The following is a 256,922-nucleotide window of genomic DNA, read 5'->3' on the forward strand; positions in this document are numbered from 1 at the left end:
GTCAAGATCTTTAAAATTATTTAGTTAAAAAAATCCCAAACCTGAAACTAATACACTTCAAAGTATGAGAGGACTAGGCTTTCTACTTTTTTGAGAATAAAATAAAGTCTAGCTAATTTTCTTATAACCTAATCCTGAAGTGGAAAATTCTCTAGATATGTGACCCAAACCAATTAAACACTATGAAATTCTATATACCATTGAACGTGGTTTAAACTCTATATGGCTGAACAGATTAAAATAAAATTGCACACGTGCCTACCAGAAAAACCACGGCCTTCTGAGCCTGGACAAATTCCAAAAATGTGTTCTGAGGTTGAGAGTGAAGGGGAAAGACACATTTATTTTTCAGGTTGCAGAGAGTATTTGATTTGAGTCACTTCTCACCTGAGCCCCCATGGCCATGCCTTAACCACCGACTTGCTCGGTTCAATCCCTTGAAAACTGCATTTATCACGCTGAGGACCCGAGAAGCCACTGCAGTCACTTGTGAGGACAGGGCTGCTCATCCAGTCCCTCTGGTCCTCGTTTCCATAGGAAGATGGAAGACTCTATCCTTCTCTTTGGGCAAAAGCGACACCAGGCAGTAGGAAAGCAAGGGACTGAGGGAACAGACATCAGGAGGTCGTGGGTGCCAATCAACACCTCCATGGTTTAAGCTTGATCTAATGATATCGGTTCCAGTATATAAATAAATTGTCATTATACCAAGTTCCTATCTAGTGTTATAAATAGGAGTATATTATCCATTTTTGAAATGCCATTAGATTAAAATCTCTGTGGCCACAGCTAAAAAATTTGGGTAAGAAGATTTTGTTTTCTAGGAAGAAACAAAGTGAGTACAAGGAAAATAATTGACTTTTAAAAGTTAACTAAGAAGGAAAGAAGGAAAAAAATTAGTTAAATTTAGGAAGGAACATAAGTTCCAAGCAAGGCCCATTTATTTCCCCCTTCAAATACTGTAGCCAACCATTCATGCCTATAAAGAAGTTACCCTTGAAAACCTCCACCATAAAAGGGACTCTGCCTGTTTAGTCAAATATCATGACAAACAGGCCATCACAAGTGGATTCTCCCAGAGGATGCAGAGTACAGCGACCCCTGCCTTCATGCAAAACACATACCATTTATATTTAAGAAAAAGACATCTACATGAACAGGTATGTATACTGATAAATAACCAGGCAGCGCTGAAAGTGGGAAGGGGGTTTTTGTTTCTATATTTACACAAAAGCTTACAGTGCTACTTAGTAACAATGAAACCTAAGGTTACTGAGCTAGATGAAGAGAGCTGAGACAGAAGAGCAAGTATTAATGCTAGTGGGGGCCTGCATTCAAGGCTGCTCTGCAGACCTGGCCATCTTAGTCTTTGGGGAAGGAAGCAAGGGGTTTGGCATTACCATTGATAACCGGGTGCTCCTCAAACTATCGACACACTCCCATTTGGGTGTTCTTTGAATTCCTTTAGCTGGGAACCCTGCAATGGGGAACAGGTGAGTGTAGCTTAGGCCATAAGGTATCACACAGTTCTATCCAACTTTACCTTCAATCTCTGTTTCAATTGTCACAGGAGCCCTGGGAAGTAGGGATTATTCAACTCATTGTATTAAATGAAAAAACAGGCCCAGAGAGTTTAAGCAATTTGGTGATGAACAGAACCAGGATGTGAGTACACATTAGACAATATCCAAAGATCTTCCTCTTCGCACTTACTACACTACTAAAGTAATTATCACATTTTGGACACACCTATAAATCATTTATCTATGAAGCTACATAGTACATAATTATGTATGTAAAGTAAAATATCTCATTTTGGGGACAAAAAATAAACCAGCTCAATTTTCCTGGTTACAGCTATGAAGATTCATCCCAAATATCACTGTGTTTAACATTGCTGACCGCTCACGAGTTAACTCGTGTTTGCACTTGCATTACCTATTTCAATTTTTGAAACTCAGGGTAATCTAGGATAATTGTATTTGTGACTCTTTGCCCTGCGGATTGAAGTTCGAAAAACAGCACACCGTTCTGTATTCTCATGCGGACTCCTTTTCTTCCCATGCCTCCAGGCATGAGGCTGGAAAACCGAAGATTCAGTCAACAAAAACAATCACAGTGTCCAGCTGTCTAAACTTGGCCTATCTTCAAACCGCTCGCAGTTTGAAAGTTTGAACAGACGTATTAAGGATATTGTAAAATCTTTCTTCGTCGTGTTCAATTGACTAGAATGTGTAAAGTGTGTGTTTCAAAAGAAAAGCGCAGCAAAACCAGATATATTTGCAAAACATGTTGCGTACCATCACACGTAGATTGTTATACAGTACACCACACCAAAAAAAATTACTAAAATATATAATGTATAAAATGGAATATGTAGCAGATATGTACAAAGTTTAATTTAAATTCATTATGTATATATAAAGTATACTAAAGTTTAGATTGTTTCACTTTCATGCTCAATTACGAAAAAATAGCCGGTGACGTTAACTCCTGTGTAAAACTGCCGGTCAACAATGTGTTAAAACACTTGTATAATTCAAACTTTATGGATTCCTAGAGTTAAGAAGTAGCTTTTAAACTTACTGATTCTAGTGACAGCTGGATATAAAGGGTAATGCTCACCTAAATAACAGACAGAATTAGATAGTAAGTCTTCTCATGACACCAAAGAGCATTTGGTTTTTGAAATGTTCACGGTTTCTCAGAACACTTCATCACCCTAATGCTTATATCCGAGAGCTCCATTCTATTCTATCCAAGAAATCGTTTCAGAACGGAAGAATTCTGTTCTACCTCTCCATTGTTATCAGTATGCTTAAAACACAGTTTAGCAAGGAAAACACTGATGATGGGCCATTATTTAATCAATTTTGCTTTGAGTACAATGAGGTTACTGTTTGGTTGAGTGTTAACAGGATTCCAAGGAGCTCATGCCACTGGTAGGAGGGAGGACATTCCTGTGCATTAGACTCAGACATCTTTTTCCCTCTCATTTCTGGCTTTTTTGCTTTGCATGTGTGCTCTTGGTAATAATTCAAGCTTTGTGGTGCTGTTCCTCCCATTCTCTCCCTGACAAGGCACTCTTAGTGGGTAGCAAGCTAATTTAAAGGTGGCCCCTGGTAAGCCATAGGAAGTAAGGGATAGTATTGTTTAGGCTCCTGCCCACTGCTGTGGTGTACCAGCACGTGGCCTAGAGTGGCGGGCCTGTCATCCCAGGGGCACAGGCATCAGTCTCTGCACAATTGGTGATTTGAATTGCACTTTGTTTTGATGGAGACAAGAGTTTCTAGCATATCAGCAAACTGAATGCTGGCAGCTGGCCCAGATGGTCGTTTCTCTCAAATCTATGATTTTTGGATGTCTTTGTTCTGAGGTCTTCTATATAATGCTTTTCAATGGGGACAAAACCTACCATCAAAAAAAGAAAAGAAAAAGAAAAAAATGGTTCTCTGAAGTTAGATATCTAAATCTCAATTTTTCTAGCAATCTGTCTAGACTTCGTTTAGGTACTGGAAAAGTTTCATGGAACTAGGAATTCATTCAACAAATACTGAGCACCAGCAATTGTAATAAGCACTGTTCTAGGAGATGGAAATAAAATATACAAACAAGCCAAATAATGCCATTACAGTTTGATATATAATTTATTTATTTAGTTATTAATATGGATAGTCTATTATGCAACATTACAGATGTCTTTCAAAACTATAATAAAATATAGTTCACTATCCAGCCCAGGAGAAAACAGTAGACAAGATCATTCTTACAGTAAAGTGTGGCATTGAACAGTCCCTTTCTCGGACATCAAAGGGAATAATCAGTCAAAGGGTTCTTTACCTTCACTGGGGTTTTAACTTTCTTGAATTATATCTGTTTCAGAGTCAAAAGTCCAACTTGGATCCCCTACAGATGTACCCCACCTCACGTTGAAAGGGAAGGCGCTTCTGCAGCCCGCCACCCTCTCTCCTGTCCTGCAGTCCTGGGCTGAAGCCCAGTCTACCTTCCAGCCAGTACCTGTCAAACTCGGGCGTGGGGAGAAGGCAGGTATGTCACAGGGATGTTTTGATTAAGTTACAAAGATTGTTTCAAAGCTCTAAAAATTCATTTGGTGGTGGTATGGCAGTGAAGAATACATTCTATCTCGCCAAGGAGGTCTTCTCGTCTCTTGAGTCTTAGCACTGTCATCTTCTCTGAGAGTCTTAACGGTCTACGGCCGTTCTCTGCGGAAAATGGTGTAGGGAACCCTAGTGGCTCCTAGAATGAGGCCATCTGCAAAATGAACCGGACTGGCCACTATGGCTTTACAACCTGCTTCCTTTCTTCAGTCTAGACAAAGTTGTTATTTTTTCTTCCTATGTCCTGCTAGTTCTAATATAAGATTTAAAAAGACTATGAGAGGAAACCTCTGGCTTTTGAGCTGAAGGATGAAAAACAGGAAAAATATTCAGTCTCCAATGAGCTATACTCAATTTCCTTAGTTGAAAACAAATGGAAAAGTGACTTTTAAAGACAAGTGTTAGACAATGCTGGTTAATTGATGGAAAAAGTTCTGAGGTGAAATTGTACATATGTAAGAATCTAAAATATGGCCAAAAAACCAACATGTAGGAGTCTAACAGAGATTCTTCAACCCCTTAGTTTCATGCTGAAAACTACAAATGTTTTCAACATCAGGCTACTGATGACAGCCAATTAAACATGAAATTAAAAACCTCAGGAAGCTCTGCCAAAGATTGTGGCAGTTTCAAGAGTCTACATAGTCAGGAAGAAGGAGAAACCATAGGGTAAAGAGTGAGAGCATTGGATTTTATTTAACGCTAGGTACCATGAGTTTGACATTAGAGGGTAGGACTAATGAATGAATAGCTATACAGTTTTTTGGTCACTGTGCTTACCAAGCACCAAAAAAAGTGGAGCTATTTTTACTATTCAATATCATCTTTAATAAGCTAGACAGATCCTGCTGCATTCTTGTTTGTGTCTAATTTACCAGTACATTATTATGTAGTTTACCAAGTGTGAGGAGCAAGTCATTATGTAGTACCAAGTTTACATCATCATAGGACTACAACATGCACATTCTACTTAATGGAGCTCAAGCAACAGGAATACAAGAGAACAGTTATGGGTGGAGACTTCTTTCTGACAAATTCATGTTCACACTATGGGTTTAGAAATCTTATTGGGCAGGTACCTACAGAGTTCTTCAATTGGTACCGAAACATGACACGCATGCACGAGTGATATGGAGGAGGATGAAGCAGAAGAGGCAGCTGGATGGAGGACAGAGGGGAAACCAGAGATGGAAGATGCCGTGTGTCACGGAGGGGCAGTCCTCAGCTCTCCACAGTAAGTCTCTGCTCTGTGACTGAGGCCTGTTGGGCAACAGTTTTGTTCTCATGACTGCGAAGTTTGGATACAACATCTAGAAAGGCCAAATCCTGTACTTCCTTATGTAGAGATTCTGGAAGACAAAAACCAAGATAACAGATATATATATATATATCCAAAATGTTTATTTGGATGATACCATAATAGTAGAAACAATTCTGGAAAAAGACACAGTAGTAGCCTAGACAGATCGTCTTTAGAGATGTGTTAAGATAATAATAAAAAAAAATCAAAGAACCTTTACTGGCCACATTAAAGATAAATAGGTCTCAGGTTTTACAGTCTAAGGTTGATAAGGGCAAATTAAACACAGCTTATTGTATGATCTCAAGGTTTAGTTATATAGTTCAAATATGAAAATTAATGACATAGAAAAATCTTAGATCTGTTTCAAATTAATTTTGTGGCAAATAAAAAGGTCCCTCACATTAGAGTCCCTTTTCGATGTTCTATTTTCCTGGGTTTTTTTTTGGCTTTTCTTGCTCTATTTTAACCTTGATTACAAGAAAATGCAGGACTTTTAAGACTCTGAGAACTACTACACGGTAAGACGGGGACCCAGAAAGTTTAAAGCAATCAGCATTTCTCAAGCTGATGTGTTTACTTTAATGAGACTGAGGTACAAACCTAGAATGAGTATTTTTGGTTACAAAAGAAAAATCTAAAAGTCACGCAAAATTACAAGGGTCTCAATATCCAAAACAATCTTGAAAAAGAACAAAGTTGAAGATCTCACACTTCCTAATTTCAAAACTTACTCACTTGTTCTGTATGAACTAACTACTCTGCTGTGGATTTCTTTTAATGTATTTATTTCAGTTACTGCATTCTTTACATCTGACTGGGTCTTTATTACATTTTCTATCACTTTGTTGAAGTGCTGAGTTCTTTTATTGTACTCTCAAGTTTGTTGAGCATCCTTATGACTGTTTCTTTAAATTGTTCATCAAGCAAATTAGTTATCTCAATTTCGACAGGGGTTTTCTCTTGAGTGTTTTCTTATTTCTGTCTTTGGGGCCTGTTCTTCTGTCTCCCATTTTGTTTTGACTTTCTGTTTCTTCCTGTGAATTGGACAGAATGCTCTCTCCAGTCTTCAAAGAGGAGTCTCTGTGTAGACTGTGTTGAATCGTTCTGGTAGGCTGGCTGCAGCTGAGGCGGGCCTGTGGGGTGCAGGTGGGGCAGCCTGGTCTATGCGTGCCTCCTTACCTTCTAATTGGGAGGGGCTGCCTGATGTCGACGGGGCTGGTGGGTGTGCTCTCGGTGTGCCCTGTTGCATTAACCATCTGGGATCAGAGTAGGCTCTGGATGCGCTGCTTTGCATGCATCTTACCAGCTCCATCTCCCTCTCCAGGTGGGGCAGGTCTGCATGTACAGAGCAGCACTTAGTTAGTCCTGCTCCTCTCCACAGGATGCAGCTCTTATGCCCTCAGCCTTGCCTGCCTGCATGCCCTGTTGCTTTAATTGTCCACTGGTGGAGCAGGGTCTAGGCAGGGTCACTCTGCATCTCAACACCTTACTAGCTCTGCTCTTTCTCCAGGTCAGGCAGCCCTGTGCCTACGCACAGTAGCACCCCTCTACTCAAGGAGGGAGGGTCTTGTGGGTGGGTACTGTAATGTTTTGTTAGCTCCGCATCCTTTCCAGGAAGGCCAGTCCCATGTGAGTACACAGCAGTGGCCCACTACTTCTGTACCTTCTCTGGACAAAGTGGACCTGCAGTGTTTGCTGGCTCTGCACCCTCTCCATGGGAAGGGGCCATGTGTACACACTGCTGCACCCACTGGATCATCTCTGGGCGGAGGCCCACTTGTATGTGTGCTATGTTCCCTCCTGTTTCTGCTGAAGTGAGCTCTAGGAGGTGTGGCTGGGGACCCTGCAGGTCAGCCAGTACTGAGATGGTGCTTGTGACCTGCTATCCATGTTCAGAATAAATGAAAACGGTGGCACTTACAAGTTCTTCTAGTCCAGGGTTGTTCTCTCAGCTCCAGGACAGCTTTTGTGGTTCCAACCTTCTCTGTGTGGTCCTTCTCTTCTGCTTGTTGTGCAGAAGCTGTTCACTGGCTCAAAGCTGTCTCTCAGGAGAAACTGTTCTAAATATCGGAATACATTTGATGTGCTCTTCGGAGGGGGTGAGCTCTGTCAGCATCCACGTATGCCATCATCAAGGATCAGCCTGTGGTCATGTGCTTTAATCCACTCTATCAATTTCTTTTAATTAGTATGTTTAGACCATTTACATTTAATGTAATGACTGTTGCGTTGTGGCTTAAGCCTGCAATTTTATTTTTTGTTTTTATTTCTTTTTTCTTTTTCCTGACTTCCTTTAGATTACTTGACCATTCTTTTAGTACTGTTACTTTTTTTCATTTATAATTGTCACAGTTATTTCCTCTGTATACATTTAGAATCACTTTAGAAACTAATTTTCTCAATCTCAAAACAATTCAGAAAACTCCCAAAAAGAAAATTCTATTGTATTTATCAACATCTTTGCTCTGTTGTTCTTCCTGAGGCTCCATGATTTCTTTCTTACACATTGCCTTTCTGGTTAGAGTTTCCTTTAGTCATTCTTTTAGGATAGTCTGGTGGTGACAAACTCTTAGTCTTACTCTATTTGAGGATGTCTTCATATCTCCATTTCTAAAAGTATTTTCTCTGGGTTAACAGCTTTTTTCTTTCAACACTTGAAAACTATTGTGCCACCTTCTTCTGGCCTCCGTGGTTTCTTACAAGAAATCCACCGTCTCCCTATTTGTTTTTCACCTGTAGATAAGGTGTCATTTCTATCTTTCAAGATTTTTTGTCTTTAGTTTTCAAAAGTTTGTGAATACAATTTGTCCCAGCATGAATTTTTGGGGGCTTTAAGATTTCCTCAACTTCTTGAATCTGTAGGTTCTTTTGTTTTTTGGATATTTTGAAAGTTTTTATAACAATATTTTTTCAGGTTCTTTTTCAGGCCCACCCTATTTCTCCTCTTCTTTCGGGTCTGTAATGACACAAATATGGGATATTTAGTTATATCCCAGGGGTCTCTGAGGCTTTCGTTTTTTATCTAGTTTATAACGTCCGTGTTGTTCAGACTGGGTGACTATGATTGTTCTGCCCCTTCCATTCTGCTGTTGAACCTATCCCCTGAGTTATATCGAGTACAGTACTATAGTTTTGAGTTGTAAAATTTCCATTTGCTTCTTTTGTTTTCTTGCTGAGATTGTTTTATTCATTTGTTTTCAAGCATGTTCATAATTGTTGACACATTTTTAAATGTAAAAATATATACAATTTGCCACTTTAGCCATTTTTAAGTGTATAGTTCAGGGACGTTAAATACTCTCACACTGCCATACAAGTATCAACCACCATCCACCTGCAGACCTTTATCTTCTTTCTAAATGAAACTCCATTCTCAGTATCAATAACTCCCCAATCATACATCTCTCCAGATTTTAGCAACTGCCGTTCTATTTCCTGTTTTTGAATTTGATTAAGTAACTCATATAAGTGGAATCATACAATGTTTGTTCTTTTGTGTCTGGTATATTTTACTTAGCATAATATTTTCAAGGCTCATCCAAATGTTAGCATGTGGCAACTTCATTCTTTCTTAAGGCTGTATGTTCCATTGTATGTGTATATCACATTTTGTTTATCCATTCATCCATCAAAGGACCTTGGGGCTTTTTCACCTTTTGGCTATTGTGAATAATGACACTGTGAAAACACAGTTGTACAAGTATCCCTGCTTTCAGTTAATTTGAATACACACATACAGAAGTGGAATTGCGAGATCACATGGTAATTATACATTTAATTTTTTGAGGAACCTTCATACTGTTTTCCACCATGGCTTGACCATTCTACATTCCCACCAGCAATGTACACGGGTTCTAATTTATATATATTGTCACTAACATTTATTTTCTATGGGTTGTTTTTTATAATAGCTATCCTAATGGCTGTGAGGTGGTACCTTACTGTGGTTTTGATTTGTATTTCCCTGATGATCAGTGATGCTGGGGATCTTTGCATGTATTCACTGGCCATTTGTATATTACCTTTGGAGAAATGTCTATGTAAGTCCATTACCCACTTTTAAATCAGACATTTTTGGTGTTGTTCCATTGGAGTAGTATGAGAGCAATTTGGCTTGAAAGACATTTACAGCACATTTTTCAGAGTATATCACACACTAGGCCACAAAACAAACCTCTGTAAATTCAAGAAGATTGAAATTATATCAAGCATATTTTCTGACCTCAGTGGCATGAAATTAGAAATCCATTACAGGAAGAAAACTGTAAAAATATATAACAAAAATATGTAAAGCTTAAACAACATGATTCTAGAGAACCAATGAATCAAAAAGAGAAATCAAACAAGAAATAAAAAACTGCCCTGAGACAAATGAAAATGAAAGTAGAAACTTACAAAATTTATGGGATGCAGCAAAGGCAGCTATATGAAGAAAGTTCATAGCTATACAAGCCTATATCAAGAAGCAGGAAAAATCCAAAATAAACAGTCTAAATTTATCTCTAAAGAAACTAGTAAAAGAGTAACAAAACCCAAAGAAAGTGTAAGAGAGGGAATAATAAAGATTAGAGCAGAAATAAATAAAAGAAAAATAATAGAAAAGATTAATGAAACTAAGAGCTGGTTCTTTGAAAAGGTAAGTTAACAAGCCCCAAGTAAGAGTCATCAAGCATAAAAGAGAAAATAAAAATAAAATCAAAACTGAAGAGGAAGGAACACTTCCAACCTCATCCTGTAAGGTCAGCATTACCCTAATACCAAAATCAGACAAATATACTACAAGAAAAAGAATTACAAGCCAATATCCTTGATGAACACAGATGCCAATATTCTCAACAAAATATAGGTAGTCCCTGGAATGAATAAGATAAGTCCTGTAGGTTTGTTCTTGTTGAATTTGTATGTAAGTTGGAATGGGTACATTTACTTATTAAATAAAACCTAGAGAGATGTTTGTCTTAACACAGTATTTATTTTTATCTCTCTGTACATATAAATACTTAACATTTCAAACCTACAGAACCTATCTTGTTCATAACCTGGAGACTGCCTATAGTAGCAAACTGAATTCAAAAGTACATTAAACACATTATAAAATATATATATTTACCATGATCAAGTTTTATATATATATATACACACACACACACACACACACAAAATATATATATATACACACACACAAACACACACACACATACCACAATCAAGTGGGATTTATACTAGATATGTTAAGGGTGGTTTAACGACGAGAAAACTATTAATATGATTAATCATATCAAGAAAACCAAGAATAAAAATCATGATTCTCTCAACAGAAGTAGAAAAAGCATTTGACAAAATTTAACATACATTTATGATAAAAACTCTCAAAAAAGTGGGTACAGAAGAAACTCAACTTGATAAAGGCTATATATGACAAGCCTGCAGCTAACATTATAGTCAGTGGTGTATGAGAAAGCTTTTTCTCTAAGATCAAGAAAAAGACAAGATGCCCACTCTTACCCACTATTATTCAATATATATAGTATTAGAGGTCCTAGCCACAGCAATCAGACAAGTAAAAGAATTAAGACATATTCGAACTGGAAAGAAAAAGTAAACTTGTCATTATTTGCAGATGACACAATACTATGTATAGAAAACACGAGAGAATCTAACAAAAATAAATAATAAATAATAAAGTATTCCTGTAAAATAGCAGAATACAAAATTAATATACAGAAATCCGCTGTGTGCCTATACACTAATAAACAATCAGAAGAAGCAATTCCACTTAAAATTTCATCAAAAAGAATAAAATACCTAGGAATAAATTTAACCAAGAAATGAAATACCTGTACTCTGAAAACTATAAGACACTGAAGAAAACTGAAGAGGACGCAAAGAGATAGATGGATATATTGTGCTCGTGGACTGGAAGGATTAATATCATTAAAATGAGTATACAATGCAAAGCAATCTATAGATTCAATGCAATTCCTATAAGAACACCAATGACACTCTTCTCATAATTTAAAAAATATTTCTAAAATGTATATGGAACCATAAAAGACCACAAATAGCCAAAGCAATTTTGAGAAAGAAGAACAAAGTTGGAGGTACCATGGTACCTACTTTCAAACTGTACTATAAAGCTATAATAATCAAAATAGCATGGTATTGGCCCCCAAAACCAAACACACAGATCAACAGAACAGAATAGAGAGCTGAGAAATAAATTCTCGCTTTTATCATCAATTAAAGAGGTAAGAGTATACAATAGAGTAACGACAGTCTGGTCAAAAAGTGGTGCTGGAACAATTGGACATATACATGCATAAAAATGAAAAGACCATTCTCGTACACCATATACAAAAATAAACTCAACATAGATTAACCACTTAAATGTAAGACCTAAATTCATAAAACTCCTAGAAAAAAACATAGGTAGTTCATCATTTGACATCAGTCTGAGTAGTACCTTTTTGGATGTTTCCCCTCAAGCAAATGAAACAAAAGCAAAAATAAACAAATGGAACTTCATCAAGCTAAAAAGCTTCTGCACAGTGAAGGAAGTTATCAATAAAGTAAAAAGACAACTTACTAAATGAGAGAATATATTTGCAAACAATATATCCAAGAGGTTGATATCCAAAACATATGAGACTCATACAACTCAACAACAACAAAACAAACAATCCAATTTAAAAATGGGCAAAGGATCTGAAAAGACAATTTTCCAAAAAAGACATATGGTACAGATGGTCAACAGATAAATGAAAAGATGCTCAGCACCACAAATTGTCAGGGAAAAGTAAATTAAAATCAAAATGAGATACCACCTCACACAAGTAATAAAGGCTATTATCAAAAAGTCAACATGAAAAAAGAAAAAAAAACCCCAAAAAAGTCAACATGTGCTGACAAGGATATGGAGAAAAAGGAACCTTTGTGCACTACTAGAAATGTAGATTGGTGATGCCACTATTGAAAACAGTATGGAGATTCCTCAAAAAACTAAAAATAGATCTACCATATGACCTAGCAGTTCTAACTCCAGGTATTTAGCTGAAGAAAACAAAAACACTAATAAAAATAAATGTACCCCTATGGAAGCTTCTGGTCAACATGGCGGCATAAGTAAATGCAGTACTCCAATCCTCCCATAACCACATCAAAAATACAACTAAACTACAGAATAGCCATTATTCAGAACCACATGAAACCAAAGTTCTACAACTAAGGATATAAAGCAGCCACATCTACACTGAGCCCACAGGGGTGCCATATCAAAGTCTCCTCCATTAACCTGTCACGTTCGCCCCACCCTGGTGATTCCATAAGGTACCGCCCCATCAACTTGAGGGCCCACCCAAGCTGATTCCACTGGCTTTTCCATACAAATGGCCTGTCTTGGCTCATGCTTCAGATTTTCCTAAAATCTCTTGAATAAGCAGCATCTGGCCTCAGCATGCCCTGTTGTCCTCTGAGTGGCCCTAGACCCAGTACTAGCGGCAGCTGGCCTTGATTTGCAACTCGGCCTTGCCTGGGTACCTCCAAGCCCAGCACAAGTAGCAGCCATCTGCAGATTGCTTTGTAGCTCATGCTGGGTGGCCCTAGGCAGAACACAAGTGGTGGCTGACATTGGCCTATATCTCCTGGAAGGGCCCAGAGCCAGTACACTCAGTAGACAGCTTCAGACCATGTTGATGCATCATCCAATCACCCCCACAAGTGATACACTCATGAGGCAGACTCAGCAGACACCAGAGCCCTGATAAAGTAAATCCTGCTCCGTGGTGTGGGCCCCTACACAGCTAATCCTCCATGGTGGTTGTAGCCGGTCCTTTCAGCTGATTGGCTTACAGGTAAATTCCTCCCACTGATGTGCCAGCAGCACTCGAGGCTGAACGACAACAGGAGGGAATACATACCCCAAACAGGGGGCTGCTCTTGGAGTGCCCAGCTCAGGTGAACAAGAATGCTGTCCAGTGGATCCTACAGGACACCTCCTATATTAGGCCACTTGACCAAGCCCAGGGGACACAGCAGCTCTACCTGATACACAGAAACACAGGGAGGCTGCCAAAATGAGGAGACAGAGAAACATGTCACAAATGAACAGTACAAATCTCCTGAAAAATAATTAAAATGGAAAAAAGCAATCTACTGAATGCAGAATTTAAAATACTGGTTATATAGATGCTCAATGAACGTAGGGGAAGAGTAGATAAACTTAGAACTTCAACACCATAAAAAAGAACCAGTAAGAAATGAAGGATACACTAACTGAAATGAAAAATATTTTACAGAGAATCAATAGTAGAGTAGATGAAGCCAAGAATCAAAACAGTGATTTGGAATATAAGGAAGCAAGAACTACCCAATCAGAACAACAAAAGGAAAAAAGCATTAAAAAAAGGAGCCTCTGGGACAACTTCAAATGTACCAACATTTGCATAGTGGGGTGCCAGAAGAAGAGAGAGAACAAGACACTGAAAACCTGTTTGAAAAAATAATGACAGAAAACTTCCCTAACCCAGTGAAAGAAACAGAAATAAAAATCTAGAAAGCACAGAGAGGCTCACACCAAGACACATAATAATTAAAGTGCCAAAGGTTAAAGACAAAGAGAGAATTTTACAAGTAGCAAGAGAAAAAGAGTTCTACAAGGGAGAACCGTGACTGTCAGCTGATTTCTCAACAGAAACTCTGCAGGCCAGAGGGGAGTGGCACAAAATATTCAGAGTGATGAAAGGAAAGATCCACAGCCAATATTACTCTACCCAGCAAGGCTCTCATTCAGAACCGAAGGACATAGAAAGAGCTTCCTAGACAAGAAAAATCTAAAGGAGTTCATCACTACCAACCCAGTATTATATGAAATGTTCAAGGGTCTTCTTCAAGAAGAAAAAAGGATCAAAACTAGGAACAATAAAATGGCAATAAATCTATCAACAGTTGAATCTAAAACAAAACACAAATAAATGAACAAGCAGAAAAGAAACAGCCTCACAGATACAGAGGACATCTTGCTGGTGGCCAGAGGGGGAGGTTTGGGGTATGTGTGAAAAAGGCGAAGGGACCAAGTCTGAACTGGTTGTTACAGAACAGTCATGAGGATGTAAAGTACAGCTTAAGAAATACAGTTAATGGTATCCTAATAACTATGTACCGTCTCCAAGGGGTATGAGATTTATTGGGATGACAACTCAGCTATGTTATAAAATGCCTAATTACTAGGGTGTATACCTGAAACTAATATAATATTGCATGTCAACTGTAACTGAAAAAAAAAGATTTACAAAAGTACAACGCTATGTTCACTGCAGTATTATTTACAATAGCTAAAATATGGAAGCAATCTAGGTGTTCACTGATAAATGAATGATGATGATGTGGTATTTATATGAAATGAAATATTATATGGCAATAAAAATGAATGACATCTTACCATTTGTGACATCATAAATGGACCTAGATAAAATTACACTTAGTGAAATAAGTCAGACCCAAAAAGACAAATACTATATAATTTCACTTATTAGTGGAATCTAAAAAAAACAAAACAGAACAAAAATAGAGTTATAAAAACAGAGACAGCTTGACTAGGTGGTGGCACAGTGCATAAAGAATCAATCTGAGATGCTGAGGAGTCAGGTTTGAAACCCTGAGGTCACCAGCTTGAACATGGGATCGCACATGACCCCATGGTCACTGGCTTGAACAAAGAGTCACAGACTCAGCTGGAGTCCCCCCAGCAAGGCATATATAAGAAAGCAATCAATGAACAACTGAAGCGATGCAACTATGAGTTGATGCTTCTCATCTCTCTTCCTTCCTTTGTCTGAGGGAGGGAGGGAGAAAAGGAAGGGAGGGAGAGAGGGAGGGAGGAATGGGGAGAAGAGAGGGAGAGAGGGAAGCAGGGAGGGAGGAAGGGAGGGAGGGAGGGAAGCAAGGAGGGAGGAAGGGAGGGAGGGAGGGAAGTAGGGAGGGAGGAAGGGAGGAAGGGAGGAAGGGAGGGAGGGAGGGAGGGAGGGAGGGAGGAAACAGAATTAACCACATAGAGATGGGTTTGTGAAAAAGGTGAAGGAGAATATAATCAGTAATAGTGTGGTAAGTTTACACAGTGACAGATTATTGCATTGTAAGGTATAAAAATGTCTGATTACTATGTATTTATATAATATTGTATACCATATTATAACTAATATAATATTGGAACTAACATAACTAACATAATATTGTATGCCAACTATACTTAAGTAAAAACAAAACTAACATAAATAAGCTGAAACTACTATAACTAAATAATACTGTATATCAACTATACTTAAATAAAAACAAAACAAAATATAAATGACCTGTCTGATCAGTGGTGGCTCTGTGGATACAGCATCGATCTAGAATGCTGAGAGGACGCAGGTTTGAAACCCTGAGATTACCAGCTTGATCACGGGGTCATCAACATGATCCTAAGGTTGCTACCTTGAACAAGGGGTCACTGGCTCAGCCTGAGGACACGTATGAGAAGCTGTCAATGAACAACTACAGTGAAGGAACCACAACACAAGTTGATGCTTCTCACTCTTTTCCCACTCTCCTCCCCCCAAAAAAGTCAATAAAAAAATAACTAAAATGAGAATGATTAAACCTAACTAAAATAAAGATGTTAATGTCTCTATTATAATTAAGATAAAAACCTCCAAATTTAGGAATTCCTACTTGGGAGAAATTTACTATGTAAAATTAAAACTTCTAAGACATTTATAGCAAATACGTAACCAATTATAAAAAGAAAAGACCCAACAATATGCCGTCCATACTACCAGTATATAATGATACTGCAGACTGAAACTAAAAGGGTGGGAAGATGGTGTTAGTTATTCAAAAGAAGGTAGGAGTAGTTGTTTTAAATTAGATAAAGGAGACTTCAACAAAGAAAACGATCAGAGACAGAGAGGAACATTGCACATGGTAGAAAGGTCAATCTACCCGGATACAGAGATCCTAAAAGTTGTATGTACCTACCAGCAACAGAGCTACAAAATGTGTGAAGCAAAAAATGATAGAACTGAAAGGAAAAATGGATAAATCCACCAATATAGGTGAAAACTTCATACCTCTTTCTCAACAATTACTGAATAGTCAGAAGATGAGCAAGAATACAGAAGACTCACCACCATCAACCAAAAGGATGTGACATGTAAAGAACACTCCACCCAGTAACAGCAGAATACACATTCTTTTCAACTGTCCATGGAACGTACGCCACGACACGCCAATGATTCCTTAAACAAATTCCTTAGCTAATATCATGGCATACAAAATCAGAACTTGTTCTTTAATATAAATAAAAGTTGATGAAACGTATTGGTATTAATTTTTAATATTGATTTTGCCTATATTTGCTATATGATATTTTTGATTATAGTAAGAATCTTTGGAAATATTTTCAATGTAAAAGTAATCCTAGCCTGACCAGGCAGTGGCGCAGTGGACAGAGCATCAAACTAGGACACAAAGACCCAGGTTCAAAACCCCAAGGTCGCCATCTTGAGCACAGGCTCACCAGCTTGAGTGAGGGGTCGCTGGCTTGAGCATGGGATCACAGACGTGACCCCGGACCCCATGGTTGCTAGTTTGAGCCCAAAGGTCTCTTGCTTGGAGCCCAAGGTCGCTGGCTTGAGCAAGGGGTCACTTGATCTGCTGTAGCCCCTAGTCAAGCACATATGAGAAAACAATCAGTGAACAACTAAGGTGCCACAGCAAAGAATTGATGCTTCTCATCTCTCTGCCTTCCTATCTGTCTGTCTCTATCTGTCCCTCTCTCTGACTCTGTCAAAAAATAAAGTAATTCTATAACCTCCATAAACAAATTTCTATTGCTTTTTAAACTCAAAGCCACCTTACTATTATTCTATATTTAATAATGTCATACCTCTGCTGATGGACAGAAATCAGAAGAAATACTTACCGGATCCCATGAGAGCACAGATCAGGACCATGGAATTATATTTGATTTCAGGAGCACTTCTCTCATCTGCTAGCAGTTTGTGTAAAATCTGTACAAGTTTAGCGCTTTCTAGGTCTTTCTCAGCAGTGCCTAGAATATGAAATAATTAAAGAAGCAGTTATAAACCCAGTATGATCTGAGTAAACACTGCTTCCCTTTCCAGAACCTGACCATGTGAAACCTTCCAAAAGGGAATGATAAATAATAATGACCTACACATGATATTCAGACCTTGTTAAAAAAAGGTTGAGAGCTAAATTTTAGCAAATATTTCAGGAGTTTAAGCTAAAATTTAAATTAAAACATTTATTTTAATATGGAGCAATTAAAAACCTTTCGTTAAACATACACAAAGCAGAAAAGATGGTATACCAATGATACACTATGTACTAACATTTTCATAAATTATCATGACCAATCTCTGGTTTCATTTCCTACTCTCACACATCCCCGATTGTTTTGGAGCAAATCCAACAAATCACACAATTTCCTCCACATGTACCTCAGTATTTATCTTTAAGAGATAAAGAATGTTAATTCCTATCAAAATAAGAGCAGTATTTTCTATAAAGTATATAGATGAGCTTATACTAAAATTTATATGAAAAGCCACAGGCCATAGAAGAGGCAAACAATCTTGATTAAAAAGAACAAAATGACCTGACTAGGTGGTGGTGCAGTGGATAGAGCGTCGAACTGGGATGCCGAGGACCCAGGTTGCCAGCTTGAGCGCGGGCTCATCTGGATTGAGCAAAAGCTCACCCCAACTTGAACCCAGAGTCCCAAGGTTGCTGGCTCGAACAAGGGGTCACTCGGTATGCTGAAGGCCCACGGTCAAGGCACATATGAGAAAGCAATCAATGAATAATTAAGGTGTCGCAATGCGCAATGAAAAACTAATGATTGATGCTTCTCATTTCTCTCCGTCCCTGTCTGTCTATCCCTATCTATCCCTCTCTCTGTTTCTGAAAAAAAAAAAAAGAACAAAATGGGAGGAATTCTCCTACCTGATACTAAGGTTCACTATATGACAAGCTTAGTTATCAAGACAGTATGGTATTATTGGCTGACAGATATATAGATCATAGGAACTGAATATAGAACCACCAAGATAGACCCACACAAATATGCTTAATTGATCTGTGATAAAGGTTCAAAATCAAATTGAGGAAATGTAGCCTCCTCAACAAATGTTGCTGGCAATTACTCATAGGTAAAAACTATAAAACTAGGCCCTGGCCAGTTGGCTCAGTGGTAGAGCGTCAGCCTGGCATGCAGAAGTCCCGGGTTCGATTCCCGGCCAGGGCACAGGAGAAGCGCCCATCTGCTTCTCCAGCCCTCCCCCTCTCCTTCCTCTCCGTCTCTCTCTTCCCCTCCCACAGCTGAGGCTCCACTGGAGCAAAGATGGCCCAAGCGCTGGGGATGGCTCCTCGGCCTCTGCCCCAGGCACTAGAGTGGCTCTGGTCGCAACAGAGCGACGCCCCGGAGGGGCAGAACATCGCCCCCTGGTGGGCAGAGCGTTGCCCCCTGGTGGGCGTGCCGGGTGGATCCCAGTCGGGCGCATGCGGGAGTCTGACTGACTGTCTCTCCCCGTTTCCGGCTTCAGAAAAATACAGGAAAAAAAAAAACTATAAAACTTAAAAAAATATATAAAGAAATCTCAAAACTTAATAATTAAAAAGTTAGATAATGAGCAAAAAAGACAAACTGGCATTTTAACTAAAGAATATATATATATAAAATGGAAAATAAGCATATGAAAAGATGTTCAACATCATTACAATTTAAAAAATGTATATTAAGACCACAATGAGATAGATATCTCTCTCTATGAGAACGACTAAAATGAAAACATAGTGACAATGCCAAATGTCAGTGAGGATGCAGAGAAAACTAATCATTTAGACCATGGTAGTGGGATGTAAAATTCCACAGCCTCTCTGAAAGACAGTTTGCCAGTTTCTTTAAGAATTAAACATGGGCCCTGGCTGGTTGGCTCAGCGGTAGAGCGTCGGCCTGGCGTGCGGGGGACCTGGGTTCGATTCCCGGCCAGGACACATAGGAGAAGCGCCCATTTGCTTCTCCACCCCCCCCTCCTTCCTCTCTGTCTCTCTCTTCCCCTCCCGCAGCCAAGGCTCCACTGGAGCAAAGATGGCCCGGGCGCTGGGGATGGCTCTGTGGCCTCTGCCCCAGGCGCTAGAGTGGCTCTGGTCGCGGCAGAGCGACGCCCCGGAGGGGCAGAGCATCGCCCCTGGTGGGCGTGCCGGGTGGATCCCGGTCCGGCGCATGCAGGAGTCTGTCTGACGGTCTCTCCCCGTTTCCAGCTTCAGAAAAAATACAAAAAAAAACACACAAAAAAAATACAAAAAAAAAAAAAAAGAATTAAACATGCAGTTACCATATAACCCAGCAATGCATTCCAAGGTATTTATCCAGAGACATTAAAATTTATGTTCACATAAAAACCTATATGTGAATGTTCACTGCAACCTTATTTTTAAAAGACTCAAACTGGAATCAGCCAGATGTCCTTCAACAGGTGCATGGTTAAACAAATTGCGGTATGTACATACCACGGACTACTATTCAGCAATAAAAAACCACCAAGACACAAGACAAATCTGATGACTCTTTAAGCAAGTATGCTGAGCTAAGGAAGCCAATTCTAAAAGATCACATACTATTGAATCTATTTACATAACAGTAAAAAACTAAAAACATTTAGAAAGGAAGGACAGATGGGTGATTTCCAGGGATTAGGAATAGCATGGAGGTAGGGGCAAGAGGTGGGTGATGCAGTTATAAATGGAGGGATCACTGTGGTGTGAGAACTAGTCAGTATCTGGACTGTGATGGTAGATACACAAACCTACACATGTAAAAAACTACCTAGAACTAAACATACATACTAATGAGTATAAGTAAAACTGGGAAAGCTAAATAAAATAGGTAAATAATATCAGTTTGAAATATTATACTATTTATAGTTTTGCGAAATGTTACCACTGGGAGAAACTGGACACAATATACAAAGTATCAGTCTGCAATATTTTTTGAAACTATATATGAATCTATAATTATCTATTAAGAAAAAAGATAAGGACTCTTAAAAGTTATGCAAAAAAATTTTATAGTAATAACTCCTTAATATCAAATGGCCTATAAGGGAATAAGACTGAAAAATATGGTTTTCAAAGTGTATTGTGCATTATAAAGATAGCGGAGGTTTATTTTTATATCTTAAGCTTGAGGAGCCTAGGAAACACTAGGCAATAATAATAAAAAAAAGGTATTATTGCCATTTTATATAGTTCTATGGAAAGGTAACCAGATGCACGCAAATACTCAGCTATCAGGAAGCTGACAAAATTATAGCCTGTTTGGGAGATACGGCACAAAACCAGATTCACCCCAGGCTCGAAGTCAAGGATATGCTGAAAGTGCTACATTATTTCAAGCCATTTAAAATTATGCTATGAACACAGTTTGGTAATTGATGTTCTGACCAACTCCCAGCCCTCCTTCACAGCTTCCACCCTTTAAAGGATCTGGACTTCGAGTGACTCTCATAACTTACTCACACCGTGTGGGAACCATAGGTTAGGCCAGAACTCAAACTGACCTTCACAGCCTCCCTAGCTATAAACAAACATCACTCAGAGTAAGCATACATTGTCTTGAAGCCTCTTCTTTTATCCTTAAAATTAAAAAATATTTACATCCTACTTATACATATGATTTAAAAAAAATAATATATTGTTTTAAAATTCCCAACCCTTTACGAGGACAAAAATTCAAATTTCTCCTACCTCAAATCTGAGTAAATCTGACACTGGAGGAAGGTATGTTTATCTTTGGTTTCTCCTTCCTGGGCTAGGGGTTGATGGGTCCACTTCCTCCACAGTGAGGATTATGGACAGAAGTCACCAGTGGAAATTCAGGTGATCAGTTAACAGTATTCACCCAAAATGCTTTGAACTGGACAGGACATTAAGTATAGTCCTCCTTTGTGTAAGGCAGCCTCAGGCCTTAACCACAGGCCATGTGACACTGATTGTCGCCCAGATAACTACATCAGAGATTGGTTCTTAAGACAAAGGTAGCTACCCATAAGCTAGCTGCCTATGAGATAGTGTCGACTGACTGAATCATTTAAACTCTGGTTTTGAAGAACTGTGAATGCAAAACACACAGAAGAATGACACAAAAGGTGAGAATTTAAAATGAAGGCAAAGCAACAGAAACCACAGTGATAGACGGTTAGAAAGAGAGAATTTAGTAGTAGAGATGGAAGAGAAGATCTGGATCACTGGAAAAGTAGCAAATTGTAACCAGCAGTTGCATTCTAAAAATTGTTTCATTTATCTGAGGCCTCCTGAAAATGTTTCTGTATTCCCTAAGTGCTTATAATTTGAGATAACATTTAAGTCAAACTAACCTTAAAGCATTGCCCTAAAGATGTTACCAAAAAGCACAACCAAAAGGGACAGCAGCTGTGAGGATCTGTAGAGTATGATTCTCCATAGACTCATACATAGGTATAATAGGCATAGACACACTGGCTTCTAGTCAAGGTTCTGTCTAACTTCTATTCCACTTCTGTGCTTCCTTTCATCCAAGATAAAAATAGGAGAAAGTAAGTTTGTCACTACGGTACTTACCCAATTCTAAAGCTGCTATTAGTGCCAAAGCAACAAGGGCTTCATTCTGCATTATTACATGTTCACTAGTTGCCATGGTAACTAAATGTTTGATGCCACCGCTCTGTACAATGGTTTTAATTACATCCTACAATAAATAAATATCACATAATTACAAACTTTAAATTTAAACATAAAAAAGCTACATTATAATCATTCAATTCACTGTTAAGTTGAATGGTTTTCTGACAGTGTCCTGTATGAATCATTACATTTCATAATTTTTTTCTGTACAGAAGAAGCTTTTAGCATTAAATAAGTCTATCAAAAGATAACTTAAATTACCTAAGTGAAAAAGACCACTGCAGTTCATATCAAGAAACAGAAAGTCCCAGAAGATACCAAAGTCAAAGAAATACAAGGACCATTGACCCAAATGTTAACTTACCACAGGATCAACAAAAGAGAATTAAACTTGCGATAATAACAAAAATGTTTTTTTTTTTTCCCCTTCAAAATTTTATTATAGCATCAAGTATTGCTTTTCAGATTCTCCTGGTAAAGTATTTGGTAGCTTTATCCTTTGTTGGATCTGATGAAACTGGATTACATATAAAGGGAGTGAATAACTCCTGTCACCAACACTGTGAGCAAATTACTGACCCTCTCTGCACTTCAGTGACTTCATCTATAACGTTGTATCTCACTACAGTTATTACAGGAAGAGCACCTACAGGAATATATAACAAAGGTTAGATAAAGAAGCAGCCTGTCCAAGTTAGCTTCAATGACACAAAACTAATTGTAATTAGAAGTATTTTTTGAATTAATTGGCTAAAATATTAGAAAAAAGGGTTTCCATTATGCTTCCGTCTATGTAAATTTTTAAGAAAGCTATTTATAGACAGTATGTTTGCTTTGAGACCAAACTTGTTTAGTCATCAAACATTCTAAATCAATAGAGTCCAAGTACTGAGTTTTTATGGTAGCTGTGTTCCTGCATCTAATAAGTCTTTTTCCATCAACCTCTTTTAGAAAGCAAAAATATATCTTTTAAAGTCTTGTATAGTTAAAAGAAAGCCTCTTAACATACTGGTTACTTGGTGGCAGTTGTTTTTGAAGGAAATTTGTATAGCAGAAACAGCCTCCTCTTAAGTCTAAGCATAGATTCTGTTTCCATCTCACTTTTCTAGAATATTCCATCTAAAATGCCTGTCCTCTCTCCTCCTACTTCAATAAATGCTATTGAATAGCTACTTTATAGAGTTGCTTTGCTTGACAGGGTGAGTGATAAAAGATAAATGAAGCATTGTACTTGTGTCATATGACAAAAAGAATTAGTAATACTAATAGCTACCCTGAATGGAGCAACAACTAAACACTGGACATTGTCCTGGGTAGCCAATAGGTATTACTTTTTATGTTCACAGAAAATCTTATTAGCTAGATACTAAGATGTGAAGACACTTGATTTAGTATATAGCGCCTATAAAGTCTGAACTCATTTCTGTTGGATTCCAAATTCTTACTCTTATTACAGAAAATAATAGAAAAAAAAAAGCTCAGTCTTCAATTACTTCTTTCAGAATTTTTGATTAATGTAGAATCCATGATACTGGTTTTCCAAAAAGGCCACTCAAAAGTTTTTAGTTAATGGTTTTCTCTGGAACTTACTTTTGATTTACTGTGTCGTATGAGGGCGGAAAGCAATCTGTTTGACTCTCCCATGACACCAGCGTGATCTTTGGCTTCACACCATTCCACCAAGCGCTCCACTAATTTCACATTCTTTCCCAGCTGTTCAGCAGCTTCTGCTATAGGAAAGAAGGCAGACCACAAAGGAATGAATCTGACAGGCAATCAGCTGAAATAACTGGTAAGGATGTAAGAGTGCAAGAAAATTACATGCTTAAGAGACATGACATGATTTTATTAGAACAAGAACTGCAAATACAGTACTTCATATCTGACGGACTATTTGGTGTTTCCTATAAAGTTGTGGACTTTCATACAAAATACAAAAATAAGCAATTTCATATTCCTTCAGGTCAGCCTAGTATCAATAGTATGTTAGTACTCTGTCAAACTATTAACAAAGGGTTTATAGAAGGACTCTAAGGAATCAATAAATAGAAAGGCTTTTAGAATTTAGAAATAAATATAATTCATTCCAAGGAGTGGTTTTCATTGCTGTTTCTGTACACAGAAAAATGATCTCCCTGTGTGCAAAACTAATTTTTTTCAAAATTGACTGATGCGTCTGAAGACAAGGTAAAAATGGGTATGGAATGCTAAAACAAAAACCATGAGGAACTGTTAATAAATCAACCTAAAACTAAGAATATATAGAGGGATGCAATATAGTTTCCATTTAAAGTCAATTATAGCCTGACCAGGTGGTGACGCAGTGAATAGAATGTCGGACTGGGACGTAGAGGGCCCGTGTTCAAGATCCTGAGGTCGCCGGCTTGAGCGTGGAATCACAGACATGATCCCATGGTCACTGGCTTGAGCTCAAAGGTTGCTGGCTTGAGCCCAAGGTTGCTGGCTTGAGCAAAGGGTCACTTGCTCTGCTGGAGCCCCCAGTCAAGGCACATATGAGAAAGCAATCAAATGAACTAAGGTGTTGCAACAAAGAATTTATGCTTCTCATCTCTCTCCCTTCCTGTCTCTCTGTCACTGTCTGTCTTGCTTTCTGTCACAAAAACAAAACAAGACAACAGAACAAAGTCAATTATAACAAGGATGGGAATTAATGAATGGGTTCTAAAACCAGTCTCTTTTTGTCTTTATTTGCTATTAATTTTTATGATTACATAATTCTCAAAACTAAAAACAAGTTCTTTTTCAACCAGAGGTACACTGAGACCATAATCCCAGAAAGTGCACCATGGGGAAGCATTTCTTTTACCTTGTGCATCTATTAACATTCTTAATGTTCCCAGAAGTTTGAACTGAACCGGGGGCATTTCAGATTTAAGGAATTTCAAAACTGTCTCTGTGACCCCAGCTGATAACATCTTTGCTTTATTTACAACTAGAGAAAGAGAAAAAAAGAGACTATGGTTAAAATGGTGTTAGCATTCTTAACGATAATAATTCATTTCAGCACACAGTTATTGAGAGTCTTATTATCTTTAAGGCCCCATGTTTCATGTTTTTCTATTAAAAAAAATCTTATCCTTTTTGTCTATAGGAGCATAACATACAAAATCAAAAGTAACCTTCAAACACTTACTTACATAATATGTAAAGGAAATTTGACAATGTTGCCTTCTTATTCATGAAAACCACAATTATTCCTCAACTTCACTACATTTCTTTTTAGCTGTTCTTGACCCAGCGGTGTTCATATGGATGTATAGATATCAATAAACAACATTATCTTGTATATGAACCAAACTAATCTTATACAGATTATATCTTCATATTGTTATACTATTTCACCTAAGCAGAAATTTATTTTTAGAAAGTAGAATAAAAGAATAGTTTAAATCACCTTCTGTAGTATTATTTCCCACAATAATGTGATTTCATGGCTCAAAAGCCTTTAATCCAAAAGGACACATTTAGGGGACTCTGTTAATTGATGCCATCATTTTACCTAAACTGAAAGTGATTTAAAAAGCTTAACTATATAATACAATGAAAATCCTGAGTTCACAAAAGGTAATAGAATTATTTGAATTACCTTAAAAAGGCAAAGATTATGCTTGCAGTTTCAGAAAACTAATTTATCTCCATTTCTCAGTTAAAAAAATGTAAACAATTTGAAGACATTTTTTCTTGGTCAAGGAAGGTCTACAAATCACATTAAGTAAATATCTTACGAACAATAGATTTTATTTCTTACACACTTGCTTTCCATCCTGCAGCCTTACCTGGAATGGCCAGGTTTCTGAGAGCACTCAGTGCCGCGTGCTGCACTGTGACATTGCCATCTTCTACGTGTCTGTCCAGTAAGTCCATCAGTTTTTCTACGATTCCATTGTCGACCATATGGATACAATTGCCATCTGAACAAAATAAAGCATTTTTTTATTCCTCTGCACAAACATCTATAAGTATTTTGTAATACTAATGCCCACCCTTAGTTATATTGGTGAAAATGGAACCATAGGGAAATAGAATGAATTCTAACTCTTCCATTAGATTTCTAATTTTTTTTTAATGTGCGAGAAGTCCAATTATAAAGATTCTTAAAATAGACTAAATTTTAAAAATAAGAAAACTCTCTAGCTTACACTGATAATATGTCAGAAGATGAATAAGTAGAAACCACATGCTTAAAATATCTAGCAGTAGAGAAGTATGCCTGAGTTCTGCCAATGTTACAGAGACAGTATTTTACATTTTGTTATCATGGCTGATACTTATTTTTCAATGATAGAATTTTTGGAACATTTAAAAAACAGTATTAAAATGAACCACCATTTACCCTACATTTAATTCAATAATTATCAATATTTTTCCATTCTTAATTACATCATTAAGTAGTGATGGTTCCCCAAAAGAAGAGAGTGAAAATGGAGTAAGTATGTCATCCGTCATAATATAACAACAGTTCATAGTACAATAAAATCAAACCAAACACAAAAGTAACCCGTATTTCTGAGACACAGTGTGAGCATCGAGACTAACAGCAGGAGTGCCAGACTTCGAAAGTAAACGTGGAGGTCTGCTGCCTCTGAAATACTAAGCTAAATTAAATATTCTACTCCAAACCAGAGTATTACCCCCACTTAAGTTTTGTAGGTATAAAAGTATAAATCGAGGCATGATAACCCTACAATGAAAACTCAGATCATTAAATCCAAAATAAAATCACCAGGCAAGAGAGAATATCCTTCCAAATCAGATGTTTATTAGAATGAGACTCAAGTTTATCAACCTCTGAAGTGCACAGTACTCAAAGGACTTCCTGATCACCATCCATGATCTTTAAACTGCTAGAACTTAGCTGAACTGCATAAAACATATAATTTGTTAGGAAAGTCACTATGAATATTCCAGGTCTCTGAAAAATTAAGGTAGCAGTATACATACATACTACACACAATTCAAAACTGTTCAGTTTTAGTATAGGTAATGTCAAAGAAAATTTAAAAATATAGACCATCTGATTACAAAAAATATGCTTACCATTTCTGGCAAAATTTGCAATTGCCAATGCTCCAGCAAGCTGTAGCTGGTGGTTATTTGATGGAATCCAGGACAGCACCCTTTGAAAAACATTACCTTTTCCTCCTTCAAATAATTTCTGCATAGATTCATCTGGAGATAAATGAAACAAACAGAAAAGAGGAAAATAATTACGAGTAACAAATCCACATTTCTAAGTGAATATCCAACTGGGAAACTACAAACTTCAAAAACCATATAATTTATAAGGAAAAAAGTAATAACTTCTTCTAATAAACTTTTAGTGGCAAATGGACAAGAGACTTTAGATTTTTTCTAGCCTAAGTCCCAAGTACCCATCTGGCTGATAGTCCCTTGGTGTCATAGCAGTCTCTTCTATATGACAGCTCTTTAAAGAATGAAAGATAGTGAAGACTCCTCTTTCCCAGGCTTATTATCTCTAGCCCTCTCCGAATGTTTAAGATTTCAAAATCATCCTATCACCCAGACTAGGAAAATGAGAAAATGCTCAATAGAGTGTTTACAAAAGAGACAATACATTTTTAAGAATCCGATAACCATGTTTTTGGTTGGTAAATTACAACTCACCTCCAAGAAGTAATAAAACCATTAGATCGGAAGCAGTTTTGAGCTCAGCAATATCATCCTCTTTGTCACTATCCACTTTCTGCTGAACAATCTCTAGCAGACATTCTACCAAGCCTGCTTCAACCAGCTGTAGTTTAATAGCATCTAAAGAATAATGTGAACAAAATAACCAAAACTTGAGAATAAACAGGAGTCCTGGGACAAGCAATCCATTATGAGGAATTACAAGAAACCAAGACAATGTATACTATATAGATAACACACCATCGAAGATTTCAGTTTCAAAAAGTGTCTCAGTGCAGCCTAAATACAGAAAAGCATTGTTTTTCTGTTTCAAATGATGTTACCTTTCAGTGTCTGCCAGCATCTAAACAAACTGAATCTCAGCTCTAACAGTATGTAGTATCACTTCACTGTTATTCTAGACATTGAGTTCATGTTTAAACGTCAATACCATAAGATATCCCACATTGTTTAAAATAAAACACACATAACTGTTACATAAAGTTAAAATATATTCATTAATGGAGTTTGAGTACAAAGTTATTTAAAAGTAAAGAGCTACTGGTAAATTTTAAACTATATCAAGTATATTTGGATTCATATTTGTATAAATGTTCTCTTTCTAGGGTAGTTAACAAATCTGTAACTTTCTGAATTGTGAAAGTCATGTTTTTAAAAAAAACCTGCAGCCTGACCAGGTGATGGCGCAGTGGATAGAGCGTCAGACTGGGATGCGGAGGACCCAGGTTCAAAACCCTGAGGTCACAGGGTTGAGTGCGGGCTCACCAGCTTGAGCAAGGGGTCATTGGCTTGAATGCGGGATCATAGACATGACCCCATGGCCACTGGCTTGAGCCCAAAGGTCGCTGGCTTAAAACCCAAGGTTTCTGGCTTGAGTCCAATGTCATCAGCTTAAGCAAGGGGTCACTCACTGTATGGTAGCCGCCTGGTCAAGGCACATATGAAAAAGCAATCACTGAACAACTAAGGTGCTGCAACAAAGAATTGATACTTCTCATCTCTCTCCCTTCCTGCCTGTCTGTCTGTCCCTATATATCCCTCTCTTGGACTCTGTCTCTGTCAAAAAAAAAAAAAAAGCTTCAGGTTTCATTAATTTGAAACTTTCTTGGGTTATGAATATGTGGTGGTTCATTATACTATATTCTCTACATCTGAATATATTTTAAAACTTCCATAATGTAAGGTAAAAGGAAAAAATAACTTTCAAACTTTCTGATGGATAACCAATAAAACAAGGAATCTGAGAGAGAGAATTTACATCCCAATTATATTTTTAAAAATTATCTTCATAGCAAATTCTCCCATATCAAATCAATTTTGTTTGTACCACCCTATAACTTATTAAACATTTTTGCATTATAGAACTAATATCACTGAAGATTTTATATTCACATCTGTATCTGTCCCTTCCATTAGAACAGCTACTATATATACCTCACTCATCTTTGTATTTTAATCTAACCTGGCCTACCTAAATGCTTTGGGTATACCCAATACCACTTAGAAATACATTTGCTATACAGCAAATATATTAAAGATGTTAATATTTAAAAATTTCTTAAATATTAAGATGTTTTTAAACTTAAGCTTTATTTTTCAGTTGGATTTTATCTTACTGCCTTCCTTAAGCTCTCTATTCACATATCTACAGCAATAGTAGTTTCAGTTTATTTCAGAGAAAAAAATACTGTTTTACACTTCAGATAATCAATTTTAATGTGTTATTTTTGTTTTGTTTTTTGTTACTACCAGGACCACTAATCTTAGAATATCATCTCAGAATACACAGCATATTCAACCTGTAATATTTTTTTAGAAGGTACATTTGTACTGGGCCATGCTGAAAGTAGGGCGTTTCCTTGGTTACGGAATGCTAGGGCTAGAAATGTGCTGTAACTAGAACTGAAAGCCGTGATGAAAAAGCCTTAAAAATACTAAGAAACCCTGACTTATACAAAATCCCAATTTAAATGTTGGAATCACTTTCCTTTGCATATAAGGAAAACCAAAGGTGATATGCTAAGGATAGTCTAGAAACAGGTTTTCAAAACTATCATTCAATCTACTGCACAATTATAAAAGAGGAGTGAAGGTGGTGGAGGAGAAACAAGAAATAAAAATGTTATTTCAAAATACTGCAAGGCAGATTACAGGTAATTCTCCGGCGTAAATATTGACTGAAGATCACAATAAAAATTTCATTTGGCCAAACTACCATATGAGATAAAAACCAAATTTCTCCCTAAAGAATAAGGTCTAAGGCATTTAAGAAATTAGAAATGTGTCAAGATTAAAGTTCACAGCTCCTCTCACAGTTTGACTGTAATCACATATGTGTGTGGGAGACTTAAATAACCTTATTAAGGAGGACTAGCAAGGCGTTCTGCCACCACAGAGTCCAGCACACACCTGTCAGTATTTTTCTGCCTGAGGCATCTACCTTTATCCCTAGCCTTTGCGCGTATATGTGTGTGTATATATATTCCCCTCCCGCATATATATATATATATATATATATATCTGTATGTATTTTAAAATGTCTTCTAACAGAAAAAAAATTCCCTAAATGCAGAAAAGTATATAAAATATGCATTTAATAATTAATAAGCCAATAACCATGTAACTGCCACCTAAAGAAATTCACTATCAGCCCTGGCTAGGTGGCTCAGTGAATAAAGCACTGTTCCAGTGCACGGAGGCCACGGGTTTGATCCCCGGTCAGGGTACATATGAGAAGCAATTCAATAAAAATACAACTAAGTGGAACAACTAACTGGAACAATGAGTTGATGATTCTTTTTCTCTCTCTCCTTCCCTCCCTCCTTTCTCTCTCATCAATGGAAAAATTTAAAAAAAAAAGTTAACAAGGCAGGAAGCTCTTCTGTGAACTGCATTTTCCTATCACAAATCCCTCCCTGTCTCTCTCAAATCACTTCCCTGACTTTTATGGTAATCACTCCAATACTTTCTTTTACTGTTTTCACCAAATAATCACTCTTAAAATCTACAATTTAAGGCTCTGGCCGATTGGCTCAGTGGTAGAGCATTGGCCTGGAGTGCGGGAGTCCCGGGTTCGATTCTCAGCCAGGGCACACAGGAGAAGTGCCCATCTGCTTCTCCACCCCTCCCCCTCTCCTTCCTCTCTGTCTCTCTCTTCCCCTCCCGCAGCCAAGGCTCCATTGGTGCAAAGTTGGCCCGGGTGCTGAGGATGGCTCTGTGGCCTCTGCCTCAGGCGTTAGAATGGCTCTGGCTGCAACAGAGCGAAACCCCAGATGGGCAGAGCATTGCCCCCTGGTGGGCGTGCCGGGTGGATCCCGGTCGGGCGCATGTGGGAGTCTGTCTGACTGCCTCCCCGTTTCCAACTTCAGAAAAATACAAACAAAAAATCTACAATTTAATTTTACCTTGTTTTTAACTTTATATACAAAATCTTACAATACATATTTTTCAGTTAGTTTTCTTCCTGTTCATATGTTTAGAATTCATCTAAACAATTGGATTTAGATGTCTTCATTGCTTTTCTTAACTATGTATCTTTCCATTTTGTAAATACACCATGATTTATTAATGCTACTGTTAATGAATGAGTTACCATTTTCATCATTATGAATAATGCTATGAACATTCCTGTAATGGTTCCTGGTGCATATATTTCTGGGTATATTTCCTAAGAGAGGAATGTGTATCTCCCATTCAGTAAATACTGCTTTCTAAAGGGCACCAATTTACATCCCACCAGCACTGGATGAGTCTCCACTGCTACACAGCTTTATTGCTAGGTATTATCAGACCTGCTAGTCGGTAAATAGTTTTTATTTTGCATTCCTTGTTTATTAATAAATTGAGGATATTTTTACATGTTTATTAGCCATTTGGATTTCATCTTTTGTCAAGTGCTTACTCAAATCTTTTACACATTTTTCCCACTGGGTTTTCTACATTTTTTGTAATGACGTGTGTAAATGTTTCATATATTTTACACATAAGCCTTCTCTTGGTTATGTGTATGTGTGTATGTGTTATAAATGTCTTCTCTCACCCACTGTCTTCCTTTTAACTCTTTTTTTGTTTTTTGGGTTTTTTTTGTATTTTTCTGAAGCTGGAAATGGGGAGGCAGTCAGACAGACTCCCGCATGCGCCCGACCAGGATCCACCCGGCATGCCCACCAGGGGGCAATGCTCTGCCCATCCAAGGCATAGCTCTGTTGCGACAAGAGCCAGTCTAGCGCCTGAGGCAGAGGCCATAGAGCCATCCCCAGCGCCCGGGCCAACTTTGCTCCAAGGGAGCCTTGGCTGTGGGAGGGGAAGAGAGAGACAGAGAGGAAGGAGAGGGGGAGGGGTAGAGAAGCAGATGGGTACTTCTCCTGTGTGCCCTGGCTGGGAATCGAAGCCAGGACTTCTGCACGCCAGGCCGACGCTCTACCACTGAGCCAACCAGCCAGGGCTTCCTTTTAACTCTTAATGGTATCTTGAGTAATGGAATATTTTACTTCTAAAATAAGCAAATTGATCAGATTCTTCCTTTTTGGTTAGAGTTCTTTGTGACCGAAGAAAACTTGCTGTATTCCGAGGCCATGATGATACTCTCCTACCTTATATTTTAAGATAAACAACTTTCATTTAGGGCAATAACCTATCTGAAATTAATTTTTTTAATATACGGTAGTATGAGGTGGGGGGCATATATGTGTCTCTCCAATTTTATTTTTTTCCATATTTCTAGCATTGTTTACTGAAATAACTATACTTTCCATATTGTTTTACAGCAACTTCTTTTTTACCCCCTAATAAAATATCTCTTAATGTAGCTGTTTCTGGGCTATCATGTTCTACTGGTCTTCTTCTCCATCCCTGCATTACTGTCACACTGTCCTGTAACTACTGTAGTTCTATCACAATAAATGTTTAATTATTATTATGCAGTAAGACAATTCTGCAACCTTGTTCTCTTTCACAGTGTCATGGCTATTCCCGGTCTTTGGGATTTTGATTAGAACTTCATTAAGTCTACAGCTCAAGATGGGGAGATACAGCATCATTAGAACATTGAAATGTCCAATCTATGAAAGTGATACAGGCCTCCATTTATTTAGATCTTTAATTTTTCTTGATTATTTTCTACAGAGATCTTAAACATCATTTATTGGTGCATTCTTAAAATATTTGATATTTTATACAATGGCAAGCAAATTTTTTTAAAATACATTTTTTCTTTTTGCTGATATACAGTAATATAGTGTTTTGACTTTTTGGTCTGGATTTTGTTTTGGCAAGCAATCTAATTTATTTTTTATTTTTTTATTTTTTTTATTTATTCATTATAGAGAGGGGAGACAGAGAGAGAGAAGGGGGGAGGAGCAGGAAGCATCAACTCCCATATGTGCCTTGACCAGGCAAGCCCAGGGTTTGGAACCGGCGACCTCAGCATTTCCAGGTTGACACTTTATCCACTGCGCCACCAGGCAAGCAATCTAATTTTGATAAATTTTTAAAAACTGATCTGGGTTATGGCTAGCAGTGACAAATATGAAACCGGACATTGACCATCTCATTAGCCAAAAGCAGGCCCATAGTTCCCATTGAAATACTGGTCAGTTTGTTGATTTAAATTTACTTGTTCTTTATTTTAAATATTGTATTTGTTCCCATTTTGTTTTTTTATTTTAAAATAAGATATGTGCAGTGTGCATAGGGATTTGTTCATAGTTTTTTTTATAGTCCGGCCTTCCAACAGTTTGAGGGACAGTGAACTGGCCCCCTGTGTAAAAAGTTTGGGGACCCCTGCTCTAGACAATCTGGGAAGTACCTTTAGGGGAAAAGCTGGTTAAACGTGCATCTCACAGAGTTTACTTCTGCTCTTCCAAGGTTTATATACCCTGAATTTCTTACTGCTTTTGGTTACCCTCTAAGGACATTATACAGTTATTTTAACATTTTGTCTATGATCTATAATTGTCATCAGCAGGTAGGTTTTGTTTGATACAAGCTACCCTGCCATTATTAAAGATCAAAGAAAAAATAATTGAGGAAAAGAATTAAGAAATAAAGTAGTGTATTATCATTACTTCTATAGTATTCTATTATACTGGAGGTCTAAACAAGTGCAATAAAATAAGAAAAAATATAAATTGGAAAGGTAGAGAGAGAATTTGAATTGTTTGCAGATGATATATAAAATCAAAACAATCCATAAGAAATCTTTAATTATAATAAAAGTTAATAAAGATGCTAGATATTAGAGAAAAAAACCTGATCTGTATTCTTTTGAATTTTTGGCATACATAATCATATCATCTATAAATATTTTATTTTTTCCCATGTCTTTTCTTTCTTACTCTATTGCACTAGTTCATACAATAATGAACAGAAGTATGGATGATCCTTTTTTATTTAAACTGACTTAATTTTTGTTATCCTTATATTCCTCTTCAAGTGTACGATGACTTTCTTAACCCATTCCCCAGTTCTGTCTAAATGATCATGTAATCTCCCAATCTCAAAGGAAATGCATTTTGTTTCACCACTATGTTTCTGTAGGCTTCTGTATATATCCTTTTCATTCTGTACTAGTGCTGCTTTACAAGTTTTTAAAAATCATGAATGCACCTGAGTGGTGGTGGTGCAGTGAACAAAAGCATTGACCTGGGACACTGAGGTCCCAGGTTCGAAACTCTAGGGTTGGAGCTCAGGCTCAACGGCTTGAGTGCAGGCTCACCAGCTTGAGTGCAGGGTTGCCAGTTTGAGCCCAAGGTTCACTGGCTTGAGCAAGGGGTCACTGGTTTGGCTGGAGGCCCCTGATCAAGACACATATGAGAACTAAAGTGCCACAACTACAAGCTGATACTTCTCATCTCTCTCCCTTACTGTCTCTCTCTCGCTAAAAAAATAAAAAAATCATAAATGCATAGTTTATTGTATCAAATGCTTTTCTGAATATAAAAAGATCATATAATTTCTTCCTTTTAATAAGTTTAATGCAACAGAATATATTAATTGCATTTTGAATATTTTTGAGTGTAAACTCTCCAAGTTTTAATGTGTTGCACAGATCACGTACACTGATTATATACAGAAGAGCTTCATGTAGACATATTTTGAAAGAGAATATTTCTGCTCTAAGTTATAGCTACCTGAGCTTTGAACTGCCTTGAAAAATTGTACTTTGAATGTTAAACTATTTCCGCACGTTCAGAATAAGTCCAATTTGTTATGAGGATCAATTTTAAATATACTACTAGATCCATTATGTATTTTCTATTTTACTAATTTCAGCTCTTTAGATTTTCCTCTTTCTATGTTCTTTGGTTTCATTTGTTTTCTTTTCCATAAATTTCTGAGATGAATACTAAGCTCATTGCTTTTACTTTTCTAATATATTCATTTAAAACAAAAAAATCCCCTCTAAGTACAGTTTTACCTATATTAGATAAGATTTGAAACAGTATTTCCATTTTCATAATTAGAACATTTCCTAATTTCCATCATGTTTCTTCTTTGACCTCTGAGGTATTGGCAGCATATTTTAAAAATCTGAACATACAGGATTTCCTGGTTATCTCATTATTAGACAATTCACTTAAGTCAGAGAACATACTTGGTAAGGTTGCAATCCTTTGAATTTGCTGAAACTTTTTCCATGTCGTGTGTGTGTGTGTGTGTGTTTAATTTTTTTACAGGGACAGAGAGAGAGTCAGATAGAGGGATAGATAGGGACAGACAGACAGGAACAGAGATGAGAAGCATCAATCATCAGTTTTTCGTTGCGACACTGTAGTTGTTCATTGATTGCTTTCTCATATGTGCCATGACCGCGGGCCTTCAGCAGACTGAGTAACCCCCCGCTCAAGCCAATGACCTTGGGTCCATGCTAGTGAGCTTTTTGCTCAAGCCAGATGAGCCTGCGCTCAAGCTGGCAAACCCGGGGTCTTGAACCTGGATCCTCCGCATCCCAGTCCGATGCTCTATCCACTGCGCCACCGCCTGGTCAGGCTGTATATATTTTTAAATTTTTTATGTGTACTTAAAAGAAAGGGCTCTGCAGCTGGGTATAGAGTTCTAAAATATGTCCATTAAGTTAATTTTCTTATCCATGTTGTTCATATATTCTATATCCTTATTGTTTTTTTAATCAGTTTGTTCTAGAAATTACTGAAAGAACTATTAAAAGCTTCCATAATATTTATGTATTTGTGTATTTCTTCCTAGAGTTCTGAATACTTTTGCTTCATATGTTTTGGGGTAATGTATAATTGTTAGAGCTTCCAGATGAATTGGAACTTGCACCACTATGAAGTCAACTTCTTTATCTCTAGCAAGTTTTTAAATCTTAAAGTCAATTTTATTGGTTATTTTTTTTATTGGTTATTAATATAACTACCTCAGCCTTCTTTATGTTTAAATGGTACATTTTTTCAGTCCTTTTATTTTCAACCATTTAAAACTCCTTATATTTAAAAACTGTTGTTTGTTTAAAAAGTATAGTTTTTTAAAACTTAGTTGACAACTGGATTTTTTTTATCTGTATTTTCCAAAGTGAGAAGTGGGGAGGCAGACAGACAGACTCCCACATGCGCCGGAATGGGATCCACCTGGCATACCCACCCAGGGGCAATGCTTTGCCCATTTGGGGCATTGCTCCACTGCAACCGGAGCCATTCCAGCACCAGAGGCAGAGGCCATGGAGCCGTCCTCAGCGCCCGGGTCAACTTTTGCTACAATGGAGCCTTGGCTGTGGGAGGCGAAGAGACAGAGAGAAAGGAGAGGGGGAAGGGTGGAGAAGCAGATGGGCACTTCTCCTGTGTGCTCTGGTCAGGAATCAAATCTGGGACTTCCACACGCCGGGCCGATGCTCCACCACTGAGCCAACCAGCCAGGACAACAATTGGATTTTTAACAAAAGCATTTAGGCTACGTGAATAATTATTGAAACATTTTCTTAAATCTAGTATATTTATGCTCTATTTGTATCCTCTGTTCCAAGTTCCTTTTTCTCTCTTCTCTTCTATTATTTTGGATGGAAGGGGTATCTATCTATCTAGCTAGCTATTTAGTAACTCAAATATTTTATTGATTTTAGAGAGGGGAAGGGAGAAAGCAGGAAAGAGACAGGAACATCATTTCCTATATGTGCCTTGACTGGGGATCGAACCGGCAACCTCTCAACTTCAGGATGATGCTCTAACCAACCGAGCTATCTGTCCAGAGCTGGATGGAAGGGGCACTTTTAAAACAACTGCCATAAATCCTTCCATTAGTTTAATAGTTATATGTGGTTTTAAAAATTATTTTAGTAGTCACCTTAAAAGTTAAAATTTTTGAATAATCGAGTCTAACAGTATTTTCTTCCATATAATATAAGGGTCTTGGGAATCTTAAGCACCTTTCACCTCCTCCAAGCTTTATATATTCATTTTGTGGTATATATTAAATTATATACATATGTACTTTAAACTTCATCATAAATTATTATTTTATATATTCAAGATATATTTTATATATTCAAAATAAAATTATTTTATATGTTCAATGTTCATGAAATTTACATATTTACTAGTTTTTTGCATTTACTTTTCTGTGCATCTAGAACCTAGAAACATTCTCCTTCTGCTGACAAACACCAGTTATAATTTCCTTTAGTGATGGTAAATTGATTGAGGGCTTTCTCAGCTTTTCATCTGAGAATAACTTTATTTTGCCTTCAGTTTTGAAGGGTATTTCACTGAGTGTAGAATTCCAGGTTGGCATTATTTTCTCTCAGTGCATACACGTTGCTTCACTGTCACCTGGCTTTCGCTGTTGCTGCAGATAAGTTAGCTGTCAAGTGAACTGTTGCCCTTTAAGTAAGCTATTTTTTTCCTGGCTACTTTAAGACTTTTGTCTTTGGTTTTCTACAATTTCGATATGATGCGTTTAGATGTACATTTCGTTTTATTTTGTTTTATATGCATTTGGCTTTTTGAATCTTGATATCTTTCATAATTTCTGGTAAACTCTCTACCCAAATTTGTTTAAATACATTGCTCACAAAAATTAGGGGATCGGGGAATGTGCAGATACTCCAGTACTTTCAGCCTTCTGTATAGTGCATTTTCGCCAATGAAATAAAAGTTGGTTTTGCATCTCATTTGCATAATCAAAACTTTCTTTGACTTGTTTGCTTTTCTGACCTTTTTTTTTTTTTTGGCAGAGACAGAGAGAGGGACAGATAGGGACAGACAGACAGGAAGGGAGAGAGATGAGAAACATCAATTCTTCATTGTGGTTCCTTAGTTGTTCATTGATTGATTTCTCATATGTGCCTTGACCACCGGGGCTACAGCAGACTGAGTGACCCCTTGCTCGAGCCAGCGACCATGGGTCCACACTGGTGAGCTTTGCTCAAACCAGATGAGCCCGCACTCAAGCTGGAGACCTCAGGGTCTCAAACCTGGGTCCTTCTGCATCCCAGTTCAACGATCTATCCACTGCACCACCGCCTGGTCAGGCTGACATTCTTGTTTAATAAAAAAATCAAATGCTTTTTTTATTGCTTCATATATTTATTTTGAAATATCCCCTAATTTTTGTAAGAAGTATATATCCTCTACTCTCCACCCTCCTTCAACCCTTTTGGGGACTCCCAAAACTTTATATGAGAACTGCTCATTTTAACCTTTGTACTTCTTATTCTGTTTTATGTATATTGGTTCTTTTCTTTCTGGATTTCCTTTCAATCTATCTTCCAGTTCACTGGTTCTCTAATTCAACTACATTTAATCTGCCATTAAGACCATCTATTAGGTTCTTATTTTGGATTGTATTTTTCAATATAGAAATTCCCAATTGTTTTTTCAAATCTGCCCTGTCACTTTTTAGTTTTCAGTTTCCTTCTAAATTTTTCAAGCTTGCTTTTAACTTTTTAAACATAATAAGCATACCTGTTTTGAGTCAATTCTAATAATTCCAGTATCTGGAGATATGCTGCTGTTGCCTGTTCTTAGTGCTGGTTCTTGCTTACAATGTCTTGTTTCCTCATATGTCTGGTCCTCTTTGATTATGTGCTAGATAGACACTGTATTTGAAAAATTATTTATATGGGATGGTTTATTTACTCTGGTTCACCCTCATTTCTAGAGTGTATCCCTTAAGTTTTTTTTTTTTTTTTTGCCCATACATAGGAGTAGTGTACCAGTATTCACACTGTTGGCTGACCTGGAACTCCAATTTTTATCCCCTTTGCTCTGCAAGAGTACATAAGTGGATGAGTTCAGCCTCTCAGCTGCCTTTTTCTAGATTAACCTAAGAATGTGTAAGCTACCAAACCATCTTTGCCAAGATTTTAAAGTCAAAGAGACTTGGACAGTAGCTTTGGTCAATTTATATACAGTTATGAAGTAGATAATGTAGCTGAAGTTAGAGATATCCAAAATAAAATTTATATCATTAAGATAACAAATAGCTAGCAATTAAATGTTAGAAAAAATAGAAAGGCCTGCATGATAAAACAATCAAGAGGTGCATTTATTTTCTTACCATTTTCTGCCAATGGTGCAAGAACTTCAAAAATCATTTCCCTCTTATCATGTTCTATTTGTTTCTTGAAGAGTTTTACCAACTCTTCAGCAATATTTGTACCGGCAAACTGTTCTTTACTGGACTCTGTAAAAAGAGGAAAATTTAGGGTAAGCAAACAAAATTAAACCCAAAAATTGTTTCCTATTACTTTCAATACTTGGTCATTTTATATCATTATTGATAAACATTCTTCAAATACAGGAACAATCAAATCCATTTTTAATGCCCCTGAAAAGAAAAAAAAGTGTCTAAAGCTTTAAAGAAAATGTTCCTACCCAATTATATTCAAGGTTATAAAAAATGTTCAGTAGCATTACATATAGGTAACCATAGCAACAATAAAATAACTAAGTTTTAAATTCAGTTTCAACGCTTTTAGTCAAAGAAAAAAAATTACTCAGAACAGACTGAACTTTACATGGCTGAATTAAAGGTGACTTATCTTATCTTTATATCACTAAAGTGGCATGCTTTTGCACAGATCCTGACATGCCTACTATTAAAGGCCACCTCTCCACATGTACTTCCGGTCTCATTCCTTCTCACCTTTGCTGCATCTCCAACCTCTCCTGCTCACTCTAGAGCCTCACCATCAGCATTTTAAAAATGCTCACATAAAAAAAGCAATATAAGAAACAGGCACCTTCCCTCTACTCCACTTTTCTTCAAAGACCATCTAATCTTGGCTCACTTTCAAACAAGTTTCATAATAGCATTGTTTACACATGCTGTCTATATTTCTTAACTCACATGCATACCTAAACCCACTTCAAGCTAGTTCTGGTCCACATCTACTCTCTGCAGTCTCCTTTGCTTGTTCATCCTCCTTTTCTATCAGACCTCTATAAATTCCAGTTCCTTGGGACTTGATCCTTTGCTTTCTTACCATTTTTATCCTTACTCTCACCCTAGGCAATCTAATTTTCTTCCACTCTATCAGAACAGTACTTAATATGTTGATACTTACACAATCCTATCTCTGGCCCTCTTCTGGACTCCAGGCTATTAATTTAACATCTCCATTTAAGTATCTCTAGCATTCAAACTCAATGTCTAAAATGGACTTTTGATGTTATCCTGATTTCTGTTCTTCCTCCATAGTTCCTTAACTTGGTAAATGAACACTATTCATCTACATGGGTAGAAACCTGGGAGCCACTGCTTGCTTGTTCTCATTCAATCCTACATCCAGCGGATCACCAAGGGCTACCAAACTGCCTTCAAATACAACCGAATCCATTTCCCTTTCTAATTCTCTTCTCAATTTCTTTTGCTGCATCAGATATTCTATTAATTTTTCAAGATATTTCTCTCAAAAGATTCTGAACAGATTCAATCTAGACTGGCTGTCCTGTTTTGGGGATATCTTGAAATTTCTCTTAATTATTATTTTGATGGACCCTTACTTTTCCTTAGTGTATTAGATACTCTATTGTATGTCCTTTCACCTTCATTTGTTTTGTTTTGTGATAGCATCCTCCAGTACCTTACTGAGAAAGCTACTATATACTGTGTATAAGTAAACATTTTGAAATCGTGACTATCTGAAAATGCTCTTTCCCACCTAGAGTGCACGCCTCTACTTTAAATAAGTACCTTACCTCATTCCATTAATTTCTCATACTAGCAATTACCAAATAAACTTTATAATGATAGGCTTATTTATTTGTGAATTCATTTTAAAATTTCCATCTCACTGACTAAATTGTAAACTTCTTGAGGGCAGGAACAGAGTATAGTATTTTAACTACAACCAACAGTGTATAGTGTCTAGTATATAACAGGTATTCAAAAGACATTTATTGATTGAATGTATGTGTGACTAAATGAACAAGTAAATTAATAGAAGAGTTAGGTCTGTCAATATAAAATAAAAACAGTGCAAATTCAAGTTTAAAAGAGAAAGAAGAAATACAAATCTGCTGCTAAGTAATGCAGGCCATTTGCCAGAACAAGGAAACAAGGTACTATAATTAATATAGAAATTAAAGAACAAAATCTATTACTTCATTTTTTTTTTTTTTTTTTTATTTTTTTTTCCCCCAATTTCTTTTTATTTATTCATTTTTAGAGAGGAGAGAGAGGAGAGAGAGAGACAGAGACAGAGAGAGAGAAGGGGGGAGGAGCTGGAAGCATCAACTCCCATATGTGCCTTGACCAGGCAAGCCCAGGGTTTCGAACCGGCGACCTCAGCATTTCCAGATCGACGCTTTATCCACTGCGCCACCACAGGTCAGGCAAAATCTATACTTCTTTTGCAGGTGGATAGAGAAGAGGCAGTATAAAGCATGATTTGAACACTATATTTTAATGAAATACCATGGATCATTAACAGACTTTTAACCAGAAGCCTCATTTTCTAAAGGCTCATTTTTACCAAAATTATACAAGAGTTGAAAGAGTAAGTTAGTCCTAATACTTATATCAACAGCAGAATGCAGTCCTCCTCTCTAATTTTTCTCCCTCAGAAGGAAGCACATAAAACTCTTATAGCAAATTCATTGGTATTTGCCTCTACTTTTTTTTTTAATGTCTTTGAAGAAGGAGGAACTGCTGAAATAGTTCATCAGCATTTGTCCCTAAGACAGAAGTCTTTATAGTGGAAACATTTGCTGTCTGTCTATACATTAAAGGGGAAATGTGGCAAATGCTGAAAAGCCATGATCTTTGTGCCCCTTCCCTCCCCAGCCCCCTCTCTCTCCTCCCCCCACCCTGTAACCCCAACACTGTTGTCCATGTCTCTGAGTCTCATCTTTATGTCCCACCTATGTATGGAATCATATAGTTCTTAGTTTTTTCTGATTTACTTCTTTCGCTCAGTATAATGTTATCAAGGCCCATCCATGTTGTTGTAAAAGATCCTATGTCATCATTTCTTATGGCTGAGTAGTATTCCATAGTATATATATACCAAAGCTTTTTAATCCACTCGTCCTCTGATGGACACTTGGGCTGTTTCCAGATCTTTGCTATTGTGAACAATGCTGCCATAAACATGGGGGTGCATTTCTTCTTTTCAAACAGTGCTATGGTGTTCTTGGGGTATATTCCTAACAGCGGTATAGCTGGGTCAAAAGGCAGTTCGGCCCTGGCCGGTTGGCTCAGCGGTAGAGTGTCGGCCTAGCGTGCGGAGGACCCAGGTTCGATTCCCGGCCAGGGCACACAGGAGAGGCACCCATTTGCTTCTCCACCCCTCCACCGCGCTTTCTCTCTCTGTCTCTCTTCCCCTCCCGCAGCCAGGGCTCCATTGGAGCAAAGATGGCCCGGGCGCTGGGGATGGCTCCTTGGCCTCTGCCCCAGGTGCTAGAGTGGCTCTGGTCGCGGCAGAGCGACGCCCCGGAAGGGCAGAGCATCGCCCCCTGGTGGGCAGAGCGTCGCCCCTGGTGGGCGTGCCGGGTGGATCCCGGTCGGGCGCATGTGGGAGTCTGTCTGACTGTCTCTCCCCGTTTCCAGCTTCAGAAAAATACAAAAATACAAAAAAAAGCCTCTGATTTCTGACTATTGATTTTATATCCTGCCACCTTGCCGAATTCATTTATCAGGTCTAGTAGTTTTTTTTTTGTTGTTGTTTTTTTTTGTATTTTTCTGAAGCTGGAAACGGGGAGAGACAGTCAGACAGACTCCCACATGCGCCCGACCGGGATCCACCCGGCACGCCCACCAGGGGCGAAGATCTGCCCACCAGGGGGGCGATGCTCTGCCCCTCCGGGGCGTCGCTCTGCCGCGACCAGAGCCACTCTAGCGCCTGGGGCAGAGGCTAAGGAGCCATCCCCAGCGCCCGGGCCATCTTTGCTCCAATGGAGCCTTGGCTGCGGGAGGGGAAGAGAGAGACAGAGAGGAAGGAGGGGGTGGGGGTTGGAGAAGCAAATGGGCGCTTCTCCTATGTGCTCTGACTGGGAATCGAACCCGGGTCCCCCGCACTCCAGGCCGACGCTCTACCGCTGAGCCAACCGGCCAGGGCTCTAGTAGTTTTTTGACTGAGACTTTAGGGTTTTCTATATACAATATCATATCATCTGCAAATAATTATAGTTTTACTTCTTTTCCAATTTGGATGCCTTTTATTTCTTTTTCTTGTCTGATTGCTGTGGCTAGGACTTACTTTTTGACTTTTTAGTTTTAAGTATTTTTCTTCATTTTCCCTAAGATTAAATGATTAGTAAAAAAGCATGCCACACTGTATATTTAACTTTCTACTATGAAAAATGAAACATTAGCTCTCCTTTCCCATCTCTACCATATCCCTCCATATTCTCAATGTAATTATACTGTAATTTGGGTTATATCAATCATTAGTGTTTTCACACTATATCATTTCATTTTCATTGGAATTATTTGTTTCCTTGGAATTACTGTTTTCTCATTTACTTAGTTTTCTAAGTTCTTATCATTAATTCAACTCCAAACTCTCCATCAGTTGTCTAATCATCTCTTATTAAGCTCATTCACTTTAGGTATTCAGTCAATTTAATCTTCTACAAAAATTTCCACCAACCATAACTCCAGCAGCCTTTTGATTTGTTCCAATCTGGACTGGTTGTTCTTTGAAAATAGACCATTGGGGGCTCTCATGTCACCATATCACCAGGAATTTCTGTCTTCCTGTCAAATCTCATTTCCAGATACCTATATTGTCTTCTTTCTGGATTGAAATCCTTTCTTCTGATGGAACACATTTTCCAGGTTTCCAGAGGAAAGGTATGAAGTATATCAATTTTCTGAGATTTTCATGTTTGACAATGTCTTTATTGTAACTCAATTTTCTTCTGGCTGCCAGTGTTGTTTTGGACATTTGATGGGTACTGATTCACAACCTTTTGTATGCAAAGTTTGTTGGATGTTCTCTTTGCCCCCTTTATTCTAAAATTTCACATTGATATGCCAGGATCTGGGCCTATTTTAATCCACTAGGCTAGGCATTTCACATACCCTTCCAAACTAGAAAATTATGTACTTTAGTTCTATGGTATTATTATGTAATTCTATACACATACTACCAGGAATGTGATACAAACTTGACCTTTACTTGTGTCAAATAACAATAATATTAAGAATAATAATAATAGAAGTTAAATAGTATTTAATTCATGGGCAATAAAGCCCACTGAAATGAGAAAAAGTATTCTGAGGCATGCATGTTCTATTTTGGTGTTGATATATAACCTAACTATTACATGGGCATAAGACTAATGATATTAACTCTAAAAATCTTATTAAATAAAGGAATATTCCTCTTTTATCCATTTTTCTTCAAAGGGAGTAAGGGCAGTAAAAGCTGGGAATAGAGTATGAAACTGAGATGAAGTAGATTGGGTGCATATGCATTTTTTTTATAGACTAGGAAGACGAGGTTGAATTTAGGTGGACTATACAATCTCCCAAACAAATCCTGATACCCTATACAGGTAATTCATACTAAATGTTGTTTATGTTTTCATTACAAAGATTTGACATTATCAGGGATTACAACATAATTTGTTTTATTTCTACTAACTATACTGAACACAAGCTCTTACATTCCATTTTAATAATGGAAAATACTAACGTCAAACAGTATATAAATGTTCTTTCATTCTTCATATTACTTGAATAGTGCAAATAATGAGACAATATGAAAAAGAAGGAAAGCAGAGGAAGAGAGAAGAAACATTCACAAATACCAGCAGATGACCCACTGAAAAAGCAAGACTTTTAAAAATTAACTGTGATAGTTTCTACTCTCTTAGCTTGAAGTCGAAGCAAAAGAAAAGCAGTGTATAAGGACATGTACTTTCAGTTAGAAAATCCAAGCTTAGTGTTCTGGAGGTTCTGTTTACTTATTTATAAAATGGGGATAACAAGAAGATTTATTTTTTGTTGTAGCTATTATATTTAGCTATGACAAAACATCATTTGGTTTCACTTTCCCCATAATAAATAATTTATTATGAACATAGATATATGCTAGATTCAGACCAGGAGTTGTAACTTAAAAATCATGGGAAGGAAGAGAAAAAAATGGTACTAAACATGATATAGAGAAAAATAAAACACAAAAAGAGGCGGGTGCTGGGGTCATTAGTCTTCTTCTCTCTTATGACTGGACTGTTTCCAGCATTGGTCTGTTTTTGCCTGAATTCTGATGTTCAAGGATTTCTCACAATTTTTCTAATGCTATTACAAATAGTTTTATGAAAAACTCTTCTTTAACTTTTAGGAATTTTGTAAAAAGAAAAGAACCATAGTCTGCTAGGCTCCTTTTCACCTGACAATGTAAATAAATTATGAAGTCCTTTATTTTTGCCCTGGAAATACATAATATTAAGACTATTCCTCATGTAAAAATACTAAAGTCAAGGGAAGATTTTAGATGTTGAACTTTATTAAATAATAACAAGTGTAAAGTTTAAACTTCAATACATAAAGTAATTAGGGAAGCAAAGTAGCTCTGAATTTTAAATACTACAATCATCGGATATAATTTTAACATTAAAGCAAAATATCTACCATGCTTCAAAGAAATAAACTAGTAAAATATAGATTTCCATGTCATTAATATCTAAAAAATTTATTAGTTAAGTACACTAATAAGTTAATTACATTAGTGATTCACAACGAGGACTTACCGAGTTCTGCTAAATTGCCAAATGCAACGAGACACATTTCTGTGAGAGCTGCATTCTGGCAATGGACGCCCAGCAATCGCACTAAGGTCGGAATAACACCCATATTGATAAGCTGAGCTTGAAGGGAATCTGCAAACACAAGTAAGAAGTAGTGTTTGTGTAATAAATCGATATTAGGAAGAAAAAAAACCACTTCTTATTTTTTTTACTGCAAAGTCAATACTATTTCAATTACCATAAAGCAAAATTAAGCGCATTTATATAATTGTCTTGAAAAATTTTAAGATATTAGTTCAGAAGATTTGAGTCTCGAATCTTTTCAGTAATTAAAATTTAGAAATAAACTGGATTCAAATAATACGTCAAAATATTAGTTATTTTTTTAAAGTCTTATACCTTTACAAAGCAAGCTTTAAAGAAATTAAATATTATCACTGGTTTTTAAATGAAAAGGTTAGACAAAGTAATACATTATAGGAAGTCAAGAATATATGAAAAGCATTTAAAAATTAAAGTTTTAATATAGACCAAGAGAGAAGACAATTAGAATCTTTTAATAAATAATAAAAAGTATATAATTCACAAAAATTACTGTTTGATTCAATGCAGCAGAGCATTCTTTAATGACTGCTAGGATGAAAAGTAGTTTTAACAAGGAAACAAAGGGTTACTTAAAATATTTTTCTTTTCAAATTTTTATTTAATAATCATCTTAGCAAAGAAAAAAGAAAGTTTGGCTTAAGAGGTGAAGAGAATGAGGTCAATATGGCTTTGTCATCACTGCTTGTCTTCATTTTCTAAGAAACTAATTGGTTTTAAAGTACTTAATATGACTTGGATTTCACAATGGCTCTTCATTAACAACAATAATAGAATACCTGTAACAAAGTTAATAAACCAAAATGCAAACCAATTGTTCCGCCTCTTAGAATAAGCTAAGAAAGACATAAACATTCACATGCCTATGCAAAACTCAAAGTGACTATTAATAATTCGTTCATCCATGATACAGGAATGCCTTCAATTTTTTTCCTTTTTCTTCTAAAACTTCTATGCCATTTTTAATCAAAAAGCTTTCTCCTAAGTCTATTAAGTTACCTACTAGAAATCTAAAAATAAAAATCTTACTAATCTCTTTATTGCACTATATAGTTCTTTTTTAATAAATTTTTATTAATTTTAATGGGGTGACATCAATAAATCAGGGTACATATATTCAAAGAAAACATGTCCAGGTTATCTTGTCATTCAATTATGTTGCATACCCATCACCCAAAGTCAGATTGTCCTCCGTCACCTTCTATCAAGTTTTCTTTGTGTCCCTCCCCATCCCCCTTGCACTATATAGTTCTTAACTTATGGATATGGAGGTGATTGAGTGATTACCAGAAAAAAAATACAAAGGCAGGGTTGAGTTGTAGCTCATGCCAGCTGACCATCTGCCTGGTGGTCTTTATAGTTAACTTTTCTTGCTTTTAGAGTAAAGTATGAACAGACAGCAAACAGAGGCTGCTAGCCCAGAAAACAGATAAGTGGGTAATTATAAGTATTATCTGGTTCACTTGTGGGGGCCCATCCTTACTAGAAAGGGGCCTATTACCAAAACTAGAAAACAGGACTGAGAAAAAGGGGAGTTTACTGGTAGGGGTCAAATAGTCTAAAATAATTTCAAAATTTTCAATGGAATTATGAAGTCTGTTCCAAAGAGATAGAAATAAAATAATAATATATTCAACTAATTTGTTTTTATGCTTTGGATGTTAAGTATTTTTTTAACTATACAATTTAGCCATTAATGAATGATTCACAATATGCGTGTCATAGGCAAATTACTTATGTTACAGGGTATGCAGTATACTTGTATTATGATTACAGTATTTGTAATGATCATGCACCAAGAAGCTTTCCAAGTTAGAAATTATTTTGATTACTTACCAGTAGCTAGAGGTCCTTATTACTGAGCCATCTCTGCATATCCTTGTTCCTTTGTATTATTTTAAACTTTCATTTATTTATTTATTCATTTTGACTACCTCTTCAAGTACGGCAGAGCTATTGAATCATTAAGTTTCAGGTGTGTAAGTAAGCGTGAGCACTAGCGCATGCATTGAATGTGAGTCAAACTCCGCTATATATCTGCATATATGTAAGCACCATACACCTCCTCAGTACTGTTGGTACAAACTATAAAAATCCAACAGTCCAGGAATATCAAAAGAATAACAAATTTTAGAAAGGAGATAACTTAACAGAAGAATGCCACTTAGAAAATGATGTTTTTCATGTTCTCCTAACTTGGCATCTCTACCACTTTCTTAGACCGCTTTTAAAATACTATGATTTTGGTTCCAGAAAAAAGAGGGACAAAAAGTTAAGAAATGTTTCGGAGTCTCATACAATCTTTGGCGTAACAAATTGAAGCAGTAATATCTGAAACTGTGATAGATCAGGAAAAAAATTATAGGAATCATATAATTCATAAAAATCATGTTGCTTCATGAAAATGTGTTTTAAAGATAACTAGGAGACAAATTAATTGTATACTCACGCACAAAACATATACCACACACAAGTATAAAGAGAAAAATATGTGTCCAATGTACAGACTCATTTTAGAGCACTTGTCTTTCTTTAATCTAATTCTACGCTGCTAACTAAACACAATCTATACTGAGATAATTCTAAAACCTGTTCATACCAATTGCAAGCAAGGAGAACTGGATAATGAAGGCCCCAAAAAAGGAAAAAAAAAAACTTGACTCAAACAGGTTAATACAAATCTCCATTTCAAAATAAACAGGTATCCTAGAACATGGTTCTGAAAATGGAATCCCCAGTACACTTCAAGGATCACAAAGTCAAAACTACCTTCATAAAATTACCAAGATTTTATTTGCCTTTTTCACTGTATTGACTTTTTCGATGGTGGTGGGAAAACAATGGTGGGCAAAACTGCTGGGGCTTTCGTAGGATCAGTCAGTGGTACCAAACTGTATTCTATTCTTCACCATGCCCACACAGTAAAACAAATGCTATTCTTAGCATTTTTTAATTTTGAAAAGTTATTTTTAAAATTCTATTTATTTTTATTTTAGTGAGAGGTGGGGAGGCAGAGACAGACTCCCGCATGTGCCCCAACTGGGATCCACCTGGCAAGAAGCCCCTTAGGGGGCGATGCTCTGCCCATCTAGGGCATTGTTCCCTTGCTCAGCAGCAGAGCCAATTTTCTTTTGCACCTGAGAAGGAGGCCACAGAACCATCCACAGCGCCCGAGCTCAACTCACTGGAACCAATCTAGCCATGGCTGCAGGAGGGGGAGGGGTAGCAAAGTAGACGGTTGCTTCTACCGTGTGCCCGGGTTGGGAATCAAACGGGTCATGCACATGCCCGCCAACGCTCTACCACTGAGCTAACTGGCTAAGGTGAAAAGTTATTTTTAATAAAAATGTTACTTACATTAACATTTAATAGGTTTTTATTATTTATTATTTTTAAAAATATTTATTAGAGGCAGGAGAGAGAGACAAAGAGATAGGAATATCAAACTGTTCCTATATGTGCCCTGATCGGAGATCGAACTGGCAACCTCTGTGCTTTGGGATGACACTCCAACCAACAGAGCCATCTGGCCAGGGCATAGTAGGTTTTTATTATTTAAAAAGCACTGCTAAAATGTCTCCACTTTAATTTCTAATCTAGTAAATGTAGACAGATATTAACCATGTATATATAAACAAAAGTTCTTTGAAGTCTTCAGTAATTTTTTAGTGTCTAAAAAGAGTCCTGAGACCAAAAGTTTAAGAATAATCACCAAAGACATATCAAATTTTTATAGGGGACAGACCAAAGAAACAAAAACATGGAAAAGATTCTGAAGTTCAATGATCTGCCTGGCATATACGATAATAAAAACAAAAAACATGCTAGGAATCCTAGATTTTGGTGTTCAGATATTTTGAGCAAAATTACATTAATTAAGCACCTGAACATCTCATTTTGCTTATTTGAGTAGAAACTCTACTTTAAGGCTAGGAGAACATTCCATGGTTGAGTCTATTTGTCTATTTCAAGTTACAATTTAGCACACTACCAGTAAATATTTGGAGGGAGGGCTAAATAGGAGTTCTGTTTGTGTGGAATAATTAGTATCAATTCTTATCACTGGAAGCAAGTGATTAAAGTCAATCACTGGCCCTGGCCGGTTGGCTCAGTGGTAGAGTGTCGGCCTGGCGTGTAGAAGTCCCGGGTTCGATTCCCAGCCAGGGAACACAGGAGAGGCGCCCATCTGCTTCTCCACCCCTCCCCCTCTCCTTCCTCTCTGTCTCTCTCTTCCCCTCCTGCAGCCGAGGCTCCACTGGAGCAAAGAGGGCCCGGGCGCTGGGGATGGCTCCTTGGCCTCTGCCCCAGGCGCTGGAGTGGCTCTGGTCCCGGCAGAGCGACGCCCCGGAGGGGAGGGGCAGAGCATCGCCCCCTGGTGGGCGTGCCGGGTGGATCACGGTCGGGCGCATGCGGGAGTCTGTCTGACGGTCTATCCCTGTTTCCAGCTTCAGAAAAATACAAAAAAAAAAAAAAAGAAAAAGAATAAAAAGTTAATCACTTTTTCTTTTACTGCTCAAAGAGAAGTTTGAATGGACTTCGAAGTATAGTAGCTGACACTCATGCTATCAGGAGTATGACTTTTAAGTCAAACACTTAAAAGAAATTGTTCACATTCTCAAGATATATTTGAGAGAGTAAGTGAAATAATGTATAACTGATATTTTTTTGCATCCCTCAGTGAATATCAGCAACTCCAGGGCAATGTTTTATTCAGAGCTCAACAAACACATTTCATAATAATGCAACTCAGCCTATACATAGGAAACAGTTATGATGTATGACAGTCTTTAGACAGTGCAATGTCATAAACATCTGAACACATTTTAAAATTGCTCCTGACACACATCACAAACAAATACTGAGAAAAATACAGAATTACACAGTTACATAATATCAAGATGACACAGGCCCTACGATCTGCGGGGAGGAAAAGGAAGAAAGGACTGAGGGTGCAATAGGGATGCACATAAAAAGAGATAGAAGGCAATCAATGCATGCGCTGGTGTGAACATTTACCTACCTACACCTGAATTTCAATGGTTCCAAGCTCTTCACATCACACTCATGGAAACTCCAAAGAATGGAGATCTAGTGAGAAGATCTCAAGTTGAAGAACCTTTTCCCCCGAGTTTTAAGTTTAATATTTAAAAGCATTGGTAGAAATAGATTATATGTCTAGAAAAGTATGGTAAGAATTCCAGTAACTCAACTGATGTTGGTCAATTACTAAAAAGAAAAAGTTTCTTAAGATTATAACACATTTATATTATTGCTAAGAAAAGGTTCTAACAGACAATGTTATAAAACTATGTATTAAGCTTATTGGTAAACAGGACTTAATGAATGTTGAAACTTAAAATACAAGATTCAAAAACAGTTTCTACATTAAAATGTACAAATGGTATATATGTATGTTACTCATAGTATCAAGAATATCCTATTTATAGGCTTACATAAAAACCCCATCTACAGTTAAATGATTATATACAGTTGAAACAATAAAATAAGCAAATACAAATCTTGATGAGACATTCTAATACAAATTGGCTAAAAACCATTTAAGCATAAAAGACCGAAGAAAACTGCCTTAACCAATGGCACAGCTTTATTTCCAAGAAAAGATAAATTATTCAAAAGAAGTAATTCAACAGTGAAGTAGAACTCATGAGTTTAAATAAGTTTTCGCTCTATTGCAACATTAAAAAGTAAACTGACTTAAATACAGTTAGTTACTAAGAGGATGGTTCATGGTTAAAAGATCTATACATACACAAATGCAGGTACAAGTAAAGACTTCCTTATCAATTTCTTATTACTGAGTATCTTTTTGTTGATTGATAAGAAATGTGAAGAGCTGTTATTCTAAACTACTGTTGAGCATATAAAACTAAAAATATTTATGTGATTAAATTAGACTTCAATTATTTTAAAAGCCCTCTTTACACAAAACATGCATTGTGTTTTGCACCAAGATTACCCCAATAATTTAAACCCCAGTTTATACATTTTAATGACAGAAAGTTCAAAGAAAAAGGAGAATTCAGATTCATTAGCATTGAAAATACCAGTTAAAACAATACATTCACACATTTCTTGCTTTCTAAAAGTTAACAAAAAATGGAAAAGAGAATTCAAGTTTTTTTTCTACGTTCTGAAAAAATAATTATCTCTACAGAGCAAAATTCCCTTGTAAAAGTTCTAGTCATGCCCTGGCCGGTTGGCTCAGCGATGGAGCATCGGCCTGGCATGCAGGAGTCCCGGGTTCGATTCCCGGCCAGGGCACACAGGAGAAGCGCCCATCTGCTTCTCCATCCCTCCCCCTCTCCTTCCTCTCTGTCTCTCTCTTCCCCTCCTGCAGCCAAGGCTCCACTGGAGCAAAGATGGCCCGGGCACTGAGGATGGCTCTGTGGCCTCTGCCTCAGGTGCTAGAATGGCTCTGGATGCAACAGAGCGACGCCCCAGAGGGGCAGAGCATTGCCCCCTGGTGGGCACGCTGGGTGGATCCCGTTTGGGCACATGCGGGAGTCTGTCTGACTGCCTCCCCGTTTCCAACTTCGGAAAAATGAAAAAAAAAAAAAAGTTCTAGTTATATATATATAAAGGACAAAATTATATGAGTGTAATGTAAAACAACAGCAACAAGAAGAAAACTCAAAGCAAAAAGAAAAGAGTTTTATTATTCTTATAAGGCATATCCATTTACTATTCTTAATCCAGTATAATCAAGAGTGATTATGCCTTAATCTAATAGATTTTTTTTTTCTAGACTCACTCCAGGTTTAACTACTTCATACAAAGGAAATTTCTACAGCCATACCTCATTCTGGTTACAGACAACTCTGTACTTCCCTCTCACAAACTGGTCTCCACAGGTTGAAACTGGGTCTGTGGTGGTTCTGGAGGAGGACCGCTGCCGGCTGTTTAAGCTCTGACTGGGAGAAACAAATCCAGTCCCTGCTCTCCTACGGGACTGCTGACAGAGAAGCCTATCTATAGCAAGTATAAACGGAAATCTAAATCAAACTAAATGTCAGATTCATTTACATCACATATGTGTTTAAAAATATAAATATTGTTTTACAAAAGGATTTACTGGCTTGAAAAAAAAAGCAAACATGGACCTGGCCAGTTGGCTCTGTGGATATAGCATCAGCCTGGTATGCGGACGTCCTAGCTTTGATCCAGGTCAGGGCACACAGGAGAAGCGACCATCTGCTTCTCTTCCCCTTTCTCTCCCCCCTCTCTCTCTTCCCCTCTCAGCCCGTGGTTCGATTGGTTCAATTGCTGGCCCCAGGAGCTGAGGACAGCTTGGTTCTTCCAGCATCATCCCCAGGTATTTGGTTGATTAGAGCATCAGCCCCACACAAGGGTTGCTGGGCAGGGTAGGTCCTGGTCGGGGTGCATGTGGGAGTCTATTTCCCCTCCTCTCACTTAAAAAAATAAAAAATTTAAAAAGCAAACATTACTAGTTACCCTGGAGCATTACTATGATTAGTTTTATACTTTAAAATTACTAAAAGTTACTTGGAAACAAACTGTGTTAATAAGACACAACTACATACATAACCAAAGATATCTAATTTCTAGCCAATATCCATTTTCCAAACAGTATTTAATATATAAAATTTTCATAAATAAAATGTAGGTAGTTTTAATGTTAACTGGATTTTACTTGTAGTCAGAAAACGGAATTATTAATTTTTATACAAGTTAATTTACAAATGATACTTTACTGCCTTGAGTTTCTCTCTGAATATTTTTTTTGTTTTGTTTTGTTTTGTTTTTTACAGAGGCAGAGATAGACAGGGACAGACAGACAGGAACGGAGAGAGATGAGAAGCATCAATCATCAGTTTCTCGTTGCGCGTTGCGACTTCTTAGTTGTTTTTTTATTGATTGCTTTCTCACATGTGCCTTGACCATGGGCCTTCAGCAGACTGAGTAACCCCCTGCTGGAGCCAGCGACCTTGGGTCCAAGCTGGTGAGCTCTTTGCTCAAGCCAGATGAGCCCGCGCTCAAGCTGGCGACCTCGGGGTCTCGAACCTGGGTCCTTCCACATCCCAGTCCGACGCTCTATCCACTGCGCCACCACCTGGTCAGGCTCTCTCTGAATATTTTAAGTGGTTTAATTAAAGATACATTGATATGTGACCAAAATCTATTATTTATTTCTGGCTTTAAAATTTGTACATGGTCAATATGCATATGCTTTGATACCATTATATTTCAATAGTGTAGTAACATTGATAATAAAAACAAGGCCTGCACTTTCAATTTTATGTTACCATCTAAATATTAATTTTCAAATATAAATAAGCACGCCTAATACAAAGCAAATCTCTGTGTGCTTCATATGTTGAAATCTATTAGTCAGTTAATGTAAATATATACTTATAAAATATTAAAATGTGGTAATGATAAAAATATAAAATGCAAATTAAATGAAGTCAGAATAACAGAGAATTAGATTATGTATTCCCTTTAGAATTTGCAACATAAAATGAATACTAGGAGCTATTCTTAAATTTTAGTATTAATTTCATTTAGCCCTTGAGTCTTTCAAGAAAGAGTCCAATTTGGGAATTCTCCACATCTTGTGAGCATGAGTTAAAATCAGAAAGCTAACTCTGTAACTTCAAATATTCACTATGAGGAAAATCTCAAAAATAACATTCAATAACATATAATTAATCATCTCTAGTCTAGATATAGAGCAAATTGAAAAAAAACATGTTAGGGAATGAGGAACCCCAAACATATTTTGGTATTCCACTGCCCTCAGTTAACACTGGGTGTCTACTTAGTACCACAATGCTGAATGCACTATCATGATCAGCAACGATCTAAAAGCTGATAATCTGAGGCAGAACTGTTTCTATAATATAATGCCAAACTTTAAATCATTAACAGAAGAACTACAGCAATCATTTCATAGTTTCATAATAAAATTTCAGATTCCTTCGTTCAGAAGTTTATTCTGTAAAGGCCAAAGCTGAATAATAATGTCAATGCTTGATTATGTGGAATTAAACCAAAATTTGCATTTGGTATGCCTCTGCTACAAACCAAGTTTTTAGCTTGTCTGTTAATTAACAGCATTATTATAGTCATCGTTTAGGAGGATTCTGATGAGAAGCTAATGTTGTATACTTGGTCACATTTAATAGGGAAAATTAGCAGAAGGTAAAAAAACAGCTACCTGCTCTGACCTTCAGTAAAAACATTTGTTGAAAAAAGCATTTACAGCAGAACTTCAAAATGCAAGCTTCTTCAGTAAACTGATTAGAAAGCTAAATTGGACAAACAGTAAAAATTCAAAAACTTTTTACAAAGAAAACAGGAATAAAGAATATTATTTTATTTAAGTTTAAAAACCTTTCACGTGCACAATAAAATCCTTTTATGCACTTTAACACTCTATTTCCCCATGTATAAGATGCTGCCATGTATAAGACACACCTTAATTTTGGGGCCTAAAATTTGAAAATAAAATGTATTACATAAAGTTATTGAACTCAAATTTTATTCATCATAAAATTCATACAACTCATCAGTGTCAAAACTCCCATCCATTAGCTTTTCTTCTGTGTCTGATGACAAATCACTCATTATCTTCAACAATGAGCACAAAAATAAGCGTGAAAAAGCAGGAAATCAAGTAAAAAAAATCTGCAACCACTGTATAAGATGCACCTAATTTTTAGAACCAAAATTTTTTAGAAAAGGTTTTGACAACTTGGGCTTCAAAAGATGTAAAATTAAAAATGTATTTATATTTCCAGCAGCCCTCTTGCTACAAACTACTGAAAGTCAGCCCTCAACACAAGGGTTTGTAAATAACGAAAGAACACTTAAAAGTATGTTTCCAATCCTTTTATAAATAGAAAACAATGAACTGAAAATAGTATATTAGAAAATTAATATAATTAAAAAAACAATAAATTGCAAAGATAAAATTTTACATATTTGTTTTTTGTATTTTTCTGAAGTGAGAAGAAGGGAGGCAGTCAGACAGACTGCCGCATGCGCCCGACCGGGATCCACCCGGCATGCCCACCAGGGGGCGAAGCTCTGCCCATTGGGGCATTGCTTTGTTGCAGCCAGAGCCATTCTAGCATCTGAGGCGGAGGCCATGGTGCCATCCTCAGCGCCTGGGCAAACTTTGCTCCAATGGAGCCTTGGCTGTGGGAGGGAAGAGAGAGATAGAGAGAAAGGAGAAGGGGAAGGGTGGAGAAGCAGATGGGTGCTTCTCCTATGTGCCCTGACCGGTAATTGAACTCGGGACTTCCACACACTGGGCAGACACTCTACCATTTAGCCAACTGGCCAGGCCCTAAAATATTACATTTTGAATTTTTTGTTTCCCTTAACATGAGGTAAAATGTTTTTAGTATTTGGGAAACATGGAATTAGCTTGTACTTATAGTAAGTGAACTGTGGAAACAGTTCCTCACTCATGCAAAGGAAATAATTTTTAAACATCTAACATTTAGGAAATGTTCTTTTTTACCTGTAATCAAACAATATCAAAACATAAGAAGATACTCAGGGCCACAGTGCTTTTTAATTTTTAATCATATTGCTATAGAGTTGGGCAAAAGTAGGTTTATAGGTCTTTGTATGTAAAATAATACAATAATTAATAAATAATAACACAAGAGTAAACAGTTTCATGTATTCACTATTGTAAACCTACTTTTGTCCCACCCTGTATATAATTACTCTTTTTCCTATTTTAAGTAGGAAGAAAAAAACAAGTAAGTCAAGTTACTGGACTGAGTTCACTAGGAAAAGAAATAATTGTATGATCAGAAAAGTGAAATTGTTGCTATTGGTTGAAGTGAAATTAATTACATATTAAGTGATCTTTAGCAAAGAGAAAATACTTTACAGGCTTATTTTCAACAACTGAATTTAAGTTATCAGACTTATTATTTAAATTCAATTGTTATGCTCCAATAACATATCCTGTGAGGTAGATTTCCTAAATCGCACAGGTGGCCTCCTTTCAAACACAGTGCAGTTATTATTAAGTCCACACAGCAAATAACTGTGAGAATTACCATGAGAATATCCTGGACAGATTTCAGGAACCACAAAAAAAAGAAATTCAGTAACAGAAAGTTATTAAGAGAAAAATCAGCTCTATTTGTAAAAATCATATTTATATATATATATAATATATAGAAGATATGTCACATGAAAAAGCCAGTCATAGACTGTGCATATTATGTTACTCATTTTAGAAGGAAATTAATTCCTTTTTTTATGGAATATTTCTAGTTTCTCTCTTATGGCATAGTTAACATGTAATAAATAACTATTGTTGCTTTAATGTTTATCATTGCTATTAATTTGCTTGAAATTTACAACAGATTTCTCTCTGTATTTTATGTATCTAGCATAGATACATTAAGAAAAAGTAGCTTTCAATTACAGAGTTTTTTTGGGGGAGGGGTTGTTTTTTGAAGTGAGAAGGAGGGAGACAGAGACAGACTCCCGCCTGACCCGACTAGGATCCACCCGGCATGTGCACCAGGGGGCGATGCTCTGCCCACCTGGGGCATTGATCCATTGTAACTGGAGCCATTCTAGCGCCTGAGGTGGAGGCCACGGAACCATCCTTGGTGCTCGGGCCAACTTTGCTCCAATGGAGCCTTGGCTGCGGGAGGAGAAGAGAGAGATAGAGAGAAAGGAGAGGGGGAAGGGTGGAGAAGCAAATGGTCGCTTCTCCTGTGTGCCTTGGCCAGGAATCGAACCTGGGACTTCCACATGCTGGGCCCATGCTCTCTACCACTGAGCCAACCAGCCAGGGCTCAATTACAGAGTTTTTGAGAAGATATTTATTGATTAACTATGGTTACTTGTAGTATAATAAAAATAGTGACCACCAACAGATTCCTTAACAAGTTGTTAAACTATTCTGGTGTTTGCTTTAGATCAGAGATTTTCAACCAGAGTGTCAAAGCACACTGGTGTAGTGCAAGTAATTTTAAACATGCAATGTCTGACTATTTAGTTAGGGGCATTGATTTCTTTTCCCTTAAGACGGTCAAATAAAAAGATGACAACAGCCAACACAACAATAACTGTCAAGCGTAAATAAATCAAAATTATATCTATTTTTTTGTCAGATCAGCAAAAAATATACATTTTTGGTGTGCCACAGAATTTTAGTATTTATAATTAGTTTCTGAGTGTCATGAGATCAAAAAGGTTGAAAATCGCTGTTTGAAATGATTGGTTTGTTTCTTTTCAAACTGCAATCAACTTTCAAGTATACATATGCAGATTTATCAGGTTTGTGAATCACCCATGGTAAATTTTTAACCACATACTCAGTACTCTTACTGCTAGCATTCTTTCAATGCCACTTTCTGCAACTGCCATGTATGAACACAGAATATCAGCTAACACACTGGGCAAGAGTTTACAATGCTTCTAGTTTATGTAATGAGGAAGCGTGTCCCAATAACATTTTTCTTCCAAGTTTTGATTCAGTTAATTAAAAAAGTTTAGACAATACTAAGTATTCAGAAAAGTAAACCAATAAATATTTCCCAAACTGCTACTATGTGAAATGGTGTTATATTTGAAAAAAACTGGGTATTTGAGCAAAATTTTCAGTCCTCACACTGATGTTTTAGTACTGGGTAACCAGAGCTAAGAAAACATATTCAAGAAATTAATCAGACAAAAATATCTACAATAAAAGGTTTGAGTCCTGGTTTATAAAATAACTAAAACTAAAGTTGTAACCAGATGAAGAAAACACAGGATGTCAATGCACTTTGGATGTACTGGATACACTGGATGTCATACTGGATGTCAAACTGTCAATACGCTTTTCTCTAGCCATAACCAGACTATTTCGAGCGTTTTACTATCTAAAAAACAGGTATAATTTTCCCCAAAAGGAGAAATTTTAATAAAAATATTTTAAAACATTTTCTATTCAGATATTCCACACTTAGCTGTCCTGAGTATAAAACGTTGTTTTTCTGTTTTGGGTTTGTTTTTTGACAGAGACAGAAAGTCAGACAGAGGGGACAGGCAGACAAGAAGGGAGAGAGATGAGAAGCATCAATTCTTCGTTGCAGCACCTTAGTTGTTCAGTGATTGCTTTCTCGTATGTGCCTTGACCGGGGGGGGGGGGGGGAGCTACAGTAGAGCGAGTGACCCCTCGCTCAAGTCAGCAACCTTGGGCTTCAAGCCAGCGACCATCGGGTTGTGTCTATGATCCCAGGCTCAAGCCAGCGACCCTACGCTCAAGCTGGTGAGCCTATGCTCAAGTCGGGTTAGCCAATGCTCAAGCTGGTAGCCTCAGGGTTTCGAACCTGGGTCCTCTACATCCCAGTCTGATGCTCTATCCACTGCACCTCCACCCGGTCAGGCCTGAGTATAAAAAGTTTTAATTACTTCACCAAAAAGGACACAAAAGAATATTTCAGCTCATAACTTACAAGTGTATAGTCCTGAGCTGGTTCAAAAGTTTTAAAACTCAATCTTGAATTTTACTCAGTTTTATCAAAGGGCACAAAAATACCTGCATAAATAAGCATTTTCACAATATATGTCTTACATGTGTGTAAAAACACTTGTTTTATTCACTACTTAATGGATTTTAAAATTCGGTATGATCAGGGTTGTCCACTATATGGACAGGAAACAATATATCCTAAGTCTCAGTCAAGTGTCAGTCTACTTTTAGAACTAATAAACAATTTGAAAATGTTCTTGTCAGAGAAATTATTTTGGGGGGGCTTTGTGACCATTTCTAATACTTATCTTTGTATTTAAAACTTCTGGCTCTGGCCTGTTGGCTCAGTGGAAAGAGCACTGGCCCAACAATATGGATGTCCTGGGTTTGATTTCTGGTCAGGGCACAAAAGATAAGTGACCACCTGCTTCTCACCTCCCTCCCTCTCCCCCTTCTCTCCCTCTTCCCCTCCTGCAACCAGTGGCTCGATTGGTTCAAGTCTGTCCCTGGGCACCAAGGATAGCTTGGTTGGTCCAACTGCAGCAGCCTCAGATGCTAAAAACAGCTCAGTTGTGAGCATGATCCCGGATAGGCAGAGCACTGGCTCAGGTAGATCCCAGTAAGGGCGCATGAAGAAGTATGCCTCATGAACTCCCTTCTTCTCACCTATCTGTGAGCTAAACAGTCCTATAAATAAGGCTTGAAGTTACTGGGTCCATGGGTAGAGTTCATTTATCTGCTAGAGTAACAAGGTGGTATATACCATCCAACTATTATACTCAGAAAGTAGCAGAGGCTTGTATACTAAAGTTCAACAGTAAATACATATAACAAGGAACTTTGTTTATCTTATCAGTGTTAATAAAACCTGACTTCCGAGTTTCAAAAAGCTCTATTGTTTTTTGTCTCACTGAATCATCTAGGACTAGGTGAACAGGATCAATACCAAATGATCTAAAGTTAGCCAAGAAGACCTAGTATTTCAGTTAGAAATTCTTTAAATGTATATTTTAAGAAAGTGTAAGTAGTAATTGACACACAAAACAAAGATGCTTAATAATTAACAAAACAAAAAAAAGGGATAAATTTTAAGTTAAATAGTGTTATGGAGAAAAAGAATCCCTTCATAAACTATGATCCCTATGAAAAACAAATACAAAAGGAAGCAGAGGAAAGAAATACGTTTGGCATTCCTTTAAAATATTACAAATAACTTCACTTCTATTTTATCTACTAAGTTTTGCAAGTTGTATTCAAACGGCAGCTTTCAGAATTAAACAAGAACACTATGCCTCCAATAGCATTCTATGAAAAGTTAATACAGTTTTCCAAAGTATCTAAGTTATTTCTTGGAATACATACACATCAGAGAAATAATCTACATATTCCTAAGAAGACATACATTGTGCATTTTGACAGCACACTCTGTTTTTAATCATTCTCTTTTCGATGCTCTTCTCTACACGTGTGATATCCTATACCATGGACTCAATCACAGTCTGCATGGATTAGAATTAGCAATGTTTTTGAAGATCATTTGATATGCTTTGCACAGACTTTTGACCAACAGCTTCTTCAAAGGATAAAAAACTAGTTTAAATGCATAAAAAGACTATTCTTTTATACCCAAAGCTGCAGTAATTTCATGGCTAGTTTCTTTCACTTATCTTTCTAAACCATTCTCCCACTTAACACTTGTCTGGTTTTCTCAGGTATTCAAGCCTGAATGAAGTTGAAGAGAAAGGAAGCAACATGAGCTGGCCAATGACTTCTTAATACAATTCAGACACCTGTGTTTTAGGGTCAAATTTAAATTGTTAAGGAACTAGCTATTCATTTTGTAGATTACTCAGATTTTTGTCATTTCTGTTTTTCCCTTTCATATTTAGGACATTTTCTTTTCAAAAATGATTCCACCAGAGGGCAAGAAAAATAGAGGTAACTGACCATATAACAGACTATCATTTGTTATCAGCTTGAATTTAATAGGCAAGCCATTTGATGGATAAAAAGTATGTATGATATTATTATTATTGATAATTTTAACTCAAGTTTAAAGCTTGTGTCCTTTGGATAGCATATGATCTGAGGAAACATTCTGTTTAGCCTCTAAGTGCTAAAACAGTAAGTATAATCTAACATTTAAAAGATGGATGTCACATGAAGAGCTAAATTTCCAGCTTACCCATACCCCCAAATGAAAAGATATGGCAGTGTTTGAACAAACTGCCACATAGAAACAACTGACTAGAGAAGAGAGAGTAGTGGCTCTCTCATTTCAATGGGCCACGGCTACAGTCCCTGCCATCTGCTATTGTCTCTACCAAGGCCAGATGTCAGTAGACATGGGTTATCAATGTCTGTCTTTTCTTTTTCCAATTATTAGGAATATTTCCTTGGACCCAGGGCTAAATGAAAAAATTAAAAATATGCTTAAAGGGCCTTATTTTTCTACAACAGATGAAAGGAAAGAATACTATTATATATTCAATATGCAAATAAAATATCTGTCACCAACTAAAATTTAGAATGCCATTATGAAATAAACCACTGAAAGACCTGATTTCTAAGGAACATACTACACAGAATTTAAACATTTGACCACAAAGTAATCCATATTCAATAATAAATAGACGAATTTTGCGACATTTAAAAGTATAGCGAAGTCTTGGTATCACTGTTTTAATAATCATCTGACAACCACATAAGCTATCTGAGAAAATTATTGACATGTCATTTGTTGCTAGGTTCCAAGAATATGTTAGAGAAAAGAACCTAATATTTATTATATTTCTCAAATCATGTATATGCAATTGTTCTGAACTTTTTATAATGCCCAATTTTATTAAAATATTTTTTTATTCTTAAAACTAAATCTAGTATGTAGATAAAATAATTTTACTTATGTAGATAGTATTTATGTTTTAAAGCTCCTGGTATTAATAAAAAGCAATAATTTACTTTTAGAATGCTCATAGCAAGACATGTTAAACAATACCATTATTTGTTTGTTTTGGGTACTGATTAACATGGGCAACCCTGCAAAAACTAGACCCATTTAATAAATTAGCCTATTTTGTGCTGTTCAAATATTGTAATTTCATGTTGACTAATCCTTAATTTTATATGCCATTTATAAATTCTTTGCTCATAATTTTTTTCAAATGTTTTTGGTTTGTATTATAGTAATGATAATTTTTAATTTTTCCCCCAGAGATAAAGCAAGTTTTCAATTTTGTTTACCATTCTCATTGCTATAGTTCATCAGCATGCCACAAAAGACAGTCAAGAGCTTCTCATTGGCGGGATCTGTTATACTGCACAGTGACCTTAAATGGTCAATTACAATCTGTGCACCACCTGCTTGGTCAACTGCACTTCTGCCCTCATCTGTAAAACAAAGAGTTAAATTAAAATAAAAGAAAAAAGAAATGTACCTTACAATTTCAAATACAAAACGTAACAGTGTTATTCATTTGGTAAGTAAATAGAAAATAATAATACTAAGAAGGGCATTAAATATGTCTTTGGAAATACAAAACAAAAATAAACATGGAAATGGGGGTGGGATGGGGAAAAGAGACAATCACTTTCCAAGAGAAGAAAAGATTATTTGTATTGGCATCAAACAGGAGCTTAAAGAACTCTGTGTCTTAGGAATTTATGACTATAACATGAAATTTTTCTTCTCTCTCACAAATGACAATTCCTAGTTACACTAAAATATAGGAACTAATATACTACTGAAATTTATTTTTTTTGCCTTGTAAACCACTAAATATAACTATCTGTAGTTTTCAAACTTAGATATTATCAAAGAAAACTGTTTGTGGCACAGTAAAATTCTAGATCACAATGAATAATGCGTAAATATTAGGACTAGGGTTTTTCAATGGCATTTTCTACAGCCTGTAGTTCCTTTTTTCAATTCTTGATTATTTGTATTTTATTTTTCCTTATTCTTTCCAATCTAGAACACACCAATATACTTCAACATTACAACCAGTGGTCAAATAATGGTCGAACATACATTCTGTTATATAGACCAGATCAGATGTCAATTAACTGTTGGAATATATAAAAAGCATTAGAATACTTTCTAATCCTTGAACACAGGAATAGGAAGAGATGAAAAAAATGTCTAAATCTGACTTCCTTATATAAAATACAGCAGTCTCCAGGAAAAGTGTTGTTCAACAGAAATGAGAGCCATAAATGCAAGTTGCATATACAATTTAGTAGTCACGTTAAAATATAAAAACAAGTAAAAAATTAATTTTGGTAATATATTTTATTCAATCCAATATCTCTAAAATATGATCATCCCAACATGCAATCAACATAATACATATTAATAAAATATTTCATATTTTATTTGTAATAAATATGAATGTATTTTACACTTATAGCTACATGTCAATTCAGACTAGCTACATTTTAATTGCTTAAAGAGCCAAATCTGGCTAGTGGCTTGTCAAACTGGACAGTGCAACTATAGAAGTGTAAAGAAAGAATCAGAAAATGAAATGGCTCACAAAGGAATTATGGCTATCAAGTTAGTAAAGATTTGTATTTTTCTAGTGAAAGAACTGAAACCAAGGTCATATCTTTATATAATCATTGCCAAATCATTCATATTAGACAGTGAAACAATACATATCATTTCTTGTAGTACATACACACATATACACACAACTTACATAGCAGTACCTCATAAATACTTGCTTTATAATTTTGAACATTTTAACAAAATCTGTACTAAGGTGAAGAGTTTTATTCACTAGTTCATGTCCACTTAGCTTTATTGTATTGTTATATAGATGTAGAACAGGGCTCTCTGGTAATCAGCTAATAAGATCACAGAATATTAATTGCTAGGGGTGAACAGATGGACTACCCAAGAAAGTTGATTATATTTCATTTAGATATTTAATTTCCAAAGTTTTACTTTTTAATAAATACGTACACTATCTAAATTGTTGGGTAATTTGTAATTGAATGATGTCAGAGAAAACTGAATGTTAAGATTATGAACCTAAATGTTCCAACTTTCAGTAATAAGAATATACAGTATATCCTATCCTTAAAAAATGAAAAGCTCAAATAGTTTTTGATTCTAATTGCTGAGTAAATGTGGGCTTTCAAAATAAAAGCCATGTATGCTTAAGATTTAGAAATCTTATAAAATAGTTACCTAAGCTTTAATTTCATGTGCTAGAAAACTAAGGCTTAGAAAGTACGCAGAGTCTATCTGCAGTGAATTTTAAAAGCTAATCTGGCTCCCTCTCAATACTCAGCTATTCAGTATTTAAAAATTCACCTCAAAAAAATTTATCACAAAGGTTATGCAACAAATTTTTTTTACCTAATTTAATAATGCAATAAATAAGACAATTAGAAGGCAAACTGCTATTTGTGTTTCAGAGCCACAGTGTTTTTCTTCATTTCCTTCTTCCATTCCCTTCCTATAACATAACTCTTCACTCGTGTTATTAAGAGTTGGTTAAGGAGGATAAACTCAAGCTCTATATTAGGAATTACATTGTTCCCAAATCTAGGAAGAAATGCAAAGCACATACAATAATAATAAGAGATCCTGAGTTGAAAAAATAATAACCATCTCTATAAGAATACTTATTACCCACCTTTTCTCCCTCCCTCCCGTCTTTTCACCAATTAGCCAGAAAATTAAGATTAAAGGGTTTTTTAAAATTTTATTTATTCATTTGAGAGAAAGAGAGAGAGAGAGAGAGAGAGAGAGAGAGAGAGAGAGAAGAGGGGGAGGAGCAGGAAGCATCAACTCCCATATGTGCCTTGACCAGGCAAGCCCAGGGTTTCGAACCGGTGACCTCAGCATTTCCAGGTCGATGCTTTATCTACTGTGCCACCACAGGTCAGGCTTAAGAGAATTTTATTAAAATATTTTAAAGAATCTGAGGAGGCACAGAAATAAGTTATAATGCTATGTTCTTTTACTCTACCAAAATCAGCAAAAAGTAAGTCTTTAAAGGTATCCTACAAATTACTTAAAATATGTATTAGGACATCTGTCACTGCCTAAGTTATATTACTTTTCCAGTCAACATAGCTCTATAGATTTATGTTACCAACTATTAAAATAAGTAATGTTATTCTTCACTTGAAAATAACTTCCAAAAGGTTCCTTACCTCAAAATTTCATATCCTTGAAATTAGGCTTTTAATTCTTTTCATAAGTAACTTCTAATTCTGAAGTATCCTGAGTAGTCCTCTGGAAATACAATTTATACCTTTATTTTCCATAATTATGCAGCATCCAACTACTGATTAAACTACAGCCCACCAACTCTTTAGCCCTGCTACTTTCTTTAATGACGGCCTGTCTCACAAACTAGTTTCCAGTACAAATATGATCTTTCTTCACACTAGGTAAGAGCAAGGCTTTAAATCTAAAGAGATACACTGCACGTCCATTACTCTTCAGTAGCCAGAGGCAGAAAGCAAAAAAGTTACCAAATTGGTATGTCATTGGTAGAAGTTATATACTAAGCCCAAGAAAAGGCTCTAAAAATACCACTGAACTATTGTGGCATATTACAGTATATCCTAATTTCAGATTTACTTGTATGTTTCGCCAACTAGGCTGTCTCTCCAATGGGTAGCAAGTGCCTAGTGCATAGTAGGCACTCAATATTTATTGAATGAATGAGGCCTCCGGCTAGATTTTGATAAAAGAGCATTCACTTTGAGGATGAAAATGAGTAAGTCTGAATGTATATGTGTGTATGTGTGTGTGAGCGCCCACACACTTGCTTTGTTTTAACCACCACAATATGGTTTAGCTTGGTTTTTTTGAACTTTATTCTAATATAGTCATGTCGGATTTATTCTTTTTTGCCTACCTTCTTATACTCAACATTGTTTCTAAAATTTATCCACTCTGTTATATGCTTCCCTGCTGTACAATATTCACTATATAAACACATCACAATTATTTGTCTATTCGTTTGCTGATTATTACTTGGGTTGTTCCTAGGTTTGAGCTATTATTTACAATGCATAGACAGTACCTTTGGTTCATATGATCTGTACATCTTCCACTTTCTAGATAATGGCAAACAGGTTCAAAGCCAGTGCACATTTCCTCCAGCAGTGTGTGAGCTCCTGCTGCTCACTCCTTCACTACCACATGGATATTATTTGGTTTTTAAGGTTTAGGGAATCTAATGGGTGAGGTTGAAACTATTGCAGGATATACAGGAACTGGTCTTTGCTGAGAGTCACTTTTTCTGTATGGTCAATAAGGCACTTAATTTAGTATCAAGAGTATATAGCATATATATGAAAAAAGAAGCCCAGAACAATTTAAATTAAGGAAGGAGGGTGAGAGAGAGATAAATAGATACATCCATAGATATTAGAATTTAGAAGAAAAAAAATGGAGAGAGAGCCAAGTAGTTAGTGGAAACTGGCTATAAAACCTATGTAATAGCATGACTGGAGCAATTCTGGAACTTTTTAATATTCATGCTTACAGGAAAACCCTACAATAACATCAGCAAATGTATCGCTATTATTATTTCTATCATCATCAGTCTTCCCAGAAGATAAGTTAGAAGGCTCAAACCTTTGAAAAGTTGAATAAGGATAATCAGGGAGGCAGCATGGTGCTGGACAGAAAAGAAGTCCATAATGTGCGACAGTGAATTTTATCTATGATTAATTTTTCAAAATAACTAATTTCTACAAATTAATAGTTCTTAACTTTCATGCTACTTCCCATTTTTGTGGTTTAAACATCACCTTTTTCATATTATCAGAAATTCTCAGTATAAAATACACATTTAAAAATTTATTTAAAAAATATGCCTACATACATATTTGATATCAGTTTCCCTCCCACCCTTTAATCATTTGTACAATAACAGGCTCTTGGTTCCCTATGTATTCATTTGGTCAAACTACTTATTTCCTACTAGAAATTATCATTCTTTGTGATGTCAGGAATGGTTACTGTGCTGATAATTACAACGTAGCATCTTAGGAAATTATGACTCCATAAGAGAAATAAATAGCAGGATCTGATCATACTAAGCAGCTTTCATCTAAATTATGTTAAAAATTAATATTCAGAAACTGAGAAAAGTATGGGTGTGTAGATACTGTTGAATAAATTATCCTTCGTGCTTTCAAAGTTTTAGCAGATAAAGAGTTCACCTTTAACATTCTAAAGTGTCATGGACCGTGCATTGGCTCCCTCTCGTTGCCTTTTATAAAAACATCCTGCACATAATGCCCTACAAGTATTAATTGAGGATGCTGGCTGTGTGTGCACACACACACACCACACTACATTAAGGGCTACTGTATTTGGCATAATTAAAGACGGCTTTTTAAAATTACTGATAGCCAAAATGAACACTAAGGCACTAAGCAGATACATACAAATGACTTTCATTGTATATGTACTTTAGGGATAATGCTCTGATAAATGAATTAAGATAACATAAACCACATTTCTTTTTTCTTACATTTCAACTCAGACTTTGTTTAAAGTAATTATGATTAAATATCAGCATTCTGAATTAAAACTTGGGAAATCTGAACTCTAATTCAATCTTTCCTCACTAAACACTACAAATGGTATACTTAAGACACCTTTGCCACTCAGTTCAGCAAGACAATAGCACAGTATTAGTATCAACTGAGAATCAATTTCTGAGGATTCATCTCTGAAAAGTCTTTATAGTATCTTCCCAAAAAATCTTTTTAGGGTATCCATGAACTTTAAAATTGTAGACCAACCTATCCAACAGCTGTCTAAAATGCAACTAAACAGAAGTTAATAGACAAAAGTCCATTTATATATGATAGGAGTTTGAAGAGGCAAAGAACAATACAATTTTGATACTTATATCAAAACTCATGAAGAGTCACATGTCCGTTCATTGAGCAAATTTCTAAAACTCCTGGAGGTGCTTTTTAAAGAACAGTATTTAGAAGCACAGTAAAGGATAAACAAATTACACAATTCTTTAACTTTGCAAAAGTTAAAGGCCTTATAAGCATGAACAAGCCCTTAACTTGTGTTGCACCATCTTTCCACAGGTCCCTGTCACACTGCCCATGACGACCCATCCAAACCATCAGAACTTTCTCAGTTTCTCCCTTTCCCAACCTCTGCATTTTTAACAGAAACCATGATTCCTACTTCAGAGCAAAATAGAAGATATCTACAGAAGATAAAACCTTTCTCACTTTTTTTACCCTCTCCACTATTACACATAGGACTATAGGCACCTTTTTCTAATTACTTCCATTATCTCATATTGTAATTTAAGTTCAGTTACAGATAATTAAGGGGAAAGTAAAGAAAGTGAGAAGATTTATTTCAATAGAAGGTAAAACTTTTCTCTTCAAATAAAGAGATTGAGATGTCACAAGCTAAAGTCACTAAAGACCTGTGTGGAAAGAACATTTAATAATGAAATCCTAGAGCTAGTCTTGGTTGTTGGAACGGCAATTAGACTTTATTTATTACCTAAAATTTGAAATGTTAACTTAAGAATTTTGCTAAGGTAAAAATGTTTAATATTAAAAAAATTGTAAGATGACTGAGGTAATGACATAAAATAACTATAATAAAAGTCCCTAAAGCTTTGGGTTTCGTTAAGTTTGACCATAAGAAAACTTCTTAACTGCTGACGTCAGTTTCCTGATCTGGAAAAGGGAGATGACTGATGAGCGTCCTTTCAGATCTGACGTTCCTTTCTCACCTCTGTTTCTACGGTGTTCTTGCTGTGCACACAGGAAGCAGTATGTTGTTTGTGGGTTTTTTAAAACAGATTAAAATAAACGCTATAATTTTGCTGTGTAAGCTCTCCAATCGTTAATCATTATAAAGCAGGCACTTATTTTTATTTTTCCCAAGTATCTATTATTAAAGACTATAAAGACTAATGGAAAATGAAACAAATTCTTTTTTATAAGCTAAGCTATAAAGCTGAGTTATGAATACTTTCTTGAGTTCTGAAAAATTATGCTGTCTAGAAGTAATAATGGTTGATGTGTTCCTTCTTAGTGAACGGAAAAGTATTCAGAGTAGATGCTTACAGTCAAAACAATTACAACTTAAGTCCTTACTAGTATTAGTTTGCACAGTGACAGCGTTCCTAAGGTGCCATGATAAAGTGTATTGTAATCAAGCTCCTCATGGTTTTTCCTTTACGCTCTACTACTCTGCCACTTTTTTTCTTAATTTTTAGTTTTTTAGATTTTATTGATTTGTTTTTAGAGAGAGAGAGAAGGGGGGGGGAGGAGCAGGATGTATCAATTCCCATATGTGCCTTGACCAGGCAAGCCCAAGGTTTCAAACCAGCAAGCTCAGCATTCGGGTCAATGCTTCATCCACTGCACCACCACAGGTCGGGCCCGTTCTGCCACTTTTTAACCTCTAAGAGGAAATACTTTATTATGATAGAATTAGAACATGTATATATTCTGGGCAAGAAGTTCAAAACAATATGCAACATAAATTAGACTCATTTTAAATGTAGAGTCACAAATACTATTCTGAGTCCTTTTTAGTCCATATCAAACTATAGCTGAGAGACTAGAATCCTAGATTTTAAACTTCAAAGAGCCTATTAGTTCTCAGTGTATACCAACTATGTATTATGAATTTCAGATATCTTAGGAAGCTCAACAAAAACAGAATATGACTGAAAATCCCCAAACTATCCCACTAAGTAAAAGAAATGATTAAATTATTTAACTTTATCAGAATTCTGTGTAAATAATGCTCTAAATAAGCAGCAAATGAGGAAGAGTTTACAAATGTTTATCATTAAAGTATAATTTTTAAGTTAATTGTTATCCTAAATTTATATGATTAGAAAAACATAAAATACCCAAATTCTTCCTGAAAAGTTAAAACGCAAATTAAGGATATAGACTTATGCATGAGTATATGCTTAGCCTGCCTTTCAGATTCACTAGTTTAATATTCTTAATTGTATGAAATGTTATGCTTTGGAGACACAGACATTATTCCTGTTTATTATGGGTCAAATTGAACCTCACCAAAGTATCTGTTCAAATCCTAACCCCTAGTCCCTCTGAATGTGACCTTACTTGGAAAAATGGTCAACGCAGAAGTGATTATAGTCATGTGCCACATAATGATGTTTTCATTGATGAACACATACAACACTGGTCCCATAAAATTATATGAAGCTGAAAAATTCCTATCCCCTAGTGACGTCGTTAACATCACAGTGCAACACATTACCCACGTTTGTGATGATGCTGGTGTAAACAAAACTACTATGTTGCTGACTGTGTAAAAGTATAGCAGATGCAATTACAATAGTAGGCTATACCATCTAGGTTTGTGTACACTCCATGTTAGCGCAACATCACCACCTATCGACATACAGTATTTCACAGAACGCATACCCGTTTAGTGGTGCAGGACTGTAGTTAAGATGAAGTCATACTGAAGTAGAGTGGGATCTTAAAACAATAGGACTGGTAGGTATCCTTATAAGAAAAGAGAGATACAGAGGGAAGAATGTCCTGTGAAGATATGAAAATGCAAAGGGAATAATAAGGCACATAAAGACAGGCAGAGATTAGTTTGATGCCAAAATCAAGTAACTCCTAAAGCCACTAGAAGTTGGAAAGAAGCAAAAAAAAAAAAAAAAAGTTTCTTCATCTACAGGTTACAGATGGAAAAAGTATTTCAAGCTAATGGAAATGAGAAAAAAGCTGGGGTAGAAATACTTCTGACAATATAGACTTCAAAACAAAGGCAGTAAGGAATAAAGCAGCTCACTACATAATGATAAAGGGAGCAATCCAACATGATATAACCATTGTAAATATTTATGCGCCTAATATAGGAGCACCAAAATATATAAAGCAGATTTTGATGGACATAAAGGGCGAGATCAACTATTATAGCAATACTATAATAGTAGGGGATTTTAATATCCCTCTAACATCAATGGATAGAACCTCCAGACAGAAAATTAACAAAGAAACAGAGGCCTTAAATGACATACTAGATCAACAGGATTTAATTGATATCTCAGAAACTTTCACCCCAAAGCAAAGGAGTATACATTCTTTTCAAGTGCTCAGGGTACATTCTCTAGGATAGACCACATGTTAGGATACAAGAAAAGTCTCAATAAATTTAAGAAGACTGAAATCATATCAAGCATCTTCTCTGATCACAATAGCATGAAACTAGAAATCAACTACAATAGAAAAACTGAAAAAATAAAAAAAATAAAAAAAGAAAAAAAGAAAAAAAAAAGAAAAACTGAAAAACATTCAAACACTTGGAGGCTAAATAGTATGCTATTAAATAATGAATGGGTTAATGAGATCAAGGGAGAAATAAAAAAATCCTTGAAACAAATGAAAATGAACATAAAATAACTCAAAATTTATGGGACACAGCAAAAGCAGTCCCGAGAGAAGTTTATAGCACTACAGGCATACCTTAAGAAGAAAAAGCTCAAATAAACTTAACCCTGTATCTAAAACAACTAGAAAAAGAACAATAAATAAAGCCCAGAGGAAGTAGAAGGAAAGAAACTATAAAGATCAGAGTGAAAATAAATGACATAGAGGCTATAAAACAATACAAGAGATCAATGAAACCAACAGCTGGTTCTTTGAAAGGTAAACAAGATTGATGAACCTTTAACCAGACTCATCAAGAAAAAAAGAGAGAGGCCTCAAATAAAAATAGAAAGTGGAGAAGTAACAACTGACAGAAATAAAAGGATTGTAAGTAAATACTATGAATATCTATATGCAAAATAATTGCACAACCTAAGTGAAATGGGTAAATTCCTAGAAACATACAATCTTCCAAGACTCAATCTGGAAGAATCAGAAAACCTCAACAGACCGATTACAACAAATGAAATTGAAGCAGTTATCAAAAAACTCCCAGCAAACAAAAGTCCTAACTGAAGAGCTTCACGGGCGAATTTTACCAAATATTCAAAGAAGAACTAATACCTATCCTTCTCAAGCTATTTCAAAAATTTCAAAAGGACAGAAGACTTCCAAGCTCCTTTTTTGAGACAAGCATTACCCTCATTCCAAAACCAGGTAAGGACACTACAAAGAAAGAAAACTATGGACCAATATCCCTGATGAAATAGATGCTAAAATTTTCAACAAAATATTAGCAAGCCGGATCCAGCAATACATTAAAAAAGTCATACAACAATTCCAGTGCCATGAGGACTTTTCCTGGATGTGGACTTTTCCTGGACTCCTGCTCCCTGTGACAGCTCCTAACAGACTGAACTGTGGTTGGGTTGCATTTTTCAGGAATTTGGCATGGTGATGGGGCCAACTTGGACTTGGTGAACATGTTAAGGACACTACTCTTTTATGGATTCTTGCTGTATTAGCCAAGAGTATGCTTAGGGGCTTTTAATCACTGTAAAAAAAAATAGAAGACTGGATAAAGAATATGGGGCACATATACACCATGGTATACTATTCAGCTAGAAGAAATGATGACATCGGATCACTTACAGCAGAATAGTGGAATCTTGATAACATTATGCGGAGTGAAATAAGTGAATCAGAAAAAAACAAGAACTGCAGGATTCCATACATTGGTGGGACATAAAAACGGGACTAAGAGACATGGACAGGAGTGGGGTGGTTACGGGGGGGTGGGGAGAGAGGAGGAGGGGGAGGAGGAGGGGTACAAAGAAAACTGGATAGAGGGTGACGGAGGACGATCTGACTTTGGGTGATGGGTATGCAACATAATTGAATGACAAGATAACCTGGACATGTTTTCTTTGAATATATGTACCCTGATTTATTGATGTCACCCCATTAAAATAAAAATTTATTTATAAAAAAAAAAGTCATATATCATGATCAAGTGAGACTTATTCCGAGGAGGCAACGCTGGTACAATATTCGCAAGTCAAACAATGTGATTCATCACATAAACAAAAGGAAGGATAAAAATCACATAATTATATCAACAGATACAGAGTATTTGATAAAAACCAACACCCATTTATGATCAAAACTCTCAGCAAAGTGGGAATACAGGGAACATATCTCAACATGATAAAGGCCATACATGATAAACCCACAGCCAACACCATACTCAATGGAAAAAAATTAAAAGCTATCTTCTTGAGATCAGAAACAAGGCAGGGGTGCCCCCTTTCATCACTCTTATTCAACATAGTTTGGAAGCTCTAGTAACAGCAATTACACAAAAAGAAGAAATAAAAGACATTCAAATTGGAAAAGAAGAAGTGAAACTATCATAATTGCTGATGACATAATACTGTACATAGAAAACCTTGAAGTCTCAGTCAAAAAACTACTAGACTTGATAAATGAATTTGACAAGGTGATAGGATATAAAATTAATATTCAGAAATCAGTGGCATTTTTATACACCAACAATGAACGGTCTGAAAGAGAAATAAAGGAAATAATCCCCTGCACTATTGCAACCAAAAAAATAAAATACCTAACAGTAAATTTAACCAAGGAGGTAAAAGACTTGTACTCAGAAAATTATAAGACATTGAAAAAAGAAATCAAGGAAGATACAAAGAAGTGGAAGCATATACTGTGTCCATGGCTAGGAAGAATAAACATCACTAAAATGTCTATATTACCCAAAGCAATCTATAAATTCAATACAGTTCCTATTAAAATACCAATGACATACTTCAAAGATATAGAACACATATTCCAGAAATTTATATGGAACCAAAAAAGAACACAAATAGCCTCAGCAACCTTGAAAATAAAGGAATAAAGTGGGACATATCACACTTGCTGATATCAAGTTATAGTACAGGCTATAGTAATCTAAACAGCTTGGTACTGGCATAAGAACAGGCATATAGATCAATGGAACAGAACAGAGAACCCGGAAATAAACCCACACCATTATGGACAAAATGATATTTGACAAAGGAGGTAAGAGCATACAATGGAGTAAAATAGTCTCTTGAGTAAATGATGTTGGGAAAACTGGACAGGTACATGCAAAAAACAAACTAGACCACGAAATTACACCACTCACAAAAATAAACTCAAAATGGACACCATAAATAAAATAAAAAGACAAACCACACAATGGGAGAACATATTCGCCAATATATCTGATAAGGGGTTAATAATAAAAATTTATAAAGAACTTCTAAAACTCAATACCAGAAAGGTAAACAATCCAATTAAAAAATGGGCAATAGAACTGAATAGACACTTCTCCAAAGAGGACATACAGATGGCCAATAGACATATGAAAAAATGTTCAACTTTACTAATTATCAGAGAAATGCAAATTAAAACCAATGAGATACCACCTCACACCTGTCAGAATGGCGCTCATTAACAAATCACACAAGTGCTGGCGAGGATGTGGAGAAAAGGGAACCCTCCTGCACTGCTGGTGGGAATGCAGACTGGTGCAGCCACTGTGGAAAACAGTATGGAGATTCCTCAAAAAATTAAAAATGGAACTTTCCTTTGACCCAGCTATACCACTTTTAGAAATATATCCTAAGAATACCAAATCACTGATTCAAAAGAAGATATGCATCCTCATGTTTATTGCAGCATTGATTACAATAGCCAAGATCTGGAAACAGCCCAAGTGTCTGTCAGTGGACAAGTGGATTAAAAAACAGTGGTACAGATATACAATGGAATATTATGGGGCCATGAAAAAGAAAATCTTACCTTTGCGATGGCATGGATGGACCTGGAGACTATTATGCTAAGTGAAATAAGCCAGGCAGAGAAAGACAACTATCCTATGATCTCACTTATATGTAAAATCTAATGAACATGGTGAACTGAGGAACAGAATAGAGGCAGAAGTGGGGTCACAGGCAGCAGAGAAACAGCTGTCAGAGAGAAGGGGGATGATGGGATGGGATCAGAGAAGGTGAAGGGATTAGTAAAATTATATATCCATAACACACAGATACAGGTTACAGGACAGTAAATCCCAAAGGGAAGGGAGGAAGGTGTAGGGGAAGGGAGGCCAAGGGAAGATAATGGGGGACAAGGTGGTGGGGTGAGGGAGTTATATTGAGTGGGACACTTGAATCCATGTTAACACAACAAATTAAAATTAAAAAAAAAAGTCTCCTCATCTACTGCAGTGGTCCCCAACCATTTTTGGGCCACGGACCGATTTAATGTCAGAAAATATTTTCACAGACTGGCCTTTAGGGTGGGATGGATAAATGTATCATGTGACCAAGACAAGCGTCAAGAGTGAGTCTTAGACGGATGTAACAGAGGGAATTTGGTCATTTTTAAAAAATAAAACATCGTTCAGACTTAAATATAAATAAAACGGAAATAATGTAAGTTATTTATTCTTTCTCTGCGGACCGGTACCAAATGGCCCATGGACCAGTACCAGTCCGCGGCCCGGGGGTTGGGGACCACTGATCTAAAGGATACAGAGGGAGCATGACTCTGTTTGATAACTTGATTTTGGACTCGCAGCCTCCATAATCGTAAAACAATAAATTTCTGTTTTAATCCACCCAGTTTCTGGTACATTGTCACTTATCTCTAGGAAACTAACCCTCCTTCACATAAACAATGTGAAATAGTCAATTTTCATATTTTTTAAAAGTAAAAATGAGTGGCCTTGGCTGGTTAGCTCAGACAGTTAAGAGTGTCATCCTGAACAACAAGGTTGTAGGTTCAATCCCCAATCAGGGCACACAGAGGAAGCAACTAAAGAATGCATGACTGAGTGGAACAACAAATGAATACATCCCTTTCCTCTCCCCTCTCTGTCTTTCCTCTCTCTGTCTCTCTAAAAATTAATAAAAATTAAGCCCTGGCTGGAACGCTTGGTTGGTTGGAGCATCGTCCCAGAGGGCAGAGGTTGCCGGTTAGATTCCCTGGTCAGGGCACACACAGGAACAGCTTGATGTTCCTCTCTCTCTCTATCAAAAAAAAAGAAAGGAAAAAAAAAGAAGAGAAAAAAAGAGTATTTGGCATGTTAAGTAAGCTTTTACTATATATTCAGATTTTATACTCCTCACTGAAATTAGTTTTCAGATCACTAACAATAATATATCTCAAGTATAATTAATAAGATAGAACTTCAATTATTTAATAAATCAATATAAGACTTTAATCACATAGAGCAAACTATAATAAAGGTAAAACCAAAGGAAAATTACTTAATCTACTATATTTGATTTTCTCTATTTAGCAATAGAATGATTAGAAATGGTGTTCTGCTCCACAGACTAATAGTAAGAGTGATGGAGCCTCTGCATGGCCTTTATCAGCAGTAGTGTACTACTGGGAGAGGAGCAAGAATATGGAGAGAATCCCTTTGCAGGTATGCTCGGATGGCTAAAGGCTGAAAAGAAAGCAAGAGTATAAAAAAGAAAACAAGAGTCCTTTAGCACACCTATTCCAAACACAAGGTAAGAACAGCTCACTACTAAGAGATTTTGAAGACTACTGCACGAAATAAAATTAACAGCTAATATAAACTTTCTTATAACTAGATTAGACCTCCACCATACTAACTGCCTGAAATAAAATGAAGTATGCTTATTTCCACAGACTAAATACTGTTAATCTCAGTATCTACTATTTTTGTACACACAACATCCAGCATTCAATAAAAATTAAGAGGTACATTTAAAAAAAGGAGGAAAAAACCCACTGTCAAAAGATAAATCATCCACAGAACAATACTCATAAGTGACTCACATGTTAGAACTATCAAACAGGGACTTTAAAACAACTATGATAACTATATTAAACAATCTAGGTAAAAGGTGAATATTATCCATGAACAGATGTTATGAATTGTGCAGAGAAATAGAAATTATACAGAGTAAACTGAAAAAGCTCAGAATAATAACACAATGACAAAGAAGAAAAATTATTTCAAGAAAGCCTCAGTAAACTTGTACTTCAATAAAAATTATAAAAACTAAAACAAAGATACAAAGAACACACAAGAGTTGAGAGAAAATAGCAAACGGTCTAACATAAGTGTAATAAGAATCACAGAAAAAGACATAAAAAACAGGGTAAAAGAAATATTTAAACAGTAATGACTGAGAATTTTCCAAAAATATTGACAGCATGCCACAAATCTATGACATTTAGAGAACCCTAGCTAAGACAACGAAACAAAAATACCCACCTAATAGCAAAGTTGCTAAAATTTATCTAAGAAAAAGAGAACTTCTTGAAGGCAGCCAAAAGAAAAAGAAAAAAAAAAAGAAAATATTTATATTTGAAATAGCAAAAATAAGAATATAGCAGATTTCTTATTCAAAACCACAAAGCTAGAAGACAATGGAAGAATATATTTGAAGCACTGCAAGGGGAAAAAACAACAACCCTGTCAAATCAGAATTCTATACCCAGTGAAAAATCTTTCAATAGTTAAAGCGAAGTAAAGAAATTTTCAAACAAATAAAGAGCTGAGAGAGAATTCATTGACGGCAAAACTGTTATGCAAAAAAATGTCTAAAAAGTTTTTCAGGCAGAATGTGCACAACATTAGACAAAAATTTTAATCTACCCGAAAAGATAAAACTGAAAAAATAAAAGTGAAAGTAAATATTAAATGTTTTCCTCCTATTTTTAAAGAAAATTGAGTGTCTAAAGTAAAAAAACACTATATAGTGGGGTTTCTAATGTATATATGTACAAACAAAATAGGTATCAATACAAACATCTTATTTTATTGTTCTTTGCTTTTTCACACTGTGCATTTTGCACAGTGCCCCTTTAAAAAACAAACAAACAATTTGAAGGTCTATGGCAACCCTATGTCGAGCAAGTCATTTGGGGCCATTTCTCAAACAGCATTCACTTACTTCATTTCTCTGTTGTCACACTTTGTTAATTCTTTGAATATTTCGAACTTGTCATTATTACTATATTTGTTAGAGTGATTTGTGATCAGTGACCTTTGATGTTACTATTGTAATTTTGGGTGGTTGTCATGAGCCACACCCATATAAGTCAGTGAATTTAACTGATAAGTGATTCTGTTCTAACTGCTCCCCAGGATGGGAGAGAAGTATTAAAGTATGCAATTACAAGGTTATTAAACTATGTGTGATATAATATAGCATTTAAAGGTAAATTGTGATAAGTTAAAGATATGTATTACAAACCATAGGGTAACAACTAATTTTTTTTAAAAGAGGTATAACTAATAAGCCACTAATGCAGATAAATGAGAGCAATAAAAACTACCCGATTTATTCAAAAGGCAGAAAAAGATGGGTAGAGAAACAAAGAATAGTTTAAACAATCAGAAAATAACTAGTAAATGGCAGATTTCAAGTCAACCATATAAAAGTCACATTAAATACATAGGATCTAAACCTCCCACATAAAATGTAGATACAGTCAGATTGGATAAAATAGTAAGATTGAACCATGCTCTCTATAAGTAACTCCCTTAAATATAAAGACATTCAAATTAAAAATTTAAAAATAGTAAATGATATATCATGTAAACATTAACCAAAGGAAGATTTGTGTGTCTATACTATCAAATATAGAAGGTGACAGAACAATCAATATTACCAGGGATAAAGAGGTAAATTAGGCCCTGGCCAGTTGGCTCAGTGGTAGAGAGTCGGCCTGGCGTGTGGATGTCCCATGTTCAAGTCCCGGTGAGGGCACACAGGAAAAGCACCCATCTACTTCTCCACCACTCCCTCTCTTGTTTCTCTCTCTCTCTCTCTCTCTTTTTCTCCTCTCCCTCCTGCAGTCATTGCTCCATTGGAGTGAACTGACCCTGGGCACTGAGAATGGCTCCATGGCCTCCACCTCAGGTGCTAAAATATGGCTCCAGCTGCAAAGGAGCAAGGGCCCCAGATGGGCAGAGAATCGCTCCCTGGTGGGCTTGCTGGGTGGATCCTGGCTGGGGTGCATACAGGAGTCTGTCTCTGCCTCCCCTCCTCTAACTAAATAAAAGTAAATAAAAATAAAAGAGGTAAATTACATGATGTTAAGAATATAAAACAATCCTAAATGTGTGAGCAGCCATCAACAAACCATCAAAATTTATGAAATAGGAATAAAAGAAAAGCTTTCATAGTTTTTATTCTAGTAGTAAACAGAATACAAGTTGTTTTATATATACATATATATAAATAAAGAGAGAGAGACAGAAAGGGACAGACAGGAAGGGAGAGAGATGAGAAGCATCAACTCCATAGTTACAGCACCTCAGTTGTTCATTGATTGCTTTCTCATGTGTGTCTTGACCAGGGTACCCCAGCTGAGCCAGTGACCCCTTGCTCAAGCCAGCAACCTCTGGCTGAAGCTAGTGACCATGGGTTTCCATCCTGGGTCCTCAGCGTTCCAGGCCAACACTCTTATCTATTGCGCTACTACCTAGTCTGGCAGAAGAGAAGTTTTAATACAGTGGGGTTTTTTTAATGGTGTTAATGAAAGAATTGAAAGAGAACATACATTTTTTCTGGAAGAACAGATGGAGGAAAAAGAAAAAAGGCAGTCTATTAAGGAAATCACAGAAATTAAATGTTCATGATATATATAAATATATTCACCTAAAATATATAAATTATGAATGCATAAGAGGTAGATTTATGAAGCAAAATTATTTTCTTTAGCTCACCAAAGTTAACCTCAACAGGAATATTTTCTTAAATTAATGATTAATGACATATATTCAGTAATAGTTAGTCAAGATATTTAAGACCTGTGACCAAATTAGCATTCATTCTCCTGCCTTTATATATCAAAGTTTTGCAGGGGAACTATGATGTTTCACTTACTGAGCTAGGTTTGAAGAATACAAAGATAATTAATTCACAGTTTAGGAGGAAAAAGTATGAAAGAAAATATTTAAGGAATAAACACAGTTAAGTTTCCAGAGTACAATGGAAGCACAAATAAAGATGTAAGTTTTACCTTAGGTTAGAAAACGATCCATGGTCATATTTCCCAGAAGGTCTTTCAAGCCCTTATTTGCATTTATTATATATAAAAAGAAAAAAGTATGTACTCTATTGTTTAAATTCTGATACTCTATTCCTTATTAACTCTAGTGAGAAAAAATTATGTAAAATAAACTATATAAATGTTAAAATGTGTGATTTGTAAGTTTTTACAGTTCTGTGTATTCCAGGAACCATGAACACAATCAAGATACTAAACATTTCATCACAAACAAGATTGCGTGTGTCCCCTTGCATGCTATCTCTCCTTTGCTCTGGCCCCAGACAACCCACTGTTTTCTGTCACTATAGATTAGTTTGCATCTTATGAATTCATACAGTATGTATTCTTTTATATCTAGCTTCTTTAACTCAGCCTAATAATTTTAAGATTCATCAATAGTATCAAGTATGTTAAGTGGTTTATTCTTCTTTATTGCTGAGTTGTAATTCCATGATGTGGACACATCACTATTTTTACTTTAAATCCATTTAGTTATAGATATTTGGGATGTTTCTAGTTTATGGCTATTGTGAATACAGCCACTATAGAAAAATATCAGCCCCAGTTTATAAAGCTGATTTTAATGCACAACTTTTCTAATTAACTTTTGCAATAACAAATTATCCAAATCACAAAATGAGAAAAAATTAAGGGCTAAAAGAAATAAAAGTGTGATAAGAAGTAAAATTTGGAAATGACTATTAAAAAATTATGTCAGTGACTCAGAACTGTGAAGAGGAATAAAGCAACTAGACCTTCATGTAAGAACTATGAAACTGATCCCTCTCTCAGAAATCATTAAGTATTTTCACCTGAAAGACTGGCTGTTAGTCAATTTTAACACTGAATTAGTTTTTAAAAAACTGCCTATGAATTTCATTGTTATGGCCTCCTAAAATATGTATTATAAAGCACTACATATTATTGACCAGATCTAACAAGTTTAGGTGATACAAATAATGTATATTAAATATTTATCTGTCCCATACTATATTATGTGGAAGAGAAAGAAAGAAAAAAAAGCTATCCTCTGGTGTTCATTCAAATGACAAGTTGTTCAAAGAAAAAAAATCTGTTCTGTTCTTTTATCACTGCCTGTTTTACGGTTTTTCAGGTTACTGGGGAACTGTTTTTCCTTTTTATTTGATACATCACTAAAGTTTTGCTACTTGAAACTTCAATTTATTTAAAGCCCAAAATGAGAAAAAAATTTATGTTAGAGAGCTACTAAGTAGAAAAGCTCACTCTGCTATGTCAATAAATTAGAGAAACTTATATAAAATGTGTATAAATTCCTATCTATTACTCTTCATCTTAGGAAAGAATTTATTAAAGACAACAGTAAGGATGATATGTTTTAATTTTTATTATACTCTGTACACAGAGGAAATAGAACAAAAGAATAAATATTTGTCTGAAAAATTGATGGGTATACCTGTTTGTTTAGGTGGTTTACTGAGAACAGTACAATTCTCAAATTTTTGTCTGGATTTCCTTAGTTTTATTAAGAATTCTGATAAAACCAAATGTCCTTTATTTCCCAAAAAACAAAAAGGTGTTTCATACACTCCTCTTCATTTAGAAAAAAAATGACTAGAATAAAGAAACATGGTATAACATGTTTATATATACATACTTTTTAACATAAAGTTTTCAATTTGAAAATGTAAAATGTTTTTCTTTCATCTCTTGGTTGTGCTTGTTTGTTTTTGTGATTTATAACAGATTAAACGAAATGCTGGTTTAGGATTAGCTTTTAGTAAAACCCTTAGAACATATTCTGATATTTGAAAATTTTAAGAACTGAACTACTAATACTGAAGCATAAACATAGTTAATGAAGTATTTACACACATATGAAAGTGTTAACTTCCTCAAACACAGTACTTACAGAAGCAGTGAACCAGAGACAGGGATTTTAGATCAGCACTATCAGCAGTGTAGCTGTTGATCCTGAAAAGACACTTGAACTCTCAGGCCTATCTCCTTATCTACATAATTGGAAAGGCTGAATTAGAAGACTTCTTAAAGTTCTTTATTTGAAATTTTTTTTTTTTACTTCTAGGTAGGTTTATACCCTTAATATTTCTAATTTCTCATGTTTCCTGAATCTACATAATCTACCCAAGTAACACCTGAACATTTTGCTAAATGCAAAAGATTAATCTTTTTCTGTATTTTATCCCCAAAATGATATAGAAATTGCCCACCTGTCATTTTCTCTTGCGTATCTTTATTAAGAATCTCAGACTACTGCCCCCCAGGAAAATAAAAACAAGCAGCAGCAACAAAACTCAGAAAAACATAACAAAACAGATTCTGTTCTTCCCTAAATCAGTAAAATGCCACCTCCTCTGTCCAGCTGCTCAAGCCTCAGTCTAGGAATCACTCTTGATTTTCCCCTCACCCTCATTCCCGATTCATCCACCTCTCTAAGTACTTCCCCAATTCCTCCGATGCCCACCACCCTCACTACTACACACCTCTAAGCCAAGTCACCGCTGTCTTGCCTGGACCACCGTCAGTCTTGAACTGGTCTTCATGCTTCTGTTCTGAGCTCTTCCATTCCTCTCAACCCACCTTCCATGCAGCTCCAAGAGTGATACTTTTCAACTCTAAATCCTATCCCCTTCAATGGCTTCTCATTACTCGAAGACAGTGATTTACAACCTTTTCCATCCCACAGCACACAAACTAACTCCTGAAATTCTGTGACATGCCAAAAAATAGGTATAATTTTGATTCATTTACATCAGATGACTATTGTTGTATTGGTTGTTTTGTTTTGTTATTTTCTTTTACATCTACTGGTTGAAAGTTCCATGCTCCTGACTTAAACAGTCAGGCTTTGCACGTTTTAAGGGTTCTTGCGGCACACAGGTTCAAAGTCACTGTTCTAGAATGATCCACAAGCCTCGCTATGATCTAGGTTTTATTTCTTCTATTTGATTGCACAACATCCTCCCTGTTTACTGCATTTCATGTACTCTGGTCTCTTTTCTGTTCTTTAAACACACCAAGTTCTTTCCTCATTCAGAGCTTTGCAATTTTTATACTTCTGTAAAAAATTTTCTTCCCTTTCTCTTTAAATACCTACAGTGGTAGAGCATCAGCCTGGCGTGCAGGAGTCCCGGGTTCGATTCCTGGCCAGGGCACACAGGAAAGGCACCCATCTGCTTTCCACCCCTCCCCCTCTCCTTCCTCTCTGTCTCTCTCTTCCCCTCCCGCAGCCGAGGCTCCATTGGAGCAAAAATTGGCCCGGGCGCTGAAGATGGCTCCATGGCCTCTGCCTCAGGCGCTGGAATGGCTCTGGTTGCAACAGAGCGACGCCCCAGATGGGTAGAGCATCGCCCCCTGGTGGGCATACCGGATGGATCCTGGTTGGGCGCATGCAGGAGTCTGTCTGCCTCCCCATTTCCAACTTCAGAAAAATAAATAAATAAATAAATAAAATAAATACCTAGGTCATTCCCACTTTTCAGACCTCAACTCAAGTAACATCCTGGGAGAACTTCTTCATCTTCAGATATTCTCCATCACATCACCTGTTCATTCCCTTGATGTCAATGATCTTAAGTTGTAAATATCTTCTTTTTACAGTATTTACTTATTTTATCTCCTCCTATATAAGCCCCATATGAAGAGACTTCTTACTTTTATTATCACTAATTATCCTCAGTGTCCAGCACAGTGCCCTGAACACAACAGACTCAATCAATATTTGTTGATTCAAGTATTCTATGCATGTCTGTCTGTCTGTCTGTCTAGCTAGCTAACTAGCTATGAATATGAAGGCACAGAGTGAGAATATTCTCACCATCACTACTGGGGGAAAAAACACTCAAATAATATGACCTATGGTGTAAGTGTTGAGACTTTCTATAAGCAGGAACATAAATACATATCTTCAATGACATAAATGTATATTTCTAACTCTAAACTCATTTAGTAGATGTACACTTTACCCCATGTTGTGCAGAAGGCTGATTAGAAAGCTACACCAGGTTAAATCTTTGTTAGTTTGTTTTACTGTGGTGGTATGTCTCTTTTGATTTTGATTTACAATCCTCAGCATCAAGATACTGGATTTAAAATAAACATTTTGCAAGTGATAAAAATTTACCCTCCAATATAGAAATTCTAGCCTTTGAATCAACACGGTATAAATTTATTTTCCTAATAAATAATTTTTATAAAGTACAATTATTACTGTATGTGAGAAATAGCTTCAAGGGGCTACAATTATTTTGGTGTTAATATACTCAAAAATGTTGGTAGCCTGTAAAGACTATAATCCTATTTCTGTTGTGGGCGAATGAAAAAAAAGCTGGTAGCCAATGACTTAAACTATTAAGAATAGTACCATATTTTTGTAATTCAGATATACTGGCTATCTAACGTACATTATATAAAGGATTTTTTGTGTTCTTATTAAATATACTGCCTTTTAATTTTCCCAGTGCTATGCTGTTTTTCTAGAGCAGGGTAACAGTAAACAGACATACCTACACGATTTTTCAAGATAAAGTCAAAATATGTTTATAAACTTTATTAGGGAAGAAAATTAAATTCTGATACTGACATTTCCCTCCTATAATTCTGCCATAGTAGTCAATTTCTATCACGTACTTTACACATATTCAAATATTCTAAGCATTCTAATGAAAAATTTAAAGGCATCAACACTCTACTGAAATTCAAAATGAAACTTATTCATGATCTAGGTGTAGGTAAAAAGGCATGGAAGCCTAGTTATAAAAGTAAAAGCTATAAATACTACAACAGTGGAATTACAAAAATAAGTCATGAAGAACAGAAACCCACCATGACTGTCAAATACTCATGTATCAAGAAATAAGCATAAAGCTTGCAATTTTGTGGCATAGTATTACATTCAGGTTTAAATTTTGTATTTATACAGAAAATTCCATATACTGTAGATTTATATTATATAATGCAGGATCAGGAGGGAAAGCACTGGTTCCACAGATACAGTTTAAAATCAGGTCATAACATGGCACTGATGAACACAGCTTAGGTGTACCTGCTGACAGTAGTATTAATTTTTGTAGTCCAACGGATTTCTCACATCAGTCAGAATTGTTGGACAATTCCACTTTTTTCAAAAAAACTTTATATAATAATGGAACATCCAAAAATCACCACATATTTCCTAATGAAATCACTAGAGTTACTCTATTTTTGTTATTTTATTAGTAGAAGACTGTGGTTATATACACATTTTAAAATATCTTACTAAACTCAGTTATTTTCAAAAAATTACCTTAAATGACTTCTGAACAGCATTCAGATAACAATGAAAATAATGTATTATTCCAATTTATTAGTGTAATTGCTCAGAATCAAAATTAAGCTTTATTTGAATTATTTTAAATATAAAAGATTCTTTTATATCAAATGATTTCATATTTAAGAGAAATCATACTATACTGTGTATATGTATGTGTGCATATGTGATTACTGATAGAAACAATTAAAGTTCTCAGTACTTCAGTCAGCTTGGCTACAAAGAAGAAAAACAGAAAAATCAAAACAGAACACAATTAAGAGAAGAAGACAACATGTATTGACCAGGTTTCAATACAAAGACTAGTTTTATGTTTAATGTATCTGAACTTTGACTTCATCTTCAACAGATGAAATTAGGGCAGTAAAGGTAAGAGGGAAAAAGATTTAAACAACAGAAAGAAAAATAATCTTATTTTTGCAGACTTTCTCCACACTTGTTAATCAGGAAAGAAAAATTCTAAAGGCTTCTGATTCAGTGACTAGGAAGGAACCTTGTATCCAAAGGACTAATAATAATAATAATAATAATAATAATTTGGCAATGTTAATGACTTTTTATTGAACTGAAGAAATATCATCTAATGTGTTGCAATGTGCAATAAATACTCCTTCAGTTGTTCCCTTCACTTTTATGTCTATATAACTGTAACAACTGCTCAAGACTATAAGACTATTATTCCATCTCTTTAACAAGGTATTAGCTTCTTATATATAGCATAGTGATTGGAAACTAATCAAGTATTGGAAAAAGCAGCTGTATAATGAATGAAGTCTTTGCCCTGCAATTTATATTAGAATAAAAATTTATAGAATCTTAGTTTTTAGATACCTTATTTTTTAGAAATGATAAGCACCAACTCATAGTTGAGGGACTTTAGTTGTTCATTGATTGCTTCTCATACAAGTTTTGACCAGGGATGGGGGGGAGTGTCCAGCCAAGCCAGTGACTCTTTGCTTAAGCCAGCGAACTTGGGCTTCGGCAATGACCTCTCGTTCAAGCCAGCAACCTTGGACTTCAAGCCAGTGACCTTTTAGCTCAAGCCAGTAACCTTGGGATCATGTCTAAGATCACATGTTCAAGCCAGAGACCTTGAGGTTTCGAATCTGGTACCTCAGCGTCCCAGGTCAATTCACTGTGCCATTACTGGTCAGGCTTAAATAGCATTTTTATAAACAAGAGAGATTTGAATGTGATATCAAGTGTAGAAATGAAAAGATCATAGTTCCTCAAAGTGTAAACTATCTGAAGGGTTAAAGAACTTAACATTGCTTACCCTGGTGTAGTACTATGCAAAACCAACCAAACTGATAATAAACAATCCAATCTTACTTGAAACATGAATTTCATTCTTTCTGGTCCAGTCAGTATTTACCATATCATACCTGGCCTACTATAATGACTTCTTGTTATCTCTGCCTCACTTTCCTTCCCATTGCAATCAAACTGTGCTTCTAAGAAACTAAAAATACCAATTTCAAGTTATTTTTAGTGACTTGTTCCTGTCCACTCATCAGAGTACAAAATAACTCCTTAGCTTACATGCATTTTAAGTGTATAACAGAAGATCTCTAATCATAGTAAGCCTCCACTACCATCTGGTTATTTCCATGACTGTTCATTACACGCCCCAGAGCCCCAAACCTGAACTTCTCTCCCATAACAAGTTCCTATCACCTTGCCTATGACTTCTACTTTACTGGAAAGATGGAGGTCATGCCAGAAACACTCTTTTGACTGACCCTAATATTTTTTTCCCTAATTTCACCTACCTTGTCATTTTCCTGGGGCAGAAATGTGCTTTCCCATTCCCACCCCGTTTACTTGAGTTCATTTGTCCTTTTTCATCTATAACCGTTCTCCATCAATGTTCCCCTCTAGGAAATTTACTGTCTTTGGCCGTCAGGTCCCTAGCCCAACAAATACATTCCTGTCTCCTCTACTCTATATTATTTGCCCTTCAACTACTATTGCCTCTCCTTTTCTCACTGAACCTCTAGAAAGTTTGTACCTTCCCATCACTTCCTCATTACTCACTGTAGCCCTTTCCTCTATAATACTCAAAGATGTTCTTAAAAACATGAACATCTGTTGACCTAATCATCAAAATTCAGTAATTTTTTTCCTAAGCAGCACTTAACTCTGTTTACCATCAACTCTTTAAAATCCATGACACTGAACTTGTCTTCCTCAACTCTTTCAGTAATTCTTCCTTAGCAATTTCACTTCTAAACCCTAAATGTGATTTTCCTCATGCTTTCCTTTAAGTATTTCTTCTGTTCCCATGGATCAGCCATCATTTTGAGTGCATGAATTCCCATGTGACAACAGCACTTTAAGTTCAACATGCTTCCAAAAATATGCACCTGGTTGAGATCTCACTATTTCTGTTGTTGGTAGTACCCAGATTTAAATTTTGGACTCATGATTTCCTTCTCTTAACTGGTATCATCTTGGATTCTTACACACACAAACACCTCTTCCTTCCTGTTCTCTCTATTTATCAAGCTTGGGGGAGGGGGAGAGACTTTCTTAACTGGTTATTCTTCATTTAATCACTTTCCAGTGGTTTTTAAGTAGGAAAGTGCATCAGAATCGTTGAGGCAGCTTTTGCAGAATATACATGATAAGCTGGATTCTAACCTCAGACATTCTGATTTATTGGTTATAGGGTATGACTAAGAAAATGTATTTTGAAAAAATTCTGTTTCAGAAGCATATTACTAAGATTCACGCTACTTGTTATGAATATCTTCCTCTCTTATAATGTACATCTCTTTCAAATTTCTAGGGTATCAATATGAGCACTTAACTTTTGCTCAAAAATCTCTAATAGCTCCCACTGTGCCAGACCTTCTCTAAAACAGATTCCAGACATCTCTGTCCAAGTTTTATCTACCTTTTAAAATGTTTTTCTGTGTTCCTAAAATATCTTTTAACCTCTCTCTACAGGTCCAACTCCTATGCAGACTAAATGATTCCTTCTCCATAAATAATACTGGGTGAGCTCAAACACAAATGAGTTCACTCCAAAAACTTACTATGTATCCTCTTACAGCATTTACCACAGTGTCTTTTTACTTATTTTTATTTATACACTCACACACTCACACACACACACACACACACACACACACGCTTCATTACCTTCAATTTACTCTTAAATATAGGAGACACACTTGGACAATGAAACAGAAGTAATTATCAGCAGAACTATTTTCCCCTCATATATATGCATTGATTTTCTAGAACAACGGTAACTTATAAACTACTTATAGGCTGATCCTAATTTCACTACTTCAGGTAAGACTTCAAGAAATGTCACCTGAAATAAAGACTTGTGGCCCAACATAGAAATTCTTCTGAGACTGACTAGGAATGCTAATATCTAACCTATCATTATATTGAGTTGCATAGAAGGCAGAAACTGATAAGTTATTATCTGTTGATTACTTGTTCTGACCAAGATCCCAAGGGTATAAATTCACTCTCCCCTAATTTTATTTGGGATTGTCAATTTTTTTTTTACCCTGATTTTTTTCCTCAAATTTGGAGAAAGAGAGCCAATTTTGTCCTCCACTTTAACTGCACAAACCCAGTAAAAAGCCAATTAATGTTATGGGTCATACTTTAAAAAATTATATATATATATAATATATATACACACACATATATATAAGTATACACACACACACACACACACACATATTTTTTCTCCCAACTTCTCAGTTAAAGTTGAAAAAAACAAGGTCATTTTCCATAGAAGAGAGAATATGTATACTTCCTGGATACGTGTGGTTTTTTTGTTTGTTTGTTTTTTATTTATTTATTTATTTATTTGCATTTTTCCGAATCTGGAAACGGGGAGGCAATCAGACAGACTCCCGCATGGGCCCGACCAGGATCCACCCGGCATGCCCACCAGGGGGCAATGCTCTGCCCCTCTGGGGCGTCGCTCTGTTGCATCCAGAGCCATTCTAGCGCCTGAGGCAGAGGCCACAGAGCCATCCTCAGCGACCAGGCCATCTTTGCTCCAATGGAGCCTCCGCTGCGGGAGGGGAAGAGAGAGACAGAGAGGAAGGAGAGGGGGAGGGGTGGAGAAGCAGATGGGCGCTTCTCCTGTGTGCCCTGACCAGGAATCGAACCTGGGACTCCTGCACACCAGGCTGACGCTCTACCACTGAGCCAACCAGCCAGGGCTATGTGTGGTTTTTAAATCTTTTTATTTTGAAATAATTAGAGGCTCACAGGAAATTGCAAAAAGAAATAATAAATCTCACAGAAAGATCCCCTGTGCCCACCACCTAGCTTGCTCCAATGGTAATATTTACACAGCTCTAATATGATATCTAAGCTAGGAAACCAGTATTGATATGATCTGCAGACCTTATTCTGATTTCATCAGTTTTCATATGCATTTGTGTGTGTGTGTGGTTCTAAGCTATTTTATCACATGTATAGATTAATGTAACCATTATTAATATGTGGTATTTTTAAAAATTCACTTTCATGCAAATCAAAGATAAGCAATATTTTTCAGCCTCAGAAAATACAACTTGAATATATTATACAAAAAAAAAACTGAACAGGTAAAATGAATTAAAAGTTTAATTCTACTTGGTTTTAAAATAAACTAGGAAACATATTCAAGTCAAAATTCTTTAAGTTTTTAAGTTGCATGTTTGAAGCAAGTTCCACTACCAAAACATTTTAGCTATCTTGCCGAAGAGCACTCTTCACTAAAGTTCTCAGTATTATTTCTCAGATCCTATTGAAGATTAGTATAAGAAACAATCATGTCTGGGTAATGTCTGTAGAACCATTATTGAAGACATGGTCTTTAATGTCAATCTTTGTATGTTTTTTGCATATTTTAAGAGGGATGTGTACAGAATCATTTAAGGAGCTAATACTATCCTGATAATTCTCTTCTGATGGTTGTCTCAATAGGTTTTTCTGTTTGCTTGTTTGAAGAACTAGAATATTTCTCCTTATCATAAAGTAAAAACTACATAGCACATCAAGTTATCTTGTTTTTTTACCTTGATCTCCTAGAAGCACAAATTAAATTAGTGCTCAATATAATAACTATATAATCCCTGATTTGTACTAGATTTATCTTTGCCTCTCCTTATATGGCTTTTGGCCTTTATATATTTATTTTAAATAGCTTACATACATTAGTGTATATATTACATTACATAACAGCATACTTTTTAGAAGTAATGTTATGGACTGAATATTTGTGCCCCTTCCAAAATCACATGTTGATATTCCAACTCCTGTTGTAATGGTATTATGAGATAATTAGATCATTCAGGTAGAACTTACATGAATGACATACTACCTTTCTAAGAGACAGGGGAGGAGCTTAATTCCTCTCTCTCTCTCTTCTCCTTCTGCCATGTCAGGATACAATGAGAAACCAGAAAGAGTGCTCTCACCAGATACTTAATCTACTGGTGCCTTGATCTTGGTTGGATTTCCCAGCCTCTAGAACTGTGAGATATAAATGGTGCATTAAGCCACCTATCTATGGAATTTTCTTAAAGCAGCCCAAACTGACTAGGGCAAATAATCATACAAAAATGCTATGCATTTCCTTTGCACAGCAGTTCATAATTAGATTGTACATCTATATATAAACCTTTTTTGTTTAATCCATACAAGTTTACTTTACCAACAAGAAAACTAAAATTCAGAAAAATTAAGTGACAATTTAGTAAATGGAAGAAGTGGAAATCCTCTCAATCTGCAATATTTCCAGGAGACATTAAAATTTCATTATTTATATTAATTTTAAAAAGAATTTCTTCAATATGAATTTCTTCAATAAATAATGTACTTATTTGCTTAATTTCTAAAAAATTACTCCAAAACCTGACCAGGTGGTGGCGCAGTGGATAGAGCGTCGGACTGGGATGCGGAAGACCCAAGTTCGATACCCAAGGGTCGCCAGTTTGAGCACAGGCTCATCTGGTTTGAGCAAAAGCTCACCAGCGTGGACCCAAGGTCACTGGCTAGAGCAAGGGGTTACTTGGTCTGCTGAAGGCCCACGGTCAAGGCACATATGAGAAAGCAATCAATGAACAACTAAGGTGTCACAACAAAAAACTGATGATTGATGCTTCTCATCTCTCTCTGTTCCTGTCTGTCCCTATCTATCCCTCTCTCTGACTCTGTCTCTGTAAAAAAAAAAAAAGACTACTCTTTTCTTCGAATTTAGTATATACTTTATAACTGTTTACAAGTTGTGTTCCTTTGTGCTTTTTATATTCTCCATCATATTAAAAAGCTCTTTAATGGCATGAACTTTTTTTAGTTTATGATAGTGTTACACAACATCTATTTCCAACTATATATGTAGGACATCTTTACAATGGAGTATTTTCATGTAATAGCCATAATTACTGTCTTTTCATATAGTTATTTATTCTTATATACACATATACTTTGAGAATAAATCCATTCATAAAATAGAAAAAATAACTGATGAGAATTGAAGAATCTTATTTTTATACTTCTTGGCTGACAATGCTAAAACTGAATAGTGAAAAAAAAGGAGGGTATACAGACCTACAAAACTTTTAATATAATTAAGCAAATTAATCTTGTATCACTGAAATAAACATTTTAAATGCCAGCCATAAGTAGTTACCTGTTAAGTATAACTGTTAAACATTTGATTACTTAAACAATTTCAAAGTATGCCTGTACTATATTAATACATACTTAAATAACCAACTTATATTTCAAAATATACAGCATTATTGCTAATTCTTTTTCAGCATTTATAGTTAGAACAATGAATTCTTTCTTCATCCATCACATAAAAATAGTATAGTTAGAATCACTAATATATAAATAGGTCCATATATGTGTCTGGGTATCCTTTCCATTTACACTTGAAGTCAATGAAATAATTTCTTTCACTTCATAAACACTGGCATTGGGAAGCCTGAATATCATTATCATCCTGAATATTTATGTATTCATCAGTAAGCAAGAATTCAAGTTTCTTTATATCATATAAAATAGTATATCATATAAGCTTAATCTGTATGTATCTTTCCAATAGAATTAATTATATAATAACATTAAATTTATTTCTATAAAGAGGCATATTTATTTAATTTTAACATGTATTCATTTGAATTATATATTATACTTTCCCTGGTATATAAAAAGGCACACATAATTAATTTCATGTAATCATTTTCTTCTAGTTTCTACTACATAACTTTTAACCAATACATCCTGTATTGATTACTTCCTAGCTACAAGCAGTAATATCTGCAAATAAAGAAAACTTCTTCCATTACTAATTTATCCCTATGAATTATAAATAATGGGTGTAAATTTACTATGAAGCTCTTCAATACTCTAAGGCAATGTAAATATGTCACCAATTTAAAATGTGCATAGGTATGTAGACAAAGCTAATCCCTGAAAGAAAGGACAAGGATGGCCATATAAGGAGAAAAAAAGAACTTTTTATCACTTTTGAAAGGAATGTGTAATTAAACAGGCCAACGGTATTTATTTCTGACATTTAACACTTCTATTTAAAATCACATTCCCTAGTATATTCCATCACAGATTTGCTGATTTTTTTCCAAATTGAAATACAATTTTTTACTCTTTTGATCTAAAAGATGTCAAACTTTTCATAAGTTATTTTGCCAAAGTTACAGAGCAAAAGAAGTCTGCTTTTTAAAACGTTGCTTAGGTCAGAAGTCTGTCTAGATACTTCTAAAGAGAAATCTCAAACTGAAGTGCTCTCTGGGAAAAAACAAAACACAGCAAAAAAAAAAAAAAAAAAACAGAAAAAGACCAGGCATTTTAAATATTCTCACCCAGTGATTCTTTCATCTCTATGTGTGAGAGAGGCTGAAATTTAAATTAACAACCAAATCTCACTGTCTCATTTAGCAGTTGTCTCCGTCTGCTGATGTTAGGGCATACAGCTTCCATTAGGAAGAGCTCCTAAAGTGGATACTATCACAGCTGGTAAAACTGAAATCTGACCTACTTTTTTTTCAAAAGAGCCTATAAATTTACCTGAAATATGCTAGTAAACTCCTTGTCAAAATAAAAACCTATAGAATATGCACACATTTCTCAAATTTGTATCTCGAAGAGTGAATTTCTGATGGTACTTTCTATGTACATTGGTTTTACTAACTATTATAAACCTAGTATCATTTTGAATAAACACACACTAAAAAAATTACACATTTGGAGTGACTGGATGGATACACATTTGGATGGATAGATAATTAAAGTGATTATTCCAACAATATAACAGAAATGTGATTTTAAAAAAGTTATTTATAAGAAAATATTTCTTGTATTTATAAGACTGTCATATATAGTTTCCTATTATCCTTTTAAGAATGAAGCATTATACTTTCAAGAGGGAAGAGGTTAATTAATTCATTAAAATAGAAAGCATTCAAAACTTTTTACAAAGAGAAATCTAATTTCTGGGTTCTTTCAGACTCCCAATTGTCATAAAATATAAAGAAAAATGTATTTCAGGTAAATTAACAAATCAACTACATAGCATCACATTTATAGACTTTTACATTATTTTTGTAATTCAAATATAGGTGCTATACTTTTCCTACAATTATTCGGAGAAATTACTAAGAAGTTCACAGAGAGTTAACTTCAAATAAAAGGTTATAAAAGCATTCGGTCTAACGAAAACTCTATGCATAAGGAGGACACAATGAACACATTTCATCACATGATTTACAGTAATAAATCACTTCTTATATTCATTCATTTTAAGACTACTAACTTAATTTTTCTTAAACAAGGTTTAAACATATAAAAAATAGCCTGTATTCACTATGCTTAATTTTCTACTTAACTATAATTTCCATTGAATTAAACAAGACATGTTTACAAACATTTATAGATAAACGAAATATAAAAATAACTTCATAGCCTACAAAATTTATACCATATACCTTGTAAGAACAGAATAAATGGATCTGATAAGGACTGTAAAAATGGACTGTGCTTTTATCAAAACAATAGTCATATTAACTAGATTCTTATTACCCTAAATGAAGGTTCTTTAGTACACAGAAAATAAAATTACTGAAAACCAGAGTAATATGAAACAATAAATCACTTTCAGTGTTTCTTCTATTTTACCAATATATGTAAAACTCAAGGCAGAAGTAAACAAAACGAATATTTTCTATGTTCAAGCAATGAGTAATTCAAGAACTATACTTCTGATAGCCTTTAATTCTAATAAACACAGAAGGACAAAAAAGTAGTATGATCAATGCTCTTCAAATACATTCTATCATTCTTTGACAATTACTCCACAGAGGTTTTTATAATATATATTGTTAAAATTAATCACATAAAAGATACATAAATGGTTCATTCTTGAAAGCTAACTTTATGAACTATGGTGTTTAATAAAAATCTTAAATATAAAAATGCAAAGCTATAGACATAAAGCACTAGAATTTTATTTAAAAAGTCAATACCCTAGGGTAAAAAGAACTATAATAAAGAAACAGATAGGTAAATTTATAAGCAGTAATGGGGGGGGGGAATAATAAGCAGTAATGGGGCCCAGAAAGTGCAAGTTAAAATTCCTATTAAGCCATCCATGACTTTATACATAGTATTTAATGTTCCAGAAAAAGGAGGAAAGGAGAATAAATGAGGCTAGTTTTCCACCACTGCAACAGACCAGTTATAACTGAAAGCTGTAGTATCAATCTTTTTTTTCTATTTCATTCTTTTATAAGTGAATGTTTATGACTTTATGTAACAGCTGGCTTATGTGCACAAATCACTATTGAAAGCACTGCCTATTATTAAAAGACTTTGTCTTCTATGTTTATAACAGAATATAACTCACTTAAAAGGGGAATTATAAACTCAATGGAGAAAACAAGCAGTAAAAGATAGTATAGTTACATAAATAGAACTAAAGTCCAAGGAAACTTTAAAGGTGAAATTTAAAATATGTGTTTTGGGCTCAGAAAATAAAGGTCTAAGAAAAAATCAGGATAAGCCTAATTAAATTAAGTATACTCAAAATATGTCTGTATTTTGCTTACATATATGTGGAAGGAGAAGTAGAAAACATAAAAATTTTGCAATATACCCATATCCAAAGTTCCTGTTTTCTCTTGACCTAACAGAAGAATGTATTATAGAAAGTGGTGAGGATGACAATGACATTATGACAAATAGGAATGAAATCAATGCAGATGCAGTAGGCCACTCTAGTTTTGAGAAGAAAATGATTTTTATGAATGGTTTTATCGAATTATAAGTAATTAAAAATGTTTTTGGACAGACTTTGAAACTTTAAAAAACTTGTGTTCATAAGCATTCTCACTCAGAGATAGTACTTCAATAAAACCTAATTGAAAAACTAGACACACACATACAAATATATAGTTTTATTAAAAGCCTCAATTTCTTAGAAATTGACTTACTTTCCTCAGAAAATAAATTTGTAATAGCAGAGGGAAAGAACTCATTTCTTACAACTTCTTAATTAAGAATACTATGGCCCAAATTTCCACTGCTTCTGCTAAATAAGCAGAGTTGTCATACTGGCCCATGAGAAGGTCTTAGCCCAAAAAAGACAATGCTAACACTACAAGGGAATTAGTCTGAGAGTCATAATCCTTAAACAAAAGTTTATAAGGGTATCACTAATATTTCAACACTTACGGCTATCATAACATATGTTTCCTAGAGCCCTGCCCGTCTGAAGCAGCACTTCCTGGTCTTTGCTATTTAGTAGCTGCACCAGTGGTGAAATCAATCCAGCATCCACACATGGAATTCGCATAAATTCTGAAAATAAGAGACATATTTAATTAAAAATCTAAAGATTCAAAACTTATATAAATCATGTCCCTTAATAAAATAAATACCTACCATTAAAATGTTTACGGTGGCTTACTATTTAGAGTACGTTTCTGTTCAAAAGTACCATTACAACCCTACTATATACTTCATCAAATAAGTACACAATGAGCGGGGTCGTATTTTCCTTTGTCAATACTGTGCTATAAACTGAAAGGACTTTCAAGGAACTTTCTTTGTACCTAAGTTATCACTATCTTCTTATAATAACTGGATGTGCTTAGGAAGCAGCATGTGATGATGGAAACACTGGTAATGGTCTTTCCACAGGTCTGCTAGTTAAAGTAAGCAGGTCCTCAAACAACTCGTTCTGTTCAATATTCTTTTGCTATGTTGATAAGATGCAACAGAAACCTAACTCTTGTCTTGTTTATATCAAATTAGCCTATCATAAAATTGGTTTTCATACATTGTTTCACTGCAGTTTCAAGAATCTATCCTTGACATTTAGTGAGGGCTTACTATACTACAGATATAAACTAAGCCATCAGATTGCATAATTTTTCACTATGTTCTCTGAAAAGTTAAAATACAAGATTTTTAAGAAAAGGTTCAAGCAAATCATTAAAACTAGGTCCTTTTCAATTTTGGTAACACTCAACTGAACCATCTATTCCTTATCTTTATTCCCACTCTTTATTAAAATTCAGTGTTTATGGATAACTCACACCTGCTGTTGTACCCATGCATTTAGTCTAGCATCAAATGTTTTCTTATACTTCAAGCTTTTTTAAATTCTAAATTTAGTAACTCCCAATAATACCATCATAGTCATATCAGACAACCTTTTTTATAGTGTCTCATGAGGGATGACTGAAAAATTTAAGGACAATGAAGATCCCAAATTGATGCAAGTTCTCTAATAACCAATATTAGAATCATCATTTTGGATATCATGACATACTATTAGGATGTTCTGATCAATAAAGTTAGCCAATAAAGATCTAATTCTTTTTTTTTGTTGTTGTTGTTGTTATTTTTCCGAAGTAAGAAGCAGAGGGGCGGCAGAAAGACTCCCACATGCGCCCAACCAGGATCCACCTGGCATGCCCATCAGGGAGCGATGCTCTGCCTTATCTGGGGCATTGCTCCACTGCAACCAGAGCCATTCTAGCACCTGAGGTGGAAGCCATGGAGCCATCCTCAGCACCTGGGCCAACTTTGCTCCAATGGAGACTTGGCTGCGGGAGGGGAAAAGAAAGATAAAGAGAAAAGAGAGGGAAAACGGTGAAGAAGCAGATGGGCGCTTCTCCTGTTTGCCCTGTCTGGGAATTGAACCCGGGATTTCCACACACTCGGCCAATGATCTACCACTGAGCCAAACAGCCAGGGCCAAGATCTAATTCTTTAACCTATAATCCATCCTACTAAAAAAAGAAAAGTCACTCTTACTTTCAGAAGGGGAGATCTACTCCTTAATTTGTTCCACAAGTACCCTCATAAGTAATTGCCCTCTCTTTCCCTTAATTTTCAAATTTTCGCAGCATATCACATAGGGCTATGTGAACTGCTATCTCTGTAACAACTTCTTTTCCCCCTAACACAGCTGGAAGTCAGAGGTAATTCCTCTCTACCTAAATAAAAGATTGCATTTCTATCACTCTTACCTCTGTATTATTAAAAATCCTCTATAAAATAAACTTTCAAGACTAAGAGTACTTCCCTACTTCTAAAGCTAACCTTTAAGTTTATTGTTGATTTTTTTTACACAGTACTATGAGATATTCCATCACCTACTGGTAAAACAATTTATACTATATACTTCCATAAATTCAGTGACTATAGGAGATGGCACATCAACCTACTTGTCTACCTTTTAGATTAATAGTTACTTTAGAATCTTTATAGATTTCACTAACTTTAATAAGTTGTCACCAACTCAAATTAATCAAAGGCAGATATTCATTTTCCTTTTTACCTCTACCCATGCCTCATTTCCAACAGGGGCATCATTTAAATGACTGCTAAAATAAGAAATTTAGGAATCCTCTGACTTGCATTCATTTCATAAATGGATTCTGTTCTTCTATCCTACTGTTTTGCTTGTTTATTTTGTTGTTGCTATTCTTCAGGTAATGGCAGCATTAATGAATTGCTATTTTTATGTGCTTTTATGCTCTAATTGTCTATATGATAACATCCAATCTTTCAAATTTTTGATGATATGATCAATATTTGGTATTCTTGAAATGACAAAGGATAAAAAATTATAGGAAAATTGTGGGTCAAATAAAACTGCTCTGACTTTTTTTTTTTAATTCAAAAGCATATAAAGGTTATTTTAACCATACTCAATGTTATATGTCAATTATATTGCAAGTTTTTTAAAGCATATATAAAGATAGAACAAAAGTGGTATATTCCTCAGCTTTCAGTCAATGCAAAAGCAACACTGCCAATCCCTGGAGAAAGTAAACTCCTCTTAAAGATGAATATATGTTAAAATATACCAGGAATTTATTGAAATGTGTTTAACAAACTCTGTCTGAAGGGGTTCCCTTTTCAAACTAAATCTGCTTCAGGAGTTCTTTCCAAGACCTCCGAAGAGTTTTGACCAGCTCAAACCCAAAGCACAGGATCCTGATGATAGAATATATATAATTACAGTAGTGGCCAGTTTCCAGTTTACAACCAAAAAGAATAATTTACCCATATAGAAAATATCGCTGAAACCTGAGGGAGACTGAGGACTTCTGAACATATGTAAACACTTCATGGTAGTTCTTTTTGGTGCCGTATTTACGCACAAGCTGGTGTACTGAGCCCCCAGCGACGTGCATTGGCACTTTACAACGACACCTGCCATGGCGATTACACAGACGAGGTCAGAATTGTAAAATTTCTTCTCTTTAAAGTATGACATGTGCAGCTGACTAAAATAAAAGGCCTGTCAACAGCACACAGATAAACTGAGACACACTAAAGGTATTACACTTAGTATGGCCTTCCATTATGTTTAAAACCTGCTTTAAGAAGCTGCGATTTCCTCAAACTGACCAAATTAAAATCATGTGTAAATATTTCTGTTACAATAAATTCTTCCAAAGAATCTCTCATTATATATAAACTAAATGTAATGAGATGGATTAGCTATTATATAATCTAAGTTTATTGTCATTTTTATTTTTCCAGAATATTCTTATACATGGAAATATAATAAACAAATGTTCCCCATGAAGGTGAATGCAGAAAACAGAACATACATTCCAATTGCTCTGTTGTCATTAAGTGCCAATGTCAGGAGGACAGGCCACACTAAAAATAAATAGTAAAAAACAGGGTACCTCTGTATTTCCCCATGTATAAGATGCACCCTTTCCGAGAAATTTGGGGTCTAAAAACTGGGTGCGTCTTATATGGCGGTTGTAGATTGTTTTACTTGCCATTTCCAGTTTTTTCTCGCGGATGAGGAGTTGTATGAATTTTATGAGTAAAACTTAAGTTCAATAACTTTATGTAATACATTTTTACTCAAATTTTGGGCCCCAAAACTAAGGTGCGTCTTAGACATGGGATTAAGCGTCTTACACATGGGGTAATACGGTATAACAAAAAAATATGCACACATTGAGAAAGGTAAGCTCTCTGTGACAATGAAAATGACAGTGGCAAGTTCAAGAATCCTATAATCAAAGTAACCAATGACACAGATGCAGCAAAGACTAGCAGTGCTTTCCTTTAATTCAACTCCAAAAGAATGGAATAGCAAATGGGAAATGTATACATAAAATGACTATCACCATAGTCATTTTAAACAAATGAAAAAGTCAAAGAAAAAAGAAATAGAAAAAATAAAAAATGTCTAATCTACAAAATTAAAACATAAATAAAACATACTGACAAGTAAGGTGTAAAACTGAAGATGTTCCCAGCAGAAAAGTTCTTGAGGAAAACCTCACCATTTTTGGCTACTTCTGCTATGATGTTAGCTACTTTGGCTGTGCATGAAGACTGTGGAATCAACAGACTTGTAAACAGTTGAAGTATTCCACTTCCTTGGATTTTTTCACTTGTTTCCATATCTGAAAGAGATATATACAAAGAGCTTCAATGAAAATCTTCAACACTAACACTGACAACTTTATATATAATCTATTCTTCAAGAATTCTTCCAAATAGAAATTTGTTCAGTACATATTCACATGTATGTATTCATATAAAATTACCTTCAGATCCACAATCTGCTTTTGAGTTTTTATCTTCACAAAACACTTTATAATACAATCTTTTGTGTATCTACAGTCAGATTATAAAGAAACCCTTTCTGAACGATCATTTGTATACTAAACTCATTTTTCAATGTTAGTTACAACCCTGTCTATTCTGAGTAGGAATGCCTTTTTCCTACTTCCTTTCTGAATCCTTTAACAGTATATTATATATATATAAATTCTATGGTTTCCTATATGCTATCACAATTTAAAAAATAAATGGCAATTAAATAAGCATGAAACTCACTTTGTGTTATTTTATATGGAATGACAAAGAAAACTATATAGTTCTATATGACTATTCATCCAACTCTTCAAACCACCACAAATGAAGGAAATAATAAACAGCAATAAGGCCATGGTATTCAGAGCTCCATTTTGTGATACAGAAATTCAAGCTGACCCTACTTTCCTTTTCTTCTTTGTTAAATCAAACCACTTCATGTATCTATAATTAAAAGTATGAACTATTAATCTGAAAGGTAACAGAAGCACCTGGAATGATGATGCAAATAAAGAAAACCTCAAGAAAAAAAACCCTTAAAATTAATATTTAATTCTGAACAATTAAGGGAGATGGCATATGTTTAAAGATAGCTATACTGCAGTAGTCCCAGGTTCAATTCCCGGCCAGGGCACACAGAAGAAGTGCCCATCTGCTTCTCCACTCCTCCCCCTCTTCTTCCTCTCTGTCTCTCTCTTCCCCTCCCGCAGCCAAGGCTCCATTGGAGCAAAGTTGGCCCGGGCGCTGAGGATGGCTCCATGGCCTCTGCCTCAGGCGCTAGAATGGCTCTGGTTGCAACAGAGCAACGCCCCAAATGGGCAGAGCATCGCCCCCTGATGGGCATGCCGGGTGGATCCCGGTCAGGCACATGCGGGAATCTGTCTGACTGCCTCCCCGTTTCCAACTTCAGAAAAATACAAAAAATAAATAAATTAATTAAAACAAAAGATAGCTATACAATTCACTGAAACATTCAACTTAAATTTGTTTCTATGTGTAGATCTCTTATATCTTTTGTATTGTGTGGATATACATACAAGTAAGGGACAACTCTAAAGATTTCTTGTTAATTGAATAGCACCTGATGTGACCAATAGAGTAGGAAAATAAATTTTATTATAAATTTTTTAATTAAGTGAGAAGAGGGAAGGCCGAGACAGACTCCTGCAAGCACCTTGACTGGGATCCACCCGATAAATCCCCTATGTGCAATGCTCTGCCCATCTGGGCTGTTGCTACATTGCTCAGCAATCAAGCTTCTTCTTAGCACCTGAGGTGAAGGCCATGGAGCCTTCCTCAGCGCGTGGGGTCAACTCGCTCCAATAGAGCCATGGCTGTGGGAGGGGAAGAGAAAGACAGAGAAAGAATTGATAGGGGGAGGGGTAAAGAAGCAGATGGTCACTTCTCCCATGTGCCCTGACCAGGAATGGAACCAGGGACGTCTACATGGTGGGCTGACTCTCTACTACTGAGCCAACCAGCCAGTGCAAAAAATATTTTAATAGAATAATCTGAGACAGTCTACAAAAAGTAAATGTTTCTTTACAGTAAGTAGAGATTAGTGCAGTGTTTTAAAACTGTGGATCACAATCCATTAGAAACTCTGAAATGGATTTGGCAAACAAGGACCAGTAATTTCTTAAAAAGAGAATAGATTGAACAACACCTGCAACAACAAAAAAATAGGAAAAAATTTTGCCCATAGTACTATAAAACAGTTAGCGAAACTCTGTTTGAATGATGGATATGCACGTGCTTATGTAACTGCTTGTGTATGTCCACTGTATGTAAAGTGTATTTCCAGGTTAAAAAAGTTAAAAACCACTGTTTTGTGCACTGTTGACAACTCAGGGTTACAGAACCATGACACTCTCTTAACATCATGAGAAACAACGGTTGTTAAATGGCTGAAGCAATAAAGAAGTACTATGTGGATACTTATACTTCCGTGTGTTTATTATCTTTAAAAAAGTAATGTGCAATTAATTTATGTTTATACATGACATCGGTACTACAGCTCAAGAAGCAATTACTCAATGTTGAAACTCCATCCATGCCTTTCCTTTTCCTACTACAAGCATAGTGCATTTTCATATGGCTATTACTACTTTAGCTACTTTAGCTTTTAACATTTTATATACTATAATAAAAAAGATATTTCAGAGATAATTTCAAACAACATTATTTATTAGGTGAAGAAACAGAAGCCCAGAAAAATGAAGTAAACTTGTCTAAAGTCACCAATCATACTAATCAGAGTATAAATAGCGACTTCAGGTTCTACTAAACCCCTGGTCAGCAAACTGCGGCTCTTTGGCCCCTTGAGTGTGGCTCTTCCACAAAATACCACGTGTGGGCGCTACCTCGATAAGGAATGTACCTACCTATACAGTTTAAGTTTAAAAAATCTGGCTCTCAAAAAAAATTTCAATCGTTGTACTGTTGATATTTGGCTGTTTTGACTAATGAGTTTGCCGACCACTGAACTAACAAATTGACATGTATGTCACCTGGCAATCACTGGAGTTATTTTTAAGAAAACTTAAAAATAAGGCCCTGGCCGGTTGGCTCAGTGGTAGAGCGACGGCCTGGCGTGTGGGAGTCCCGGGTTCGATTCCCAGCCAGGGCACACAGGAGAAGCGCCCATCTGCTTCTCTACCATTCCCCTTCTCCTTCCTCTCTGTCTCTCTCTTCCCCTCCCGCAGCCAAGGCTCCATTGGAGCAAAGTTGGCCCGGGCGCTGGGGATGGCTCTGTGGCCTCCACCTCAGGTGCTAGAATGGCTCTGGTTGCAACAGAGCAACGCCCCAGATGGGCAGAGCAGCGCCCCCTGGTGGGCATGCCAGGTTAATCCCAGTCGGGCACATGCAGGAGTCTGTCTGACTGCCTCCCGTTTCCAATTTCAGAAAAATACAAAAAAAACAAAACGAAACTTAAAAATAAATAGAGGAAACCTGTCCTTTTGTACACTGTCACTTACTAGGTTTCTTACAATTCAGAGTATTAGAAATGTAATGTACACATGATGGAGACATAATCATGGATTAAAATAAGTTTTTAAGGTCTACCTGAGAACCTAATACCAAATTTACATTGTTCTTTTTAAAGGAAGAAGCCAAATAGAACTGAACCCTGTTTGTCATATTAAAATCCTTGCTTTTCTGACCAGAGGATGTACAACCCTAGAACACTGAGGCAGATGCCCCAGGGGTTTGTCCCACCATCTTTTGGTGTGGGATGAAAGAACGTGAGCATGACGTAAGGCATGAATCATGATTAAATGTGAAGCCGAGGCATTTGTGTGCATGGAGGCAAATGATTAACTGCAAATCACTCATGCATGTCTCATTTTATCTGAAAGAATGCCTCAACATCAGAGCTTAATGTTAGGGGTAAGGGGAAAAAAACAAAACAATACGAAACTCTTGTACTCGGACGAGACTTTCTAGATTATAATCCAAGGAACTGGAAGAATAGCTACACTAAAATGAATCAAGAATTTGGGAATAGTACTGTTTATGCTATTATCAGAGATATAAAGGAATAAATGTAATCTGGTTTCTCATATAAATCTGATTTACAATTTAGAAAAATCTAACAGGAATTCTATTTACCTGCTAGTATGTGGATTTCTATACGGGTTTAGAATGCAAATTTAATAGCTGAGAATTACCTTCTTTCCTGAGGCATAAAAAACATAAAGAATGAAATATTGCTTATCACTAAAATGTCACTGTCCAATAAATAATTACAAAGTTTCAGCCTCATTTCATATATACTTTCTGCACTGGCATTATGCACAGAGTTACCTGTCAAACTAAGAGATGTCCTCAGGTATTTGTGAGCACCCTTGAAATGATTTTAAAAGAGCATTAAGAAGTAGTTAGCAATCAATGTTCGCAGGTCTAAATGAAGGGCTACTTCTAAAAAGAATCATGTACTGTGCTCAGCAGTCCTTAAAAAAAAAAAGCAATCTTTTCATTATTTTAGCCAGACTATCATAGTCACTTTAAGCTCCTTTTAAATATCTGCAGAAATCAATTCAATACCTTCCTCCCCTCTCACATTTCGAAGTGTGCCTACAAACAGGCAGCTCGCAGTCCCTGAATTTTAAAGGACCCATATGTGATGGGCAGTTGTGCTCTAACATATCTGTAGGACCAACTGCAGAGTCATGTCCACAACTGGTGCCCTTTAAGTGCTGTGGCACCCATTCTGTCCCTGCAGTCGTAGGTATACACTCCACAGGCCTCCTGATGGCAACAGGCAGCTTAGTTATGAAACAGCCAAGTATAAAAACAAAAAGAAAACTGAGCAATCAGGTCAGAGACCTGAAAGAAGAGTAAACCAAGAAGCTAGACTACAAAGCCATTACGGGGAGAAGTTAAAGCACAACTCATAGAACTTCTCCAGGCCAATAACCTGGTAGAACAAAGGAAACAGGAAGAATGGGAATAACTCATAACTTAAGATATGGCTTGAGAAAGGCTGAAGTTCTCAATAAAACTGCCAAGTAAATACATTAAAATAATTAGCTTTAGAGTTAAATACCACGATGGGGGTTTTCAGGTAAGCTACTACAATAAGCTGAATTTATGACCTACGTTAATGCATAGGCTTCATGAGAATAAGTTAATAAAAAGCATTTGATAACCAATATACAGCAAACTCCATGTTAGAAAAACAATAACGACTGCTTTACTATAACTCTCTTAGGTTCAAAATGTATTTAGTTAAATTGATAGTATTTTTAAAGTAATAAAAAAATGTTTAATGTTTTACTTAGAGCTATGGGAACAGTAAAGAACTGCTATCTTGGCCCTGGCTCATGGCTCAGTGGATAGAGCATCAGTCTGGCGTATGGACATTCCAGGTTCAATTCCCACTCAGGGCACACAGAAGAAGCCACCATCTGCTTCTCCCCCCTCCCCTTTTTCCCCCTTCCTCCCTCTTCTCCTCCCATAGCCAGTGGCTCAATTGGTTTGAGTGTGGTCCCAGGCACTGAGGATAGCTCTATTTGAGTACATCAGCCTCAGGTGCTAAAAATAGCTTGGTACGTGAGAATCAGCCCCAGCTGGAGAGTTGCCAGGGGGATCTCGGTTGAGGTGCATGCGAGCATCTGCCTCACTATCTCTTATATTACATGTCCAAGGAATCTTTATGACAGATTATGAAGAGGAGATTCAGATCTGGGATAGACTGCCAGGACCAGAAATAAGACTCAAAGGGCCATGTACCTCTTTGTCTCTGTGGGACTATGTATTTCTCAAGAGGTAAATTTTTAGAATAGAATGTAACACGTGACCTGACCCTGTGCTTAGGCAATCCAATCTGAATTCAAAGCTTCATTTACTCCTACACAGACTAGTCCCAAATTCCCTCTCCTTTTAACAAAGTGAAAAAAAAAACAAAGCATTTGTACTTGGTAATACCATAAACACCTCAAATTTAACATTCCCAAGGTCAACTTGCCCTCTTTCCTTCAAATTCATTCTAGTCTCTATCTCTGTGAAAGGCAGGGAACCCATCTCTTTCAGAAGCCCTAGAATTACAGATTTTTCTCTGTGAGTAAATGCCTTTGTACCACCCACATTTCATCAGAACGCAGATTCCACTGATTCCATCTTGCCAGCATCTTGTGCATCTAGCCCTTCCTTTCTACATTCACGTTGTATCAAGTTCTTAGCTCTGACCTTTATTAAATGCAACAGACTCAAGAGGCTCCCTAACTCCAGCCACACACTCCTCCCACTGCCCATGTCTGTGATCCATAAAGACACCAGAATAAACTTCCAAAAATGCAAATTTTATGTCACTCTCCCATTTTAAATCTTTAAATGATTCTCTATAACTTTTAAACACTGAAGCATATCCATACTATTTCCCAAACTTATCTCCTGATAGTCTTCCGTTGGCAACCTACATCCTAGCCACATTAAATTACTTAAGTCATCCAAATTAATCATCATTTATTTCATACCTCCTTACTGCACATGTCTCCTCTCTGAACTGCCACACACACCCCTACCACTTGAGCTAATTCCTATTCAGACCGTGTCCTCATTTAAAGGGACCTGACTGATATCTAACTACCATAAAAATTTTATTTTAAATTTATATAAAGAGCATTTTTTTAAATTTTCAAACATATTTTCTCTTCATTTTTAGAGCAGGTCACGAGATGGGCTTGACAGATAGGTCATGTTCTCTTCAAATCACAAATAAGGCCACATAAGATTACGTTGGAAAAAAGAACAAGAATCCAATTTTTCTGACTGCTAGTCCTACCATAACTGTTATTTAGGAGATACATGGTGATGACACTACCTTTACCAGATTCGCCATGTTATTGTATGAAAAAAAATTAGCATGTTTTGCAGGAATAAGAACTATAGTGAGGCAATTGCCTGACCAAGTAGTAGCACAGTGGATAGAGTGTCAGCCTAAAACACTGAGGACCCAGGTTCAAAACCCCGAGGTCACCAGCTTGAGCACGGGCTCATCTAGCTTGAGTGTGGGATCACAGACATGATCCCATGGTCACTGGCTTGAGCCCAAGGTCACTAGCTTAAGCAAGGGCTCACTGTCTCAGCTGAATCCCCCCAGTCAAGGCACACATGAGAAAGCAATCAATGAACAACTAAGATGTCACAACTACGAGTTGATGCTTTTCATCTCTCTCCCTCCCTGTCTGTCCCACCCTTTCTCTCTCTAAATAAATAAAAGAAGTATAGAGAGGCAACTCAGTGGTAAAGGAATGTATGTATTTTGAGATAGTCTAAGGCAGTGACTGAAGAAGAGAAAGGGAACTGATTATAAAGAAACTGAAGTAGGTTTAAAGTAGATTCAAAATAGATACGAGGAATATACAGAGTATAAAAAGATTAAAGTAAGGATATGACAAATAAGAAATAAATGTTTTTAGAAGAAAATGGAAGAATACAAAGTGGCGAAGGGGGATATAACTAACATGAATTTCTGTCCCTGATGAGACCTTCTCCCTACCCCCCTGAGGATTTCAAACAAATACAGTAAAGGAACAGGAGATAGAGGGAGAGGATAAAGAGAATGCTATGCAGTCATGAGAAGAAAGAGGGCAGAACAAAGACCCATTTCACACAATGACTCACTATCAAAAACAGGTCTTACTAAAAGATTAAGTTGTGAGAGTCATTATATAAAATTACAAGAGATTCTGAAAGTCTGCAGTCATTTCAATTCCGGGGATAATGTAAGCTGTGGGAGTCAAAGAAGTCATGTATTTGGAAGTCATTACTAGCATAAGCAGGGAGATCTGCTAGTTTAACTATTTTCTTTAAAATTACCACTAACAAGGTCATAAAAGAGTTGCTAAAAATTAAGAGCTGTATGGTTAAAAACTAAAAGGAAGATATTTACTAAGAAAATAAACACCAGGACAAATGTGTTAATGACTGTGGTAAAAGCAGAGTGTATAACTAGAATTGTTCATCTAGATCAGTGGTAGTCAACCTGGTACCTACCGTCCACTAGTGGGCGTTCCAGCTTTCATGGTGGGCGGTAGCAGAGCAACCAAAGTATAAATAAAAAGATAGATATAACTATAATAAGTTGTTTCATAAAGATTTATTCTGCCAAACTTAGCGAAAATCCGACATAAAGTACTTGGTAAGTAATTATTATTATATGCTTTAACTTGCTGTAACTCTGCTTTATAAATTTTATAAAGTAAAGTTACTTCCCTACTTGATAAATCACCGTTACTATGGAACCAGTGGGCGGTTAGAAAATTTTACTACCAACAGAGATACAAAAGTGGGCGGTAGGTATAAAAAGGTTGACTTCCCCTGATCTAGAAGTTCAAAGTAATTACTGAAAATATGATTCCTATAGTAAATGGGGGTTTCCTCACTTCATACAAAAAGAATGAGAATACAGTAAACACAGAGAAGAAATATTTTCAGTGAAAGACCCAGCACTATCCTGCTGTGAAATACATTGGGGGAAAATATTAAGTAAACAAGCTAACGGGATTTGGCATATGTAGGATTCAGTAAGATTTTTTGAAGACCTTAAGTTTATTGTTTACGATAAACCTACAGGAATATATACTATTTTTCAAATAATCTTTTAAAATTGAGTGGCAAATGAACCCTCTTAAAGAAATATTACTGTATGCAAATAAGTCAATGTGATTTACCTCACTTTTCCAGGAAAACAAAAAGAAATAAAAAGGTATCCAGACAAGGAAAAAGAGTAAGTTAGTCACTTAAAATCAACATTACTATAAGCCTGGCCAAAAGAAACAGTTAAATAGCTAGCTCACAATATCATTTTAAATGAAAATGTAACTAAGAAATGTTCAACAGATGACTGCTATTGTAGTCTAGCCATCCAAAAGAACATTACATAATCATTCAAACATTACTGTAAAAGAACATTTAACATCATGATAAATGCTCAAAAATAGGTTATAAAAAAAGGAACCTACATCTACATGGCATGATCCAACCTGTATAAAATAATAATTATATGTAATAAAAACTTTTTTCTATTTCCCAAATTGTATATAATAGTTTTGTATTGTTTTATAAGAAAATATACTTTAAATCTATATATATCAGGATATATTATAAGTAACAGAAACTACTGTGCTATATTAAATTAGTATATATAAAGAAATTTGCTCTCAATGCACATAACTGTAATGTCTAGAAGAAGAGTGAGCTTCGTGAATGTTTTTTTTTTTTTCAAGACACCTGCTCCATTTTTCTGAAGTCTCCTCGACTCTCCTGTGTGTTGGCATTATCAGATGAGTTCATATCATGGTAGAAAAATGGCCGTAAGTTCCCCATCTTAAAGGAAAGCAACTTAGCATCCTTTTCTCACCCTTCACCTCCGCACAAAACAAACAGAGTCCCATGGTTCACTGGCCAGATAAATATCACACTATTCACTGACTGGTGAAGACCTAAACAAATCTCAGTGAATGGACCCTGTAATCTAGGAGTGAAGATGAGGGTCATCTCATAGCTTCCCCAAAAGGAAGAAAAAAAGACAGGGGGAGAGATTCTTATGTTTAAAAATACTATAGCAACACAGGACATAAAGAAGCAAAGAACTGATCAAGATCTGTAGTGATTTGCTTTATTTAAAAAAATCAATAAAAGATAAAGCAAATCCATGTAAAATCATATTGGTTTAAATAAAGCTAAAAGGTTTATTCTGTGGAAGTAAATTGCAATTTCCTTTCAAGTATAATCCTAGAGGGCTGAAATTCAAAGTTATTAAGTGAGGCTCAAGAAAAGGGTTAATTATGAATGGGGAAGCAAAAATAGGTATTATCAACTAAGAATAAATTTGATGTTAATTTCCCAAAGGTTAAAAAATACTTCAAGCCTGACAAGGCAGTGGCGCAGTGGATAGAGCATCAGACTGGGATGCGGAAGTACCCAGGTTCCAGACCCCGAGGTTGCCAGCCTGAGCACGGGCTCATCTGGCTTGAGCAAAAAGCTCACCAGCTTGGACCCAAAGTCACTGGCTCGAGCAAGGGGTTACTCAGTCTGCTGAAGGCCCACAGTCAAGGCACATATGGGAGAGCATTCAATGAACAACTAAGGTGTCGCAACAAAAAACTGATGATTGATGCTTCTCATCTCTCTCCATTTCTGTCTGTCCCTATCTATACCTCTATCTGACTCTCTCTCTGTCCCTGTAAAAAAAAAAAAAAAAAGAAAATACTTCAAAACAGATGACTTAATACTAAAATGATAAAGAATAATTTTATATAAACTCTTGGTAGAGGTTTTTAATTATTAGAACGAATAGGTTACAGGTAGCGATATAGGAGTTGTTCACTATAAGATATTTTGAGGAAATTCAATATTTAAAAAGTGTGCATTTGGTAGACTGAAGAATAAAATCCTATTCTGAGAAATGAATAGAAAAAAATACCAAACCACAGCACTTCAAGATAAATAATATACAACATTGTCAGATAAAACAGTAACTGTTACAATATAAGTCATTAGACTTTAAGAAAAAACAAATGATTATATTTTATTTTTGTTTGAAGACATCAAGAGTATGGCTAAAGAACCTGTGATAAAAAGCTGATAACTATTTTTTAAAAATGTATGTCTAGCAGTACAACTACTCTGAATCATTCTGAAAAGAGAGGAGGAAGTCAAATGAATACTTTGGCTACAACAGAAACAAAATCCATCAATACTATAAACTAAATAGAGAAATAAACTTCAGCCACCACAATCTACTAGATAAAGTGAATAAATATATGTATTGAATTTAATTATTGCTGATAAAATAGCAACTAAACTAAATAATGGCTCTTAAAATGCACATGATATTGAAAAGCTATCAGTAAATCAACACACACTGAATGAAATGAAAATTTTGAGAAACTTTTTTCCTTTCCCTAAGAAACATATAAGCTAAGGAAGGAGGAAGATACTCTCACCACTACACATACGTTTAAGTTACACTGTTAATGTTTAAGAGGTTTCATAACCATTCAAAAGAAAGTTACTGGATTCATTTAATGCACTTACTCAGCATTAAATACTTAGTATTTACCAGGTACTAGGCAAATAGCTAACAAGATACATCCTTGCCTTCAAAGAGTTTCTAGTTTAGTGAGGGAGGCAAGTATAGTTTTAATATGTTGATAAAAATCCCACAACCTCCCTGGCCGGTTGGCTCAGTGGTAGAGCGTCGGCATGGCGTGCAGAAGTCCCGGGTTCGATTCCCGGCCAGGGCACACAGGAGAAGCGCCCATTTGCTTCTCCATCTCTCCCCATCTCCTTCCTCTCTCTCTCTTCCCCTCCCGCAGCCAAGGCTCCATTGGAGCAAAGATGGCCCGGGCGCTGGGGATGGCTCCTTGGCCTCTGCCCCAGGCGCTAGAGTGGCTCTGGTCGCGGCAGAGCGACGCCCCAGAGGGGCAGAGCATCGCCCCCTGGTGGGCAGAGCGTCGCCCCTGGTGGGCGTGCCGGGTGGATCCTGGTCGGGCACATGCGGGAGTCTGTCTGACTGTCTCTCCCCATTTCCAGCTTCAGAAAAATACAAAAAAAAAAAAAAAAAAAATCCCACAACCGATTTAACATACAAAGGCACTGAATCCAGTCTAAGCTTCTATCTGCCTCATTTTCATGGCAATCCATTGTCAGTTCCTCGAAAGAACTTTGTTCTCTATTCCCTTGTATGTCCATACTAGGATGGAAGGTGTTAGAAACCAAGCTAGACTAGGCAAGATATTTACCCAGGATAGCTTGATGGGGTTTAAACATATAGTCAGATATTGACATGGGAAGTAACAGCACAAAGCATGAAGTCTGTTACCTAATATCACTAGAATACTCACCATTCACTTCTCTTTCCTTATTCCACACTCACACACAACTTCTGTGGCCACTTACTGTTCCATGATAGCTTAGACTCTAAAAAAACTAGTTTGGCTTACAGAATCTTACAGATATCAAAACCTCACTTCAAAGTGCAGTATTTCAAAATGATCTTTCACTTAAGCTCCATCTTCCAACACTGCCCAATGCCTGCCACACTTCCCCAACCCCATCACCATAACCACCAATTACCCTACGACAGCAGGAGCAAGACCAGTGTGATACTGTGAGGTACATAAGAAATACATAAATGGTCTCCTTTCTGGCACAGCTCCTAAAATCCTAGAAATCTGCTAAATGATGAGTGGGGCCTTACTTCAAATAAGGCAAAAAAACATGAAGCAGGTCTGTTAACAGTGCCTAATTCAGGAGAACAAAGGAGAAAATATCAGTTAAAGAAGAATTCACTCTCTTAAGAAGAGAAGATGAGGAAAGATCATAAACAAGAAAATAGATCAAAATCTCCCAAGACATAGAGACAAGACAAAGTAACTGGAACAAGAATAATTGTGAGATGGTTAGTGAAAGAACGTTCCCATCCCAGAGTACCATCCCTAGACCAGAATTTTCCCTTCAGAACTAGTTTTGAACCCCCCTTTTTAACGCACCCTTTGGATCTCTAAACTATTCTAAACAAATGCCAGACACCCAAAACTTGACCTTCCTCCTTTCACTGCTCTTAAGAACTCAGCTCTCCTTTCTTCACCTACTACCCCAAGACTTAGAGCCTGGAGCTTGAGCTGCTATTTTCTTAGCTGAAAAATGTTTTCTGTAAACCATTTGTCCTCTGGCTTCACTCAAATACAATTTCTCATTTCTTTACCATCTTGTGACATTCTATTTGCCCCATTCTCATCACTAGTACTCTATGAACCTTCTATACACTAGAGCTTACTCTCAGGTTTTCTCTCCCCTCCAATTCTAGCTATCATCCTGAACAACTACGAGTCTACATGAAATGGTTAATAACTCAGCCTCACATTCCTTGACTTTATTAATAAATGACCTAATTCTGCTCTTTAACAATCCACCACACAATCACATCAGGGCTCCATTATCATGTAGAACTGTTCCACAGTTGAAAGTTTCAATTTGGAAACTATTCTTACATGTATTTTATGCCTTTATTATTGAACATTTTTTAATCTCATTGAAATCTCTATTCCTTCAACTTCTTCCTTCCCTATCAACTCTCTCCATGATTCATTTCATCCCTACCTACTCTACATAAAATGATCTATGATGTTAGCAAGTTTCCTTAAACCCTAAATCTGCACCCAATAAAAGGAAAACTCTCCCACTTTCATACCTATTCAATGCAGTTCAATGTGGGCTCACGCACAGATTTTCTAGGGCTCCTTAGGTAGCTATCCCGTATAGCCTCTACAGACTCGTCACTGACTGATGGCCTATCAGAACGGGGTTTGTCCACCAAACTGCCGGTTTCCTTCAACTGCTTATCCCACTGAGTAATGTTATTCCTATGTAGTGGCGCTTCATTATAAACGTGCCGATATTCACATTGCACTTTGGTCATGGATTCAATTTTTTTTTTTTTTTTTTTGCATTTTTCTGAAGCTGGAAACAGGGAGAGACAGTCAGACTCCCGCATGCACCCGACCAGGATCCACCCGGCACGCCCACCATGGGGCGATGCTCTGCCCACCAGGGGGCGATGCTCTGCCCATCCTGGGCGTTGCCATGTTGCGACCAGAGCCACTCTAGCGCCTGAGGCAGAGGCCACAGAGCCATCCCCAGCGCCCAGGCCATCTTTGCTCCAATGGAGCCTTGGCTGCGGGAGGGGAAGAGAAAGACAGAGAGGAAGGCGCGGCGGAGGGGTGGAGAAGCAAATGGGCGCTTCTCCTGTGTGCCCTGGCCAGGAATCGAACCCGGGTCCTCCGCATGCTAGGCCGACGCTCTACCGCTGAGCCAACTGGCCAGGGCTGGATTCAAATTTAGTGAGCCACAGAACACACTGAACTTCTGTACCGTCCACATCTCAACTGGCATGGCCGTGGGCTGCTCCGCTGTATACATGGTGTTACGTCACCATCTGCTCATGCGCACATGCTGCCACATCATCCTACAGAAACTGGGAGGGTCTTCCTTTTATTTGGTGCAGATTTCACATTTCTATTGTCTTTTGTTGCTTTCCTGTGACCGGTCAAAAAAGCACCATGACTTTACGCACACACTATATTTCACCTTGCCACTCAACCCCTGACAATGGATGAATCCAGATATTTATTTCTGTTCTCTAATTTTAGAATGTTATGTTATTAAATGTTAGCTAGTAACATCATAAATTCACATTTTATGATCTTAATTGGATCATCTCCATTGTGCAGTAATGTTTTTATTTAACTCTAATCATGTCTCTGTCATATTTCCTAAGCTAGCAGTTCTAAACATTTACTTCATCACTGTCAACAGATAATCTTTCCTGTATCAGAGTGCAAATATTTTGCTCCTACACACTTAAATATAACTATGATGTTAACCATCCTTAACTCCTATCTCTAAGAAAAAGATGTCCTCTTTTTTCTTCTCATTGGCTATCCTCCAACCCTTCTTTAAATCTGCTACCAGAGATCTTTTAAAAACACAACTCTGATTTTGTTTCCAATGGTTCCCTTTAGCATGGTGCTACAGAATGAATGCTTGTGCCTTCCCTCTCCAATTCATGTTGAAATCTAACCCCAAATGTGTTGGTATGGGGGGGCGGCTTGGGAAGTGATCAGATCATGAGGGCAGAGTCTTCATGAATAGGATTAGTGGCCTTACAAATAGAGATCCCAGAGAAATGCCTCAGTTCCTGCACCATGTGATTTCCAGCAAAAAGCCATCTAAGAATCAGAAAGCACATCTCACCAGAGACCAAATCTTTGGGCACCTTGACCTTGGATTCCCCAGCCTTTAGAACTGTGAGACATGCCATCCAGTCTTGGCTATTTTGTTATAGCAGCCCAAGCAAACTAAGACACACGGCATAATCTGACCCTTTACTCCCCCTCCCAGGTCATCTTCCCTGAATGCACCTTTCTTCTGTTTGCCGCACCATTTTTCAGTTTCTAACTAAACTAGGTTTTCCCCTATCGCTGACTTTGCACAGTATTTTGCTTCCTATGCTCCAGTGTTCTTCCCACCACCCTTGGGTCCTCACATTAACTGGGTAAAAGTATACAATGTTTTCAAAATCCAGTATTCCCTGATCCTGCTCACCAAAATCACTACCTTCCCCAATTCTCACACACAATGTTATAACTGTGTCCAAGTTATTAGAACCTATTTAATAGTTGAAGACTTGGGAGTGGATGAAATTACACACAAAAACTGTATTTTTAGAGCCTCTACTATGCTGTCCATATGATAGAGAGGATATAACTATTATCCTCACAGAGAAGTCTAGTAAGAGAAAGACCACTAGGTTACGTACAACAGCTCCATGAAGACTGGAAATCTATTTCATAAACAAGGTAACATTCGAACAGTTTTAGAAGATAAAAAAGCATATTCTAAGAAATAAAGTAGGCAAATATATTCTACAAATAAGGAATTTGTATGTAAAAGCATTACTAGTTAAAAATAGAGACCCTAAGTTTTAATAGCAACATTCTGTAGCACTGGATAATTTATTTTTATTTTTTGCTTGCCTGTGGCTGAAGGCATCAGAATTGAGAAGTGGAAAAGGTAGACGGTTGATATCATACAAAGTCTAAAGAAAAGGCAGGTAGGAGGAGAAGAGTAGCATGCCTGCAAGACGCCTATTTACCCATCAGGACCCAGGTGAAATGTCAGTCCATCTATGACACTACTTACTAAGTAGCTGTAATTACTTCTAACAGAAAAAGGACTGAGCTTATAAGAAACTGTCTTATATTTTAAGAATTCTCTCATCAAGAAAGTCTTTTGGCCTGACCTGTGGTGGCGCAGTGGATAAAGCGTCGACCTGAAAATGCTGAGGTCGCCAGTTCGAAACCCTGGGCTTGCCTGGTCAAGGCACATATGGGAGTTGATGCTTCCAGCTCCTCCCCCCTTCTCTCTCTCTGTCTCTCTCCTCTCTCTCTCTCTCTGTCTCTCCCTTTCCTCTCTAAAAATGAATAAATAAAATAAATAAGTAAATTAAAAAAAAAAAAAAGTCTTTTGTGGAATTGCCTACCGATCACTAGCTCAACAGAGACTAAACTTTTCACTTTGCATTAGGCTAATCAAGTCCTAGTTTATATTTTTTCAAAAGTAAACATATGTAAAATGTTCTTTAAGCCTTCAGAAATCACTGTAGAAAATTACCTTGCCTTTAGATTATCCTTGCCACATGCACACATCAAAGAAAAGATAAATAACTCACAACCAAGTTATAATGAGCCAAATGAAAATATTCTGTTTGCTCCTTTAGCACAATGAGGAGAAAAGATGTATAACACAACTATGGGAAGAAAATTACATGCATCTAAAATGAACTTACCTCACAGAACATGGTGTGCTAAAATCTAGACTTTGAATCCATACATCTTTTTTTTTTAAGATTTTACCTATTCATTTTAGAATGGGGGTGGGAGAGAGAGAAGGGAGGGAGGAGCAGGAAGCATCAACTCCTATATGTGCTTTGACCAGGCAAGCCCAGGGTTTCGAACCAGCAAACTCAGCATCCCAGGTTGATGCTTTATCCACTGTGCCACCACAGGTCAAGCCTGAATCCATACATCTCTTTAAAAATTGCTCTGCCTGTTGGGAGCCTCGTTTGGGGGTTTATTACAATGAATATTAAAAGCAGGTCATGAAAAACCTCCATACAACTAATTATAGAGCTTCTCATAGAGAAGGATCTAACACTAATGACATCACTCCTCACTAGCAGTTATCCCAACACATAACCATTATACCACACAATTCATTTTGATATTTTAGTGGAATATATATTATACTTAGTATTGTTACTTTTATGTGTCAACTTGGTTTAGCCAGGATACCAGATATTTGGTCAAACATTATTCTGAACATTTCTGTGAGGATGTTTTTGATGAGATTAACATTTGAATCCGTTGACTGTGAGCAAAGCAGACTGTCCTCCATAATGTACATGGGATTTCATCCAGTCAACTGAAGGCCTAAATAGAACAGACTGGCCTTAACAAACAACACGCATGCCCCCACTGCAAGAGCAAGAGGTAATTACCAACACACTCCCTTCACACACGACAGCAACAGCCCTTCCCTGGGTTCCCAACATGCCAGCCCACCCTGCAGATTGTGGACTTGCCAGGCTCCATAACTGAGTGGACCCATTTCTTAACATTTCTTTCATGTATGTATGTATGCCTGTCTGTCTACCTATCAGATTATTTTCAACCAGTGTGATGCAAGAATTTTTAAAACATGCGGTACCTGACTATTTAAGTCAGGGGCAATGACCTCTTTTCCCCTTAGACTGTCAAATAAAAAAGAAATGACACGAGTCAATGCAACCATAGCCGTCTGGTGAGAATGAATCAAAATTATACATTTCTTTTTTGTCAGACGGAAAGAAATATAGTGTTTGGTGTGCCGCCGAATTTTATTAGTTTAGGTGTGCCATGAGATGAAAAAGGTTGAAAATTGCTGATCTAGTATCATCAATCAATCTGTATATACCCCATAGGCTCTCTTTTTCTTGAGAATCCCAATACATTATTATTCCTAAAAAAGAGGACCCCTTATCCTTGTCAACAAATATTTCCAAGTAAGAGCACATACGTGCCACACAGATATATAGATTAGACCAGAACAGATTGTGTAAACACTGATGTGGCCTTTGATTCATCCTTGACATTCTTTTCAACCCACTGGAAAGATACTGCCTACGTTACATTAGAACAGGGGTCGGGAATCTATGGCTTGCGAGCCAGGTGTGGCTCTTTTGATGGCTGCATCTGGCTCGCAGACAAATCTTTAATAAAAAAATAATAACATTAAAAATATAAAACATTCTCATGTATTACTATCCATTTATTTCCTACTGCTCATGTTCATGGTTGCAGGTGGCTGGGGCCAATCACAGCTGTCCTCCAGGACAACACCAAATTTTTATTGGATAATGAGTAACGTACATGGGTCGTTGTATGGCTCTCATGGAATTAAATTTTAAAATATGTGGCGTTCATGGCTCTCTCAGCCAAAAAGGTTCCCAACCCCTGCATTAGAACATTGTGATCCACAGCTTAGCACATCAGCATCCTCTGGGAGCTTATAAGAAATGCAAAATCTTGGGTTTTACCTAAAACTACTGACTCAGAACCACAGGGGGATAGGGACCAGGTATTTGAGTTTTAACAATTTTCTAAATAATTTTTATGCACCCTAAAGTTTGAGAAACATTGGTCTGGGACAGTAATACCCAATGGAAATATGTGAACCACATATATAGTTCAAAATTTTCTAGCAGCCATGTTAAAAAAGGTAAAAAGAAACAAATGAAATTAAGTTTAAAAACCATTTTATTTATATAAAATATTATCATTCCAACATGTAATCAACATAAGGATAGGGTTATTTTACATTTCTTTTTCAGTATTGAGTCTTAGAAGTCATAGCTCATCTCAATCAGCCACGTTTCAAGTCAACAGCCACAGGTGGTTAGTGGATACTGTACTGGACAGCACAGGTCTAGAACCATGCCAGAGTGGTTCATGAGCCACAACTAAGCATGCATATCATTAGTTACTCAGGGCACAATGCAGTGTAAATCAGTTCAGTATGGTTCATGTAAAGTAACTACTTGTGTCTTCTAAAACAATTTTTATTTTAAAAAAGAGTTTAGGGGTTAAGAAGTACTAACTGCAATCATAAATAAGTCATGGATATAATGTAATGCATCGGGAATATAGTCAATAATATCTACGTATGTACTGGTTAAAAGATTTATTGCGCTAATCACTTCATACGGTACATAAATGTCTAATCACCATGTTGTACACTCAAACCTAATATGGTACACCAACTATAATTTTTTTAAAAATTCAGTCAACAATTGATGTGCTTATAGTTTTAAAAAGTTGAATTAAGTACTTAAGTCAGAACATTTCCTAATGCCTTTTATTCTATGATTATTCATTTATGACCTGACAAATCAAGTATGTATACTCCTATCAGACATTAAACACATCTCTATTACAGCACTTAGCATGATAAATAATTATTTAGCATTTACTTATCAGTCTCTAACACAAAATAATGAGCCCTGAGGGCAGGAAAAAATTTCTGCCATTATGAGGAGACAGCACACAATGTTTGGGACATACTAAACAATACTCAGTGTTGAATATAAGAATAAATGAAACCTGAAGTCTAAATCTTTACCACATCAAAGTATGACACGACTATACAAAGTGTTACACATCTAACTTTCAACTAAGTATTTAACAGTTAACCAAAGCAGTATGACATATCAATCATGAAGTATGAATTCAACTGAATAGTCTACAAATTTTCCAGTGGGTCCATCTACATTTAGTAAGTGGACATTTTTTTTCCCACAGTAGACATGAGTAACTGATGTGCAGGATCGTGAAATATCATACAGTATTCTCTACTACTCCTCCAACAGTCCTGTATAATGACAGAGTAAGAAAAAAAAATGACTTTCACTCCACCTCAATGTTCTAGCTTTCTTAAATCTCAAAGAAATATACAAATGAATTGTTTGTTTCTTAAGTGGTAGTAAAACAGCCCAAATTTCCAAGTGAATGTATCTGAAAACAAAAGGCACCTAATGCTATTAACTTATTTAAGAAAAAGAGTAAAGATTCTCTGCATTATATAGCCCATTTTATGAGCATTGCCCTAAAAAAATTACAAACTCTACTTCACAAAACACATAGAATATTCACATTTCCTCAGTTAGTATTTTGTTTTGAGAGAGTAAAATGACAATAAACCACATGTGGTTAAGAATATGGCATATACGGCCCTGGCTGGTTGGCTCAGTGGTAGAGCGTCAGCCTGGCGTGCAGGAGTCCTGGGTTCGATTCCCAGCCAGGGCACACAGGAGAAGCGCCCATCTGCTTCTCCACCCTTCCCCCTCTCCTTCCTCTCTGTCTCTCTCTTCCCCTCTAGCAGCCAAGGCTCCATTGCAGCAAAATTTGCCCGGGCGCTGAGGATGGCTCTGTGGCCTCTGCTTCAAGCACTAGAATGGCTCTGGTTGCAACGGAGCAATGGCCCAGATGGGCAGAGCATCGCCCCCTGGTGGGTATGCTGGGTGGATCCCAGTCGGGCGCATGCGGAAGTCTGTCTGACTGCCCCCCCCCCCCCGTTTCCAACTTCAGAAAGAAAAAAAAAAGAATATGGCATATAATAATTTTGGCCTTAGTATTTCTCATCAAGACCTTATTGTACAGCATATAAAAATAATATAGTATATTATATTCAGTTGAGAAACTATACTTCTGACTTAGTGTATATTTCCTTTTTTTCCCTTTTTTTTTCTATTTTTTTGAAATGAGAAGGGGGGAGGTGAAGAGCCCCACTGGGATCCGCCCGGCATGCTCTGCCCATCTGGGGCATTGCTCCACTGCAACCAGAGCCATTCTAGCACCTGAGGTGGAGGCCATGGAGCCATCCTCAGTGCCCAGGCCAACTTTACCAGTGGAGCCCTGGCTGTGAGAGGGGAAGAGAGAAACAGACAGAAAGGAGAGGGGAAGGGTGGAGAAGCAGATGGGCGCTTTTAATGTGTGCCCTGGCCGGGAATTGAACCTGGGACTTCCACATGCTGGGCAGATGCTCTACCACTGAGCCAACTGGCCAGGGCCTCGTATATTTCTTAAACTTCTTTTTAATTTGCTTTTAAAAGGTGTTTCTTAATTTGGGACCTTTTCCATTTCCTAGCTGTTCTTCGTTACTTAGACTGCTTCAGTCAAAGTATGAACCTTTCACTCTGCATTTTGTATTTAATGTTATGACTATTTTTCCTACTTCAACAATTTTGCAGATGGTCATTAATATTAACATACATTCATAACTCAAAAAATGAAAATCACAATAAATAAGAAATGAAGTAATTTTGCTCTTATTAACTCATTATAAAACATTCCCATGCTATGACATGTCTTCTATGAAAAAAACAAAGATTTGTGTGAAGATTTATACAAAATGAGGCCTCCAAAAGGAGAATCACTTACTTTAATAACTGATGTTTTTGGCTGTTTTTTTCCCAACAGGTCAAAAGTACCAAACTTTTAAAATGATGTTTAATGTTCAGTAGTTAAAACAATTTTAATTTATAAAATAATTTATATTCATATTTCACTAAATCTTGAGATACCTAAACTCACACGACAATACAAATCTAAGAGGAATGTATGTAAAGCTGCGTTAATATAAAAAAAACATAAGCAATCAAGTTCACATTTTCAGGACTGAATAATATAAACAAACTATCAAAAAATACATTTCTAAACTTGTAGCTATAGATATCATTCAAAGGCTAATATATGACCTTGTAATTATAAACAAAATTTTCTCATAGAAAAAAAAATAATACTTTTCTAACTGTAGTTTTGAACCTAAGGGGGTTATATATCACTAAATTAAGAAAGTTTCAATGTTGTTTATCAGAGCATTTAATAATCATTCATTCTAAAATATATAATTTATATTATTAATTTTAGTTATGTTTTAGGTACTAAATCTCATTAGGTTAAATATTTGTCCCTGAATAATACAAAGGAAGATGATAAATTATATGGAACCTCAATAACACACTAAATGACCTTGACTCTGAAACTGTGTAAGTAATTGTTATACTTTCCATTCTTAAAAAAAGTTCCTCACTCTGGCCAGATAGCTTGGTGGATTAGAGTGTCGTTCTGATACACAAAGGTTGTGTGAGTTCAACCCCACGCCAGGGCACCTATGGAACAGATTGATGTTTCTGTCTCACTCTCTCTCTCCCTTTCGCTCTAAAATCAATCAATAAATTTTAAAAAGAAGTTTCACCTGGCCTGTGGTAACACAGTGAGTAGATAAAGCATCAACCTGGAAATCTGAGGTCGCTGGGCTTGCCGGGTGAAGGCACATACAACAAGCAATCAATGAACAACTAGAGTGAGGCAACTATGATTTGATACTTTTTGCTCCACCTCCTCTGTAAAATCAACAAATAAAATATTTTTTAAAAAATTTATGAAAAAAAATTCCTCTAGTATCAATATTCCCAACAAATAATTTTTTTATGAACATACCTTAAAATAGTAAACATGGTGGATATTTACCTTTTTAATATTAATTGATTAGACTAAGGATTTATAGTTTAAAGGTATCTCTTGATTAAAAAACTAATTAAGACTTTTGTAAACACACAAAAGGGCTTTTATATTACATGAAGAGGCTTTATACTGAATTGGTACAGCATTAGAAGGGCTGCCACTAATATCAGAAACTAAAATAAGATACTATTCATATCACAGTAAGTCAACAATTGTCACAAGAAAAAGAGGAAACAAGAGTATCACATGGTATATATTCTGATTTCAAAACCAAAGAGAACTAGCTAAAAATTCAACTGAGTTCAGAAAGTATTTAGATACAAATAAAAATATAAAAATTAATAAACCTTTTCAAACTGATCTCCAACAATCACCACTTAAAAGTATTATTGGAAAAACGCATTTGTAACAACCAGATAATATAAAATACATCGGAATACTTTAAACAAGACATACATGGAAACCAAACTACATAATCTGAAATATAAAAAGACTTGAAAAAAAGAAGCTAAACTGTATGTTCTTATATTGTCAGACAAAACACTGAGAAGTTAATTTATTTTCAAATTAACTTGTAGTTATTGTGGCCCTGGCTCAGTGGCAGAGCTCTGACCCAGCGTGTGGAAGTCCCAGGCTCAATTTCCGATCATGGCACATAGGAGAAGTGCCCATCTGCTTCTCCTCCCTTCCCCGTCCCTCTTGTCTCTCTCATCCCCTCCTGCAGCCATGGCTAGATTGATTTCAGCATGTAGGCCTTGGGCGCTGAGGATGGCTCCACGGAGCCTTGGCTAAAAATAGCTGTTGTGAGTTTGGGCCCCAGAGGGGAATAGCATCAGCCCCAGATGAGGATTGCCAAATGGATCCCAGTGGGGTGCATGCGAGAGACTCTCTATCTCCCCTCCTTTCGCTTAAATAAAAAAATTTAAAGCAATTATAGCTTATTGCAATTCCAATAGGAGTTTTCAGCAATATGACAAAGTAGTTCCAAAACTTTTGATATAACCCATGAAAATAAAATTTTTGAAAGACAGATTTATAAAGAGAAATTTCCTCCATGAAGCTACTATAATTAAAGTAGCATGATTACAACAAATTAACAGATTAATGGAACAGAATAAAACCCTAATCTTGCCAGATTATATTAAGTAGTTATTATATGATAAAAGAAGCATCATCAACTAATAAGGAATAGATAAAACAATACATGGTGCTGGGAAAACTAACTAGAAATAAATTAGATCCTCATCTTTCCTTTTTGTGTGACAGAGACAGAGAGAGAGAGGGACAGATAGGAACAGACAGGGAGAAAAATGAGAAGCATCAATTCTTTGTTGCACCTTAGTTGTTCATTGATTGCTTCCCATATGTGCTTTGACCTGGGGGCTACAGCAGACAGACAGAGTGACCCCTTGCTCGAGCCAGTGACCTTGGGCTCAAGCTGGCGCCCGTGGAGTCTCAAACCTGGGTCCTCCCTGTCCCAGTCCAACGCTCTATCCACTGTGCTACTGCCTGGTCAGGCTGATCCTTCATCTTGTACTAAGCATCAAATTAAGTTACTAAAAATAATAAAATAATTTTAATCATAAGAACACATTATTTTATACAGAAGCTCTTAGGAAAAACAACAAACAATTCACTGATTGTTTTTTCCCCTGAATGTCTCATTTATAGATTTCAAAGTCTACTTAATGGTTAAACTTTAATCTTTCATTATGCAAAATGGGTATGCAGAAAATCTGAATTACAAGATATAAAAGTGAAAGCAGTTAGATCATGCAAGAAAGCTTTCTAAAGGAAACATAACTGTCAAGGTTCTCAAGTACAACAGAAGATAAAGAGGAGTGTGATACTGCCCACACCTTTAATATTGGTTCAAACATCTGTAATTCACAGCAAAGACACGAAAAATAAGTTAATTTAATCAATCTGCTTATTATTAATGGCATTTCCCTTTAAACATCAAATTATACCTTTCTGTTGAAAATATATCATTCTTATTCAGAAACTAATATTAATTCATTTCCAATTTGTCATATCAATTAAAAGTCTAATTTGCATGCCTCCTGTTCTTTGACATTCAGGACATTGGGTTAGTGCTTATTTGATTAGATAACCAGTTGACATCAATCAAGTATATGGCCACAAAAGACCCACAGCTAACTACAGATTAAGTTACATGAAAAAGAATAAGGAAGACACAACAACACAAACCTATCACTTCTCCCTCAACAATAACTTAAAGTGTATTCTTTTGTGACAGTAAATCAGTACTGGTGCTATAAATATTGAGGATGTAGGTCCTTTTCAGTATATATTTGACATAGAGCATTAATTTAAATGACATTCTTATTTATTTTACTCTTCGTTAAGAACCTAAGTTTTCCAAATTTAGCAAACTTAAAAACGGACAGTTCTATTAGCTTAGGTTAGAAAATTCAGATCCTCTGCCAATACTTCAATCACAAACTACAAACACCAATGGAGGCTTACCTCCTTCTGGAGACTGTGTATGTGTTTGTTTTTACTTTTATGAAGTATAATGCTTAAAAGCATATCAAAGAGCAAAGAGATTTAGTTTTTCTCAGGCTTCCAATCAGATTCAAGCATTTTCATGATGATAAACTCCTGGATATAAGTATATTTGGATAAACACTTCTTTCTGATTTTCACTAAGCACCTTGGAGCCTATGTACTGCTTCTGCTGTAGAATCTAACCCTAAGAACAATAAACTTAAGGTTCATTTTTTAAAATGTCTTCTCCTACACTGAAGACCCAACTGTATTTTATTGATGTGATAATGATTTTGTTTCCAAGCTGCATTTTCCACCATACTATACTGGCTGGCCCAACCCTTAAACCTACTTTGATCAGCCACCGCTCACAATAGAAGAAATCAAGCATTTATAAATATTTATAGTTTATAAAAATTTAAAATAAGATTCTATGTGTAATCAATATTTTAAAAACTGTTAATGAGATATTTTAATTTTGTTGGTATTCAGTCTTTGATGTATCTAAAGTCAAACCAGCCCCATTTCACACGCTTATTATTCACCCCTCAGAAAATGAATGCCGTACTGAACAGCAGGAGCTTAGAAGATTCCTCGGGAAGGCTAATTAGCATAGTGCTCCCCGGTCCTTTCATGTTTAAGGGGTTTTTTATGGCCTTGATACTTTCTGAGCACTTTGGCTCAATATAAAATTTCTTATTCTGAGTTTTCTGAAAATACTGCTCCAATACTGAATTGCTTTACATACTGCTGTTGAGAAGTCTGATGCCAATCTGATTTTTTTCTTTTAAATAACTTGATCTTTTTGCATGGAGACCCTGAGAATTTGTCCTTTGTACTTATTTTTATCTTTAAATCTAAGTTTTACATTGAGTTGACCATTTCAGGTCAATTTCCCCAAGTACTTGGTAGACCCTTTCAACAGGTAAAGTCTGGTCTTTCTTTATTTCAGAAAAGTTCAGTTTTAATAATCAGCTGTTCCTTTGTTTTGCTTTTTCACTTTAGGAACTCCAACGGCATGTATGTTGGGATCTTTCTGCCTATCATCTATGTCAATTACTCACTGATCCTTTATTTGTCTTCATTCTTCTGTTTTCTTCAATATTATTTATTAAAATTTCAGTAACCTGTATTCTTCCCTGGTACCTTGCAATTTAGCTATAATTTCTAAAATAATTATTTTTCTTCAATTTATCCTAGTGAGGTCTTAGTTCACATCTTTCTGGTATTTATCCACTTGGGTTTCAAGTTTCTGAACTTCTAACTTAAGGGCTTTTTTCTTGTATCTTAAAGGATGTTTAATATAGGTCATAATGTTCTCTTACTGAAAACTGCTTCATGGTTGATTTAGGAGGAAAACCTTTAATAGCTAAAATGTTGTGATTCTTATTCTGCTTTGTTCCTTATAGTACCTTAGTGAGTATATCCTCTTTTTTTAATTCAGTGAGAGGAGGGGGCGCAGAGAGACACACTCTTGCATGCACTCTGACTGGGATCCACATGGCAAGCCCACTAGGGGGCCCACTGCTCAGCAACCAAGCTCTTCTTAGAGCCTGAGGGGAGACCATGGAGCCATCCTCAGCACCTGGGACCAACTCACTCTAATCAAATAATTGCTAAAGGAGGTGAGGGGGGAGAAAAAAGCAAGAGGGGGAAGAGTGCAGAAGCAGATGAGTGCTTCTCCTGTGTGCCCTGATGGGGAATCGAACCTGGGATATCCACATGCCCGGCAAACACTTTACCACTGAGCCAACTGGCCGGGGCCCTTACCATGTATATCACCTGCAGTTTCCTATTCAGTGCATAGTCTTTATTTTCCCAACTAGCAATAAAAATGGTATGCAGTAAAAGTAAAGATTTGGGATGAATATCTCCCAAATATGTTTCCTCTTTTGCACTTAAGCCAAAGGGAGTTATTTATGGTTTCCTTATTTCTACACAACATTTAATTTCCTTTCTACTCTTGCTGGCTTCTTTCCCGCCACCATCAAATCTGTAAGGGAGAACAATTTCATCCTCAAAAGTGGCACTCTCCTGATTTGTTTCATAGGGTTCTGTGTTCTTTTTAAGTATCCTCCTCTTGATTTCCCAATAGCCAGTGCTCGTATAGAATCTAAAACCAGATCGAGAATATATTTTCCCATCAAAGTAGAATCTTTTCTTTCTAAAGGCTATTTTAACTGTGTGCTATCTCCCCTGAGCTCCAGGTTCAACCCAGTCCCTTCTCACGTTTTCCACGTCAGTCTCTGCAGTCTTCACTGACCACTCTCAAAATGGGCTCTGAGCTGAGTAGGCTCTATTTGTTTATTTATTTCTCTCCCAAATAATCTGTAGTTCTTAGTATGTCTCCTAGTTATGCTGGAGGAATAGGCTATGGTTAGTTAGTTTTATTTGATCTTTGTTGATCTGTATATATTTTTAATAAATGTTTGGAAAAATTAATATTTAGGTAGCTGTCACTATTCTATGGCAATTCAGGAATTTCAATTCATCAATAGTTGTGAATATTTTTTAGTTGAACATTTTCTCTAGTTTACCCTAGTCTCCTCTATTCTTCAAATACTATACATGGTGGACAAAAGTAGGTTTACAGTTGTGAATACGTGAAACAGTTAATAAAGTCACTGTAATAACCTTAACCTGCATGTCTTTTTCCATATGAATAACTGTAAACCTACTTTTGCCCACCTCTGCACTTATTCAAGAAAAACTGATCCTTTGATAATTTATGATTATACCAGTCATAAGTCCTCCTGGATAATACACATGATAACTAAAAGTCATGTGATATAAAATTATGTGAAGTAAGTGAACAATATAATGAATCAGTTTGCAAAAGAAGCATATTACTTCTATGTTATATTTGATAACTGAGGGTAAAAAGTGAAATCTAGGTATTACTATGAAAGAATTCAGTAATATAATTTTTTATTTATACTAAAAAAGCAGCAACTTTTCATGTTCAGTGATTGCAGATTTAGCATGGCCATTGAAAAACAGTTGATCATAAGTTTTAAAATTTCCTGCTTAAGAAATAATTTTAGTACCTAGCAGTAAATCTATTCAAAATATTAAAGGCACAAAGCAGACTAAAAACAAAATGATAATAGAATACTCGTACTATTAGAGAAGATTCATAGAGTAACCTACATTAGCAACTTGTATACACCAGTGGTTTGCAACCACTAGTCCACGGACTGGTGCCAGTGTGTGAGAGAGTTAACCACCATGATGTTGTAGGGTGGTTAACACTTAGGTGGATCAGCACAGTATTTCTGGCAGACCAGCACCATTTGGTGAGCCCGCAGCTGAAAAACACTGGTGTACATACTTTGGTATGCTTAGGATTACAGCCTAGAAAAGAGCCAAAAATCAATATAAGGGCTAAAAAATAAGCAAAGAATTCAACAGGGAGATGACTACTATGATACAAAGTTACAAGTGTGGAACTAAGTAGTAAATACTTTTTTTAAAGACAAGTAAATGCATTCTCTCACAGGGCTGTTCTATAGAAAATAAACAAGTATGTGATTCTTGTATGAAACAGGAACTGTCTGTCATCAGGCAATTAACTAAACAAAGTTAAAGTACAAAAGTAAATGAGGCGATAAGACAGGAAAACAACCTAACCCTGAAGAAAAAGAATTTAAAACTGTACTGGTTATCACGTTGACACGGCTTTTTGGTCCTCTAGCAATTCAACATGGTCCTCAGGCTCTTATTATGAAACAGAATTTGTATAATAAATGGAGTGTTCATTTTTCTTGTCCGTGGGCCTTTGATTTATGATAGTTTGTCTTACAACATGATTCAGATGTCATACTCTCTAAAGACAAGTCCTATCTTAATGTTTAGAGATAAACATAGGAGGCATATTGTTTTAATTTTCAAATAAGTATGAAATAGAATAACCATACTACAATTTAGCAAGCACTTACTGACAATCTTCTAACTAGTCTCTGAATCATAAAAGACCAGAATAAACAGAAGCCGATTTCTTGGCTGGTAGCCTTCATATATTTACTAAAAACATTTTAAAACTGAGATCTGAAGTATTTATATGAGACAATAAATGCTTCTACATTAATTTAGATATTCATCCTAAAGATTTACACAAATGCTTGGTTAAATAAAATATTTTCCATAAAATCTAACAAGTATTCAAATTTTATATTCTTGTCTCTTAAGATTCTGACACATATACTATATTTAATGTTACCAAAACAAAAAAGAAAATCACTCTGAAATCACATATCAAAGTAAAAATTCTAATTTCAGATTATAATCATTTGTAATGTACAATTCAAATATTCTCATTTCCCACAGTACAGAATTTAAAAGCAAAATTTCTTTCCTTTCAGAACTGTCCTTTCCAATGACAGGTTAATAGAGTATAAAACAGAACTTTGAAAAGAAATAGAACTTTTAAGTTTAGCTTTCTATTACATGCAATACACCTTATATTTGGATAAAATGGAGAAATCATTCTTTTTTGATCAGGTGCAAACAGTGATATTTTTAGTTAAAATACCTGACACTAAGGAAGAATTATGAAACAAAAAAGTCCCTGTCTAAAAGACAATGTAAGAGTACAGATTCATTTCAGTTAGATGTTTTATAATTTTACCTTTCAGAGGACAGTAGCTATGGAACCACCACTTAATTCAGGGATGTAAGAACAACTGTAGAAAATAAATTATCTTATTGATATTTTTACTTTTTCTCGTTTAAAAACCAGATGCTAATTTTATAAAGTATATAAAATTAAATACCTATAAAATAAATATATCAGTCTATTGCACAAGAGAAAAAATGGTTTCCATATTATCTTTCTCTTTAATGGTAAGAATTTGAAACTATTTTTGTAAAACAGCAAATATTCAAGGAATAATATTAAAATCTAGCTCCTTGAAACAATTTCCCATTCAATAAACTCAGCAAAAAGCTGTGCTTTACTCAGAATGTAACTTTTAATTTTGTAACCTAAGAGTTTCAATCCAAACTTTGATTCTACCAGAACAAAGCAAGTAATATTATAGGGTCTGTTTCCTTATCTTTTTTTTTTCCCCTGAAGTGAGAAGTTGGGAAGGCAGAGAGACAGACTCCCGTATACGGCTGACAGGGATCCACCCGACATGCCCACTAGGGGGCAATGCTCTGCCCATCTGGGGCCAACCACAGCCATTCTAGCGCCTGAGGCAGAGGCCATGGAGCCATCCTCAGTGCCTGGGGAGATCCTTTGCTCCAATGGAGCCTTGGCTGCAGGAGTGGAAGAGAGAGAGAGAAAGGAGAGGGGAAAGGGTGGAGAAGCAGATGGGCGCTTGTCCTGTGTGCCCTGCCTGGGGATTGAATTTGGGATTTTACACATCGGGCCGATGTTCTACCCCTGAGCCAACCAGCCGAGGCCTTGTTTCCTTATCTTTTAAATACCTCCTCAAGAACTATTGAAAAGATTAAATAACAGATAAAGTGCCAACTCAGGTGCTGAGTACACAGTAGGTGCTCAATCAATGATAAATTCCACTCTTAAGTCAGAGACTGAACATCTGCATGAGCTCCCTCTTCCTCTGTCCAATTCATTTGTGTCAGTAATCTTAAATGTAGGGACATAATTTTTTTTAATTATAAAATGTTTTATTCTATTGATTTCAGAGAGAGGAAGGAAGAGAGCATAAGAGAGACAGGAACATCTATTCTTGTATGTGCTCTCACCAGGGACTGAACTGGCAACCTCTGTGCTTTGGAAGCAATGCTCCAACCAACTGAGCTAGCCAGCCAGGGCATGATATAGATTTTGATATAAATATTTAAAAAGATATATTCCTTTTGTTCCCTTCCTGGGAACAAGAATAGTGGAGTTTACTGTTTTTATTAACACCTTATGGCTATTTTGCCTTAATATTTGATGATATGCAAGTTCAAGACCATTTTCAATAAATGAGTTCTATGAATAAGTCTCCAATGGGTCTGAAATTTAACCCAACTATACATTTCTCAATATTTCTTGAATCAGTTCTTTAAAAGGTTATAAACTTTTCCTTCCTTTTTTCATTTATCTTCTTCATCTCTCTGTCTATTGGTCTTCTCAGGGGAGGACTGAGCAACCCTCCACACATAACGAATGACACTGCCTCTATGTCCTTCAGCTCCTGAAAAAACAACCCTAGATCATTCCATCTTTTTCTAACAGAGAATAAACTGTACAATTAAAAACAAAAGGTTATATTAAAATAATCAAAAAAACTGAACGTGAGATACTCAATTTACTTAGACTAATTACATAATTATATAAATGTTTATATAGATGTATATGAAAATCAAATTATCACATGGTTTTTCTAGTCCTCCAGACCAGTATAATCCACAAGAGCTTTCTGTGATCATAGAAACCATTTTAATCTGCAATGCCCAAAACCATAGTCATTAGCTAAATATAGCTATTGAAAAGTTAGACCAAAGAACTTAATTTTTAATTTAATTTTAGTTTTAAATAGCTACATGTATCTACTACGACGGGTAACACAGCCTTGGACTCTTCTGTTCTCTTTACCATAGTGAGCCTTATCCAGATGCTCTCACTGAATTCCTTGTTATATGCTTTCTCTGTTATCTCTAAAATCAAAAGAAAGAGAATTACTAAATAAAAATTTTAAAGCTAGCTTTAAAATGTGTTTTGATGAAAAGTACTAAAATCAATTGTTTTAGATTTTCTAATCAGTTTACTAAAAAAATAAAATAAAAAAGAAGTTACACATACATCTGTAAATGCTTCGAAGTGAAACTTTGAACAATATATACTTTCTCCTGAATTCTTTGTCAGGTAACAATTAGTCCCAGGATAAGATACAAACAAGAAGTTTACAGCACAAACCATAGCACAACCATGCAGAAATAAGGGAAAAAATGAGAATCATTCTATACCTGTATCCTCACTGTGAGAATATAGAAATTAAAGAATAAAAATGTGATGGATCAAATGCAACAATACAATGTGTTTGTTAAGAGCTGTATAATTTATATCTGTAGTATTATTAACCATATCACCAAAGATCAAGTCTTACTTCAATTTTAAGGGACTTTTAGATGACTACTAATGGTTCTTTATAATTAAATCTAAACATATACATTATTTGAAGTAAAATTATTAAAAAGGTGGTGATAAGATCTCAGAAAAAAAATTAGGTCTTTTAAGCTCCCTCTGTTTCTCCTCCCTAGTCTCCCCACATATAAACACAGTCTTTTTTTAAAGAGCGAATGTAGGTGTTAAGAAAAACAATTATGATGCTTATCTGTTAGGAATGAAATAATGGCCTCTCTCTAGACACATTATTAATGCCATTACCACCACCAATCAATTCCTCCTTTCTTCGGCTTTTACCACCTTGCGGGTGGAGATGTGGGGTAGGAAGGTGGAACATGTAAAGCAACCTCAGTATTCAGACATAGGATTATAAAGAATTCAAGTTATGTAAGTGCAAGTTATACGATATACTACATACCAATTTCTGAATGACTGCTGATCTTTCTGTTTGGCATTTGAGTTAATATAATGAAACTTACTATTTTGAGCCAGGGCTTGAAGCAGACAATCCAAGCATCCTTCTAAACTATCCTCAGTTCTGTCAACAGCTGTTATCTTCAGCTTCTTCAAGGTATCACTGAGATTATCTGCTTATAGAAAAAATAATAATAATCAGAAACCTCACTAACCATATGGCAATCATGAACAACAGTTACCACTAACAAGCAAAGGGCTCTCATTATAGTGAATTAATATCCACATACATTCCAGAATAGCAATGGACTGTACTATTACAAATTTTATCAATTTAAGTATGAAATATTCACTCTGTATATACGTTAAGATACCAGAAATATTCCATAGACTGCCAAAGAACATCTTTTTCAGCACTCTTATACCTTATTTTGCTTGTTCAGGAAATTAGCCATGTTTAATAAAAAAAAAAAAAAAAAAAACCCAAAAAATTAAAGTTCCACAAAAAACTTTATAGCTTAGCAAATATTTTGTTTCATTTTACATTTCCTTTGTTGTATTTTAAAGACATAAAATAAAAATGAAAGGTTAGAAATATTTCAAAATCATATGACTTAAAATGATATAATGTCTAACCATATAACCTACTTTAACACTGCCATTTGAAAAACACTTCAAGTCAAAATATTGCTTTAAACCAAAACATGTACATTATGGATTAAAAAACAAGCCTTATCTCCTTATTTATATTTGGATTTCTCTAGACAATAGATTATCAAAAACTCTTTACATTATTAAAAATTATTCAGAATCTCAGTTTTTTTATATCAATTAATTCTGCTGGTATTTGACATACTAAAAATTAAAACTGAGATTTTTTTAAGATTTTAGTTAATTTATTTAAATCTAACAAGTATAAACTATTATCTGTTACATATTTTAATAAAAAACATGGAGAAGGTGGTATTTTTTAAATTTATTAAATTTATTGGGCTTTCACTGGTTAATAAAATTATATAGCTATCAAGTATACATTTCTATCATATAATACATCGTCTACATATTGTATTGTACTGTGTTCACCAGCCAGTCATCTCCTTCTGTCACTATATATACATCTGACCCCCGTCACCTGTTTCTACCGCCCAGCTCCCTTTCCCTGTGGTAACCATTATAATGTTGTCTGTGTCTACAAGTTTCTGGTTCTCTTCTTTGTTCATTTGTTTTTAGCTTTATAACCAACATGAGTGAAATCATATGGTTTTTAACTTTTCCCATCTGATTTATTTCACTTAGCATGATACTCTGAGTCTATCCATGTTGTCACAAGTGGCAGTATGTCATCTTTTCTTATGGCTGAGCAGTATTCCATTGTATATATGCAACACAGTAAGAAGGTGGTATTTTTCTATAAATCTCCATAACGTCTGCCTTAATAGAAGAAGATAGTGGATTCTCATATCTGCTTCTATACTCAATCTTTTATAATTTGTTGTTTTGGTTGAATAGATGAAGAAAATTCAGCCTCGTCACACATATACACAGTTAAAAAGCAGGAGAGTACTCTAATAGCCTTTTCAGATAATCGTGGATATTCTTTGACACCACACCAAAACATAACAAATGGTAGTTTTTTAAAGGTTAGCTGCCATGTAAAATCTGAAACAATAATATGCACGTTTCCAACTCTTACATTAAAATCCACTGGTCTCCACCTGACCTGTGGTGGTGCAGTGGGTAAAAGCATCAACCTGAAACGCTGAGGGCACTGGTTTGAAACTCCAGGCTTCCCTGGTCAAGGCACATATGGGAGTTGATGCTTCCTGCTCCTCTATCCCTTCTCTATCTGTCCCTGTCTCCTCTCTCTAAAATGAATAAATAAAATTAAAAAAATAATAATAAATTTTTTTTAAATCCACTGGTCTCCTGCATTTTAAATCTTTTATGCAAAATATTTATCAACACATTTGGTTAAAAAATTAGTCAAAGTTATGCATACCTTTCAAATATTGATACATTTCATTGTGCTATTTTAAAATACCATATTTGTTAATATCACCAATATTATTAAAAGACTCCTTTAGTACTGGGAACCCATCAAGCTCAAGGTGATACAAGTTTACCAAAATTCTAATTTTTTAAAAATCTTAAAAACTCCAATTTTATCACGGGCAACAAATACAATCAGCTGTGAAATGTCAAATTCACCTCACTCATTTGTGAGAAAAATGTCTGCCAAATATGAAAAAACTGGTTGGTCTCTTAGTTCTTTAAAATAAAAAGTGTTATTCTTGAAAAAAAAAGTACCTCAGTCAGCTCACAACTCAAACAATAACACGAGGGCTTGTCTTCCAAATAACCACCCAACTTTGCAATGTAATAAAAGTGTTTCATACATACTTCCCTTAGCTGTGCATTTATTGATTGCTTCTTATCCATGCCCTGACTAGGGATTGAACCCCACAACTTCTGGTGAGCTGGGTTATATGTACTTCTTACTTCATCAAATATATAGATTTTTTTAATAAATAAATTTTTATTAATTTTAATGGGGTGACATCAATAAATCAGGGTACATATATTCAAAGAAAACATGTCCAGGTTATCTTGTCATTCAAGTATGTTGCATGCCCATCACCCAAAGTCAGATTGTCCTCCATCACCTTCTATCTAGTTTTCTTTGTGCCCCTCCCCCTCCCCCTCTCCCTCTTCCCCTCCCCCCTCCCAACCACCACACTCTTGTCCATGTCTCTTAGTCTCGTTTTTATGTCCCACCAATGTATGGAATCATGCAATTCTTGTTTTTTTCTGATTTACTTATTTCACTCCATATAATGTTATCAAGATCCCATCATTTTGTTGTAAATGATCCGATGTCATCATTTCTTATGGCTGAGTAGTATACCATAGTGTATATGTGCCACATCTTCTTTATCCAGTCTTCTATTTTTTTTTACAGTGATTAAAGCCTTTAAGCAAACTCTTAGCCAATACAGCAAGAATCCATAAAAGAGTAGTGTCCTTAACATGTTCACCAAGTCCACATTGGCACCAACACCATTCCAAAACCCTGCAAATGCAACCCAACCCCAGTTCAGTCTGTTAGGAGCTGTCACAAAAAGCAGGAGTCCAGGAAAAGTCCTCATGGCACTGGAATTGTCACAATTCTATACTCAGCAGCAAATATATAGAATATTTTTAATGTGTACACAAAGGTTGAGATTTTTTTTTTTTTTGTATTTTTCTGAAGTGAGAAGCAGGGAGGCAGAGACACACTCCCACATGTGCCTGACTGGAATCCACACAGCATGTCCACTAGAGGGCGTTGCTCCGCTGCAGCTGGAGCCATTCTAGCGCCTGAGGCAGAGGCCACAGAGCCATCCTCAGTGCCCAGGCCAACTTTGCTCCAATGGAGCCTTCGCTGTGGGAGGGGAAGAGAGAGACAGAGAGGAAGGAGAAGGGGAAGGGTAGAGAAGCAGATGGGCGCTTCTCCTGTGTGCCCTGGCTGGGAATTGAACCTGGATTTCCACATGCTGGGCCAATGCACTACCACTGAGCCATATGGTCAGGGCCCAAAGGTTGAGATTTTTAAACTTTTTTCCTGCTTTGTTATGGACATTATGTGAAACCAGTATGTTTTATTTCAAGAATATTTTGTTGAAAAATACCGTAACTACTAGTACAGTCTGGTGATACTACTTCCCTGATTCACACCGACTACAGCATTGGCAGTTTTTCACCCAGAACTGCTTTTGCACCATTATCAGTCCAAATGTCAACACAGTGAAAAAGACAAATGATGTTTTAATGGTATTACAAAAAGGGTTTTGACCTCACAGATATCTCATAGGATACCAAGGAGCCCCACCCCAGCATGCTGCTCTCATATCAGAATTTCAGGCCTTTTCTTACTTCCAAGTAAGGTATACATTTTAATAGACTTTTGTGCATCACCAGCTCACAACAATATTAAAAATGTAACAAAATCCTCTGTTATAACATGAGAAATAATCTACTGTCCATGTCAACCCAAGAAAAAGTAGCTGTAAACAGGTGTGTGAAAGCCTGACCCGTGGTGGCACAGTGGACCAAGGATCGACCTGGAGCACTGAGGTCGCGGCTCCAATCTCTGGGCTTGCCCAGTCAAGAAACATGTGGGAGTTGATGCTTCCTGCCCTCCCCCCTTCTCTCTCTCTTCTCTAAAATGAATAAAAATAATTTTTAAAAAAAGTAAGTGAAATAACACCAATATACCCTAGTGATGCCTAGCCTAACCAGTGACAAATTTAATAAACCTAACCCTACACTTTACTAAAAATCCCAGGGTATCACTCACAAACCAGGATTAATAGATTGTTATTTCCTTAGGAGGGGCTAGATAGTTCTGAAAAACTGATCTGTTACCTAAAGAAATAGAAAACTGTAAGTTTCTCTTCTATAAACTAAGAAGTTGTAGGGCGTAATATCTAAGATATACAATCTTATTAAATGGATATTAAGTTTACTATTCTGAAATAAAGTATAAATAATGTGTAATATCTAAGCTTACATTATTTAAATAAAAATTACTGCAACACTGAGGAAAAGTAAGATTTGTAACGCAAATTATAGCAATTCATCAAAATTTTCAGCCAATAAGTAATAAAAGCAGTTAAGACTTATTTAGTACTACCGACGTTGGCACCTGGGTCTTTTTAAAATTCTTTCCTTCCTTTACCCCACTCCCAATGCTCCTTGTCTGCCATCCCTTCCTCATCAAGTTTCAACCTAGATGTTACCACCCACAGATCATCTCTGCCCATTCTATGTCTTCCCTTCACCAACCCTCATTCTCTATCCCTGCATCCAACTTTCACAGCACTATCCACTATTTTTAATTTTTAAAAAAGATTAATTTTTACAGGGGGGGGGGCAGGAGGAGCAAGAAGTATCAACTCATAGTTGCTTCACTGTAGTTGTTCACTGACTGATTGTTGCTTGTCCTATGTGCCTTGACCAGGCAAGCCCAGGGTTTCAACCCAGCAGCCTCACCATTTCAAGTTGATGCTTTATCCTCTGCGCCTCCACAGGCCAGTGTTTAATTTTTAATATATGCTCCCCTAGTATATTTTATGGGGCATCTTGTTAGTTCCAGTAGTCCCCCACTTATCTAAGGTTTCACTTTTCAAGGGTTATCTGTGGTCAACTGTGGTCCAAAAATATTAAAACAAAAAAATCTAAAAATACACCACTGGTTAAGTTTTAAATTGCACCCCGTTCTGAGTAGCATGATAAAATTGTGTGCCTTCCCACTCAGTGCCACCCCAGACATGAATCATCCCCTTTGTCCAGGTGTCCACATCCTATACTCCTCATCCATTAGTCATGTATTACCCATCTCTGCTATCGTTATCAGCTGTCATGGAACCATTATTTTTATTAATAATGGCCCCAATGCACAAGAATCGTGGTGCTGGAAATTCACATGTGCCAAAGAGAAGCCGTAAAATGCTTCCTTTAATTGAAAAGGTGAGTATAGTACAGTAATATATTTTGATAGACACACACAAACTACATTCACATAACTTTTATTAGAGCATATTGTTACAATCGTTTATTATTGTTGTTGATGTGCCTAATTTATAAATTAAACTTTATCACAGTATGTATGTACAGGAGAAAAACATAATACATGTAGGGTTCAATACTATCCTCCATTTCAGATATCCACAGGGATCTTGGAACATATGCCCCTCAGATGTGTACTGGATAGTCCCTGTACCACACCTATCACTTGGCACATGAGAGTACCCAGTAAACATCTGTTAAATTAACTGAATAAAAAATAAATTTCTCATTTGCAGAAAGCTGTCAGGCTAACCTCCATCTGAAAAGAAAAAAAACACACCAGTAAACATTTATTCAGCAGGTAGTTCCCATTTTGATGAGTTTGAATAGTAATCTGTTTCTTACAGATACAATGTATCTTTCAGGTTTTATAACTGTTAGTTATTGTTACATAACAAACCACCCCAAACTTACTGACATAAAACAAAAGCCATTTTATGATGTTCCCACATTCTCTGAACCACGACTTCACAAAGGGAACATTAAGGATGACTTGTCTCTGCTCCGCCCTGAATAGAACCTCGATGCAATCTCAAAGTCTAATGGTGTCTGTCAGAGTGATTCAACAGCTGAGGCTGGCATCGTCTGAATCATCTGACAGTTCGTTCACTCACATGTCTGGTGACTGGTCTTGAAGGACTTGAAGGCTAGGACTGACCGCCTGATCTTAGGCCTCTCCATGAGGCTTAGTTTCCTCACAGCATGGCAGCTGCATGGTCTCAGACTTTCCGTGTTTCTAACAAACACAAGTGGAAGCAGCATTACCTTCTAAGATTGCGCCTAACAGATCAGGCATCACTTCCACAGCCTTCTATTTGATACCATTCACAAGCGTGCTCAAATCCAACAGGAAGAGAACTCCTCAACTCTCAATGGGGAGTATAAGAAGTTCTCGAAGAATATGTGGGGCAAGATATTGTTTGTGGCCATCTTTGGAAAATATAATTTGCTACAATAACTTCACACTCACTACATGATTTGGTTATAATAAGACAAATAGCATTATATCCTTTTATTGTTTTTTAACCCTAAATACAAAACTTCCCAAAATGACTGTATTTTCAGCCTTGGAAATAGACATAATTTATATGGATATTATTTTATGCAATATTTATATATACCTTGTGAAATAGGTGTTATCTGTATTTTGATAAGAAAGCTGAATTCAAAAGCTGAGTAACTTGTCCAGAAAGATAAGTGCTAAAGTTGAGATAAATCCAGATGTGTCTTCAAACCCCAAGATCTTTCTACTGAACAGGGAGTCTGCACAGTCCCATGTTAAATAAAACGGACGCAGATCTCATGAATATTAGAACTGCAAAGCAAGGGCTATCTGTATCTCACTACATACACATGTAAGCCATTCAAAAATGAATTTATAACATAATCATATTAGTTGTACTAGCTGACAACTGTCTGTAAATCTGAATGTCACACACATACACAAAAAAATCAGAGAAATGTACCAGGGAGTGCTCTCTGCTACAGTATATTAAGGGTGGTACAGTGCTGAGTACATATTCTAGGTTTCAGTAAGTATTTAACTGATTAAGTAAATGAATTCTAAGGAAAATTTCCAGGTCATAAGTAATAAGCACTTGTATAATTCAGAATAGCTGTACGAGGTGCAAAAAGGTAAATATGATCTATATTCTCATTTAAATTCTTCGGTGTCTGTTTTCTTTCTGGAATAATGGCCTTATCTCTGTTACTTATTTATATTATTCTTTATCTACCAGTTAGAAGTGAAGCTTTTAAAAAACGGAAAATGTGACTACTTGCATTATTTAGTTTTTCACTTTTTGTAATGCCTAATATGGTAGTCTTGTGTTTCAGATTTGACACGCTATGTACAAACCGTATAAAAGCCAGGAATGTCACACAGTGCAGTTACTCCTTCTTGGATCTTAACGCTATTCTCCTCAAAAATGCATTCTTGCAACTAAAGGAAATGAATCAGCTCGTGTGAATTTTCTGTCTTTGTTCTAAATAATTTTATTTTTGAGTCCAAATATCTTATAACTTTAAAGACATACAGACATTTGTATTTCTGTAGAGGATAAACATATCAATTTAAGTTTTGCTTTTTTTTACACTGATCAGTCTCATCTTAAATTACTTAAATCACCTTAGTTACTTAAGGAATCTTCAAAGAGGAATATTTTTCAGAACAGTTAAAGAAAATAGTGTTCTTTTTCTTTTTTTGTTGACAGAGAGGAACAGAGAGACAGGAAGCAGGAAGGGAGAGATGAGAAGCAGCAATTCTTCGCTGTGGCACCTTAGTTGTTCATTGATAGCTTTCTCATATGTGCCTTGACCGGAAGGCTACAGCCGATCAAGTGACCCCTTGCTCAAGCCAGCGACCTTGGGCCCAGGCTGGTGAGCCTTGCTCACACCAGATAAGCCCACACTCAAGCTGGTGACCCAGTGGGTTCGAATTTGGGTCCTCCACATTCCGACACCCTAGCCACTGTGCCACCGCCTGGTCAGGTAAAGAAAATAGTTTTTAATAAAATTACAAAGTTCTTGTTGAAAACAATCTTAAATGGTATGAGTTTCTGTTTTGAAAGCAATATTTTGTTAAATAAAATGATTATTGGTTTGTTTGTGTTTTCTGACTATGAAAAACAGAACCTCCACCCTTAAACTAGGGAACTTGTAATTTTTTTTGTTTTCTATCTTTCCGAAGTTAGAAGTGCGGAGGCAGTCAGACAGATACCCACATGCGCCCGACCAGGATCCACCTGGCATGCCCACCAGGGGGCGATGCTCTTCCCATCTGGGGCGTTGCTCTGTTGGGGCAGAGCCACTCTGGCACCTAAGGCAGAGGCCATGGAGCCATCCTCAGCGCCAGGGCCAACTTTGCTCCAATGGAGCCTTGGCTGCGGGAGGGGAAGAGAAAGAGAGAAAGGAGAGGGGGAACGGTGGAGAAGCAGATGGGTGCTTCTCCTGTGTGCCCTGACCGGGAATCGAACCTGGGACTTCCACACGCCGGGCCAACGCTATACTACAGGGCCAACTGGCCAGGACAGTATGTAACTATTTAAAATTATTTTATAAACGCTCTATAATTCTTTTTATATAAATTTAAAAAATAATTTAAAATCATGGGCGTTTATGTAATTCTTTTATACAATTATTTTAATAATTTTGTTCAATTCTTATGTTAGAAAATGTTTTCCAATATATAAGAAAATAATATTCTCAACCAACAATCCAGCAACCCTGCACTTTGATGACTTCTTAAAATGCCATGCCATCATTTTCCCTTGTATATACTGAATGCTTGAGGGCCAAAATAAAAAAAAAGAAATAATTAACAATAAAAATTTAAAAAGAGCCTGATCAGGCAGCGGCGCAGGAATAGAGCGTCGGACAGGGACGCAGAGGACCCAGGTTCAAAACTCTGAGGTCGCTGGCTTGAGCGCGGGCTCATTTGGTTTGAGCAAGGCTCACCAGGTTGAGCCCATGGTCACTGGCTCGAGCAAGGGGTCACTCTGTCTGTTGTAGCCCCCAGGTCAAGGCACATATGAGAAAGCAATCAATGAACTAAGGTGTCGCAATGAAAAACTGATGATTAATGCTTCTCATCTCTCTCCGTTCCTGTCTGTCCCTATCTGTCCCTCTCTCTGACTGACTCTGTCCCTGTAAAAAAAAAAAAAAAAAAAAAAAATCAGTTTAAATACGACTGATAACCATATCCCTCAATAATATTCTATCTGGCTCTTGGAAGTATTTGATTTTGCAGTTTCTGAGATTTCTCTTATAGCATATGAATTATATACTTATTAATTGTATACAAATTGTGGTAATATTTAGCTTTTATTACTTTTTGAAAATTATTATGTATTCTAAACTTAAGAAATTATTGTGGAAATTAAACCATACAATTAGTTGAGAGCTATCATTCCTTTATGTATTGTTTACCTGTGTCCACATTATGATGACAGTTGAGTGGGTAAAACAGAAAAAGCATGTGGCACTCTGACAGCTGGACACTGCTGCTTGAAGCATTACCAAGGGCAGTGTCCAGCGTTTCAAGTAGCATGTATATCAGGGGTCGGGAACCTATGGCTTGCGAGCCAGATGTGGCTCTTTTGTTGGCTGCATCTGGCTCGCAGACAAATCTTTAATAAAATTTTAAAAAACGTTAAAAATATAAAACATTCTCATGTATTACAGTCCATTCATTTCCTACCGCTCATGTTCATGGTTGTGGGTAGCTGGAGCCAATCACAGCTGTCCTCCGGGACAACACCAAATTTTTATTGGATAATGCGTGATGTACATGGGTCGTTGTATGGCTCTCATGGAATTACATTTTTAAATATGTGGAGTTCATGGCTCTCTCAGCCAAAAAGGTTCCCGACCCCTGATGTATATGGTCATACCACAACATTTCATTTTTCACCATGATGTCAAAAAAACAAGTGTACTTTAAATGTCATAAATTTACAGTGGTATATGGATTACAGACAGTCCCAGGTTGTGAATGAGAGAGTTTCTGTAGGTCTGTTCTGAAGTTGAATTTGTATGTAAGTAAGAACAGGTACATTCACCTATTAAATGCAACTTAGATGTTTGTCATTTTAGTTTTTTTAAGATTCTGTTTATTGATTTTAGAGAAGGAAGAGAGGGGAAAGAAGGGAAAGGACAGAAGAGAGAGAGGGGAAAGAAGGAAGAGAGCGAAGAGAAGGGAGAGATGGGAGAGGGAGAGAAGGGGAAGAGAGAAGGGAGGGGGAAAGGGGAGACGGGGGGGGGGGGGAGAGAGAGAGAGAGAGAGAGAGAGAGAGAGAGAAAGGGGAAGGGGAAGCAGGAAGTATTGTCTTGTAGTTGCTTCTCATAGGTGCTCTGACCAGGTAAGCCCAGGGCCAGGGCTTCAAACCAGCGACCTCAGCATTCCAGGTGGATACTTTATTCACTGCACCACCACAGGTCAGGCAGATATTTGTCTTAACATAGTATTTATTTTTACCTTTCTGTGCATATAAACACTTAAAACACTTTCAAACCCACAAAACCTATCTTGTTGATAACCCTGAGACTGCCTATATTTTATTACTGAATTAGATGAAAACCACTATAGTCATGCTAGAAAAGTACAACACACACCTATCATTACCAGACTAAGCATTCATCACATTCACAATCCATAGGAAAGTAATCATCAGAGAAATTAGAACATTTAAAACAAAGTATCTCATCACAGCAGAATTTCTTCACACACACATACACACACACACACACGCATGCACACGCACACAAAAAAAAAGACAAAGAAAGAAAAAGAAAGCTGCAAAGTAAGTTTTTGTGTGGCTCACTTGTTAGTTAAGCAAGGAAAGGTGCTTATTCCTGGTGAGTTAATTATAGTGTATTTTAACTACAGCAACCATAGAAATATTGTGGGGACAGGGAGGACTCGTTTAAGATTAGCCTTTCAGTGAAAACAGTTGCTTGAAGAAATGAGGACCCTGAAAGCAATATCAATATTCAACTAAAAAAAATGACGTAAAATATTTTGAGGGTTGTCATGGTTCTTGATGAGCTGACAAATATGTGTGATATACTGCTAATGTACTTTTCAGTAAGTCAACAGTGAGCATGAAGTGACTGAAGAATTCGCCTCTGTTAAAAAGTCTGCATGGAACAGCAATAGGCAAAAATATTTTCAAAGTTGAATAAAGATAAATTCAGTACAACCTGAAGAGGAATCTGCTAAGATGTGTTACAAATGATGGTAAAAATACGTGAGGAATAGAAAAAGACTTATTTGAATAAACTTACAAAACTTGTGAAAATGTAAGGTGTTTAAAGCCTACAGTTCTTCATTATACTACTCATCAACAAGTATTATAAATTTTTTAAAACTATCCTGTATTATCCAACCAGTAGTATCAACTTCATTCATTTTCAAGATATAACCATTGTCAGTTCTGTGCACTCTGATATGAAATACAAGTATCCAGACTTGCCCTATAACACAGCAGTTTAATGGCTTAGATATTGTAGAGTTTTACTGTGATTTTTTTTTGAGCTTAAGGGTGAGATTGAAATTTCTGAACAATAAAATAAAAAGCCTTCAACCACTATTAGCTAACAATGAATGGCTCTGGGAATGAGATTTTGAGGCAGCTTTGATGTTTCCTAGAATTTGACCTGAAAATCAAGGCACAACAGTACTTGTATGGGAAACTCACACTATGTTAAGTCATTTTGACAGTACTGTTTCAATCACAATTAATAATCAACCTGCTTTATACACTTTTTTGTGCCATCAAAAGTTAAAAAAGCAAGATATCCATACACATTCAAATATGAAAGACATTTTGCAAGCTCAACTACAGTTTCAGCAGTGTTTTCCAGACCTTGTTTCAAGAGCAAAAGAGACTCCATATATTAAAACACATTTAACTATGCATTTAAGGAACGTCAACCTAACTTTCAACTAGAAGTAGTTAATCTACAATGTAACAGCATGCTAAAGGGCAAATATTGAGAGAAGCATCTAATGAACTCTATAAATGCCTTCCATACAATGAATATGCTCATTAAAATAATATGCTTGTGGACTGTTGGCAATACTTAACTGTGTGAAAACATATTTCTAAGACAAAGTGAATAAAATCACATTACAGATCTGTATTAAGAAATAAAAATCTGCAATCAATTTTGATGATAAGGTAACTGAATCCCAATTAAATAAGATGCTATCTCAAAAAAAAAATTAGTGTTTTCAGAAATAGACCTATCTTGCAATAAATAGTTAATGTTATATTTTCAATTTCAGCAAGAACAAATTTGTGAATAGTTGTTTTCTCTCATCATATATAATTTGTTTTATCTATGTAATAGCTTTGATTTTTGCCTCTTGGTCTGTAGAAAGCCTAAAATGCTTATCAACTGGTCTTTATGTAAAAAGTTTGCATACTTCTGCTATATAGTGGGTGGTGCTATTTAAAGTGCAGCAGCATCTGAAAATGTCTTGACAACGCAAATTACTGACACACCCCACACCTACGGAATCAGAATTTCTGAGAGTGGGCGCAGTCATTTTTTTTCCAGTAAGTTCTCCAGGCAGGTGGTTCTTATGCAAGGTGAAGTTTGAGAACAGCTGTCCTTTTAACAGCATTTTAGAGACTGAGTTGCATCCACCTTGGATAAATTATTTAACGCTCAGAGTCAATAAAATGGGGAAGTGTCACTTCACAGAATTGTCACATACTTAAAATTAAATTTAAAAAAATATGAAAAAAGCTATAAAGTGAAATATAACTGATGTCAATAATTCCTAAAAAATGGAAACTATTAATCCAATGATGTACTGGGAAGCCCCCTTGTGCCAATCCTTGAGATATGATTATTAAATTTTCAGAAACTTTGTGAGACAGTTGTTAAAATAGTCATTATTGAAAAACTATATAAACTTAAAATTAAATGTTACATTAAACCTTAGTATGAGGTAATGCTCAAAACATCACTAATTACTTTAGCACACTTTTACTATTATCTCTTCTCATGAGGTTATTGTCTATATATATATACATTATATATAGTGGCATACTATATCTCATCTCTTCCCAACTATGCATTTACAGGAAATCAACAATAATCACAAATATGAACTTTTTGAGAAGCGCTTTGGGTTAAATATTAACAAGCACACCTCTGGTTATAATTATTAAAAAATACACAATAAATTTAATTTCAGCTCAATGTGTTTGAATTACTATGCGTGTAGAGATGTTTAGTAATCTAGATATAAAGATATAGTCCAAATATGCAAATTAGGCTCCAATAGTATATAAATAGTAGTTAAAATTTTTTAAATGGTGTAAAGCCAGTATACAAGGCCACCATCACAGCCGCCTGGCCCATGCAGGTTTGCACTGGATTCAGACAGTCGGTAAAGAAACAACGGAGCCAAAAACTGACGGGCCATAGTCTTTAATCCTAGCTTGCACCTGGCTGGCAAGTAAAAACACACACTGGGCTCCAAAACCCACTTACAATCAGTGCTCACAAAGCTACTGACTTATCTGAGTTTCCTAGAATCAAAGATTTCTAGCCCACCAGACTTATTCACCTCTGTTCCCCATCTCCTTCCTTCTCCCTGCACAAACTCTGCACAAACTGGCCTCTCACTCAGCACTCCGCCATCTTGGCTGCTTCTCCTGGCCTCCTCCACGTGGCCCTTTTCTGCTCACTGCTCTGCTCTAATGCTAATCTCAGGAACCAAGAGAGCAAGCTCCTGTTCTGCCCCCATTTTATAGTGTAGAAATCAAAACCTTTAATCCAATATACAAAATAGGGAAGTCTCTACAAAGTCACTTATCTGGGGCATGATGGGATTGCACCACCTCACATCAAAAAGGGTGGGAAAGGCTTAGTCCCAAAACCAAGCCCCAGGCTACAAGGATCCTGCCTGCCCACAGCCTTCCCCCAACACACATTAATATCACCTGGGCAACGGGCTTCCATGTGGGCAGCGCCATCTTTAACAAAGTGAGCATAATATATTTTATCCCCCCAACAAATGGACAAAATTGAGCAAAAACAGTCTCTAGAGAAGAGGCCAGATATTTGGCACATACGGAAAAAACTCATTCTGTGAACAAAAAGTCAGAAGGACTTTGGAGTTTATGAGTACAACCAACCATTGCTAGCAGCTCCATTTAACCACTTCCATTTGTCACTATTTTAATTCTCAGTTTTAACTCCTAAAAGGCTTCTAGCGGCAAAAGGTATATAGATTCAGTGAGAGAACTACATTATCCTGAAATTTAAATCAGTATCCATATCTTGGCCAGGATAAGTAATAGTATTTCAGGCCATCTATTTAGACAAAGCTAACAAGTTCATTCGAACCCTTAAGTTGCCACCTCAAGTACATGTTACCCTTCAATAACAAAGAAAAACGAGTTATATAGAGATGATTATAACATATTTAAGACAGCAATGGCCCTGGTTGGTTGGCTCAGTGGTAGAGCATCTGCCCTGCGTGTGGATGTCCAGGGTTCGATTCCTTGTCAGGGCACACAGGAGAAGAGACAATCTGCTGCTTCTCCACCCTTCCCCTTTCTTTCTCTCTCTCTCTTTCTCTCTTCCCTTCCAGCAGCCATGGCTCGATTGCTTCCAGTGCATCGCCCTGGATGCTGAGGATGGTTCAGTGGCGCCTCTACCTCAGGTACTAAAAATAGCTCAGTTGCGAGCAGCCCCAGGTGGGCAAGCATGGGAGGGTGGGTTGTCAACTGGATCAGGGTCAGGAAACATGCGGGAGTCTGTCTATTTACCCTCCTATCACTTGGAAAAGAAAAAGAAAAGGAAAAAAAAATATCAATGAATCTGAGTATATTTCAAGGTTTAGTTTCAAAGAATCATAGAACCAAAATAGACTTTAAAACTTATTCTGATATCTCCATTTATTACTGCTTTTCCTTCCACAAAAAAAAAAGGTATTTGCCAAGTTAAATGTCTAGGAAAATATTTTAAATTAAAATTTTTCTTTACAGTTATCCAAACATTTGGTTATCTAATATTAACATGGAGTTCCCAAAGGAGTAGATATTCCTTCTCCAAATGTCCTAACATTCACAAGTGGATATTAAAAATTTAGGTAATTCGCCCTGGCCGGTTGGCTCAGCGGTAGAGCGTAGGCCTAGCGTGCGGAGGACCCGGGTTCGATTCCCGGCCAGGGCACACAGGAGAAGCGCCCATTTGCTTCTCCACCCCTCCGCCGCGCTTTCCTCTCTGTCTCTCTCTTCCCCTCCCGCAGCCAAGGCTCCATTGGAGCAAAGATGGCCCGGGCGCTGGGGATGGCTCTGTGGCCTCTACCTCAGGCGCTAGAGTGGCTCTGGTCGCAACATGGCGATGCCCAGGATGGGCAGAGCATTGCCCCCTGGTGGGCAGAGCGTCGCCCCTGGTGGGCGTGCCGGGTGGATCCCGGTCGGGCGCATGCGGGAGTCTGTCTGACTGTCTCTCCCCGTTTCCAGCTTCAGAAAAATGAAAAAAACAAAACAAAACAAAACAAAAAAAAAAAAAAAAAAAAAAAATTTAGGTAATTCCTATGGCTCTTGTGGTGCCACCAATAACTCCAAAATCACCAAGTCCAAAGTCAGGTGATCTGGAATCTCTAGAGCGAGCAATCACAATATTTCTCCAAAGGCACCTAGAAGTTCCAACATTCTACTGTGAAAGTTAAAACTCTATGGTTCTCAAAGTGAATTAAAGTTATTATCCCTTTCCAAATAATAGTATTAAGAGATTCCAGAACAGGTTCTCCCAAGGCTAGTGAATTTAGCTTTCTCTCATAAGAAAAAAAAAAGGCATATACAAAAGTTATAATTCCAACATAAAAAAAAATTATTGAACTAGTCAATCTATCATCTATGCTCTTTTAAAAAAATAATTTTAGTGATTACCAGCTTGCAAAAATATTTTATCACTCTACTTTCACTTGCAAAGTTAATATATTACTTTACTTTTTTTTTTTTTACTATTTATCCATGAAAGCATTCTTGGACTTAAAAATACAAGAAAAAAAGCCTGATCAGGCGGTAGCGCAGTGGATAGAGCGTTGGACTGGGATGCGGAAGGACTCAGGTTCAAAACCCCAAGGTTGCCAGCTTGAGCGTGGGCTCATCTGGTTTGAGCAAAAGCTCACCAGCTTGGACCCAAGGTCGCTGGCTTGAGCAAGGGGTTACTCGGTCTGCTGAAGGCCCGCAGTCAAGGCACATATGAGAAAGCAATCAATGAACAACTAAGGTGTCGAAACAAAAAACTGATGATTGATGGTTCTCATCTCTCTCCGTTCCTGTCTGTCCCTATCTATCCCTCTCTCTGACTCTCTCTCTGTCTCTGTAAGAAAAAAATCACAAAAAACAAACAAACAAAAAGTTAAAAAAATACAAGGAAAAAAAGACATCTATATTGTTAAATACATCTTTACAGAGAAAAGACTCCAGGAATTAAGAGTAAAATTAGAGGCTTTCATATAACTAGAGAAATGTCAAATTCACAAAGACTAATAGTAAATAAAAAGGAATAAAATCATTCATCAGTAAAGAATATCCTGGCCCTGGCCGGTTGGCTCAGTGGTAGAGCATCAGCCTGGCGTGCAGAAGTCCCGGGTTCGATCCCCGGCCAGGGCACACAGGAGAAGCGCCCATATGCTTCTCCACCCCTCCCCCTCTCCTTCCTCTCTGTGTCTCTCTTCCCCTCACGCAGCTGAGGCTCCATTGGAGCAAAGATGGCCCAGGCACTGGGGATGGCTCCTTGACCTCTGCCCCAGGCACTAGAGTGGCTCTGGTGGCAACAGAGCGACGCCCCAGAGGGGCAGAGCGTCGCCCCCTGGTGGGCGTGCCGGGTGGATCCCGGTCGGGCGCATGCGGAAGTCTGTCTGACTGTCTCTCCCCGTTTCCAGCTTCAGAAAAATACAAAAAAAAAAAAAAAAGAATCCTTCATGCATAATGCCATGTAAAATTATAAAACCCTTCTTAAACTCAGTCTCCAAGACAGATATTGCAAAAATAAAAGTTACTATACTAAGTCACAAAACATGTCAAAACAATGTGAGGCACTATGTTAAAATTACAAATTATTCACAGATGAAAAAGCAGCACATGTCATTCCATATAAAGAGTCATCTTTAAAATATTAAAGAAATTTATGTAAATTTACAGATCTTTATACAGGGCAAGGAATACAGCATGACTATACACAGTAAACTCTATTTCCACTTACTCATTATCACTTAGCGTTTACAACTGACTTCCATATTTACCACCTCTCTTAAAGCTGCTTTTTAAAATACAGTTGTGTCCGTAAAGTCATGGTGCACTTTTGACCGGTCAAAGGAAAGCAACAAAAGGCGATAGAAATGTGAAATCTGCACCAAATAAAAGGAAAACTCACCCAGTTTCATACCTATTCAGTGCAGTTCGATGTGGGTTCACACACAGATTTTTCAGGGCTCCTTAGTTAGCTATCCCGTATAGCCTCTACTGACTTGTCACTGACTGATGGCCTACCAGAACGGGGTTTCTCCACCAAACTGCCGGTTTCCTTCAACTGCTTATCCCACCAAGTAATGTTATTCCTATGTGGTGGCGCTTCGTTATAAATGCACCGATATTCACGTTACACCTTGGTCACGGATTCAAATTTAGCGAGCCACAGAACACACTGAACTTTCCTCTGTACCGTCCACATCTCTACTGGCATGGCCGTGGGCTGCTCCGCTGTATACACGGTGTTATGTCATCATCTGCGCATGCGCACATACTGCCACATCATCCTACAGAAACTGGGAGGGTTTTCCTTTTATTTGGTGCAGATTTCACATTTCTATTGTCTTTTGTTGCTCTCCTGTGACCAGTGAAAAGTGCACCATGACTTTACAGACACACTATATATACCGGGTAATATACTAACCAAACCACATCAAGTTGGAGCCTTTTCTCAGTCCTAATCACTTTGACTATTTTAAAGCAAGTAACTTTTTGACCATTCCCTTTCTCTTGAAAACAACTATAGGCCAATTCTAGTCTTTACTCATGCCTACATCTGTCTTTTTCAGCATAAAATCATTCACACCTTGTCCCTAATCACGGGGTATTCCTCAAGATTCTTACCTCGGACAACTTCTTTTTCTTGGTTGACTCTCATCCTCCCACCTAACTTCAAATATCACAGCAGAATTCCTGATATCTAGTTGGAATCCTCTTAAGAGTGAAAATAACTGTCTCTTACTTTGTACGTAGTTTCAGTCAGTCAACAAATTTTTTACTGCATAGCTACTATGTGCCAGACACTAGTGTTAGAAATGTATTCAAACCTAATGTGAAAAGTACCTGTCATTAAGAAGCGGATAATCTAAATGGCACACCAAAAAACCTAACTTAAAAGATCCAAAATTGCCTACTCATGTTTCTTCTTCCAATGGTTTAAATATATATTAATAGATTCCAAATTCTCATTACTGCCAAGGCAATGTGTGACTACCTTCTCAATTCCATACTTAATTGGTTGCCAAATAAATCTTGTTCTTTATTTGCAATATTCCATTACCATTGCCTGAGCCTAGCTCAGGCTATTAAATATTTCCAACCAAACTGCAACAATCATATTCTGAAGCACTCTCTAATCTCTCATCTAATTCAGCCTGCACTCAATGGACAGATTAATTTTCCTAAACCACAGATGTGATCCATCACTTCACTATATAAAAAATATTTTATAGTCGCTCAGTAGACAAGTCAAATTCAAAAACTTCTTCAGCTTGGAATTTACAGTCCCCCATTGTCTGGTCTTTATCTATTAATACTTTCTCATCCCTGCCACCCACATTTTCTTACCTCTTGCTCTAGCCAAACATGGCTATTTAATCATATCTGGAAACTCCTTGAAGATTCCCTATCTTCATTGATGCCATTTCTCTCTTCCCATCCCCAATCTGATTAACATTCTCCGTTCATTAGTATCTTTCAGAAGCTTACCCAACCTTTGCTTCAAATAACATCATTTTTCTAAAATCTTCCCTCCATCTTGACTCCATAATACATGTCAAAGCTATTTTTCATATCACTTATACCTTGTTTCTACTATGGTTACCTGGGTATGTCATATCCTTCCTGTTACATTATAAGCAACTTGAAATAGGAATGTCTTCTTCATCTTTGTCCTTCCATAGGACATTGAATAAATATTAAAATATAAGTTGAATTTATAATAAAGTACAGGACATTGCAGGGGGCTGACATTGAATAAATATTAAATATATGTTGAATTTATAATAAAGTAGATACACAAAATAATAGCATGGTCCATAAACTTATATAGGAAGTCTCCTTCACTTTCTTATGGAGAAAAATCACTGCCATGAGAATACCTTTTTTAAAAGTCATCTTATTTATTTTATGTAAAGACAGATTAAAAAGTGATTTGCCCCCAACATTAATTAGAATACCCTTCACTTTTTATGTGTACATGAATAGTTATAAAAACTTCCTTCACTCAGAAAATAAAATTGTTTTCCAAGGTTTCAATTTCACATTATTGTATGTATTTAGTGATCATACACTCAATGGTTTTACCATTGAAAACAATAGTGAGGAAGGAAATAGTTTGCCTGAAGACTGCCTTAAAACCCATACTGCTAAGAAAACCCAACTTTTTTAGAGAGAATCAGTCGATGTATAATTATACTATTCTGTTTCTCTTCCTCCACACCTCCATAATATCTACCAATCCAAATGTTTGTTTAGAGCCCATACTCCCAAGTTCACAAGTAAAAATAACAGAGAGGTTTTAACTTAAACAAATTCACTAAAGATTTACTGAATGCCTACTGTGTGAAAAGCACTGTTGGGGACATAGTTTTCATCTTCTGAAACTCATAAAACACACAACACACACATAAACAGCTCCATTATAAAGCTGATTATGTAAGTGCTAAAAGCTTCCAACAAGCAGAAACAGAGCTCTATGAAGAGAGATGAATTTAATCAAAGAGTTATCTGAGAAGCTTCAAATAAGAGATGAGTTCTTATTTCACCTTTTTAGATCAAGTAAGACTTGCAAGACTCTTTTTGAGTACATAATTTCATTTTTTAATTATTTTTATTCATTAGTACTGCAACAGAACTGAATTTTTCTCATCCAAAAGGTACTGATTTGACATGTTTAAAATTTTAATTAAACAGACTTTTTCTTTTTAAGCTCTCCTTGAAACATGGGGAAATGTATTTTACAGATAAAATGTGTGGCCTATAATTGAGATGAATTTTTGTATAATGTTCAAGGGAGAAGACACAATGTGTTCAATAATCTATTTTAATATTTACTTAAAATTCTACTCCCAGAGAAAAGCTAGGTACATCTAAATGGGCCACCCAATTTTTACAGAAATTTGTACAGCATACCAGTAATACATTAAAAGAAAAATACTAAACTGAAAATAAAATCCAGGGCCCTAGATTCATTTTCCATTCATACCACCTCCTCCTGCAACACTGGCTTCTTCCAGATATATGGCCAAAGGTTTGAATCAAACCTTGAAGCATTTGCTTTTAAAGTAAGCTCCATCCACACCATTTCTAGATTTAGATACTTCCTTGAAGATTCTGAGTTGCCATGACCTAACGCTGAATGAATATGCTGAATACTGTGGCAGATGAAAAGGGCCACACTCTTTTCAGCTTAAAATAACTTGCACAGAGGGTTGGGAAAAGTCGGAGTTGACAGATGCCAATGGAGTACATTTTCAAAAGAGGAAATTATGATGAGATAGGAGTGAAAGCAAACTGGGGAACATGCAGAAAGAAGTACAGTATTACAAATTGCTACTATTCTGTAAAAAAAAAAAACTTCAGGCTGTTAATTATATTACAGATTCATCACACGTCTTTGTAATTAGTGAACTTAATAGTTAAGCAACAAATTAAAAAATTTTAGGAGAAATTATATGTAGTTTTACAAAACGTATTTGCATTTAAGTATTTCATTAAAACCAGATTTAGGCAGGGGAAGCTGGGAACAAATAATAACTAATGCAGGTTTGGTAACACGGTGCAGTTTCCTGCTACAGCAAACAAGCGATAGAACCCAGTAAATGGGTTGAGCACAGGAGTATTTGCACATTGAAGTCACCAACGCTAATTCAACAGCCAGTGGCTCTATCCGTCGTTCCTCACGTTCTTCGTGGCCTCTGACAAGTCATCCTTTCAGCCTATGAGGCTGTCCGCTCTCCCCCAAATAAAATAATTTCCGTGCAGGTGGTAAAAATCACCCTCACAAACTACTTGCTCACACTTCCCCGCCTCGGAATGAGCGTCCCCAAGACGAGGAAAGGTCGCCCCGCCAGGGAAGTTAGGCGAAGTGATCTTTCTCGCGGTCCGACCCGAGCTCGCAGCCCCGTCGACGCGGGGGGAAGGAAGCGGGCGGCCTCCGGAGAACGGCGGCTGGGGCAGAGGATGCAGCCCTGTAGGCAGGCTCCGCGCTGCCCCGCCACCGGCTCGGGCAGGAAGAATGGAGGAGGGGCCGGGGGGGGGGGGGGCGCGAAGACGAGAAGAGGCGGCGAGGTGCCGGCGGGGCGGCGGGGTGGGCGGCGGTCCCGCCTCGCGGTCCGAACCCGAACCCACCCTGCGCTCGGGACCCTCCCAGCCCACGGACCCGGCGTGCGTTCCGCGTGCGCCGACTCTTCCCGCAGGTAGAGCCTCTGTCTCACACCCGGAGAATTGAGAAATCTGGCAACTTTGTGCGAGAAATGCTTCCCACCCTGCAACAATCCGAGAAAGAAAAATGTCAGGCGATGACGGGGAGGAAGGGTGACTTACCCATGTTCCTCCCGAGGGTGAGGATCTGGCAGGGTGAGGCGAAGGTCTCCGTGCGGGCGGCGCGGCGCTGCGTCCTCCCTCCACCTCTGTCTCTCCCGCAGCCAGGGAGGGACCCGCGGGGGGCGGCCGCCGGGGAGGAGCAGCTGCCACAGCTACCGCTCCTGCCGCTGCCGCTGCTGCTGCAGACGGCTCGGCCGCGGCGGGGACGAGCGGCGGGGGGCGGGGCGGGGCGGGGCGCCGGGCGCAGGCTGCGGCGGGCGCGGCTCGGCTGGGGCGGGCGGGCGGCGGAGGCGCCCAGGCGGCCAGAGGAGCGCCCGCCCCGACGCGCGGCCGGAGCGCCCCGCCCTCCCCAACGAGCATGCTCAGTACCTCCCTTCTTTCCCCCCCCCTTGGTGGCAAGCGAATCGGAGCGTGCGGGTGGGCGTGTGTTTGCGGCCCGGCTGCAGCCGCCGCGGAAGGACTCGATGGTGGCTGCCCCAGGAGCGGAGGGTGGGCTCATTGAAGGCCGTGCACCGCGGTACGGAATGCCGAATTACTACCATCCTGCTCGCCCATCGCTTACTACCCTGACTTCGCCAACCCACACCCCGAAAACGGGCTCGTGTTCATTACGGGACATCCCGGCCGCACTGGCGGGAATTCCCCGAAGGAGGAGACGCTGGGCTGCCGCAGGGCGGTGGGGAAACTAAGCGGCCGCGCTGAAAGCTCGGACGGATGTCTAGGCGGCGAGACCATCGCCTCTGGAGACAGCTGCTCGGGGACGCCCGGTTTCAGAGCAGCCTGTAGGCCCGCTGGGAGGGCGCTTATTATTAGGCATAATCAGTGGGACAGTTCCGGCCGTCCTGGCTGTGGCTTGTTTAAAAACAGAGAGGTCCAAGCAACAGAAGAGTGACCGGCCCAGCGTTTCTTGGTGGGGAGGGGAGTGTTGGTCTCCCTCCTGAAGGGCGTGGCCTTCCACTCCCTAGAGGACGCCTGAGAAGCCATTTAACGAGGGTGCTTTCGGCCGTCGGGCTCCACCCTGCCGGGATATATCAGGCTCCGCCCCGCTCCCTTTGAATGCAGCAGGACAATAAAAGTCTGGCTGAGTTGGCTGCAGCCCCTAAGGGTCAACCGGCCAGCGTTTCCTCGGTTCAGGGGACCACGGAGGGCTCCCGGCAACTGCCAGCTGCGGACAGAACCTGTGCTTAGCGCTCCCTTTCGAGGGCACGCTCACGGTTGGGCATGCGCGCAAGGTGGGGCGGGTTTTCAGGTCTGCCGTGGGGGAAAGAGAATGGATAGAACCTGGTCTCTAACCCTGACTCCTGGGTAGTAGGTGTGAGAAATTGAGTCATGCAGGGAAGAAGGGCGGAGTCAGTCACATCATCTGTGGGAGGGATATGCTGACTAACTGAATCTACCTCTTTTTTACTTTTTAAATCCAATGTTGAGAAAAGGCACTTGACCCTCTTCTGTGTCTCCTACAGTTTTCCTTCGTATAAGTGATACTACAAGCACACAAATGGAATGGGCCTTGTAATTTGTTCAGCAGAGAGCAGGTTTTATGTGATTTTTCTAAAAGCACAGTCATTAAAAGAAAGGTTTGGTAGAACAAGAAAATAAGATTTAATTGCAGAAGTCAAAGCTATAAAACTTTCCGAATGCATAAGACAATCAAGTACCTCTTGTGCTACACTGCTTTCCTTTCTGTGCTGTTAGGATGATCTGTTTGCCTCAAAATAATCTTACAGAGTTGAATTAGTTTCCTAAGGCTGCTGTAACAGAGTGCCACAAACTAGGTGGCTTAGAACAAGAGGATGGATTGTCTCACAGGTGGAGAGGCCAGGTGGCTGAAATAAAAATGTTGGCAGGGCCATACTCACTTTGAAGGCACTAAGGAAGGATGTGTTTTCTGTCTCCCCTAGCTTCTGGTGGGACCTTGGCTCTTGGTAGCATAACTCCAACCTTTTGTTCAAATTTTCCTTTTTGATAAGGACACAAGTCAGAGTAAGGGCCCAACTACTCTAGTATGACCTCATCTTTAAGTTATTGTATCTGCAATGCCCCTGATTCCAAAAAGGTCGTATTCCGAGATACTGGTGGTTAGGACATCAGCATACGAATTTGCAGGTGACATGATTCAATCCATAATGCACCCCAGTGCAGGCTCTCCTCACTGCCTGCCTCAAACACACAAACACACACCATACCTACTGTGTTCTACATTCATGTTGGACCTCTCTAGAAGGCCACCTGGGATTTTTTTTTTCTTTATTTAAGTGAGTGGAGTGGAGATACACCGTAGGGCAGCTGTGTTAGGCTTGCTTGCTGGTTTATTGGCTGTAAGCCCTTTTCCTGATTAGTACCGAGAGGGTGGCAATACCATGTGTGTATGGCCTATATAAGGCTATGGGTGCTCGCACTCAGGGAGATCATGGATGTGTAGATTGCCTGTCTGCCACTGTGAGGGGCCGTTTTGCTGTTTGCTTGGGAGGCAGTTTCCCCTGCCTGTGGGCTTGTCCGCTGTTGTGAGACTTTATTAAATGGGAGGGTCCAATGCTTTCCATAGTTTCTCTACCATCTGCCTGAATCCAATGTGAACCTGCCTGGCCGTGACGGTGGCCACTGGAATTGCATCTGGCATAGTGGGCAGGATTCACAGCAGATGGGTATGGAGCCGCAGCCATACTTGAGGGGTAGGGTAGAGGACTGACTCCCCATGGCTGTCCTTTTGAGGACAATGGTGTGGCTGTTTTTTTACAGCTCTGCGAGAAACCGCCTGAGGTCTAGAGCTCCAGAATGAGCTGCAAACCCAGCAGCAGCAATGGCTTCAACTGGAGCAAGAGCTGGAGAAGGAGGCTGAACGGGTTCCTTAGTTGCAGTTTGCCCTGGAAGTTGAACATTGGCAGCAGCAGTTATTGGAGAAACAACTGCGGATTCAGGGTCAGGCTGAGAGCCTGCCGCCACAGGAGCCGAAGAAGGTGCAGAAGATGGAGCTGCATTCCTGCCAGCAGAGTGGCTCTGAGTGGGTGGGAGCAGGCATTTCAAACTCTTATAAGGAGGAGGCTCAGGCTGCAACTGCCCTCCATAGACTCGGAGCCCAGCCAGTGGTTACCACGAAGGTAAAGACCCAGCAGCCAAGAGTCCTTCAGGGGCAGCCACAGCCTCCTCCCCAAGTAGTGGAGCACTTTGTGATCCGGCCCTACACCCAGGCAGAGCTAATGGAGTTGGGGGTGAAATTCAGGCAGAAACCACTGAGCCCCTGGCAGCCTGCTTGGTGCAGCTGTGGGACATAGGGGTGGATGGCATCATGCTCTGGAGCAGAGCTGGACCATCAGGCTGTGAGGGCTGCTGCCTGTGCTACCTCCCCCCCCCCCAACTAACAAGGGGAGGGGAGAGATAGCACAGGCAGCAGCCTGTGAAAGTTACCCAAACACAGATGTGGGTAGGTTTGATTGTGACTGGGCAGATAGAAATTAGATGGCAAGCCTATAAAGTCTTGTTGGAGATTTGGTGGCAGCTTGAATCAGAACAGAGGTTCCAACTGCTGAAAAAGCAGGGGAAGCAAGTGGCCTGGCATCTGCCAGGAAAATGGCTGACGTTCAGGTTACAGCATCTTCAAGACTCGTTGTCCCAGATTGAATAGGGGGAAGGGTGAGGAACCCGTCAGACAGGGATGGGTGAGGGCCAGAGGCCCCATGTGAAATTGGCAATCCACTGGTCCCCTTCTAATGTCAGCAGGTGTGGCATTAGAAGGTAATAGGGGCTTTTTAAATTTTTTCCACAGCAGCAGCAGCAGCTAAGAGAACTGTTAAGGTGAGACAGGCCTTGAATGTGTGACCCCACCAGGCCCTGTGAGCTAGTTGAGGGGTTTGGATGGGGCTTATGGCAACAGACAGCACACTATAGAAAGGCACTGAGACCCGTTAATAAAAAGCAGTACGGCTACTTGCCTGTAATGGACCTTTACCTTGGTGATGTGCACAGACAGATGGACTGTCTATGGTAGACTGACTCTTGGACTGTGACCAGAGGGAGAACACCACCTCCCCTGATAGATGGACGTGTTGCTCGTGGACAGTACTATGAGCGAACCTGGGGGGGGGGGGTGACACCTGTGGCAGCCCTCCTACACTGGCTCTTATCCAGTTGCAGAGATGCACCAAGGACAATTTATGGTTTCCATGGACACAGCCTGGAACTATACAGGCCCTGCTACCTACCATGGGTTAGGGAGTTAGAGGTGGGCCTCCAGGTGACACCCTGGGAAGAGTGCTCAGGGAGACATTGTGAAGGGCACCTTTATACTTACTGTGTAACTTTTGCTGTAGTCTGTTTCCTGTCATGTAGCTTGTGAAGCAAGCAACCCTAAAGGGGTGGAATGTGGGGAGGCTGTGTTAGGCTTCCTTGCTGGTTTATGAGCTGCAAGCCCTTTGCCTGATTAGTACACGAGCACGTGGCAGCGCCACATGTGTATGGTCTATATAACGTATGGGTGGTTGTGCTCAGGGGGATTGCCGATGCGCGGGTTGCCTGCCCACTGCTGTAAGGTGCCATTTTGTTGTTTGTTTGCCTAAGAGGCAGTTTCCCCTGCCTGTGTCCTTGTCCACTGTTATGAGACTTTATTAAACAGAGTGGCCCAACCCTTTCCAGCTCCACAGTTTTTTTACCATCTTCCCAAATTCAATATGAACCTGCCTGGCCTTGGCCACTGGCATTATAGACATATTCCCACATGCACCTGACTAGAAGCCATGGGGCCACTAACCCCCCCCCCCGGTCTGGGGCCAATGCTCGAATCAACCAAGCTATCCTCAGAGCCTGAGGCTAACACTTGGACCAACCAAGCTATCATCACCGCCTCAGGGCCGACAGTCAAACCAATCGAGGCACTGGCTCCAAGAGGGAAGAGAGAGTGGGAGGGGAAGGGAAGCAGATGGTCGCTTCTCATGTGTACACTGACCGGGGATCGAACCTGAGATGACCATCTGTTGGGCCACCACTCCATCAACTGAGCCAGCCAAGCAGGGTCACCTGGGGCTTTTGTATTGCTCATTTTTTATCCTTCTTTCTCTTTCCCTAACCATCATTAATTCCTTCCAGATTCTCAAGTTTACTTGTTTTACTTTTCCTGCTACTTTTTTTTCTAATTATGTACTGTATTATAGTACTTTCTAAGAGCATCTTCTATCTTTAATTTGGATGTATGAATTGAAACTAGCAAAAGCAGCTGCTTTGTGAGATGCTTTGTGACCTCCCATCTGTTGTTAATTTAAGTGCCTTTTTTATTCTGCTTTAATCCACAAGCCATCCCCTGAGCCCTCCTACCAATTAAAACCACAGGGCAGTCCAGGCATTCTGCATGCAGTGAGCCCCAATGTCCTGGTGTGCAACTGTAGAGAGACCAGCTCTCCCGTGTCCTCGGAGGATGTCATGCTGCTGGATGAAGCCAGGCAGGTTCTTATTGAATTTGGGTAGACGGGAGAGGAACTGAGGAGCTGGAAAGTGTAGGGCCATACCCATTTATTGGAGGCTTTCAAAGACAGGCACGCAAATAAACAAATAAGGAAAAGAGCTAATAAAGGAAAACCTGCTTTTTGCAGTGAAGGGCAAGGGAACAGGGAAGCCACACCTCACAGTGGAGGGAGAGCGATCTGCAAGAACTGCCCCTGAGGGAAAGCACCCATAGCCTTATGTAGACCATACACACATGGCGCTGCCACGTGCTTACACACTAATTGTGCAAAGTGCTCGCAGCTGGGAAACCAGCAAGCAAGCCTACCACTGCTGCTTTCCCCACGGGTACATTCCAAGACCCTCTGTGGATGCCTGAAACCACTGACAGCACAAACAAACGCTATAGATAGTGTTTTCCTCTACAGACATACCTATGATAAAGTTTACTTTATAAATTAGTCGCAGTAAGAGATTAACAATAACTAAAAATAAAACAAGTATAACAATATACTGTAATAAAGGTTATATGAATGTGATGTAATCTCTCTCCCTCCCTCTCTCTCTCTGTCCCCCTCTGATAACCAGTCTGATAACGAGATGGCCACTAAGTGACTGGGGGTGGGGAGTGTGTACAGTGTAGATGTGCTGGACGAAGGGATGATTCACATCCTAGGTGGGATGGGGGTGGGGAGTGTGTACAGTGTAGATGTGCTGGACGAAGGGATGATTCACATCCTAGGTGGGATGGGGGTGGGGAGTGTGTACAGTGTAGATGTGCTGGCCGAAGGGATGATTCACATCCTAGGTGGGATGGGGGTGGGGAGTGTGTACAGTGTAGATGTGCTGGCCGAAGGGATGATTCATATCCTAGGTGGGATGGGGGTGGGGAGTGTGTACAGTGTAGATGTGCTGGACGAAGGGATGATTCACATCCTAGGTGGGATGGGGGTGGGGAGTGTGTACAGTGTAGATGTGCTGGACGAAGGGATGATTCACATCCTAGGTGGGATGGGGGTGGGGAGTGTGTACAGTGTAGATGTGCTGGACGAAGGGATGATTCACATCCTAGGTGGGATGGGGGTGGGGAGTGTGTACAGTGTAGATGTGCTGGCCGAAGGGATGATTCACATCCTAGGTGGGATGGGGGTGGGGAGTGTGTACAGTGTAGATGTGCTGGACGAAGGGATGATTCACATCCTAGGTGGGATGGCACCAGATTTCATCATGCTTCTCAAAGCACGGTTTAAAATTTATGAATTGTTTAATTCTGTGATTTCCCATTTAATATTTTTGTACTATGATTGACCGTATTGAATGTGGAGAGTAAAACTTCAGATGAGGGAGGAGTCCCGTACTGACTGCTACACACAGGAGTGGACTAGGGGAATGTTTATGCCTTGCACATACTACATTCGTTTCCCTCCCCTTTCTTCTCCTGTTACAGAAATGTAATATTTTCCGCAATTCTCTACTTACCTCTTTCATTTTTTCATCAAAAGTTGCCCTTGTGAGGCTTTGCCTAGCTATTTTATCTACAATGTCAACACTCTCTTCCACTTCATATCCCCACTTTCATTTTTTATGTTTTCCTTGGCAGTTATCACTAAGGCATATTTTGTTAATTGGATGTCACCCCCATTAATTGAAGTTTCTCAAGGGCAGAAACTTTTGCCTTATTTGCCTTTATATCCACCCCCCCCCCCAGTGCCAGAACAATACCAGCTCATAGCAAGTGGTCAATAAAAATTTATTATATAAATGAAAATCTTTTTATTCTTTCAGAAATTTTATTCTGAAGGAGAGCAAGAGTGTTGTTAATATTTTTTATAAACCCTAGCACCTCACCAAGTAAAATTATTTGATATCATTTGTGATGATGATGATGATGATGATGATAGCTGCTTCATTGTTTCTATCTTAGACTATGAGCCCTCTACTTAGGTAGTCTAACCTTTGTACTTTTTGCATCTGATCACTCAATAGAGATTTCTTAAGTGCCTCCTATGTATTAGGCACCATAATAGGATCTAGAGATAAAAAATAAACTATGGAAAAAAAGATGTGCTATGTTCCAACAAACTTATATTTACAAAACAGACAGCAGGTTGAATTTGGCCTGTGGGCTATAGTTTGCTGACCGCTGGGTTAAAGCAACAGCTGAAATGCGCTGCTCAGATTTCCTTTGAGGAAACCTGCCCTGTGGAGCATAGGTGTTGGACAGCCCCAGCTGCCACTCCTATGCATCCCTCATTGTGTTTGTATCCAGGCCATGTAGACCCTGGCAAGGGTACTAGTGTTGGCCCATTCCTGTGGGACTTGAGATTCTTCTAATGAGTAATGTTGGCTTGGGGACTATCTCCGTTGGCTATCTGAAAGCTTCTTAGAGCTGTTCTGCAATCTGAGATGCTTCCTGCCCAATCCTCCTTCATTCCTTCTCTGCTCTGAAGGTGTTAGACAGGTATTGCGGTCTGAAGATGATCCAGGACTGTGACTCCTACTCCTTTATCCTTCACAGCCATTTCCCCCAGTAAATCTTTTGCACATTTCACTTTACATAAAACTGCTATTTTCATGAGGATGGCTCCATGGCCTCCACCTCAGGTGCTAAGAAGAGCTTGGTGCTGAGCAACAGAGCAACGCCCCAGATGCCCCTTAGTGGGCTTCCCAGGTGACTCCCTGTTGGGGTGCATGCAGCAGTCTATCTCTCTGCCTCCCCTACGCTCCTGAATAAAAATTAAATTACAGAAAGAACTAAGCTTTTTAGAGAGCCCAAACTACCACAACATAGTGGTGGTACCACAACATAAGGGAGTGGTGATGGGAACCAAGGAAATGTACTTTTTACCCTACACACAGTCTCTCTGATTTGAATTTTTCCAAAGAGCATCCAACCATTCAATTAACAAATATTAATCTATTGATATTTTGACCAATCAGAATGTTCTAGACTGGGGGCATAGACTTAAAACAAAATCCCTGCTTTCACGGTAAGGAGAGGCAACATTATATTTTTAAAAATAATATCTTAAAAACTTTTTTTTCTTGTTTAGGCTACGTGGACTTCATGGGTTGACATGAAGTCCACATCATACTCAGGACCCGGGTTAGATGGAGCCTTCACCAGTTGGGTTATTGATGGTCACTGTGCTGGTGGGAATAGAACATGGCAAATTGTGTGCCATTTCTTAAAGCATCCACCTGGAAGCAACACATATCGGTTCATTCCCACTTTAATTAGTCAAAGCAAGTCACATGGCTTATCACCAGCTGGGACAGCTTCTAATCATTTTAGGAGCTTCCCCTAAAATCTCAACATCCCTCCTATTTCTCAACCCCACTGTATCCCCAAGGGGTGGTCTAACTGGGATGAAATTACACTGGGATCTTTAATATGGCCTCTGAGCTTTTTCAAAGTATTGATCATTTATTAAATTGGAGCTGAAAATGCAAGGAAAAAGCAGCTGGTAAGATGAACCCTTTAGAATAAAAGTCTCAAATATCATATATAGCTGAACCTAAATACTAGATCATTTTAGTTCCCTTTAAAATTATAATATAATACAGATTTCACTGCAAAGTCTGTAGTTGGCTTAAACACAGAGTGTTTCACAGATTTACACAGAATGTTTCACAGATTTACAGCCATTTTTATGTCCTATTGTTTCTCTTTTCCATTTCCAGGATTTATACTTTACAAAGCAATTGCCCTATTAGGCATTATTTTTTTTTAATTTAATTTTATTTTATTTATTCATTTTAGAAAGGAGAAAGAGAGAGGAGAGAGAGAGAGAGAGGAGAGAGAGACAGAGAGAGAGAAGGGGGGAGGAGCTGGAAGCATCAACTCTCATATGTGCCTTGACCAGGCAAGCCCAGGGTTTCGAACCGGCAACCTCAGCATTTCCAGGTTGACGCTTTATCCACTGCACCACCACAGGTCAGGCCATTAAGCATTATTTTCTGACTTTATTCATGCCCAAAGGGATATTTTCCTTTTCTCATATTTTGAAACATAGCATCTATCTAATTATAAAAATAATATGAAATTTCTAAAAAAGACAGCAGGACAGGGAGTTAACCACAGAAATGTAGGGCCATTGTGAAGCCATGTTCAGGCTCCGTTTAACTGGCAACCACCCTTTCTTTGATCCTAGTCTTCTCAGTTGCGTGTTTTTCTCTAGTGATGCTCAGCTTCCTGGATGCAGCAAAGCAGAAAGTTGAGTTGTTTAGTTTTTAAGATATTAGTTTAAAAAATATAATGTTGCCTCTCCCTACCGTGAAAGCGGGGATTTTATTTGTTTTAAGTCTATGCCCCCAGTCTAGAACATTCTGATTGGTCAAAATAGAATAATATTTGTTAATTGAATGGTTGGATGCTCTTTGGAAAAATTCAAATCAGAGAGACCGTGTGTAGGGTAAAAAGTGCATTTCTTTGGTTCCCATTGCCACTCCCTTACAGACTGCTAATAGGGTGTGTGTATGTGTCTTTCCAGACTTCTTATTAATATGCATAGACATAGCTTTTAAAATTAAAAATAGAATAATATTTATGCATAGTTTTCTGAAACCTTTTTCTCCTCAACGACAGTTGAGTAAGTACTTTTTATAAAAGTTTATTTATTTTATTTTTTACAGAGACAGAGTGGGATAGATAGGGACAGACAGACAGGAACAGAGAGAGATGAGAAGCATCAATCATCAGTTTTTCGTTGCGACACCTTAGTTGTTTTTGTTGTTGTTGTTTCACAGGGACAGAGAGATAGAGAGAGGGATAGATAGGGACAGATAGACAGGAACAGAGAGAGATGAGAAGCATCAATCATCAGTTTTTTGTTGTGACACCTTAGTTGTTCATTGACTGCCCTCTCATATGTGCCTTGACCGCGGGCCTTCAGCAGACCGAGAAACCCCTTGCTGGAGCCAGCGACCTTGGGTCCAAGCTGGTGAGCTTTTGCTCAAGCCAGATGAGCCCGCGCTCAAGCTGGCGACCTCGGGGTCTCGAACCTGGGTCCTCTGCATCCCAGTCCGATGCTCCATCCACTGCGCCACCGCCTGGTCAGGCAAGTAAGTACTTTTAAGGACAGATTAAATATTAGGATTGTTCTGGGTTGCCAGTGAGCGAAATGTAATTCAAAGAGAGAGAGAGAGGGAGAGGAGGAGGAGGGCTTAATCAGCTCATGTTAATTAACTACATTGCTAGGGCAACTGACTTCAGGCACAGCTGGCTCTAGGTGCCCAAACTTTGTCTCCATAAATCTTTTTCCAGTACACAGCTTTGATTTCCTTTGGTTTGGCTTCATTTTCAGATCAGCTCTTTTATGTAAAAGTCAAGATGGTCATAGAAGTTCCAAACACACTCCATCTGCTCTTCTTTTCTGGGAAATTGGGAAAGTCACAGGGTGATCTCTAATTTTGCTCTCATTTAGATCACATGCCCTGCGCTAAACCAATCAATTTACCTAAGGTGAGGATGGCAAACACTGGTTGGTTAAGCCTAGGTCACATGCCTCACCCCTGGAACTGGGAGGCAGGGACAGCCCCACAAAACCACACACCACACGTTAGGAGAGGAGTGATTCTCCAGAGAGTATGGGGTGGGAGAGGGCTGTTGCTAGAGGAAGGTATAATGGATACTGAGCAAGCTGAAAAAAAGATTTCCATTAAAATTGGAGTGACTTTCTTAAACTGTGTGTCTCATATTTTGATGAGTACTAATAAATTACCTCCAAAACTGTTATATTATTTTGTATTCTCACTAACAATGTATTAAAGATTTTTTTATCCACCAAAACAAAAGAAACAACCACAAAACTGTGGCCCCATGCCTTCAAAAATTGTATAGGTTAGAAAAATTGCTTTGATGATACGTCTAATTATTGCTCACATAAATAGCTAGAAAGTATTCACCTGATAGCAAAAGAGTTTTTCAGAAATTATTCTACTTGTGCCTATGCTCCATGTTAGGCAATAGTCAGGATTTGATTAGGCCTGCTACAAAATAAGAGGAAATTCTGGCCCAATGCAGACATCTTCAAATAGTATTTAAAAAATATTTATGAAATATCACAGATTTATCTGAATTACAAGTTATTGTTGAAAATTGGTTTATGATTTCCCAGTAGCTTTTGGGGGGCGGGTGGAGAGTAGCAAGGAAAATGTTTATTAGAATCGGAAGCAATACATTTTGACAAGGTTTACAACATAACTTACCTGAGTGATGCATATAACCTATGGAATTAGAAGGTGATTTAAATTCTTTAAAGGAAATGTATTGGAGGGGCAGAGAGTAAGGAAGTAGAAAGAGAAGAGAGAATGTTTTTTAAAAGAATAGGAACTGATTACCTCCTCTTCACCATGATGCTCTGAACATCATTTAAGGGAATCTCACTGGAGTTGTTCATTGAACTTTGCAGTGATAAAAAAGTGATTTGGCAGTGAACAGTCTTCTTAACTATTTTTAAAAGGTCTCAGTGGAGTTTAGCTAGTCCAAGCTGAACAACTGAAATGTCTTAAATGCTGACTCACTATAACCCTATCTTCCCCACCTCTCATTTACTTAATATATTAACCATTTTCTAAATCTTATGAAATCTATTTTTTTCAGAGTTTAGCACCTTAAACTGACTAATGTCTACATATTTCAAAGAAATATATACCCAGATTGTATATATATTTTTTAGATGGGATAAAACACTTTACAGGAACATGTAATTCATAAATAGAATGAGTTATCCATTCCATTCCTCCCAGGAAACGGGAAGAGGTCTATGGAGAAAAGTAGACAAGTAAGAGGGATCAAATCCTGTAGGGCCTCAATGGCTGAGGTGAGGTATTGGACATTATCCTAAAGGCAGCAGAGAGTTATTGGAGGGTTTTAAGTTTTTTTGTTTTGTTTTGTTTTGTTTTTTTTTTTAATTTTTTTTATTTATTTATTCATTTTTAGAGAGGAGAGAGAGAGAGAGAGAGACAGAGGGAGAGAGAAGGGAGGAGGAGCTGGAAGCATCAACTCCCATGTGTGCCTTGACCAGGCAAGCCCAGGGTTTTGAACCGGCGACCTCAGCATTTCCAGGTCGACGCTTTATCCACTGCGCCACCACAGGTCAGGCCGAGGGTTTTAAGTTTTAAAATGACATAGTTTAGCTTGACCAGGCAGTGGTGGTGGCGCAATGGATAGAGCATCAAACTGGGACTTGGAGGACCCGGGTTCGAAACCCCGAGGTCGCCAGCTTGAGCACAGGCTCATATGGTTTGAGCAAAAGCTCACCAGCTTGAGCCCAAGGTCTCTGGCTTGAGCAAGAGGTCACTCAGTTTGCTGTAGCACCCTGGTCAAGGCACATATGAGAAAGCAATCAGTGAACAACTAAGGTGCCACAATAAAGAGTTAATGCTTTTCATCTCTCTCCCTTCCTGTCTGTCTCTATCTGTCCCTTTGTCTCTGTCACACACACACACAAAAATGACAGTTTGTATTTTAGTATTTGCAAAGTGGAAAGTAGCAATGGACAGTCTTGAGACATATTAAGGAAGTGGTATTGGTTTGGTGATTGATTAGATGTTGTGTAGTATTTATGTTTAATTATGTAACCACACTATGTGAGAGATATTATCTCAGCTATACAAATTATGCAAGGTGATTAGAAAAGTTAAATTATTTAACTTAGGATCTATAACTAATTAATAAAGGATACAAGTAAAATCTAAGCCTAATGCAAGCCCTCAGTGCAATAATATGTAGATAAATGTGTTGAGGGAAAATACTTTGTATTTTGTGTAATCTCAACAGACTAAAAATAATACTGGGTTGTAAAATATCTTTATTTAAAGCAAAGGGTTTCTTGTTTATTTTTTTTCCTCCTCTGATATTTACAAGTATAAAAGACAGTACCTCCACTACTATGGTATTTTATTGATGGATATTTAACAAAGCCACTTTTGATTTGGATATAGGTTTAGTAATTTTGTAAATAATAGCCTATTTTAATTTCAGCTGGATTTGCTGTTCTATTGCATAAAGGGGGTGTTAAAAGGTTGCTATGGCCCTGGTTGGTTGGAGCATCATCCCGGAGCATGATGGTTGCTGGTTCGATTTCCTGATCAGGGCACATACAGGATCAGCTTGATGTTCCTGTCTCTTTCTCCCTGCCTCTTTTCAAAAAAATAAAATAAAATAAATAAATATAAGCTTGTTATGCTTTCATGATTCTAAATGACAATATTATATTTGTATATTTTTAGACCATTTGATAAGGAAGGGTAAACTTTGTTCCCTTTCCTCTAAATTTCAAATTTAACTCAGTCCTTAAAGAGTTCATTAGTGAGATAACAGCTCAGAGAAAAATGAGATCTCCGTTTACAGGCACCTTAGTGAATTCTCGCTTCATTTTATCTCCCACATTTCATTATAATGAGGAAATAATGCCAAAGTCAAATAATAGATTGCTTGGGAACACCAAGAGACCTAATGGTTGACGCTATTATTATAGAGGGAAAGAGAGTTCAAGACACAAAAATGCGGAGTCCCATTCCACCTCTAACTAACTCTTTGGCAGTTAATTTGTCATTGGGAGCAGTTCACTTTGTCTCTGACTCTCAAATTTCTTTTTTGTAAAAGTTGTGTTAATATGTCTGTCAAGGGGAGAAACCAGAACTGTCTTTCAAATTTAAGGAATATTTTTTTTCATTGTGCTTGGTTCTAACCAGAGACATTTAGTCCTACTTCCTAAAATTATCTCTACTCTCCACTCCACCTACCCACATACGCACATCCTCACACACTTGCTAGATATATACTCTAAGTCTTAAAACATTCCATTCCTCCTACTCTGAACTGACCTAAGGCCTAAAAACAAGGAAGTGATGGAAATTAGTCTGATGCCTTTAGGACTGTTTATGTGTCAGAAACTCTCACATAATACTAACCACATGAGTTAGGTAATTTACAGATAAGGAAATAGTCAAATATTTTAATTAATTTGCCCAATGTCACATGCCCAATAAAAGATGAAGCTGGAATTTGAACCAAATCTGTTTGATTTCAAAGTCCCTGCTCCTTCCATTTCATTACCCTGCATTATATAAATTTGTTTCCTCATTCTTAAGCTCACCATCACTATCACAATACATGAGAAAAAGACACATTTTATCTTACCTGCAACTCCAAACTGGCAAGGTTACCTATCTGGTTACTATATAATAATGCCTTTTTTTTCCAGATAATAAATTAATCTAGTATTCTGTGTTAATAGGCTTATAATCATACATTCCCTTGTAAAACATAAGCATTTTAAGAATGGCCTTATAGATAAAATTAAAATAATTCAAATGAGGAATTCTGATTAGATTATCTTGCTTTCTTCATATACACATGTGTAGTACATGTAGCTCAAATCACCAGTAATTGTCCTTTTTCCTATTTTTAATTTTTTAAAATGTATTCATTTTAGAGAGGAGAGAGAGAGAAAGAGAGAGAGAGAGAGAAGGGGGGAGGAGCAGGAAGCATCAACTCCCATATGTGCCTTGACCAGGCAAGCCCAGGGTTTCGAACCGGCAACCTCAGCATTTCCAGGTTGACGCTTTATCCACTGCACCACCACAGGTCAGGCCTTTTTCCTATTTTTAAGACTTTTCCAGATCCTCTTGAAGGCTGTCTCCTTTTCAGGGTCCTTTTTTACATATCTAAAAATTTACCTAAAGACTTCCTTAAGAAGACATGTTCTCATTTAATCTCCTCCAACATTGATTAGTGCTTATATAGGGTTTTTAATAAAAAACTGGCTCATTCAGACTTCTGAACACAAAGCCCCATTAACCAGAATATCTATTTACTTATAATTCACCAGTAATTAATTCTCATAATGATGATCCTGAGATGCTATAAGATTCCAAAGTATTAAGGACTGAATAAAGTGCTTAATGTACTCATATTAGTTTCTTATGGCTGTTGTAACAAATTACCACACAATTATTGGCTTAAAGCAGCACATTATATCTGGAGTTCAGAAGTCCAATATGGACGTCACTGGGCTAAACTCAGGTGTTGGCAGGGCTGTTGCATCCCTTTCCAGAGGCTGTAGAAGAGAATCCGTTTCCTTGCCTTTTCAAATATCCTTGGCTTGTGTGCCCCTGCCAGCCAGCAATCACCTCTCCTCTTACTTGCCTTCTTCTTTCCCTTATAAGGACGCTCATGATTATATGGGACTCACTAAGATAATCCAGGATAAATTTCCTGTCTCGTGACTCTTAATTATACCTGTGAAATTCTTTTTGCCATGTAAGGTAACATATTCAGGTTCCAAAGACTTGGACATGGACACTTTGGGAGTGGGGGAGAAGCATTATTTTACCTACCTCAGAACTCAATTTTAAATGTATACATATTTTGTAGGCCCCAGCAGTGGACAGTCAGCCTGGCATGTGGACATACTGGGTTTGATCCCTGGTCAGGGCACACATGAAAAACAAGCATCTACTTCTCTTCCCCTCCTTCTCCTCCTTCTTTTTCTCTTTCTCTCTTGCAGCCAGTTGGTTCTATTGGTTTGAGCATTGGCCCATACAGGGGTTGCCAGGTGGATCTCAGTTGGGGCACATGTGGGAGTCTGTCTCTATCTCCCCCCCACACTTAAAAAAATAAAACAAAATCAATGTATTTTGTTCTTTGAAGTATGAAAATTAGTAAGAACCTATATGTATAGATGATACATATATGATATTTATTTATTTATATACATGATATTTATATATGAGTATACTTGATACATTTATTAACTAGTTCTCTATGCCAGGAAACAGATTTTTATTTTATATGTGTGCCTTAATCATTTCATAGATATATATTTTCATCTTTTCAGAGCCACTATCCAGATCCACTTTTTGATGGCCTTTCCTCCTTTCTAGAACCTAGTAATAGTTCTATATGTGTAAAATTTCCTTAAACATCATTAATTTGACTTTGAATTCTTTTTTTTTTTTTTTACAGAGACAGAGAGTGAGTCAGTGAGAGGGATAGACAGGGACAGACAGACAGGAACGGATAGAGATGAGAAGCATCAATCATTAGTTTTTCATTGCACATTGCAACACCTTAGTTGTTCATTGATTGCTTTCTCATATGTGCCTTGACCGCGGGCCTTCAGCAGACCGAGTAACCCCCTGCTGGAGCCAACGACCTGGGATTGAAGCTGGTGAGCTTTTGTTTAAATCAGATGAGCCCGCGCTCAAGCTGGCGACCTCGGGGTCTCAAACCTGAGTCCTCTGCATCCCAGTTCGACGCTCTATCCACTGTGCCACTGCCTGGTCAGGCTTGACTTTGTATTCTTAACCATCTCTCTAAGGCATTTGGATTCTTGGAACCTGTTTTTTATGGTAAATAAACCAATCCCTGGTTGTTTGGGTAGAAAACAATTATGAGAATATGAACAATTCACCTGGAAATTAATTGGAATAAACACTATAATTATTTAGTCAGCGAGTCAGATGTTGATTCCAAGTTGCTGTTTTATGTAATCATTCATTTATTCAGCAAATACTTTTATTAACTTGCTGTGATCTAATCCTTGGGGATATAATGGTAAAGACTTGTTCCCTCTTTGAGCATATTTAAGTAAGGAGGACAAACAAGCAAGTTAAACAAATATAAAGATGTGTGAAGTCCTGTGAAAGAAGCAGATAAGGAGCTGGCAGACACAAATTTAGTGTAACTTTATGTAACGCTGTGTGGGAAGGCCACGCGTGGGACATGATAACTAATGTGAAACCTAACGCTAAGAAACAAACCACACAAAAAGTCAGAGAAGGAACTTTTAAGGAACAAGTGCAGATATCTTGAGACCGGAGAAGTGTGGCAATGTTTAAGGAAATGAAAGAAGGCCAGAGTAATTGAAGCCTAGTGAGCAGGGGACAGTGGCAAAAAATGAAGTTGCGGACGTAGCAAAAAGTCAGATAAAGTAAAATTTGTGCCTTTAAGCCCTCTGTGTTATTCCAGAATTTAGAACCAAGTGGGATATAGGACTCAGGGGTCGGATTAGATGGAGATCAAAATAGCAGCTGTATCACTGATTCTTCTTATCGGAGAATACGCTAAAATGGGCTTCCTAGTACTGGTCCCACCGTCATTGCCTTGAATAAATTTACTTCTGTTGTCCCAAGCAGTCTGAACTTCAGGCTTTCCTGGAGAGGAAACTATTTACTAAAAGGCAAAGGGGAATTAAATTCATTCTGAAAGAAAGAACACAAGAAGTCTCTGAGCCACACATTCTCAGTTCCTATTATTACCTGTCTCACCAGTGGAATACTGTCCTCTTTCTTTAAGGAGAAAACGGGGTACTAAGGAATCAGAGTGGAGAAGGCAGTTACTGAGAGAAACAAGGAATATTTTCATGATTTTCTTCCTGCAGAGAGAAACTCTTCTCTTTGTGGAATGTGTGGAGGAGGGGATAAATATTACCCCGTGTTCCCATCGGATGGGTTTTATAGACCATGACACAGAGTCTGAATTTCATTCTAAGTACAAATAAAAAGCAGGGAAAGGTTTTCAGCAGTGGTGTTACATAGACTGATTTATAATTTGGAAAGATTGTCTTGGCTCCTGTGCAGACAGGTGGAAATAGGAGGGCTAAGGATGAGAGCCCAGCTGGGAGTTGATCTGAGAGAGATGATGGGGCTTGCACCAGGGGAGTTGTAGTGGAGAGGGAGAAAAGTAAGAGCATTGGAGGGCTAGAGGTTGTAAGACTGGACTTTCTGATGAGTTAGATTTAGGGGAGTCAAGGAGAAATTCAGGCTAAGTGATTAAGGGTAATTAAGGCTGAGATTTCTGGTTGAAGTGACTCGACAGTTGGTGGTGTCATGTACTCAAGTGAGAAAAAAATGAGGGAGAAACAATATAGCAACAGAGTTATACGGTATTCCTTCGATTTGGCAAGGAGAACGTTGTTGATGGTTCTGCAAGAATAAATTTTGTGAATACTAGGAAGCAAAGGCCAGATTTAGAGTTTGAAGAAGAACCAGTAAGTGATTACTTGTGTACATTTTTAAAAGAATGTTTACCATGGGCTGAGAGGAGAAATGGCATAATAAAGGAACGATAGGATTTTAAGAGATTTTTTTGTTGGTGTTTTTGTTACACTGAAGTGAAGGATTATTGGTTATGCAAAGTAAATAGAACAACAGAGAGTACAAAACCTTTGGGAAGGCAAGAAGGGACGGGACACAGAGATCTAGATGGGTGATGGCCCGATACACAGACACCTGAAGTGAATCTCTGTGACTGCAGTGAAGATAGACACAGGCGCGTTTTTTGATGGCAGTAAGATGGAGAGTCGCCATTGAATTACAGGGCAGGGGAGATGGATTTGAGGAGAGAAGAGACAGCATAAAGTAGTTGTATCCCAAATGATGAATGCAAACCTACTGCAGAAGAAGTTAAGAAGTATTGCTGGGAGTATAAAATATCCTTGTGAGCTTTGTTATTATCAACACAAAATATGTCAGCCTGGTTGTGTTATTTTTTTTTTTTCAGTGCTGCTTATTAGAGATTTTGATGTGGTCAAAAAATGGTTGCAGCACAGTTAATAACATATGGGAGCTAAAAGGATATTTGAAATTTCTATTTTGGCAGTGATTCAGTTTAAAAGTTCTAGGGTCTGACCTGAGAGCAGGTAGCTGAAGAGGAGTGGGGGTAAAATTAAGAAATCAAGGAATTGAGAGGGAGGTCATAGGTTAAATCATCCACATAGATATTGAAATCAGAGCGCATGATGACAAAAGTAGAAGTGAATTGTGAGCCAAGGGCTAGATTATCTGTGAGTATAGAGGAATGGCCAAGAGATCAGCAGATGGCAGCAGCATGGTTTAGAGAGGGAGATAGCCAGATGGCATGAGCTTTTAGGGAGCAGAGGTCTCTGCAGGAGGACAGCGGGGAGCAAGGAGAACATCCTCTCTATCTATTGGCCCTGTGGTAGGCAGATGGGAGTGGAAAAGCAGATGTCATTTGAAAGGCTCTAGGGTAAAATGTCCTCAACTAGAAAGTCAGTTTTTAGTTCAATGATGGAAGGGAACTTTTCCAGAAGATCGAGACTGCAACAGAGGGTTTTGTTATTAATTGCTGTTTAATAAACCACACCATACTCAGTGGCTTAAAATAACACTTTTATTATCTCTTAATATACTGTGGGTTGACTGGACCCAGCAGGGTGATTCTTCTGATTCACATGATGGTGGATGGGACTGAAGTCACCTGGGTCTTTGATTTTGTTGGAAAATCCAAGATGGGTCATTTATATATCTGGTGCCTTAGTGGAAATGACTGAAAAAGCTTGACTCAGCAAGATACCTAGGCTTGACTCTCACCCCCTCTTTCTCCCTCTGTTTCTCTTTCATTTCAGGGTCTGTCCTCTCCACCTGAACTTTCCAGCAGTGTAACAGGACTTCTAACATGATAGTTCAAGGTTTCCAAAAGGACTAAAATGGAAGCTGCTAGAATTTTTTGTGGCTTAGACCCAGAACTGGCTTTATTTCACTTATGCTACACTCTATTGATTAAGGTGAGCCACATGGCCAGTCAGATTCCAGGGAGGAGACTCACAATAATGTCACAACAGGAGATGTGATCCATTGGGAGCCATCAATGAGATTAGCTACCACAGGAAGTTTGTTGATCTGGATCCAGTCTTTTTAGAGGGCAGAGTGGAAAGGTTGAAATGGGAGGGGGATTCTGTAGAATAGAAGATTACAGAGCAGTACGGAATAGAAGAGCATGTTGTCATGGGTGGTGGGAGGACTGGTACTTTCAAAGATGACTGAGGTAACAGGAATTTGAGACATGAAGAGATTCGTTCTACTAAAGCAGTGATCTCCAGATTTTTTTTATTATGTACCTTAAACTAAAAAAAAAATGTTGAATTTATTGGGGTGACATTGGTTCACAAACCCATACAGGATTCAAGTGTACAACTCAACAGAACACCATCTGCATACTGCATTGTGCGCCCATCACCCAAAGCAAAGATGCTTTCCATCCCCATTTATTCCTCCTTAGCCCACCTCCACCTACCCAACGCCCTTTCCCTCTGACTATCACCACACTGTTGTCTGTGTTTATAAGTTTCATATATATATATATTTCATTTTTTTTCTCAATCTGTTCACTTTCTTTCATCCAGTCCCCTAACCCCTCCCCCTCTGTCAGCTGTCAGTCTGTTCCATGTATCCATGTCTCTATTTCTGTTTTGGTCATCATCAAACTAAGAATGCTAAGACATTCCTCGTTATAATTGTATGATTATTAATTATATATAATAGTGTTCTGCTGTAATAATGTATTTTGTAGAACAAACATAACATAGATATTAAGAATGAAGAGCCCTGGCCGGTTGGCTCAGTGGTAGAGCGTCGGCCTGGCGTGCAGGGGTCCCGGGTTCGATTCCCAGCCAGGGCACACAGGAGAAGTGCCCATCTGCTTCTCCACCCCTCCCCCTCTCCTTCCTCTCTGTCTCTCTCTTCCCCTCCCGCAGCCGAGGCTCCATTGGAGCAAAAGATGGCCTGGGCGCTGGGGATGGCTCCTTGGCCTCTGCCCCAGGCGCTAGAGTGGCTCTGGTCTCGACAGAGTGACGCCCCGGAGGGGCAGAGCATCGCCCCCTGGTGGGCAGAGCGTGGCCCTCTGGTGGGCGTGCCGGGTGGATCCCGGCCGGGTGCATACGGGAGTCTGTCTGACTGTCTCTCCCCATTTCCAGCTTCAGAAAAAATACAAAAAAAACCCAAAAAACAATGAAGAGATTAAAAGATAAACTATATGATAATTTTCATATTATTTTATTCTATTTATCAATGGTTAAATAACCACTTTGCCCTATGATGAGAGCAATTTGGTTGACAATGCCTCATCGATTTAAAAAATCTTGGTTTAATACTTTGTGATATAGTGGCTCAGAGGTGTGGTACTAAGTTCAGTTTATTCCCATGTTAGTTTTAATGGCTGTTCTAACTGAAAGAGCTATCTCACAAAAATAAGTACAGCCAGATGGAAGAAGTGCACCATTAGCTGTGCTTGCTAGATCATGGTACTCATTTTTCAGTCCCATCCCCGATTATGCAAAGGGTTTTGTTGAAATTCAGCTAGCAAACATATATAATCCCAAATATCAGTCAGTTGTTCTTGCAAACTATTCAGAAGGTATTGCATTTTTGGATTTTTAAGAAATAAATTCAAAACCCATTGAAAGTACTCATGTGAAAGATTTTTTAAAACAGTTTTAAAAACTCTATTTCCAAATTTTTAAATATGCAAATATTGAGTTTTTCATTGAAATAATTTTCAGCAACAAAAGTAGATAACAATGGAACATTTCCAAGTGTTTATTTTAAAAATGAAAATGCTTTCTCTGTAGCTCAAATGACATTTGAGCAGCAATTTCCTTCTCCTTTATTATTAAAAATGTCACCTTTACCTTGAAGAAACTGATTAAAAGTACTTTTTTAAAAAAAAATTCTTCACAGTCACTTGTATTCATAGAAAAGGTCAGCAAATTGAGAACACTTGTCGAAGTTTAACAATTCAAATGCTTTTAGTTGGACTCCTTTCTACAGAAAATCAGTAAATGGGTCACCATGTGGTAAAAAAGATTTTCATGGTCAACACTTGTCTTATTACAGAGTATTAGAAAGGCTCCATTATTATTTTAGAGATCTTATTTTACAGAAGTTGACCACATTGACAACATTCCGTCTAGCACATGAACTATGGTACAGTGTAATACATAGACAGGAAGTCAACTGAGGAGCACCCTGATGCCCACTGACTGCTCTGTATTTGACTTGTGGAACAAATGAGGACCGCAGTGTCAGTCAGTACACAAGTATTAGAAAAGCATAAATCCCTTCATATTTTATAGATATATAATTAATATGTGTCAAGTCTAATATTTTATTCTTGCTCCCTATTGTTTACTCCCCTTTGGAAACCATATTCTTTGAGTAGAATGAAGAGGATGGACACTTGGTTCTATGTAAAACAGTAAAACAGTGATTTGGGGTGACTGCTTCTCTTGGCAACCCTTGGTGTAGTACGGGCTTCATGCTGAAAAGTCTCACGGTAGACAATAGTTATAACAATGATTTTACATCGGAAGGCAGGCTGTGGGGAGAAGAGAGAAGAATGGTGAGATTGATTGAAACTAATAGTTTATTTTTTGCACACAGAATTTCTAACCACCAAATCAGAGAGAATAAAAAGTCAGTGTTTGACAAGACCTTTAGATGATAGATCTGATCACTGAAGCTCTTTCCTCAGCCAAGAATGCTTGCTCTTTCCCCAGATATTTCCATAGCTGCTTTCCTCTTTTCATTCAGGTCACAGCTCAAATATCTCAGGGGAACTCTGTTGCCTCACTTTTATAATGTAGGCAAATAGCTCTAAAGTAATTGAAGTCTATCACATCATTATCTGGTATTTTCTTGTTTAATTTATTTGTTTGTTTTCTCTGTGGTAGAATGTAACAAGAATGAGTACGAGGATTTTGTCTTATTAACTAGCACTGTTAGAACAGTGTCTGGCATACTTTTCTTTAAACATCAATTTAGTACACTGGGAGAAAGAGCTTTAAAGATAGACTACCATGAGTTCATTAAAATTGCCCCACATGAAAATATTATTTAATGAGAGGAGGGGGTATATCCAACAACAATTGACTGGTAATGGGTAAGATGTCTAAAGAAACAGCTGTTTCTAAAGAATCTTAATAACTTTAAATCTCTGGTTCAAGTAATGAATAAATAGGCTTGAGTAACTTTTCTGAGTATGTGCTTTGCTGGTGACACTGATAGGATATAGGAGATAAAGGATATAGGACAGTGATAAGATAAAATTGTGGAAGAGCACCAACTCATTTGTCCTGCTGATGATAGTATGAAGGATTGGTAGAATAGGACATAGAAATAGCAGTGGTGGGATTAAGTCAGTTCACACTGGTTGGGCAGAACCAATACCTAATTTTTTTTTAGTTTGGTGAACCGGTTATTAACATGGCACTTGTAATCAGGGTTCTCTCTAAGGTAGGTACCTGGGCAACCACCCAATGTGGAAGTCACAAATTTACATTCCTTATTCTTTCTTAACTTCATCTTTGCAACAGTGTATTCTAAGCACCCATAGTAATGTTCATTCTGTCCATAGGTGAAAAAATTGCAAGTGAGGACCCCAATCAAAAAGCAATATGGAAATATCTTAAATAACAGTTTTATTGTTTTTTGTCAGGTATTATTTAATATTTTTTCATTAATATTTTAAAACTTTCTTATAATCTAGTTTTGTATACCTTTTATTGTTCTTATTTAAGTATTAAATGCATAAAATAATAAACTACCTTTCAGTATATCTCTTTTTTTATACTTAAAACAATCATTAGAGCAGAGACCCTGTTGTTAAATTATTCGAATCCCACCACTAAAAAAATTAACGAAGCAATACCAGTTAGAGATGGATAGAATACAAATCAATAGTATAAACAGAGATCAGTTACTATAAAACATGATTCATGCCTTCAAAGAAATTTACAAAATAAAGATGGAAGCAAATATGTACATAGTTCAATGGAATACAGGTCTTCTTGGACTCACCTCATACACACCTTCAAGCCAGAACACTCAGTTTAAGCCCTTAAATAAATTCAACTTGTGAGAGTATTGTTTAGAAATATAGATTTACTAATGATTTAATGAGAAAACAGAGGAAGAAATCATATAGCAAAACAGCCTAAAACTCTGCCCTTTTGAAAAGTTTCTCTTTTCTTGTAATTGTCTTATTCCTTCTTCACAAACTCTTCAGTAGCCTTTCTAACCGCCTTGCTTAGTCCTCTTTTTCTTCCCCGCTCCTTCTCCAGCCAGCTTGCATAGGGTTATCAGCAAACCAAAATCTGTGAGCCAAACTATGACCAGCATTTAGGATGGTGGGCATAGGAGTGTGAGTGGAAAGGGTCACTCAACTCTTATGCTACAGATAGATTTGGGAAATAAAAAATAATCCAAGGCTATTGCAGTTTAAGTTCTGGAATAGGGATCAGTTGGAAATAAATTTGAAAAGGTAGTTCAGGGTATAATTGACCTTGAATGCTGCTCCACACGTTTTGTAGGTCAATGGAGAATCTTGAAGATTCTTGAATAGAGATGTCTCATTATCAGATAGTTCTTATAAGTCTGCAAACAATACGAGGGATGTATTAGAGAAACAATCACCCGAAGACAGGAACACAGATTGCAACTATTTTAAAGTTGTTCAATGATGAGGATATAAAATAGAATTAATGGAAATGACATGGAGGAAACAATTTCTTTTTTTTTTTTTATACAGAGACAGAGAGAGTCAGAGAGAGGGATAGACAGGGATAGACAGACAGGAACGGAGAGATGAGAAGCATCAATCATTAGTTTTTGCTTATGAAAAAACTAATAAACTGGGATAGAGCCATCCCAGTCCGAGGCTCTATCCATTGCACCACCGCCTGGTCAGGTGGAGGAAACAATTTCTTTTTTTTTATTAAATTTTTATTTTTTTATTTTTACAGAGACAGGGAGTGAGTCAGAGAGAGGGGTAGACAGGGACAGACAGACAGGAACAGAGAGAGATGAGAAGCACCAATCATTAGTTTTCCATTGCGCATTGCAACACCTTAGTTGTTCATTGATTGCTTTCTTATATGTGCCTTGACCACGGGCCTTCAGCAGACCGAGTAACCCCTTGTTGGAGCCAGCGACATTGGGTTCAAGCTGGTGGGCTTTTGCTCAAACCAGATGAGCCTGCGCTCAAGCTGGCGACCTCGAGTTCTCGAACCTGGGTCCTCTGCATCCCAGTCCAACTCTCTATCCACTGCGCCACCGCCTGGTCAGGCAGGAAACAATTTCTAAATGCACTTAAAACTCAAGAAGCTTCAGAATTTTAAATTATGTGAGAAGTAGTTGGTTGAGGGTGTTCCTTTGTTTCTAGCTTTGAAACCAGTTGAAAAGTGGTGCAATTAGTTGAGTTAGGGAATGTCCTGCTGATGATAGTACGAAGAGTTTTTGTTTATGAATGCATGTTATGATGTATGTAATGCCAGTGTCCATGGCCAGGCAGGTTAACATTGGATTCAGGCAGATGGTAAAGGAAGTGTGGACCCATTTATTGGAGGCTCGCAAAGATGAACGAGCAAACACAGAGGGGGAAATCTCTTCTCAGGCAAATGAACAGCAAAATGGCCCTTCACAGTGGTGGGCAGGCAATCCACAATCCACCATCCAGTCCACAATCCTCCCTGAGGGCAAGCACCCATAGCCTTACATAGACTATATGTGGCAGAGCCACATGCGAATGCACTAGTCAGGCAAAGTGCTTGCAGCTGGCAAACCAGCAAGCAAGCCAAACACAGTTTCCCCCACCATGTGTTTTGGTGGGCAGAGACAGTGATTTTGATGTCAAAGAAAATTTGTTTAACCAGACTAATGTGAGTAGGAAAGCTGCACAACCAAATGAAGATGAACAGCATTTGGAAATGCAGGTGTGAGGTTTAAAGGAAAGGTCAAAGCCTGGGGGAATCGCCAGGCAGAATGATGAACGCTGTGGAAGCAGACAAATGACGCATGAGCAAGTGTGGAGCTGGAAGGAAACAATGCTAAGAACACATACACAAGGGAGCATTATTTTATAGATATAAATATCTGTGGGAAAATAGCAGAGAAACAGACTGATCTAAGAGAAATAGGAGTGTAGATAAAAAAATAGACTATTGTTTTTGAAAAAGTGGGAACAATGTGAGAACTTAGGGAAAAGAATTAGGATAATTTACAAGTGGATGTGAAATTCTGATATACCCATAGCTTTTTAATCACAAAGGTTAATTATGATAAACTGTTCACAGTTATAAGCCCTGATTATAGTGAGGTGGAGAGGAAGGGGAAGGTGATAAGGGGATGAATTCAGGGAGAAACTTCAGCTGTGAAGTTGGTATAGAAAGAATTCCCTTTTCAAGGCCTTTTTGTACAAATCTAAAAATGTAAGTTAGAGCTCTTAGCTTTCTCCATATATTCTTTTTTTTAAAGATTTTATTAATTGATTTTACAGAGAGAGGAGTGAGAGAGAGGTGGTGAGAAGTATCAACTCATAGTTGCTTCATTGCTTGTTTGTTGTATGTGTCCTGGCCTGGCAAGCCGAGGGCCTGGAACCCAATGACCTCAGCATTCCAGGTTGATGCTCTATCTACTGTGCCACCACAGGCCAGGCTCTCTATATATTCTTGATCTGGGTCAGCAAACTTTGTAAAGGGCCAGATAGTAAATATTTAAGGCTCTTTGTGGGCCATTCCATCTCTGTCCCAACTACTTAAATGTATCATTGAGAGCTAAAGCAGCTGTAGATAATACATTAAAAAATGGGCACAGCTGTGTTCCAATAAAAGTTTACAAAAATAGATCTGGTCCCTAGGCTAATGTTTTCTGACCTCTGTTCCTGATCAAACAATGCCTGTAAGATTAATATCTGGTGAGGTTGGGTATATATATTTTTAAATTTTTATTTATTTATTTATTTATTTATTTTTTTGAGAGAGAGAGAGAGAGGGTGAGAAGCATCAACTTACAGTTATTTTCCCTTTAGTTGCACATTGAATTTCTCATTCTTGCCTAGACCAGGGTGAGGCTAATGTCCCCTTGCTCAAGCCAGCAACCTTTGGGCTCAAGCTGGTGAGCTTTAGGATTGTGTGAATGATTCCCCTACTCAAACCAGCAACCCTGTGCTGATGAACCCATGCTCAGAGCCAGTGACCTCAGGGTTGGACCTCTGGGATTTGAACCTGAGATCTCAGCGTTCCTGGTGCATGCTTTATCCATTGTACCACCACCAGTAGGGTGGGTATGTTTGATCTTGATATGGGAATGATTTAAGTATAAATTTACAGAGCTTATTTGGTTTGTCCTGGTAAAAAAAACCACTTTTACTTAAAGATATTAATCTAGGTGTTGTAAAATCAATCAGGTGATTGTTCTAGATACAAAAAATGAGACAGTATTGTTAAACCAGCAAGGACACTTGCTTTTTTTTTTTTTTTTAGATAAAGACGTGTATGGCCTGATGGTAGCATAGTGGACCCGGGTTCAAAACCCCAAGGTCTCTGGCTTGAGTGTGGGCTCACCAGGTTGAACGTGGGGTCCATGGCTTGAGAGTGGGATCATCTACATAATCCCATGGTTGCTGGCTCAAGCCCAAAAATCACTGGTTTGGAACCCAAGGTCGCTGGCTTGAGTAAGGAATCACCAGCTCAGCTGGAGCCCCTCGGCCAAGGCACATATGAGAATCAATCAATGAACCACTAAAGTGATGCAACTATGAATTGATGCTTCTCATATTTCTCCCTTCCTTCTCTCTGTCTGTCTCTCTTTCATTAAAAAAAAAAATCTGTATGATGAACTTGAATATCCAAAGGACTTTTGATGTTCCTTAGAATCTCTATAGCTTTATGCTGTTTTTGTAACTCCTTTATTATTTTTTACTCTCCAGTTTAATTGAGAAATCAACATGTCAGCAAATAGATCAATCCCATTGATATGTTTTATTATAAGACAATTATCTCTTTTATTTGTTGCACTAATGCACAAATTACTTACGTGCAAATAGGTCACTATAATTAAAATGCGCTCACACACTCAAAATGAGTTACTGTTAGTTTTTCACCATTCAACCAAAATTTTCTGTGTGCTCTATTCAATTATGCTCTTTCTTTTAGTCCTACTTAAAAATTCAATATGTATTTATTCATTCATTCGTTCACTGAAATCTTATTGAGTCAGTGTGTCAAGCAGAATGCAATATACTGGGAATACAAAAATAATCCTGCTCAATCTCTGTCCTTGACATGCTCTCTGTCAAGGGATAATAGAGCTTCCAGAGAAAAGGAGTTCAACAGTGCAAATATGGCATAGCAGTCAACCTTGAGAAGAGAACAGAGGCCACTGGATTTAGCATTAAAAAAAATCAGAGAGCAGTTTCAGCAGAGCATTAGTGCTTTCTTCAAACTCTTAACTATGCTACCATGTTCAGATTCCACACAATAGAGCAGCGATTGTTTCTCAGCAGAGGTTATATGATGAAATTTCTATACTTTCCAGGTGGATGGACTTCACAGCTATGTCAGTTGGGGTTCTTAGTTGTAAACTATAAAACCAGCTCTGCTAGACATCAGCAGAAAAGGATTTTAGTAAAGGATATTGGAGCCTCTCGGAATCTCTGGAAAGAAAAGATAATCAGTTTTGTAAGCTCCACAAATAGAAGCCATCCTAGTCCTGTACAGATAGCACTGCCTAGACACTGCATTTTTTAAGACTTCATTTTTTCAAAGAAGTTTTAGGTTTACAAAAAAATTGAGAGGGACTTATAGAAATTTATCATATACTCTTTCTCCATATATGTATAACTGCTGCCATTATCAACATCACTTAATAGACTAGTACATTTTTTTAACCAAAGATAAACCTACATTATTGTATCAGAATCACCTAAAATCCATTTTTTAAAAAGAATCCTTTATTTATTTATTTATTTATTTATTTATTTATTTATTTATTTTTTACAGAGACAGAGATTGAGTCAGAGAGAGGGATAGACAGAGACAGACAGACAGGAACAAAGAGAGATGAGAAGCATCAATCATTAGTTTTTCATTGTGCGTTGCAACACCTTAGTTGTTCATTGATTCCTTTCTCATATGTGCCTTGACCGCGGGCCTTCAGCAGACTGAGTAACCCCCTGCTGGAGCCAGCGACCTTGGGCTCAAGCTGGTGGGCTTTTGCTCAAACCAGATGAGCCTGCGCTCAAGCTGGCAACCTCGGGGTCTTGAACCTGGGTCCTCCACATCCCAGTCCGATGCTCCATCCACTGCGCCACTGCCTGGTCAGGCTAAAATCCATATTTTAATTTAGGGTTCACTCTTGGTGTTGTAAGTTCTGTGGTTTTGGACAAATATATAATATACACTCTTTTTTAAATGTATTATTTTTTGACTGATTTTAGAGAGACAGGAATGAGAGAGAGCAAAGGAGAGAGAAAGAGAAACATAAACTCCTATTCTACTTATCCATGCATTCATTGGTATGTGCCCTGACTGGGGATCAAACCTGCCACCTTGGTGTATGGGGATGATGCTCTAACCAGCTGAGCTACCTGGCCAGGGACTATACACTCTTAAATGATAGTTTCATCTGAAAATAAAATTTCAGGTTAACAAGTACTTTTCCTCAATGCTTTAAAACTATTACTTTATTGCCTCTTTTGCCTGTTATTATAGAGGAGTCTATAATGTATAATGACATGTATCTATTATAAAATCATGCAGAATATTTTTATTATCCTAAAAATCCTCTGTGCTTTGCATATTCATCTCTGCTCCTTTGACTTCCAGCAATCACTGAACATTTGTAGTTTTGCTTTGTAGTTTTTGCTTTTTCAGGATAAGTCGTATAATTCCAACTGTACAATATATAGTCTTTTCAGATTGTTTTCTTTCATGTAGTAATATGCATGGAAGGTTCCTCTGTGTCTTTTCATAGCTTGACCACTCATATCCTTTTAGTGCTGAATAGTATTCCATTGTCTGGATATACCAACATTTATTTATTTCCTACTGAAGGACATCTTTGTTGCTTCCAAGATTTGGCAATTATGAGTAAAGATGTTACAAACACCCATGTGTAAGTTTTGTGTGGATGTAAGTTTTTAACTCCTTTGAGTAAATACCAAGGAGCACAATAGCTGGATCATATGGAAGGATATGTAAAGCTTTGTACGAAATCACCAGACATCCAGAAGTCTCCCAACGTGGCTGTACCATTTTACATTCACACCAGCAATGTAGGAGAGTTCCTGTTGCTACACAGCCTCTTCAGCATTTGGTGATGTCAGTGTTTTGGATTTTGGCCATTCTAATATTTGTGTAATGGTAACTCAGAATTTTACTTTGCATTTCCCTAGTGACATATGCTGTGGAGCATCTTTTGGTATGCATATTTTCCATATGTATATACATATTTTTAGTGAGGTGTCTATTCAGGTCTTGGGCCCATGTTTTAATCAAGTTGTTTGTTTACTTATTATAGTTTTAAGGTTTTTAAAAAAATTATTTTGAATTAACAGTTCTTTATCAGATGTGTCTTTTGCAAATATTTTCTCCCAGTCTGTGGTTTATCTTTTTAGTCTCTTGAATTGATTTTTAATTTCTTACTCACTTACTTATTTTAAGTGAGAGGAGGGGAGATAGTGAGACAGACTTCAGCATGTACTCCAACTAGGATCCACCTGGCAACCCCTGTCTGGGGCTGATGCTTGAATCAACTGAGCTATTTTTAGTGCCTGAGGCCAATGCTCAGACCAACCAAAATATCCTCAGTCCCTGGGGTAACACTTGAACCAACTGAGCCACTGACTGTAGGAGAGGAAGAGAGAGAGAAGGGGAAGTGAAAGGGGAAGAGAAGCAGATAGATAGTCACTTCTCTTGTGTGCCCTGACTGAGAATTGAACTCAGACGTTGGTCTGTATGTGGACCATTGCCTATCTGCTGAGGCAACTGGCCAGGGCTAATTTATTTATTTTTTTTAAATATTGCTAAAATACCTTTCTTTGCCTAGTATTTGCATAAGATATCAGATATTTTTATCTTTTATTTTACAATATTGTGTGTGGTCTTTTAGTTTAAGCATATTGTTAGCAGTATAGAATAGGATTTTGTTATTTTATAAAACCTGTATAATAATCTCAAATAATCCCATTTTTTGGTATATTGTCAATGATTTTTACATTCTTATTTTATATTTTATGCCTATCATTCCTTTTGTGTTGCTTTAAAAATTCCTTTCTTCTTTCCCTTGGTACATCAGTTTTCTATTCTCTACTTTTTGTTTGCTGAGTCACTTATTACTGACTATATATTCTGCTTCTTAGTTGTAATCCTTATTTTTTCAGCATATACTTAACTATACATTTTTAAAATAGAATTTAAGCTATTTGGTGTTTCTATTCTTCTTAAAACATGAAAATAATCTTAGTATGTTTTAATTATCCATTATTGCACTGTCCAGACTTATGACTGATTTTTTAAAACACAAGTGTAGTAATTTTTTTTTACAGGCAGTACTAATTAAGTTTTTAAATTATTTTTTAAACCACTATTTTAAAAATCTCATGTATTCCAGTGGATTTTATTTTACTAATTGCTGAAAGACACCCTTTATTTCTTCTTTTATTGAGAATCCATAAGTAGTAAATTCTCTGAGTCTATATATCTGAAAATGTCATTATTTTTCTTTACTCTTGATTTTTCAGTGGGATATAAAATTTAGGATTAACAATTATTTTTCCTCAGGGCTTTATAGCTATTACTTTATTGCCTTCTGTTGCCTGTTATTGAGGAGAGGCCTGCTACAGGTTCAAATGAGTTCTTTCTTTATCTGGTAGTTTTTAATATGATTTCTTTATTTTTTTTAAAATTCAGGTTTATTGAAGTATATTTGACATAGAGTAGAATTTACTCTTATTATATGTACAGCTCAAGGATATCACATTAAGAATATCACATATGTATAGAACATTTCCATTAACCCGAAAAGTTCTTCACGATCCTTGTTATTCAATTTCTCCCTCATTTCCAATTTCTGACAATGATCTGATTATTGTCTCTATTGATTTGCCTTTTTCAAAATGCTATATAAACGGAATCATATAGAACTCTGCATTTGATTTATATCATTATTGTGATAATTTCAAGGCTTAACTATATTGCTGCATGTATTAGTACTTGTATTTTTTTATTGCTGAGTTGCATTCCACAGGGGTTCCCAATTACAGCCCCCTGACGCCATTTATCTGGCCCCCCGCTGCACTTCCGGAAGGGGCACCTCTTTCATTGGTGGTCAGTGCTTCTGGAGTACTGTATGTGGCGGCGTCACAAAGCGTGGCGTCGCTCATGTACAGTATTACTTCCGGTGATGCAGGACGCACGTGTCACGGCTCCAGAAGCGCGTCATATCACTTGTTACGGCTACCAGTGACAAATATGGAACCGGACATTGACCATCTCGTTAGCTAAAAGCAGACCCATAGTTCCCATTGAAATACTGGTCACTTTGTTGATTTAAGTTTACTTGTTCTTTATTTTGAATATTGTATTTGTTCCCGTTTTGTTTTTTTATTTTAAAATAAGATATGTGCAGTGTGCACAGGGATTTGTTCATAGTTTTTTTTATAGTCGGGCCCTTCAACGGTCTGAGGGACAGTGAACTGGCCCCCTGTGTAAAAAGTTTGGGGACCCCTGGTATAGATGGTCCACAAGTTGTTTACCCATTCACCACCATTCATTAGTTGATGAATGTTTGAATTGTTTCCAGTTTGGGGCTATTAGAAGGAGATCTCCTATAAACATTCTCTTACTGAAATTTGTGTAGACATATGCTTTTGTTTCTTTTAGGTCAATATTCAGGAATATGATTGCTAGTTCATATGAGAAGTGTTTATTTGACTTCATAAAAATTGCAAAGATATTTTCCAAAGTGTTTGTCCAGTTGTACATTCCTACCAACAATGAAGGAGAGTTCTAGTTGTTCTTTGTACTTTAGCCGTTCTAGTAGTGTGTGGCTGCTTGTATCTCACGCCATTTTTAAATTTTTATTCTTAATGTGATATAGATTCATTGGGGAATAGCTAGTATAAATTCATTTTCATTTTTTCCTGTGTAGTGTTTAGAGTATTTTTAATCTAAACATTTATGTCTGTTTTGAGTTTGGAAATTTCTCAGCTACTATTTTTTCAAAAGTTGTTTATCTGATGTTTCCTCCATTATATTCTGTTAGAATACTTATTGGATACATATTGAAGCTTCACAGTCTATTGCCTGCTCTCTTTTCTAAAGAAATACTATTAACTTCTTTATCTCTTTCTTTTTAAATAAATCTTTGTCTCTAATTTCTATTTTTGGATGCATTTCTCAATATTATTTTTAAGTATGCTAATTCTCTTTGTATGCATTCTATCACCTCTAGAGTTTTGTTCCATTTATTTAGTTCTAAAAATCTCAGTAGCTTTGTTTTTAATTTTTACAAGTTTTATAATTCTCATATTTATTATTTTTTTATTCTTTTGCTCTCCTTTGTTTCACTTTTTTCTTTTTAAAAAGAAAACTATGCCTCTATTTATATCAATGAACTTGCTAAATATTTATTTTAATATCTTTGTTCTCTAATTTAATCTGGGAAGGATAGATTTCTCTGTTGATTCTATTGCTACTATTTTTGTACAACACGCACACACACACGTACACATACCTATTTTAGAATTTTACTTTGCATTTCTTTCTCACTCTCTCTACCTCTGTACTCACCTGTGTTTGTCTGGAGGCTGTGTGGTTGCCTCTGCCCAGATCTTTAGACCAAAATCAAGTTTTACATTAGTTTGGAGTTCTTGATGCATGTTGATTTGGCAATATTTCAGATTTGTTCTGCAATAACAACTAAAGATTTGCTTTTCTCTATTGTTCTATCTGTCTGTGCCTGAAGTTCTATATATGTTATGGCCAAAACATCTTATAAAACAATGTTTTTCCATTTTCCTTTTACAAGATGAGTTCCACCTTACGTACTAACTTTGATCAGTGGATATGGAGTCAGTCCTCTGTTGTGCATGGCATATTTTTTGTCCCTGTTAACCTTTAGAAACCAAACTCCATCCACCAATGCTTAATTTGTGATTTAGAGTTCAGCAGAGATCGTGGCATTTCTCTTCTGATTCTCATCCATGGAGATTTATCTTATGTTTGAGTTTAAGTCTTTTTGTTTTAATGTATTACTGCTTTACATTTGCTACTGAATGGGTACATGAAAGCCTAAACTTACAGTGACCTCTATTTAAAAAAATTATTAATAGTTTATTCATTTTAGAGAGGAGAGAAAGAGAAAAAGAAAGAGAGAGACAGAAGGGGGGGAGGAGCAGGAAGCATCAACTTCCATATGTGCCTTGACCTGACAAGCCCAGTGCTTTGAACCAGCGACCTCGCATTCCAGGTTGACGCTCTACCCATTATGCCACACAGGTAAGGCTACAGTGACCTCTTGACTGTAAATCTCTCCATACTCCTTAAAGCCTAATACAGTACTTTATACTTGCTATGCATTAGAAAAAGATATGGTAAGAAAGATAACACATATAGAAAGAATCTCTCTGTTTAAACCACACTTTTTGCTGATATGCAAGGTTATTCTTTCCAATTGTTATGTAGAAAGGAAATTATACATGGGTAGAAAAGTAAAGTTGTCTTCTCATGTCTCATAGTTCCTCATAAGTAAAAGCTTTATTTTATGGCATCATTATTGTGACCATTTACTGTGTGATTCTAGAAGCTCTAAAAATGTCAAGTACATCTATAAAAAATTATACTCTAAAGTTAAAAGAATTGATTTTCCCATCTGTAGGGTAATCTGTTATAACTCTCCATAGTACTTTTGGACTGAATAATAGTTACCTTCTGGTCCTGGCTGGTTGGCTCAGTGGTAGAGCATAGCCCAGTGTGTGGATGTTCCCGTTTTGATCCTGGTCAAGGCACACAGGAGAAGCAACCATCTGTTTCTCCACCCCATCCCCTTTCCCTTTTCTCTCTTTTTACCTTTCTTTCTTCTCCTTCAGCAGCCATAGCTTGATTGGTTTGAACTGTTTTAACCCCCGCGTCCTTCATCTCAGGCGCTAAAAATATCTTGGTGGCCAAGCAACAGGGCAACAGCCCTAAATGGGCAGAGCATTGCCCCATAGGGGGCTTTCCAGATGGATCCTGGTTCTGGAACATCGGGGAGCCTGCCTCTCTGCTCCCCTTCTTTCATTTAATAAATAAAAAGAATAGTTACCTTCTATCTTTTGTTCACTTTAGTCTAACCTTTCAATAATTAGTGCTATATTTTTACATTTTAAATTTTGCCACATTTCTTTATTAATTTTTTAAATTTAAGAATTAGAAGCCAATAAATGAATAATTCAGTTACTGTGTAAACATTTATATGGAAAAATCATCTCAAATAAAAGACAGCTGCAAACCAGAAAATTTTTTTGATACATTAGCTAAACAAATAGCCAGTGTATAATATTCAAAAATCAATGGAAAAGGGGCAACCAACTCAATAGAAAATTATAAGTGGGCAAAGATATAGAACAATCATCAGAAGTATAAATAGGTACCAAATATATAATTTTTGTTTTACTGTGAGCACATTTGATTTTATAATTCAGAAATAAAATTTTAATGTAGGTTTTATACTAGGTAACTTATAAGAGTCTTTTTTGTTCTATTAAGGATTTTAAATTTTTTAAGTACTGTATGAGATTGCTATTTATATAATGCAAAAAAGATAATATATACATACTGAATAATGCATAAGAACTTTTAACTACAGAAATTATCACAAGTTTTTATATCTTGTTAAATTCACAGAACTATTTTTTCTATTGGATACATTAAAATATAAAGACAAATATCACAGTGATTACTTTCTACTAGTAATTCAGAATGTAGCCTAATTATCATATATTATCATTTTAAACACTAAACCAAGATTAGGGTGAAGATAGTTTATACTTTTAGAAAACTACTTAAAATTAAAAATTAATTTTTTCATATTAACTAGTCAATGAGAATATTATCACAATGGTTTGGTAGGTCCTCAAGAATTAAAATTTGTTAAAATGCCTTTAATTAAGTTCTCTCTACCGCATTTGCAATTTGCTTTGTTTTCTTGCAGTGGCAAAATGCAAATGTTTCTCATGAGGACTTTCTTACTCATAGTCATGAAAATATTTTCAAATCCTGTGGGATATATTTTGAATATTAAACTTGCCTTAATATTTTTTAGGTTGGTATGCCCAAGGAGGAAGCTATTTAATAATACCATGCTTTGGGGAGAAGTTTTTAGTATTATTACTTTTATTAAGTCAAATGCAATCATTAAACCAATTCTTTAAAAACAACAAGATAGACAAAGTAACAATAGTGTTCAAATTTCATGTAAGGAATATATTCTTGAAAGTAATTACTGCAGTGTCCACACAGAAAGAATGCTTTAAAATGATAATGCAAATAATTTTATTTTCATGATCCGATATTGCACTTTTAGTATTAACATTTTGGCTTAAATTCTTGAGCACAATTAATTTGAAGTGCTTGTTTTGTAGCTGTTCTTTCCCCTGGAGGCTTTTTTCAGAATATTGCATCAGCTTGTGTTTCCCAGGTTCTCATATCTGAATTTGAAATAAGGCTCCCAAAGAGATTATTGCTAAGTGAGGCTTCATTATTTATAATATATATCTTATTTGAATACAGTGGTACCTTGAAATATGAGTTTAATTCATTCTGTAACCAAGCTCGTAAGCCAGTCTACTCGTATATCAAACAAATTTCTCTCATTTAAAATAACTGAAATAGATTTAAATTGTTCCAGCCCTATGAAACATCCTCAAACCATCCTAAATTATGAAAAAAGATATGTTTTTAATTAAGAAACACACATGTATACTTTACCAATGCATAACAAAATATATGAAATAAAAGAAAAAAAATGTTATTTAGTACTGTATTCTTACCTTGGACACAGACGAGTGTGGTTAACGGAGGTGAATGGCGGAGGAGAGGGGAGGGAGAAAGGGATGCAAGCTCTGTAGACACGTAAACTAAAACTACACTTTCTTAACACTAAATGTAAACTAAAACTGCATTTTCTTTACTTTAAACAAAACTAAAACTGCACTTTCTTTACTTAAAATTAAACCACAAAAACTTAATTGTAAAAAAATGCACTTTCTTTTTTTTTTTTTTTTTTTTTTTAATTTTCTGAAGCTGGAAACGGGGAGAGACAGTCAGACAGACTCCCGCATGCGCCCGACCGGGATCCACCCGGCACGCCCACCAGGGGCGATGCTCTGCCCACCAGGGGGCGATGCTCTGCCCCTCCGGGGGGGACGCTCTGCCTCGACCAGAGCCACTCTAGCGCCTGGGGCAGAGGCCAAGGAGCCATCCCCAGCGCCCAGGCCATCTTTGCTCCAATGGAGCCTCAGCTGCGGGAGGGGAAGAGAGAGACAGAGAGGAAGGAGGGGGGTGGAGAAGCAAATGGGAGCTTCTCCTATGTGCCCTGGCCGGGAATCGAACCCGGGTCCCCTGCACGCCAGGCCGATGCTCTACCGCTGAGCCAACCAGCCAGGGCCAAAAAATGCACTTTCTTTACCTTAAACTTAACCTAAGCTTAACATTACGTATTTTTCATTTAATCATCACCTGTTTTTGCCTTTTTGGCTGTATTTTTGAAACTTTCACTTGCAGAACTTTTGAATAAAAATCTTTCTAAAGAGGTTTGCTTTTGCCTGCCTTTTAAAATGTTACAGAAATGTGACAAGTGTCATTAAAAAGTGCTGAAGCACCTGACCAGGCGGTGGCTCAGTGGATAGAGCATCGGACTGGGATGCAGAAGGACCCAGGTTCGAGACCCCAAGGTTGCCAGTTTGAGCGTGGGCTCATCTGGTTTGAGAAAAAAAGCTCACCAGCTTGGACTCAAGGTCGCTGGCTTGAGCAAGGGGTTACTCGGTCTGCTGAAGGCCTGCGGTCAAGGCACATATGAGAAAGCAATCAGTGAACAACTAAGGTGTCACAATGAAAAACTGATGATTGATGCTTCTCATCTCTCTCCATTCCTGTCTGTCGCTATCTGCTATCTATCCCTCTCTCTGACTCTCTTTCTGTCCCTGTAAAGAAAAAAAAAGTGCTGAAGCACGATCAGTTGAAACTTTTTCTGGATGTTTCTTTGAAATGAAACTTGAAAGCTTCTCTCACATTGCTAGCATGTCTTTAATTTTACTTGTAGAAATTACTTCCTCTGACTCTACCTCCTTTTCACTACTAATCTCTTACAGAAGCTCCACATGTTGCATCATCTGTAGCTCCTTCAACTCCTCAGTTGAGAGTTCCTTCTCATGTTCCTCGACGAGTTTGTTAACGTCATCTTCATCTACATCCAGACCCATCAACTTTCCAAGGGACACAATCTCCTCCAACGCTTCTACCTCAGTCTAGGTCTCCAGTTCGAATCCTTCAAAGTCCCTGTCTGTAACAACATCAGGCCATAACTTTTTCCATGCTCAGTTCAAGGTTCTTCTTGTAACCTCTTGCCATGCCAAGTCAATAATGCGTAAACATATCACGATGTTGTAGTGATCTTTCCAAAACTCTTGAAGGGTTAGATTTGTATTCTCAGTCACCTCAAAGCAGTGGCAGAACAAGTGCTTTGTGCAAAGATTTTAAAGTTGGAAATGACCTGCTGATCTATAGGTTGCAAGATTGAAGTCGTGTTGGGTGGGAGATAGAGGACTTCCACGAATTTGAACTCATGGAGAATTTCATCTTCAAGACCAGGTGGATGGGCTGGAGCATTTTCAAGGCTTAGTAATGCTTTCATCGGGAGTTTATTTCCTTGAAGATATTTCTTCACTGCAGGACCAAAGACGAGAGTTACCCATTCAATAAAAAACTGCCATGTAACCCATGCCCTAGCATTGGCATGCCACATAACCTGCAGTTTTTCTTTAAGAATCTTGTGAGTCTTAAAGGCTTGAGGATTTTTGGAATGATACACTAGCAGTGGCTTTACTTTACAGTCACCGCTAGCATTTGCACACAATACAAAGGTCAGACGGTCCTTCATGGGTTTATGGCCTGGCAGCTTCTTCTCTGCTGTGATGAAACTCCTCTGGGGCATTTTTTTTCCAAAACAATCCTGTTTCATCACAGTTGAACACTTGTTGTGGGATGTTGCCTTCCTTTGTGATAAGCACAGCAAAACGTGTGATGTACTGTTCAGCTGCCTTAATGTCAGCACTCGCAGCTTCACCATGCCTCACCACCAAGTGGATGCCAGATCTCTTCTTGAAATATTCAAACCAGCCGTGACTTGCCTCAAATGTATCTTCTGCTACCTCTTTTAAGGTTGATGGTTCTTTCTTCTTCAAGTCGCCGTAAATAATACGTGCCTTTTCGCATATTACAGTCTCCGTCACTGTATCTCCTGCCAGCTCTTTCTCTTTCACCCACATCAGCAGAAGCTTCTCCATTTCTTCCTGGATATTTGTCCTTAATTGAGACAGAATTGTAGTTCCTTTTGCTGGATTTGCACTTTTGATGGCATCCTTTTGCTTAAGGATGGTACAAATTATAGATGTATTGTGGTTGTACAGCTTTGCCAGTTCAATTACTTGTACACCACGCTCATGTTTTTCTATTATTTCTTGCTTTACTTCTACTGACATCATTCTCTTCTCACCACTGTCCTTTATACTCACTTTCTTCGGCCCCATGATAGCACTCAAAATAAGTTAGTAAAAAATGCAAATATGATGCAAGAACAAGTACAGCACACAAGATTTAACTTGATTCTGTGGGTAACATGTGATAAAGAACGAGATGCTGGTGTTGTGCTGCTGATACTTGACCCATGTGCCAACACAACAACTAGCAGCAGCTTCCCGAATCACAACTCATATCTTGGAATTTCGCTCAGATCTTGAACAAAAATACAAACTGAGTCACAACTCATATCTTAAAAAGATTCGTATGTTGGTCTGCTCATATCTCAAGGTTCCACTGTATATGCTCTAGGATTTGAATCTGTTTATCATCATCCCTTTGTAATCCTAGTTATTGAGATAGTTCAATATTTTCCCGTTATCAGTTTTAGTAACTGAAAAGAGAAACAATAATTTCAAAAATGGCACATCTATCATATCATAATTGAAACTGATTCTATCTTTGTTGGAACTATAATTAAAATATAATAATAATGACTTGAAATTATCTATGCAATCATGGATACATTATATTTCTATTTCTTAAAATAATTGGAGTGTTTTAGTATTTTTCACACTTTTCTAAATAGACATGAGCACAAATTAATTACTCTCCTATAGATGTTCCACTTACCCTATTTTCTCTGCAAAGAGATGCCTGTGTTTATAGTCTTTAAATTGTTAGTGACAAATATTGTAGTAAAACAGCATATTACAGATGCAAACTGTCCTTACCTATGAAAACACCCCTATATAATTAACTGAGATTCCATAAGTTTATGGAATCACTTAGGTTTTCTCAACAGAGCTACCAACTGTTTGGAGGATGGCTAGGTTTTTTTTCTTTCTTTTTCTTTTGATGATTAAATTAAATAGGGTGACATTGGTCAACTAGAGAACATAGATTTTGGGCAAATATCTCCACTCCACATCATTTGTACAGTCGATTATGTTGTATACCATCATCCAAAGTCAAATCATTCTCCATCACCTTATATTTGTCCCTCTTTATGTCCCCCCTCCATCCCCCTCTTCCTCCCCCTTCCCCCTTCCTCTGGTAACCAGTGTACTCCTACATGTGCCTCAATTTTGTGTCTCACCTCTGTATAAAATCATACAGTTCTTAGCTTTTTCTAATTTACTTATTTCACTCAGGATAATGTTATCAAGGTCCAACCATGTTGTTGTAAATGATACTATGTCATTGTTTCTTATGGCTGAGTAGTATTCCATTGGATATATGTACCACATCTTCTTTATCCAATCCTCTACTGAAGGGCATTTTGGTTGCTTCCACATCTTGGCCACTGTGAATAATGGTGCAATGAACATGAGGGTGCATATGTCTTTATGTATCAATGATTGAGTTTTGGGGATATATACCCAGTAGAGGGATTGCTGGGTCATATGGTAGTTCTATCCTTAATTTTTTAAGGAACCACCATACCTTCTTCCATAGTGGTTGTACTAATTTACATCCCCACTAACAGTGAATGAGGGTTCTTTTTTCTCCACAGCCTCTCCAATACCTGTCTTGTTGATAATAGCTAATCTAACAGGTGTGAGGTGGTATCTTAATGTAGTTTTGATTTGCATTTCTCTAATAGCTAGTGAAGATGAGCATCTTTTCATATATCTATTGGCCATTTGTATTTCTTCTTGGGAGAGGTGTCTATTCATGTACTCTCCCCATTTTTAATTGGATTGTTTGCTTGTTTGTTGTTGAGTTTTGTGAGTTCTTTGTATATTTTGATATTAACCCCATATCTGAATTTTTGTTTGTAAATATCATCTCCCATTTAGTTGGCTGTTTGTTTGTCTTGTCAGTTTCTTTTGCTGTGCAGAAGCTTCTTAGTTTGATGTAGTTTCATTCCTTTATCATTGCCTTTACTTCCCTTGCCTTTGGAGTCAAATTTATACAATATTCTTTATGGCCAAGGTCCATGAGTTTAGTACCTATGTTTTTTTTCTGTGTATTTATTGTTTCAGTTCTTATATTTAGGTCTTTGATCCATTTTTAATTAATATTTGTACAAGGAGACAAACTATAGTCAAGTTTCATTCTTTTGCATGTTGCTTTCCAATTTCCCCAGCACCATTTATTGAAGAGGCTTTCTTTTCTCCATTGTGTGTTTTTGGATCCTTTATCAAAGATGATTTGCCCATATAAGTGTGGTTTTATTTCTGGGCTCTCAATTCTGTTCCATTGGTCTGTGTGTCTATTTTTCTGCCAATACCATGCTGTTTTAATTATTGTGGTTCTATAGTATAGTTTGAAGAAAAGTATTGTAATGCCTCCAGCTTTGTTTTTTTCCTCAGAATTACTTTGGTTATTCCGGTTTTTTATGGTTCTATACAAACCTGATAATTTTTTCATCTATTTCTTTAAAATATGACATTGGAATTTTGATGAAAATTGTGTTAAATTTTTATATGGCTTTGGGTAATATGGCCATTTTAACTATATTTATTCTTCCTATCCAAGAACATAGGATATTTTTCCATTTCATTGTGTTCTTTTTGATTTCCTTTAATAATGCTTTGTAGTTTTGTCTGTAGATCTTTTACATTCTTTGTTATGTTTATTCATAGATTTTTTTTGTTGCAACTGTAAAAGGGATAACTTTTTTAGTTCATTTTCCAAAGTTTCATTTTTAGCATTTATGAAAGCAATAGATTTCTGTATATTAATTTTATATCCTGTGACCTTGCTGTATTGGGTTATTGTTCCTAATAGTCTTTCTGTGGAGTCTTTGGGGTTTTCTATATACAGGATTATTTTATCTGCAAAAGGTAAAACCTTTACTTCTTCTTTCTCTATATAAATGCCTTTTGTTTCTTTCTCTTGTCTGATTGCTCTGGCTAGCACTTCCAGTACTATGTTGAATAGGAGGAGAGAGTGGGTAGCCTTGTCTTGTTCCTGATTTTAGAGTAAAAGCTTTTAGTTTTATACCATTTAGTATGATATTAGCTGATGGTTTGTTATACAGTGTGTCCGTAAAGTCATGATGCACTTTTGACCAGTCATAGGAAAGCAACAAAAGACGATAAAAATGTGAAACCTGGACCAAATAAAAGGAAAACTCTCCCAGTTTCATACCTATTCAGTGTAGTTTGATGTGGGCTGATGCACAGATTTTTTAGGGCTCCTTAGGTAGCTATCCCGTATAGCCTCTACAGACTCATCACTGACTGATGGCCTACTAGAATGGGGTTTCTCCACTAAACTGCCAGTTTCCTTCAACTGCTTATCCCACTGAATAATGTTATTCCTATGTGGTGGTGCTTTGTTATAAACGCACCAATATTCATGTTGCACTTTGGTCACAGATTTGAATTTAGCGAGCCACAGAACACACTGAACTTTCCTCCATACCATCCACATCTCGACTGGCATGGCTGTGGGCTACTCCGTTGTATACAAGGTGTTACGTCATCATCTGCACATGCACACATGCTGCCACATCATCCTACAGAAACTGGGAGGGTTTTCCTTTTATTTGGTGCAGATTTCACATTTCTATCATCTTTTGGTGCTTTCCTGTGACTGGTCAAAAGTGCACCATGACTTTATGGACACACTGTATATGGCCTATATTATGTTGAGATACTTTCTTTGTATACCCATTTTACTCAGTGTTTTAAACATAAAGGAATGCTGTATTTTATCAAATGCCTTTTCTGCATTTATCAGTAGGAGCATATGGTTTTTGGTATTTGTTTTGTTGATGTGTATTACATTAATCATTTTCTGTATGTTGAACCATCCTTGCGCTTCTATGATGAATCCCACTTGATTGTGAGGTCTTACTTTTTTTAATTTGGTGTTGTATTTGCTAGTATTTTGTTTAGGATTTTTGTATCTGTATTCATTAGAGATATTGGTCTGTAGTGTTTTTTTTGTACTGTCCTTGCCAGGTTTTGGTATGAGGGTTATGTTGACCTTATAAAATGCGTTTGGAAGTATTGTCTTTTCTTCAATTTTTGAAGGGCTTTGAGAAGGATAGGAACCAAATATTCTTTGAATGTGTGGTAGAATTCACTAGGGTAGCCATCTGGCCCCAGACTTTTATTTTGGGGTATGTTTTTGATTGGTTGTTTCTATTTCCTCCCTGCTTATGGGTCTATTTAGGCTTTCCCTTTCTTTGTGATTCAGTCTAGAAAGATTGTATATAGTTTTAGGAATTTATCCATTTCTTTTACATGGTTGAATTTGGTGGCATATAGTTTTTCATAGTATTGTACAATGATCCTTTGTATATCTATGATACCTGTGGTAATTTCTCCTCTTTCATTTCCAATTTTGTTTATATGAATCCTTTCTCCTTTTTCCTTAGTTAATCTTGCCAGGGTTTTGCCAATTTTGCTGATCTTTTCAAAAACCAGTTCTTTGTTGTATTAATTTTTTCTATAGTTTTTCTGTTTTTTATTTATTTATTTCTGCTCTACTTTTTATTATTTCCTTTCTTCTGCTGGTTTTGGATTACCTTTGCTATTCTTTTTTCTAGTTCTTTAAGATGTCATGTTAAGTTGTTTCCTTGAGCTCTCTCTTGTTTTTTGATGTAAGCCTGTAAGATATATATATATATATATATATATATATGAACTTTTCTTTTATTACTGCTTTTGTTGCATCCCAAAGATTCTGATATGTCTTGTTGTCATTTTTGTTTGTCTGTATATATATTTTCATCTCTGTTTTTATTTCTTCTTTGATTCAGTCATTTTTTAGAAGTATGTTGTTGAATTCCCACATTTTTGTTGGTTTGTTTACTTCTTATTTGCAGTTGAATTCTAATTTCAAAGCCTATGATCAGAGAATATGCTTGGTATAATTTCTGTATTTCTGAATTTATTCATGTTAGCTTTGTGGCACAACATATGGTCTGTTCTTGAGAATGTTCCATGTACACTGGAGAAAAATGTATACTCTGACGTTTTGGGATGAAATGTTCTGTAGATATCTATTATATCCATTTGTTCTAGTGTTTCATTTAAGGCCAATTTTTCTTTATTGATTTTCTGTTTGGATGAATAATCTAGAACCATTAGTGGTGTATGGAGATTGTATTTTTGTTGGTTTCTATTTTGAATCAGTTAGTAGCTGTCTTATTTATTTTGGTGCTTCTTGGTTTTGTGCACATATATTAAGAAGTGTTATGTCTTCTTGATACAGTGTCTTCTTTATTATAATTAAATGACCATCTTTGTCTCTGGTTATCTTTGTTGTGTTGTAGTCAGCATTATCAGATATGACTATGGCTATACCTGCCTTCCTTTGGATATTATTTGCTTGGAGAATCATTTTCCAGTCTTTCACTTTGAATCTATTTCTATCCTTGTAGCTTCGATGTGTCTCTTCAAGGCAGCATACAGTTGGGTTTTTGCTTTTTTGATCCAATCTGCTACTCTATGCCTCTTTGTTGGTGAGTTCAACCCATTTATATTTAGTGTAATTATTGACACTTGAGGATTTTCTATTGCCATTTTACTTTATATATTGCTTCCTGATAGCTCTGTGTCTTGTTTGGTTCTTCTCTTTTGTCTTTCTGCCACTTGTTTTTGTTTGGTTGTATTCCATCCTTCTTTCATCTGTTTCTTCTTTTTGTAAGCTATGTGTTTCACTAGTAACATTTTTAGGGGTGATTGCCATTAGGTTATTTAAATAAATATTATATTTATCAGAGTCCATTATCTCATGAGTGCTTCTGTACTCCATCCTACTTTGCTACTGCTGATCTTTGTCCTCTCCTTTGATCTCTTATGTTATTGTTGTCAAAGATTATCCTTGTTTTCAATGTGGTCCTGTTAGAGCTTTTACCTGTAGTTTTATTCTTTGTATCTGGGTAGATAACCCCCCTTAGTATTTCCTGAAGTGGAGGTCTTCTGGTGATAAATTCCCTCAACTTCTCTATATCTGTGAGTGTTTTTATTTCCCCTTCATATTTGAAGGATAGCTTTGATGGATATAGTATTCCTCTGCTTCAGTACTTTAAATATTGGGGTCCACTCTCTTCTGGCTTGTAGAGTTTCTGCTGAGAAATCTGATAATAGCCTAATGGGCCTTCCTTTATATGTTGTATTCTTTTCCCTGGCTTCCTTGAGGATTCTTTCTTTGCAATTGACTTGTGATAATTTTATTATGATGTGCCTTGAAGTAGGTCTTTTGGGGTTGAGGTAACTTGGTGTTTTGTTTGCTTCTTGGATTCAAGGTTCCAACTCTTTCCACAGGCTTGGGAAGTTTTCATTGATTACTTGTTTGAATATGTTCTCCATTCCATTTTCCCTCTCCTCTTCTTCTGATATACCCATTATTCTTATATTGCTCTTTCTGATGGAGTCAGACAATTCTTGTAGGGCTTTCTCATTTTTTAAAAATTTATGAGTCTCTCTCTTCTCTCTTTAGTATCTCTAGTTGCCTGTCTTTTATGTCACTAATTCTCTCCTCAATCTGGCCTGTTCTATTAGTTAAGCTTGTTACCTCATTTTTCAATTAATGTATTGAGTTTTTCAACTCTGGTTTTTTTTATAGTTTCAATTTCCTTGGTGAAGTACTCTTTTTGTTCATTAAATTGTTTTTTGAGCTCACTAAATTGCCCTTCAGTGTTTTCTTGTATCTGATTGAGTATTTTTAGAACTTCAATTTTGTATTTTCTGTCTTTTAGCTCCAAGGTTTCCATGTAATAGAGATTTTTTTCTGAAGATTTTTCATTATCTACCTGAGCTACATCTCTGTCTTGTGTATCCATGATGTTTGATTTCTTTTTCCTTGATGGCATTTGAGAATGGTATTGTTAATAACACTAACAAGAGATAACTAAAAAAAATTGAAAAAATACAGTGAATAAAAATTCTATAAATAATGATAAGTAGAACAAAAGCTAGAGAGAACAAGGAGCAGGAACTGAGGAAAAATAAAAAAAGAAAAATGAAGTAAAAAAAAGCAAAACACCATGAAAAATGTATGAGATCAAAATATAATAATTTGATGAAAAATGATGTTCAGATGATAGGAAAGTAAGAAAAAGAAATAAATAAAAAGAAAAGAGAAGAAAATGGAAGAGAGAAAAAAATAAGTAAAAGAGAAAGTGTCAGAAATAAAACCCTCACAAAAAACAAGAATAAAAAATATAACTAATGATAATGAAGTTCAAATAGTAAAAAGAGAAATAAGAAAAAAGAAAGAAGAAAACATGAAAAAAAAAACCCCAAAATGTATTTTCCAGCTTTAAGAGGTAATTTTTTTCTTTCTTTCTTTTTTCCTTTTTTTTTTTTTTTTTTTTTGCAGATGGCTCTGTGCTACAAGTTTTGCCTCTGTGAGGTTCTTGGGTGGAATTCTGCTGAGGCATCACTGTCCTAATGATATAGGCAGGGCTTCAGTCATGTTGGTAGGAGTGGCTTGTTGTTAGGTCTTTGCAATTTTATGGCCCTAGCAGTGGCAGTTTCAGGTTTCCAGGTGCCTCTTCCTATGTCCCAACAGAGCAGGGGTTCAACCTCCCAATACTTGTGCCTCTCACAGGACAGGGTGGCTAGGAGACACAGCTGTGGGAGGTCCATTACTGTTACTGTTGGCACTGCAAAGCGAGCAATGTGGGACTTGGGAGGTTGGGGCAGACACAGCCTGGTCCTTCTTCCAATACCACTCCAAATGTGGTCCTGGGCAGGGCAGGGGCTGCACGCCTAGAGCTGGTGCCCGAGATTTGAGAGCGGTTTGGTGGGATGCAGATTGCAGATCAAGCACATCTCAGCCTCATGCAGGCCAAACTCCATGGGCTGCAGGCGCAGATCAAGCATAACTCAGTGCCCTGCAGGCTGATCTCCAGGGGATATTTGCACGCCGACCTTGGGAGTGTGATCTTGGAGCATGTCACAAGCTATGTGCGCGCCCAGTGACTACCATCACAAATGGAGCCCAGCCATGCAGGCAGACGCCCAAACCCACCGTGTTCCTGCTCTTGTTTGAGCTCTGTCTTAATTCAGCTCCTTCCCTCTGCCCCTCAGTCTCTCTACTTCTCCCGTCTCCGAAACAAAACCTACACTAAAATTGCCTCTGTCCCTTACTCAGATCAGTGAGGAAAGAGATAAACTCTGTCCTCTGTTTTTTTCCTCCGTGAGCAGATTCTATCTTCCTCCGGCCTTCTCACCTAATTATACCTTTATCTGGTGTGTGCTCCTGGAGTTTTCTCTCTGCATATAGTAGTAGTTGAATTTGTTGAATTTTCAAAGGGAGAGATCAGGTGTATCTCTCAAGCTGCCATTTCTCTGATGTCACTGCAAGCACCTAGATTTTAAGAATTCATGATTTTTTTTCCAATTTGAGATGATGTTTTCATTTTATTTTTGTTATTTTTATTGAATTTGTTGGGATGACTTTGGTTAATAACATTATATAGGTTTCAGAGGTACAGTATTAAAATACATGATCTGTATATTGTATTGTGTGTTCACCACCTTGTCAAGACCCCTTTTATTATCATTTATCCCCCTTTTACTTTCTCTACCTCCTCCTACCCCCTTGATGTTTTTATTTATTTTTAATTTTTTCCATTGATTTTGAGAGAGAGGAAGGGAGAAAAAAGGGAAAGAATAAGGAAGCATCAACTCATTCCACTTAGATGCCAAACTCTCTATTGCATTTATCAAAACTGCACTGCAATTATAATTAGATAATTATATATATAATTATTAGTTCAAATGTCATTAGTTGGCAAATTCCTTGAGGGCAGAGAGCATGACCATCCTACTGCTACAAACCCAGTGACAGGTAAATAGTTGATAGTCAATGTGTACTTGTTGAATGAATTAATGGTAGTAAATTAAGTGAAAGCAAAAATGCCCCGAAGTTTCTTCAAATTGTATATTAATTAATTGGAATTTAACTTATTTTCTACTCCCTTGTCCTGCAAATCTGCTTTTCTTTCTGCATTCATTGATATGGTTAATGGTTCTATCAATGATCTGGTCTCTCAAATTAGAATGCTCAGAGCCATCCTGTATTTCTCTCTCTTCCCTAATCTCTGTATAATTGACCTTCAATTTTTTTTCATTTTGCTTTAGACTGTCTCTGGATTTTGATTCTTCTTCTCCCTTTATCATGCCATAACCTTAATCTAGGCTTTTATCATATTATCTATTATTTGAAATATTGCAACAGCCACTTAATGGAACTCTTAGCCACTAAGTTCCACCCATTTCAATCTATACAATGCCACTGGTGGTAAAACAATGGTGTGTGAACACCCTTCTGCTTATAATTTTTCATTGGCTCTGTATTAACTAAAAAAATAATCTTTTATCACTTAAAGAGTGGTCCTCATCCTGGCTGGCTGGCTCAGTGGTAGAGCGTCGACCTGGCGTGTGGAACTCCCAGGTTTGATTCCTAGCCAGGTCACATAGGAGAAGTGCCCATCTGCTTCTCTACCCTTCCCCTCCCCTTTCTCTCTCTCTCTGTCCCTCCTGCAGCCAAGACTCCATTGGAGCAGAGTAGGCCCGGGTGCTGAGAATGGCTCCATGGCTTCTGCCTCAGGCACTAGAATGGCTCCAGTTGCAGCGGAGCAAAACTCCAGATGTGCAGAGCATCGCCCCTGGTGGGCTTTCCAGGTGGATCCCAGTTGGGTGCATGCAGGAGTCTGTCTCTCTGCCTTCTGCTTCTCATTTCAGAAAAAAAAAGTGGTCCTCAATAGGAGTAGTACTATTCCCTAGGGATATTCGCAAATGTCTGGGTGCATTTGGGTTGTCACAAGGATTGGGAGTACTACTGGCTTTTACTGGGCTGGGTGCAGGGAGGATAGTGGTCCTAGCAAATGCATTGACAGTCTTGTGTAATAAAAAATTATTTCACATTCTGCATAACTTTAAAATGGCTCTCAAGAAATTCATGTAAGTGGAAAACCTAAATAGGCATTTAAACAGAAGTTTTACTAGAGAGGATGTACATTTGACCCTTGAACAATGCTGGTTTGAACTGTGTGGTCCACTTGTACACAGATATTTTTTCCAATAAATACTTTAAATGTATTTTCTTACCTTTATGATTTTTATTAACATTTTCTTTTCTGTAGCTTACTTCATAAGAATACAGTATATAATATAATGCATATAACATACAAAGTACATATTAATTAACAATTTGTTATTGGTAAGACTTCTGCTCAACAGCAGTCTATTAAGAGTTAACTTGGGGAGTCAAAAGTTATACCCGATGAGGGTTAGTGGGTATCCCAACACACTCATTCCCCCACGCCTGTGGTTCAAGGGTAAACTGTATTGTGTAAATTGAGGGAAATATGTACCTTCATTTTGTTCAAAAATTGTTTGCCATTTTAGAGAATCATATTACTGTTGGTGGATGCTGCTTGGGGTATTTGAGTTGCCAAAAACACATCCACATTTGTGGCTGTCACATATGTACATAGATAGAAGCATCTGACTACTTCATGTTTTCCAGTATAGTTGTGCCAAGCATTGACATATTGAAATACAAATTATTTTATTTTATTTTTTTATTTTTTTCTATTTTTCTGAAGCTGGAAATGGGGAGAGACAGTCAGATGACTCCCGCATGTGCCTGACTGGGATCCACCCGGCACGCCCACCAGGGGCCACGCTCTGCCCACCAGGGGGCGATGCTCTGCCCCTCTGGGGCGTCGCTCTGCCGCGACCAGAGCCACTCTAGTGCCTGGGGCAGCGGCCAAGGAGCCATCCCCAGCGCCCAGGCCATCTTTGCTCCAATGGAGCCTTGGCTGCGGGAGGGGAAGAGAGAGACAGAGAGGAAGGAGGGGAGGGTGGAGAAGCAAATGGGCACTTCTCCTATGTGCCCTGGCCGGGAATCGAACCCGGTTCCCCTGCACGCCAGGCCGATGCTCTACCGCTGAGCCAACCAGCCTGGGCCCAAATACAAATTATTTTATAAGAAATTACTTTCCTTTTATATATGATATTAAAGCCTGACCATGCAGTGGTGCAGTGGATAGAGCATTGGACTGGGATGTGGAGGACCCATGTTTGAAACCTTGAGGTTGCAGGCTTGAGATTGGGCTCATCTGGTTTGAGCAACCAGCTTGAGCCCAAGGTCTCTGGCTTGAGCAAGGGGTCACTTCCTCTGCTGTAGCCCCCAGGTCAAGGCACATATAAGAAAGCTATCAATGAACAATTAAGTGCCACAACAAAAAATTGATGCTTCTCATCTCTCTCCCTTCCTGTCTCTCTGTCCCTATCTGTCCCTCTCTCTGTCACAAAAAAAGAGAAAACTATATATGACATTAAATATTTTATATTTGGAAAACCATGTATAGTTCAGTTTTATTATTCAAAAATTTTATTTCAGGAGAATAATAGGGAAAAATTTTATAGTAAGAATTATAGGATTAAAAATTATATACAAAGCAAGAGCTCAGATTTATTCACACTATGTGCAGGTAAATAAAGAAAATGTAATTTCTTTATTTTCTCTAGGGTTGATCTAATAAGCCTTCATTTACTGTGTAGTGAGTAAAAGAAAATCTAAATTTTACTTTAAATCTGTAAATGTAATCTGGTAAAATAATTTTAAACATCTCTTTGGGTAATTGCATAGCTTCTTATCGGATGTTAGTCTCTCAGATTTCTTCTCCTCTAATATATATTAGTCTCTAGGAGTCTCTGGGTTTGGGGAGAGGATGGTATGGCTCACACAATCTTGTGGTGGTGAGGGGGGGAATTCCTCCCTCTCTGTTTAGGTGACTTCATCCTGTCCCTTGGCTTTAAATACCATCTGTATGCTGCAGGTGACCTGTTAACTGATTTTTCATCTCCAATCGTAAATTGTATATCCATCTCTCAACATGACACCTCCCTTTGGATGTCTAGTTGGCATCTCAGACTTAAGATGGCCAAGACAAAACTCTCCTAATGTATTCATCTTCCACCAAACCTTCCCTGTGTCTGAATAGCCACCGTATTGCAGTTGCTCAAACCAACAACTTCCATTTTTCTTTTTTAATTCAGATTCCGGTCAGACCCATCAGCAAGACCAGTCGGCTCTATTTCCAAAATATATGCCAAGTCCATCAGTGTTTACTATTTCTGCTGTTGTAACTTAGTCCAAGCTTATGACATTGCTCATTTGAATTGCTAAAATCACTTCACTACCAGGTTCCCTGTTTCTGCTTTTGTCCTTTAGAGTCCACCCTTCACACAGCTCCTACGAATACCTTTCTAATGGGAAATCAGATCATGTTACCCTCCATGCAACCTTTCAATGACTTTTCATTGTAATCAGAATAAAATCCAAACTCTCTATCATGGCCTTAAAAACCTTGTATCTTCTGCTTCCGCCTCCTTCTCTGACTTTATGTCTTCCTCATTCATGGGGCTCTGGCCACAGCATATCTTCCTCCAGATCTGCATGTAATGCCTCCTCCTCACGATTTGGGGCTCAAGTAAAAAATCATCAGGAAGTTCTGCCTGTCTTGTTCATCTCTATGTTTCTACAACAAAGCATCTTGTTACTCAAAACATATATGTTAGCTTGCTGCTGGGGTAATCTCTGCTGTGAAAAGAGGCTGGATGAGTAGTCTACTTGAACTGGTGAGCATTGAGGTACAATTTGTAGGGTAATATGATGGCACCCACTGCTGAAGCCTGGTCATTTCCTCTGGGCCTTTAAGTTCTTTTACAGAATGTCCTCTCTATGACACCAGGCTATGCTGGTCTACTGGCACTGCCAGCACCTTTAGGTTGCCTCTTTGTAAAGTATTCAGGAGCTTCTGGGGCCCCACTGGGACATGCATAAGCCACGAGCAGCCAGGAGTTGTGCCTCAGGTTATATATGTGACCCTTATCTATGCTCACCTCCATACCGTGGTTCCCATGCCATGTTGAACATTGCACTGAATGAAGGGTGGGGTTTTTGCTAGGTCTGTGGCTGCCCCTAAGCAGTGAGTCTCTAGATCAGGGGTCCCCAAACTTTTTACACAGGGGGCCAGTTCACTGTCCCCAACTGTTGAAGGGCCAGACTATAAAAAAAACTATGAACAAATCCCTATGCACACTGCACATATCTTATTTTAAAGTAAAAAAATAAAATGGGAACAAATACAATATTTAAAATAAAGAACAAGTAAATTTAAATCAACAAACTGACCAGTATTTCAATGGGAACTATGCTCCTCTCACTGACCACCAATGAAAGAGGTGCCCCTTTCGGAAGTGTGGCGGGGGCTGGATAAATGGCCTCAGGGGGCCACATCGCGGCCCATGGGCCGTAGTTTGGGGACCCCTGCTCTAGATCCTATGTCCTTGATCTTTACAATTTCTTTTTCAATGTTTCTAAATGCTCTTCTCTCTTGTGCCCCACCCTCTACTTGTAATCCCTTCGCTGTTTCAGAGCAGGAACAGGGAAGAGAGAAAATATGCTTCAGGTCTACCTTTTCTCTTTCTACTAAAATCCACAAGACTGAAAGGGGCAGACTCTTCCAACTTACCCTTCCTGTCTGGATTGGCGCTCCCTACACAAACTGTATAAGATGGATTTTGAAATATGAAGAGAAGAGATAAAAAAATTTAGTAAACTCTTTTCTCTCTCTTATAAGACCTAGCTCTCTCAATTACTACCTTCCTAAAGAGGTCAAAAAAATCTGCTTTGAGACTTAAAGCTCATCAAAGGTATTCCTCCTACCTTGACATGATGAATAAGCCTCACTGTTTGATTTTAGAAATACAAAAATGCAAAGGAACATGCTTTAATGAAGATATTAAAATGTAGTGATTTAGTATTTGTAAAATATTATCCCTACAACATGAACAAAGCACATCACAACCTGATCCTGATCTGCTTTTATCATTTTTATCCCCATTCCCTACTGTGCTCTGATCTACACAAACCCTATTCATAGGCACAATAAATTTCTTACCATTTTCTGAACATAGCATACTCCATGAATTAGCACAGCTGTTTATTTTACCTAGACGATCCTTCTTCAACTTATTCTCTACCTGGCAAAGTCTCTCTTATCCTTCCAGATTTAGCTCAAATGTCATCTCTCGTTTGAGCCTTCTATGACTAACTTGTCTTTCATAATGTCATATCAGTATGTAAATTTCATCACTGTAGCAAGCATCATATTATAAGTATTTCTTTATCACTACTTTTTTCAGCACTTCAATAACAAGAGCAGAGTTCTACTTATCTCTTAACCACCAGCCCCTGTTATTCCAGTTAAACTTATTCCTCCTGTTCTTATTTTATTTATTTATAATCTATAAATTATTTTTATTTATTCATTTTAGAGAAGAGAAAGAGAGAGAGAGAGAGAGAGTAGGGGGAGGAGCAGGAAGTGTCAACTCCCATATGTGCCTTGACCAGGCAAGCCCAGGGTTTTGAACCGGCGACCTCAGCATTCCAGGTCGATGCGTGATCCACTGCGCCACTTGTTCTTATTTAGACAGAAGAACAAATTTAGACTTAACATAGAAAAAAGTTATTAATTTTCTACAATGATGTACTTCTTTCTTTAATTTGCTACATAAAAATGTGAAGCAACAAAGAATAAGAAAGAACATAGCTTTATAAATCTAAAATTCTTTCTCATATTATAATACCTCTTCCCTACTTCTTTATGCAAAGGTAAAGAAAGAATTCATACTATGGAAAAAAAATTATGGTGAAAAGTTTTTAATCCATAATTTTATTTAAACTTAAAAAATTATAAACTAATATTTAAAAAAATTATACATTCTACCCTACATTAATAAACAATCAATATTTTAGATAAAATATTCTAATCAGGCTTCAATGAATGAATATGCTGAACTAGAGAAAGAAAGGAAAGATTAAGATAAATAATTGTACAATTTAAACATCAATTAACAGCAAAATAAAAGGTTTATGTTTTATGAAAAAAAGTCAGATAACAAGCCTGCAGAATTATGTCCTATCTTCTTTCCTTCATTTTCTTCTTTCATAATGAAATAAAAGCAGGACTTTTGTATATCACAAGTAGGAAAATATGTGTGTATAAAAGTCACCACTCAAGGGAAGTTTGTGTTCTCAAGAGGCTAAAGTAGGAGCTTGGAGACCTTGCTTTTTCTTTAACACCCTGTGCTGTTTTGTTGAATCAAAAACAGTCTTGCCTTAACCCACTTGTGATACAGCCTTGTGGTTATTCTATTTGAGCTTCAGAATCCGAACATGATGGTTCTTTACCTTTGTAAAACTTGGCAACTGTGAACATGAAACATTTTCTTTCAGTGTGAGAGCATGTCTGTAAAATATTTAGGTTTTCACTTACGTAAGTATAAATAGTAGGATAAATAGTGTTCCCCAAAATTTATGTCTACCCAGTACCTACTAATACAACCTTTAGAAAAGGGTCTTTGCAGATATAATTAGTTAAGAATCTTGAGATAACATTGTATTGGATTAGAATGGGCTCAAAATCCAATAACAGATGTCCTCATAAAAAGAGGTGAGCCCACGCAGAGACACATTGAGATGGCTGTATGAAGATGAGGACAGAGATTGGAATGATGCAGTGACAAGCCAAATAACATCAAGAATTGCTAGGAGTCACCAGAAGCCAGTGGTGGGATTCAAATAATTTAACAACCGGTTCTCTGCCCTAATAACTGTTTTAAGTATAGACAAATATATACCAAAAGGTAGTTCATTATTTCATGCATTTAATACTTAAATAAGAATAAAAGAGGTACACAAAACTAGATTATGTTATAAGAAAGAGTTTTAAAATATTAATGAAAAAATATTTACCTGACAAAAAACAATAAAACTGTTATTTAAGGTATTTCCATATTGCTTCTTGATTGGTGTCCCCAGTTGCAATTTTTTTTTTTAACGTATTGTGGATGGAGCGCAGAGCTCATTCCTAGCATCTGTGGCTGATGCAATGCTATGAGAACACTCCAGCACCTGAAACCCTCCTAGACACACCCAGCAGGGAGCTCGCCCGCTGTAAGGAAGTGACTCAGTGCCAACCAGGCAGCTCCCTGACCTTTTCAGCCATTGGCTTTGAGGAACACGCTGTAACACCCTATAGGCTGAACCTGTGTATATAAGCTAGCTTACTTCCTGAATAAAGCGGATCTGTGTCACTGAACCTGGTCCCCCGAGTCGGGTCTCTGCATCTCCATCGTCCTCACCCCCGGTGGGCCTTGTCCACAACTTATGGACAGAATGAGCATTACTATGGGTGCTTAGAGTACAATGTTGTGAAGATGAATGTTAAAAAAGAGTAACCAATGTAAAATTGTAATTTCCACATTGGGCAGTTGCTCAGGCACCCACCTTAGAGAGAATCCTGATTACAAGTGTCATTTTAACAACCGGTTTGCTGAACTCAACAAAAAATTAGGTATCAGTTCTGCCGAACCGGTGCAAGCTGGCTGAATCCCACCACTGCCAGAAGCTGGAAGAGGCAAGCAAGGATTCTTCCCTAGGGTATTCAGAGGGTGCATGACCCTATTGACACCTTTATTTTTGGCTTTTGACCTCCAAAGCTGTGAGAGAAAAAATATCTGTTGTTTTAAGCCAGCAAGTTTGTGGTGATTTTTTATAGCAGCTCTGGGAAACTAATATTGTCAAAAAGTCCTGGCAAAGCATCCCTGAAGACCTTTCGAACTAGATAGCATCTGAGACCTGATGGGTTTTCTCAAGTTTTGCCCAGCAGTTTCCAAAGAGTTGTAGAAACAATAGTCATGGCTACTGTGCATGGTAGGGAAGGTTGTTATACTGCACTACTCCTAGAGTAGCATTCATGTCAATGTCAATACGCAGAAAACCCAGCAGTGCACAATGTGCACAGAGCAGACACAAAGCTGCTGTGATTCATAAAGTATGGTACAACTTTATCTAAAAATAATGTTGAGTTAATGGCAGCCATCTGTTACTATATATTTCTATCATTGGATTTTTAAGTTACTCTTACTGTAAATGCTTATGACTTCTTAAAAAGATGTCTTTACATAAATATGTATTTTTTAATTTCATTGCATTGCCTAAAAGTCTGTTTTATCTTCCCCTCTCATTTGTCACCCATACCAATCAGTTTCCATTTCTTCTTTATAATATTTGTCAAATTCTCTCTGCCTCTGCCTAACAACCTCTTCACTCCAGTTGGTCAGTACTTCCAGTTAGGATGACTATAATCAGATCCTATATTATCCGCTTTCCCATCTCTTTTGACTCCTGTTAATTTGTGACAGAGTTGCAGATGAATCTTTGCAAAGATAATTTTTTATTATGTCAATGCACTAATCAGGAAATGTGGACAAGTCCTGTCAGGGGTGAGGACGACGGAGACACTAAGACCTGACTCTGGGGACCAGGTTCAGTGACACAGATCCACTTTATTCAGGAAGTAAACTAGCTTATATACATGGGTTCAGCCTATAGGGTGTTACAGCGTGTTCCTCAAAGCCAATGGCTGAAAAGGTCAGGGAGCTGCCTGGTTGGCACTGAGTCACTTCCTTACAGCGGGCGAGCTCCCTGCTGGGTGTGCCTAGGAGGGTTTCAGGTGCTAGAGTGTTCTCATAGCATTGCATCAGCCACAGCTGCTAGAAATGTGCTCGGCACTCCACCCACAAGGAAATTTTACTAACTTATTGTTTTTCTTTTCTTTTTTTTTTGTTGTTAAGTGAAAGGAGGGGAGATAGTGAGACAGACTCCTGCATGCACCCCAACCAGGATCCACCCGGCAGCCCCATCTAGGGCCACTGCTGAAATCAACCGAGCTATTTTTACCACCCGAGGCCCACTTGGGCCAACTTTGCTATCCTCAGTGCCTGGGACCATGCTTGAACCAAGCCACTGGATGTGGATGGGGAAGAGAAAAGGAAGGGAAGGGGGAGAGAGAGAGGGAGAGAGAAGCAGATAGTCACTTCTCATGTGTGCCCTTCCCAGGAATCAAACCTGGGATGTCCATACACTGGGTGGATGCTCTATACACTGAACCACCGGCCAGGGTCCTGACTTCCTTTTGCTTGAAGAATTAAATCCAAGTTTGTCAGCCTTTCCTTTAAACCTTGCTTTACTTATTCTGATTTCTTACTGCTTATATCACTGTTCTTTTAAGGTTGTTGAATTGACTTCACAATTATGTAAATAGCTGCAGTGAAATTTTGATTCCTCTCTATTGCTTTCCTCTTCATCTTTTGGCCTATTGCTACTTCAAAGAAAGTTTTAGAAGAAGAATATACATGAGGCATAGAGAAAGGATCTAGCTCAAAATTATGTTTTCAGCTTCAGAAACTCTGTTTTATAAAGATATTTGAAAAGAAAAAAAAACCCTAAATGCAATGTAATAATTGTAAATATTCTTTGTCAGAGCTAATAATATAAAAATTAAATAAACAAAAAATGAGTTATCTGCCTGACCAGGCAGTGGCACAGTGGATAGAGCGTCGGACTGGGATGCTGAGTACCCAGGTTCGAGACCCCGAGGTTGCCAGCTTGAGCGTAGGCTCATCTGGTTTGAGTAAAAAGCTCACCAGCTTGAGCCCAAGGTCGCTGGCTCAAGTAAGGGGTTACTTGATCTGCTGAAGGCCCGCAGTCAAGGCACATATAAAAAAGCAATCAATGAACAACTAAGGTGTCGCAATGCGTAATGAAAAACTAATGATTGCTGCTTCTCATTTCTCTGTTCCTTTCTGTCTGTCACTGTCTATCCCTCTCTCTGACTCTCTCTCTCTCTGTCTCTGTAAAAAAAAAAAGAGTTATCTATTTATTAGTAATCATCAGTTATTGCATTTGATTGCAAAATATACAGGTTACAAAGCAGGTATTAAAATTAGATTTCAAGAAACTTTCAATCCATATTGCAAATGTATATATCTTTTTTTTTTAACAGAGAGAGAGAGAGGAGTCAGAGAGAGGGATAGACGGGAACAGACAGGAACGGAGAGATGAGAAGCATCAATCATTAGTTTTTTGTTGAGCGTTGCAATGCCTTAGTTGTTCATTGATTGCTTTCTCATATGTGCCTTGACCGCGGGTCTTCAGCAGACTGAGTAATCCAGGGGTCCCCAAACTTTTTACACATGGGGCCAGTCACTGTCCCTCAGACTGTTGGAGGGCCAGACTATAAAACAAAACAAAACTATGAACAAATCCCTTTGCACACTGCACATATCTTATTTTAAAGTAAAAAAAAAAACCAAACGGGAACAAATACAATATTTAAAATAAAGAACAAGTAAATTTAAATCAACAAACTGGCCAGTATTTCAATGGGAACTATGGGCCTGCTTTTTGGCTAATGAGCTGGTCAATGTCCGGTTCCGTATTTGTCACTGCTAGCCGTAACAAGTGATATGACACGCTTCCAGAGCCGTGAAGCGTGCGTCCCACGTCACCAGAAGTAGTACTGTACGTGAGCGACGCTGCGCTTTGCGGTGGTCTCACTGACCACCAATGAAAGAGGTGCCCCTTCTGGAATGCGGCGGGGGCCGGATAAATGGCCTCAGGGGGCCGCATGTGGCCCGCGGGCTGTAGTTTGGGGACCCCTGGAGTAATCCCTTGCTCAAGCCAGCGACGTTGGGTCCAAGCTGTTGAGCTTTTGCTCAAAACAGATGAGCCCATGCTCAAGCTGGCGACCTCAGGGTCTCGAACTTGGGTTCTCCGCATCCCAGTCCGACGCTCTATCCACTGCACCACCACCTGGTCAGGCACAAATGCATATATCTTAAATTTAAAAACCTATTTTTACAATGTTAAAACATTTTAATTTTTAGTGGAATTATATAAACTAAAGATATATACAGCATTATTACCACTTCCCAATAATTACTGTGTTAGCAACTAAAATTTTGGTCTTTTCCTTTTACATCTTAGATAAAATAGATCTTCACATATAAATTTGTAGCTGTCCTTCTGATGCTGGCTGAATATTAACTAAAGCCCTGTTCCTAATATTTTGTATTTTCTGAATTAATAGTGATGTTTATTTTATGTAAGATTATTAGTAATAGATATCATTCATTACTCAACATATGAAACTACAAACATACAAAATTGATAAAATAGGAAACTGACACATTATTGGAAGTTAACAAATTTTCCCAAGAAATACATCAGGTGTTAGTCACCTATCTGTGCACATCCATGAGCACATGTAGGAGGATTCTACATAATGTCTGGACATACTCTGGCAAAACAGACATTCTTAAGGTTTTACAGTGAAAAGAAATAATGAAAGCGTAGCTTGTGAAGTTGGGAAGGCACCACTGGGCTTGTCCAAGGTGTAATGAAGTTCTGAAATGCTATTGGCTGACAGTGCCCAGCAGAGGGCGGTGATGGCCACCGTAGCAATCTTTTCTTTCCTGAAAGCTTTTGACTCAGGCAATTGGAGAATTTGTTGTCCATGGTAATATCTCCAATTCTGTAATTAAAATATCAAATACTGTCTAACCAAATTAGCTTTTCAGACAGTTTTTTATCGATTCTCATCTGTCCTTAAAGAGCAGGTTACCTAAATAATCATGTTTATACTGTCTTAATATAATTACTGGAAAATAATAATTTTGTTTTTTATTTTGCTGCAACAATCCACATTTATTAATTGGAGCTGCAATGTCACTGACGCTGGCCGAGCAAGACAAAAACATATGCTATTGTAGCTGGTTCTGAATATCTGTTGTTTTTTCCCCCTTCTTAATGTTTATCCACTTAGACTGGAAGAAAGCCTAAAGGCCAAATGGAAATCCGAAGTTATTCATCCAGAAGATGTCAACAAATCAGGACATTTTTATCTAGAAAACTTTGCTCAGAAATAGCTGTTATAAATAAAGGAAAAAAATAAAGGTTAGAAAAACATGAATGAGTTCAGACATTAAAAAATTGACATGTACACCTATATACATTGTTTTATTTCTTGTGAAAATGTCAAGTATGCCATGTTTATTATTGACTACTTGTTAACAGCTCAGGGTAACCTATCATAATAGCAGAGAGGAAATGTACTCAACCTGGATTTGTGAGGTGGGAGGAATGTCTATGAAAGTGGTGTTTAAGAATGGTGAGAGGAAACCAATGGGGTGAAGTGTGGTTAACAGAAGGATAAGAAATTCTTTCTTGTGCCTGACCAGGTGGTGGCACAGTAGATAGAACATCGGACTGGGATGCAGAGGACCCAGGTTCAAGACCCTGAGGTCGCCAGCTTGAGCATGGGCTCATCTAGTTTGAGCAAAGCTCACCAGCTTGGACCCAAGGTTGCTGGCTTGAGCAAGGGGTCACTTGGTCTGCTGAAGGCCCACGGTCAAGGCACATATGAGAAAGCAATCATGGCCTGACCTGTGGTGGCGCAGTGGATAAAGCGTCGACCTGGAAATGCTGAGGTCGCCGGTTCGAAACCCTGGGCTTGCCTGGTCAAGGCACATATGGGAGTTGATGCTTCCAGCTCCTCCCCCTTCTCTCTCTGTCTGTCTCCCTCTCTCTCTCCTCTCTAAAAATGAATAAATAAAATAAAATAAAAAGAAAGCAATCAATGAACAACTAAGGTGTTGCAACATGCAATGAAAAACTAATGATTGAAGCTTCTCATCTCTCTTCGTTCCTGTCTGTCTGTCCCTGTCTATCCCTCTCTCTGACTCACTCTCTGTCTCTGAAATAAATAAATAAATAAATAAATAAATAAATAAATAAATAAATAAAATTATTTCTTGCAAACTAACTACCTATTGCCTCGAGTCAATCTGGAATAAATTGTGTGGCACCAAAAATGGGCCTCATGATAGCCAGTAAGAAAATGATGACCAAACCATGTCCTATTTTTGTAACTGTTATGTCCGTTGTTTGATACGAGTAAATCTGAGCTAGGCAGGCATCCATTGCAGAACATTTGGGTCTGTCCAAAATGGCCATGGAGACATTTGGTCTACACCAAAAGAGCCTTGAGATTTGATCCTATTTAAAATGTTCATGATCATATTTGGTCCTCGCCAAATGGTTATTGGTATTTGGTTCTGTCAAAAACATTCCCACTTAGAAAATGTACATTCAAATAGCCCATAACACTTGATTTATAGGATTAATAAAAAAAGAATATGATGATTTTTTTATTGATCCAATAATTGTTTTGTGCCTGTATCACCAATAATAATCTTTTTTGCCTCTGTAGCTGAGCTGGCAAGGGGACATGAGGTTAGGTAGGTGAGTCAGGGTTTAAATCTTGGAGAAGAGCAGGGTTTATATTCATTATGCAGACCAAATATCTCTATGGATGTTTTGGACAGAACCAAATATCAAGGACATTTTGGTGTGGACCAAATGTCTCCATGGACATTTTGGGAGAACCAGATGCCCGCTAATTCATGTATCTGCTCAAACAGCCCTAAACAAAATAAAATCCATAGTAATCTATAATTTCATAATAAAAGTATGAGAACAACAACAGCAACCAGTTTTTCATCTTCAGCTCTAAATTGGATGCAATACAGTTATTGAGCATCTCAATGAAGTTGATTCTACTGAATTTTACCATCTTTTTACAATAGCATTTCCTAAGTGAGAGTGCAGCTTGCTTGCACTTGGAAGTTTATGGAACTTTGGTCTGACCCTCTTTCATAGAAGGCCAGGTTTGGATCTCAGTTAAACAAGCAGTCGGACAACAGGTTAACTCAAGTGAGGTGGTTACCTGAGGTGCTAAGAATAGCAATTGCAAATGAAGTCAGTGTATTGAGAATGAAATCCAGGAAAACCAAATCTGTTATCATTTCTAAGAATGTTATCATTTCTAAACCTAGACCAGGAACGGGAGACAAGCCCAGGAGCTTGGCACTGGTATCCTTGACTTTCTTTTTCTGTTTTATTTTAAAATTTTATTACTTTCATAGAAAATATGCACATGATTAAAAATGTAATAAGTACATAGAAGTATAAAATGACATATAAAATCTCCCAGCCCACTCACTTCTGCTTCCACCCTCTAGACATAATCATTGTTAACATTTTCTTATGGATCCTTGCAGGAATTTTCTGCTCATATGCTTGAACAGAGTTTCTACTTTTAGAATTATTATTATCTTCATTATAAAATTATATTAAAATATAAATGTAAGGAATGTAATATTTAAAAAAGAAAAGCAGAGTTGCCCAAAGTATATCTACAAAATAAGCAAAGTTCTAAAAATCAAGCACCCAAGCAAAAAGAACCATTCATTATCAATCATCTTTTATTATGTTATTATGTGAAAATTATAGGGAACAAAATCAGTTCAGTGGGACCAAATATAAGGAAGATAAATACCCTTAAAGCAAACACACAAGTACCTTTCTAATTCTTTTAAATAACAATGGAATTATATAATAAACTGCTTTTGTACATTATTTATTTATTTTTTTTCATTTTTCTGAAGCTGGAAACAGGGAGAGACAGTCAGACTCCCGCATGCGCCCCACCGGGATCCACCCGGCACGCCCACCAGGGGGCGATGCTCTGCCCATCCTGGGCGTCGCCATGTTGCCACCAGAGCCACTCTAGCGCCTTGGGCAGAGGCCACAGACCCATCCCCAGCGCCCGGGCCATCTTTGCTCCAATGGAGCCTTAGTTGCGGGAGGGGAAGAGAGAGACAGAGAGGGAAAGCGCGGCGGAGGGGTGGAGAAGCAAATGGGCGCTTCTCCTGTGTGCCCTGGCCAGGAATTGAACCCCGGTCCTCCACACACTAGGCTGACGCTCTACCGCTGAGCCAACCGGCCAGGGCCTGTACATTATTTTTTTAACTAAAAACACTTTTTAAGATATTTCCACATCAGCTTATATAGATTTACTTTAAACTTTCTGATTATGACAGTTTCTATCATATAGATTTGCTATAATTTATATAATCAACCCAATTCAGTGAATCCTAAACAAATGCTGAGATTTTACTATTTTAAACAATGTGACCAGACATAATTTTATGTTTTTGCACATTTGTGCAAATACATTTGTATGCTAAGTTCTTTTTAAATGCAATTATTGTATTGATTTAAGAATTTTAATAGGTATGAACAAATTGTCCTCCAAAAAATTTACATTCATTAAAAGAGGAATGTGTTTGTTTCCTTAAAGATTCACAGTCACTGGATGTTTCAACTTTTTAATCTTTGCTAATATCTTAGGTGAAAAAAGTGATATATCAATTTTTTTAAAGTCCTTTGATTTAATTACGGCTGAAGTTAATTATTTTTTTATAAGTTTCTTAAGCTATTTTTATTCCTTTTTTTTTCTTCTGTTCACACGAGAGAGATAATATCAGTCTTCTCTCAAAATCCTCCTGTGCTTTTCCATTTTATCCAACGTAAAATGAGAAGTTCTTACCATGATCTACGAGACCCTAAAAGACCTGGCTGCTGGCGTCCTCTCTGACCTCATCTAAAAATCTCTCTCTCTCGCTGTGCTCCAACTGCGGTGGCTTTCCTGCCTTTCCTCAAGCATGCCAGACATACTGTGTTGCAAGGACTTTGCTCTTCTGCTCTCCCTGCTTGGGATCCTCTTCCTTAATAGCAGCATGGCTCACTCACTTCAGGTTGCTCCAATTAGATCCTTGTATTTTGTCTTTATTTGTAGTATTTGCTTTTGTCTTTCAGGAGTTCTTAGTTTTTCTGTAATCTTATGTATTAATCCATTTCTTAATGACTTCTGGATTTTCATTCTTCTTACAAAAAGTCTTCTACACTAAATTGTAAAAAAAAAAAAAGTTTCATCTTTTCTTTTAGGTCTTTTATGACTTAATTTTTACAATTATTTACATATCTGAAATTTCTTTTGAAATCTTTCTAAATCTATTTTTCTAACATTGTTTATTAAATAATCCATTTTTTCTTCAATAATTTGAAGAGATATATTTATCATGTACCAAATCCAGTTTGTTTGGGAGTTTATTTCTGAATTCTCTCTTGTTTCACAGGTCTCCTTGTTTTCTTTTTTAGCTAGTAATAACATTTCTTAACTTTGAAGCTTTACACATATTTATGCTGGTAGTCATATTTCCTCCATATTAATTTTCCTTTTTATTAATTATCTGGTTCTGCTCGTACATTTATTTTTTAGGTGAATTTTAGTATTATTTTGGCGTTCAAAAGAAAAAAGAAAACTGAATTTTTTAGATGGGATGACATTGAATTCACTTATTATTTTTTAATTTTTATTTTAATTTATTGTGTTTACATGGATTCAAGTGTCCCACTGAATATGTATTTTCCGATGGCTTTAGGCGACCCCCTGTGTTTTGGTCGTTCGACCCCCGCCGGGTCGCAACCCACAGGTTGAGAACCGCTGCCCTAGAGGCAAGCTCTGTATACCAAGAAGTCTTGAGGAAAAACATTAGGTTATGAGACTTACCCCCAAGAGGACAGATGCCTGACTATCGAACATACAAAGAGCAAAACAGAGATCTCCAAGGGAGCTGGCTACAGGTACCTAAACAAAGAAATGATGCCAATCAGTTCTCAATGTTCCAAATTCAGCCTCACCTGGAACTCTGTTACATATGCAAATTATCAAAAACCAAAGCAGGCCAGAAGGAGGTATGAGTTTTGGGAGAGACAAATAGAAAAGTATAGAGGCAACTGCTTAAAACTTCTCTTAGTGCTTTCAGTTTGTCTTTTTAGTATGTGGGTGGGCCAGCCAGGTGCAAAAGACTAGGACAGAAGGGCCGCTATATAACGAGTCCAGTATTCAAGTTGTCACAGCAGTCCACATAAGCTCCGTTATGATTAGCATACAAGTGCCACCTCTTTTCAACATTAACAGAATTATATTCTATCCCCACATTGCTCTAGGCATCTCATTTACTAACACATTTGGACATCAGATAGGCATAAATTAAAGTATATAATTTATAGTGCATAAAAATCACAGAAATGCTTATTGATTCCTAAATTAGGATAATATATTTTAGCTAGTGCAGTCTTTTATCAATAAATCTTAATTGAATTTTCAAGTTAAAGCCTGCAGGGAAAATGTGCTCTAGTTTTTTTTTATTTATTTGGTTTTTTTAAGGTTTCCAGAAACACTGAGCCCAAACATTGTGAATGTTCCCTGACTAAATGTAACAGGATCACTTCGTGACAAAGATGAATCAATTCTCTTAATTTGTTCAAATGAAAATCATTCACAAATTCTTGGTTTAAGGTTTTCAACTTCTTTGTAAAAGTAATTGAATTTTCTTGTAAATTAAATCTCAATCACGAGGATATATAGAATGTTAATCTTATTCTTTTAAACGCATTCTCAAACTTCATCCCTATTTCCAGTGCAAACACATAATAAACCTTTACCTCTGGGCTAAACAAAATGATGACTTGATATATTAAAAAGATTGTTCCCTCTAGGGAATTCTGCCAACATTTTTGTGGAAAATAAATAATGTATACCAGATATATTTATGGCATAGAAAGGCATGGAAATAATCTCAAAATTTTAAAAACAAAACTTAGTATTTTAGCACTTTGGTTTGAAGAAGACAATGGTGAAGGCATTCACTTTGAAATTTTAGGTTTAAATGCCTACTTGTATTTAAAATGTTCAAAGTCAATGTGTACCAATTTTTACTGATATTGGGCTTTTATTGATAAGTTCTGTCCTCATTGGCTTCCGTCCAAAGCCGAACCTGAAAATGATTAAGCTAAAAAAAAGTTTATTAGAAGGATATTGGCTGCCTCAGAATTGTTGGAAGGTTTGGAAAACGAAACCTGATGTTAGGCTCCGAGGCATAATTCTGAAAGCCGCATGGCACAGTTTGCCCGAAGGGAAAGCTGCCTCCCCTGTTGCTGTTTTACAGAGCATTAGAGAAATTGCTGCCAACTCCCAGCTCCCACTAGGCCATTTCTGTGCCAGGAACTGGACCTAGAAACCACGGAGAAACTGCGTACACTGTCACTGCTACCATGAAGGCAGCAGCATTGTTGCTTCTCATGCCAGCCAAGGTGGGTTCTGGCTGGAGCTTTCTTCCTCTTGTTGCTTACTTACTGGTCAAGGTCTGGTGTGTGCGAGTCTGGCTGGAGAAGCCAAAGCTACTGTCATATCCCTAGGTCCAGCTGCAGGAGGGGCTGGGAGTTTCATTTTCTGCATTCTACCATATGGAAGCAGGACTCTTAAAACTGGGAATATTCCAGCCTGACCAGCGTGGCACAGTGGATAGAGCATCAACCTGGGATGCTGAGGGCCCAGGTTTGAAAGCCCAAAGTTGCTGGTGCTGGCTTGAGCAAGGGGTCACTGGCTCAGCTGGAGCCCCCGGATCAAGGCACATGTGAAAAAGCAACAATGAACAACTAAGGTGCTGCAACTATGAGTTGATGTTTCTCATCTGTCTCCCTTCCTGTCTGTCTGTACCTGTCTCTCTTGCAAAATAAAATAAAATAAGATGGGAGGGCGCTGTAGGGAGGAGGGCAAGAGAGATGTTGAGGGGAATATGGGGGAGGAGGGATGCATTTGGGGTGACCCTAGAATCTATGTGAACACAATTAAATTAAAAAAAATGCTAAGTTCATCAAAAACTAAAAAAAAAGGTAAAATTAATTTTAATAATATATTTTATTTAACCTAATATACCCAAAATATTATAATTTCAATATATGAAAAATATAAGAATTATTAATGAAATAAAAAAATGAAATAAAGTAGGAATATTCCAGTATGTAAAAATGTTTTGAAAATGTGCTGCATTTTCAGAAAACATGAAAAAATATCCATGTCCATATAGTAAGCAACTTTATTTTGCCTGTGAGAAAACTGCAGATCAGGACATTTCAATAATATGCCTAATGTTACATAGACAGCTTTTTCTGTCTCTAAATCCAATGGTCTTATTCACTGCTATTTTTGTCCAGACCAAAAACATATGAAGTACACACTCACGTACAAAGAAGTTGTAAATAAGAGCAGTCCTGCTGCTGTTATAGAGTGTCAACCATGACAGGGCAGTTCAAACGGGACTATGTAGTGAGCATCTGTTGTTGTTTTTTCTTTCTTTCTTTCTACTCACTATCCCTTTCTTTTTTGGTAATGGCAACATGTTTTTTGGGAGAGCCATCCTCTCCAGTCCCTGTGGACCTGTTGAGACAATTGTCACAACATTCTTATTTCATCCTTCAGAAGGAGTGGGTAATTCTTGACATTTTTTAGGCCATGGTAATTGGTTTAGGAATGAGTTTGTTACCCAAGCTGGGCCAATAGAGTTGCTAGAGTTGTTGAACAAGACATCCTCTATGGTTGGCTGAATAATGACCCCTAAAGATGTTGACATCTAAATCTCTAGACCTAGTGAATAGTTACACAGTAAAAGAAAAATTTCAGATATGATTAGGTTAAGAATCTTGAGATAAGCATATACCGAATTATCTGGATATTTAATTTTTGGTGAGCCTGCTGTAATCAAAAGTCATTATAAGAGATGGGAGATCATTATAAGGCATTATAAGGGCAGGAGATCAGAAAGAAAAGTAACTATGGAAGTAGAGATTAGAGTGATGTGGCCACAAGCCAAGTAATGTTGGTAGCCTCTAGTAGCTGGAGGAGGCAAGTTCATTTTCTGAGCTCCCTAGAGAAACAGAAAAAATATATAAAGAGATTTATTATAAGGAACTGGATCATGTTCTTAAGGAGGCTAAGAAGTTCCAAAATATTTAGTTGGCAAGCTAGAGAGACACATAATGTAGATTATGGATGGTGTGAGTTTCAGTTTGAGTTCAAACTTGAAGGCAGAAGAAAACTGATGTCCATTTCAAAGACAGGCAGAGAGAGTGAATTCTTTCTTACTTTGCCTTTTTGTTTTATCCAGGCCTTCAGTGTATTGGATGAGGCCCACCCCCATTGGTGAGGGTAATGTGTCTCAGTCTACAGAATCATATATTAATCTCATCTAGAAACACCCATACACACGTGCTCTGAATAATGTTCAATTAAAAATCTGAGCATGCTGTGGCCTAGTAGAGTTGACACATAAAACCAACCTTTACAGTGAGAAGCAGATTCTCTCCCTTGAGCTTCCAGAAGAAATTAGCCCTGCCCACACCTTAATTTTAGACCCGCAGGACATATTATGAATTCTGAGTTCCACCTTTAACGGAATACGTCTCTGTTGTTTTAAGCCTTTGAGGTTATAGTAATTTTTTAAAGCAGCAACAAGGAAACCAACACACCTTTTTATTTTTTTAATCTCAGAGAGATGAAAGAAACAGAGAAAGAGACAAAAAGAGATCAGTGAAGATGATAAAGGTGATAACTGTGATGATACAGTTTGAAACCCTTCATTATTCGTGTCCAGCCCTGCCCCACCCTGGTGCACTGCAGTTACTTGGCCCACACATTTGTTTTTGAGTACCAAATAATTTGTATTGTATTTCTACCATCGACAACTGCAAGAGTCTCAAGGACACAATATATCCATCTCATTTTCAAAATTTTCAACTTGTAAAGTATAAAGGAAAATTAGAGCATAGAGCAAACAAGTTTCTTCTCTTGCATGTACACAAATAAAATGGATTTCTTGAAGAAAGAAGAATGTTTTCTGACAGCATTAGTGCACATTACCTTATCACACTCATATGGAGACAATATTAAAGGTAAAAATAGTTAAAAAAATAAATTTACTGTTTCACTTAGCACTGAAATATAGACTTGCTTATTGTCTTTGGATAAAATCGCAAGCATTTAATGTCAATTATAAAAATAGGTACAGGGTTGTAAAGTACAACATAGGGAACATAGTAAAAAATATTGTAATAACTATATATGGTTTCAGAGTGGTACTAGTCTTAATGGGTGATCATTATTTAAGGTATATAATGTCTAATCCCTCTGTTGTACAGCTGAAACTAATAGTGTATGTCAACCATAATTGAAAATATTAAAACAAAATAATAATAAGTGCTTAGCTTTTGAACCATTAAAGTTCATTATTTCATGAGTGTAGTTGTCATCTTGGCCAAATACAAATTTTGTTTTCAGTTTAGGAGAATTAATTCCTCAGAATCCTAGTCATATGTAATCTAAAAAGGAGCTGTACCAAGATTTTTTGGCAGTGTGATTGATTGCGGCTCATCATCTGATAAAATCTAGCATATACTTTTGCATAAGTCATTTTAGATGACATAAGTTTCCCCTTGTTAGGAAGGTATGTATTACTTCAGTAACATGTGCAAAGATAATCAAACAAGAAACATAGCTACTCATATTCTTTGTCAAATAATGGTCATTATATGTGGAAAGTTCATCTTTATTTTCATTTTGATGGGGAGACATATGAAAAAAGGAAACATTCAAAATTGAATCAGTTTCGGATATCAAAGGGATGAATATGTTGCAACTAGATTTCCCTTGGCATTTAGACATAGGAACAAAGTTTCTTGAACTTGAATCTAATAGTGGTTTGCATGTTCATACACATTTTACCTTCATGTAATTTAATTGGTCTGAAGTTATATACCTTTTCATATTGGAATATAGTCTGTTCTGCGCCTGACATTGTGCTAAGCACTTTACATATATTATTTCATTTCCTTGTTACAGCAACCCAATGTAATAGGTATTGCTATTATTTTCATTTTATCAATAAGAAAACTGAGACTTTGAGCGATAAAGCATCTTACCCAATGTCACAAAAAAACAATAAATGGAAAAGGCAGGATACAAATTTGTCAGTCAGATTCTACAACCTGTAGTCCTACTTTGGAGCCTGCTCTCTAAACCAACAAGACAGATCAACTTCAGCTTGAAACTATATATATATGCTACCTTTGTTTCATTTATGTACTTTTGGAGTTTGTGCTACCTATGTTCCAGACATGTAAATCTTTGGGGGAATACATGCCTAACAGCTTCCCTAGCAAAATGCTAGTTTTGTTAAATTAGAACTATATGAGGAAAGATGATAAAGAAACTAAGATCTTGAAGAAGAAATTATTTTTCATGGAATAATTGAAAAAAGGGGGATTGGAAAATTGTTTGGTGGTATCTAATAAACATTATACATACTATATGACTCAGCAATTTCATTCCAAGTAAAATGAGTGCTTAGTTCACCAAATAGTTGTACAAAAATGGTCATAAGCAGCAGTTTTCTTCATAATTTCAATATTCTGGAAACTACCAAATCTACCTCAATGTTGTAATGGATAAACCAACTGTGATATGTTTATACAATGCAATATTATTCAGAAAACTGCTCCATGCAACAAAATAGATAAATCCCAGACACAACATTGTGCAAAAGAAACCAGGTAATAAACAATACACACAAGTCCATTTATATAAAGATCAAAAGCAGGCAAAACAAATTTATGGTTATGAAGGTCAGGGTGGTATTAGCTTTGGGGAAATATTGATTAGGAGAGGCATTATAGAGCCTTCCAGAGTGCTGCAAAAGCTGCTAGAGTGCTTGGTCTAGGATGTGGTTACATGGGTGTATACATATAAAAATTCATTAACTTGTAATAAAAAACATTTTCAGAAAAAACAAAAATTGAGAGAACTAATCAATAGAAAGTATGCATTAAAATAACTAAAAAGGGAGTGCTTTAATATAAAAGAAATAATCCTGGATGGAAGCATGAAAATTCAGGAAGCAGTAAATAGCAAGAGAAAGTGTCAAATGTGGGTTGATAGAAAATGTATAAGACATTAATAGTAATGGCAAATGACATTTATAATATTTAAAATCGAAATACTTGACAACGTTAGCCCAAAAGGAGGGAAAGAGCAGTTAACAGAGTGAAAGTCCTTGCATTGTCTGGTAATTTGCAAAAGCACTAATTAATTTAGAGTAGTAGACTCTAATAAGTGAAGGTTGTATGCCATAATCTCTAGAGAAGTGCTGCCTGAGAAATATAGTACAAACCACAAACAAGAACCACATAAATAATTCTTCAATTTCTAGCAGTTATATCTTTAAAAAACTAGAAAGGAGCAAGTGAAAGAATATTAATAATATATTTTCTCACCTAATGCAGCTAAGATTTTATAAATGAATATAAAGTTATTAATGAGGTTTAAAGAATCATAAAAGTCTTCAAAATCTGGTATTTTACCCATTAGAACGCATCTCAATTTGGACTAACCACATCTGAAGTGCTCACATGTGGTTACTAGACAGCTGAGCTCTAGGACAGATTTTCAAGGGGAAAGATCGTTTTTCTCACAGGGTATATCTGACAATGTTTGAAGACATTTTTGATTGTCATGATTGTAGGAGGGTGGGTGGTGCTATTGGTATCTAGTGGGTAGAAGCCATGGATGCTGCTATACATCTTATAATATACATAGAACAGCCTTCCCAACACCACAAAAATTATTTAATCCTAAATATCAGTCATAACATAACTGAGAAACCCTGCTGTAGAGTAATCCTAAAATAAGAGTTTAAAAGTATATAAGTAATAAGCTAATAGTGAGAGAAAGAGAATGAACAAAAAATTATTTGACTAATTTAACAGAGCAAAATAATGAAAAGAGAAAAGGGAATAGAGAAAGATTGGGACAAGTAAAAAGCAAACAGTTGCATTAGTAAAATAACATTAACTATAAATGGATTAATTTTCTAATTAAAGGCTAAGATTGTCAAATAGGGATAAAGTCCCTACCTATATGTTGTGAACATTTTAAATATAAGGATTGTTGGCCCGGTGTGTGGATTTTTCTGGTTTGATTCCTGGTCAGGGAACACAGGAGAGGTGACCATCTCCTCCTCCCCTCCCCTTCCCATTCCCCTTTTCTCCTCTCTCTTTCTCTCTTCCCCTCCTGTAGCCATGGCTTGATGGATTCAAGTGCACTGGCCCCTGGCCACTGAAGATGGCTCCATAGAACCTCCACCTCAGGTGCTAAAAATAGCTCAGTTGCAAGCATGGTCCCAGATGAGCAGAGCATTGGCCCCAGAAAGGGGTTGCCAGGTGGATCCTGGTTGGGGTACATGCAAGAGTCTTTCTCTCTGTCCCTTCTCTCACTTGGAAAAGAAGAAAAAAATATATAAGGATTCAAAAAAGTTGAGGTAAAATTGTTAAAGAGTTTAGACCATGCAAACTCTAACCAAAATAAAACTTGTATGGCTATACAAATATTAAAATATCTTTTAATGCAAGATGTATTACTAGAAACAAAGAAAGATATTTCATAGGGATACAAAGGTCTTCCATCAGAGTAAAAATGATTGATTAAAATGACAGATGACTACATTACTTCACTGATAATAAATCTTTCAATGTTTCCTATTGACCTTGGATAAAACTCAAATAACAATTATGACAGGTAAGATCCTTCATTAATCATCTGTTTTACCACAGATATCTTCATTCATTTCTTTCCTCATAATTCATGTTTAGGAATGTTGAAGAGCACGTAATTACTCAAAATTACCTTATTGTTTTATATTCTCTGTGCTTTTGTTCATGTTGGTTCCTTTGCTTAGAATGTTTTTTTTTTCATGAATAGTATCTGAAAAGGTTCTATTATCTTTCAAAACTGTATTCTGTTATATCCTATTTAAACCTTTTTTGACTGACCTCCACATATAATCCTTCCCTTCTGTTTATGTACCTCATAAACACTTAGAAAAATCATCTCTTGTACTATTCTGCCTTTTCTGGTAGCCAACAGGAAGATATTAAGCTCTCACTAACTTTTACTGACCTTAATTTATTTGTGTTAGTAGATACAGTAATCTTGGAGAGATACTTGATGTAATATCATCTAAAATTTTTACCAACATATTTTCCCAATTAATATAGTCTGTTTAGATTTAGCAAGGATAACTTTCAAATTGTTTATATAATTATTTCAATTAGTATTTTTAAAACTAAGAATTTATTCCCTTCTCATGTTATTAATTTTATACTTATAAATGGAGTCACGAGAACAGTTGTTACAATTAGTTATGCCAGTACAATTTCTGAGAAAGAGCATTATTAGTTTTCTAGACTGACCTAGTCAAATTGTATGCACACATGAATTGATGTGGAAAAACTTGTGTTTTTATATATTTATAAAAAGTGTTAATCCACATTTTCTGAGAATTTAGAGTAGAATTTAGAAGTTAGTCAATGCAGCACTATCAACCAGAGTGACACCCTTAGGAAAAGCTGCCATGACAAGGTTTTACTTTTTGGATGTTATTTAAAATATATTCAGCTGATTCTACAGTTCTTTTTGCTAAACCTAGAAATTAAAACAGCCACAGTAATTTCTTAGATGAATTGATTTATATAACCAGGCCAATGATGTTTTCATAACTTCAAAGTGAAGGAATTTCAAATTTGTGTTGTAATAGACTAGTTAAGGATGAAAACTTTGGATTAAGAGCCTGGATCCAAAGTCAAGCTCTGGGACATTCTAGCTATACAATCCTGGGCAATTTCTTTCTTTTTTTTTTTTTTTTTTTAATTTTTTTTTGTATTTTTTTTTTCTGAAGCTGGAAACGGGGAGAGACAGTCAGACAGACTCCCGCATGCGCCCGACTGGGATCCACCCGGCACGCCCACCAGAGGCGATGCTCTGCCCACCAGGGGGTGATGCTCTGCCCACCAGGGGGCGTTGCTCTGCCGTGACCGGAGCCACTCTAGCACCTGGGGCAGAGGCCAAGGAGCCATCCCCAGCACCCGGGCCATCTTTGCTCCAATGGAGCTTTGGCTGCGGAAGGGGAAGAGAGAGACAGAGAGGAAGGAGGGGGGATGGAGAAGCAAACAGGCGCTTCTCCTATGTGCCCTGGCCGGGAATCGAACCTGGGTCCCCCGCACGCCAGGCCGACGCTCTACCGCTGAGTCAACCGGCCAGGGCCCAATCCTGGGCAATTTCTTTAACTTTCCTAAACCACAGTTATTTTCATCTGTAAAATGCAGATAATAAGTTATTTTGAGTTTTAAATAACCTAATATACTAAAGATATTTAGTATGGTTCCTGTGCTGCTACATAGTAAATGCTGAATGGAAAAGAGCTGATACAAAAGATACAGCTAAGTAAAATCAATAAATCATATAGTTACTCAAAAGGGCTGTTTTACATCATCTATTATGTATCTAAGTACTAATAACAAAAGCTACCATTTAGTGAGCACTGTGCAAAATATTTTGTATACGTTATCCTATTTAAATGTTACAATAACTTTGAGAATTGACTATAATGTCTTTATTTCACAGATAAGTTAACTAAAGCTTAGAGAGTATATGCCCCAAGTTATACATTAGTAAGAGTATTTTGTCGGGATCATTTGAAGCAGGCATTTTTAATCTTAAGGATATTTTGTTGAAGTCTATAAAAACAAAGTTTTAAAATTTCTGGTTTTGGCCTGGCCTGTGTTGGTGCAGTGGATAGAGCATCAACCTGGAGTGTTGAGGTTGCTGATTTGAAAGTCTGGGCTTGTCTGGTCAAGGCACATTAGAGAAGCAAGCAATGACTAACTAAAGTGAAGTAATTATGAGGTGATACTTCTCGCCCCCTCTTCTCTGTGAAATCAATACATAAAATAAGATTTCTGTTTTCCCACAAGTAAAAACAGCATTATTGAGCTCTTTTCCAATTAAAACACACACACACACACACACACACACACACACACACTTAAGCAAGGCAATACAAAAAAGTATAAGACCATATTTTCACCACTCAGGTATAGCCACTGCTAGTTAATATATCTGGTGAACATAAATAGAAGACACTACTTACTGCCTATTAGATATCCACTCTTCCCTTATTTCTTAATAACAGATCCAAATTTGTTTGGATCAAACTAAAATACTCACCTCCCTAGACAAGCAGTGGATCTGTGAATGAGTTTTGGCTAAGGAGATGCAAATAAAAGTCACTGGCTATACATTGTTGGAAAGGTGGCCAGCTTGCTCAACAATCATGTTCTGTCTTTTCCCCCTTTTTTTTTTTTTTTTCATTTTTTTTTTCATTTTTTTTTTCTTTCCATTTTCCTGAAGCTGGAAACAGGGAGAGACAGTCAGACAGACTCCCGCATGCGCCCGACCGGGATCCACCCGGCACGCCCACCAGGGGCCACGCTCTGCCCACCAGGGGGCGATGCTCTGCCCATCCTGGGCGTCGCCATATTGCGACCAGAGCCACTCTAGCGCCTGAGGCAGAGGCCACAGAGCCATCCCCAGCGCCCAGGCCATCTTTGCTCCAATGGAGCCTTGGCTGCGGGAGGGGAAGAGAGAGACAGAGAGGAAACCGCGGCGGAGGGGTGGAGAAGCAAATGGGCGCTTCTCCTGTGTGCCCTGGCCCGGGTCCTCCTCACGCTAGGCCGACGCTCTACCGCTGAGCCAACCGGCCAGGGCCTGTCTTTTCCCCTTTTCTTTCTTTCCCCTACATGGACTTAAAAAATGCTAGAAGAACAGCTATTCTGTAGTCAAAAAAAAAAAAAATATCTCATGCAGTCTAGCATAATGAAACTTGATTCCCTGGTGGAATCATGGAGTTATTTCATCAGTCTTGGACTGCCTACTTTGGAAAATTTTATTATAAGAAAGAGTTGATTAATCCATTTTTAATCAATGGTTTTGTACATGCAGCTAAATGCAACCTTAACTGATACACTATCATTGTAGAATTTTCTCCCTATTTAATTATAATAAAATTTAAAAGGTAACCTTATTATAGTGCTTATTATATAAAGGTAATTTTATTACATAGTCATGTACCACTAACGATGGGGATACATTCTAAGAAATGTGTTGTTTGACAATTTTGTCATCGTGTGAACATTGTAGAGTGTCCTTACACAAACCTTGATGGCATCACCTACTACTATGATGATATGTGCTATACTTTTATATGACTGACAGAGGTTTAGTTATAGCAGCATCACCACAAACATGATTAATGAGTTACGTTATGAAGTTATGATGACTACAATGTCACTAGGCAATAGAAATTTTTAGCTCCATTATAATCTTATGGGATCACATTCTATATGTCAGCCATCACTGACATCGCAGCACATGACTATAATTATAAAAGGTAACCTTATTAATTATAAATTTGCAATACATGATATATTTATTTAAATATATATATATATATATATATATATATATATATCTCATGCAGGGAGACATCATAGGTTTCCTACTCACCATTTCTTCTAATTCTTTGTTAACAGAATTCCAATTTTGTTTAGATAGCAGTATGTCTAGCCTGTGGCATAAATCTCAATTGGTGTATATGTTCATTATAGCTTTTCATTTCCTTTCACCAGTAATCTGTATAGGAATGATACCGGGCAGTCTCATTCTGACCAATGAAACCTCAGAGGGAGTCAACTCTAAACATTTGTGAAAGATTTACCATCCTGAAAAGACACACATACAAAGAAATTCTTTTTCTTTCATCACAGTTTCTTCTGCTTGAGGTTCCGTTGCATGAAGACATACATGCTTGTGGCTCCAGCAGCCATCTTGCAGAAATCTGGTGAGGTATCATCAGCTGCTGATGACACAGTGCAGAGAATTTGTAACACCAACTGGGTTTTTTTTTATAACATAAACAATAAAAATATTTGTTTTTATTTTTAATTTTATTGTTTTTGTATTTTTCTGAAGTTGGAAATGGGGAGGCAGTCAGACAGACTCCTGTATGCGCCCAACCGGGATCCACCCAGCATGCCCACCAGGGGGCAATGCTCTGTTGCAACCAGAGCTATCCTACTGCCTGAGGCAGACGCCACAGAGCCATCCTCAGCGCCCGGGCCAACTTTGCTCCAATGGAGCCTTGGCTGCGGAAGGGGAAGAGAGAGAAAGAAAGAAGGGGAAGGGGGAGAGAGAGGTCGCCTTTCCTCTGTACCCTGACTGGGAATTGAACCCAGGACTACCACATGCCAGGTTGGCACTCTACTGCTGAGCCAAGCAGCCAGGGTTGTATTCTTAACTTCACATTATTCTACAAACATTTATCGTATGCCTTCCATGTGTTAGGGATTATTTATACATTGGGAATATATTAGTGAACAAAACAGATTCTTTTACCTTCTTGGAGGTTATATTCAGAGGGAGAGCTATATTAACTAAACAAATTACATGCTAAATTATACTGTATATTAGAAAGTGATCAAGGCTATAGAGAACTTTATTTTTGTTTAGCTGTGCTTGTACATTTATAACAATAGAATGTATCATTTTGTTTTGAATTCAATTTATTTGATTTCTCCTCTGTGTTATAGTTAGGGTACTATATATATATTGCCTTTTTAGGGGAATAAGAGTATTTGTTTTTTGGTTATGCCACTAATGAATTACAGTTCAAACAGTAATGTGGTCATTTCAAAGTATTTGTTTTAAAGATAGAATTTTGGATCTGATAGACTTAAGAACCACTGGTTAAAGGACTGTTTTTCTTTTCTTCATCAAGAGTTCTAAATAGTCTAGGTATCTAAGGCCCTGGCCAGTTGCCTCAGTGGTAGAGCGTCGGCCTGGCGTGCAGAAGTCCAGGGTTTGATTCCCGGCCAGGGCACACAGGAGAAGCGCCCATCTGCTTCTCCACCCCTCCCCTCTCCTTCCTCTCTGTCTCTCTCTTCCCCTCCCGCAGCCGAGGCTCCATTGGAGCAAAGTTGGCCCGGGCTCTGAGGATGGCTCTGTGGCCTCTGCCCCAGGCACTAGAATGGCTCTGGTTACAACAGAGCGACGCCCCAGATGGGCAGAGCATCGCCCCCTGGTGGGCGTGCCGGGTGGATCCCGGTCAGGCGCAAGCGGGAGTCTGTCTGACTGCCTCCCTGTTTCCAACTTCAGAAAAATACAAAAAAAAAAAAAAAAAAAGAAATAGTCTAGGTATCTAATCTCAACTCAGGATTACTTTATTACAAATGTAAGCTATCTTATGAAATTTGCCATCTACTTGGGGGAGGTAAAACAAATACATGGAACATTAAAGAGTCAAGTACTCATGATGAGATACTGACCAAACTGATTTCTCTGGTTTTGTCTTGTTTTTAATACTATGGGCAGATGGCCATTTAACATGAACAACAAATGTTGAAAACCAAAGTTTTAGAACTATCATAAACACATAGAATTTGCAAAAGGGTTCTAGTCTGAAATGGCTAAGAAACTTTTGAGGTCAGCTCCTCCCATGGATATTCCAAATCTATAGCTACACAAGGAGCATTTTCCTCTGAAAGAAATCCAGAAATTGGCCGAGTGACTCTTACAAACTGGGTAAATGAGAAAATGATCACATCAAAATGGGTAGGAGAGGTTAAGACACACCCTCACTATAAAGCCCAATTCTGGCACAGTAACATACAGTCAGGAAGAATTCACAACTCCCGGCTTACCCCTGAGGAGTGAAGGGTTTGGATGCAACATCTAACATTTCAACTCTAAAAACTTCCACCTGAGGGATTACCCCACCCCCAACCATTGCCCCAGAACACCTAGTTCTGGAAGCCAATGGAGCTTGCATCCATAAGACCCACAGAATCATAGCAAACAAGGTGACAGTTCTTGGCAAGCTGTCAAGGACTCACGGTGGCTACCCCCCAGGGCTCAGTACAGAAATGGCAGACAGAAATGTCCACCTCCCAGTCTTTCCCTGACTGAAACCTATTTGCATACTCTAAAAGCAGCTGTCTGAGTGAAGGTCAGGCTCCTAATTTAGCACATGTGAAAATCTAAACTCTCAAACAACTTTTAAAGATGTTGTGTTTTGAATGTCAATATTTTATGAATTTTAGTGGCTTAGTGACCTCTGCTGGCTTACTTCAAAAGGTTATACTTGTGATTTTCATTTTTTTTTTAAATTTTAATGAGGGAAGGGGAGGCAGAGAGACCGACTCCCACCTGCACCCTGACTGGGATCCACCAGGCAAGCCCACTAGGGGGCGATGCTCTGCCCATCTGGGGTCCTTGCTTCTTTGCAACCAGAGCCATTTTTTTTTTTATCGCCTGAGGTGGAGGCAATGGAGCCATCCTCAGTGCCCAAGACCAACTCCCTTGAGCCAATTGAGTCACAGCTGCAGGAGGGGAAGAGATTCAGAGAAAGAGAAGTGGGAGGGCTGGAGAAGCAGATGGTCAGTTCTTCTGTGTGCCCTGACCAGGAATCAAACCCAGGACATCCACATGCTGGGCTGATGCTCTACCACTGAGCAAACCGGCCAGGGCCTATATTTTTGGTGATTTTGAGACAATCTACAAATACTGTGACAGTCTTCTCATCGTGTCTCCTCCCTTTGAACTTTGGAAGGTCTTGCAGATGTCTCAACAAAAAGAATGCAGTGGAAGTGATGCAACAACTTCTGAGGCTCTGATAGAAAAGCCAGCATATTCTCTCTCTTTCTCACTCTCTTTCTCTTCCTCTCTTTCTGTCCACCCACTTTGGAAGCCTGTGCCACACCTGAGCTACCAAGATAAAAGACCAAGTGGTACAGAGATTACAAAAGAGTGCCTTAGAATTCCAGTTGTTCCGGCTCTCAGCAATTTTGAGTCTTCTCAAACCAATCATCAGATGTGTGAGTAAAGGACCTTCAGATAATTATAGGTCCAGCCACCAAATGACTATATCCACCCGAGAAGCCAAGAACCCAAAACCAACTCAAGCAAGAACCAACTAGCTGAGCCCAGCCAACACCCAGAACTATGAGAAATGATACTAAAATGATTATTGATATTCTAAGCCCCTACATTTGAGGACAGTTTGTAATGCAGTGGTAGATATACAGAATATTTCTACATTTAAAAAATTATACATTTGTAAATATATTACAATTAAGAGATAGCTCCAATAATGGAAAACTATACATGTTATATTTTGAAAATAACTGTAACTCAGAAAGGTGAGTTACCATAGCATGGTGGTGGTTAACAACTTGTGCTCTTTCTGAAAAGCAAGGACCTTAGATCTAGCCTGGATTCAAGTCCCTGAGAAAGCACTACAGAGTAGTGTGAGACTGGGCAATTTATTTAACCTCCCAATGCCTCAGCATCTCTGTCATTGAATGCGGATAGACTAGTAGTATTAGTTACCTCAGGGGTTGCTGAAAGGATGAATGTATTAATATGGTAAATTGCTAAAAACAGTTGCTAGTTACTGTATATAGCAAAATTGAATTTGCATTTAACTACTATTATCCACAATGATATTAATTTCCCCATAAAATACTTAATATATTTAAAATGTAACACATTTCAAATGTAAATGGTACAAATAACAGTATTTTCTATTTCAAATATGTAGGAATTTAATTTATGGTGTAACTAAATGGCTCACAAACTATTGCCTCTGGTCCAAATCTGGTCAGCCATCTGTTGTTGTTACTTTAATTGAGGTATATATTTACATAGCACAACATTCACCATCTTAACCATTTCAAGTATGTCACTCAGGGGCATTTAATCCATTCACAATCTCATGTGATATCACCACTACCTAAATCCAGAGCATTTTCATCACCTGTAAAGGAATGCACTGAATACTTGCTTCCTATTTTTCCCTCTCTCCATCTGCTGGAAACCACTACTTTCTTTCTTTTCCTACACTCTCTTACTTTCTCTCTTTTAACTTTTATTGAATTTATTGGGATAACATTGGTTAAAAAAATTATATAAGTTTCAAGCATACAATTTTATTATACATCACCTGTATATTTTTATGTGTTCACCACCCCAAGTCAAATCTTTTTCTGTCACCATTTATTCCCCCTTTACTCTCTTCTACCTCCCTTCATCCCAGATTTCCTCTTACAATCACCACAGTATTGTCTACGTCTGTGCGGTTTTGTTTTTGCTTAATCCCTTCACCTTTTTCACCCGGCCCCCAACCTCTCTCCCCTCTGACAGCTGGCAGTCTGTTTTCTGTTTTGTTGTTTACTTTGTTCATTAGATTCTGCATAAATGAAATTGTAACTAGTGTGCTTTCTGTTTCTATGGGTTGCCTATTCTGCATTTAATATAAATAGAATCATACAATCTTTTGTGTCTGCCTTCTTTTATTTAGCATTTTCAATGCCATCTATGTCATGGCATGTGCCATGACTTCATTCCTTTTAATGGTGAAATCTATTCTAATGTATAGACACACTACATTTTGGTTTTCTATTAATTTGTTAATAAGTATCTGAGTTGTTTCCACAAAGAGCCTATTGTGAATGCTGCTGCTATGAACATTTATGTGAAATTTTGGTTTGAACACCTTTTTTCCATTTTGAGAGGTATGTATATACTAAATATGGAATTGCTGGGTTACATGGTAATACAATGTTTAAATGTTTGGCCCTGGCTGGTTGGCTCAGTGGCAGAGCGTTGGCCTGGCATGCGGGGACCCGGGTTCGATTCCCGGCCAGGGCACATAGGAGAAGCGCCCATTTGCTTCTCTACCCCCCCCCTCCTTCCTCTCTGTCTCTCTCTTCCCCTCCCTCAGCCAAGGCTCCATTGGAGCAAAGATGGCCCGGGCGCTGGGGATGGCTCCTTGGCCTCTGCCCCAGGCGCTAGAGTGGCTCTGGTCGTGGCAGAGCAATTCCCCGGAGGGGCAGAGCATCGCCCCCTGGTGGGCAGAGCATCGCCCCTGGTGGGAGTGCCGGGTGGATCCTGGTCGGGCACATGCGGGAGTCTGACTGTCTCTCCCCGTTTCCAGCTTCAAAAAAAAAAAGTGTTTGACCTGACCAGGCGGTGGTGCAGTGGATAGAGCATCGGACTGGGATGCCAAGGACCCAGGTTTGAGACTCCGAGTTTGCTAGCTTGAGTGCGAGCTCATCTGGTTTGAGCAAAAGCTCACCAGCTTGGACCCAAGGTCACTGGCTCAAGCAAGGGGTTACTCAGTCTGCTGAAGGCCCACGGTCAAGGAACATATGAGAAAGCAATCAATGAACAACTACGGTGTCGCAATGTATGTATTTCCCCATGTATAAGACACACCTTAATTTTGGGGCCTGATTTTGAAAAAAAAAAATTACATAAAGTTATTAAACTCAAGTTTTATTCATCATGAAATTCATACAACTCCTCATCAGCATGAAAAAGCAGGAAATGCAAGTAAAAAAAATCTACAACCACTGTATAAGATACACCCAGTTTTTGGACCCCCCAATTTTTTTTTAATAAATAAATTTTTATTTTAATGGGGTGACATCAATAAATCAGGGCACATACATTCAAAGAAAACATTTCTAGGTTATCCTGTCATTTAGTTCTGTTGCATACCCATCACCCGAAGAGAGATCGTCCTCCACCACCCTCCATCCAGTTCTCTCTGTACTCCTCCCCCTCCCCCTCTCCCTCCTTCCCTCCCCCCACCCCCTGTAACCACCACACTCCTGTCGATGCCTCTTAGTCTTGCTTTTATGTCCCACCAATGTATGGAATCCTGCAGTTCCTGTTTTTTTCTGATTCGCTTATTTCACCCTGCACAATGCTACCAAGACTCCACCATTCCGCTGTAAGTGATCCGATGTCATCATTTCTCCTAGCTGAATAGTATACCATGGTGTATATGTGCCCCATCTTCTTCATCCAGTCCTCTATTTTTTTTTTTTTTACAGTGATTAAAATCCTTTAAGCAAACTCTTGGCCAATACAGCAAGAATCCATAAAAGAGTAGTGTCCTTAACATGTTCACCAAGTCCAAGTTGGCCCCATCACCATGCTAAATCCCTGAAAAATGCAACCCAAGCACAGTTCAGTCTGTTAGGAGCTGTCACAGGGAGCAGGAGTCCAGGAAAGTTCCCACAGGAAAAGTCCGCATGGCACTGGAATTGTCACCATTCTATACTTTGCAGCTCATGTCCAAGTCCCAATGACCACTCCTTCTAGCTGGTAATGATTCAGGTAGACTGGAAAAAGCCATTTGCAGCATGCATGGATATGCTTCTGTTTTCCTCTGCCTGGAGAGTTGAGACCAGGGTTCTTTTCCCTGGAGCTCTGTGACTGTGGCATGGTAAAGAGAACCTTGGGATACACTAAGCTGGGTGGCAAAGGTAAATTCATAATACAAGTTGGCAAAAGGAGGAAAGAGAGCTCTAAATTAGGAGTAGGTCCCAGCCTGAAATATGAGTGGGGCATTGAGGTAGGAGGTATAAAGGAAACACTATATATTAAGCAAAGCAGCAGAAAATAGGACTATCGACACCCACAACAGAGATCTTTGAGAGAAGAATAAAAAACCTCACTATTCAGGCAAAACATAGTTAAGTGGCCCTTGTGCAAATGAGATCAGTTTACCTGCTTCTTGGAAGAAATACCCTAGGCTTGTCCACAGTGTTGTAGATGGGGCCGATGGCCCTGGGCACCTTCAGCCTTCAGTGGCAAACCCCAGATTTCTGGGCAAGGTTAGGTCATAGGTGGCTGGAGCAGGGCTGGAAGAGACTGAACCCTCCCTTAGAGGAGCGAGGGGGAAGCCTACCTTCCAGTGTCCCTGTTTCCTCACAGCAGAGGCGTGTAAGCCTCTGGCAGGCTTTAGCTCAATATCCTTCCTTTCCACTATTGAAGCAGGACCCAGATGGCATCCTATGAGACCCCTTTGGGGCGTTGGAGCCTTTAAGGGTGTATCCTAAAAGCTGGTAGTTCCCCTGATCTCTATTGGGCTTTTTCTGCCTCTAGGTATTTTAAAAGCCATTCTCAGAAGATCTCGCTGAGGGGTTTGAGGATCCCCATATGTCTATATAAATCTTTTCCATATATCTGGAGCTATTTGGAAAAAGACAAAACAGTGTTATTAGCTAGATCTAATAAAGAAGGTAGTAGTTTGCAGGCAAAAAAGATTTGGTGTCTCCTGTTCATCAGCATTCAAAAGAAATGTAAATTTTTTTTTAAGTAAAAAGCATGATATGGTAGACCCGTTGGAGTCATTGGCCTGGTGTGCAGGATTCCTGGGTTCGATTCCTGGCCAGAGCATACAGGAGAAGCGCCCATCTACCTCTCCACCCCTCCCCCTCTCCTTTCTCTCAGTCTCTCTCCTCCTGCCTGCAGCCAAGGCTCCACCAGAGCAAAGCCACCCCGGGCACTAAGGATGGCCCCATGGCCTCAGCCCCAGTTGCTAGAATGGCTTCGGTTGTAACAGAGCAACACCCCAGATGGGCAGAGCATTCCCCCCTGGTAGGCATGCCAGGTGGATCCCAGTCAGGTGCATGCAGGAGTCTGTCTGACTGCCTCCCCATCTCCATCCTCAGAAAAATACAAAAAATAAATAAATAAAAGAAAAAATACTACAAAAAAAGGGGGGGCATTCCCTTGTGCTAAAGCTCCAGGGAGCATGGAGTGAGCTTGAGTATGTCCTATGAAACATGGAGCTCTATGTTGACATATAAGTCTTTGAAGAAGGAGGAACTGCTGAAATAGTTTATCAGCATTTGTCCCTAAGACAGCAGTCTTTATAGTGGAAACACCATACGTAAATATTTGCTGTCTGTCTATAGATTAAGGGGGGAATATGGCAAATGCTGAAAAACCATGATCTTTGTGCCCCTCCCCTCCCCCAACCCCCTCCCTCTCCTCCCCCCACCCTGTAACCCCAACACTGTTGTTCATGTCTCTGAGTCTCATCTTTATGTCCCGCCTATGTATGGAATCATATAGTTCTTAGTTTTTTCTTATTTACTTCTTTCACTCAGTATAATGTTATCAAGGCCCATCCATGTTGTTGTAAAAGATCATATGTCATCATTTCTTATGGCTGAGTAGTATTCCATAGTATATATATACCAAAGCTTTTTAATCCACTCATCCTCTGATGGACACTTGGGCTGTTTCCAAAGCTTTGCTATTGTGAACAATGCTGCCATAAACATGGGGGTGCATTTCTTCTTTTCAAACAGTGTTATGGTGTTCTTGGGGTATATTCCTAACAGTGGTATAGCTGGGTCAAAAGGCAGTTCGATTTTTAATTTCTTGAGGAATCTCCATACTGTTTTCCACAGTGGCTGCACCAGTCTGCATTCCCACCAGCAGTGCAGGAGGGTTCCCTTTTCTCCACATCCTTGCCAGCACTTATTCTGTGTTGTTTTATTGATGAGCGCCATTCTGACTGGTGTGAGGTGATATCTCATTGTGGTTTTAATTTGCATTTCTCTAATCATTAGTGATGTTGAACATTTTTTCATATGTCTGTTGGCCATCTGTGCGTCCTCTTTGGAGAAGTGTCTATTCATTTCTTTTGCCCATTTTTGGATTGGATTGTTTGTCTTCTTGGTATTAAGTTTTACAAGTTCTTTATAAATTTTGGTTATTGGCCCTGGCCGGTTGGCTCAGCGGTGGAGCGTTGGCCTGGCATGCGGGGGACCCGGGTTCGATTCTCAGCCAGGGCACATAGGAGAAGCGCCCATTTGCTTCTCCACCCACCCTCCTTCCTCTGTCTCTCTCTTCCCCTCCCACAGCCAAGACTCCATTGGAGCAAGGATGGCCCAGGCGCTGGGGATGGCTCCTTGGCCTCTGTTCCAGGTGCTGGGGTGGCTCTGGTCATGGCAGAGCGATGCCCTGGAGGGGCGGAGCATCGCCCCCTGGTGGGCAGAGCATCGCCCCTGGTGGGCGTGCCAGGTGGATCCCGGTCAGGTGCATGCGGGAGTCTGTCTGACTGTCTCTCCCCGTTTCCAGCTTCAGAAAAAAACAAACAAACAAAAAAAAACAGAATAAATTTTGGTTATTAACCCCTTATCAGATGCTATGTCAAATATATTCTCCCATTGTGTAGTTTGTCTTTTTATTCTGTTCTTATTGTCTTTAGCTGTGCAGAAGCTTTTTAGTTTGATAAAGTCCCATTTGTTTATCCTGTCTTTTATTTCACTTGACTCTGGATACAAATTAGCAAATATATTGCTGCGAGAGATGTCAGAGAGCTTACTGCCTATGTTTTCTTCTAAGATGCTTATGGTTTCAAGGCTTACATTCAAGTCTTTTATCCATTTTGAGTTTATTTTTGTGAGTGGTGTAAGTTGGTGGTCTAGTTTCATTTTTTTGCAGGTAGCTGTCCAGTTTTCCCAACACCATTTGTTGAAGAGGCTGTCTTTACTCCATTGTATTGTCTTACCTCCTTTGTCAAATATCAGTTGTCCATAAAGGTGTGCATTTATTTCTGGGTTCTCTGTTCTGTTTCATTGATCTATGTGCCTGTTCTTATGCCAGTACCATGCTATTTTGAGTACAATGGCCTTATAATATAACTTGATATCTGGAAGTGTGATACCTCCCACTTTTTTCTTCCTTTTCAAGATTGCTGAGGCTATTCGTGTTCTTTTTTGGTTCCATATAAATTTTTGGAATATGTGTTCTATGTCTTTGAAGTAAGTCATTGGTATTTTAATCGGTATTGCATTGAATTTATAAATAATTTGGGTAATATAGACATTTTAATGATGTTTATTCTTTCTAACCATGAGCACAGTATATGCCTCCACTTATTCGTATCTTCCCTGATTTCTTTTATCAATGTTTTATAATATTCCGAGTACAAGTCTTTAATCTCCTTGGTTAGATTTATTCCTAGGTACTTTATTTTTTTTGGTTGCAATGGTAAAGGGGATTGATTCCTTGATTTCTCTTTCTGACAGTTCATTATTAGTGTATAAAAATGCCTCTGATTTCTGAGTATTGATTTTATATCCTGCCACCTTGCCAAATTCATTTATCAGACCTAGTAGTTTTTTGACTGAGACTTTAGCGTTTTCTATATACAATATCATGTCATCTGCAAATAATGATAGTTTTACTTCTTTGTTTCCAATTTGGATGCCTTTTATTTCTTTTTCTTTTCTGATTGCTGTGGCTAGGACTTCCAGAACTATGTTGAATAAGAGTGGTGAAAGGGGACACCCCTGCCTTGTTCCTGATCTTAAGGGGATTGCTTTTAATTTTTGCCCATTGAGTATGATGTTGGCTGTGAGTTTGTCATAGATGGCCTTTATCATGTTGAGGTATGTTCCCTGCATTCCCACTTTGCTGAAAGTTTTGATCATGAATGGGTGCTGGACTTTATCAAATGCTTTTTCTGCATCTATTGAAATTATCATGTGGTTTTTCTTCTTTCTTTTGTTTATGTGATGAATCATATTGATTGATTTGTGAATATTGTACCAGCCTTGCCTCCCAAGAATAAATCCTACTTGATCATGGTGTATGATTTTTTCCATATATTGCTGGATCCGTTTGCTAATATTTTGTTGAGGATTTTTGCATCTAAGTTCATCAGGGATATTGGCCTATAATTTTCTTTTTTTGTGTTGTCTTTGCCTGGTTTTGGAATCAGAATTATGCTCGCCTCATAAAAGGAGTTTGGAAGTCTTCCTTCCTCTTGAATTTTTTGAAATAGCTTGAGAAGCATAGGAGTTAGTTCTTCTTTGAATATTTGGTAGAATTCACTTGTGAAGCCATTAGGCCCAGGACTTTTCTTTTTTGGGAGTTTTTTGATAGCTGTTTCAATCTCATTTGTTGTAATTGGTCTGTTTAGGTTTTCTGATTCTTCCAGATTGATTTTTGGAAGATTATATGATTCAAGGAATTTGTCCATTTCATCTAGGTTGTCTAGTTTTTTGGCGTACAGTTCTTCATAGTATTTTCTTACAATATTTTGTATTTCTGTTGTGTCAGTTGTTATTTCTCCACTCTCGTTTCTAATTTTATTTATTTGAGTCCTCTCTCTTTTTTTCTTGGTGAGTCTCGTTAAAGGTTCATCAATCTTGTTTACCTTTTCAAAGAACCAGATCCTGGTTTCATTGATCCTCTGTAATGTTTCTTTAGCCTCTATGTCATTTATTTCTGCTCTGATCTTTATTATTTCCTTCCTTCTACTAGCTCTGGGCTTTACTTGCTGTTCTTTTTCTAGTTCTTTTAGATGCAGGGTTAAGTTGTTAATTTGAGCTTTTTCTAGCTTCTTGAGGTATGCCTGTAATGCTATAAACTTCCCTCTCAGGACTGCTTTTGCTGTGTCCCATAAATTTTGAGTTGATGTATGCTCATTATCGTTTGTTTCTAGGAATTTTTAAATTTCTTCTTTGATCTCAGTGTTAACCCATTCATTGTTTAATAATGTGCTATTTAGTTTCCAAGTATTTGAATGTTTTTCAATTTTTCTATTGTGGTTGATTTCTAGTTTAATGCCATTGTGATCAGAGAAAGTGCTCGATATGATTTCAATCTTCTTAAATTTGTTGAGCCCGCTTTTGTGCCCTAACATGTGGTCTATTCTAGAGAATGTCCCATGAGCGCTTGAAAAGAATGTATATTCTGCTGTTTTAGGGTGAAAGGTTCTGAAGATATCTATTAAATCGAATTGATCTAATATGTCCTTTAAGTCTGCTGTTTCTTTGTTGATTTTCTTTCTTAAGGATCTATCTAATGATGTTAATGGGGTGCTGAAATCCCCTACTATTATAGTATTGCTGTTGATCTCGCCCTTTATATCCATCAAAGTCTGCTTTATATATTTAGGTGCTCCTATATTAGGTGCGTAGATATTTATAATGGTTATATCTTCATTTTGGATTGCTCCCTTTATCATTATGTAGTGACCTTCTTTATCTCTAACTATGGTCTTTGTTTTAAAGTCCATTTTGTCTGATATAAGTATTGCTACCCCGGCTTTTTTTCATTTCCATTTGTGTGAAATATTTTTTTCCATCCTTTTATCTTCAGTCTGTGTGCATCTTTTGATTTAAGGTGTGTCTCTTGTAGACAGCATATGTATGGGTCCTGTTTTCTTATCCATGCAGCTATCCTATGTCTCTTGATCGGATCATTTAATCATTAATATTTAAGGTTATTACTGATATGTAATTGTTTATTGCCATTTTTTTCTTTAAAAATGTATTTCTCTTTTGCTATATTCTTTTTTTCCTTTGATCTTTTTACAACAGGTCCCTTAGCATTTCTTGCAGCCTTGGTTTGATTGCAGTGAAATCCTTAAGTTTTTTTTTTTGTCTGTAAAGCTTTTTATTTCTCCTTCAATTTTAAATGATAGCCTTGCTGGATAAAGTAGTCTTGGTTGTAGGTTCTTGTTCTGCATTACTTTGAATATTTCTTGCCATTCCCTTCTGGCCTCAAGTGTTTCTGTTGAGAAGTCAGAAGTCATCCTTATGGGGGCTCCTTTGTAGGTGATAGCCTTTTTTTCTCTAGCAGCTTTTAATATTTTCTCTTTATCATTTAGCTTTGGTATTTTAATTATGATGTGTCTTGGTGTTGGTTTCTTTGGGTTTCTCCTTAATGGAGTTCTCTGTGCTTCCTGAACATGTGAATGTTTTCCTGCCTTAATTGGGGGAAGTTTTCCGCTATAATATGTTTGAACAAAGTCTCTATCACTTGTTCTTTCTCTTCTTCTTCAGGAACCCCTATGATGCGGATGTTATTTCTCTTCATGTTGTCACAGAGCTCTCTTAGAGTTTCCTCAGACTTTTTGAGTCTCTTTTCTTTTTTCTGCTCTGCTTCCATGCCTTTATTTATTGTGTCCTCTAACTCAGTGATTCGATTCTCTGCTTCATCCATCCTGCTTTTAATTCCTCCCATTTTATTCTTTATTTCAGATATTGTATTTGTCATTTCTGACTGATTCTTTTTTATTATTTCGATGTCCTTTTTTATATTTGTTATCTCTTTATTTGAGTTTTCATAATGGCCATCTATGGTTGTTCTAATATCTTTGAGCATCCTAACAATTGTTATTTTAAACTCTGCATCTGGTAATTTTGTTATATCTGATTCACTTAAGTCCTTTTCTGGGGATTTCTCTTGGTTTATTTGTGTTGTATTTCTCTGCCTCAGCATTTTCTCTTCACGGGAGTGGCTGTGATTATGTGCTCGGGTGCACAAGGGTTGGTGGCCTTGGCCTTTGCCCCGCCCCCGTGTGTGATGTTATGCTTGGTCCTGAGGGCACTGGCGAGCACCTTTGCTCAGTTGCGGGTCTCCGCCTGTTTCCGAGCTTTCGCCCTGCCCTTGCAGGAGGATCCCACTCAAGGAACAGCTGCTATCCTTGGCTCTACTGCTGGGCAAGGCTGCGTGTCCAAGCTCACCTCTGTAGCGGAAGTCCGCCTCTTCTGGGCTTTTGGCTCCACCCCCGCAGGAGGAGCCGGCTACCAAGTCAGACCGCAAGCCTGGGTTGCATGGGTGGGGCAGGGCTGTGCTCCTCTGCCCTTGCTCCGGGGCTGGTCTCCATCCTTTCCGGGGTTCCCGCCCTTCTCCCGGAGGCTGGATTACAGGCTGCCGGCAGCTGAGCTTGACCACTTTTGCACGCCCCCTTCTCTCCAGCCGGGCAAGATTGAGCTCACATCTGAGCCCAGTGGTGGCCAGCTGGCTTCCGCCCCTGCCAGCAGAACCGCGCTTTAGTCTCCCGCTGCTGCCCGCTCTCTGGTGTGCCCTCAGCCGCGTGGGTGGGGGCGTTGCAGCTTGGACCCTAAGACTCACTACTGTAGACCCGAAAGCTCCCTCCTTCTGTGCAACTCTGCTCTGAATGCCGTGGGGGAGCTTGTTTGGATGCTGTCCTGCTTCCCTTTGCTGGTATTGCTGTTTTTGGGGGAAATATTCACTTCAGCTTTGGGGAGTGACTCATCCCAGGGGTTAGGGTGGCTATCTCCCAAAATGTTTCTCCCTATGCCTTCTAGATTACACTCTCTTCCTGTTACTGTGGTCCTCTCCTCTCTCCTCCCATCCCCAGGAGCCCCAGGTGATTGTTTTTGAGAGAGATGTTCTGCGCGGTCCCTTTAAGAAGGATCCTGGGTCTGAGAAATCAGACTCTCTCACAAACAGTATCCTGACTTGTTTCCAGCTAAATACTGTCCTTACGCCTCTTCTGGGCTCTGGGGCTGCAGGCTGGGGCTTTGTTTCTGGGGCTCAGGACCCTTTCCCCTCTGCTAAACTCACTTCCCGCCACACGAGTCTCTCCCTGCTGCCGTTCGCTCCGAGGAGCTGGGCAGCCCTCTCCATGTTTCCGCGTTTCCGCTTTTCCTACCAGTCTCGTTGTGGGTTCTTCAGTGTTCCTTGGTTGAAGAGTCCTCTTAGTTTAGTCCAAAGTTGGTTTTTCCAGATGATAGTTCATAAACTTAGTTTGTAATCCACTTTGGTTCTGGGAGGTAGATGCTGGTACGTCCGCCTACTCCAGTGCCATCTTGTCTCCCGGACCCCAAAATTTTTGAAAAAGGGTACGTCTTATACATGGGGAAATTCGGTATATTCCAAAATTGTTGTACCATTTTATATTCTCAGCAGCAATATATGAGGTTTCCAATTTTTCCACATTTTTGCTAAAACTTTTCTTAAAAAGTATTGTAGCTATCTTAGTGGGTGTTTTGACTTATAGTTTGCTGATGCCTAATGATATCAAGCACCTTTTCATATGCTATTGACAACTTTCTTGGAGAACTGTGTATTCAGAACCTTTGTCAATTTTTAATTGTTTTTTTTATGAGTTTTACAAGTTCTTTATATATTTCTTCCACAAGTTCCTTGTAAGATGTATAATTTGCAAATATATTCTCCATTTTTGTGGGTTGTCTTTTCATTTTCCTGATTATATTTTTTGATGTACAGAAGTATTTAATGTTCAGAAGGTAAAATGATTTATTTCTACTTTGGTTTCTTGTGCTTTAGTGTCATATCCAAGAAACCATTGTCAAATTCAAGGTCAAGAAGATTTAATCTTGCCCTGGCCAGTTGGCTCAGCGGTAGAGTATCGGCCTGGCGTGTGGGGGACCCGGGTTAGATTCCTGGCCAGGGCATATAGGGGACGCTCCCATTTGCTTCTCCACCCCTACCCCCTCCTTCCTCTCTGTCTCTCTCTTCCCCTCCCGCAGCCGAGGCTCCATTGGAGCAAGGATGGCCCGGGCGCTGGGGATGGCTCCTTGGCCTCTGCCCCAGGTGCTAGAGTGGCTCTGGTCGCGACAGAGCGATGCCCTGGAGGGGCAGAGCATCGCCCCCTGGTGGGCAGAGTGTCGCCCCTGGTGGGCGTGCCGGGTGGATCCCGGTCAGGTGCATGCGGGAATCTGTCTGACTGTCTCTCCCCATTTCCAGCTTCAGAAAAATACAAAAAAAAAAAAGATTTAATTTCATGTTCTTTCAAAGAGGTTTATAGTTCTATCTCCTACATTTAGATTTTGATTAACAGAGTTAATTTTTGTACATGATCTAAGAAGCCCACTTTATTCTTTAAACTTGCTAAAGTCTCAGATAATGGTGAGCATTTTTTAGCAAAAAAAGTATTTTTAAATTAATGTATGTACAGTGTATTGTTTTTTAGACATAATGGTATTGTATACTTAATAGATGACAGTATAATAAAAATATAACTTTTATATGATCTGGGAAACCAAAAAGTTTGTGCAACTTGTTTTATTTCAATATTTGCTCTATTGTGATGGGATGGAACTGAACCTACATTATCTCTGAGAATTGTCTGTATACAATGGGGAAAGGACAGTCTCTTTGATAAATGGTGTTGGAAATCTGGACCACTATCTTACACCATTCACAAACTTAACTCAAAATGGATTAAGACTTGAATGTTAAATCTAAAGCCATAAGACTCCTAGAAGAAAACACAGGTGGTAAGCTTCTTGATATCAGGTGTGGCAATGATTTTTTGGATTTGACATCAAAATCAAAGGCAACAACAGTAAAAATAAGTAAATTGGATTATATCAAACTAAAAAGTTCTGCACAGCAAGAAAACAAGCAAAATGAAAGCATTGGAGAAAATATTTGAAAACTTTATGTCTGATAAAGGGTTGATATCTAGAGCAGAGGTCCCCAAACTACGGCCCGTGGGCTGCATGCGGCCCCCTGAGGCCATTTATCCAGCCACTGCCACACTTCCAGAAGGGGCAACTCTTTCATTGGTGGTCAGTGAGAGGAGCACATTGACCATCTCATTAGCCAAAAGCAGGCCCATAGTTCACATTGAAATGCGGTCAGTTTGTTGATTTAAATTTACTTGTTCTTTATTTTAAATATTGTATTTGTTCCCGTTTTGTTTTTTTACTTTAAAATAAGATATGTGCAGTATGCATAGAAATTTGTTTATAGTTTTTTTTTATAGTCCGGCCTTCCAACGGTCTGAGGGACAGTGAACTGGTCTCCTGTGTAAAAAGTTTGGGGATCCCTGATCTACAGTATACAGAGAACTCACAGAGACGTGACCTGATGGCTCAGTGGCTTAGAGCTTCATCCCAAAGTGCAGAGGTTGCTGGTTTGAACCCTAGTCAGGGCACATAACAGGAACAGATTGAAGTTCCTATCTCACTTTTACTCTCCCCCTTCCTCTCTCTCTACAATCAACTTTTTAAAAGCTAGCAAAAAACCTCAACAGCTGCAAAACAACAAAACGAAACAAAAACAATCTGATCGAAAAATGGGCAGAAGATCTGACTAGATATTTTTCTAAAGGATACATATAAATAGCCAACAGGTACACGAAAAGGTGCTCAACATCACTAGTCATGAGGAAAATCCAAATCAAAACCTCGTACCCGATAGAATGGCTGTTATCAAAAAGACAAGAGAGCTAATATTGACAAGGATGTGGAGAAAAAACCTGCGCACTGTTGATGAAAATGTATATTGGTCCATCCACTTTGAATAATACTGTTCTATGCAGGTTCCTCAAAAAGATTAACAATAGAACTACTGTATGAGCCAGATGATGAGGAAGAAGATATAGAAGAAGCAGGGCCAGAAAACAAGCTGACGTTTGACTATCTGGCAGAAGGTTTTTGGTCCTTCAGCTTGCTTTTCACTTCTTTCACGGAATGGACTATTCTATGATATGGGCGCTGAAACTGAAGCCAACAGTGAAAGAAAGATTAGCACATTTTGGAAGCATTTTTAGAGAAATGAAAAGCTAAAGAGTCAGACCGAAATTCAGTGTATTACTGTAAAATTACACCAAGTGTGCCTGCCTCTTCTGTCTTCCCTTCCAACTCTCAGACCTCTACCACCCCCAGACGACAAGACTCACCTCTTCTCTTCCTCCTCCTTCTCACAGTATTTAGTGTGATGACGAAGATGAAGACCTTTATGTTGATGTACTTTTACTTAATGACTTGTAACTAATCATCATGCTATATGGTTAATAAACTTACTGTTGTGAATTTGCGTGGTGTTCCCATGTGAAAATCTATGTTATCCTTATTGCTTAAGTATTCATCTACCTTTATTTTTTTCCATTTGCCATCTAAGTGCTTTGACTGTGCATATAAAGTATGTACTATTGTTATTGAGCAAGGGCTTACAGCCTGTTGTGCATAGAAGCCAATATATGACATCAGCTTTTGAGAAAAGAAAAGGCTTTTATTTGCAAGTCGACTGACAAGTAGATAGGAACCAGAGCTCAAATCAGTCTCCCTGAGCCGGGGTTCAGGGCAAGTTTAAAGGGTTTAAACATCAGAACTTCAGGGACAATGGAACCATCTTTTTTTTTTTTTTTTAATTGAGAGAGAAAGAGAGACAGGAAAGGAGAGAAATGAGAAGCATCGACTTGTAGTTGCAGCACTTTAGTTGTTCATAGATTGCTTCTCTATGTGCCTTGACCAAGGATGGGGATTGGAGCTCAAGTAGAGCCAGTGACCCCTTGCTCAAGCCAGATACCTTGGACTTAAGCCAGCTACCCTGGGATCATGTTGATGAGCCTATGCTCAAGCTGGTGACCTCAAGGTTTTTTTTTTTTTAATTGATTTTAATTTATTGTGTTTACATAGATTCTAGTGTTGCCCCGAATGCATACCCCTCCCCTATATTCCCTCAACATCTCCCTTGCCCCCCTCAACATAGCACCCCCCTTCCCTTCAGGTTTATCCCATCCTATTTTTCCCTTTCCCTCTGTTCTCTTTTCCTCTGGTCTCTTTGATCTCTCCTCTGTCTCAATTCCATTCTTCAGTTCACATTGTTTACTGGATTCCTCAAATGAGTGAGGTCATATGATATTTTTCTTTTTCTGCCTGGCATTTTTCACTTAACATAATAGTTTCCATGTCCATCCATGTTGTCACAAAAGGTAAGATTTCCTTCTTTTTCATGACCCCATAGTATTTCATTGTATATATGTACCACGGCTTTTTAATCCACGTGTCCACTGACGGACACTTGGGCTGTTTACAGATCTTCACTATTGTGAACAATGCTGCCATAAACATGGGGGTGCATTTCTCCTTTTCAAACAGTGCTATAGTGTTCTTGGGGTATATTCCTAAAAGTGGGATAGCTGGGTCAAAAGGCAGTTCGATTTTCAATTTTTTGAGGAATCTCCATACTGTTTTCCACAGAGGCTGCACCAGTCTGCATTTCCACCAGCAGAGCAGGAGGGTTCCCTTTTCTCCACATTCTCGCCAGCACTTATTCTGTGTTGTTTTGTTGATGAGTGCCATCCTGACTGGGGTGAGGTGATATCTCATTGTGGCTTTAGTTTGCATTTCTCTATGATGTTGAGCATTTTTTCATCTGCCTATTGGCCATCTGTATGTCCTTATTGGAGAAGTGTCAATTCATTTCTTTTGCCCATTTTTTGATTGCATTGTTTATCTTCCTGATGTTGAGTTTTAGAAGTTCTTTATAAATTTTGGTTATTAACCCCTTATCAGATGTATTGTCGAATATGTTCTCCCATTATGTACTTTGTCTTTTTATTCTGTTCTTATTGTCTATAACTGTGCAAAAGCTTTTTAGTTTTGATATAGTCCCATTTGTTTATCCTGTCTTTTATTTCACTTGCCCGTGGAGATAAATCGGCAAACATATTGCTGCAAGAGATTTCAGGGAGCTTACTGCCTATGTTTTCTTCTAAGATGCTTACGGTTTCATAGCTTACATTTAAGTCTTTTATCCATTTTGAGTTTATTTTTGTGAATGGTGTAGTTGGTGGTCTAGTTTCATTTTTTTGCAGGAAACTGTCCAATTTTCCCAACACCATTTGTTGAAGAGGCTGTCTTTACTCCATTGTATGCTCTTACTTCCTTTGTCAAATATCAATTGTCCATAAAGCTGTGGGTTTATTTCTGGGTTCTCTGTTCTGTTCCATTGATCTATATGCCTGTTCTTATGCCAGTACCAAGCTGTTTTGAGTACAATGGCCTTGTTGTATAACTTGATATCAGGAAGTGTAATACTTCCTGCTTTATTCTTCCTTTTCAAGATTGCTGAGGCTATTCATGTTCTTTTTTGGTTCCATATAAATTTTTGGAATATGTGTTCTATATCTTTGAAGTATGTCATTGGTATTTTAACTGGTATTGAATTGAATTTATAAATTGATTTGGGTAATATAGACATTTTAATGATGTTTATTCTTCCTAACCATGAGCATGGTGTATGCTTCCACTTGTTTGTATCTTCCTTAATTACTTTTATCAATGTTTTATAATTTTCCTAGTACAAATCTTTAATCTCCTTGGTTAAATTTACTCCTAGGTACTTTATTTTTTTTTGTTGCAATAGTGCAGGGGATTGTTTCCTTAATTTCTCTTTCTGACAGTTCATTGTCTGTGTATAAAAATGCCTCTGATTTCTGAGTATTAATTTTATATCCTGCCATCTTGCTGAATTCATTTATCAGGTCCAGTAGTTTTGTGACTGAGACTTTAGGGTTTTCTATATACAATATCATATCATCTACAAATAATGATAGTTTTACTTCTTCTTTTCCAATTTGGATGCCTTTTATTTCTTCTTCTTGTCTGATTGCTGTGGCTAGGACTTCCAGGATCCTCTGTATGTTGAATAAGAGTGGTGAAAGGATGCACTCCTGCCTTATTCCTGATCTTAAGGGGATTGCTTTTAATTTTTGCCCATTGAGTATGATGTGGGCTGTGGGTTTGTCATAAATGGCCTTTATCATGTTGAGGTATGTTCCCTGTATTCCCACTTTGCTGAGAGTTTTAATCATTAATGGGTGCTGGATTTTATCAAATGCTTTTTTTGGATCTATTGAAATTATCATGTGGTTTTTCTCCTTCCTTTTGTTTATGTGATGAATCACACTGATTGATTTGTGAATATTGTACCAGCCTTGCCTCCCCAGAATAAATCCCACTTGATCATGATGTATGATTTTTTTCATATATTGCTGGATCTGGTTTGCTAATATTTTGTTGAGGATTTTAGAATCTAAATTCATCAGGGATATTGGCCTGTAATTTTCTTTCTTTGTGTTGTCTTTGCCTGGTTGTGGAATCAGAATTATGCTCACCTCAGAAAAGGAGTTAGAAGTCTTCCTTCCTCTTGAATTTTTGGAAATAGCTTGAAAAGGATAGAAGTTAGTTCTTCTTTGAATATTTGGTAGAATTCACTTGTGAAGCCATCGGTCCCCAGGCTTTTGTTTGTTGGGAGTTTTTTGATGACTGTTTTGATCTCATTTGTTGTAGTAGATCTGTTTAGGTTTTCTGGTTCTTCCAGATTGATTTTTAAATATTATATGTTTCAAGGAATTTATCCATTTAATCTAGGTTGTCCAATTTTTTGGCATACATTTCTTCATAGTATTTTCTTACAATTCTTTGTATTTCTGTTGTATCAGTTGTTATTTCTCCACTCTCATTTCTAATTTTAGTATTTGAGTCTTCTTTTATTTTCTTGGTGAGTCTGGTTAAAGGTTCATTGATCTTGTTTACCTTTCAAAGAACCAGCTCCTTGTTTCATTGATCCTCTGTATTTTTTTTTAGTCTCTATTTCATTTGTTTCCACACTGATCTTTATTATTTCCTTCCTTCTACTACCTCAAGGCTTTACTTGCTGTTCTTTTGGATGCAGGGTTAAGTTGTTTATTTGAGCTTTTTCTAGCTTCTTGAGGTATGCTTGTAATGCTATAAACTTCCCTCTCAGGACTGCTTTTGCTGTGTCCCATAAATTTTGAGTTGATGTATGCTCATTATCATTCATTTCTAGGAATTTTTAAATTTCTTCTTTGATCTCATTGTTAACTCATTCATTATTTAGTAACATGCTATTTAGTTTTCAAGTGTTTGAGTATTTTTCAGTTTTCTGTTGTGGTTGATTTCTAGTTTCATGCCATTTTGATCAGAGAAAATGCTTGATATGATTTCAGTCTTCTTAAATTTGTTGAGACCGCCCTAACATGTGGTCTATTCTATAGAATGTACCATGAGCACTTGAAAAGAATGTATATTCTGCTCTTTTAGGGTGAAAGGTTCTGAAGATATCTATTAAATCGAGTTTATCTAGTATGTCCTTTAAGTTTGCTGGGTTTTTTGTTAATTTTCTTTCTTGAGGATCTATCTAGTGATGTTAGTGGAGTACTGAAATCCCCTACTATTATAGTATTGATGTTGATCTCACCCTTTATATCCATCAAAATCTGCTTTATATATTTAGGTGCTCCTATATTAGGTGTGTAGATATTTATAATGGTTATATCTTCCTGTTGGATTGCTCCTTTTATTGTTATGTAGTGATCTTCTTTATCCCTTAGTCTTTGTTTTAAAGTCCATTTTGTCTGATATAAGTATTGCTACCCCAGCTTTTCTTTCATTTCTATTTGCAAGAAATATTTTTTTTCCATCCTTTTACCTTCAGTCTATGTGCATCTTTTGTTTTAAGGTGTGTCTCTTGTAGACAGCATATGTATGGGTCCTGTTTTCTTATCCAAGCAGCTACCCTTGTCTTTTGATCGGATCATTTAATCCATTTATATTTAAGGTTATTATTGATATGTAGTTGTTTATTGCCATTTTATTCTTTAAAGCTGTATTCCTCTTTTGCTATATTCTTTTCCCATTTTGATCTGTTTACAACAGGCCCCTCAACATTTCCTGCAGCATTGGTTTGGTTGTAATGAATTCCTTGAGGGGTTTTTTTTTTTTTTTTTGGTCTGGGAAGCTTTTTATTTTTCCTTCAATTTTAAATGATAGCCTTGCTGGATAAAATTGTCTTGGTTGTAGGCTCTTGTTCTGTATTACTTTGAATAGTTCTTGCCATTCCCTTCTGGCCTCAAGTGTTTCTGTTGAGAAGTCGGATTTCATCCTTATGAGGGCTCCTTTGTAGGTGATAGCCTTTTTCTCTCTAGCAGCTTTTAATATTTTATCTTTATCGCTTAGCTTTGGTATTTTAATTATGATGTGGCTTGGTGTAGGTCTTTTTGGGTTTCTCTTTAATGGAGTTCTCTGTGCTTCTTGAACTTGTGAGACCCTTCCTTGCATCAATTTAGGGAAGTTTTCAGCTATAATTTGATTGAGTCAAGTTTCTATCTCTTCTTCTTTCTCTTTCTCTTCTTCTTCAGGAACCCCTATGATGCGGATGTTATTTCTCTTCATGTCACAGAGCTCTCTCAGAGTTTCCTCAGACTTTTTGAGTCTCTTTTCTTTTTTCTGCTCTGCTTTCATGCCTTTGTTCATCTTGTCTTCCAACTCACTGATTTGATCCTCAGTTTCATCCATCCTGCTTTTAATTCCTTCCATTGTGGTCTTCATTTCTGATATTGTATTTGTCCCATCTGACTGTTTCTTTTTTAATATTTCAATGTCCTTTTTTATACTTGCCATCTCTTTATTTAGGTGTTTGCAATGACCATCCATTGTTGTTCTAAGATCCCTAAGCTTCCTAACAATCATTATTCTAAACTCTGCATCTGGCAGTTTGGTTATTTCCATATTACTCAGTTCCTTTTCTGGAGATTTCTCTTGTAGTTTCATTTTGATTGCACTTCTCTGTGTTCTCATTATATCTGTGTGTTTGGGTGTGTTGTTTGTAGGACTGGTTGAGTCTAGGTTTGGTGTTGTCTGCCTCCAATTTTTGGTTGTATTATTTCTAGGTCTTCTTGGGTTGGCATCAGCTGTTATTTGTAATCCACTTTTGGATTTGGGCTGCTTTGAAGTCTTGATTTGTTTGTTTTCTTCTCACTTGTAGTCTTGTTTACTGATCTCAGCAGGAGGCTTATTTGAAACTATATCCAGGAATGCTGTGGGTGTAACCTGAGACTCTGAAGGCCTTATCTGCCAGTTACTCTCTCTGGGGTGGGGTGCTTTCTCCACTTCATTAGGGGGAGTTGTATCTCAGATCTCCCTGGAGACCTGAGTTACTGCCCCTCCTCCCACTTCTTGTTTTCAGCTGTGTCTTTTTGCGCTGATGGGAGCTGGAGAAATGTCTGGAGATGTATGATCCGGAAGCACTTTATAGCATTGTGTTATATGAAAGGATCAACTCCTCCCCCAGCTATGGCCGCCTCCATCACTGGATGAGTCAGATTCTCCAGTCCTCCCATGCCTTCCTCTGCCAGTCACTGTCTGTCTCTCTCTCCCCCCTTTCCTTTTGGAAGATAAGCCAGCCCTTTCAACATACCTCGTTATTTTTGACTGATTCTTTTTTATTATTTCAATGTCCTTTTTTAATACTTTCTATCTCTTTATTTAGTTGTTTGTTATGACCTTCTATTGTTATTCTAAGATCTTTGAGCATCCTAACAATCATTATTTTAAATTCTGCATCCAGTAATTTGGTTATATCTGACTCATTCAAGTCCTTTTCTGGGGATTTCTCTTGATTCACTTGGGTAGCATTTCTCTGCCTTCCCATTTTGTCTGTGTATAAGAAAGGTATGGCCACTGGAGTCCAATGGGTGGGGCCTCTGTGTTCCCTAAGTGTGGTCTGTCTGCAGGCCTGCCACCCCCTTTGCCACTGCCTCAGGCATTCAGGTATGGGCATTGTTGGCGCTGGCTTGCTGTGGCTGTCACTGTGGTTTCACCTCTCCTTCAGGGGAGGGGCTGTGTTCACTTGCCCAGGTCTACAAGCCTTGGCCTTTGCCCCACCCCCACAGGTGGGGCTGCTCACTGCAAGCCTTGGCACCATGAGCAGGGGTGAGCACTTCTGCTCAGCTGTGGGTCTCTGCCTGTTCCTGGGCTTTTGCCCCACCCCAGTGGGTGGAGCTGTGCTCGTGAGTCTGGCTGCAAGCCTTGGCTCTGCCGGCCGGGCTGGGCTGTGTGCCTGCACTCTGCCACAGGTCTCTGCAGTTCCCAGACTTTTGCCTTTCCCCTGAAGGCAGGATTGCAGGCAGGCCCGCTGCCAGCGGACCACTTTCATGCACCCCTTCCATCCCCACCAGGCGAGACTGAGCTTATGCCAGGCCTCAGTCATGGCTGGCCAGGCTTCCACCCCCACGACAGAACCATGCTTCTGTGTCCTGCTACTGTTGCCCTCCAGTGAGCCCTCAACAGTGTGGGTGGCGGTGCTGCTGCTCAGACCCTAGCTCTTTAAGGCTCCCTTCTTCTAAGTGACTCTGCTCTGAATGTTGTAGGAGAGCTTGTTTGGCTTCTGTCCTGCTTCCCTTTGCTGGTATTTCTGGTTCCAGGGGAAATATTTACTTCAGATTTTGGGAGTGACTCAGCCCAGTGGTGACTGTTCCTCAAAGTGTTTCTTCCTGTGCCTCCTAGATTATGCTCTCTTCCTGCTTCTCTGGTCCTCTCCTTTCTCCCTGTCTCCTGGATCCCTGGGTGAGTGATTATAAAAGAGGTTTTCTGCACGGGTCCCTTTAAGAAGAATCCTGGGTCTTGAGAAATCTGTCTTTTTCTCACAAACAGTATCCTGACTTCTTTCACAGCTAAATACTGTCCATATGCTTCTTCTAGGCTCTGGGGCTGCAGGCTGGGGCTTTGTTCCTGGGACTCAGGACCCTCCCCTCTCTGCTAAACTCACTTCTTGCCATGCGATTCTCTCCTGGGAGCTTGGCAGCCCTCTCTGCATTTCTGCTTTTCCTACCAGTCTCAGTGTGACTTCTTTGGTGTTTC

The 256,922-nt window shown here is 37.6% G+C and overlaps 1 protein-coding gene across 7 annotated transcripts; it reads right to left on the reverse strand.

Annotated features, from left to right (window-relative positions):
• Positions 1–3,634: 3,634 nt before the first annotated feature.
• Positions 3,635–154,764, reverse strand: RAP1GDS1 (Rap1 GTPase-GDP dissociation stimulator 1). Of its 7 annotated transcripts, XR_010731920.1 has the most exons (16): positions 154,555–154,764; positions 132,682–132,792; positions 100,663–100,785; positions 96,566–96,691; positions 62,794–62,940; positions 45,972–46,100; positions 39,325–39,450; positions 27,790–27,933; positions 27,202–27,333; positions 25,941–26,075; positions 24,971–25,096; positions 23,734–23,873; positions 22,081–22,207; positions 17,381–17,509; positions 13,338–13,485; positions 5,382–5,467 (listed from the first exon to the last, which is right to left on the reverse strand). XR_010731920.1 is itself a non-coding variant. In XM_066280254.1 (15 exons), exons 1-15 carry the CDS (start codon positions 154,556–154,558, stop codon positions 5,340–5,342), a joined length of 1,824 nt encoding a protein of 607 aa, XP_066136351.1. In that variant the 5' UTR covers positions 154,559–154,764; the 3' UTR covers positions 3,635–5,339. The 7 variants fall into 7 exon arrangements, 6 of the variants coding, with proteins under 6 accessions (XP_066136351.1, XP_066136352.1, XP_066136350.1 ...); XM_066280254.1 differs by lacking the exon at positions 13,338–13,485 and having other exon boundaries at positions 3,635–5,467; positions 132,682–132,789; XM_066280255.1 differs by lacking the exon at positions 13,338–13,485 and having other exon boundaries at positions 3,635–5,467; positions 23,734–23,870.
• Between the last annotated feature and the right edge of the window lie 102,158 nt (positions 154,765–256,922).

The sequence above is a fragment of the Saccopteryx bilineata genome, chromosome 5, assembly GCF_036850765.1.
Source record: "Saccopteryx bilineata isolate mSacBil1 chromosome 5, mSacBil1_pri_phased_curated, whole genome shotgun sequence".
Taxonomy (NCBI): Eukaryota; Metazoa; Chordata; class Mammalia; order Chiroptera; family Emballonuridae; genus Saccopteryx; species Saccopteryx bilineata.

What these genes read in the sequence shown, in the direction of transcription:
- RAP1GDS1 (XM_066280253.1), bottom strand. An exon ending in TGCAAATTTTGCCAGAAATG is followed by an intron (nt 26,076 to 27,201) that starts GTAAGCATATTT and finishes TATTTTGTTCAG; the next exon opens with ATGGCAATTGTATCCATATG. An exon ending in AATGTTAATAGATGCACAAG is followed by an intron (nt 23,874 to 24,970) that starts GTAAAAGAAATG and finishes TCTTTCCTATAG; the next exon opens with CAGAAGCTGCTGAACAGCTG.